General features: G+C 48.6%; 9 protein-coding genes and 4 long non-coding RNA genes across 30 annotated transcripts in view; 6 read left to right on the top strand and 7 right to left on the bottom strand.

Annotated features, from left to right (window-relative positions):
- EIF2AK4 (eukaryotic translation initiation factor 2 alpha kinase 4) overlaps positions 1-775 on the top strand; it is a 109,550-nt gene extending 108,775 nt beyond the window's left edge. For all 6 annotated transcript variants that reach the window (XR_014312988.1, XM_082735534.1, XM_082735536.1 and 3 more), the window contains 2 exons: positions 1-7; positions 540-775. The exon at positions 1-7 is cut by the window's left edge and continues 112 nt beyond it. Coding sequence is in view for 5 of the 6 variants with exons in the window: in XM_082735534.1 (XP_082591660.1) it covers positions 1-7; positions 540-597 (65 nt within the window). In the remaining variant the exon portion in view is untranslated. The remainder of the gene's footprint in view (positions 8-539) is intronic.
- Positions 776-9,185: 8,410 nt separating this feature from the next.
- Positions 9,186-12,421, bottom strand: SRP14 (signal recognition particle 14). The gene is made up of 5 exons (XM_082735604.1): positions 12,291-12,421; positions 12,081-12,153; positions 11,450-11,562; positions 10,017-10,049; positions 9,186-9,577 (listed from the first exon to the last, which is right to left on the bottom strand). The coding sequence occupies exons 1-5, from the start codon at positions 12,312-12,314 to the stop codon at positions 9,488-9,490; spliced, it is 333 nt and encodes a 110-aa protein (XP_082591730.1). The 5' UTR covers positions 12,315-12,421; the 3' UTR covers positions 9,186-9,487.
- Positions 12,422-12,493: 72 nt separating this feature from the next.
- LOC309867164 lies at positions 12,494-38,220 on the top strand. Its single transcript, XR_014313010.1, has 2 exons — positions 12,494-12,768; positions 37,985-38,220. It is a non-coding gene; the product is annotated as an uncharacterized lncRNA (long non-coding RNA).
- Positions 38,221-54,527: 16,307 nt separating this feature from the next.
- Positions 54,528-75,657, bottom strand: BMF (Bcl2 modifying factor). The gene is given in 7 exon segments (XM_082736415.1): positions 54,528-58,580; positions 70,893-71,053; positions 72,490-72,786; positions 74,991-75,071; positions 75,074-75,118; positions 75,505-75,560; positions 75,562-75,657. Coding segments are annotated over 7 exon segments (807 nt in total). The 5' UTR covers positions 75,627-75,657; the 3' UTR covers positions 54,528-58,478.
- Positions 75,658-86,007: 10,350 nt separating this feature from the next.
- Positions 86,008-89,513, bottom strand: LOC309867153. 2 transcript variants are annotated; one of them, XR_014312996.1, is made up of 3 exons: positions 89,441-89,513; positions 86,947-87,032; positions 86,008-86,211 (listed from the first exon to the last, which is right to left on the bottom strand). It is a non-coding gene; the product is annotated as an uncharacterized lncRNA (long non-coding RNA). The 2 variants fall into 2 exon arrangements; XR_014312997.1 differs by lacking the exon at positions 89,441-89,513 and having other exon boundaries at positions 86,947-87,059.
- An 11,866-nt stretch (positions 89,514-101,379) lies between these two features.
- On the bottom strand, positions 101,380-108,152 carry LOC309867161. The gene is made up of 3 exons (XR_014313007.1): positions 107,988-108,152; positions 103,166-103,329; positions 101,380-102,278 (listed from the first exon to the last, which is right to left on the bottom strand). It is a non-coding gene; the product is annotated as an uncharacterized lncRNA (long non-coding RNA).
- On the top strand, positions 108,135-155,313 carry BUB1B (BUB1 mitotic checkpoint serine/threonine kinase B). The gene is made up of 23 exons (XM_082735560.1): positions 108,135-108,412; positions 111,762-111,908; positions 114,895-114,954; positions 116,175-116,319; positions 121,240-121,436; positions 127,227-127,396; positions 128,455-128,669; positions 128,832-128,923; positions 135,398-135,627; positions 137,662-137,774; positions 138,469-138,584; positions 139,536-139,582; positions 141,558-141,618; positions 141,734-141,839; positions 143,329-143,603; positions 145,018-145,151; positions 145,467-145,607; positions 146,090-146,190; positions 148,278-148,427; positions 150,574-150,716; positions 152,077-152,248; positions 153,040-153,146; positions 154,731-155,313. Exons 1-23 carry the CDS (start codon positions 108,378-108,380, stop codon positions 154,960-154,962), a joined length of 3,189 nt encoding a protein of 1,062 aa, XP_082591686.1. The 5' UTR covers positions 108,135-108,377; the 3' UTR covers positions 154,963-155,313.
- Positions 155,314-181,045: 25,732 nt separating this feature from the next.
- PAK6 (p21 (RAC1) activated kinase 6) lies at positions 181,046-205,208 on the top strand. The gene is made up of 10 exons (XM_082736414.1): positions 181,046-181,170; positions 181,731-181,848; positions 192,764-192,972; positions 193,894-194,553; positions 200,151-200,663; positions 200,776-200,909; positions 201,261-201,387; positions 201,513-201,638; positions 202,081-202,215; positions 203,600-205,208. The coding sequence occupies exons 3-10, from the start codon at positions 192,769-192,771 to the stop codon at positions 203,765-203,767; spliced, it is 2,067 nt and encodes a 688-aa protein (XP_082592540.1). The 5' UTR covers positions 181,046-181,170; positions 181,731-181,848; positions 192,764-192,768; the 3' UTR covers positions 203,768-205,208.
- A 952-nt stretch (positions 205,209-206,160) lies between these two features.
- Positions 206,161-211,141, bottom strand: ANKRD63 (ankyrin repeat domain 63). Its single transcript, XM_082734235.1, has one exon. The coding sequence runs from the start codon at positions 210,655-210,657 to the stop codon at positions 209,509-209,511; it is 1,149 nt and encodes a 382-aa protein (XP_082590361.1). The 5' UTR covers positions 210,658-211,141; the 3' UTR covers positions 206,161-209,508.
- Positions 211,142-215,723: 4,582 nt separating this feature from the next.
- PLCB2 (phospholipase C beta 2) lies at positions 215,724-235,726 on the bottom strand. Of its 11 annotated transcripts, none has more exons than XR_014313206.1 (32): positions 235,289-235,726; positions 231,555-231,632; positions 230,922-230,990; positions 230,133-230,273; positions 229,897-229,976; positions 229,744-229,797; positions 229,558-229,633; positions 227,034-227,134; positions 226,708-226,874; positions 226,459-226,605; positions 226,144-226,301; positions 225,764-225,846; positions 225,404-225,488; positions 224,663-224,825; positions 224,430-224,539; positions 224,212-224,308; positions 223,074-223,158; positions 222,810-222,934; positions 222,116-222,270; positions 221,429-221,593; positions 220,728-220,827; positions 220,113-220,217; positions 219,879-219,973; positions 219,680-219,755; positions 219,397-219,441; positions 219,058-219,280; positions 218,783-218,957; positions 218,593-218,669; positions 218,404-218,499; positions 217,881-217,978; positions 217,111-217,197; positions 215,724-216,766 (listed from the first exon to the last, which is right to left on the bottom strand). XR_014313206.1 is itself a non-coding variant. In XM_082736410.1 (32 exons), exons 1-32 carry the CDS (start codon positions 235,370-235,372, stop codon positions 216,563-216,565), a joined length of 3,564 nt encoding a protein of 1,187 aa, XP_082592536.1. In that variant the 5' UTR covers positions 235,373-235,726; the 3' UTR covers positions 215,724-216,562. The 11 variants fall into 11 exon arrangements, 4 of the variants coding, with proteins under 4 accessions (XP_082592536.1, XP_082592537.1, XP_082592538.1 ...); XR_014313207.1 differs by having other exon boundaries at positions 217,881-217,938; positions 218,836-218,957; XR_014313208.1 differs by having other exon boundaries at positions 217,881-217,938; positions 218,783-218,938; positions 219,205-219,280.
- Positions 235,727-248,407: 12,681 nt separating this feature from the next.
- INAFM2 (InaF motif containing 2) lies at positions 248,408-251,636 on the top strand. The gene has a single exon (XM_082736435.1). The coding sequence runs from the start codon at positions 249,005-249,007 to the stop codon at positions 249,461-249,463; it is 459 nt and encodes a 152-aa protein (XP_082592561.1). The 5' UTR covers positions 248,408-249,004; the 3' UTR covers positions 249,464-251,636.
- A 5,129-nt stretch (positions 251,637-256,765) lies between these two features.
- Positions 256,766-266,045, bottom strand: CCDC9B (coiled-coil domain containing 9B). Of its 2 annotated transcripts, XM_082736433.1 has the most exons (11): positions 265,900-266,045; positions 264,904-265,017; positions 264,512-264,619; positions 263,723-263,875; positions 263,494-263,619; positions 262,667-262,866; positions 262,314-262,372; positions 261,654-261,707; positions 261,456-261,555; positions 260,833-260,875; positions 256,766-260,749 (listed from the first exon to the last, which is right to left on the bottom strand). In XM_082736433.1, the coding sequence occupies exons 1-11, from the start codon at positions 265,909-265,911 to the stop codon at positions 260,213-260,215; spliced, it is 1,506 nt and encodes a 501-aa protein (XP_082592559.1). In that variant the 5' UTR covers positions 265,912-266,045; the 3' UTR covers positions 256,766-260,212. The 2 variants fall into 2 exon arrangements, with proteins under 2 accessions (XP_082592559.1, XP_082592560.1); XM_082736434.1 differs by lacking the exon at positions 265,900-266,045 and having other exon boundaries at positions 264,512-264,677; positions 264,904-264,992.
- A 3,662-nt stretch (positions 266,046-269,707) lies between these two features.
- LOC309867518 lies at positions 269,708-281,000 on the top strand. The gene is made up of 4 exons (XR_014313219.1): positions 269,708-269,817; positions 274,868-275,294; positions 277,805-277,856; positions 280,669-281,000. It is a non-coding gene; the product is annotated as an uncharacterized lncRNA (long non-coding RNA).
- The last annotated feature ends 924 nt before the right edge of the window (positions 281,001-281,924 follow it).

Below are 281,924 nucleotides of genomic sequence, written 5' to 3'. Positions count from 1 at the left end.
AAAAAAAGTAAGTTATTGCTAAGGTATTACAGGTGTCAGTATGGGTTAAAACTCAAGGGATTTAAAGTGACACATTTTATTGTCTTGTTGAGGGTTGATGGCTGATAAACCATTGTTAGAACTGCACCTGATAATCAGTAAATCTTGTTCAGGACTGCAATCACAGTCACAATTTGTCAATAACAAAACACAGTACTGCCAGGAGTAGCTGTCCCAATTACAATTTTCATCACCCAGGCAACTTCTCGCAGTGTCTACATTAAAGGGAACTGCTGTGACTGCTTTGCTGTAGGTCCTCACGTGGGAATGCCAGTCATTCATGTTACCATCTGCTTAAAAGGCAACAAGAAAACCTGTGAAGTGTTTTATGTAGGGCCTTACATACAGACCCATGCCACTCAAAGCTTCTGTAACATATCATTTTTTTAATCACTAGCCTTCCATCTTTTTTTTAAACAAAACTTACAGTTAAGTGTTCTAAAAAAATTTTAAGTTTGTTCTTCATCCATTATATTGATCCTACCTTTTCTCTTTTGCAGGGTATCTGTATTATTCCTGTATAGCTACAGAGACGACTACTACCGAATCTTATTTTAATCCTAAAGAATGGTCATTATCTTGTTCTAAGATAGGAGCTTATCCTATGAAATGTTGTACATTCATTGTAATTTTAACTTTACATTGTAAGAAGCTGCCCTACAAAGTTGAGCTTTGTAAGTTTTTCATATGTAATATATAAATTTATCTTTTTTAATATAATAAATGCTTTCATATACCTGCTGCTTTTGAGTTGCAAATCTGTTAACACTGAAGGCTTTGTGGCACTAGAACACAAAATAGCCCTGTTTTTTCCCCTTAATTCTAATGACTAAGGAAGTGCCCAAGCCACCCCCAATAAATCAACCCCAAAGGTCCAAATCAAGACACACAGTAATTAAAGCAGCAAAAAGTAGTAGTGAAGAGAATTTTAAAGTAGCAAGAAAAAACAGTTACTACAGGGAAACCCTGTAAGGCTATCAGCTAATTTCTCAGCAGAAACTTTCAGCAGGAAGGAGTGCCATGATAAATTCAAACTGCTGAAAGAAAAAAGCCTGCAGCCAAAAATACTCTATCCAGCAAACCTAACACTCAGAAGAGAAGGATAGAGAGTTTCTCAAATAAAAGTTAAAGAAACACATGACCACTAAATCAGCCCTATAAGAAGTGTTAAAGATCTTTGACTCAGTGGACAGAAAAAAATCATAATCACAAGAAAAGTACAAAGCACCAAAGCAATAAAATTAAGTATATCTGTAAAAATTAGTCAAGGAAGAACAAACAACAAAAAAGGATGTAAACTATGACACCATACACTTAGAAATGCAGTCGGGAGAGAAGTAAAGAACAGGTCAATCTTAAGTGAACATCAACTTTTAGACTGCTATATAGTTATGAAGTTAGATACTAACCTAATGGCTACCACAAATTAAAAATCAGTAATGGATATCCAAAAAATAGAGAAAAGAATACCACTAAGGAAAGCCTGCAAACCATGAGAGCAGAGAGCAAGAGAGGAAAGAAACCAAGAACTACAAAAACAACCATAAAATAAGTAACAAAACCATACACAAAAATAAATTCAAAATGGTTGAAAAGACCTAAATGTAAGACAGGAAACCATCAAAATACTAAAGGAGAAAACAGGCAGCATTTCTGACCTCAGCCATAGCAAATTCTTCCTAGACACATCTCCAGAGGCAAGGGAAACAAGCAAAAGTGAACTATTGGGACATCATCAGAATAAAAAGCTGTATAGTGAAGGAAACAAACTAAAAGGCAACCAACAGATTGGGAGCATAAGACATACTGGATAAAGGGCTAATATCCAGAAATATAAAGAATTTAACAAAACACCCCAAAAGTAATCCAGTAAAAAAAGGTGCAGAAGACATAAACAGACGTTTCTTCAAAGACCTACAAATGGCTAACAGATGCATGAAAAAATGTTCAACATCGCTCATCATCAGGGAAATAAAACCACGAGATACTATCTCACACCAGTCAAATGGCTAAAATTAACAACTTAGGAAACAACAGATGTTGGCAAGGATGCAGAAAAAGGAGAACCCTTTTGCACCGTTGGTGGGAATGCAAACTTGTGCAGCCACTCTGGAAAACAGTATGGAGGTTCCTCAAAAAAGTTACAAACAGAACTATACTATGAACCAGCAATTGCACTACTAGGTATTTATCCAAAGGATACAAAAATGCTGATTTGAAGGGGCACATGCTGCCCAATGTTTAAAATAGCTTTATCAAAAACAGCCAAATTATGGAAAGAGCCCAAATTTCCATCGACTGATGAATGGATAAAGAAGATGTGATATATATACACAATAGAGTATTATTCAGTCATCAAAAAATGAAATCTTGCCATTTGCAACACTGTGGATGGAACTAGAGTGTATGATGCAAAGCAAAGTCAAAGACATATATCATGATCTTACTCATACATGGGATTTAAGAAACCAAACAAATGAACATAGGAGAAGGAAAGGAGAAATAAAAACAAGAGAGGCAGGGAAACCCTAAGTGACATTTTAAAAAAAGATTTGAGAGTGAGAGAGCATGGACACAAGTTGGGGGAAGGGCAGAAGAGGAAGCAGACTCCCTGGTCAACCGGGAGCCTGACGTGGGGCTGAATCCCTGGACTCCAGGATCATGACCTGAGCCAAAGGCAGATGCTTAATGGACTGAGCCACCTAAGTGCCCCAAACCATAAGTAACTCTCAACTATAAAGAACAAACTGAGGGTTGTGGGTGGGGAGGGGAGTTGGGGGGTGGACTAAATGGGTGGTGGGCATTAAGGAGGGCACTTATGATGAGCACTGGGTATTACATGTGAGTAATGAATCACTAAATTCTCCTGAAACCAATACTACACTATATGTTATCTAACAAATTTAAATAAAAGTAAGTCACAAAATGACACTAAGTACAAAACTATCAAAAATTACTTTGCAAATGGACTAAATGCTCCAATCAAAAGACAAAAGGTGATGGATAAAAAAGTAAGACCCATCTACATGTTGACTATAAGACACTCATTTCAGTCCCAAAGACACCTGCAAACTGAAAGTGAAAGGATGAGAAAGCATTTATGCAAATGGAAGTGAAAAGAAAGGAGGGGCGGGGTGTTGCAATCCTTATATGGGACAAAATAGACTTTAAAATAGAGTATTATGGTACCTGGGTTACACCTGTGTTATTGTCTGACTAGGTCTCGGCTCAGTTCATGATCTCAGGGTCATTAGATGAAGCCCCACACTGAGCACTGCATTAGATGGACTAAATGCATCTGGGGTCTGTGCTTAGCACATAGTCTTCTTGGTATTCTTGCTCTCTCTCTCTCTCTGCCTCTGTCCCTCCCCACAATCCCACAGTCTCTCTCTCTCAAATAAATCCTGGGGTGCCTGGGTGGCTCAGTTGGTTAAGTGTATGCTTTTGCCTCAGGTCATGATCCCAGGATTCTGGGATCAAGCCCTGCATCAGGCTCCCCACACCTGCTTCTCTCTCTCCCTCTGCTGCTCCCCTGCTTGTGCTCCCTCTGTCAAATAAATAAATAAAATCGTAAAAAAAAAAAGTCTTTAAAAAAATAAAAATAAATGAAAGACTTTAACAAGAGATGAAGAAGGGCACTACATAATAATAAAGGGACAATCCAACAAGAGAACATAACAATTAAAACTCTTTATGCACCCAACATGGAAGCACCCAAATACTTAAAGCAGGCAGTAAATAAAGGAAGTAATCAAGAATAAATAATACAGTAACAGTCGGGGACTTTAACACCCCACTTATATCAAAAGATATATCATCTTAGGAGAAAATCAAGGAAACTGGTTTTCAATGATACACTGGACAAGATGGATCTAACAGATATATTCTGAACATTCCATTATAAAACAGCAAAATACACATTCCATTCAAGTGCACATGGAACACTCTCCAGAACAGATCACAAATCAGTCCACTAAGCAAGCCTCAACAAGTAAGTTATACCATGCATCTTTTTCAGTCACAATGCTATGGTACTAGAACTCAACCACAAGGAAAAAATCTTCCTGGAAAGAGGGACACCTGGGTGGCTCAGTAGGTTAAACATCTGCCTTTGGCTTAGGTCATGATCCCAGGGTGCTGGGATTAATACCCACATCGGAATTCTTGCTCCGTGGGGAGCCTGCTTCTCCCTCTGCCTGCTGCTGCCTGCTTGTGCTTGCTCTGTGGCAAATAAATAAATAAAATCTTAAAAAAAAAAAAAAAAAAGTCTGGAAAGAGCACAAATACACAGAGGTTAAATAAGATGTTACTCAACAGTGACTGGGTCAACCACAAAAATCAAAAAGGAAATAAATACATGGAAACAAATGAAAGTGAAAATACAATGGTTCAAAATCTTCAGGATGTGGCAAAAGCAGTTCTAAGAGGGAAGTTTATAGCAAGAGGTCTACATCGAGAAGCAAGAAAAATCTCAAATATAAGCTTATACCTAAAGGAGCTAGAGAGAATCAACAAAACCCCAAAGCAGTATTAAAGGGAAATAATAAAGATTAGAGCAGAAATAAACAGAAACAAACAGTAGAAGGAATTAATGAAATCAGGAGCTTATTCTTTGAAAAGATAACAAAATTGATAAACATTTCGCCAGACTCACAAAAGAGACTCCAAAAGCAGAATGAAAGGAGAAATAACAACTGACGCCACAGAAATACAAAGAATTATAAGGCAATACTATGAAAATTAAATGCCAACCAATTAAGACAACCTAGAAGAAATGTATACATTTCTAGAAACATATAACCTCCCAAACTGAATCAGAAAGAAACAGAAAATTCAAACAGGTCAATTACCAACAATGAAATTAAATCAGTAATCAAAAAAACTGAATGTGGGGCACCTTGGTGGCTCAGTTGGTTAAGCATCTGACTCTTGATCTCAGTCAGGTCTTGATCTTGTTTTGAGTTCAAGCCCCCATTGGGCTCCCTGTTAGGCGTGGAGCATACTTAAAATGAAACAAACAGAACACTACAAATAAAGAGAACTACAGGCCAATATCTCTAATGAACACAGATGTTAACATCCTCAACAAAATATTAGCAAACTGAATCCAACAATATATATATTTTTAAATATTTTATTTATTTATTTGTCAGAGAGAGAGAGAGCACGCGAGAGCACATGCACAACAGGCAGAGTGGCAGGCAGAGGCAGAGAGAGAAGCAGGCTCCTTACCGAGCAAGGAGCCCGATGCGGAACTCAATCCCAGGACCCTGGGATCATGACCTGAGCTGAAAGCAGCAGCTTAACCAACTGAGCCACCCAGGCATCCCTAACAACATATTTTAAAAAATCATTCACCACAATTAATGGGATTTATCCCTTGGATGCAAGAGTGGTTCAGTATGCATAAATCAACCAATGTGATACATCACATCAACAAGAGAATGAATAAAAAACGCATGATCATTTCAACAAATGCAGAAAAAGCATTTGACTAAGTACAACATCCATTTATGATAAAAATTCTCAACAGATTCAACAGACTATATTGAGGGAACATACTTCAACATAATGAAGGCCATATATGAAAAACCCACAGCAAACATCATGCTCAATTGTTGAAAACATGAGAGATTTCCTCTAAGGCCAGGAAAAAGACAAGGATGTCTGCTCTCACCACTTTTATTTAACTTAGTACTAGAAGTCCCAGTTACAGCAATGAGACAGAAAAAGAAATAAAAGGCATCCAAATTTGTAAGAAAGTAAAACTTTTTTAAGAAGCTATTTTATTTATTTAGAGAAAAGCATACAAGCAGGGGATGGGTTTAAGGGGAGAGGGAGAAGCTGACTGCTAAGGAGGGAACCCGATGTGGGGCTCAATTCCAGAACCCCAGAATCATGACCTGAGCTAAAGGTAGACATTAATGAACTGAGCCACCCAGGAACTCCAAGAAAATAAAACCTTATTCACTACTTGCAGATGTCATGATACTACTATATAAAGAAAATGATAAAGACTCCACAAAAAAAAGCTATTAAAACTGATTAATGAATTCAGTAGGTAGCAGGATACAAAAGCAACATACAGAAATCCATTGCATTTCTATTACCTATATACTAACAATGAAGTAGCAGAAAGAGAAACTTAAAAAAAAAAATCCCATTTACAATTGCACCAAAAATTACAAAATACCTAGAAATAAACTTAACCAAGGAGATCAAAGACCTATACTCTGAAAACTATAGAACACTAATGAAAACTGAAGATGACACGCAAAAAAATTTAAAGATATTCTGTTTATGGATTGGAAGAACAAATATTAAGATGTCCACACTACCCAAAGCAATTAATGCCATCTCTATCAGAATACCAACAACATTCTTCCCAGAACTAGAACAAATAATCCTAAAATTTGAATGGAATCATAAAAGAAACCAATATAGCCAAAGCAATATGGAAAAGAACAAAAACAAATGGGACATACCACAATCTCAGATTTCAAGATACACTTACAGAGCTGTAGTAATCAAAACAGTATAGTACAGACACTACAGACATACAGATCAATGGAACAGAAGAGAGAGCCCATTAATAAACCCATGACTATATAGTCAATTAATCTTTGACAAAGGAGGCAAGAATATACAATGGGGAAGTCTCTTCAGCAAATGGGATTAAGAAAAATGGCCACTTTCTTACACCTTCCAAAAATAAACTCAAAATGGATTAAGAACCCTAACTATAAGACGTGAAACCACAGAAGTCCTAGATGAGAGCACAGCTAGTAATTTCTCTGACATCTGCCATAGCAACTTTTTTTAGATGTCTCCTGAGGCAAAGGAAACAAAAGCAAAAAGAAACTATTGAGACTACATCAAAATATAAAGCTTCTGCACAGCAAAGGTAACAATTAACACTACTAACAAGAGAACCTATGGAATGGAAGAAGGTATTTGTAAATGACATTATCAGATAAAGGATTAGTATCCAAAATATATAAAGAGCTTACATAACACCAAAAACCCAAATAATCCAATTAAAAATGGACATAAAACAGGAACAGACATTTCTCCAAAGAACAGATGGCCAACAGACATATTAAAAATGCTCAACATCAGTGGCACCTGGGTGGCTCAGTTGGTTAAGTGTCTGCCTTTGGTTCAGGTCATGATGTCGGGGTCCTGGGATTGAGCCCCACATCGGGCTCCCTGCTCTGCCGGGAGTGTGGTTTTTCCCTCTCACTCCCTCTCTGTGCTGTTTCTCTCAAATAAAATCTTAAAAAACAAAACAAAACAAAACAAAACCTCAACATCACTCATTATCAGGGAAATGCACATTAAAACCACAATGAGATATGTTATCACCTCCAACCTGTCAGAATGGTTAAAATCAAAACCACATTGTGCTGGGCAATGATGTGGAGAAAAAAAACCCTCATGCACTGTTGGTGGGAATGTAAAGTTTTCTACACTGTAGAAAACAGTATGAAGTTTCCTCAAAAAATTAAAAAGAACTGCCATATGATCCAGTAATTCACTACTGGGAATTTACCCAGAGAATACAAAAACACTAATTTGAAAAGATAGAAAAGATAGATGAACCCCTAGGTTTATTGCAGCATTATTTACAATAGGCAATTATGGAAGCAGCCCAAGTGTCCATTGGTAGATGAATGGATAAAGTGGTATAAATATACACCATGGAATATTACTCAGCCATAAAAAAGAATGAAAACCTATCATTTGCAACATGGTTGGAGCTAGAGAGTATAATGCTAAGTGAAATAAGTCAAAGAAAGATATATACCATATTCTTTTTTTTTTTTTTTAAGATTTTATTTATTTTTATGGCAGACAGAGATCACAAGCACGCAGAGAGGCAGGCAGAGAGAGAGGAGGAAGCAAGCTCCCCGCTGAGCAGAGAGCCCAATGCAGGGCCGATCCCAGGACGCTGGGATCGTGACCTGGGCTAAAGGCAGAGGCTTTAACCTACTGAGCCACCCAGGTGCCCCAGCCATATTTTTATACTCACATGCAGAATTTAAGAAACAAAACAGACCAAAAAGAAAAAGAAAAGAAAAACCAAAGAGACTTAACTATATGAACAAACTGATGGTTACCAGAGGAGAGGTTGGTGGGGAGATGGGTGAAATAGTTGAAGGGGATTAAAAATTCACTTATCCTGATGAGCACTGATAGAATTGCTGAATCACTATGTTGTACACCTAAAATTACTGTAACACTGTATGTTAACTATACTGGCATTTAAAAAAATATATCATTTGGAAGCAGGATACTGGCACTTTAAAAAAATTTCAATAACCCATTTTGCAAACCTGCTCTCTTGAAAAAAGTAAAATATTCTTTTTCCCCCTCCCACAAAAAAAAAAATACCCAAATCAAAGGGCTTATCAGCACCACAATCTAACCAATTGAGCTGGGGGGGGGCTTTTAATCAAAGGGCTTAAAGAAATGCAGTATTATATTTAACTTGGAATCATTATTTCTGCTGATTCTGTAATGGGCTTATCCTTAAGGTGATTAAGCAAAGTCTCACTTGGCTACGTGACTCATTCAAATCTGCAAAAGAAACGATGTTAAATTACACAGCTAGTTGGGAAGAATACAACTTTTTATAAAAGTGTGGGATGTTTTTTTTTAAAGATTTTATTTGAGGGGCACCTGAGTGGTTCAGTCGGCTAAGCATCTGCCTTTGGCTCAGGTCATGATCCTGGGGTCCTGGGATCGAGCCCCATATCAGGATCCCTCTCCTCCCTGCTTGTGCTCTCTCAAATAAAGAAAATCTTAAAAAAAAATTTTTTTTTTTTTATTTGAGAGACAGAGTGCATGAGTTGGGGAGAGGGCTACGGGGAGAGGGAGAGGCACAGAATATCAAGCAGACTCTGCACTAAGTGCAGAGCCCACCATGGGGCTCAATCTCACAAGCCTGAGATCACAACCTGAGCTGAAACCAAGAGTCTGACACTTAACTAACTAAGCCACCCATGCACCCTAAACTGTCAGGTTTTAATACCAATAACCTAGAACATAGGGTAAAGGCTATTCATAATCCTAACACTCCAGAATTAGTAATTATTACCAGAAACTATTCACAGAGGGTAGGGAAAGTAATAAATAACAAATGGTCAGTGCAGATAAATACAGGTTTAATGATCCATTGTTCTTCACACAGATGGCTACAGAGACTTTATAATCCCAGGATACACAACCATACAACAAAGACCAATCAGCCAATTCTCAAATAAACTCGGCTTCTTACAACTATCCTATAAACACTGCAGCCTTTCTTCCATCCAAAATGACACTCATCTCACATGAAAAGTTATTATGGAGGAACCAGAAACCTAGATTTGTGGCCAAAAGTAAAAACCAAAGAAAAAATAGTGATTCGGTGGTTAGTTGGTGAAAGATGGATATCTGGTGCCCTTCACTGTGCTGCTTTGCTCTTCTTACTCTTGCTCTTTTTGTCCCTCTTCTTCAGCCCATCCATGTTAGCTCTCAATAGATTTGAGTAAGCCTAAAAGACACACAGCACGAACTTAGTGGGAAGAATTGTAAATTGTGGAGCGGCTGCCCCATTTCCATAATAAGTTTAGAGTAGTCAATATCACAAAGCCTACCAACCTGATAAAGCATATAATACGATGGAACGATTGTATCCTATGCATAATGGTGTAAAAGGAAAACAAACTCACATTACAGCGGCTTCTGACAATCTTCAACCAAAAAGGGAAAACTATAGGCAACTTCTTGTTTAACTATACTGTAGGAAGAATGTACCTGAAGCCGAATGCAAAATCTACCTTAAAATACCAGTGTTGAAAGTAAAACTCGGACCCTGGCAGCTTTTACTCAATGTATCAGCAAAACATAAGAAATACCATTCTTAACCCAGTGTTCAATTTTGTGCTCACTCTTACTTGAGAAAGGGCATATAAGGAACACCAGAAACTCACCATCTGAAACTTGTTCACTTCTTTGGAGCTCACCTGGAAAAGGGAAAGAAAAGAAAGGTGCACCCCTATTACGCATATAGGAATCCTCTGTCTCACCCCAGGAATAACTCAAAAGCCTCATTAAACATCATAATCTTTAAAATATATCTTTCCAACTTTAGGGATCATAATACACTAACAGCTATTCTTCTACTCCACTTTACTTGGAGGAAGAAGCAAAGCAACTCAGCACTTTTTTCCACATGAGAATTGTACCAAGAAGGGAAAGAGGCAGAAAGGGGATCCTAAAGCTAAGTTTCTCACCTCTGCAGTTTTTTGACACACATGGCACTGACTTTCTCCCTGGATTCCAGAGATTTCAGAAAACTTCATTTTAATCTTTTGTGCAAGATATATTTAAACTACTCCCACCCCATTTTATTTTAAACCCACCTTCTATTAATTCAAGCCTATTTAAGCAAAATGCAAGCCACCACAAGAGAAATTCTATCTACTTCTGAAGATTCCTAAGGTTTCCACATTTCATGATACCCAAGTTCGTTTTTTAAAAACCACATAAATTTGGGGTGCCTGGGTGGCTCAGTCAGTTAAGTACCTGCCTTTGGCTCAGGTCATGATCCCTGGGTCCTGGGATTGGCCCTGCGTCGGGCTCCCTGCTCAGTGGGTACCCTCGTTCCCCTGCTACTCTGCCTACTTGTATTCTCTATCTCTCTGCCCAAAAAAAAAAAAAAAAAAAAATCTTAAAAAAAATAAATAAATAAAACCACCTAAGTTTGCTTTATTTTAAAAGTCCTCTCAAGATAACTGGCAAAGGGAGACTTATCAACTAATTATGGTCTACATTCTCATGAATGTCCTGTCCTGATGTGATTGAAGAGCAGTCTGGTTCTGCCCCAGAAAAGTAAAGAAGTATTCACTCAGAATCCAGAAAGTCTATTGCCACATTCAACCTCCACCTTGAAAGAGACCACTAGGGCCATTGACTAAATCCATATGCTCTCTGTTAGTAGCAAGCCTAACATACAGCTACATGTTTGCTGTTGTCAACCACAAATTCAAGCCAACTATCAGCTTACAAGTAAAATCATCTGGTACCAAGAAACTGTTCATTGAAGGCCCAATACAGTTAAGAGAATTAGGAATCAACTATTTATGCCAAATGCTCCTCACAATACCACTGTGTATAAGGATCAATATGTTCATTTTATTTCCACAAAAACTTCAGTAGAACCAAGGAGTATTTGACTTCAATTTAATTTTGCTTTAATTTCCTACTACTGGGGTCATAAAAGGTGGCCCTGATCCTGAAACATGTGGGGAGCTACACTAGCCTTTATTCAAAGCAAAAGCAAAAACCTGGTTCAGATATGCCTATCCGAAATTAAGTTCAAGTCTTCTAACTTCAAAATTGTACTGTCAGGACTCCAACTCACCACAGTGCTGATCTTCTTTTTCCCATCAGTAGCTCTTAACAGACACTTGTTGTCTGAGGGCTCAAAGCCCTCTACAGAACCCTTCCTTGGAATGGGTTTAGTTCGACCATCATCTGCATGAAAAACACATCCTGATGAACACAGCCACTAAACGCTAACAGGTAGACAGGATGTTAATAAGTAGTAGATAAAACCTAAAATTCATCTCCACTGCTCTAGATCTGTTAACTACATCACACTTGGCCAAACCTTGGGAAACTACTTGTTATTTCAATGACGGGAACATCGTAACTGCAAGGCAGATGATAGCTCATTAATGGCGTGGGTTTGGGACCCTTGACATCCCCCCCCTCAAAAAGTCCCCTCTGACTGGAGCACACTGTAACCAGAATCAGCCTGGGTGGTTACATGCTGGGGGTCGACAAGCACCACAATCCCTAATGCTCCCGTTACCCAGCCCTGAATGCGCCCAGTACAGGAGGAGGAAGGTTGGGGAAGGCGGGGAAGCGCCTCAGACAGACTCCACCCTCGGCTCCCGACACTGGGCACCCTGGGACACCGGGCACCCCGGCCGAGGCCTTGCTCGGCCTCCCAAATTCCTTCTGGCCTTCCCGCGTCGACAGCTGCTTACACTTCTTCAGGGTGATGAACACGCTGCCCGACAACCGGCACTTCTGAAACAGTCTGGTCAGCTCCGTCAGGAACTGGAACACAAGCCGGGACCCGTTAGGCAGTCCCAAATCCTCGCCCCGTCAAGTCCCAGTCCCTCCCACAGCAAGCGGCAGAGGTCCCCAGCTAAGCCCCAAACATCCGTCCCTCAGCCGGCCCGCTCCGGCTCTACCTGCTCGCTCTCCAGGAGCACCATCCCGGCGTCGCTAGCTCCCCGGCGTCAGCATAAGGCCCAAGCAATTGGAGCCGGAAGCTCCGCCCAAAGTGGGCGGGACTTCCGGTATTAGATTGACACTCTCTTCCACCAGTCCCTACCTCCACCCTCTCCTCTCCCTCCTCCAACGCCTGCGCTCTGGGACGCCCCCGCCTCCCACACAGACTACCCAGCTGTAGGGCCCTCGAGCCGCCAGATATTTCAACAACTTAGAAGTTGTTTCACGCGGGTCAGTGTCAGGGAGCGAGAGAGCGCGAAAGAGGGCTTTGATGGAGACCTGTGGTATACCGATAGTATATTCCGCTGCATGTTGGGCAAATTACCTAACAGCGCAGTGCTCCCATTTCCTCAGCCTGTGATAACGGTATCCGATGCAGAGTATGGTTGTAAAGAGAAAATGAATTTAACACCTGGAATAGTGCCTGGCACACAGAAGGTACTCCATAAGCATCAACTGTCTTTGTTATTGTTGTTTCCATTTTCATGTCATCATTATACAAAGTTCCCATGGCGGTTCTTTGAACTATCTCCTCTGACCAGGCCAGGTCTCCTAAATAAAGGGTGACCCCCAGCTCTAGCAATAGGAACTGGAGCCCGGTCGTTTCACCTCTGCATTCAGGCAGGAGACCTGCATTCCAGGCCCTGCTCTGCCAGTAGCCATCGTGAACCGCTAACCGTAAACCCTAGGACCCCTGGAAAGTCCAGCATTAAGCGTGCAAGGGGTTTTTACTGAGGGTCTCTTGGCCTAAGCCAGACACTGTTGTAGAGACCGGATACAGCAGGCTAAGCGAAGTTCCTGGTTTCCTGGAACTTGGTTTAGAGAAATGGGCAGGAAATAATGATAGCTTCAGATAATGATGAACGCTGTGAAGACAACTGGGTGATACAAATGAGAGAGAGAGGTTGCAGTCTGGGAAGGTCTCTTAGAGGAGAACTTGGAGCCAAAAGCTAAAGGGACCAGCCATTCAAAGATTTGGGGATGGAGTTTCGGACACAGGAAATGCCTAGAACAAAGGCCCCAAAGGGGAAACAAGTTGCTCTGGGTCCACAAGGAGGAGTGAAGGACTGTGGAGAGAGGTTGGAGAGTTAGCGGATATCCAGCTCATCTGAAGGGCACGTGGGTAGGGTAAGTTTGGATTTTGTTCCAAACACAAAGAGAAGCTTCTTGTTAAAGAGGACAGTGACAATCTAATTTACATTTTAAAAGTGCCCCTCCCCCCCAATCTGTGGTGTGGAGAATGCACTGTAGAATGACAAAGCAGGAAATGGGGAAGCCAATTAGAGGGTTGTATACCTATTGCTAATCACCACAAACTTAATGGCTTAAAACAGCATGAATTTGTTCTTTTGTATGTCTGGAAGTCAGAAATCTAAAATCAATGTGTCTGCAGGTTTTCACTGTGTCTGAAAGCTTCCGAGTAAAAATCTGTTTCATTGTCCTAGAAGAAGCCACTTTCATTCATTTGTTTGTGGCCCCTTCTTTCCATCATTACAACCTCTTCTAGTGCATCTCCTACTACTGTGATTCTACTGCCTCCCTCTTATAGGGACCTTGTGATTACACTGGGGCTAGATGATTTCCCCATCTCGAGATCCTTAATTTTATCATAACTGCAAATTCCTCTCTCTTTTTTTTTTAAAGATTTTATTTATTTCTTTGACAGGGCAAGAGAGCACAAGCAGGGGGGGTGGAAGAGGGGGGAGGGAGGGGGAGAAGCAGGGAGCCAGCCCTAGGGATGATCCTCGGATCTGCTCAGATCATGTGCAGAGCCAAAGGCAGATGCTTTACTGACTGAGCTACCCAGGCGCCCCTGCAAATTCCTTTAAACATGTAAGGCAGCATATTCATAGATTCCCTGTATTGATACATAGACACCTTGGCTGGGTGGGAGGGGCTACCACAGAGGTTACTGCAGAAGTCCAGGTGCTAGCACCTTTGCAATCAGAATAGGGTGTACTTTGATGTAGCATCAAGAGGACTCATGCAAAATTGGATGTGAACATTAAAAGGAAAAAAAAAATCGGGAATGACTCAAAGGTTTTTGATTTGAACCACTGGGTGGATGGTCGTGCCATCTAAGATAGGAAAGACCTGGGAAGTAAAAAGCTTTGGAAGAAGACTAAAAGTTTTGTTTTCGTCATGTAATATCTGAAATGCATGTTACATATTCTTTTAGGATTCCCAGACCCAATTCCAGTGTCAATAGGGCAATGGGAGGTTGCCACATACACAACACCAAGAAATTCTGACACTACCCAAAGATAGTATCAGAATCCACAGGTTACGGCTTTAGTCATGTAAGACTGCCCCCTGACCTCCCACTTCCAGTGCTAATCACTACCCCAAAGGTTCCAACGATCTCCATCTTAGATTGGATTAATTTGCTATAGCAGGTCACAGAACTCGGGTAAACACATTTATCAGTTTATTAAAAGATATGATAAATGTTAATAACAAGATATCCTGTTTACCTTTATGGCTCTGAGGTATTTTCAGTAACTGTGGATGAAGAGCAAATCTGTCTGAGAAATATATTTTGGTCATCTGAATGACCAAATATATATTTCTTTTAAATCATTACATTGTACATGTCCAAATGGGATTATCAAATGAGTGGCTGAATATACAAGTTTGTAATTCAGCAAAGAGGTCAAAGTTATACATAAAAACTGGGGAGTATGGGGTGCCTGGGTGGCTCAGTCATTAAGTGTCTGCCTTCTGCTCTGGTCATGATCCCAGGGTCCTGGGATCAAGCCCCACACCAGGCTCCCTGCTTGACAGGAAGCCTGCTTCTCCTTCTCCCACTCCCTCTGCTTGTGTTTCCTTTCTTGCTGTGTCAAATAATAAATAAAATCTTTAAAAAAAAATAGAAATTAAAAAAAACAAACAAACTGGGGAGTTATCTTCATTTGTCATGAGACTAGAACAGATGGGAAGAGTCTGGTGAATTCCCCCCACCCCCCGCCATAGGCCTGCCAGCACAAAACCACTCTATGATGACAACCACTATGAACAGCCTCAAGAAAGCCCTGGTTTCTGGTATCCCTGGCTCAGAAATCAGTGTCCTAGCTGGAATCTCCAATTTGGCCAACCCTAGGTCTATGCTTGAGCCCAGGTCCTGGGGGCAGATGAGAGAATGACTCTCTGATGCTTTTATTTTACTTGCTTTTCACCAAGACCTATGCAATGGGGGCATAACAAAAAGGTTCAGATACCACAGAACCAAAAGCCGCACAAAATCAACGACCTAGAGCAAGAAGTGGGCAAAGGGTGCACTGGACATTTGAAAAAAAGTGTGAAATCATCAGAGTGAATATATTTGAGATGTGTTGTCAGATTACCAGGAAATATGAGGGCCCCCTTGATCATTTGTGTCATGAATTTAGGTAGAACTAGTTACAGTGTTGTATTGGCCTAAATGATGACCACTGTACTCTGAACTTCTATCATTCATAGAACATTGAGCAATGTTCTGTAGAGCCATGAGGTTGGTGCTGGGGGCACCAGGGTAAAGGAAATGGTCCTGCCCTTAAGGAACACTGGAGACCGCTATTCATCTGGGGCCTTATCAGGATTAGCCTTCAATGTGGACATATCTCACTGCTTCCCGTGGGCTCAGTCACACCTCAGTTCCACTTGAGAGTCAGTAGTCCTGCCAGCCAACCCGCATGACATCTCAAGCCTATCCCATGACAGAACAAACCACTCCAGTAATAGAAATATCCAAGTCTGCCAGTTTTAGTATCACACTTGGCCCAGTACAATTCAACAACCAACAGAGTGTTCTTTGGGCTCTATTTTTCAGTGGGAAGTGATGAAGAGCACCTCTTCTGAAGTCCAGTGGGTCTGGGTTCAGATCCTGCCTCTGCTACCTATTGTGTGACTTCAGGTAACCTCTCAAGGTTCCAAATCTCTTCATCAGCAAAAGGACAATAATAATACTTACTCACAGATGCTGAAAAGATTTTATAAAATACTAAATTTAAGACCCTTAGGCTTCTTTTGTTTCATATGGTAAATATGGATGAAAAAATGCAATTCTTTAGTTTCTCTAGCCACATTTTAAGGATTTGATAGCCACATGTGGCTTGGATAGTGAAGATACAGAACATTTCTATTATCATAGATTCTATTGGAGAGCACTACAGAATATGTCAATAGCACTGATGCTGGCATCAGTGAATGCGTGAATGCTCAAGGGGTGCTTGGGAGGCTCAGTTGGTTAGGCATCTGCCTTCTGCTCAGGTCATGGTCCCAGGGTCCTGGGATCCATCCCCACATCTGGCTCCCTGCTCAGTGGGGAGTTTGCTTATCCCTCTCCCTCTGTGCAGTTCCCCTGCTTGTGCACTCCCCCTAATTATAAATAAATAAATAAATAAATGAATAAATAAATATTTTTAAAAGAATGAATGCTTAATAACAGTAATAAACAACAGTGTTATTATATAGACCAGCCACCTTCTGTCATTTGGACACCACCTTGATTTCTGCCATTATCCTAATATCACTTGTATTATTAGCTGAATTTTTTCTTTAAATTGACTCATTTTATACTTAAACAGATTTATATAATATCATCTTCATAAGTGGAAAACCAATATCATTAAATAATAAAAAGAATCACAATATAAGTACTATAAAAACAGTAAATTAAAAATTTTTAGATTAAAACATTTAAAACAATGAATGAAAGCAATAATTGCTTTTATACTGCAATAAAAGTGAATTGCTTTATAAAAATATTTATCTGAAAAGAAATTCCTCGATGAGAAAAAAAATGGAAATGTTTATGGTCAATCAGAAATGAAGTTAACCCAGTGAACAATAAAATTAAGAGACTATGTCAATAAGACATGGTTAAATTTCAGTGTTTTCAAACACCCAAAATCCTACCTTGCTGTTAAGTTATTGGCTTTTGGCCCTCGAAACAGAGGAATATGTGAGGCAGGGAGCTGTGTCACTGTCTCCGTGTCATGTGGCCAGACGCCTTCCTACTCCTTCTCCCTTAACCCCAGGAGAACTGGGAATTAAATATGGCTCCTGAATCCTGTCCCACATCCTGGGGCCTTCAGCAAAGGCCCAAGCAGCACCGAGAGCAACATGGAGCCTCTTAGCATAGAACATCCGCATCTACACGACCAGCCTTAGCTGCTATGGAAACCTGGGGGAGAAAAATCCCGAGTTCCTTGGCAGCATCAGGGGCCCAAGGGCCTGAAGGAATATCTGTTCTGCTTGTGCCACCAGAGATCTTCTCTCCCACATGCTCTGGTCACACGTGTCCTTTCCTCAGACAGACTATAACTTTATTTATTGGGTTTTATTTAGGGCTAGGGTTTGAAGTAGGTAGGGCCAAGGGTCTTATTTAGGTTAAGGTTGATTAATTTACAGCTGCAGCTACTTAATGCAATTAAGCTTTGTGGCACCTGGAGTATAGATTGAGGGTGATAAACACAGATGCCGTGTTCTGGCTGCCTGGGTTTGAATCCCAGCTCTATCTCTTTTGTCTAAGTGACTAGAGGCAAATTACATGGCCCCTGTTAAAAGGTGATTTAAAAAAAAAGAAGTGGAGTCATGACTCTCATACACATATTCAAGATCGCTTTACCTTATTATTATTTTTATTTAAAAATTTGAGAGAAAGAGAGAGAAAGCAGGAGTTGGAGGAAGGGCAGAGAAAAGGAGAAGCAGAGTCCCTGCAGAACTGGGAACCCGATGTGAAGCTTTATCCCGGGATCCTAGGATCCTGATCCAACCTGAAGGCAGATGCTTAACCAATTGAGCCACGCAGGCGCCCCTACTTTATTATTATTTTTAGAGAGAGAGAGCTTGTGTGTATAAGCAGCCAGGGATTGGGGGTGTGCGGAAAGGGAGAGAATCTCAAGCAGACTCCCTGCTGAGTGCAGAAACTGGCTCAGGGCTCCATCTCACAACCTGGAGATCAGGACCTGAGTGGAAATCAAGAATTGGATGGGGGCACCTGGGTGGCTCAGCTGGTTCGGCATCTGCCTTCGGCTTGGGTTGTGATTTCGGGGTCCTGGGATGGAGTCCCACATTGGGCTCCCTTGCTCAGCAGGGAGCTGGCTTCTCCATCTCCCTCTGCCCCTCCCCCTTCCTGTGCTTGCGCGCTCTCTCTCTCTCTCTCTCTCTCTCTCTCTCGTCAAATAAATAAATAGATAAAATCTTAAAAAAAAAATAGAGTTGGATGTCCAATTGACTGAGCTATCCAGGCACCCTTATTTACCCTATTTTTAATGAGGGAACTGGGTAGATATTACAAGGCATTCAAAGGAGAATCCGAAAAGTAGGAATACTTATAGAACAGAAATACTGAAATAAATTTGTAATGGAAAAAAATTGAATTTTCCACAAAAGAGGACAGTTGAGCAGAATTAATTTGCATATCTATAGGCAAGAATTTATATTTCTATTTATTTATTTATTTATTTTGCTTATTCCACATTTACTTAAATTCTTCTGTGCCTCAATTTCCTCTCCAGTAAATAGGGATGTAATTCAAGTGCCCACCTCATTGGGCCACGAGGAGGAGTAAATGAGCTAAGGCATGCATTATTATACCCCAGTCACTTAGATGGGAACTGACTCTTCCTCCTTTCTATTTGTCAAGGTGGATTCATTCCACCAACGCAGATCATAACACAGCACTTGTGGGTCAGTGCTCACCTTGCCAGATGTTGTGTTAATTTGCCTGTTTCCTGTTACACTCTGAGGAAGCCCCCATGTTCTGCACTGCCTCACTGTAAACCCACTGCGCTTGCCTGAAGGTCAGCCCAGGTTAAGGGAAGGAGAGAGGGAGTCACAACAATGCGGCAGGGAATGGTGTTGGGCGGGTTTGAGTTCGGGGTGACAGGAATGGGGTCCTAAGGCCTAGAGACCCCCTGAATCTGTTGGACATATTTAGCTCTGGAAGAAACTCCCTAGAGATGGCCATAGGGGTAGCTGGGGGGAGATGAGGGTGTATCCTGAGAGTCTGTGTGCCCAGTGTCAGCAAATATCCTCCCAGTAGCCTTGGCAATCATATTCCCTAGACTGAATCCAACCAGACACCTGGAGCTACCATTTCTTTATTCCTTCTACCAGTCAGCCAATCACTAGGTACCTTCTTGAGAGACTGGGTTCCAGGGACTTCTGCCTCTGCCTGTGCCACTCCAGTGCCACACCAGTGAAAGCATGAGAGCACTGGACTGGAAGCCAGGACATCTGGGTCGGCCGCTGGCCCCTTACCTTGTGTGGGACCTTGAGCAAGTTACTCATCTTCAGTTTCCTCTGCATAGTACCTACCCCAAAGTGTTGTTTCTGGTTTCAGTGGGATAATCCATATAAAGGACTGACTCAGGAAGCACCCAAAATATGCATTTAAAAATTTTTTTTACCATTAGTTAAGGACTTAGACTAGATTGTGATGGTCACTTCCACTTCCAAAATTGTGAGAGCTACTGCTTCTCACCTGAGGGCCCGAGGGAAGTTTCCAGAGCTCATGACTGTCAGCTGTTAGCGCAGGACTTCCTCTTACTCCCCATGAGATAGGAGAAGTAAGCAATGCCACCATGCCCTCCTCTCTCCAGGCGGGCATCTCAGGGGCTCGAGAGCCCCACTGGGCCCTGCATGCAGCGGCAATCTGGGGCCAGCAGGGGACGCCCTGACCTTGTCAGACAAGCGCAGCCACGGCCATCCTGGCTTTCCCAGTCCTTGTCCCATCACCTCAGACCATAAGAACACCCAAGACTGTCATTATTTTTCAAAATCACTTCTGCTGAGGCTAGAAGTTTCTGTGTAATGGATAGAAACTTCCATTAACCATTGAGCAAGGACTAAATCAGCACCCATTCATGCCAGGTGCTATTCTAGGTACTGGGGTCACTGGAAGCAGACTGAGTTCTGTATTAGGGGAGGGATTATTTTTCTCAGATAATAGCTCACTTCTATTTATTGAGAATTTATTAAGTGCCAGGTTCATTTCCAGCTGCTTTAAATATATTCTCTCTTGAGCCCTGATAATAATCCTGTGACGTGAGTGTTGTTTTATGCTCATTTTTCTGTCTGAGGTGAAATGACATGCCTTGGTCACACACTAGTAAGGGGTGGAATGGAGATTTGAACCTGGGCCAGCTGCCTTCAGAGAAGGCAGGAGAAGAGTAGGCAAATGAGCGCAGCCTGAAGGCAGCTGAGTGCAGATAAGGTTTTTCAGATATCCAAAGAGGTGCTAGAAGAGTACAGGAGACGGTGAGAGGGAAGGAAGTTGGGAAAGGAGCCAATCCTGGCAGAATTTAAAAAAAAGAAAGAAAGAAAGAAAGAAAAAGAAACACAAACCTGAGTCTTCACGCTCTGTCTCACCATCTCCTCCTTTCTTGCTGGAGAAAGGTAACGTAGGAGAAACCCTGTCCCAACCTCACCCCACCCCACCACCATATGCTTTGGCAAAATCCTACCATCTGGTCCTCCATCCTTAGATTCTAGGCCCAACACAACATTTTCTAGGTCCAACACAACATTTCCTTTCTGAAGGAAAGCCCCATCTTTGAACCTTATGGGCCTCCATTTCCTCAACTGTAAAATGGGAATACTGTCCTCACACTGCTATGGAGGGGTTAAAAGTGATAATGTATTTAAAAGCACTTATGTATATTAAAGTGAGAAAGCATGGTAGGAAGGCTGGGTTTCGTCATTATCTCCCCCCTCCTACTCAAGCAGCGTCCTAAGTACAAATAGTCCTCTAAAACACCCTTTGCTCTACCCCCACCAAACCCCTAGTCTCTCACTGACCTCAGCTAGCCAAGCAGAGGCAACCCATCTGGAGGCTTAATCATGCTAACAGGTTCATGACAAACGGTCACATACATCACACTCCATTTTTTTAAGAAACTTAGGCAACAGTAAACAAAGAAAAGACTCTAATGGTAGGATTTCAGGTGCTGGGATTTTGGAGACATACAAAGGAACTCCCAATACCCCCACAGACTACATCCCTGGTCCGTGTGCCTGGAAGGTCTGCTGTGTACAGAAACAAGTGGTGGGACTCATGAAACAGTGACCTTTAACAGGTTCTCCCCTTCTCTTTGATAATTTCCTTCCTTGCTAAAACTCAGGAAGGAGAGGGCCAACACATCCCATACTACACAAGGGGAAACCAATACCAAGAAAAGCAGGCATGGTTATTGCTCAGTCAATCCCAGCCGGGCTCCCTCCTCCCACTACCTTCGTGGGTTTAGTGTGTGGGAGGAGGAGCCCTTGTATTCACAATGATTAGGGGTCCCAACATTTTTAATTTCCTGCCTTGGAAGTCAAGGACAGATAATTACATAGCAAGAGTTTCTGCACAAATTACCCAGGTGTCCTAACTCCCCAAAGTAACAGATGCTGTTCATCTCTTGGCCTCTGCCATCATTCATCCTTGATTGTCCAGGGAAGCCCCCTCCACTGCTCTGAGAGACCACCAGATGCAGATTTATATAAGGAAACCTAGACATACACAATGAACAGACTCCCTGTCCGATCCGAGCCAAGTCCTGCTAATAACATCAATGAATCACTGACTTTAGTGAGTCACAGTATCAAACTGCAAGAGGTTCCAAGACATTTCTAGTCCAACCCACTGCTGTCCATTTATTCACAAGTAAGAAAACTGACTGAGGCCCAGAGAAGGAAAGTGGCTTGCCCATGATCACAAAGCTTGGTAATGGCAGAGTAGAGCCCCAGTAGAGCCCACTGTGCACTGCCCTTTATACCCCTCTGATACCCCCGGGGCTGGAACAGAGGGCAGAAGGGAAAGCATGGGTCCCTCTGATCAGCCAAGGGCAGCTCAGGTGGTCTCCTGGAAGGTGGGCTCAGTGTTAGCCTAGGCCCTCCCTTGGGAAGGGAAGAGTCTGGGGCCCATCCTCACACCCCCGGCGCCAGGCCTCGGATTAGAGGCCATAGTAGGCGGCTTCCTGTTTGGCCCTCATCCAAGGCCATTTCACAATGGGGGGAAGAGCGCTGAGCTGAGAGTCCCGGGTGACTGCTCACTCCACCCCTACCTCAGCCCCTCTTAGACCCCCTGGGGAGAATAATCCAGGCCCTTGTGAGATTTGGGGTGAAGGAAGACCAAGGCTGGAGAGCCCCCATTGATAGTGTTCTGGGAGTGGGGTCCTGGGGTTGGACAATGGGGGCCACCTGGCAGGTGCCCACCCCTTTTTCTTCTTCCACACACCCACAAGCAGTCACAGTGGGGAAATTCTTCATAGGGCAGGAGGTGCTCTGTTTAGGCCAGCCCTATAACACATTCCTTATTAGTTACAGGGGAACCTGGAAGCAAGCTGGGAGAGGGAAAAGGCCTTGGTCAGCTTCCTGTAATGAAGGGTCATGACTAACAGGCAGAAAATTCTGGGGAGGGGAGCCCAAGCCATCCTTCTTCTCCCAACATACCCTAGTCTGGGGTGACTGTGATTCAGGTGGGAATCAAGTCAGAGACATTGAGACCTTCAGTGGGGATTTATTGTGCCCTGAGGGTAGGGTTGGTTGGCTCTGAGCTCAGCTCTCTAAGGGATCCTGTTTAAAGAACGAGGCAGCGGTTAGGGACCCAAATTCTGTCTTTAAGTCTTAAAGAAGAGACAGAACAAACCCAGGTAAAATGTCAAACCACAGAACAAGGTAGTGTGAGGTTGGGGCCCACATTCTCATGCTGGACGGTCCAATGTGGCTGTTGGGAAGGCAGGGACAGTCACCATGGACAAGGCAGAGGGGGCCCAAGGATGGGGAGGATGGTTCTGCAGAGAAGGCAGGAAAGGTCTCTGCGACAGGAAGAGGACGTGAGGCAGGAATGCACGTGTACGTTCGTTCAAGAGACAGGACCCTGTCGACACAGGAATGGGACTGGAGATGTCTGGCCACGAGCTTCTTCCTTCCTCTGTGTTCTCACTTCTTGAACTCGGTCTTTCTCTGTGTCCGTGGGATGCAGCTGGCCCACCGAGGCAGGTGACCACGTGGAGCGCTAGGCCAGGGTGTGGGGGTGCCCAGGAGCTCAGCCCCTGAGTCAGGGAGCCCTCTGACAACAGGAAGCAGCTGCAGCAGGCCCCAGGGCTGTGCTAGTGTCTGTCACTCTCCTTCCACCCCGGCTGCAGAACAAACTGTTCTTTGAGAAGCTCTGGGGACAGAGGGCCCACACCTGCTCCCCAGGTCGGTTTGGACAAACCCCCATCAGCTCAGGCTGGGCGCCCAGCAGAGCCATGACACGGCTCAGCAGCCCCCCTCCACCCTCACCCCTGCCTCCTCCTCTTTCTCTGGAGCCCCGCTGCAGTTCACTGAGGCAACAAAACCCAAAACAAGGGTTCTGGGGGGGAAACGGGACTGATTCTTAATAAGAACCTCATCCTGGGCTTGCGAGGGACATCTCTAAAATTAGGACCTAAGAAACCTCAACACCATTAGGTCCCCAACTCTGAATGGAATGTCTGCAGAAAGAACACCGGCTAAATAAAAGTTCTAATCTTAATCCTGCCGCTTTATGGCTCTGTGACCATGGACACGTCGCTGCCCCTGGCTGGACTTCAGTTTCCTCCCTGTAACATGGGGCGTTGCCATTGGTGAGCTCTGGGGTCCATCCAGGTTTAGAGAGTGAGAATCGAGGCTCTGAGGCAGCTGTGTGCTTGCTGTAGTGACTGTGTGGGGCTTGTGGGGGGTCGGGGGGACGCCAGGATGTGAGGCTGATTGAGGCCTACCGAAAATGGAATGGGATTCAATTTAGGACTTGAGATGGGATGCTTTTGGGTTCCCCAGATCCCCATGATAAAGAGACATGGGTCACTGGACTAAGAATACCTCAAGAAGAACTCATTTTATAGAGGATTCCCCCCTGCTTGGTGAAGGGCTCGGCTCTTTCGGGGATAATCTGAGTTCATTCCTCAGTGACAGCTCCTCACCCTGAAGTCGGAGTGAGCTGGGAGAAGAGGCACACTTGAAAATAGACGGTGGGATGTGGGGATATCAGGAAGGAAAGATCCCAGACTTCCCAGTGCTCTTCCCCACATAAGCTACTCCTTAAAATTCATTCAACTGGGGATCAATCCTTTCAGGACACAGTGATAGCTAAATCTTGCCACAAACATTTAAATCCTTATGATGGTATAACAGGTAAAAGCCTCCCTTTCTCGGAACCTGGGTAGGCTGGGAGAGGCTTTACAAGGCTGTGGGGACTGGAAGAGGGAGAGAAAGTGGAGATCCAAATATCACTGAAGTCACGCTTTTTCTGAAGCCTCTAGGCCTGCTGGCTCAGACCAGTTCTGTGTGGCGGCCGTGTGGCAAGAGGCCTTGGACTTCTTAAATGCATCTGGCTTACTTTCTGACCTTCCACACTGACCTCCCAGGCCCCAGCAGCCCCTGAGGGAGCCCAGTTTAGCTCTCACAGACCTGCTACCTGTTCCTCTTCCAGGGGTGGTGGGGAAAGGCAGGTAACACTGCTCTCTGGCCTCCCACCAGATTACCTGTGTGGCTTAGGTGACAGAGACTGTGTCTGAGGCTGTTGAAAAGGAACCACAAGCTCTTGGAGGCAGCTTCAGCCCAGGGTGGAGTGTGTAGAGTAGAAGGGAGGGGGCAAGGGTGTGTGAGAGGGGAACACGCCAGGCTCTATTGGCCTTAATCTACAAGGCCTCATGCTGCCAAGACCAATGCTGGCAACAAGCAAAGGGAGAGAGGAGGAAAGCCAAACCCAGATGATGTGTGTGTGGTGCTTCTCAGCCGCAGCCCGGAGCAATGTAGACACGAGCTTGGCATGCTCCCACCTGTGTGTGTGTGTGCGCATGTACGTGTGTGCACATACGTGTGTGCATCCATATACATGCACATAGGCACATACACACACACCCCAAGAGGGGGTGTGTTTGTTGACCTGGGTGTGCACTGGCAATCACAAAAGACAAGATGCCAAAACTCTATATTTACCATCAAGGCCAACGATGCTGAGAGCGCCAGAGCCAGAACCTTCTACCGCCTAGCCCTGGCCCATCCCGAGACACTGCTGCTCACAGAAACAGAGGAAGGAGAGAGGTGGAGAAGCCTGCAGTAGAGACCTTCATCTTCCAGGACTGCTTGGCCAGGCTAGCCGCCATCCTCACTCCAGGCCAGCCCACTCCCATCTGGCCAAGGAGCATTTACTGGGCCACTCCTTGACCTGAGGCACTCATCAAGCCCCACAGCAAAATATTGGCTGTCTAAGGGGAAGGGAAGACCTCTGCCTGCAAGGGTGGACTTCAGGGCAAGCACCGCTGGTACCACGTTGTGAAGGAACTGGGCTCTGAAGGAAAGAAAGGGTTTGGAAAAACAAAGGCTCCCTGAGTAGCCCATGAGGGAAGTGAGAGCAACATGTCAGGCCGGAGGAGGGGTTAGGAGTGCATGTGATTTAGGGGAAGGTTATAAGGAGGCCCCTTTGGTTGTACTGACACAACTCTGACACCAACTGAGTGTCCCGCAATTCCATTCAGGGTTCATTGTGACACTTAGGGGGGTTGGTGTCAGATCCCATAAATTAAAGAGCAGAGTCCCCAAGACTGATTTTACCTCAGATGCCAGACACAAATGGGTCTTCAGGCTCCCCACCTTTTTTTAAGACTTGGCTACAAATTCAGGATTCCCACTACCCCACTTCATGTTTGGTAATTTGCTAGAATGACTCACAGAACTCACTAGAAGTGCTATACTTATAATTAGAGCTTTATTACAAAATACAGTTTGGGAACAGCCAAAGGAAAGAGACCTTTAGGGAAAGGGTGGGAGTGGGGAGGGCAGGGCGCCCTGTCCTCTCCCTGTATAATCAGGTATGGGCCCCTCCCAGCACCTCAATGTGCTCACCAACCAGGAAGCTCTCTGGGTTTCAGCGTCCAGAGTTTTTGGATGGGGTTTCGTTTCATAGACACACTTAATTAAATCATTGACCACAGGAGGGAACTCCAAGTCCAGTCCCATCCTCTCCCCTGAGGGAGGTCGGGGAGTGGGGTAGGCGTGAAATCTCCCGCCCTCCAATCACACCCTCCTCCTTGTCCTTCCCGCTATGTTCCGGCAGGGCCAGCCCCTCCCTTCAAACTATCTGAGAGCCCATCATGAATCATCTTATTAGCACAAACAGGTAAGGTGAAAAAGGCTCATTATGAATAACAAAAGACATTCCTATTACTCAGAATATAACAAGGGTTTTTGAAGCTCTGTGCCAGGAAAGGGGGAAAAGACCACTTTTTTTTTTTACTTATACCACAGTTATAAAGGACTGTTCCTATAGGGCAAATAAATTGGAGCTGAGGATGGGAAGGTAGGAAGGGGCAAATTTATGTCAGAAAATGATGGGTAAGAGAATTAGGAATCGCCTCCTCCCTCCTAAGGAAGTGGAGGCAGAAGAAAAGCAGGAGAGACAACTCCCTGATTTTAGTATCTTGATAGAATCTTTCATCTTGTTTAATTAATATGGTTAACTTAACCTGAGGTGTTTCATGAAGAAGGAAGAGGCATCCCCTAGCCTCTGAATCTGCACTAACACTTCTATGCCTGAGGTCTGCCTTCCCTCAATTTAGCCTATTGTCGTTCTACCCAGCTCAAATGCCACCTCCTTCTAGAAGTCTTCCCTGATTACCCCAATAGGAAGTTAGCCTGCTTTGAATTCCAAACTCCCTTTGGCTCAGTCAGTCCCCTATTGCCCTGTATTGTGACTCAATTCTTATCTCCCCAGTTTGATCCCAAGCCCTTTGTGCTTACTTTACCTCTTTCTGCTTCAACCCACCCTGTGAGTTCTGTATAACATTTATGAGCTGTCTACAGACTTTCGTCACTGACCCCTCTTTTGTCCCTGAAGACTTGGTGCCTTCCCTTGAGAGTCTCTCTGAATAGAGTGTGAGTGTCTATCTCTCTGAATAGAGTATGACCATTGATCTCTCCGAATACAGTGAGGGGAGTGAGGGGAGAAGGAAGAAGCACCAGAACCACGGCCACAATAAGGGGGAAAGGAGTGTGGTGTGAATCTAAAAACAACTGATTAGTCATGGTAATAAATTTGATATGGTTTAGGAAAATAAGGTCTTTTCCTCCAAGTTTAAAAGCTAGCAGCACTAAGCCAGAATGGAAGAGAGAGACACGCTAATTGATAGTGTTGAAGTGCCACAGCTGTAGAACAAGAATTATTTCTCTCACATATTTACTGAAAATGTGTCAGTAAGACACATTCCACCTGAATGTCCACCAGACCGTAAGCTCCTCCAGGGCAAGGACAGGCCTACATTCCAAGTCTCAGCACAACCTTCATTCCAAGCCTTGACACAATCTTCAAGTAGTGGGTGCTCAGACTTGTGTGCCGAACTAATTCACTTCCTCCTGGAAAAGGTCACCTTTCTCACATTTAGGGAAGATTACGAGAGTAGTTGGATGAGTTATACCAGGAAGAAAGAGGGGGGCTTCCAAAATAGGTAAGGCTGGCCTTTTGCACAGGATCCTACACCCCCTGGGCCTCTTGCCAGAAGACAGCTCTTGCTGGGCACCAGCAAGATGAGAAGTCAGACTAACCTGGGCAAGCAGGCAGACAGATGGACAGCATTAAGCCCCACACGAACCTCTGGGGACAGGCAGAGCTGTAAGGAGCCATTCTGGGAACCATGTGAAAGCTTTCCCCTTGAATGGCTTCCAGCCCCTGCAACAACCCCAGAGCAGTGTCCAAACCATGGTTTACTCTACTCTAATGGTTACCACTGGGAGCCCTGGGCTGTGCAGTAGTAGCCCCACTCAGCCACCAGCCCCTCCTATGAGGCCAGGCCTGAAGTTCCCTGAGGCAGCCCTAGGAGGCATCCTCAGTGGGCAGACCAAGGGACCGGGAACAGCAACAGCGGGGTGTGGTGTGTTCTGCGCTCTGAGGATGAGGCTCCCCTTCACCTCTCCCCAGGCAAGGGAGTCCCACAACAGTAACGAAAGGGACATGGTACCCAAGGTTTCTTGGTGGCCTCCGAAGCTGGGCCGGAATCAGTGATGTGGCCTTGGCCTCCGTCTGCCAGCTTCAGGAACTCTCAGGCAGGGGCTTTTCCTCTCACATCTCTGGATCACAAGTTCTTTGACTTTTGTGTGGTTGTGTACCCAGCCCATGCTCCAGAGCATGGTAGCCAGCGTCTTCAGGAAGCCGCAGTTAGGGAATGGAAGGAATGGAGAAGGCCTGCTCCCAAGAAATAGTTAATCCTCTCCCCTTCCCCCAGGCCCCTTGCACCTGCAGGCTGCGGTGTGTGGTTTCCCACAGCTGCAGCTGGCTCTGCAGCAGCCCCCTCCCTTGCAGGGAACCTGAGAGGCCCCTGGCCTGAGGCGCCTGGGAGGGGCTCCTCACCCTGGGTCAGGCTTCTGGGCTGGCGTGGGAGGGTCTTGCAGCCCTCTGACCTGGACAGGCCACAGGGAGTGCTCCGGTTGAGTGACCAAAGCCTGGAGGGGTCTGCTGGGCTTTCTGCTAAAGCCGAAAGCAGGGACTCGGTTTGGGAGGTGGCCAAGACCCTCTCCACGGGGCCTTTCAGCCTCTCCCTTGCTCCAGTTCCACTGACTTCTGGAAGAAGCTGATGGCCTCTTGAGTGTGGGCCAGACATTCTCCCTGGGGGAGGGGAGGAGCCGAGCTCTTGAAGGAGAGGGTGAGTGGAGTATGAGAGGTGAGAGGGAAGGAAGAGGAGGAAGTGAGATTTGGCAGAGCCAGGCCTCTGCTGGTCAAGACAGCCTTGAACCCACCGCTCAAGGACCCTGGCTGTCTCTGTTCTCTGTCTAACCTAGGAAAGGGCAGGCTGCCACGGAGCCCAGGCTGATACCTGGTTGGCCTCTGGGCCGGCAGATGTGCTCAAGGGATACCTCTGAACACTACTCAAGAGACAAGAAAGCCAAAAGCATAGGATCTTTCATGCTAGGACATTTCCCCAGGACTGGTAAGGAGGATCCTGAGACTCAGCCCATAGCTAATAGCCTCCTCAACTGTCAGTGCCCCACCCACAGCCTCTGGGCATGCGTCCAAACCCCAGGGGGACATCTGGCTGATGCCATATGGAGCACTCCACCCCAGGTAACAGCTGAGAGTTGTTCACTTGGATCCAGAGCCAAGGCTTAGGAGCTGGAAGAATGGGAAGGTAGGAATCTGATAGGCCCCAGCGGTGACAGGGCCCAGGGTTCTGGCTTATCTCACATCCAGCTTCGGGCAAATTGCTTCAAGTCAACACTTTCCCTGTGACACCCTGTGGCCTCTGGTTCAGGCCTTCAGTGGCCTCCAGTCTGCAGAAAAAGCCCAGCTCCCCCTCAGAGACAACTCCCCCACCCAGGATGGAAAGAGGGAGGGCGATTTGGCAAAGGAAGCTTGAAAGGAAACAGAGCTACCCATCTGCAGAAACCCCTGAGTCAGATGTGGGGAGGAGGGGGAGAGAGGGCTCAACAGAAGCCCGGATCTGGTCCTCAGTCCCCTGCCTCAGGAAGATACCTGCTGCAAGGTGGCAGCCGGGCACGGAGGAGGGGAGGGTGTGTGCTGGGCAGATACCAGGCAAGCTTTGCTCTTGGCTCCCTCATAACCTGACACTCCTGAGGGGGTATAACTGGTGCCAACCACCTATGCCAGTGCCAGGAGGCCTCTGTGTGTTCCAGACTTGTGCTTGGCCGATTCGCTACCCCGCCACGTGGGAGTTCTGGCTGAGAGTCAGATGCCCACTATGGTTTGCCCTCAGGCATATGGAGGCAAAGCCCTGTGAGACAACTCTGAGCTGAAAAGAGGGAGCTAGAATGAGAAGGCCCAGGATGAGGTGATCCTGACTATACAGGTCATTTTAATTAATTAATTAACTAATTAATTAATTAATTAATGTTTTCAGGGCTGTTATTACATGATATTGGGCATTTATTCATTATAGTTGTCCAGAGCACAGGTGTCAAGAACATTCCAGAAAATCTTAGGGTGGGAGAGCTATGGCACACATCTGGAGTGCTACCTTCTGGCTTCCAATTTAAATAGCATGGCTTTGAGGGCACTTGGGTAACTCAGTCGGTTGAGCAGCTGCCTTCCCCCCAGGTCATGGTCCCAGGGTCCTGGGATTGAGCCCCGCATCAGGATCCCTGCTCAGCGGGGAGTTTGCTTCTCCTTCTGCCCTTTCCCACCCCACCACTTATGCTCTCTCTCTCTCAAATAAAGAAATAAAACCTAAAAATAAATGTATAAACAGCATGGTTTTTCACCTTGTTCAGATTCATTCATTTGCCAAGAACAAAATGCTCCACTATTGATTGACTTAGGGATCTTTCTATTCACCCCTTTACTTTTCATTTCCTTCAACAAGTATTTAGTGAGTACCTACTGTGTGCCAACTGGTGGGCGGCTGCTGGGAACGCATTGATGAATCCACAAGGCTGGTTCCTGGTGAGCTTGTCTCACACCCAGCATCCTAGGAGGCTACTATTGGTACCAAAACATGACTACTAAACACTTCCAATTTCTTTTTTCTTTTCCTTCCTTTCTTTCTTTTTCTTTTTAAGATTTTACTTATTTGTCAGAGAGAGAGAGCAAGAGAGAGCACAAGCAGGGAAAGTGGCAGGCAGAGGAAGAAGCAGACTCTCCACTGAGCAAGTAGCAATGCGGGACTCGATCCCAGGACCCTGAGATCATGACCTGAGCTGAAGGCAGATGCTTAACCTACTGAGCCACCCAGGATCCCAAGCACTTGTAGTTTCTTGAAAAAAGATCTTAAAGTCCTTAGAAAATGAGAACTTTATAGTCCCCTTGAATAGGACTGTGATTCTTTTGATATATTCTTATATATTTACTTTGTTTTAAAATATGTAATACAGTCACATGGTTCCAATATGATATAAAACTCTCAGTCATTTGAGCATCAATCTCTTGATCTTAGCTCAGGTCTTGAACTCAGGGTCATGAGTGCAAGCCCGGCACTGGGTTCCATGCTTGGTGTGGAGTCTACTTAAAAACAAACAGAAGCAGGTGCGCCTGGGTGGCTCAGTGGGTTAAAGCCTTGCCTTCAACTCAGGTCATGATCCCAGGGTCCTGGGATTGAGCCCCGCATCGGGCTCTCTGCTCAGCGGGGAACCTGCTTCCTCCTCTCTCTCTCTCTGCCTGCCTCTGCCTATTTGCGATCTCTGTCAAATAAATAAATAAATAAATCTTAAAAAAAAAAAAAAGTGTGTGCCCATCAGGAGCACATTTGTTAAAAACAAACAGAAGCAAAAAATAATAGTAATTATAAAAATGATAATGAAAAGCTAGTGGAGGGCTGCTTTAATCAGGAGAGTAACACTATCAGTCAGTCTCCTGTGGGAGAATAAACTGTAAGGGAGCAAGGCAGAGATGGGAGAGAGCTGGGAGGCCACTGCAGTGGGCCAGACAGAGGGCGTGACTTGGCCTGGGCTGGTTGCTTTGTGACAGAAGTTAATGAGCCATTCAGACTGGGATATATTTTGGTGCTATGATTTGTGATAAATTGGATGTGCGAGGTCAGGGAGAGAATCCAGGCCATTGATCTACAGTGGAGGAGACTGGAAGAAAAGGTGGGTTGGGGGACAGACCGGGAATCAGAGCTCTCTTTTGGACAAGCTAGGCCTCTGAGACGTCTACTAGGCAGGGGCAATGTCAGGGTCAGAGTCACCAGTATGGAGATCACCAGATCTCCAGCAGCCCTGTGAAGAGGGTTCCATCATTATTCCTGTCTGTACCGGGCACGTCCCAGGTACAACTTCAGATGCCCCCCTTCTCACTTCTGGTTCCAGCCACTGCTGTGGTTACCAGTTTTGTGTAGGCCTTGACCAGTGTCGTGCAAATGCAGCCTTACCCATGTCCCTCTATGCCTCTTACCTCCTGAAACCATGGCATGAGGGACGTCCATGAAACACACTTGGCATTGACACATGAACCACCAAGAAGTATAGGGTAGTTTGCGTCCACGGGGTAACTTGGCAGGAGCCAATGGATAAGTGCCCCTCCTTCTTCCCATAGGATCTGAACCATTTCATAAAGCTTCTCGGAGGTCCTGTAGGATTGAGCAACAGTCACCTATAGACGGCTAACTTGTTCCAACACCTTTGATCAGCAGCCGTCCATTGCTATTTCACTCCTCCTCCCTGGGTCAGTTCCCCCCAGAAAACTACTCACACTTAAGCCTTTGTCTCAGACTCTGCTCTGGGGACAGCCTATGTGAGGTACCATCTTACCGAGGCACAGGGGATTACTTACCGACTACGTCACATGGCAAATTGGGGCAGCACAGGGATTCACACCCAGGCAGCAGCTCCAGACCTAGAGCTGCTGTTCCGTTCGCTACTCTGCTCCCCATTGCCTCTGAAAGATTCCAACATCTCGATGGCATTTAAAAACACAGACCTAGATGGCATCTAACGAGGGAGAGACTGTAAATAGGAAAGAAGTCCCCGTTCCATGCTAACAGAGATATCAAGGAGAGGAGGAACCCGTGAAGGAGCCCGAGAAAGAGGGGCCATCAAGGCAGGAGGAAGGCAGACCCATGTGGCATGTTGGACGCCAGGGTTTCAAGGAGGAGCCATTTCTCTGTGGTTCCAATGGGGGTGACCAGCTGAATAAGACAACAGGACACTGACCTTTGGATGTGCTGACCAGGAGGCCACTGAGGACTTGGACAAGTGCAGTTTCAATGGCATGGCAGAGACAGAAGTTTAGCTGGGGTGGGCTAAGCGGGAATGGGGGTAAGGACATTGGGAGGAAGGAAACGGGGCAGGAGCTAAAGCAAGTCAAAAGAGAGTTTCCTAAAGTGTGAGAGATGACAGCATGTGTCTATGCTGATGAGAAAGATCTGATAGAGAGGAGCAGCCCTGTAGCAGAGGTGGGAGAAGGATGATTTGGGGGCGAAGTCATTGACTAATGAAGGCATCGGAATCTAGTGCATGAGTGGAGTGGCTGGCCCAGACTCAGAGGGGAGGCCATCCATGGTAAGAAAGGAAGGCAGGGACGAGGGTTCAGAAACAGTGACGGTGAGAAGACAGGCACTTTTCCTAAGGTTGAATCTATTTCCTCAGCAAAATAAAAAGCGAGGTGGTGGGTGCCTGGGTGGCTCAGTGGGTTAAAGCCTCTGCCTTTGGGTCAGGACATGATCCCAGGGTCCAGGGTCCTCAGCAGGGAGCCTGCTACCTCCAGATCTCTGCCTGCCTCTCTGTCTACTTGTGATCTCTGCCTGTCAAATAAATAAATAAATAAATAATCTTTAAAAAAAAAAAAAAGTGAGGTGGTTAGCCAACAGTGGGGAACAGGGAGGAGGTATTGAGGGTTGGCGAAGAGAGAAGAAGATGTGAAACACTCATCTGGAAAGTGGGGCAGTGAATTTAGTAGAGAAACACAATAGGATCTCTGGGCAAGCTGAGTGCCCACTTGAGGTTTGTGGTCAGAAATGTAAAGTGTGGCTAGTCAGTACGGCTGAGAAGTTTCCCTGGCGATATTCGGGTACTTGGTGCAGGTGCAGTGTAGGTAGGGCTTTGGGGTTAAGCAAGGTGGAGGTGTGTCAGGAGAGTCCAATGGAAGGGAAGGAGAGGGGAGGGCTGGTGCAAAGGGTCGGTACTGTCACAGGCCATAGAATCCAAGCTGGAGAGGAAGGTTCATGAGGAGGTGAAGGAGGTAAAGGACAGACTGTGAAAGAAGGTGAGTTCAATGGAATGGAGGTCCCAAAGGGGGCCAAGAATAGAGTAAATGAACTAAAACCCAAGAGGTGGTAGTCAGAGAGTGGGAATTCAGCAGTGCCCAGTTCTAGGCTATAGCCACAGGACTGGGTGGCAGAAGAGGGAAAGAGTCTGACGGGGAGAGGTGGTCAAAGACCATGCACAGGTGTGCCTGGGTGGCTCAGTGGGTTAAGCCTTTGCCTTTGGCTAGGTCATGATGTCAGTGTCCTGGGATTGAGTCCCGCATTGGGCTCTCTGCTCAGTGGGAAGCTTGCTTCCCTTTCTCTCTTTCTCTGCTTGCCTACTTGTGATCTGTCTGTCAAATAAATAAAATCTTAAAAAAAAAAAAAAAAAAGACCATGCACAGGAGGTATAGGTGTTTGGGTGGGTCATCCATGTCAATGACCTCCTTTTCCACCATCTCTAAGAAAGCTCCTTCATCCCCTGCCACTGTGCCTTTATCTGCTTCTTTCCCTTTTGTAGCTTCTCTGCCTCTCATGTATTAAGCACTGCTTATTTATTTGTGAATTGTCCTTGCTCCTGTGGGAATGTAGGGACCTCGAGGGCTGGGACATTGTCGCTCTGGTTTACTCCTATGCCCTCAACTCTAAGAACTGTATCTGCTGCAATGAACAGGTACTCAACAACATTTTTTGAATGAAAAAATAAAGTTTAACATCTTGAAGGGAAGGAAGGAGCAGAAGTGGAGAGGAAGATCATGAACCTGGCACTAGAATATTCTGTGAATGAGTGGGAATGGTCTAGATTATGGTAAATGTCTATAACTAGAAGGGATGGTGGCTGGTTTGGTCTAACAGTATGGCCTTCAAAGGGGTTGGAATTTTTAAAGTAGGAGGAAGAAGGAGAAAAATCTTAGAAATTTCCATCAGGAACAACTCTCCACCTCTGGGCACACTGGTGTGAGGAAGGTAGGGGAAGACGTAGACACCACAGGGGAGTGGCTGCAAGGAAATTGTCTTTTGGGGACCAGGGAGGTTTCTGTTAGAGCAAGAAGGTGTAAGAATTTTCAGAGCAAAGGTGAATATAGGGGGAGATTTTGCTGATAATCAACTATGAGTTCCAGGAAGCAAAGTGAAAGGATTTGGGGCATGGAGTCAGCTTAGGGAATTAACGAGTCATACGGGCATGAGAGTCTGGAGGATGAGAATCTCCAAGATTTTCAAGCTTCTGGTGGTGATGGGGGTCATAAGAAGTGCAAGTGATGATGTGATGATCCCGATGATCCTTCAAGGGAAGGTGGGTAAACAGGTCTCATCTTAGCCTCCTCCTCTAGGCCAGGCCCTGCAGTGGCAATAAAGCAGCCATGTTGGGAAGGGGGGAAGGCTTGCCAGACACCATCTATTCTGAATGGGTGGTGAGTGGGCACTGAGTACTGCAAGGAAAGCTAAGTGGGCACTCGACAGACAGTAATTGTCCCAACCTTTCTTCCAAGCAGTTATATAACATGGGCAAAATGGATGTCATTTTCCTTATCTACGAAATGGAAAGGAGAGGGGGTCCCTACTACCTGTGAAAAATCTTGGTCTTTTCTTCTCTTCCTGACGTCCAGTCTCAGCCTCCCCACCACTCAGTCAAGGCTTAATTCTTCTCAGGCCCTCACTTTATATTCATCACACTCCTGCTGTCAGGGTAGCTGGGACCCAGAGTCAAGGTCTACCACCACACCCCCACCTCAACCCCGACCCCAAGTGCTCCTTTGCACTGTCCTATGCTGCTCTAATCCCAAGCAACCAAGGGGGTTAGGCATGCCCTCCCTTGGGCATTGAAGTGAGCCTCAAGCATGAGTAAGGAGAGGAAACTCCCCACAGGCAGTGAGGAAGACTCTAGCAGGGACAAAGCCACAGACTGACATGGAGAGCCTCCTCAGGACCTCTAAGAGGGAACAAAACCAGCAACCATGGCTCAGGAATGAGCAGTTCACAATCTAGCAGGTCTAAGAGCCTGGGGCGGGGCCCAGGGAACCAGCCAGCACAAGGTCTTGACCAGGGGCTTGATTTGAAGCCAGACTAGAATGTGGGGGAGCTGGATTCTCATTCAGGTCTCCCAACAGCCAGTAGGTGATCCTACCTGATCCACTGGGCAGGGATAGTAATAACAACCTTGCTTACCTCACCTGTTGGAAATAAGAGATCATAAATGCCAACACTCACTGGACTCTCAGCACATGTCAGACACTAAGTAATCCTTGCAACAACCCTCTAAATTCAGCTCTCCTATGGTGCCCCTACTACAGAGGTGCAGAACATCTAGGTAACTTGCCTAAAGTCCCATGTCCAATAAATGACAGAGCCAGAATCTCAACTTCTAAACCACACCTTAGAGACTTCTTGTCATTTAGGTCCCTCAACAACATGTGAAGTAGGTACTAGTGTCCATTTTACAAATAAAGAAAAAAGGGCTCGTATAGGGTTGAGTTATTTGCCCATGGATCACTGGGCTGACTGGTGGCAGAATCAGAATCTGAACCCAGGCCCAACTCCAAAACTGATTCTCTTCTCACTGGGCCATCGCATCTCCAACGCCCACGCCAGGACAAGTCTTCGGGCTGCCCCGCATGAGGCCCCTGCTGTGAAAACAGGAGAAGAAATGACCGTCTAACTCTGGGCAGGTTCTGCAGGTTGGTGGGAGGGCGGGGTGCTGCTGGCCAGAGGTTTGCAGGAAGTATTTTGCTGAGATACATCTCTATGACTCCAGAACTCTGACGGCAGGTTTCTACCCCTCCTGGCACTCACCCAGAAGAGGGGATTTTCTGATGCGTGGAAGAGTGAGACCAGCCCATGTCTCTGTCTTCTGGAAGAGCTAGGCTGGGTGGGAGGCTGTTTATGTTCCAGCTTCTTTAGAGACTCCCTAGAGACTTCACGGGAGGCTTAGCCTCACCCTTTCTCAAGTTGGATAATTGAGGCACGGAAAGATAGATTCCTTTAATAAGTCTTTTTCTTGGTGTCTTTGATGTGTGACACAAGGTGGGAAAGTGGGTCAAGGCAGGTCAGGCACAGGTAGGAGAAGTCACAGATTAGGGGAGGAGTATGTGCTCAATAAATGTTAATTAGGCCCCACAAAGGGCTCAAGGAAGACTTTGGGGAGCATGGAGGTGGTGTTCTACCCAGGCCATGAAGGGTATTTAGTTGGTGCGGAGATGGGAGAGAGACTGAGAAAACAGCATGAGAAGCTGCCTGATACATTGGCAGGTGAGGAGATTAGACCATAACTTGGAGTTCCCAAGTCTTTTACCTCTGGGGACCTGGTAACACGCGGTAATCTGCACTTCCTTCTAGAGAAACTAGACTTCTCTTAGGCCCAGGACTGCACTCTGCACCACAAGTCTTATCCCTGGCATGGGCTGCACCAGCCCAGAGGGAACACCTTTCACAAATCGCTACCAAGGCACCAAAGAGGCTGACAAGGTCCTGACCTGCTAAGCTGACTCATCCTAGCCATGGCAGTGACCACACTCAGGGTTTTAGGGCTGTCTGCAATTCTGGAACATTCTCTAGCTACACTGGCCAGCAGAGTAGCACTAGCTGGCTGTGGCTATCAAGAACTTGACATTCAACTAGTGAGACTGGTGTTTGAATGTGACATTTTATTTGATTTCAATTCATTTTAACAGCCACATGTGGTGAGTAGTTACTGTTTGTGGCAGTGTGGGTGCCCATTCCTGCTGGGTCATGGATGGTCGGCTCCCTAAGAGACTGACAGTGCCTGGGTTTTGCTTATAGGCTTCTCCCCAGCACCTGCACAGGGCCTCGGACATGACTGGCACTCTATTAATTAAAAGTTGCCAGATAAACCAGTGAGTGAATTCCATTCCCCTCACTATGCCATAATCTCTTTAAGAGCAGAGACTCTTTTCTGTGTGTGGGAAAAACGACATAACATAAAATTTTCCATCTTTACCATTTTTAACTGTATAGTTCAGTTGCATTAACTATATTCGAACTATTGTGTAACAAGAGATTGTATCATTTTGTATTCTCAGAACCTGCACAGTGCCTGGCACAGAATCTTCATAAATATGGGCTGGAGGATGATGGAATGTCATGCTTTGGAGAGGGCCAGAAGGAAGGTTCCAGTACCACCTCCTGCCCTTCCCCCACACGTTTCCTGGGGTTTTGAGAGGAACCCTGAGCCAAAGCTCTTAGGGCATCCAGTTCCAAAGAAGTTTCAGGAGGCAATCCATGGGGCTAGGGAATAAAATAAACTGTATTTTATTTTATTGATATATTTTTGTTTGCAAAATCTCAACGTTCAAACCACACAATAAATGGGTTGACAGCGGTACATGTACATGATTTATAATTATACAAATATATGGGAGGGATACCTCTTTTTTTTTTTTAAGATTTTATTTATTTATTTGACAGAGAGAGACACAGCAAGAGAGGGAACACAAGCAGAGGGAGAGGGAGAAGCAGGCTTCCCACCAATCAGGGAGCCTGATGTGGAGCTCAATCCCAAGACCCTGGGATCATGACCTGAGCTGAAGGCAGATATTTAACGACTAAGCCACCCAGGCACCCCGTGAGGGACACCTCTTAAAATTTTGCCAGTTTGGGGGCGTCTGGGTGGCTCAGTGGGTTAAGCCTCTGCCTTCGGCTTGGGTCATGATCTCAGGGTCCTGGGATCGAGCCCCACATCGGGCTCTCTGCTTGGAGGGGAGCCTGCTTCCCCCTCTCTCTGCCTGTCTCTCTGCAGGGAAGGGAAGTTAGCTCTGCTAAGGGCAGTCTGAGGGCAGGAAGAACTGGAGTAGTGACCACAGGCACCTGCGTATTTAAATCATTTTGGTTTTTGAGCTCACTCCTAGCAGAGAAATCAAAATATAAGTTCTGGTCCTAAAGTAAACTTTCAGTCTTATTCATAAAATTGGGGTATCATACCCCAGGAGTTGTGACTCGAGATAGTTGGAAGAGACCATTTTCTGATTCTCCATTTCCTATGCTTTTTCCTAAAAGTGCACCTTTCTGCAAAGGCACCTAAGAGAAGGCATGCCCCCCAACTTCCATGCGAGTGGGGGGAACAGGGCTTTCCGAGAGAGCTGCATCTCTCACTCATTGTAACCCCATTGGGAGCACTGCATTGTGGAGCAGGTATGAGACCTTGAGGGACTCTAAGGATGGGGTAACAAGTCTTTTTACAAGTCAGGTGGTTTCTAGTTATTTGCTTCCAACAAAATGAAAGGAGATGCTAATCGCATTGTCAGCAGATCATTAAAAAAGATGTGATAATAATATGAAGTAAATAATTTGGAAGTTCAGAGAATCGAATGGCATTCTATAACAAAGCTCACTGGTTTCCATCTATTATGTATTTGTTTGTTTGCTTGTGTGAACAAGGTTTCTCAGTGTTTAAATCTCAGTGTTTTAATCCTGGGGATGAAATAGACATTGAACCTTCAGTCTAGCAATAAGAAGTTGTCATCCACATATATGCACACTAATGTGGATGATGAGAACCTTCCCTTCCCATCTCATTAAGAGTTGCACTTCTGATAAAAGTTTACTTTTTATGTTTAATAGGTGTCAAATTTGACAATTATTTACATTGTTCTTATCGATAGACTATTAGTCCTTGTAACAACTAAAATCAAAACAAAAATTCTTTTATTTTTAAAGATTTTATTTATTTATTTGTCATAGAGAGAGAAGCGAGAGCGAGCATAGGCAGACAGAGTGGCAGGCAGAGGCAGAGGGAGAAGCAGGCTCCCTGTCAAGCAAGGAGCCCGATGTGGGACTCGATCCCAGGACGCTGGGATCATGACCTGAGCCGAAGGCAGCCGCTTAACCAACAGAGCCACCCAGGCGTCCCAAAACAAAAATTCTTAATACAGCTTTTCGAACAAAGGAAGTTTTAACTTAAACATTTTCATTGCTGTATTACTCAGTAAAAGATTGTCAATCATAAAAAATATATTACCTGTGGAGAAAATCCTCGTAACAGAGTGGAATGGAAATACAAGCTCATGGAAGGAAGGGAACAATGTAAATTTCCAGCTGTTAAAGAATTAGAACGTTTCTCCATTTCTTTAAATGGATATGGAGGCTATCAAATGGCCATGAGATTTAGATTCCACTGGACATTTCAAAGAGATTAAGAATTTTTATTCTATAATATCAATATTGATTTTTCTTTGAATTTCCCTAATGGCTGTCATATAGATTACATAGGCAAACAGAAGGATGTGGAAGGTGAAAAAAAAACCAGTGTTTATAAAATGCTAGAAAGCATATCCTTTAGAACTATTTAAACTTGGGATGAAAAGTTTAAATGCCAACTTAGAAAAGTGGAAGAGCGTATGTAATGTTAAAAATTCTTGTAGAGGATTCGAAAGCCACTGTTGGGGAGTTACGGATCCCGTGTCTACTGCATGTGTCCCGCTCTGCCTTTACTGGGAATCTTTGATGTGGCTTTAAAAAAAAAAACAACAAAAAAAAACCACCCTCCCATCGTGCCCTGCCCTGGGGCTCTGGATGCCGCCGCCGCCGTCCTGTCCACCGGGACCACAGGGCTCCCTGGCTGGCCCCTCCCCACAAGCAGCCTGGAGCCCCACTCCCCCTGCTTGCCGCCACCTCCTCCCAGCCCGGCCGGCTGTCCAGCCAGCCCGGAGTAAATAAACCACGTAAATAAACCACCGGGCAGGGACCCAGACAATGGGCCTTAGCGAGGAGTTAATGGGCTGGGCCTCTCGCGCTAGCCGAGTGTGACCGGAGCTGGCAGGGGGCCTGGCCTGGCGCCAGCATCCATTACGACTAGACGGAGCCAGGGCAGACTTGGCACGGGTGGGCCCCACAGCTGGCAGATTCAGTCACCCTGGCCATGAGGGCATGAGGCCTGCCCCTGGGGCCCGCTGCCACCCTCTGGCCTCACTCCCACCGCTGGCTGCCGTCACTGCCAGTGGAGAAGAGCCTCCCGTTGGGTCCCCAGACCCCTGGCCCTGACCTTTGGTCCTCCCTGGGGGACTGTCCCTGATAGGGCCTCTTCCTGTTCCAGGCTGTTACGTGGCCCCACAGGCTAGGGGTAGAGAGTAGGGGTGGGGCAGTGGCAAGGAATGAGGGAGGCTGCTAAGCTTGGCTGGTGTCTGTCAGCAGGAAGAGCAGGTGAGGCAGGCCTCATTTCTGGCCTTCAGATTGAGGACCCAGTGGGCCTTTCTCTTCTTATCCCTCCAAAACTCTTCAGGGCCATTGGGTCTAGACCACCTCAGCAATGCCACCCTGAAGAGAGAGTGGAAAGGATTGTCAGGGGAGCCAACCTGAGGGCTTTCCTAAGTCTCTTTGCTAGGAAGCTGTTCCTGTTGGTGATAGAAACAGGGCTTGGCTGGGTAGAAAGGAAATTCTTGGCTTTTTTTAAGTTTACTTCTAGCTCCCAGACTCTCCTCAGACACTCTCCCCCAGGCAATGAAGTAGAGTAGCAGTGTAGGTGTCTCCTCAAGTTGACCCCTCATCCTATTCTGAGAAGGTCCACGGTCTCACAGTGTTGCTGAGCCAAGGTTTCGCTGGTTTGGCCTGACATTAGGGGAGACAGATCCCTCCACTGGACAGAGTCTCCAAATCTTAGGGGATGGTCAGTGCAAAAACATGTGTTTTTCTAGAACTAGATTTTTCACTTTTCCATCACTCTGTTCTCAGAAGGAGTTTGCTATACGGAATAACTGCCCATCTGAGGGTGGGGAGACTATGGGGTCCACCAAGTGACACCAGCTCTAACCACACTGGAGAGTCAGGGTCTCCAAATCACGAGAGAAGACACAGTGACAAGTCACAAACAAAACTGGTCTGGACCAGGGATGAGAAATGTCCTGACATTTTGGACAAAAGGAGGAATGGGAGGAAGGAGAAGGATGAACTTTTTCTATATAAGAAATATGGTCATTTGATGGAGAAATAAAAATACGCACGATTCTCTTTTTCCTCCACTGTGCTTACTTTTTAAGTGTCCTTTAAGGACCTACAAAAATCACTTAGGTCGTTTAGGAACATAAAATGTGCTATGCATAACTTGGCTCATAAAATTGTCACCTTTGTTATATGGACTTAGAGATGTGAAGGCCTGTTAAAAAGTTAAAAACGTGTTGTTAATGGAGAGTCTTTATTTTTCCCCATATTTTTTAAAACCGAAAGACTCCTGAGGGAGTGTGACTTTCCCCTCACTCCTGGCCTTCACTTCTACAGCCTGGACTCATCTTTTTGGTGCTCGTTTACACAGGAGCTTGCAGGATTTCCACTCTGGACACCTCACACTTGGGGCTGGCTTCATGGGGACCCCACTGGAACCAGGTGCATAGGGACCTGAACTCACAAGGACCCTGCCCTTGGTTTCATATCTGCTGTTGCCATCTTTAAATTCTTCGTAATTTGGGGGCACCTGGGTGGCTCAGTTGGTTGGATGTCTGCCTTCAGCTCATATCATGGTCCTGGGGTCAAGAGATTGAGCCCCGCATCTGGCTCCCTGCTCAGAGGGGACCCTACTTCTCCCTCTCCCACTCCCCCTGCTTGTTCTGTCAAATAAATAAATGAAATCTTTTTTTTTTAATGTATTTATTTGACAGAGATCACAAGCAGGCAGTCAGAGAGAGAGAGAGGAGGAAGCAGGCTCCCCGCTGAGGGGGGAGCCCGATGCGGGACTCGATCCCAGGACCCCGAGATCATGACCTGAGCCGAAGGCAGAGGCTTTAACCCACTGAGCCACCCAGGCACCCCTGAAATCTTTTTTAAAAAAAGTCTTCATCATTGAAGAATTGGTGCTGCATTTGCATTTTGCGCTGTGTCCCACAAATGACTTAGAGCATTCGGCTCACACCCCCCACCCCTCCAATCCCCCTTGCCTAGGCCAATGATGACCTTCCCAGTCCTAGTCCCTCTGGGCCATTACTGGGACTCACTGGCACAGTCTCTACAGGACCCAGGATGGCCCTTGTCCTTGCTTAACTCCCCTTTCTCTCTGCAGATGCCTGTGTTCCTCACCTGGTCCTTGCCTGATCTTCCCTGGTTCCCTGGGAGCAGGGGTGGAGGGTTAACTCATCAGCCTCTACTTTGCTTTGCATGCATCTTTGCTCTGGCTCTGGCTCTGGGGACTGTGGGGGAGTCTCCAAAAACACCACTGAGCCTGTTTCCAGTGTGGGGTCAGTAGGAGCAGCCAGGTTTGTGCCTCACTGCAGCTGGTGTTCCCTTCCAGAAGCTGTACCTCATGCAGAGCGGGAAACCTTCAAAGGAGCCATGGCTTCCTGGTTGCTCCCTTGCATCCTGATCCAGTCTGATGGTGTTTTTGCAATTTTCCCGTCAGCTCAGTGGGAGAAGTTCAAAGAGACTCAGTCTTCCTTTCTGGCTTCCTTTCCAGACAGAGCAGCTTTCTCTCGGCTGCTACCCTACCCCAGCTCTCTCGAAGAAATTGGTGTCTTTCCTTTTCCCTCCCCCACCCCCAGCCAAAAAAAGTTCCTGAGGGTTGTCCTGAAAGCAGGTGGGGGAGTATCTGAAGTATGAAGCAGGTCAGAAATCAGCCAAGCCCTAGCTGTGGCATCTCTTTGCCAATGCCGTGTGTGAAGTTAGACTCTCAGAGGCTTTTCCAAGGGAGAAGCTCAGAAAGGGAGGGACTGGAAGAATGTTAGCATCTCTCCTTAGAGCAACTGCAAGTGGCCAATTCTGAGAGAAAGTGACAGATTTTTCACAACTTGCTCCCGGGTACACTTCCTGGCGGCCAGTGACCAAATGGAACTTGCTCACCTGCGGCCTTCCTGTGGGTGAAGCTTAGTAGCTGAGGCTCTTCCCTGGGAAGAGCTCTGATCCCAGGGGTCTTGGAAGAGGTCTTCAAGCTGAGAATGTGGGGCAATCCCTTGTGGCCCAAATCAGGAGTTTTCCAGTTCTCCCAAGGCATTTGCGCTGCTCCGCACTGTTCTCCGTCAATTCTAACTACCCCAAAAAACCTAGTGCAGGGCCCAGGACAGTGCACAGACACAGGTAACATGACCCCTCTGTCCCTGCTCTCCCTCTTTCCTCTCTACTAAAATGAGTCAACAAGACCTGGGGTTGGGGCTGCGTGGCTAGAAGTACCAGGTCAGACACAACCACTTACTTTAGCAGCACCTGGCAGGCCCAAGGTTGAGCTCTGAGCTCCAAGTCTTCCTTTTAAGATCAGCACTGAAGCAGCCAAAGACAGAATGTGCACCATCCCTGGATCTGGGGATAGGACTAAATAAGTGAAACCATACAGGAGACAAGGTGAACTGTAGGCCCAGAGCCAGCAGGAACACGCTCTGAAAATTGAAATCCCAAAGGATTGCGAAGGGGATGGTTTCCAGGGAGGTCCCAAAGCATAATCCCTGTAGAGAAGGCTCAAATGGCAGAGGGTTATCTGCTCAGCTTCTGAAGAAAGGGGGAAGGTACCCTGGAGCAGGAGAAGGACAGAACTGCAAATGAGAGCAGTCAGCAAAAATTACTTCTTGTCCCGCAAAAGGGAAGAGGAGTCAGGATGGAAATTTCCACTAAGCAAGACTGTCAAGACACTGGGTAAAAGTGGAAGGGGAAAGATGTTCACAGGGCAGGAATTCACACCATCGGAATCAAAGTGATTCACTTTGAGCCTAGTGATGGGAGAAGGAAGGGAATCAAGTAAGTGGTGAAACTGTGACCACATTAGTCAATCGCGTGACCTAAAAGTGTGTGGGACTTTCCTTGCAGAATTAATACACAAGGACTTGGAAGGCCTTTTGTGGCCAGAGATGGTTAGCTGAGCAACAATTCTGTGCCCTTCCATAGGGTGTGGATGATGCTGGGGAGTGTCCACTCAGCCAGGGACTCTATTCCCCAGGTCCCCTAACAGTAAGCACAGTCCCGTGTGACAAGGACTCACTCATGGGAAATGAATGGGGGTGGTGTGTATCATTTCCAAGCAGACGTGCTTTCTCCACCCTCTTTTCCCCCCATTTGTAATGACTTTGAAGGTACATGCTAAAGTTGGCCAAGTGACAAATAAGAAGGAATCTGGGTTTCTGAATCACCATGTTGAAGGCCACTCCACCAAACATTCACATTAGACAGATGTGTGAGTGAGAAAACTTTTTTGTGTTAAACCTTTGAGATTTGGATGGGGTGGGCAGCTTCTAATGTACTAGTTATCATTCCTTCCATCTCCAACCCAGAAATTGAACTTCTAGGAAGGTTTCCTTAAAAAAAAAAAAAAAAATCAGAGATGCAAAGATTTATCGAACCTAAGAACAAGGAGCAAAACCTTAAATGGCTACGATCACTGTGAATGTTGCACAGGCCTCAGAAGTATGGGGATGGGCAGTGGCCCAGGCAGAGGGAGACTAGATTGGGCAATTGCACAGTAGTGCAAATATTCATTGTTGTGGTGGGAAGAAGGAAGAATAGCAGTTGAGAAGAAAAGCAAAAAATGTATCAATAAGTCCTGTGTTTAAAAAGTGTATAAACCAAACCATCTGAACCAACATTCTGGCAAAGTTTGGTGAATAGATCCTGGCATGGAAATACTTTGTTAATTGTGATTGAGGATAATCGGCACTTTTCCCTAAGAAATCCTTCAACATAAGATTAAATTGCCATGGTCTCTTTTACCTTTTCTATCTAGATTTCTCCAGCCCTAGTACCCTAGTACCCTAACATGAGCGTTAGGGTACTGGGGCTATCATCTGAAGCCTTTTTTCCTTCTTTCTGCAATTGATCCTTCTAGCCATCCCATCTGGCCCCAGGTGGTCATACTGGTGTAGTAAGTACCAGTACTGGAAGTTATGTTTAAAATATACTATATTTGGGGATGCCTGGGTGGCTCCGTGGGTTAAAGCCTCGGCCTTTGGCTCAGGTCATGATGCCAGGATCCTGGGATCGAGCCCCACATCAGGCTCTCTACTCAGCAGGGAGCCTGCTACCTCCTCTCTCTCCCTTCCTGCCTCTCTGCCTACTTGTGATCTCTGTCTGTCAAATAAATAAATAAAACAAACAAAAATAAATAAAATATACTATATTTATATTTTGTTTATGTGTTCAAATTACTTTCACTATTTTGCAGAATTTGAATCCCTATTTCACAACTGGTGTCTTTTGGACTGGCGACTCTCACATATGCCAGAGTTGATTTTCAAGGTGTTTTTGCTTTTGTTTTGTTTTTTAAGATTTTTTTTTTATTTATTCATTTGACACAGAGAGATCACAAGTAAGCAGAGAGGCAGGCAGAGAGGGAGGAAGGGAAGCAGGCTCCCTGCTGAGCAGAGAGCCCGACACGGGACTCGATCCCAGGACCCTGAGATCATGACCTGAGCCGAAGGCAGCGGCTTAACCCACTGAGCCACCCAGGCGCCCCTGTTTTGTTTTGTTTTAAATAGTGATCTCCAGTATGGGGAGGGAAAAAAAGAGAGAGAGAAAGAAGGGCACCTGGGTGGCTCAGTGTGTTAAAGCCTCTGCCTTTGACTCAGGTAGTGATCCTAGGGTCCTGGGATTGCACTCTGCATCAGGCTCTTTGCTCAGCAGGGAGTCTGCTTCCTCCTCTCTCTGCCGGCCTCTCTGCCTACTTGTGATTTCCGTCCGTCAAATAAATAAATAAAATCTTAAAAGAAAAAGAGAGAAAGAAAAGAAAAAACTGTCCTCTCTGGTAGGTATGTTAGCGGGGATAGGGCAGTGTATCCTGAAGCAATACAGTAACTCTAAAATTCCAGTGGACACAAAAAAGGTTTATTTCTCTCTTAGGTGGGGTGTTCATTTCAGGTTGGCCAAGGGCTCTACTCCACATAGTCCTCAGAGACCCGAGGTGACAGTTGACACCATGCTGTAGCTGTCCTTTCTGGAGCAAGGTGCCTCCCCAATCACAGAACACGGAAAGAGAGAGTAAAGAATGGCACAAGGGCATTTTCTGCCCCTGCCTGGAGGTGACACACATCATTTCTGCTTTTATTTCATTGCTCTTTCGTATTTTATTGTCACATGGCCCACCTACTATGCAGGACCACATATAATGTTTCACAAGCATCACTGTTTCTGCCATAGCTATGTCTTCTCTCATCTTACCATCTCCTCCTGCGCGGTTTGCTACTTATCTTTATGTATATACCATAATCTAACTTTCCAAGAGGGCACTAGGAAGGACAGAGGTAGCAGATGTGTACTATTAGTTCCTCTTCCCATGCCCAGCAGACATTGTTCATTAGTCATGGTGCTCTTTTTTGCTAAGCCTAGATAGAGCATCAGAATCCTTCTTTTTTTTTTTTTTTTTAAAGATTTTATTTATTTATTTGACAGACAGAGATCACAAGTAGGCGGAGAGAGAGAGAGAGAGAGAGAGAGGGAAGCAGGCTCCCTGCTGAGCAGAGAGCCCGATGCGGGGCTCGATCCCAGGACCCTGAGATCATGACCTGAGCTGAAGGCAGCGGTTTAACCCACTGAGCCACCCAGGCGCCCCCAGAATCCTTCTTAACACTGCTGGCTGCCGGTTTCTCACTCCAGATGATACTCATTTGCCATTCCCTGCCTAGTGAATTTCATTGACCCCAAGGATGAGGACGAGTTGGTGAAACTGGCTTGCTCGGCCCCACCCCTGCTCCCTAATCTGGAGTCTCCAATGTTACCAGCATTTTTGGGCTCTGGTGTTTTCCCTTCAACTTCTACCACTTTGATTGGGGATAAGAACAATCAAAGGAAACTTGACTTCCTTCACAACTCACATGGGCTACCACATAGACTGAAAGAAAAGGAATCTTCAGGGGAAAACAGAAAAGCAAGTTCTTCTGACCCAAAACTTTGAAGTGGATCAGTCCAGACCTCCTCTCCAGAGCCTCCAGAGCTTCACAGGTTACTCCTCAAAATCAAGGAAGGAAATTTTTCTTTCATATCTCCAGTGACATGGAACAAAGAGAAAAAAGCCTTTTTTCATAAAAATATCCTCCTTAAGGGTTAAACAAAGTAGGATCTCAATGAGAAAATCTGGACGGTTTTCCCCCTCAGCCGTGAAAACCCTGCTCACCATTTTGTGTTTATTTCGAGCTTTATCCTGCACCCGCTTCTCCCTCCCCCTCTCACCCAGGTCTCTGGTAAGAGACACTCTAGAAAACAGAGAGGTTGGGGCGGGCTGCTGGCTTTCTCTCTCTCTCTCTCTCTCCCTTTTTTTTTCCCTTCTAAGTCATTTCCCAAAACTTCTTAAAGACCTCACATTATACAAAGTGAAGATTTGCTTTCTCACACCAAGAGCCGAGAAGTTTCTCCTGACAGAAGTTTTCCCTACTGTTGCTGTTTGCCATTGGCTCAGCAGACGTAAACAGGGTCATCTGGGGCCAAAGAGGGTGGGTGTTTAGTTTTAAAGCTCTGGGGTTAAGAGTGAAAGCATGTGACTCCAGCCTGGCCCGAAACAGAGAAGCTTTTGTGCGCAGGGAGCCAGCGACTGGCAGTCCTGAGGCGACACGCAGGGGGAGCAGGAAGGAGCGCTGACACAGGTTTCAAGGGTCTGAGAGGAGACCACTGGAGAGAGGCTACCTCTTTGTGTCAGGCTCCCAGGAGGCTCCCAATGAGGGGAGCTTCTGGCTGGGGCTCATGGTGGAGCAGAGAACTTCAAAATAAATAAATAAATAAATAAATACAAATTTTTTAAAAACAGAGCTGCCGTGGTTTGCAAAGGGACACATGTGCTCCTGGGCCAGTGCTGGGAAGAGGCAGACGGAAGACACTGGAAGCAAGAGCAGTGTCCAAGGGGGAGTTTATTGGACAGAACTTCCTTGGACTCCCAACATCGAAACACTGCAGGCTGTTTCTGTGTCAGTGCTCTCTGAAGCCCCTCCCCTTCTCATCCCAGATTGTGGAGGTGGGCAGTAAGCAGGAGAAAAGACCAGAGCAGCCTAGACCACATCTCCCCCTCATGGCCCCTGTTCAGGAAAGGGAGGGTTGTGGCTGGCAGAGCAGTGCCAGAGGGAAGCTGGCAGGCTGCTGACTCAGCCCACCCTGGTTGCACCCTCAGGCACCCACAGCCGTTGGCAGCACCTTCACCACGGTGCTGGGGACCCACAGATGTTTGGGGAGCTTGAGCTCCCCTCAAGGCCAACACTCAGTAAGGCAGGTGGCCCTCAGCCCGGTCCACTGTGCTAAACTGCTCCCCACCCACCTGTTATAATGCGGGCATGGGGTGGGGGTCGGGGTGTTGTCTTTTCCTCAATCCCGCCCCCAAACTGCTGCTTTGAATCTCACTGAAGTGAGCAAATTTCTCGAAAGTATGCAGAATCTGACTTCCAGACTTTGGCTGGGGGAGAAAAAGGAAACAAGGTTGATTTTACCATTCAAAGCCTGGGTCCACTGGGACTCCTCAGGGGGAGTTCAGAGATGAATATGGTGGCAGAGAGCCTATCTGGCTGAACATCCCATCGATACTCACCTCATTCCTCTGCTATTCTCCACTCCTTCCTTCTACAAAGCTTTCTGGGCATCTTGCAAATGTCAGGTTATTTGCTGGATAGTGAGGATCTTGTGGGGAATGGGACAGATCAGTTCCTACCACCGGGAGGAAGCATGTGGTCTATCTAGACGTGCACAGAGACATTCACGTACCATTGCCCATTGGTGGTCAGGGCAATGAGTATGTGGTGATTGCCAGTGATGAGAGGTGGTCCTGAGGGTGTGAGATCCAATCTTCCAGGTGGATTTCAGTTTCTCTAGTCAATGAAATGTCACTGGCTCTTCTCTGCATTTCAAGGAGGGATCTGAAGTTATGTATCTGGATTGGCAATAAACAACAACACATTGAGGTGGTACCAAGCCCTACGGCTCAGGAAAGGGGACCCTGGACCCCTTGATCTATCAGACTTGGGGGCTCACGGGTTTTTCTGTGGTCACTGTTTAAAGCAGTGCCCAGGCCACCTGAGCCTGTGTGTGTGTGTGTGTGTGTGTGTGTGTGTGTACATTGTCTATGAAGTTTGCACCCTGTGCTCAAGGGCACTTGGCAAATGTAATGATGTGTTAGAAATGAGGTTGCCACCAGCCACTGAACCCTCTCCACTTCAAAGATAGAATCACTGAGCAGAACCCTGGGCTCACTCAGGTGAAAAACAAGAACCTTTTATCTGGGGTGCACAGAGCTCTCAGGCCTTTGCCCTTGACAGCTTCTGGGTCTCCCACAGCCACAGGCTATGTTCTCCTTCACCTTCAACGTCTGATTGCTTCCTACCAGCTCATTCAACATGGACATCTGAGCCAGAAGCCCCTTTCCTCCCTGAGTTTATAGAAAGGCACCAGGCTCATCACCCCCACTTCAAGGTAGATAAGCTAGACAGTGTGCAAAGACAGCTGTGGCCACAGATACCCTGTCTGGGCTGGGCTGGGGTGGTGGTCTCCCAAAGGCCAGACCGTGGTCACAGCTTTAGTCTCTGGGTGTGTTGACAATGGAGAAGGGTGCATCTCTGGAATCAAGCATGTGGCACAAGGAACACAAGTGCCTCCAGGAACTGTGTCACCCTCCTTCATGGTATAGGCGAGGATGAGCTGTGCAGGAGGGAGACGTACCCTTGGGTATTACCCAAGAAATACCACTTCCTGTGGTAGGAGCAAAGTCAGGGACAGAATGAGGAAAGGGCTGGCTTTGGTTTCTAAGTTTCTGCCGTACTCATTCTTTTGTTTTTCCTTTACGACGAAATTAAGAGTTCCTAAACCTGGGGACCAAGTGACAGATAAAGAGACTCAGTAAATTTCCTGGAATCCCAGATTCTTAGAAATTCTATATTCTGTGTCATCTCCCAAGGAGAAGATTCCTAGATGGTTTCCAGCAGAATCTCAAGAGTTCAAGACCCAACACAGAAACTGCTGAATAAAAATGCTGGGTGGGTCATAGATATGCAGTCTGGTTCCACCCCAATTTATAGATGAGGAAGGACACCAAGGACCAAGTGAAGTCAGGTCCCTGCCCAAAGTCATTGAGGCAGTTAGGGACAAAGTCAGCTTAAAAACCTAGTCTCCTTAATCCTAGTCAAGTAGGGTTTCCACTGCTTCATAGCAACTGGATTTCTTTTGAGACCTAATTTTGAGGGCAGGGATCACGTGGCCTGTTTCTTTTAAAGCTGTGCATGGGCTTGAAGTGGGTTGTCACTCATGGTGAGGGCCTCAGGCAGTACCATGGACTTGCTCAGCTGATCTCGTCTTCTCCAGTGAGCAGGGCTTGACCTGAGTTCAAATGCTAGTGACAGACCCACCTGCAGAGGAGAATGGAAGCCGAGGACTTTGAATGGCAGGAAAAGCAGCAGCTGGACAGGACACCACTTCCATCACTCTCCTCTCGCTCTTCAGGGCAATCGCAATTCCAGCTCCAAGTTGAGTCTGCCCATTCTAGAGGGCAAAAACTTCTCCTGGGAAGCAGGGGATGAAGGGCAGGGTAGCTGGGTTGAGTGGTCAGATTGAGTCTCATTTTCTATTTTTAAGATTTTTATTTACTATTTATTTATTTATTTGGGAGAGAGAGAGAAAGCAAGAGACAGAACACGAGCAGAGGGAGAGGGAGAAGCAGACCCCCTGCTGAGCAGGGCGCACGATCCCAGCCCCCAGGATCATGACCCAAGCCAAAGGCAGATGCTTAACCAACTGAGCCACCCAGGTCCCGCTCTTTTTTTTTTTTTTTTTTAAATTTCTATAGTCTCATTTTCCACAGGAACCGGCCGTAAGACCTCCCGTAAGGCAAAAAACACATGAAGCAGAAAGTGCCCTTGGAAATCCATTCTGACACCTGTGAAGGGCCACAAGCAGACACATCACTTCTCAGGAAATTCCAGCCAGCCAGCCTCTCCTTCAGGTTGGAAGACAGTTCTGTTGCTTCCGTGGAGCAGTGGAGGAAACCACTGACATTTAGGGCTATCCTGAACCAGGAAAACGTATCTCTGGGTATGATAAGATGCTGGTGTGATATGAGGCCAGGAAAGGGCTGCCATGCATTTTCCTGTGTCACACTCAGTCCAGGCACATGCTCGCTGATTGGAGGGTAGGAGACCCACCTGCTGCACTGTATCCTTACTACATTTCCCTTTGCCTCCCCATGCCCCGCCGCTGGGCTTGTACAGTTGACTTCATGGAAATTAAAGGGGTGCTCTGGAATCCGGGAATCCCCACCTTAATATTAGCCTCTCAACACAAAGCTGTCACTTTGAGTGTTGAAGCCCTGACCCGCAGAAGCTGTGAAATAATAAATGTTAGTGGTTAAGCTGCTGACTGTTGGGATAATTTGTTGTGCAGAATGCAAATACAAGAAGACAAATACAGAATATTAATACAAGGGAGTAGCTGGAGAGGCAGTCTAAGGAATGTGGACTTGATCCCTTACGGCAGCTTTTCCAGTGGGGAGCGGTAGGAGTGGGTCTGTCTTGTAGAAAGTTCTCCTGGTAGCCGAGGACATGCTGTGGGAGGGACGGGGCTGGCAAAGAGACCCGTTAGGGGACTCTGAAGTTGTCCAGGTGAAGAGGTATGTGAAGATGATGTGGAGAGATGGTAAGAGGATTGGTGCAAAAGACCATTCTGAGGGGCATTTGGTGGCTCAGTCCATTGAGCTTCTTCTGCCTTTGCCTCAGGTCATGATCTTGGGGGCCTGGGATCGAGCCCCACATTGGGCTCCCTGCACAGTGGGGAGTCTGTTTCTCCCTCTCCACCAGTTGTGCTCACACACACACACACACACACACACACACTCTTTCTCTCAAACAAACAAATAAATAAAAATTTTTTAAAAATAGAGTGACCCTTCTAAGTAGAATGCTCGAAGCTTATGGATCAACTGCCTACAGATAAGAATAATAAAAGCAATAATATTATTAGTAATATTCACAGTGAACATTTATGGAAAACTCAATATGTACCAAGCACGACTGCAAGCCCCCTATATGTAGTCACACGTTTAATGCTCACAGCAACCTGATGAGGTAGGTACTAATCTCCTTTTACAGATGAGGAAACTGAGGCACAGGGAGACTATGACCTGCCCAGTGCCACTTAGCCGGTAAGCTGCGGAGTTTAGCCGGTAAGCTGCGGAGTTCAGCCGGTAAGCTGGGTTCAGACTTAGGCAGTTGTGCCTTTACCATCTCAAGGGACTTCCTCTGGAGGGATCAGAGAGGGACAGAGGGAGGGAGAGGTGGGACAAGGGTGAGCTCTGAGGTTTCTAACCTGGGCAACTGAGTGCAGCCTTGCCCTAAGTAGCGGCGGATGACTTGAAAGACATTCCTCTCACCAATTACCTACTAATTCCCCACGTACCTCAGAGGAGCTGCTTAATGGGCTCGACTACAACCCAGCACGTGCAATGTACAATAACACCCGGATGTGGCACCAGGCCCCGCTTCTACCGCACTCCAGTAAAAATAAATCTCTCTGTCCAAATATAGAGTGGTCAGAAGTGCCATGTTTTACAGGACAAGAGGCAGTTATTTGGCATTAAAAATAGACAAGTTTTGGCTTCCCTGCAGATCTGGGCAAGAGCACTGCTATTTCCAGATGGAAACCTGGGCGGATGGAGTTAGCCCCCCTCTGACTGACTCAGCTATTTAAAAATCCTGAAGAGAAAATTACATCCCCTCTCTGGGCCTCAGTTTACTCATGCATAAAATGAAGTGGTAAGGGGCACCTGGGTGGCTCAGTCGGTTAAGCATCTGCCCTCTGCTCAGGTCATGATCCTGGGGTCCTGGATTGTTCCCTACTCAGGGGGGAGCCTGCTTCTCCCTCTCCCTCTGCCACCCCGCAACTCACACACACACACACTCTCTCTCTCTCTCTCTCAAATCAATAAAATCAATAAACTATTTTAAAAAATGAAGAGGCCAGGCACGGCAATTGACATGAAAGCTCCCACTATCTGTGAGGGTAGGAACTGGAGTCCAAAGCTGGCCCTTGGAGAGCAGGCCTCCTAAATCACAGGGAACCCACACGGATAAGGTGACCTGGCCCTTCAGCTCGCAGTTCACTGCTCATAGGACCAGAAGTGGGGCTTTTTCCAAGGATTTTCAGAATTCTGTCAAGGGATTTTAATGACCCTTTTGAGTCAGACACCTTGTTAATCCACAAAGAAATTCAAGTCCCCCTCCAACCAGCATACCTCCTGAGATGCTGCCTTGATAAAAGAAGTCAAAGACCAGCTAGACACAGGACAGGAGAGGGGTAGAGGGCGGTAGAGGGGCTCCTAGGCATTTTGGGGGTCACCAAGCCTGCTCCCACTGAAGGCCTCTGCCCTTCCCCTCTGTTCTGCAGACCAGCGTTGCTTACACATCCTCATGGAAAAGGAGTAGGCTCAGAGAGGGGACATCATTTGCCCAAGATCGTTCAGCTGGTGAACACTGAAACCGGATCCAAATCCAAGTCTGGATTCAAAGCCCCAGTCTTTCCACCTCATGGAGCCTCTCCGGTGCTGCTAACTGTGAGGTCAGCACAGCTCCTCTCCACTCCCAGAGGGGACAGGAAGTCCCGACAAAAGCAGGGAGCCTGGGGCTAACTCAGAACAGCAGCCAGAAACAAGGGAGGAGTCTCTAATTCCCTAAGGGATCCCCTTGGAGTTTTATCACACCTTGAAAAAGAAAGACCAGCTTTGCTTAAAAAGTTTTATTAAAAATTGTACCAATCGATGGGGTAGAGTATACACACACATACATGCATGTGAAGAACAGAAAGCCAAATATTCTATACAGGTTAATGGATCCCCACTCCCCTCCCTCTCTTTCCCTGTCTCTCTCCAGAGGCAGTGCCTAGAACCCAGGACAGCTAATCTGGGCTGAACAAAATGCTACATTCTCACTGGGTCTCCCCCTGACAGTCCCTGTGGACCCAGGGAGGGGGTGGCCCGCTGGGCAATGCTCACAGAGCAGGGAGAGGCACTGGCTACTTGTGCAGAGACGGGGTGGGGAAGACCCGGCTGCTGGCTCCCAGTTCCCATGGCCTGGGAGGCTTATCTGTGGAAGAGCTTGGCTTTCTGTGTTATTCCTGTGAAGCTCCAAGTCCCCACAGGCTGAGGTGCCCCCTGCCCACAGTGTGCCCAGGAGGCTTCGAAGGGCTGACAAGTTAACCCCTTCCTGGACCAAGTCCAGCCAAGGTCCAGCATCCCACCAAGGACCTGCCTGTACCCAGAGGGCATTGCAGCTTCTTGCAGCCTGGGCTGAATGCTGATTCCCAAAAGCCCCGCAGAGTAGTGGAGGCAGAAGTCTTTTTGTTTTTGCTGCTCTCCACTCTCCATAGCCCCTCTTCATCAAGTCCACCAAATGACACAAGCTTGCCAGCTCTCAGTGTGCTTGCTCCTTGCTGACCGGGGCAGGCGCAGTGGCTCCCCAGCCCCCACTGGAGACCGTGGCTGGACCATCCCAAATAATACTGCCCCCCCCCCCCCACTGCTTTCTATGCCCAGGCTGGAACCACCCTTGGATGAGCCTGGGCCACTGGGGACAGTGAGACAAGTCAGTTGAGCCCCTCTGAGCGTTTGGAGAACCCCTGACACGTAAGCTCTGGAAAAGGACTCACACCCCTCAGGGCTTGGGGAGGTCACTGGGAGGTGATCTTTCTCTCTCTTGCACTAAGCAAGGCCACAGGGACAGCTCTCCAGCAGCCCAACATCTGAAGCAGGCAAAGGCAAAGGCCACCCCAGGTCCTCCAACTCACTAAGGGAGTCAGATGTCTGGGCTGGGGGTGGGGGTTCTCTCCCCAGTTCTGTCTACCAGCTTCCAGAAACTCTAGGGTTCTGAGTTAGAAGGGCTGAATATCAGGCTTCCTCCCTCCAGGGCTTTTCTATAATGAGAGGGAGGTTTCCAGCCCCTCACCCACCCCTCACCCTCAGCAAACCACAAAAACTCCACAAGTCTTCAGCTGGTTACAGGTCAGGAGCTGGGTCAGAGTCTCCCTCCCTCCAAATCTGATTCTCCACCCCCTAACTAGAGACGGCCAAGCTCTGGGGGATGGGGGAATGGAGGGTGGGGGCTGGAGATGAGGGAAGGGGGCCCAGAGGGAGGGATGTGTCTCCTGAGGCTGGACTTGAGGAATGTTCAGACCAAGTCACCAGGCAGAGGGGGAAGGGGGCAGTCTAGATCACTAGGCCAATTAAAACCAGCCAGCCAGGAGGAACCTCTCTCCTTTCAGGGGCTGTTTACCTCCTGTGTGTTTTGGGGGCAAGAGAGAAGGAGGGGGGTTTTAAATTGTGCCCCAGCTTGCTTAGGACAGTGAGTTAGTTCCTGGCTTCCCATAAGATGGAGACAGTGCAGTCAGATCACCGTCCACCTGGCCCCAGGCTCAGTGTTCAGGTGGGCTTGTCAAACTCTGGGCTCAGTTTCTTAGGGCAGGCCACAGGACATCTTACCTGGGCCTGCCAAGATCTCTGAAGCTGATGGCTTTGGCTTTGCCTCTGCCCTGAGGCCCCAGACCATATATTTGTTCTCTCACTCAGCTCCAGTGGGAAGTTTGCTAAGTGGGGTTCAAAGTGGCTAGCAGAAATCATCCTGGTTTTCTTGTGTGCCATTTGGAATACACCAGCAGCCTGCCTGTCACTGCCTTGGTCCAGGAGAGGGGAAAAATGGCACATGTCCAATGCACATCCAAAAACAGAGCGGAGACACGCAAAGAAGGCTGGATTTCACAACAGTCAGCGTGTCCCGGAGCTGGTCTTCACCTGTTCCCTGGGCTCCTCCTTGTAAGCAGGAACCCTTCTTCTTAGCAGACAAACCATGGTATACACCCTGAGAATAGAATTCTAGCCAAGAAGAGGTAATACCTCCAGAACATCCAAGCAAAAGAAAACAAAGGCTAATATACAGTCTGAGGTCCTGCACCTCAGGGCCACTGGGAGCCCATATGGCACCTTTGTGCAAATTAGGAAAGGCACCCCTTCTTCTGAGCAGACATAGCTCCAAACTAGGGCATATAGCCTGGAGGGTAGAGCATGAGCTGAATTTTAGCTTCCATTACCTTCTTCTGCAGGTGCCCTTATGCAGTGAACAACCTGCCCAACTGTACATCCAGTAGATGAATGCTTCCTGAAGACCTCCTCTCTGTAGAACTGGAGAAGCTTGGGCTTGTTTAGATTTGAGAGTCTACTTGGACTCCTCTGATTTCCTTGGGTAGCCCTGAGGTCTTCTCTGCCCACGGAAACCACCTTTTCTTTGGGCCTTGCTTCATGTTAGCACCAATGTTACCTTTTTTTACATAGGCAAAAATTATAATTTAATTTCTACGTGTCTGGTTAACAGATTCCCTGTGTCTTTTCAGATTCCCCGCATCTGCTATCAGAGCTGCTGGCCTGGCTGCTTTCAATTCTCTCCATTAGTGCCACAGCAGGTTGAGAAGGGAAGTTCAGAGGCAGTTATGAGCCCACTGAGCTCCAGAGCACGCCCTTCTGGCCTCCAGGGAAGCTGAAGGAAGCCAGGAAATGTGTACCCAGCTTTGATGGTTCCACACTCTAACCATTGTCTGTTGCTCTAAAAGACACATTTCAGCTGACAAAGCCATGGAGCTGGCTTCTTCCTGTATCCCACTAGGTGTGGAAAAGGAATGGGGAGAAGCGGGAGGAGGTATGTTGTTTCCAAGGAAACCAAGGGCTCTGGGTTCCTCTCGGGCTGGTTTTCACAGGTGGGATGGCCCCCACGTTCCCCAGCTCTGCTGTAATCCTGCCCTTCGTGCTCCCAGAGTGCGCAGATAGAGGGGAGAAAACCAGTTTGTTGGCTGGGTCTTTTGAAAGAAGAGCTGACGAAGGCACAAGCTGCTAGTTATGGCACGTTCCTTGGCTATTTGGCTCATCCGTGGTGGACACCCAACCATCCTCAGGCAGCCAGAGGTAGCAGGGGTCCAGCACCTTGGGCCCAACGCTGGGCCTCTGAGGGGGAGCAAGTAAGACTCGAGGCCTACCCAGAAGTGTGGTTCATTTTGCGGCACGTTTGAGGGGTCCTTGGAGAAACCCAACCCTCCCTGAGGTCTGCTGGAGATGACAGGGGCTGGGCCAGAATCCCTGAGCCCTTGGGGCTGGCACTGGCTGGGCCAAAGGAGAACCCAGATATGGAGCTGGCTGACTGGCCTCGTGGAAGTTGCCATGCTCAGCTGGAAAGCCCCTGGCCGAGGCCCTGGGGAATGAAAGCAGTATGACTGGCAGATCTCGGGCCTGTCCACGGTGGAAGGCTGATAGCATTGGCGGGACCAGGAGTCTAATCCAGTCTCCTATTTCTTAACCAAGCCCCTGTAGGAAAAGTACATCCACTGGCTGGAGAACATCACTACCTGGTTATCTTTAACAACCACTCACTGAAGACGCGACTTGTCAGAGCCCTTGGGAGGTCCCACACTACAGACCCATCAGCCTCCGCTTCAACAGTGTTTGACAAAGGCCCTCATTCCTGGTCGAGGTCCTGAACGGGGAAAGAAGTCCCGTGTAGGGTATGTCTTATGTACACGGAAGAGAAACTTGGCAAATGCAAATGCAAAACAGCAACAATCAACTTCACATGACACAGTGTCAGTCCTTGCTGAAGTCCTTCCTGTGGTGCCCCGGACAAAGAGGGCGGCCCAGCCTCACCTGGGACCCGCCCCATTCCTGTTCTCGTCCGCGTTCAAAGCAAGGTTGTGTAGGAAGAGAAGGATCTGCCACCACACCCGATTTTGGTTTTGCTGGTGCTGAAAAGGCAAAAAAAAAAAAAAAAAAAGTTAATTCCTAAAAGTAGCCTGTAGCCTCCACAACTCCCAAGTCCTTATCATTCCCAGTAAAAGTTTAGATCGAGGTTGTCTGGGGGCAGCACTTTAATCCTATCAGGACAGCAACCTGGGGAGAGGAGGGGGGAATTGGAGTAGGAGGGTGATGAGAAGAGTGGCGATGAGGGAGAGATAGTTGAGTTCTCCAAAAACAATGGCAGTTTTAACATTAAAAAGAAAAGACCAGGCTCTTTATGCACTGTGCACAAGAGGATTAAACTTTTTCCCCTGCTTGCTGGATTTTCCAGAGTTTAGCCAAGTGCTGCTTTTAATCAGATTGGCTCCTGAGCCCCTCAAACCTCAGCTGCATGAACAACAAACTTTCTTCAGAAAGAAAGAGAAGAGGTGCCCCCCTCGCTCCCCCAACTCCAAAGTAACACAGAGAACAAGGGGGAAAGGGGGGGAGCCTCCATCTGCAAGTGATTTGACACTGTGAAGGTCAAAGGGTTAATCTTCAATTTAAACCACACTGCTGAGGCAGCAAAAATCTGATTTCATCCAGTGCAAACACGCGCATACACAGAGACACACACACACACACACACTTGTGCGCCCGCCCTCTCTCCCTTCCCAGCATCTCCAGCTTGCTGCTGCCCTTTTTATAGCTGCTCTTGACAGTAAGCCATAAATAATCCCTCTTGGAGCACTTTCCTACTGACTGGAGCCAATTAAACGTTAAGCAAGAACATACTTGAAAACAAAACAAAAACAAAGAATGCACACTACTCTCTGGAGGTTATCCCAGGTCCTACTGTCAGGCAGGGAAGCTGAGGGCAAAGGTCAGGGGTCAGGGGCTCACAGGATTGGGGCTGGGGCCCCGCCCACACAGGTACCCTTTCCCAGGGGCCAGTGGAGCCCCTCCCCCCTCCACCAGAGAGGACTGGGGTGCTGGAAGAGGCGGTCTTTGTTCTCTCTTTGTCTGCCAGGGCAGGAGGACTGGATTGGGGCCCTCTCCACGGGGTCCTCAGTGGATAGGGGAATAAAAAGCCAGCATGCCAGAAGAAGCCAGCACAGGCTGGACCGGGCTCATTGCAGCTTCCCGGTGAACTGACAGCAGAGCCGGGCCCTCCTTGTGCTCTCTTTAACCACTGCCCCAGCTCTTGCCTCTCCGATGAAGAGGACAGGCTAAGTCAGGGGCAGAATGAAAGTGAGCTCAGGTCACCTGCACCCTTGGAGCTTTGTGGGGGCAGCTGGCCTTGGCCTCCTGGACTTTGCCCCAGGCAACCGTGCAGGTTCTGTGTTCCTGCCACCCCCACCCCAATCCCCAGCTGGACTTGGGCCACTAAGTGGGGAGAGGTGACCTGCAGACTGAGGCTGACGTCAGGGCCATGCTGAGGCAGGTGAACAGAATGCCCTTCTCTGTCTGGGGCAACATCGAGCCCCTGGCCCCTGAGGAAGGGAGGCTGGAAAACCACCCAGAAAGCTGGATCCCAGGCCACTGCCAGGAGGGGAAATCGGGGTGTGCCACAGAGGAGTCCTGGCAGACTGCAGCAGGAGACTGATGGCTTCCTTGTGTTTTGTAAACAAAGATGAGTAAAAAGAGGAAACACAGCCGGCTTAACAAAATCTGGTTAGAGTAAAGCAGCGTGAAAAAGGACTCAGCTGCAAAACCTGAAGGCTCTCAGGCCTGCCTGCAGCAGCTGAGCAGGGCACCCCTCCTCCTGCTTCCCACCCCCAGCTGCTGCCCAGGACAGGTGGAAAGGTCATGTGGCGGAAAATCCAGGAAAAGACTGGTCCCCGGAGAGGCCTGTCTGCTGGAATTCCAAGTCTTCTCAGGTGCCTGTTTGAAAAGACCAAGCAACAATAACAACCACAATCATACAAGAATAGTAACACTGAGTTACTATTCTGCCAGGCTCTGTTCTGTTCTACATCCTTGCTTCTCAAAGTGGGGTCCGTGGACCAGCAGCCTCGCCATCCCCAGGGAACTTACTAGAAATGAGGATCTACTGAATTGGAATGTGCATTTTTAACAAGATCCCAAAATGACTTGGAGACATATTAAACTCGTTTGGCCATTCTCAACAGCCCTATGAGATTGTTCTATACCATCATCCCCATTTTACAATGAGAACATTGAAAGAGTTCAATAACTCAGCTACAAGGCTACCAAGTGGCCGGGACTGGAAGAATTCCAACCTGGCCCTAGAGCAATGGCTTTACCCATTATCATTATTCTCTGAATGCCACCATACACCTTTCTTTATGCCAAAGCAGACCCTCTCCCCTCCCCTTCTCTAAATTGCATCAAAATAGCCCAATAGCCAAGGAAGGGAGATCATAATTCTATGATTTGTGGCCTGGGCCAATCCCACTTCTGGTCTTGTTGGGAGACAAAGGCAGGCCACATAGGCCCACCGTTGGGAAGGAACCAAGCCCATGCATCTGTCTGTGACAGGCCTTCGGGTACATGGATCAGCAAGGAAGGCTCCCTGTGCCAGGAATCAGAGTACCTGGCTGTAGGCAGGGGCTTCCCACCAGCCTGTTAGTGAGTCCTCACTTCCCTTATAGGAGAAATGCAGGCACGGTATGAGATCAGTTGTTCCCAAACCTGACCGCGTCACAGAATCTGCGGACATGCTATTATAAATATGGAGTCCCAGGGTTCCACCCAGACCAACTGGGTCAGAATCTCCGGGGAAGCAGCCCAGGAATTTGTACGTTGAACAAGTGCTCTGGGTGACATTTAAAAATTTTATCTGTTTATTTATTTTTAAGGTTTTCTTTTTTTTAAGTAATTTCTACACCTACAATGGGGCTCGAACTCACAATCCAGAGATCAAGAGTCACACGCTCCACTGACTGAGACAGCCAGGCGCCCCACGGTGCCATTTTAAAAATCAGAAGTAACATTTATGGTATATTTTAGTCATCAAAGTAATACATGTTAACAGTAGAAAAAACTGAAAAACACAAGAAATGAGAGAGAAGAAAATAAAATCACTTGTGAGCCTAGAGGAAAATATTTTGTGACTGGGTCTTTTTTTTTTTTCCTCAGTCTCTTTCGATCTCTTCCCAACAGAATGATGACTTGGCCAAGCCCGAGGTAAACCCTGCCCAGGTGGTTCTGAGGCAGCCAGGCCACAGACAGGTATTTGGAAACCACTGAGGTGCTTCCCAACCTTATGGTTTGTGATGTGAAGTCTGTCATCCACAATTACCCTCAGGATTACAACTCCGAGCTCCAATGGCTGAATCCAGCCAGCCTACTGGAGGGTCTGGCTGGGCTGGGAGACCAGGCTGTCCCATCAGGAGTCAAGCTGGCTGTGCGGCAGCCACGAGACCAGCAAGCACACAGCCTGGTAACCGGTCCTCAGCCTTAGGAGCCCCTGCTCTGGGCACAAGCAGATGCCACACAAATTCCACTCAGCCTTCTCTTGCCACAGGACAGCCCCCAAAAGGCCCTCTTTCTCAACCGAGGTGCCTCATACCAAAACTATCAACAAATGCCCTGATTACGAGAAACAACAATAAATACAATACTGAAAAAAAAAAATTAAACAAAAGGGCCTGACCAGAAAGGAAAGAAAAAGGACATGAAGGGAGGCCTATGAGAGAAACAGTAAGGAGGAAGGAAATCAACATTCAGTGAACAGGATGAGGTACACAAAGACACCCAATCGCCATGGAACATGGATGCTTCTAGCAGAAGGTGCAGAGGAACAGGGGAGGAGAAGGGAAGCGGGAAAGAGTAGGCTTGGCCTCGATGCTTAGGTGCTTGGCAAAGCACAGGGCACAGAACCTGAACTCAGGGAGTGCAAACCCCCAGAGCAGTGCCCAGCTCTCCTAGACTCAGCTTGAGTAGACTTCTAAGTCTGGGAACCTGCAAAAAGTGGGGGTTCTAGGAATGCAGAGTCAGGGTGCCCTTCGGGATCAGGAGGTTGAGGTACAGGGGATGGGAAATTGCTGGGAATTGAAGGTTACACCAGAAGGCCTCCAACTGAGAGTTGAGAGGGTAGGACCAAGGCATGGGGGAAAAATAGAGGTGAATGCCCCAAGAGAATGGGATCCAACATGGTGGATAAGAATATCCTCTTCATGGGCACCTGGGTGCCTCAGCCATTAAGCGTCTGCCTTCAGCTCAGGTCATGACCTTGGGATGTTGGGATCAAGCCCCGAGGAGGACTCCCTGCTCAGCAGGAGACCTGCTTCTCCCTCTCCCACTTCCCCTGCTTGTGTTCCCTCTCTCGCTGATTCTGTCAAACAAAAAAATAAAATCTTCAAAAAAAAAAAAAAAAGTATCCTCTTCAGTTAAGAGAGCACAGACAGGCATTGGAGACCTCAGGCTCTTCTTTCTCCATCCCACTTTCTTGCTATGGTCAGGGCACAAAGGTGATCCAGCTAACAAGGGCTCGAGTCACCCCCACTGTGTACAAGGCATGGCAACTGAATAGACAGCCACACGTCCTGTGTAACAGGGAGCATGCAGGGGCACACAGTAGGTACTCATCAAGTGTACACTGGGCCAACTACAGAAAACTCAGCCCTGCAAGATAACCCACTTGTCTGAGGCCAGCAACGACTGATGTCTGGCCAGGTCTGAAGATGTACTTGATGTGATAGGATCAGCCTCTTGCCTAGGGAGAGGCCCAACTAGTAAAAGGCTTTTTTTCTTCTTCTTTTTCTTTTCTTTTCTTTTTTTTTTTTTTTTTTTTTGTTTTTTTTTTGTTTTAAAGAGCTGGCTGTGGTGTCTGACAAGGTTGGATTACACAAATCAAACTCTGTTTCATCCCACGTGGCCTCTACCCTCAGCACAAAGACTGTTCCCTCCCTTCACTGGATAAGAATCTCCCTCTGCCTCTCTCCCCTTGGATCCAATTCACACCTTCTGGGGGCTTTTGTGTGTCACCCGTGTTCCAGATGCTCCAGCGAAAGCTAATTCACCCCCAAAGAACTAGAGCAAAGAGCAAGCCTACACTGTGGCCAGGCTTAAAAAGAACCCTGCCAGTTTACCAAAAACAGACAGCAATTTACAATATTTCATACCTTCCTATCTTCCTATTTCCCTTCACAAAGATCTGGAACCCAGGAAGTACACGTTCTGTCGATCCCATTGTACAGATGGGGAGGTAAAGGCTCAGAAACATTCCCCCAAGCATGTTAGATGGGAGGGAGGTTATTCTGACTTCTGACTCCAGAGTTAGGTTTTTCCAGTAAAGTGTTACAGTGTGTTCATTCACATCAAGGCAAGTAGCTCTAACTCTTCAAAGAGAATAGTCACTGAGCCACTCCCCCAATATGTTTAAAGACATTGTTTCCAGATCATTAACTATTTAGTAAGGATGCTGTGGACCAGAAAAAAATAAACCTTCCAGAGGCAGAGCTAACTGAAAATCAAACAGAAATAAAGCAGAAACTGCTCTGAAATTATAACTTCAGATCATGTTCTGAAACTACACTTGGTTTCTTTCAAATGAAGAATTTCCTATCCCCTGTTTTGCACGGGAGTTGTTTTCCCGCCCCTTTCCCTTAGCCATCATAGTCCAAACCCACCCTGGCCGAGGCTGAGGGAGAAAGTCTCACCACCGAGAACAGGAACACAGAGATAAGAGAGACGTCAGGAAAATTCCACTTGAAAGAAGTTGAGAAGATGTTTTTGTTCAATTCAGCAAGCTCTTATCAAGCACCCAAATAAGCACTTTTATCAAGGAACCAAGCTAAGACTCGAATACAAAGAGGAGCAAGATGTCAACTGTCCTCAATTATCGTACAGTCTGAACTGAAGGCAACAAGAGCATAGAAGTAAGTTTTATGGGAGACAGAGGCAGGTCAGGGCACTGAGTGGGTGCTCCCTCATGCTCCTATCTTCCAGGGGGTGCCTGGAAGCAGAGACAGGTTGTGGGAAGACCAAAGTCTGAGGATCAGTCAGATCCGCATGGCTCTTAGCATAGCCACTTAGAGCATAACTTGGGCATGGTGTCTCCTCTGTGTGCCTCAGTGTCCTACAAAATGGGGATAACAGGATCCAGAGGCATGAGATTACTGTGGTGATCTAATGAGAGACATCCACGTAAAGCAATGTGCCTGGTTACTGCTAGGAGCAGATCACTTTCCATGGGGAGGACAAGGAAACCTGTGCTCCACTTAACCTCGCTGAGAGATTCCCTCAACATCTTCTCCCTCAGAGCGCCTGCCCCAGGAGTGCTAACTTCTAAACAGACTTATGAAGTCCTAGGGAAATCCCTGACTTTTCACTCTGAGATGGGCCAAGACAGCTAGAGGTTGCTGGGCTTAGAATTCCAGGCTGCCAAGCAGAGCAAGGGATTCTGAAACTCACAGGGCAGCCTCTTGATTTCAGTGGCCCACTGAAAGGCTTCTGACCCAGATGCTAGAGGAACAAGTGATATGGCAAAATGGAAAAGAAAAAAAATATCCCTGGCCAAGAGCTTCCTCAGGGCAGCCAGCAGTGCTAACAGAATCTGGAGGCCACTGGCTGCCATGATGGTAACACCCATCTCTTTCTCACGGAAGAAAGGGTAGCTCAGGGCCGGCTGGGTGTCAGTGGAAGACAGGACGGTTTCCTCTAATGCAACTGCAGGCCACTGGCTCCAGCCACGGGGGGCTGGGAGACAGGGCTGTGTGCACCAACCATATCTTCAGAGCCTCTGGAGGCTAGAACTCCTGGGGCCCTTCCCCAACCTTCCACAGGGATGGCTCTGGCTCCATCAGCCTGACAATTGCTCCACCGAGCTACTAGACAACTTCTTCAGAACTCAGGAAGGAATCCTGGTGTGTGTGCTCTGGTGGAAGGTAAAGGAGACCGGAGATTGAGGAGCGGCAGATCTGCCATGGGGCTCCAAGACTGTGGAAAAGGAGCCCCCAAAGCTCTGACTCCCAAATCGGGGCCTTGGCAGCTGATTGTTCTTGTCCTGCCCAGGGCCAGGACAAGGTAAGCTAAGCATGGACGAAGGCTGGACCCTCCTTCCTACCACATATACTGACTGCTCTCATTCTGGTCATGGAACATGCCCTCTCAGTTACCAGAGACGATCAAAAGACAAACAAGAAGGCTTTCTTCATCCTTCTTTTCTAGTGCCTCTCTCAACTCCTCCTCCCATCACCCCCCTTCTCCCCTAAGGAGAAAAAAACAAAACAAAACAAAACCCACTCCCATCCCCAAGGCCTAGCTTGGTGAGGAGGGAATGAACTATCCGGAACTACAAGGCCCTTCTCCTGGAAGAGAGAGTAGTCAGGTGCAAAGTTGTGTGGGGAACTCGGCCTCCAGTCAGCCACGCTGATGACTCAGAAGCTAAATATAGTGAGCGATATAAACAGAGCCAGCCACAGAGCAAACACAGGGCCCCCAAGCCCAGGCCTGGCTCTCACGCACAGCGGCCCTCCACAACCCCTCCCCCAGCCTCACTCTTCCCCAAGCACCCTCCTAGGTAGATCTCCCACTGCTGGAACAGAGGCTGGCCCTACAGGGACCTTCTCACTCTGAGGTGAATCTCTGGGGCTCCTGCCCAGGGCTGCCACTTCTAGGGCCTCAACAACCTCATTAGCCACAGTCTGAGCCCCCAAAACCACTCAGCAACAAGGAAGGGAGCCCAAAGGGTCAGGAAGCAGTCAAGGGCCCCCTAAACAAAGGATCCAGGCTGTTGGCAGATGTAAACACCACTCTGGGTACAACTTCCAAGCAAGCTCCCTAAGAACTATAAAGGCAGGTCCAAGCAAAATCCTAAAATCATCTTTTGGCACATTTCTCCAAGTGTTAAGCTGCCCACACCTTAATAGTTATATATGTTATAATCTCTACTGGGCTTTTATATCTGCTCTGCTAGGTAACTATTAGAAATTGAGGCTCAGAGAAGTTAAATGATTTGCCTGTAGACAGAGAACTCGTAAGTGACAAAGGTGGAAATTTGAACCCAGATCTGCCTTTAAGTCTAGGATCCTTTCTGTGATATTGCCACAAAAAATAGTTTTTAGTGAGTGGCTAACGTTTTCCTCAGATTTCATTTTCCAGAAAGTCTAATTACTACTCAGGGAATTTCCAAATCTGACTATTCAGAATGAAGCCACTCCTGGTCCAAGTGAAAAAGTCATTTCCAACTCAAAGAATTCCAATGTTCTTGTAGCTTTGCTCACTCAATGGTCTACAGTGGCATTTTTTTTTTTTTTTTTTGACGATTCTTGGCTTCTTAACATTGCCCCATCAATTTCAAGATGGTGCCATTGGGATAGGAGACATTTCTAAGAGAAGGGGATAGCAGCTACTGTCCATTCTTAGGCCCATGTTGGAGGAGACCCTGGCAAGGTGAATGGAGTTTCTCGAACCCACACCTTCTGACCCGAGCAACCCGGAAACACAGTGAGAAAGCAAACTTGCACCTGCTCTTCACTCTAGAAGCTGGACAGACACAGAAATACCAGGGTGCCTTCACAGAGCCTGAGTGAAGGTAGGCTGTGATCAGCAGATCACCACAGATCACCCGCTGCAGAGGAACAAAGAGGAGAACATTCCAGGGGCATCTGGGTGGCTCAGTCAGTTGAGTGTCCGACTCTTGATTTCGGCTCAGGTCATGATCTCGGGTCATGAGAGATCTGAGAGAGACTGAGCCCTACATTGGGCTTGGTGCCCAGAGCAGAGTCTGCTTGTCCCTCTCCCTCCACCACTGCCCCTCCACTCTTTCTCTCTCTAAAATAAACAAATAAAATGTATATATTAAAAAAAAGAGGGGAACATTCCATTCCCAACCCCATCAAGGGAAGATGGGTTGGGAAGGGCTTTCATCTCAAAGCGCTCAGCCTCTGACTCTCTTGCTGCTTTGGAGACCCACAGAACCAATAAAAAGCACCTCACGGACATTGATCTTCTGCCTTCAAATTCTTGCCTTTCCACCCAGAGGAGCCAGCCTGAACTGATCACTAAGTATGTGGTTGGCAAAAAATTGAGGTCCAACATCCAGTGGTATCTGCAACATTTTGAATTAAGGGTCATGCTGGTGTACTGGGTTTGCTCTAATGCCATCCTACAATGCACTACCCCATCACAGTACCCCACACCCACTTGGCTCCTCATCTCCTAGGAAGAAGTTTTCCCCTGACACAGAAAAAGGGTAACTGAGGTCTGTAACTAGGGACCAAAAGCAGACACTCACAATCCCTACAGGACTCAGGGACCAATGGCCATTGTCTGGCCCTGGGACACCATCCCAGGTCTGAGGAGAAAGGAAATAGCCAAGCCCTCTCAACACCTTACTAGCTCTTGGGTTGTTTTTCCTGGCTCCCTAAACTCAGCCTCTAACGATAGGGGATGACCGTCCTTCTTTTTTTTTTTTTTTTAAAGATTTTATTTATTTATTTGACAGAGAGAAATCACAAGTAGGCAGAGAGGCAGGCAGAGAGAGAGAGAGGAGGAAGCAGGCTCCCTGCTGAGCAGAGAGCCCGATGCGGGACTCGATCCCAGGACCCTGAGATCATGACCCGAGCCGAAGGCAGCGGCTTAACCACTGAGCCACCCAGGCGCCCCGACCGTCCTTCTTTAAGGAGAAATATACAAGGCCAAGGCCCACAAGTGAACAGCTTGGACACTGATTTCTCTGTGCAGGGCAGGTGGAGGGGAGCTCAGGCAAGGCAGTGCTGCTAAGGAGCAGCCTGACGGGAAGCGTGGGAAATGCACAGTGAACCGGTAAGAACAAATATGAGGGATGTCAGGCTTCCAAACAGACAACAGGAGACCCACATTAAAGAATACCTACTGTGTTACACCTGGAGCTTTCAGTGGTATTTTCTCACTTAATCTTCACGATAATGTTCTGGGGTGTTAGCTCTAATTTACAGAGAAGGAGCTAGATAGAGTTCACAAGGTCAAGGGCCTTCCTGATGGCTAGTGGGTGGTAGAGCTGGTGTTTAAAACTGGGCTTTGGGATTTTGGACTCAAAGCCTAGAGACTTAATCCTAAACCACTTTCTTCCTAGCACCTTGGTGTCCCTGCCTGCAGAGGAAGGGACTAGGAAAAGAAAAGAAAAGGATATAGGAGCCACAACAATACTTTCTAGATATGAAATATTAGACTGTGGTTTATGTCATAATCAGGGTCAGAAAATGACTTAAAGCTAGCTGCTGAAAGTTCCTCTGCGTGCCAGTAACCTGTGGCCATTATCCTAGCCCTTCCTGCAGGATGAGCTCCTGGAGAAGGTCTGTGAGCAGGGTTAGTGGGGAGGATAGGGTTAAAAGCAAGAGGATTCCACAGACAAAAAGCCTGGTTCTCTGTAATGGAAAATTTGGTAAAACTGGCTCTGGGCTAGAAAGGCTTAGCCAACAGGCCTCCTGAGACTGTGAGACAGGAGTAGACAGCAGGCAGGAGGGTAAGGGACACAGGGACACAGGGAACTCAGGAGCCAGCAGGGGTGAGGTGTAGACCACCACAGGGGAGATTCTCTGTGCTTCTCCTTTGGTTGCTGTTCTGCCCCTCCTCCCAGGCTGGGATAGCTCTAGCTGATAGCTTGAAAGATACCCTCAAAAAGGGAGCCTGGGACTGGGGGAAATGGTGCCAAGCAGCAAAGAGCAGGTCAGCTCTTCAAATGAGGGCTGCCTCCTCCCATTCAGGACTGAGTCATCAAGAAAGGGCGCTGGGCTATGTTCTAGTCCTGTCTTCCCAGCCTGCTCCCAAGCCTATGGAGGGCTCACCAATGGATGTACAAATATTCTGAGAAACAACTGTTGAGAGAGATCAGGTCTACTGGGAATGACAGCCTCTAGATGGATCTGGGAGAACCACAGCCGCTGTGCCCTCCAGCAGCTCCAGCATGGGGACTGGAAGCTTTGAGCTGGTCTCAACCATAGGCCTGTACAACCAGGCTAGAGTGAAAGGGGGAGGGAGGAGGCCAAGAGACGGAAATCCAGAATCAGTGAGCCCACACATGGAATGCAGAGGAGATCTGAAGCCATGTTTCCAGAAAACAATCAAAGGAGGGACTAGGGACTGGAGAGAGGGGCGAACAGAGGAAGCCAGGCTGCCTTATCACCTAAGCATAGGGCCCCCCTCTCTTCCAGATCACTAAGGGACTGGGAGTGCTAGCCAGGACCAGGTCTAGCCCCAGATTTCCCTCAGAACTCCTTGGCAGAAGGCGTTAATCATATGTAACCCCCAATGGTCTGTTCTCAGGTGGTCAAAAGATAACTCTCCCTTGGCGTTGGCAATAGTTTGGCCTTTTAGTCAAACCCACTCTGATCGCCTGAAGTTACCCATCTAAACTCAGGGTCTGCCCAATCGTGATGAGTTATTCATTCTCTTGACTCCAGACACATACACACAAACACACAACCCGCTAGCCAGGACGGCTGCCGAGGCAGGGATTGTGTTCCTCTCCAGGTGGCGTGCCTTTGCTTCTGTGGTGGTTGTCCAAGCACGGATTCAGCCTTGGGCCCCCTCCCTGCCTTGGCAGCCATCCAGAAAGCCAGCCCAGAGAGGAAGGGTTAAGTGCCCAGAGGCTGGCCCAGACAGCGGCTGGCTGCAGAGTAGGGCAGCCTCCAGCCGTGGCACGGAGGGCTCCCCCAGCACGAGCCTGCCAGCCGCCGCCTTTGTTGATGGACTGCCACATGCTCTGCAGACACGCGATGCTCCACCCCGGCGGGGCCAGTGCCAGGCTGCCGGCCAAGTGCCCCGGCCGCCAATCTGGAGAGACTCTCCGAGGTACTGCTCTCCAGAGTCCCAGGTCCCCGTTCCCAGACAGAGACAATGAGGAGCAGCCTCCCCAGCTGGAAAGTGTCAGGTTACAACCGGTTCCACCACTTTCCCCCTTTCAAGCCCATCCCTCAGCCTTAGTTGGCCTTGGTTACCCGGTTCCCACCGCACCTCAAGTCAGGCACCACCCCCCACCAACTGTCCGACTGTCTGTCTGCACTGCAGCAGCCTGAAAATCTTCCCCTTGGGTCTGGGAGGGACAGTCTCCCAACCTGGCCTCCAGCAGACACACTGCGTCACACAAGGCTGGCTGTAGCAAACCACCCCATTTCCCCAGGAGAGATGGTAGCGCTTCCTGACAAACCGCTGGACAAACCGCTCTTAGGAAGCCTGAGCTCAGAGAGGACAGAGAACCAACCTGGAGCTCAGAGATGGCAAGAGTGCTCAGCCCATTGGGCCCAGCTGGTTCATGGGACTCACAGTGGCCAAGGCCAAAACTCTGACACCATCTCCATGGGGCCTGGCAGAGACTGAGTTGCTGAGGCAGGTCCTAGCCCCCAGCCCCAGCAGACTCTCCCCCCAACCCCGCCCCAAGGCCCCATGCCTACTTGCTGCATGTGAAGTCGATGGAACTGGTCTGCAATGCACTGAAGCTTTCGGGCAATCTGTACCTCTGCTCGATGCTGCCACTGCCCTTCAGGGGGCTGGTCCCCGAGAGGCAAGCCTGCAGGGAAGCTGGCAGGGAGAGGGAGCCGGTAGCCAGCGTTGCCTGCAAAGACAGAGGGCCCACATCTCAGCATTCTCCACAACTGCACCATCCACCCCCTGCCTACCACTCCTGACTGAGGCTTGGGGCGGAGGGCCTGAGGCCTTGATCAGACACACTTCCAGACGTGGACAGCCCAACCTGCCTGCCGCCCAAGCATCTAAAAGCCGATGCTCAGAGGGAGGGAAAGGTCCTAGCTTTCTCCACTCCCAGGAAGTGCCAGGGCAAAAGGACTATGTGTGTGGGAGCCCGCCAGCCTTCTGTCTTTATTTACCAAACTATGCTGGACCACAATTTATTTTTCATGCAGTAGCAGGTTGAAGCTCTTCTCTGGAAAAGCTCCGGAGGCAGCTCTCCAGAGTTCCTGAGTTGAGCAAAGCAAGGCAGGAGAAAGAGAAAACCAAAATGTGCCTTCACTTTTTCCTCCTGGCTGGTCCCAGGTCCTGAAGCTCTGGGCAGTGGTGCTAAAACTACGGAGAGAAAACTCCTCGGACCCACTGGATAGCCAAGTTCCTCTCTGGAGGAGCCCCAGGCCAGACCGCAAGACCTCGAGACCAGTGCTGCGCCCTACCCAAATGCTGGCAAGCGAGCTGCCACTAGGGGTGCTCGCCCGCCTCCTCCCTCTGTTCCCTCTTCCCTGCAGCACGCTGTATCCATCTTCCCCGCCTCCCCAAAGTACTACTGGGCAGCTCCCTTGGGAATAACTGCAGCGTCTTCTTGATAGGCTCCCTCAGACCTAGCAAGGCAGCCTCCGAACCTTTCCCCTCCCTCCGTAAGCTATTGTGCTAAAAGAAGAAAGCGGACTGAGTGTCTGACCCTATTCCTTCACCAGAGGAGGGCACGTTACTCATAAAACAAACCACTTAAGCCCACAAATGAAGGGGTCTTGTCTGATTGAGCCTTGCAAACTGTTCTTGTGCTGGCACTGAGCCCCAGCAAGCCCAACCTCTTTCTCTAGTTCCCCTTCCAAGCACAGAAAGTCCCAAGTGACACCTTCTGCCTTCAGGAACCTTCCCTTCCAGAAAGGGCTGGGTTTTTCCCTTCAGTGTCATCAGCGAGTCACAGATCCCCTAACCTTCTCTGGGGTCACATTGGCCAATGTATGGAAGACATATCACTCCCAGGAACACAAAAGGATGTCAAGCCCAAGGCCTAGGTACCCTCTCTCCAACCCCAAAAGACACCATGGCCCCAAAGATCCCTGCAGAAAAGGACATAAAGGCAGAAATGATGGCATTGCCACTTGCCTTTCTTGGTGCCCGAGGAGCACAAGTGAAAAGCAATACCAAGCAGAGAAGCAGAGTGACAAGAGTCGAGGAATCCATAGCCCCTGTTGTTCAATTTGGGGAAGGAAACAACAAAGTGCAGGTCTGAGGAGGGGAAGTCCCCTCTTTTCCCCCAATCTCTATGGGAGGAGTCTTGAGGCTAAGAGCACTCACCATAAAAGAGTCGCTGGGGTTCTTCGGTCACCCCACAAGGCAGCATGACACCCTGACTCGGGGAGGCTGGACTGAGGGTCTGGGTGGCCTTGTCCTCCTGGCTGGTGGGTCGAAGCCCAGGGCCACAGCAGTGGGTGAGAGGGAAGAGATGCAGACGGCTAAGAGGGCAGTCCAGCTGGCTCTGGGCAAACAGGTCAGCAGAGAGCAAGCTCCCAGGCTGGGTCCCCGGCTCCCCATCCTCTGGCTGGAACACGTCATCCTCCAGCTCCTCCACACACTGAGGCGGCTCCATCTCCCCTGTTAGGGTGCAAGGCAGGCCTCTGGGATGCTGCTCCTCCCTGGGCCAAGCCTGAAGGATTCTCCTCCCTTTTCTTCTTTCCTGCTTCCCCTTCTTATCTGGGGAAGTGGGGCCAGGTACTGAGGACAGACAACCGGTGATAAAGTACTACCATGGTCTCATGTCCAAGGGTGTGGCCTCATGTCCAAGGGTGCGCCATACCTTAGCCCTGGGCCCTCCCAGAGCCACCTCCCCCCCTCCCCCCCCCCCCCCCCCCCGCCCCGGGCCTTTTCTTCTGACCCAGGCTAGTTCGGGTCACGAAGTCTAACTGCTGTTGACTCTGAGCAATAGCAGGGGTATGATCAACTGCTCCAAGCATGCAGGACACCTGGGGAAATGTCAACAAGACTAGACCCTGTGAGTGGCTGTGGGAGGGCAGAGGGTGCTGCGACCGGGCAGTACACACCACGCTCACAACACACACACACACACACTCTCTCTCTCTCACTCACTCACTTCCCTGAAGAGTAACCACCCAAGCACTCATCTCAGTCTGAGCTGAGCTCTGGCTGGGCAGCAAAAAAACAAAAGCCAGCAATCCTAGGGCTGTCCCGGGTTCCCTCCAAACCCACTAAGCCCCGCCCACCTGCCCATCTACTCTGGTCTCCACCCCCTGCTTACTCAACACAACAAACAGGCTCCACGGTGTGGTAAGCATGTGTCCTGGGAGAGAGGGCAGGAAGACCCAAGTTAGTCACTGCCCTCCCAGCACAGCAGCAGCTTGGCCTAGAGGGGAGGTCCAACACCCGGCAGTGAGGCCAGCCTCCCCAGCTCAGCCTACTCACTAGGACCCATGACTTCAATCTTCTTTCCCTACAGCCTACCATTCCTGTCAGCGCTGAACCTGAGACTGGTATAACCTTCCTCACAGAAGGAAGTGAAATTCACCCCTCTTTCTGTGACCTCACTCACTGCCTCTATACTACTCAGGTTGTTGAGAGGGGGTTCTTGGTGATAAAGAAGTTCCTCTTGCTCCACCTGACGGCTTTTGGAAATATGAGCTGGGAGCCACCCAGCATCTTGAGCTCCCAACACAGCTATACACACACACACACACACACACACACACACACACACACACACACTCTGTTATGGTCCCTGGGGCAACAGAAGCAGCAGCTACCTGAATGGTTAAGGATATAGAGATACTGTTTGTCGCTGCCAGATTCAATTAGAGAGCCCATGGGAATTCTGTCTCCCAGTCCCTTGCCTTTGAAGAACAAGCCAAATGGTCTGTGGGTTGGTAAAGTACTTAAAGGAATCTCACTTAAATTCAGAATCTTGGCTTCCCTAAATTCGAGCGGTCTCTGAGGTGCTTGCTTCAACCCTCTCTCCATCCCAACAAGCCCGTGAGCTATCTCTGATCCCATCTCTCCCCTCTTCCCTGGTGAGTGAGGAGACGCTGGCTGGGATGGCAAAACAGGCACATGGTGTTCTTTGGAAAGTGTTTCCCAAAAGAGGGGAGGAGATCTTCAGCTCATCAGCACCAGGAAACGAAGTTTCTGGTTAAAAGGACCAAGAGCTGTCTTGCCAGTTACCTGGCAGGGGCTCCCCTCCTGCCCTTCAGCCTTTTCTCTGCAAGCTGGCAATCCCAGCCTAAAAAGGGGCCCACCAAAGCAAATCACAAGCAGCAGTCATTGTCTTGGTTTTTCCTTTGAAGCCTGTCACCTCCCCCTCCCCCTCCCAGCAAAGCCCCAAAGTTCAGCCCTTGCCTGGACTGGACTGGACTGGACTGTGGGGGACATGTAGCCATAGGGTGTGTCTCTGTAAGCCCTGGGACCCTACCCATTCTCCACAGGAACTGCAGGTGGCTCTTCTGTAGGTGGGAGCCTCCCAAAGGGTCCTGGGCAAAGTCAAAGGTAAACTGGGGTAAGGCAAGGAGACCCACTTCTCCCCTTTGCCTGAGCTGAGGCGGTCATGTCCAAGCTGGTAGGAGGAGCACACTTCTTGAGAGCACAGCCTGGGAAGGCTTTATTCCTAGCAAGGGGAACCAAAGCCCGCTGGAGCCATTCCAGCCCCCAACGGCTGTAACAAGGATGCTGAACTTAAGACTCCTCCTTCCAGGAGAAGACAGGAGCCAGGCACTCTGAACCTCTATAGGAGTTAAAATCTGGGAACGCACACATACATGCATACACACGCACCCACACGACACACAGCAGACCTGGGTGACTCCAGGAGAGAGTCTCAGCCTCCGAATCGTGATGCCAGGGCTCCGCGCCAGGGTCCAGCGTGACGAGCACTCAGGGGCTTGGCGCCCAGACGCAATTGGGAAGGAGGGAAAGAGCCCAGCTGTTAAGGAGAAGAGCCTTCAGACTCCGCACAGAGGCTGGCCGCCCCACAACTCCCTATCCTACCCCAAAGTCAGATCCAGAGGCCCGGCCGTTCTCCGGAGCCCAGGTCTGCTCAGCAGTGAACCGCAGGTTCCCCTGCCCACCTGGACCCAACTCCTTGCTGTCTGAAATGCTGCTACCCCCTAGTTCCCTCGTGGAGCACTGCACCTAGATGAGGGTACTGCACCCCGTTCCCGCACCCCAGCGCTCCAGTCCTTCATGTTCACCCCAGACGCCTGCAGCCCAACCCTTCCCGGGCCCCCATGCGCAGCACGACTCCTCTCCCCACTTCCCCGAGGAGGTGCTATCCAACTCCGCCCGGTCCCCGGCCTCCCGCGCGCTCACCGGGCTGAGGCGGGTGGCGGGAGGCGCGGGCAGGGGCGGCGGCGGCAGCTGGCTGGCTGGCGCGGGAGGAGGCCACTGTGCACCGCGCGGTATTGTTTCCAAAATACGCCCGCTCGGGGCATCCCGCAAACAGCTGATGAGGCCCCGCCTCCTGCGCGTCACGCCCACGGCTGGCCAATGGCGAGTGGAGCCCCAAGTCCCGGGCTGGGCGGCTGCCAGGGACTGTCACGAATGTACGAACCTTCCCTTGGAAACGTTGCAAGGGGCCGAGCGAAATTCCGGCTTCCGTCAGAAACGCAATTGGAGCGCCGTAGTCCGCGCAGATTCTGTTCCAATTGCAAGCTCGGGAAGCGGCCGAGAGTCCCTGAGTCCTAATAGAAGGTAGAGAGGGGGCGCCAAAGTGACTTTTGTCTACTCTTTCTCCGGAATGGACCGAATAATTACGGAGCGTCCAGAAAGGGAGGGGGAGGAGGAGCCCGGAAGCATTAGACGCGGCTGGCGGCGTCCAACGAGTGCAAGGTGCGGGCCCTTGGGGGATCCTGGCCTGGTGGCAAAGCACCCTCCCGCCTGCTTAGCGCGTCAGAAATAAACTCCAGGCGCAAATCTGTAGGAAGAGTGAGAACACGTGCGTCTGGCGCCGTTACTGAGTGACATTCAGATCAAACACATCCGAAGGGAATCTCATGTCCTCTTCTTGAGTGGGCGTGGACACTTAAAGATTAAGTATCTGGCTGAGGAGAGGAAAGATAAAAAATACAGGGGCTGCTTGAGCAGCTGACACCCATCCTGTTTATGGCAGCATCCAGAGATGTGTCCCGGAGATCGCGTACTATCAGTAAAGGAGTCTCCAGGCCATTTCACAAACATTTACTGAATACCTACATTGTGCCAGATAACTGGGTTAGAAGCCCAAAACCCGGTGCCTGTCCTCAGAAAGCTTACAGTTTCCTCCCGGAGGAAGACTTGAGAATAACCGAATGCATGCCGAATGCCGCATGAAATGTGTTAATTCTTAGGAACAATGACCACTGGAAGGTGGAGAAAAATTGAGAAAGCATTCCATTGGGGAAAGCTTCAGGGAGATAGCTTTTGAGTTGGGCCTTGAAGGATGGGGGAATTTTTCAATAAGGAAGACCAGATAAAGCAGCCCAGGCCAGGGACAGCAGAATAAAGAGCTGAACTGGACAATCTGTCTTGGGAGCAGGGCAGGCTGGAGGAGGGGTGTTTGGGTGCACCCCAGGATTCAGGTGGATTCAGGTCTGAATACATAGGTGTCCCTGCAATGCCAGGCTGGAGAATCCGTACTGGAGGCAAAAGGGAGCCAGCAAAGATTTTTATAGAGGATGAGCGACTTGACCAAGTCTGCATTTTAGGAAAGATAAAAGAAGCCAGAAATCAATGAGAGCAAGCCAGTCCCTGTAACAGACTAGGTGGTCAATGATGGGCCTGACCCCAGGGATTGTAGAGACAGACATTCCTCTGACCACCAAACTGCTCTCTCTGGTTGTAAACTCAGACAGATTTAAGTTAAGTGGACCTGGGACTCTTACCCCAGAGGAGCCTGAAATCTCCTTGCACATTTCCCCTACCCATTCTTTCCTTAGCTCCCTCAAAGTGCACCTGAAAGAGAGCCAACCAGGCATATAGAGGGTTGGGGTTAGTAGGCAGGAAAACACTATCTCCGAAGTCCAGAGAAGAGGGAAAAGGGAAAGAGGGGAGAGTCAAGGTTGGCCAGCAGCCCAGTTCCCCAGGAGTTGACGGATGTCCAGAAAGGAGGTATATTATTTTACCAGGAGACTTGGCCAAGAGGGAGTGTCACCAGGTCAGGGTGACCTCACATTCATGCCACATGTGGGGAAATGAGGAAACCAAGCCCAGCCTCCCTACAGGGCACTGGGGAGCCCTCACCACATTCACCATGCACAGACCTCTTTCCCCACCTTCCTACCATCCTTCTCTTCCTAATGGCTTTCCTCCTTGGCCAATATCTCAAGCTAGCCGGTGATGACTATGGGTATTACCTAGGCTCAAGAATGGAACTGAAGGACAGAGTAGCTCTGAACCTCTCTTCTCAGGCAGCACAGGCCCTAGAGGACAGTTGTCATACTCATTTTCTTTACCCACCCCAATCCCCACCTCTCCATCCCCATGTCTCCACCCCCGAGTCCCCACCCCCACTCCAAGCTGCTATTGCTCTGTCTGCTTCATCACAGCAGAATTAGGTCCACAAGGCAAGGATGATGGTAGAGCAGAATTTTTACCTGGGATCCATGTACTTGCCAGACTCACCAGAGTCTCTTCAGTTTTAGGGGCTATGAACCCCTGAAACTGGCTGAACTGTGTACATGGGCTCACACAAACATTTTGAGGGGTGACTCCATAGCTTACTTACAAGTTTCCCAAAGGGGCCCGTGACCCTATAAAGGGTTAAAAATCACCAGTGTAGGGGAATGGGGCATCTTGGTGGGTCTGAATAGCTGGGAGGAAGGTCACACCCTCTAGTGACATTTCTTCTAAGACCTCTCTCCCAGGCCTTCCCAGCCTCTCTCTCAGGCTGGTTCTGAAGGACACCCAGTGGCCTGGCCTCCTGCGCTATTGGCCTCTAAGGTCAAGCAGCAGGGGCCCAGCCTCCTGAGCTGCAGGGACCAGAAAAGACTGTCTGGGATAAAGGGGTCAGGGAGGTCAGGAACCTCACTCCCCACCTCTCATCACTGTCAAAGCAGACCCTTCCCTCTGTACTGTTCCTCCCCTTCTAGTACAGGCTATCAGGACCTGCTTGGCTGGAGATCTGGGCTCTGAACCCGGTGACCAACTGACTAACAGCGGCACTCTAGTCGAGGCAGCAGAAATCTATTTTGGAGAATTTTCTCTCTCTCTCTCTTCTCACCCCTTTCGGCCATTTGTTTTCTCCTCTGCTGACTGATTCTGGCTGTAGGAGGAGGGTCCCTGGAGAAAGGCAAAGTTGCTCGGAAAGGGGCCAGCCAACAATCTGGGAGGGATGCAAAGAGTTAAGGGGAGGCTGCTTTCAACAGAAGAGAAAACCCAGCTCCCTATAGAAAGCAGGCAGCGGCCCTCTCCATTGTTTTACCTGGCTATAGGATTTCTTTCTAAGACAAGGAATGGGCTCTAAAACTCTGGTAACTGGATCACTGGGAAGGGAGGTTTTTAAAAAACCAGCTGACAGCTGAATAATAGGAATTACCAGGCAGACTGCCCTGGGGTTGCTGAGGTTTGTAACTCAACCCCCAAGGAGGGGTTCGATTGGAAACTGATTTATGGGTATGGTGGGGGTCTTGGTGGGGGTAGTGCTTGACCCCCCCCTTGCCTCTTAACTCCCTCCAGGAGGGATCGTACCCATAAGAAAGACCAGGGACCCAGAAGATTTGAGTGTCCTTCTCTTGCTGGAATTGCTCTAACAGAATGAATTTATCTCTCAGAGCATCATTCCATCTGTCTGCAAAGGAACAGTTGCTCTCTTCTGAGTTGCAATGTGTGTGTGTGTGTGTGTGTAAGAGAGAAAGACAGAGAGAGAGAGAGAGAGGAGAATATACTTGAATAGACAGACTGGTTTCTGCTAATTGGGTAAGCAAGTGGAGAGACTTGATTTCCCAGTCAATGAGCTCACTTCTTGCACATCTCTGGTTCAGTGGGATGCAAAGAGAAAAAGCAGGTGCTAAAGAGAAAACATTTAGAGCTCCAGACGTGGGTGGAAAGGAAGAGGCAGAGCGAGGCTGCTATGCGAAAGCTCAGTGGAACCTAAAAGACAAGGTGAAGTCCAGGATCCCATGATTTATGACATTTAGCACACATTCAGTTTCAGTTTGCAGTGAATGAATAAATATACACTTCCAGATTTTAAAAATATGAATAGTGTCATGTTGGGGAGTGGGGAAAAAAAAAAACCCTGCAGTGGAGAATTTCCATAAATGTCCTCTCTCCATTGTGTTTGTCACTAGGGATGGCTGACCTTCCCTGAGTCTCACCTCACCAGCTGAGCCTCCTCCTAGAAGACAAAGGTGATGCTGCCAGGTCTTTGGTACCCTCAGACCACCCTCCTCCTGGCTGAACCTGACAGAACATCTGTGGAGACACATTTATAGGAAAGCTACAAGCATGGCCCTCAGGGCAGTGTCCTCAGCTCCCCTCCCCACCCCCAAACTGCTCCCCAGCCCACCGATAAGATGTAGGCTTTATCTTGCCAAGGAATGAAGAAGTCCAATCAAAATACTCTCCTTTTACTCTACTTCACCCAGGACACCCCCATTTTCCTGGGCAAAGGTACACCAGGACATTAGTACATTCTACTCCTTGGGCTTGTCAGGGAAACCTCAGAAATGTTCGGCTGAGGCTAGAATGTTCTGCTGATTGCTATCAAGGAAACCTGCCACCTGGAAGAGCTGGGAAGCAGTCTTCTCTGGGTCTAGAGCCTCCTGGGTTTTGAATCTGGTGCTCAAAAGGATCAGGACCAAGAAGATGAGTTGGATCATCTCTTTCCCAGCCAAGCCCTTAGTCCTACTATCCTGGAGTGGGAGAAAAGTCACTATCAGACAATGACAGAGGGGTTCCATCTCCCAGGTGTGAGTTCATCACACATCTACTGAGCATACACCATGTTCTAGGCTCCACATCAGAGGCTGGAAATACAGATATCCCTGGGGGAATCCTTGAGCCTATCTGTACCCTCCCTCCCAAACACAAACCCTCATATACACATCTCAAAGGGAAACTGGGGACAGGAGGAAGGTCTTTCAGGGAGTGCTGCAACTGAAAAAGCTAAAGGTAGACAGATTTCCCAGAGAGCCTCAGCCTCCCCTGAAGCAGTCCTGCCTTCTTTCACACAGAGTTATCCTGGAAATGTCCGAGGCCCCACTTCTTCCCTGTTTCCAAGGCTCACCTGTCCTCAGGTGGAGTAGAAAGATGCAAGGAGATTTGAGCTCTGTTCCCAGCTCTACCATCAACAGGTGCCCTCCACCACTCTTGTGTCCTCATTCAGAGGGACATGCCTTCCGTAAACAGGCTGGCTGGTGGGGCTTAGGACTTTGGGGTCAACATGAGCCTCTTATCCTAATTCTGCCAGAGGTCCCTGAGTTATAACCCAAACAAGTCCCACTGGGTAAGCACCTTTGGAATGCTAGAGACTAGACAAAAGGCAGCTCATTTAATCCTGAACGAACCCAAGAGGGAGCTGTTGCCATCCGTGCCATTTTACACTCAAGGAAACTAAGGTCCCTTCTCCACAAAGACAGGCAGGAAACAGCACAATGATCCAAGGCCAACCTGTGATACCTTGAAAGCCAGGGCTCCAGTCCCCTATATCTATTGCCTTAAAGGCACATCCAGTCCTTCCCCCAAAGATGGAATTCACTCCCCTTCCCCATCAATAGCACCCTGGCCCCTGTGCCCCCAGAACAGGAAGGCCAAGCCTGAGGCAGTCTAGCAAGGTAAATTCCAGCCTCTCTCAGTTGCTACCACTCCCACCACCACCTGCGGCAGAAGCGATTGCATCACCCTGCAGGAAGTGGTCCAGTAGCCCGCATGGGCCCTGGGGCACATTTTCAGTTCCTACTTCTATCCTTGCCTACACTCAGCAAAGGGCCTTATCTTTTGCCCCTACACCGGCCCTGTGGGTTAAGGCTAAGGTGCGTGCCTGGATGGGGAACTATGGTCTGTTGCTTGGATAGGATTTGTACCGGACCAACAGGAGCCCCTTGTCTCATTTCCAAATGCTGCCCGATGGGGGAGGGGAGCCTTGCCAGCCAAAGCGATCAACCAGAGATCCCAGGGCTCAGACAAAAAGTCCTCTTGGATGTAGGAGACAAGTCCCCCCGCAGCCACCATTACCCTGCACCTGCCTTTCAAAGACAAGTACCTGTGTGTCTGGGCCAAGGTGCCAAAGAGCCTGCCAGCACAGCCAGGATGTCTGTTGTGGTGTCTCGAGCCTATTAGATTGGCAGACACATTGCACTTGGCTTGGTTTCCCTTCCTACATTCACCATGAGATCTTCTGGAACGGGGGATAGATCCTCAGCCCTGAACTTCTGCTCCCGCTCGTCCTGGACTTCCTGTCCCTCTCTGCCAACTTCCTTCTCTCTCTCTCTCCCCCTTGCAGCACTATTCCTTTATTTCCTTAATCTCTCTTCCTACCCTGGTTTCCTCCTGCACTGGGCACTTCTGTCTGGCCTCTCTCTTCTGAAGCAGCCACCGTCAGCTCAGAAAAGGGACACATAAAACATTCAACGTTTTAGCAGAATTCAATCTGTGTAGAGAAGCTGCTTCCTTTAATGTTATCATCCCCATTTGAAAATGGTTTGAGTCTGAGTGACGTTTGAAAAGGCTCTATGAGTGGGGTTATCACTGTCTCTTCATCCAGAAAGCGCGCGCGCGCGCGCGCGAGAGAGAGAGAGAGAGAGAGAGAGAGAGAACGTGAGCTGACTGTGCCAAATGGATCTCTCCAGCTCTCAGATGCTCTTTGCACCACCAACCTGACTTACTCCTTGGCAGGGGTTAGGGCACCTGAAACAATGCTTTAGATAAATGCCAAGCTGTTTTGGGACCAGCTTGGCCTGAAATGACCAATACTGGTTTACTTTGTTTAAAAAAAAAAAAGGTCAAACTGCAACGTGGAAGGGCGTAATGATAGGGCCAGTCAGGCTCTCTCTCCCAAGGCTTGGTGTGTGCATGTGTGTGTGTGTGGGGGGGTAGTTCACTAAACCTGTTCTAGATGTAATTCACCTCTAAGAAATGAAGGAGGACCTCTACTCTGAGCTCTCCCCGCAGATCAGACCTGGTTATGGAGACTATTCCAGGTTTCATAGACTCCTAAGCATTATCTAGGGCTATGTAAACACTTCATGGAGAAATTAAATGTCACGATCAATCCTGGACTTCACAGCTTGAGAAAAATATCAAAAATTCCCAGATGCTTCAGAGTAGAATCAGTTTTCAATTCTAACCCCTCTTACGAAACTGACCTCTGTATAAGCCCCTGGCATAAATTCTTATTAACTTCAGGGAGAAACTATTTCCCCAGCTTATATCCACTCTGAGACAGGGTCATAGACTACGAACTTCCACTGCCCCTTGGACTAAGTAAACTCTCAGAAGGGAGGAAAAAAAAAAGAATCTCAATGTGGCTTTGGGTTTAGAATGTAGTTCCCTGAAAAGCAGTCTACCACTTTCCTTGTCTGCAGGAAGGAAGTTTTTGCTTAAATGTTTATTGCTCAAATATTCCTTGAAGGCAGAGACCTTCTGTATTCCATTTCTTTGGTACTGAAACAAAAGAGTGTGTGTCATTATCTTTGAAATGTGATTTCTTTTTTTTTTTTTAAGATTTTATTTATTTGACAGACAGAGATCACAAGTAGGTAGAGAGGCAGGCAGAGAGAGAGAGAGGGAAAGCAGGCTCCCTGCTGAGCAGAAAGCCCGATGTGGGACTCGATCCCAGCATCCTGAGATCATGACCTGAGCCTAAGGCAGTGGTTTAACTCACTGAGCCACCCAGGTGCCCCAAAATGTGATTTCTAAGAAATAATTTAGTCTTATATTTGGGGCACATCATTTTATTTGATCTCTTTTGGTTCCTTGGCAATGGGGATCTCTTGCTATTTCTACATGTCTCCAATAAGTTTAACCAAAATCATGATTACTTCTTCTCTGAAAAGAAACTATTTACTTTACACTATTAATTGAGCACATACTATGTGCCCCAAGCTATAATAGGAGTATTAAGAAGCCAAGAGGTATAATCTCCTGTCTACCTTTCCCACTGCCTGCCATGTAATTTGCTTACTATAAAATGCGCCTATTTAAAGTATGCAAACTTGGGATGCCTGGGTGGCTCAGTGGGTTAAAGCCTCTGCCTTTGGGTTAAGCATCTGCCTTCTGCTCAGATCATGATTCCAGGGTTCTGGGATTAAGCCCCACATTGGGCTCCCTGCTCAGCAGAGAGTCTGCTTCTCTCTCTGCCTACCTCTCTAGTTAGTTATGCTCTCTCTCTATCTCTCTGTCAAATAAATAAATAAAATCTTAAAAAAAAAAAAAAGCATGGGGGGGCGCCTGGATGGCTCAGTGGGTTAAGCTGCTGCCTTCGGCTCAGGTCATGATCTCAGGGTCCTGGGATCGAGTCCCGCATTGGGCTCTCTGCTTAGCACGGGGCCTGCTTCCCTTCCTCTCTCTCTGCCTGCCTCTCTGCCTACTTGTGATCTCTCTCTGTCAAATAAATAAATAAAATCTTTAAAAAAAAAAAAAAAAGCATGGGAAACATGTTTAAACAAAAACTTAAACACAAATGTTCGGGGGCTCGATCCCAGGACCCTGGGACCATGACCTGAGTTGAAGGCAGAGGCTTTAACCCACTGAGCCACCCAGGTGCCCCAAAATAAGTCATTTTTAAATAATAAATTAAATTAAATAAATATTTATTGTGCATCAACTATGTGCCAAGTATTTTGGTTTGGGGAAATAAAAACTGCAGAGGTCAAGGGGTCTTGTTTAGCGCCCTCCCCCTCCATTCTAGCCAGCATCATCAAGTCATCAAGACACCTCCCTCCACCCCTGCAAACACCTCTCCATTCGCACCCAGGGGCCATTGAAAAAGGAGCCAGGATTCCTTGGGGATTTAATTAGATGGCCAGACATAATGCTGTGAATCAGTTAAGAAGCCAGAATAACAGGATCAGAACAGGGCTTCGGAGACAGACAAATGGGGATTCAAATCCCAGCATTGACACCTACCAGTAATTTGGGAATAATAAATTAATTTCTTTGAACTTAGTTACAGTAACTGTCAGGTGGAAATAATTATAGTACCCTCTTCACATGGTTGCTGGGGAGTAGAAATTGCAAAACACTATACAAGTCACCCTAGTAGAGTGCTTTGGAACATAACAGATGCTCAATAAGCTATAGCTATTACTATGTGTTCAGCACTGTGTGGCAGCCACGGGATAAGGAAAGAAAGTCCAAAAAAAGAATGAAAAAACAGGGGCACCGAGTGGCTCAGTCGGTTGAGCATCAGCCTTTGACTCAGGTCATACATGATCCCAGGGTCCTGGGATGGAGCCCCTAGCAAGGCTCCCTGCTTCTCCCTCTGCCCTCCCCCCAACTCTCTTTCTCTGTCTCTCTCTCAAATAAATAAATAAAATCTTACAAAATATATTTAAAAAAAAAGAATGACTCCTGCTCAGCGGAAAGCCTGCTTCCCCCCTACTTGCCGCTGCTCCCCCTGCTCATGCTCTCTCTCTCTCTCAGACAAATAAATAAATAAAAACTTTAAAACCAATAAAAAAAAAAAGAATGGAAAAAAAAAAAGTTGGCCAAATTTTCAGAATGTTCATGTTCTAGTTGGTGAATCAAACCTAACACATATAAAATATCTGTAGCATTATAAAAAGTAGCATGTAATTTGTCTAAAAATCATATACAGAATATGATTACTATAGGAATAAATAAAACTATAACATATAAATGTTTGACACCAAAGTGCCTGACATATAGTGAGCACTTGATAAATGCTAGTAGTTATTATTAACGGTTGCTTTTGCCTCAGGAGTCTTTCTAAACAGTGGTTTTCAAAGTGTGGTTCCTGATCCAACAGTTTAGCAAAGTATGAAGTCAAATGGAAGCCACGGTGACCTAGTGCCTATATGCCACCCTGTATAAGTGGTTGTACAAAATGAGACCTTTGGAAGAAGTAGATTTTCACCCCTAACCCTGCCTGCAATTGGGGAAAAGAGCCAGCAGGCTCCTCAGTTGGGCTTGCTGGTAAAGCAGGAGCTTCCTCTGCTATAGGCTGTTTCAAGGAAGTAGTTAGTAGTGAAAGAAGGGTGAGGTTTAGAATCCTTCCGCACAGAAATCCTGCTGTGCCCCCTTGTCAATTACTTAACTTGTTAGAGTCCCAGTTTCTTCATCTGTTTATAAAAAACAGGGATTAAACAAGAGGACAAACATGCAAGTCCTTAGCATGTTGCCAACCACATAGATGCTCAGGAAATGTTTGTTTCCCTTCCCTTTCCCAGAAAAGGGAAGGAATGGCAGGGGTATGATCGGTCAGCTGTCCGAGTCTCCTCTGTAACCCCCCAGAACCAGTGTCTCTCTGACTCAGTGTCTGTATCTTTCAGAGCTTTTACTAATTAAGAACAGAGTAAGATTTACATGTTAAGTAAATCTTCTCTGATAATTCCCCAGTGGGGGGCTGCAGCAAACTGGTGGTTTAACTCACTTTCAATTACAATCTACAGTCCCAGTCCATAACTTAGAATTTTAAGTAACAGAACATAAGTTTTGTCGTTATTGTTTTTTTTTTTTTTTTTTGAGATTTTATTTATTTATTTGACAGACACAGTGAGAGAGGGAACACAAGGCGGGGCCGGGGGGCGGGCAGGGAGTGGGAGAGGGAAAGGCAGGCTCCCTGCTGAGCAGGGAGCCTAACGCAGGGCTCCATCCCAGGACCCTGGGATCATGACCTGAGCTGAAGGCAGAAACTTAATGACTGAGCCACCCAGGTGCCCCCGAACATAAAATTTTAATTCTAGAATTATTAATGTAAAAAATAATATGACAGTCTTGTGATACTGTTGCTTCACAGGGGAGACAGTGCCTCCCAGGCTGGACCCATTCCCATGTGAGGTTGGGGCTTTCTTCTGTGCTTTCATTTTTGGGTTTGGGTTCACATTTCTCCATTCTCTCACAGAGTCTAGAGCTGAATTTCTAAAACAAAGAAGAAAAGGAAGTAGAAGGAAAATGAGCTGTTTTCTTTAAAAAAAGGAAACAGTCCCATCTTTTAAATCCCCCTAGCCCACACAGATGCCCACATGAACCCCACATTCCCAGCCTGGGAATCTGAACAAAAATAACAGCAGGACTCTTGGGATCGCTACATATGTTGCACTTATTTGCATACACTTAGATGCAAACATACACAACGAATTAACTGGGGTGCCCAGTGGTGATTGCAATCAACCCCAATATTAAAAACTGGCCTGTGGGAAACAGGTGACATGACCACAGGCAGACCATGCTGCTGGCTGTGCTCCAGGGAGGACCAGAATCCTAGTGCAAGAGAGACCTAGTGTCCTCCCTTGATCTCTCTGCTCTCCCAACTTTCTCCCCTTTTCTCCCCTTCCAGATCCAGATCCAACTGCCCTTCCTTCTCCCTTAAGATCCAGGGGAAACCATGGCTCAATGATTCCCTCTTAAGAGCATGGAGTTAAGGTGGGCCTGAGCCCCACAGGATTCCCAGGCTGCAGAGAGCACACTAGTGTGGGAAGAGGGGGCACCCCATAGACAGTGCCCACCCCCCAAGAGAATCTGCATGACAGTTACACTGGTGGCATGCAAGAGCATGTCAACAGCATGGGACCTTGCAAGGAAATCTCCACGGAGGTGGGCAGAGGCCCAGATTTGGGAATGTGGGGGAATCTGGCCCTGATCTAGAACACCAACCTTTACAGCACACTGTTGAAGTTTCACACTGTCTCCCAGAGCCGCAGAGCCCTTTCTTCTCTGGCCATTGCTGACCAGTGTGACTCCTGGAAAGAGCCAAACAGATAGTTCTAAAGTCTAGATTTCTACTGGCTCCCTGCATCCAATAGGCTGTCACTCAGAACCCTGCCCCACAAGCCTGGAGGAAGTGGGAGGGGACAGCATGTAAGGCAGGATCCACAGCTGGGCCTGTGCTTCCCCTGGGTTAGGGGGAAATCTTGACTTCCCTGAACTATGGCCCCAAATTTCACTTTCAAGGAACTCAGTGCCTTTAAACTTTGAGTTACTTGGTCTTCCCAGGGCAGAGCCCTGGGGGCAAGGTCTCCAGATCCTGTGTGATCCTCAGGCCAGCATCACCCACATGGCGTTGCTACAGGTGCCTTCTCTCCTCACAGGATTGCCCACACTGGGCCCAAGATAGCAGCTGCCAATCTGGAATGCTATGGAAAGGTCCTTTTTCCGCTGGGTTCCTACAGCTTGCCCTGAGGCCTGCAGGTCCACACCTGGAAACCTTTTGGCGTAACCAGAAGGCCCTGTTAGGATCAGCTGTTGATTCGAGAAAGGAGCTGTGGCCTTCCCTACAGGAGGAGCTCCAGCTTCTCTGGGGTAACATTCAACCACAACCTCTTCCCAAGGACCAAGGGGCTTTTCCTCCTATAACCGAAGCCATGGGCCCAAAGCTCTCTCTTTACTGCCCTTCATCCCCTCTCCTGCAAGGGGCTTCACACAGCACATGTTTGGTTGGCCATCGTGGGAAATGCTGCGTCAGTGGAGTGCAGCTCCTAAGTGATTAAGTACAATTGGCAAATAGAGCATAAAACCGAAGGACAGTTACAGCCACAGGGAAGAGAACTCTAGGAGCATGTCCATAATCCCTTATCTGAAATCCAAAGGCCAAAATCTAAGCAATAAAAACAAAAACAAAACCCAAGAACAAAAAAACCAAAACAAAACCAAAAATTGCCACATGTGTAACGTATTTAGCATCAAAGCCTATGAAAATGATGTGACGCTATCTGTGATTTCTATCTCATTGGGGTGACTATTACTACGTTTTCCTGCCAGATCAGTACTTGCTTATGGAGTGCTGGCCCAGATCCTGCTGAAGGCGGTAGCAAAATAACATGGAATGTGACCCATAGTATATGCCTCTGACGGTTCAGATAAGGGATTGGGAACACACAGAGTAGGCTATTACGGGCGAAGAATAAATTATACCAAGGTATGAACAGCATTGCTCAGGAGACTATTTAGACTGTGTGGAGTAAGTTGGCTACAAGTCAGACCTGCTGAATTCAGATCCTAGTTCCAACATTGACCAGCTGACCTTGTAAACATTGCCCAATCTCTCTATACCTCCTATTATGAACTGAATTGTTTCCACCCTCAAATTCCTACATCAATGCCCTAACTCCCAGCACCCCAGAATATGACTGTAAGTGGAAAGAGGTAATTAAATTCAAGCGAGGTCATTCGGGTGACCCTCTAATCCCATCTGACCCGTGTCCCTGTATAAAGAGGGGATTAAGACATACGGAAGACACTGGGAATGCACGTGTATGAAGAAAAAGCCATCTGCATCCAAGTGGAGAGGCCTCAGAGGAACCAAAGTGACAGCCAGCGAATTGTTTGACTGACACCTGAGTCTTGGACTTCCAACCTCTAAAAGCGTGAGAAAAGAGTTTCTGTTGTCTAAGGCACTCGGTCTGTGGCATTTTGTAAGACAGCCCTAGCGGACTGACTAATACACCTCCTTTTTGTGGATGATAGTAATAAAACCCAACTGTAAGGGTTGTTATGAGGATTGAATGAGTAAGAATGTAAGAATTATGTCCAATGCCTGGCAAAGTAAGTACTCAGTAGATATCATCTATTATTACGTTGAAACAAAGACGTGTCACATTTACTCATTCACTTATACCAAAAAAAAAAAAAAAAAATGTATAAGCCCAGCCCATTTCTTGTCCCTGAACTGTAGACCAAAGGCCTACTCAGCATCTCTGTTTAGATGATGAAAGGGTACTTCCCACAGACCAGCCCCTCCTCAATCTTCCCCATTGCAACCGGCCACTCCATCCTTCTGGTCTCTCAGGCCAAAACTTTGATGTCATCCTCACCTCCTCTTTTTCTCATATTTCACATCCAATCTGTCAGTAAACCCCATTGGCCGTGCCTTCAAAATGTATCCAGATTTTGGAACTTCTCACTATATCACTGCTACCCCCCAAACCACCATTATCCCTTGCCTGGGTTGTTGCAACAACCGGCCTCCCAATTCCCTCTCTTGCCCCTTTTGGTCTATTCTCGTCCCAGCAGCCAGAGCAATCCTGTGAACACCCACACCAGATGGTGTCATTGCCCTGCTCAAAACCATGCAACTGTTTCCCATCTCACTCAAATTAAAAGCCAAGCCTGCAGTGGCCTACAACAGTGAGTGTAAGTGACTCCTGATTACCTCGAGAATCCATCTCCTCCTTCTCTCCTCATTCCCTTTGCTTCAGCCCAGTCAGCCTCCTTGCTGTTCTTCTAAACTGTATTTCAAGAAATACTAAAGGAAGTTCTTCGGGCTGAAGAGAAGTGATATCAGTTGGAAACTTAGATCTACCAGAAGGAATGAAGAGCACTAGAAATGGTAAATACCATGGGTAAATAGAAAAGATCATTTTCTTAATTTATTTAAGAAGAAAATAATAACCATGTATTATGGGACTTTTTTTTCAAATGCACAGAAGTAAAGTAGATGAGAGGAATAGCCAAAAGATGGGAAAGGGTGAATGGAAGGTATAGTAAGTTTCTCACATTATTTGTGAAGTGATATAATGTAGACCCAAAGTAGCCTGTACGAAGTTAAAGATGCACATCGTAATCCATAGAGAAATCATTAAAGATAAAACAGATATCCAGCTACAAAGTAAAAAAAGCAACAAAATGAGATAGTACCAAGTAATCAGTCCAGAAGCAAGCATAAAAGGAGGAACAAAGAAACAATGAACATATGGGACGAGTAAAAATTAATAGCAAAATGGGAGACATGAAACTAACCATATGAATAACTGCATTAAATAAAGATGGACTAAGCATGCCACAGAAAAGGCAGAACTTGTCTAACTAGTCTAAAATGTAAGATGTAACCAAGTTTGTTTACAAGAGATGTACTTTAAACAGTGGACAAAGTAAAGGCCATGACAGTAAAAGGATGGAAAAAAAGATGCTACACAAACACTAATCATGAATAACCTGATTGTATTAATATCAAATAAAGTAAACTTTAGGACAAGGAGTATTGCCAAAGGTAAATAGGAATATTTCATAAAGATGAAAGGATCGGGCCACTTGGGGACTCAGTGCAGAGTCTGCTTAAACTCTGTCCGCTTCTCCCCACACTTTTGTGCACTGGCTTTCTCTCTTCCTCTCAAATTAAAAAATCTTAAAAAAAGGATGAAAGTATCAGTTCATCAAAAGAAATAACTATCAAAAATGTGTATGCACCTAAATAACAGGGATTCAAAATACACAAAGCAAAAGTTGACAGAACTAAAGGGAAAAATAAACAAATCCGTAATTATAGTAGGAGATTTTAACACCCGGTAGAACCAACAGACAAAACTCAGTAAGGATGTAGAATATTTGAACAATAGTATCAGCCAACCTAATCTTTCTGACATTTATTGATCACTATATAGAAAATATATTCTTTTCAAGTATACATGGAATACACATCAAGATAATCTATATGCTGGACCTCTAATATCTAGACATGCTCAGGACCTTTGTACTTGCTATTTCCTAGCACTGGAATAATTTTCCTTTCAGCTATCTACATGGCTTATTTCCTCACAACCTTTATGTCTTTACTCAAATGTTACTTTCTTAGGGGATCTTACTTTATTTTCTACCTTCTCTCCAGAGCAACTCCTATTTTCCTTTATTGTGGCCTCAATGCCATTGTCCATCCTTGCATGCCAGATCTGGGATGTGCTTACTCTTCCCTGGCTTGAGCCTGAGGCCCAAGACCTCTGGAAGGCCTTTGCCCAAACAGTGCATCTTGTCGAGAGCAGTAACAAAACCAAGTGCTAGTTGGTGCCTTATCATGGTCCTTTCTATTTACTAAAAAGCCACAACTAGTATGGAATGTGTAATTAAGGGTTCAGGTGTCACCAAGAACTTGACCATGTAGCCAGCAGAGCTGGTGAGTAAAAGAGGAGAAGATGGATGATGGACAGAGACTAGGAAGGAGAGGAGTAGGAGCTACCATCTCTATAAATTATTATCAAAGATTCTTCCTGAACTGAGCTCCCCTGCTTCTGGGGACTGTTGGTTCTCCGTGTCACCTGTATCTCTCTCCTCCTCTGCTGGTCACCTACTAGAGGCAGAAGACAAGGTCACTGGAGCCAAACAGGTTCCCGAGGCCACATACCAGCCCCTGTCCTCCCTGGGTAATGGCCACTGAATATGAGCTGAGAGAAATGTGTGGAATCCACAGAGTCCCCACCCTGAAGACTTTATGGTAAAACAGTAAAACTGGCCCACAGTAAAACAGTATGGGGGGCAGTAAAACAGGCCCACAAAATATGTCATTTCAAAAGTTCATTGCTTCTAGCCACTATAGCTGTACATGCCCACTTCTTGGCTCAAGCCAACAGTTAAAGAGTACTGGGCTGGGTGTCTAGGATGGTGCTGCTCGAACCTTACGGAGTCTCCTGGACTTCTTATTACAGTGCAAACCACACTCTGATTAGCAAAGCTGCAGAGGATTCAAAGATGAAGACGTCAAGGCTCCTGCCCTCGCTTTACTTAAAATCCAGACAACACAGCATGGTTGGGGGGTGGGGGGCAGAAGTGCCATGATAGAAGCATAGCAGAGAGGACAGCAGAGCGATGATTTCATGGGTTTCCACCAAAAAGTGCAAGGTTAGGGTAGATAGCAAATCTCAAGCTACTAGACAGATTGAACGTCTAAGAGCTTTTGGCAAGAGAGAGCTGGGGGTACACAAAAACTTGGAATAGTATGACTGAAACCAACTTCTGTATGACCAGGGCGAATACACTGATGGGCTCCTCACTTCTGTCCACTCTGATGGAAATTGCTGGAGGAGAAGAGACCACCATTGTGACGTGGCCAGTGTGAATGTCTTCCCATAGGTAAAGAAGGCTCAGGATTAGCTGTGGGGAGCTTCTAGGAAATGAGCCAGAAGTACATCAGAAGGGAGACGCAAGCAGAGAGGACAGGCAGGGAGAGTATAGCCCATTGTGGGCTGGTCCTGAATTCTTGTCATTTCTAAACATGGAGCCCCGCCTGCTTCTTTCAGATTGGCCTTGCTTGGAGGGGTGCGAATTTGGGTAAAGCCTGAAGTTTAATACCCACAGTGGCCACATAGGGCTAAGCCTGCCTCAGACTCTTCATTCAGGCTTACCTAGGCAAGGCAGGAACCTTCACAGAATCGTGGGATTTTAGAGCTGGAAGTTCTTCTTCCCTCAGGCCCAACGCCTTCCCTTTAACACCAAACTCACAAGCAGACCAGGTTCTTTTTAGAATAGCCCATGGTTCTACCTTTTCCCTGGAGGTGAGATTCTTACCCCCCACCCCACCCCCATCAGGATAGCCCCACAGTTCCCATAGAATCCTCCCTGGGCCCCTCAGCAAAGCATGAGGAATGCAGAGAAATGGGGCTTGTCCTCTGCCTGGGGTGGAGGGTCAGGAGGGAGGAAGGCCAGTTTGTCAGCTTTGGAGCCATCATCAGGGACCAGCTGGCAAGACTGCATGCTTGCTGATTCAGCCCCAAGAGGCAGAACAAGCAGGAGGACCCACCACTTGGCTGCTGAGGACACTGGCTGTTGACACAGCAGTCTGGAGGGCCAGTGGGAGGAGGTTTCCAACTGGTACTATGCTCAAAGTTAGAAAGGCTTTTGTGCAGATTTGACTAAGACAGTCCCAGCACATAATATATGCCTGCCATGCAAGCAAAATTTTTAAAATTACCCCCTTTCACTACCCATCACTACTACTCTTTTAGATACCAATTTCTTTTTTTTTTTTAATTTTTTATTTTTTATAAACATATATTTTTATCCCCAGGGGTACAGGTCTGTGAATCACCAGGTTTACACACTTCACAGCACTCACCAAAGCACATACCCTCCCCAATGTCCATAATCCCACCCCCTTCTCCCAAACCCCCTCCCCCCAGCAACCCTCAGTTTGTTTTGTGAGATTAAGAGTCACTTATGGTTTGTCTCCCTCCCAATCCCATCTTGTTTCATTTATTCTTCTCCTACCCACTTAAGCCTCCATGTTGCATCACCACTTCCTCATATCAGGGAGATCATATGATAGTTGTCTTTCTCTGCTTGACTTATTTCGCTAAGCATGATACGCTCTAGTTCCATCCATGTTGTCGCAAATGGCAAGATTTCATTTCTTTTGATGGCTGCATAGTATTCCATTGTGTATATATACCACATCTTCTTGATCCATTCATCTGTTGATGGACATCTAGGTTCTTTCCATAGTTTGGCTATTGTGGACATTGCTGCTATAAACATTCGGGTGCATGTGCCCCTTTGGATCACTACATTTGTATCTTTAGGGTAAATACCCAATAGTGCAATTGCTGGGTCATAGGGCAGTTCTATTTTCAACATTCTGAGGAACCTCCATGCTGTTTTCCAGAGTGGCTGCACCAGCTTGCATTCCCACCAACAGTGTAGGAGGGTTCCCCTTTCTCCACATCCTCGCCAGCATCTGTCATTTCCTGACTTGTTGATTTTAGCCATTCTGACTGGTGTGAGGTGATATCTCATTGTGGTTTTGATTTGTATTTCCCTGATGCCGAGTGATATGGAGCACTTTTTCATGTGTCTGTTGGCCATCTGGATGTCTTCTTTGCAGAAATGTCTGTTCATGTCCTCTGCCCATTTCTTGGTTGGATTATTTGTTCTTTGGGTGTTGAGTTTGCTAAGTTCTTTATAGATTCTGGACACTAGTCCTTTATCTGATATGTCGTTTGCAAATATCTTCTCCCATTCTGTCAGTTGTCTTTTGATTTTGTTAACTGTTTCTTTTGCTGTGCAAAAGCTTTTGATCTTGATGAAATCCCAATAGTTCATTTTTTCCCTTGCTTCCCTTGCCTTTTGCGTTGTTCCTAGGAAGATGTTGCTGCAGCAGAGGTCAATAGATACCAATTTCTGTGGTTACCTGGTATATATAGTTCCTAGTCTGACAGCAAAGGCTGAAGGGTGGGGTTCCTGAGCCCCTGCCCTGGCCCTATGGGGCCTTCCTTCTCTGCCCCTGCTCCCCGCTGATTGATCTGGACACACCTCTAGTACCCAGCACAGGAAAGAGTAGGGGTCTGGGCTCTGGACTCTGTGGGGAACCTGGGAGGCTAAGCCTGGCCTCTAGATACCTCCAGAAGGGTAGCGAGAGGGCCAGGAAGCCCTCTGGGGCTGATCCAAGTTAAAAGACAATGCCAAGCCCCAGCCAGGCCTGTCCTAAAGCAGACTTGAAGCTGCTTGCTGGGTAAGAGCCGGCCTTGGGACAGGGCACACACTTCTTAAATAGTTGCCGTGTAGTATTGAACTTTCCCCTCTTAGGTGGGCCAGGGAGACAGCAGGGACTGTAGAGTGGAGAATCCAGGAAGCAGGACATACGCCAAGGCAAGGTAACTCATTAATAATCATTAAAACTACAACGACACTGTTCATCAACTACTAATATCATCGCGGGCTGTCTCCTTACACGTGGGGACTGGCTCCAGCACAATCCAGCTACAGTCCTCTGAGGATGTTACATTCCAAGGAATGACATGCCAGACTTGCCTTCCCCTGGGATCCAAAGGACCCCCAAAAAAGGTCCAAAGACCTTTGCCTTTGAAGGAGCCCTCCTTCCATGGCGGCTAATGGGGACCCTGATTCAACTCTCTCCTCCCTTCCTCTATTATCACATGCTATTCCCCACGGTAGAATGCAAACTCCATGCAAGACCCAAGAGTTCCTGGAGCCTAGGTGTCCAGAGGGTTCCTGGGCCAAGGGGCGGGACCTCTCTAGAGCCGGGGCGGTGGAGCCCGAGTGAGGATTAGCTAAGGGGTTGAAGCCTGGAGCTGGTGCCTCCACTCCACTGAAGGGCCCTTCATCTAGTTCCTGGCAAATGATTAACAGAAAGGCCCAGCAGCCAAGCACCCTAGGCCTGTGCTCCTGAGAACTTTATGGAGTGGAGCCACCATGCCAAACCCCCAGGCCGACCCTTTAGAGAACAATAGCCTCCATCTTGTTCAAGCCATGCTTATTTTGAATATCTGTCACCCACAACCAAACCCAATCTCCACCGGTAGAAGTATGTGAATACTTCTTGTTGCCGCTCCACTTACTTCCAAAAGTAATTTGAGACAACTTACGGTCAATGACAAATAAATGATGGAAGCATGCAGGCAAGGATAAAGAAATCAGAGGCATATCATAAAAACGGGGTAACAGTTTTCCAGAAAATATGCACTGAAGGAAATTATTATACCTGCATACATTATTTTGCATCTAACTTCTGCACTGCGAGTCAAATAAGGACCACCTGCTGACTTAATGTACCTCTCATCATCAGTGTGGGTGGTTGGGAGAAGAAGGGTCCACCAGGGTTGCCACTGGTAGATTACAAAGCAAACTCGTTGTTTCCAACAGCATTATCCCACAAGGACCAAGTAAATCACAAACCTGCCTTGGAGGGGCAGCAGGCTGGCTCAGTTGTTAGAGTATGCAACTCCCGATTTCTGGGTTGTGAGTTTGAGCCCCGTGCTGGGAGTAGAGATCACCTAAAAATAAAATCAGGGGGCATCTGGGGGGCCCAGTCGCTTAAGCGTCTGACTTTTGCTTTCAGTTCAGGTCGTGATCGCAGGGTCGTGGGATTGAGCCACAGAGGGCTCTGCGCTCAGTAGGGAGTCTGCTTGTCTCTCTCCTTCTCCCTCTGCCCCTCCCCCTGCTCACACACACTCTCTTTCTCAGATAAATAAATAAATCTTTCAAACATAAAAGAAAACGGAAAAACTGGTAAAAACCCCCAAACAAACCTGCATGGGATTACATGCCCTATATGGCCCACTTATCCCATCTTCTCTCTCTACTGTTTTCCCAGCAGTGTCCTAGAGGGACTGTATCCTACAGTGCTCTTGAACTCTGCCTGCCAGTGGGTTTGGCTATTGGGAGGCCCTAGTTAGGGGGCCATGATGTGAGAAGAGAGAGATGCTAGAGTATTTATTCTTCAATACCATCATGGAGGTCAGTGGCTACATCCCTTTATCTTCAGCCCCATTTCCTGTCAGGCTCTCTCATTGCTGTAATTCTCGATGGGCTCCAGGAACAAATCCAATCCCCATCCCATCAGAAGCAGGGATAACAGCTTTCCCACGATTGCTGGTCCTTGAGTACTTCACCATCCTATATCGGTCCCTTTTAATCCTGTCCCTGCCATCATAAATTATCCCTCCATTAAGTCTCATTTACGGTCACTGGTTTCCTGCTAGGAACCCAACTGATTAACAGATGATATCTCTGTTAGGAAAGAACTTTGCTTCAAGTAACAGAAAGCCTGACAAACAGTGGCTTAAACAAGACAGGGATTTTTGTTTGTTTGTTTGTTTGTTTCACATAATGAGAATTCTGGGGGTAGCAGTTCCAGGTTGGTGAGGTCATTTTTCCCCCTTTTTAAATGAAACCATCATTTTCCTTTATTTAACCTCTCCCAAGCAAAAATAAAACAAAACTGTGTGTTCTTTACATTTTTCTTAAGTCAAATCAAGCTTCTAACAGGGAGAAGAGTCAATGTACAAAGTATTCAGTGAAAATTATATGAAGCCACTCTAAAAATATCATTAGTGTGAATCCATTTGGAGTCACGTTCTTAAGAACAAATAGCTGGTGAAACTCAAAGATCAGCTCTTCAGTCACCTTCAGCTTCCTCACAACCATAGTAAGATTAGAATTTTGGGGAGCTGGTTGATGATCATAAGATGTGATAATATGGTGGATTTTTGGAATGGTATAGCCACCAGCTTCCCCATGATGGCTGCTTTTCCTTGGAACTGTTTTCCCTCCCAGGAAAAAACTGTGTATGATGCTGTCATACAGCCAGGCTCTTCCTGCATTTCTGTTCTGCTTTCCCTTAGCATATTAACTCTTATCTTTCTGTTTTCACTTCATGGTCACAGGAGGCTGCCCAGATCCAGACATCACATCTATCTCTAACTTAGGAAGCAAGGCAAAAGGCCTAGGCCAACTGTGTCTCTCTCACCTCCATCTTCTCTAGACTTCTGTTTGGGTCACGACCAGATCAAATGGCCACTCTCAGATGCAAGGGAAGCTGTCATGACTGGGCTGAGAAAAGTGTGAGGCACTACTTGGGGCAGGGCACATAGCCATCGCAGGAAATCATCTTGTTAGCAAAGGAAAGCAGGAGTCATTAGCATTTGGTAAGCCATGAGTCCTGATGGCTGCAGTGAAGTTAATTCGGCCTGAAATTCCCCAGCCCAAGATGACTGGTAACAGGTAACTGAGACAAGCTGGCCCACAGTAGTTTCTGCAATTAAATGTGAGGATATGGATGGAAGACAGTTAAAAACCCAGGGTCCCTAAGATGGCCTGGGGCCCTGTTTCCCCCTTCAGTGAGAGTCATGGGGAAAAGCCCTAGATACAGTCAGAAAACTGCTCTGGAAATTTGGAAATTTCTCGATGGCCGTCTCAAAGCTTCCCCCCGCCTCCGTGTGGCCAAGCTGCACTTAGTACTTCTGTGGACCCACTCAGTCCCACTGTGGGTACTGCCGTTTTCTTTCCCTCCCAGCTGTCTTCACCCACTTGGTGGGGGATGACTGCGGACAAGAATCTCATCTTATTTGTGACCCCACTGCCCAGTTAGTGCCTGGCTTATAATAGCAAACACTCAATAAAGGTTTATTGGCTGAGTCACTATGTGAAGGACTAAAATAGAGATGAAGGGCTGGAGTAGTGTTCTCAGTCTTCCCCCAGTCTCCCTCCCAGGACGCTGTGTGACCCTGGGCAAAGAACTTCTCTGAACCTTGGTTCCTGGTCTGTCACCTGAGGAGCTGCCCTGGAAGATCTCCAAGATGTCTTCTCATTCTGACATTCAGTGATTCATTTTTTTAAATGATTTTATTTATTAATTTGACAGAGAGAGACACAGCAAGAGAGGGAACACAAGCAAAAGGAGTGGGAGAGGGAGAAGCAGGCTTTCTGCAGAGCAGAGAGCCGGATGTGGGTCTCATTCCCAGGACTCTGGGATCATGACCTGAGCCGAAGGCAGACGCCTAACAACTGAGCCACCCAGGTGCCCCAGCATTCGGTGATTCTTAACTCCCACCACAGACGAAGGAACACCTCTGGACTTATTTCTTTGGACTGAGACATTAGCTATCTAGATCTCTCCCGTCAAAGTGCACAGACAGCAGATGGGGAAGTTACCATAATAAAAAACCCACTGGCATTACTGAGGAAAGTTCTCTGATGTTTACAATTAGCTGCTCTCTGAGAGAAGTTTCTGGGGAGGGGGCACACAGGACAGGTAGGAAAGAAAGTCTGAAACAGAGTCTGGGTACTTTGGGACTGCTTGAGATTCTACGAGAAATAGAGAGGGGGCGAGGAGTCTGGATAACTGGGAGAGAGGGGACATAGAGACAGTGAGGAATTATGGGGACACAGAAAGCCACCAGAGAATATATCAGTTGCCCTTGGGGGTCTAGCAGAATAACTGAGCAAGAGAAGCCAGACTGTGGATTGCAGAGAGAAAGAGGGGCAGGGATGGGGCCAACACCCTGACTAGTGGCCTGATGGGAGGTGGCTCTGCACAGCAGCTTGTCAGGATGCTACCTGGAGCCATTGGCCTTCTGCTGTGACACCCAAGGGGATGGTCCTCAGGGTCCCTGCACGACTGAAGCTGAACAGAAGAGAAAAGGGCCTATCCTCTCCATGCTTTCCAAATCCCCCCTCCACTAGACCTGTGCAGAGAGTCAGACCCGAGGCAAGTGGCATTCTTCCCAAGATGCCTACTTTTGTCTTTTTGCATAATCTGTCATGTTCTCTCCCCCTCACAGATATTTTTGCCCTGAGTATAATGGCATTACTTTATTATTAGTCACCCTTCCTAAGTGATCCATTTTTTTTTTTTAACCCCAGGTACATTGGATTAATCACAATCCTGGGTCTATAGCCCTCTCTCCTCTTTGATCCAGGCAGGGCCCACCTTTGTGGCTATTTGTGTTTAGTTAATTATTTATTTCAAAACAATATAAGTAACGCCCATGAACACCCAGGGCTAAGAAATGAAATACAGACAGACCCATATTCACCTATGAGTTCTTCCTATGTCCTATCCCTCACCTGCCACCCCACTACCTGCCCTTGATTTTCTAAAATTTGATCTCCAAGTCTTCTAAAGTATCACGACAACGACCAGAGTGGGTTCTCCGGGAGCACGCCCAGCCAGTCCTTCTGATGCATTCATGCTCACAGAGGCCTGAGTCTCAGGCAATGACATGTGTTTATGGCACTGTGGCCGGGGCCACCCACTTGCAGTGAAGTCATGTAACACACACATATATTTCACATTGTTTTAAAATTTTGTCTAAGCCAGGATTTCCCAACTTTGGCACTACTGACACTTTGGGCTGGATCCTTCTTTGTTGTGAGGGGCTGTCCTGTCTGTTGTAGGATATTTAGTGGTGTACCTCTACCTACCAGATGCCGGGAGCTGCCCTATCCCTGCCCCCTAACCCCCCATTGTGACAGTCAAAAATGTCTCCTGGGGGAGGAGACAAAAACCACTCCTGCTTGAAAGCCACCAGTCTGAGCAAATATTTGGCAATACTCAGTTGAACAAATTCTGCAGCTCAAATGCCCTAAGACAACACCCATGCCCATTTGTGCTGTGCGCCTGGCTGCGCGGTGTGGTCCTGAAGCCAGCAACCCGCACACCTGGAAGCCCGTTAGAAATGCTGAATCTCGGGCGCCTGGGTGGCTCAGTGGGTTAAGCCACTGCCTTCGGCTCTGGTCATGATCTCAGGGTCCTGGGATCGAGTCCTGCATCGGGCTCTCTGCTCAGCAGGGAGTCTGCTTCCTCTTCTCTCTCTCTCTGCCTGCTTGTGATCTCTCTCTGTCAAATAAATGAATAAAATCTTTTAAAAAATGCTGAATCTCAGGCCCCACCCTGGTCCTGCTGAATTGGGATCTGCATTTCAACAAGATCCCCAGACCATTCCTGAAATTTGAGAAACTCTGACACAGAGATGACACAAATTCTGCTTCTCTGAAGAAAGTCACCCAGATGCAGTGTCTCTCAGTGGGGAGTTTTGGGTCGGGACAATCCTATTGTTGTGTGGGGTTGTCCTTCGCTTTGCAGGACATCCCTGCCCCATCCCTGTCCACAGCACTCCCCAGAGTGCTCCCCAGACAATCAGCAATACGCTCATCTTCCAGACACCTTCTGGGGAGCAGGAGAGTGTTTTCTTACAATGAGAGCACTTTGACAGTGGCGCTGCCTCAGTCTGCAGACATCCAGGAGGCAAGGAGAGAGGCAAAAGTGAAAACAGCTCCAGGGCCTTTCTGTCACATCTTCAAGGTGGGAGGGCTATGGTGCCAAGGGCTGAGCACTGGCCCCCTGGGGCCAAGAGGAAAGCGTCAGAGCTGGGCACAGGGAGGGGAGCAGGGAAGCCAGAGCTTTGACCCGCAGCCCAACCAGTTAGACCAGCCAGGGCAGTTCCCCCTGGTCCTGGCAGCCTTGATAGATAGCCTCATCAGGATAAAGCAAATGAGTGAAAATAGCTTGGCATCTGAGAGGTGTGTCTGAGGTACTGAAGGGAATGCATCCAGGTGGGATGAGGGAGGTACCCATTCTGAACCCAGCCCCCTTCTCACCTGGGACAATCTTCAGGATTTCCCCCAGCCCAGAAGATAGCTAACTCCATGCACGTCTGGGAAACTTGAGACCCCAGTGGGGAGAGACCTAGCTTCCAGGCTGCAGCTAGACACTGCCCTACACTGGGAGCAGAAGGAGCTGGGCTTGCCCTCCAACCTTCCTGTTGGCCAGGCACTTGAATCAGGGGCTCCCCGGCCAGATCCCCCCCATCCCTCCCCCAAACTTCTACCATTATGACTCTCTGCAGCCCCACAGACCCCAAGAATACTTACTCTCTTGCCCACCTGCATTAGAAGTGCTGTTCCTTCTGGCTAGAAAGCCCTTCCTTACCTTCCAGTAACTCCCAGTCATTTTCCAAGACCTCTCTTGGAAGCACTTTCTGACGAGGTCATGAGTTGGCTGTTCTCTTTTCCACATTTCAGTCAGTCAGTCAGTCAGTCAGCTAACCGGTGTTTGTTGAGCACCTGCCTTGGGCCAGGTCCTGAGAATTTTTTTTTTTAAGATTTTATTTATTTATTTGACAGAGAGAGAGACACAGCAAAAGAGAGAACACAAGCAGGGGTAGAGGGAGAGGGAGAAGCAGGCTCCCCACTGAGTGGAGAGCCCAGTGTGGGACTCCATCCCAACATCCTGGGATCAGACGCTTAATGGACAATAATGCCCCAAGTACTGAGAATCTGATGAGGAGCAAGAACTGCCACATCTCGCCTTGTGGCTCTTACACATTCCTGGGAGGAACTCAGTGGAGTGGTGGGAGGCAGAGAAGGCAGATGTGATCTCTTTGTTTGCAGCTGAGGAGGAAACTGCAGCCTGTAGACTGGAGGGATAAACCTCTCTCAGACCTGTGTGATCGGTCTGCCCCATGACAGCCCCGTAGCTAATGCCGTGCACTGTCCGTCCCCTGCAAACACCTCCTCCCCACCTCCACCCCTGCCACCCCTCAAATGCCACAGCTGGTGAAAGAGACCACCCATAGCACATCTCCCTGTCTCCATCCTGAGGATGCCCATCACCTTCCCTAATTCCTCCCAAGGGGCCTGGATGGAGACTCAGAAACAGGATCAGGTTGATCCACATCTGTCTTTTGGCTTTTAGAGGAAGATGTTTTTCTAAATTGGCTGTTTCTGGACTCTCTTCTCCCTGCTTCAGTTTGGAAGCCTGTGTTGTAAGAAAGGCCCTGAAACTTCCTAGAGGCAATGTGTCCTGAAGTCCTCTGTGAAGAAGGGAAGCTTGTGTGGTTTTGTCCTGGCCCAAGAGATTGGGCTTCGCATCACGGGCAAGTTCAAGTCCAGCAGTGAGTCTCGGATTCGGAAATGGGAAGAATTCTTCCAATGTTGCTCGAGAAGGGTCCCAAATTCATATCTCCTGCTGGCTCTCAGGTTCAGAACTGTTTTAAGAAAGGAAAAATGTTGGCCAATTCTAGGGAGGACCCACACCTTCAGACAAGGTCAACAACAACAACAAAAAGCTGGAAGGGAGGAGGGTAGAGTTGGGAACAGAGGCCTCGCTTAGCTCTTCTCTGAATCATCCCACTTCTGGCCACAGTCAGCTTCTCACGGTGCGATCCAAACAGCTCCATGTTGGCTCCCACATCTAGCCAAACTAAGTTGTTTCCCAACATCCCATCCTCTCCCAGCCGGAGCCTGTGGGCCCCTGACCTCTGGCCTTTCCTTGGAAGAGCCTTGCAGAGCCCAGGAATGCCTCCCATGGCTGGGCCCCTCAGAATGTCAGAAGGGAACTTTCTACAGTCTGCCCTAGGACCCAGGAGGCAAATCTGGGAGAGGGAGCAAGGAAGCCTGACTGGCAGAGAACCAATGAGAGCATGAACATACCCACCCGCAGCCATGCCGTCCCCCTGTCAGCTTTCCCACATTGCTTGACCCAGCCAAGAACCATCCCAAATATCATTCTCCTATCATGGGATCACCTCCTCCTCGCATAAGGACAAAGAGGCCTCACCGCTGTGGGGCCGCATGAACACAAGTGATGGAGATTCTACCCGCTCCTCCATCAAAACCTCTAGGCCCAGGGCCACAGCCAGCAGACACTGTGCTTTCTGTGAACTTAGAAAAAGGAGGCTTCTCTGAGTAGAAGGACTTTAGAAGGATCTCCCCTGAGTGATCCAAGCAGGAAAAAGTGTCCCATCTGTGCCTCTGGACTGGCTCTCTTGGGCATAGCATAATTTGTTCAACTATATATGTGGCCCTGGTTCAGCACCCCCTTCCAAAGCCTCCCCTAGGTGGTCTGGGAATCTTCCAGAGCGCTTGTACTCACCAATGAGTCTTACCCACAGTTACCCCCCAGCCTCCACCACGCTCTTCCTTTCCTGCTTCAGTTCCCTGATTGATGGCTCTACCTCTGAGGCCACTGGAGGATATTTCCCCTCTGCTGGAGCCTGCTGGGAGGGTGCTGATGTCCAGGCAGAGTAGCCCCAAGGCCTTCCTAGAGCACAAAACTCTGGTCAGGATAATGGCCGGGCAAAACAGCCCAAATGTGTTCTTAATAGCTACAGTTTATTTAGCTCTGTGTCTACCCAGTTTCTCAATAGCACTGCCATATGATTACTTCTGTTATCAGCTTGTGGTCCATTCTGAACTTTTGTTTTTGTTGTTGTTTCTTCGTTTTTTTTTTTGTTTTTGTTTTTGTTTTTTTTTTTCTGCCTGATGCGTTGAAGTTGATAACTGGTATTGTTTTATTCAGCATGTATTTTTTTGCATATATCAGCATGGAAATTCGGGGTCAGGAAATTTCTAATGGTTTGAGAAGACCTATGAAAAGTAAGGTAGTTCTGCAGAAGAGCAGAAACATCATTCAGAAAAGAATTTCCATGGAATTGAAGAGAGAGAAGTCCTGCTCCTTAGAGCTTTCCCTAATACCCTGTCAGCAACAGCTACTGTGAGATACAACTGGGTAGCAGCCAGTAGTCTCCAGCCCTGGGCTAATGCATCTTTTCACCCTTCACCTCCCTTCCTCCTGCAAACACAAGATGGTTTGGATTAATATGCTCCCTTCTCATTGGTCCTTCTACCTCAAGACACCTCATCACTGGTAAAGACAAGATGCAGCTGCTGCCCTGATTGGCTGATCTGTTGCTGGGGTAAAGGCCAGCAGGGTGATTCTGCTTTCCCAGATGTGGTCTCCTTCAGGCCCTGAAGATACACACCCCCATTCAGTCTCTCTTGACCTTCCTCCTACCCCCAGATAGTCCCTCCTTCCTCTTGTGGTTGCACAGTAAACAATCACGCCATCCAAGGGTTCCCTGGGGAGATCCAGAGGTTTTCGTCTTTGCAGTGGTTAGTGTGCGAAAGTAGGATTTCATATAATCCATGAAGGCAAAATTGGGGGAAATCAGCCTTTGATAATCAAGAACACATACACTTCCACAATACCAAATAAGAGGTCATAGATTTTCTGACAACTAAATACCTCTGACAGCCACTAATGCAGATTAAGTAGGGCTTTTGCACGTAAAGTAAATGTGTAAAAACACAGGGCTTCCTAGTCCCCAACTGCTACCAGTAGCCACTGTGCCTGAAATTCCACCACTAAGACTTATTCTTTTATAAATTTTCTTCTCCTGGGGCCAACTGTTAAAATACAAAGAGCCCAAAGTCTTTTCTGAAAGATGTGTGAAAAGCATGAACTCAAGTGAGTTCAAAGACACCAATATGTTTTAGGACCCCCTGTGATAGGCAGAATTGGGGCCCCTAAAGATGTCCATATCCTAATCCATGGAATCGGTGGCAAAAGGGACATGGCAGATGTGATTAACATTCAGGACTTTGGGATAGAAAGGTTAGACTGGATTATCTGGATGGGTCCAAAATAATTACATGAACCCTTAAAGGCAGAAAGATTTTCCTGACGGTGGTCAGAGAAAGAGACATGGTAATATAGAAGCCAAATCAGACTGATGCTTTGTTGCTAGCTTTGAAGATGTAGGAAGGGGGCCACCAGTAAAGGAATACTTGTGAATGCTTCTAAAAATAGGAAAAAAAGGAAACAAATTCTCCCAAAGGGCTTCCAGAAACACAGTCCTACCAACACCTTGTTTAACCCAGTGAGGCTTGAGGCAGACTTCTGACCTGCCAAACTGTAAGATGATAAATTTGTGTTGTTTTAAGCTACTAAGTTTATGGTATTTTGCAGCAATAGGAAATGAAAATAACCCTTCCTTAGAGATTCAAAATACACGTTGGCATATTAAAGAGACGAGGGAGACTTTCAGTAAAGATACCAGTTTAAGTTGGCATTTCAGAAACTTATTTGAAAACCTGGGGAGATCCAGAGGTTTTCATCTTTGCAGTGGTTAGTGTGCGAAAGTAGGATTTCATATAAATCCTGGGATGCCTGGGTGGCTCAGTCAGTTAAGCATCTGCCTTCAGCTCAGGTCATGGTCCCTTGGTCCTGGGATGGAGTCCCATATCGGGCTCCTTGCTCCTCAGGGAACCTGCTTCTCCCTCTGCCTGCTGCTCCCCATGCTTATGCTCTCCCTCTCTTTCTCTCTGTGACAAAGAAATAAATAAAATATTTAAAAAAATAATAAAAGGAAACCACACCTTTAGTCCCCTGTAACATCTACTAAGCATCTTAGAACATGATATGGAAAATACTGCTGTAAAGTATTAACTGTTACTAACATCTTAGTGTGACTTAGTTCCTGTTTTCAGTGTGATAGCTAGGTGAGAGAGAACAGGACACAGGACAGGCAAGTTTTAGCAAGCCGACACGGAGCCCTAAAGGGGTGAACTCTGGTACAGGAAGTCAGGGGAGAGAGTGGGGAATAGAAAGGAAGTGGACACAGACTAGAGAGAAACTTCAGCTATGACAAGCCTGTGTTGACATGCTCAATAGTTTGTGCCAAATCTTCCCTACCTTTCAGGTTGACCATCTTCGCTACAAAATCTGCCCTGACCTCCTCCTCTCCCCCAGGCCTGGGCTGGAAGGTCCTTCATGAGCCTCCATGGCCCCCTGTGTTTGTTCAGCTCTGGCCGTGGCAGCCATATAGTGAAATTGCCTGTTAATTTGTCTGTCTCTCCCACTAGCCTGAAGTTGCTGGAAGACAAAGGCTGTGTCTGGTTCACTGTTCACATCTTCTGTGTCCCACTCATGCTCGGCACATGGAAGTACTCAGGCTGAGCCTCTGTCCTCCCCTTTTTGAACCAGAACTGTATATGAGATTATTCCTTTCTTTATGACCAGTGAGTGCTGTTGAGACCTGTATCACCACTCAGCCACAGTCCAGCCCAACAAGAACTAACCTTCCCAGTAAGACCACAGAGCACCTTCTGTCATACCTTTTTTTAAAAAAAAAAAACCTGTCTCCCTTCTCTGGTGAAACAAACAGAGTTTAGTCTGAAAGTGTTCCACGTTGGACCACAGTTTGTGGAGCTTCTGTAGAGGCTATAAGGAAGGCAGGTCAAAAGAGCACATGCTACATCTTCCAAGATGGTTTATAGGAAGCAAACGGAATTAAGGGTTGTATGTGTTGAACAGGACACTCCGGGGAAAGGAAACAAGGGCTAGGTCAGTACTGGTGTGAGGTGAGAGATAAAGCAAGCCAGAGAGAGAATCCTCTACACCACCTCTCCCACAATCCCGGAAGTCTTCTTGGACGTGAAACACTTAGAAGTAAAGAGAAACCAAAATTTCCTGTGGGGAACCACCCCTTCCCCTCTCCCCCCACCAAGAAGAAACACATGATTTGGGCCTGGATGGTTAGAGCCCTGAATCTGCTAGTTCCAGAAGGGGGCGGGTTGGAGGGATAGAGGGAAGTAGGCAGAGGAGAGTGACTTCTGAGTCTGAACTTGAACCTGGAAGGACAAAGTCCTGCAGCTGTCACTCAGTGGAGAATGACAATAAACTACCATAAAGAAGAGCAGAGGTGAGAAACAGAAAGGGTCCCAGTTCTGGTGCCACCACATGAGTCCTGGGTTAAGTGTCATCTGAAGTCTTTTATATATGAGTCAATAAACTCCACCCCCCTTTTAGATTTCATTTATTTGAGAGAGAGAGAAAGAGAGAGCGCGAGCACACAAGCAGGGGGAATGGCAGTTAGAAGGAGAGGCATAGGAAGAACTGGCTCCCCACAGATATGGAGCCTGATGAGGGACTCCGTCCCAGGATCCCAGGGATCATGACCTGAGCCAAAAGCAGATGCTTAACCAACTGAGCCACCCAGGTGCCCCTAAGTCAGTTTTAGTTGGATTCCCATTCCATTGCAATCAAGAGTCCTGATGATGTAGAAGAAAGAAGAGCTTACATAGTATGAGAAAATAGTGGAAGGGCACTCAGGTGGCTCAGTCGGTAAAGCCCGCAACTCGGGGTTTTACGTTTGAGCCCCATGTTGGGTGTAGAGATTACTTAAAAATAAAATCTTTTTTAAAAATGGTGAAGAAACCTGAAAACCAAGAGGCAAGGGGTAGTGAACACCTACTTCCAGCTCTCCTCTCTGGGAACTGCCACCTCTCCCCACCCCCAAGTTCACAGGAGGAGGGCTCCCTTGTGACTGGGTTTTGTTCAAAAGACCCTGCTCCCCCGGCTTCAACTGAGCCCACCATATTTTCTTTCTCAGGAAACTGGAGCTGGGACTTAAGAGTGCAGTGGCAATGGAGGCTGGTATCCCGAAGATGAAAAGACGCCAGGCATAGCTGGGACGCGAGGCATAGCTGTATTTTCTGCCTGTGGACTGTGCAGTAGAGAGAAAGGCAATACATCACATTACAGATGAGAAATTTGAAAAGTCAGAAAGACTATATAGCTTTGCCTAAGGTTGCACACTTCGTACGTTTTTCACAGAACTAGAGTCTAGCTTTTCTGATTCAAAAGTTAGGCAGGGGGGCGCCTGAGTGGCTCAGTGGGTTAAAGCCTCTGCCTTCAGCTCAGGTCATGATCCCAGGGTCATGGGATCTAGCCCCGCATCGCGCTCTCTGCTCAGCGGGGAGCCTGCTTCCTCCTCTCTCTCTGCCTGGCTCCCTGTCTACTTGTGATCTCTGAGTGTCAAATAAATAAATAAAATCTTAAAAAAAAAAAAAAAAAAGTTAGGCAGGAAACAGCGGGATCGGGGCGCCCCAAGAACTCTAGACCTGTGAGCAACTTGCCTTGCTTTACAGCACTTCCCGAGAATTTACACCGCCTCAACCTCAGCGGTCCGAGCAGCCACGAACTCCCCGAAACTCCAACTCCCATTATGCATCGCGACTGCACGGACTAAACCCGGGATAAACTACAAGCCCCAGAATTCTTTGGGAGAGAGCTACGCTAGAACGAAGGGGCGGAGGCGCGTATTCACGTCGGCCGCGCGGGACCGTTAAATTTGAAACTTGGGGGGTTTGAGGTGGCTGGTTTGCCAAGGACTCGGGTGCAAACTTTTGTCCCTCTGGTCGCTTTGTTACTTCTAAGGACAGGTTGCGGAAGGAATTCCAGGCGGTCTGCGGCCCTGAAGAAAGGCCTGCGGCAGGAAGAGGGCTTGAACCGGGAATGCAGGATGGCGGCGACGAAGAAGGAAGGGGGTGCTCTGAGGTGGGTACCGGAGAAAGGCTGCCGGGAACTGTGCCTGCGAGACCCGAGGATGTAGCCGGTGACAGTCTCTGCTCAGTGCAGTCCAGAGGAACACGGTCGGGAGAAGAGTGGGCCTGGCTGGAGCCTCCTTCCTGCTGGAGTCAGGGGCGCAAGTGTTGGAGGTGAAGACAGGGTTAGTTAGCATCGACCTCACTGGGGTGAGGGCACGGGAGAACGCAGCTGCATCAAAGCAAAGGAGGCTGTGCGATCCCAATGTACAAAGAACTGGGAATTTGTAGTGTGGTCTATGTATCTCCGCTCAGCCATTTTCTAGCTCTTTGATCTTGGACTCTCTCGTCTTAGGATGGAAAATGCTGGTGGGTGGGGGACGGCCCTAACTGTGTGATGGGCATTAAGGAGAGCACTTGAGGTAGTGAGCACTGGGTGTTATATGCAACGGATGAATCACTGAATTCTACCTCTGAAAGTAGTAATACTGTGTATGTTAATTGAATCTAGATAAAAAAGGATAGCCGAGATATAATAAATTGCTACTTAAATATTAAAATCATACTGTAATCTTATAAATAAAATCACACTGTTATCTTTTTAAAAAATATGGAAAATGCTGATGAATTCAAAGTATGTGTAAGGTAACTGCCTCCAAATAAGTGCCAAATGGTAGGTGTTTCCATGTCAATGGCATAATTAAAAATATAAAAAGCCCTTCTCTGCATGCTTGCTGCTTTTCTATATATATATATATATATATATATATATATATATATATATAATCAGTTCTTTTAGGTTGGAAATCTGTATGCATTTTTTAAAAAGATTTTATTTATTTATTTGAGAGACAGTGAGATAGAGCATGAGAAGGGGGAGGGGCAGAGGGACAAACAGACTCCTCGCTGAGTGGGGCACCCTAGGTGGGGCTCCACCCCAGCACCCTGAGATCATGACCTGAGCCAAGTCAGATGCTTAAACTACGAGCTACTCAGGTGCCCTAAGGTATGCATTTTCATTATGGGGTACACCATACTTAGATAAATGCGATATGGAGAACTCTTTAGCTTATGCAACAAATATTTATTGATTACCTACTAAGTGCTAAATATGGCAAATAAAAGACACAAAAATCCCTACCCTTGTGAAATTTAAGTTCTGGGGTGGGGTGAGGGTGAGTGCAGCAGACAAGAAACAAGATCAATAAACTTAAGTTAAATGGTCAGTACGAAAAGAACTAAAACAGTGGGGATTAGGGGCATTGATGCAATTTTAGATATTTTTGAACAGGGGGCCTCACTGAGAAGGTGTCTTTTGGGTCAAGACTTGAAGGAAACTGCTCTGAGTTGGATTCCGTGCTCACCATGGAGTCTGCTTCTCCCTCTCCCTCTGCTGATTCCCCTGCTTCTCTCTCTCTCTCAAATAAATAAAATCTTAAAAAAAAAGACTTGAAGGAAACTCAAGAGTCAGTCAAGCACATATCTGGGGGAAGTACAGAGATTTGAAGGGTGAGGGTTGGGGGAGGGAGCTGCATCTGGCAAGTAGTTGGAGTCAAGTGAACCAGAAGAGCAAAAGGAAATGAAGGATGAGGTAGAGGTGAGGATGCAAAGATTGTAAGGACTTGGCTTTTACTCTGGTTCAAAAGTCAGTGGAAGGTTTTGAGCAGAGGAAAGACAGGATCTGATATTAGTTTCAATAGGATCACTAGCTGCAGTGTTGAAAAGACTAAGGCAGAAGAGGATGAAAGCAGTTATGAGGTTACTGAAATAATCCAGGCAAGAGAAGATGGTAGCTTGAGCCAGACTAGAAACAATGGAGATGATAGAAGGTTGATTTCTGAATCTGTTTTGAAGGTAGAGCCAACAGAATTTGCCAGGTAACTGGAGGTGGGGGATAAGGAAAGGGGTGTCAAGGTTGGCACTGAAGATTTTTGGCTTGAGCAACTGGAAAAATGAAATTGCCATTTATTTGAGATGGAGGAACACTGGGAGGAGCAGGTCTGGAAGGAGACCAGACAAGCAAGGAGGGAGGGGAGCAGTCCCAGCTCAGTTTGGGACATTAGGTGAGGTAGTTTAATTGCTATTTCAAGATTAAGAAAAGAGGGGCGCCTGGGTGGCTCAGTGGGTTAAGCCACTGCCTTCGGCTCAGGTCATGATCTCAGGGTCCTGGGATCGAGTCCCGCATCAGGCTCTCTGCTCCACAGGGAGCCTGCTTCCTCCTCTCTCTCTCTGCCTGCCTCTCTGCCTACTTGTAATCTCTCTCTGTCAAATAAAAAAATAAAATCTTTAAAAAAAAAAAAAAAGATTAAGAAAAGAAATTCAGATGAACTCAGCAGACATTTATTCAGTGCTTCCTGGAGACAGAGTCTATAATATTAGACCATGAGGTTGTAAAAATAAATGACATGGCCCTTACATTTATAAGATTCACACATATAGTTAAAAAGATGTGAGTAGTTACAGCCTAAATTATTAATCACTTATAGTTAACCTTCTTGAGAGTTTTCAGCTCTCATCTAAACTAAGGTCACATGTAACTTTCACTTTATTTCAAAGATTAGTGCCTATCTGTTTCTCTGTTTTAAACCCAGAGATGGTGTCTCTCATAGTTACAGAGCTCTGAAGTTCAGAGCACATACCCCATAAGGTATGGGGTGCCTCCAAAAAACTTGTGGGAATTTCCCCATCCACAGGCTGGGGGCAGTTGTAACCAATAAATCGTATTTTTGTCTGCTTGTGCTCTGGGCTACCTGTATATACATATAAACTTCAGTTTTAAGTCATCAGTTGAAGCATGGCGTGTTGGTCTGACAAACTGCTAATTTTTTTTTTTTAAGATTTTATTTATTTATTTATTTGAGCCTAAGAGAGAGAGAAAACACACACAAGCAAAGGGAGGAGCAGAGGGAGAGGGTTAAGCAGACTCCATACTGAGCACAGAGCCCAACGTGGGGCTCAGTCCCACAACTCTGAGCTGAAATCAAGAGTCAAATGCTTAACCAACTCAGCCACCCAAGTGCCCCTGTTTGCTAATTTTAAACTAAATGAGATGATGCATTTAGTGCTTTTTATCTACTTTGCCAAATTTATAATTTTTCTCCTTCTTTTCTTCCTTAAATTTTATTCTTATAACTGTCTTCAGTACCCTAGTTACATTCTCTCTTCTGTTAGGCAATACTACAGCCATAAACTTGGAAACCAGGTTACAGAAAGGCCCAGACACTTAGGAGTATAAGAACACTACTAATGTGCCAGCCCACCATATTCAGCCCAAAGATCATGAATAATCACTTATTTGAAAACATTTATAATAATCTGTATATACATATAAGTATGAAACTTACTTTCATTCCTCTTCACAGTGAAGCCATGTCCTTGGAAGGAGATGAGTGGGAACTGAGTAAAGAAAATGTCCAACCGTTACGGCAAGGGCGGATCATGTCCACACTTCAGGGAGCATTGGCACAGCAAGAATCTGCCTCTAACACTACTCTTCAGCAACAGAAACGGTGTGTAGAATGGTGGGGGGGTGAACCTGTCATCATTCATCTCCAACTTTAGTTGGTAATGAAGATGTGGATCCATGCCTACTGGCATTAAGAAGTACTTTTCAAAATTTGATAGTGTGAGAATCTGTTCCCCACCTGCTTTTTCATCACACAACAGCTACTTAAAGATCTGCTCAAGTATGATTAAGAACAAGAGCTATAGGATTTCATTTAATTATGGAGCAGTCAAACTCTTGTATCAATAGAAATAGATCTTATACAGAACAGTGAGAAACAAGGGAAAGTAAGTATCATATTAAACAATATTTATCAAAAGTGTTATATCATGCTGGATCCCTAAATAGAATTAACTCTTGAATAGTAATCAGTTAAAAGAAATTGCTTCCTTGGATTCTGAGTACTGAGAGAGTAAAATCTTCTTTTTTTTTTTTTTTTTTAAGATTTTATTTATTTAGGCAGAGAGGCCAGCAGAGAGGGGGAAGCAGGCTCCTTGCTGAGCAGAGAACCCAATGTGGGGCTCAATCCCAGGACCCTGGGATCATGACCTGAGCTAAAGGCAGAGGCTTTAACCTACTGAGCCACCCAGGTGCCCCTGAAATCTTCTATCTTGTGTATGCATTCAATTTTTAACTTTCCAGGAAAGCATTTTTGAGAGTACGCCAAAAAGAAATAGTGATCTCTAAAGAAAATATAAACCTGAGAGAAATTAACCCACTGAGCCACCCAGGCGCCCCAAGGACTGCTGATTTTTTTTTTTTAAGATTTTATTTATTTATTTGATAAGAGATCACAAGTAGGCAGAGAGGCAGGCAGAGAGAGAGGAGGAAGCAGGCCCCCTGCTGAGTAGAGAGCCTGATGAGGGGCTTGATCCCAGGGTCCTGGGATCATGACCTGAGCCCAAGGCAGAGGCTTTAACCCACTGAGCCACCCAGCGCCCCGGACTGCTGATTTTTATCAGTAGTGTCTTAGATTTTAGTTTTCCACCATTTCTGCAGGTAATGGCCTCATTATCTCATACCTAAATCACCATATTAACTTCATAATGGTGTTTCCTTTTCTAATTTCTTTTATTCTTAAAATGTTACTTAATTGATCTTTTAAATCTTTACTTAACATATTCAAGATACTCTCCAATTAAAGAACCAGTAGTGGCTTGAGCAGATGGAATCCAAAGTCTTTTAGTTTAGTTATATTTCTTTTAAGTAATCTCTGTGCCCAGTGTGGAGCTTGAACTCATAACCCTGAAATAAAGAGATGCATGCTCCACAGACTAAGCCAGCCAGGCACTCCAAGTCTTTAAATTTACATTTAAAACAAGCCCTTCTTCTCCAGTAGACATTCTAACGTAGTGTTAGACTACTACTGACCTCCTGACAATATGTCAGAAGGAAGATCTTTTGCTCCTAGACCATGGTTGTGTGTTTGTATCTATATCATGGTAAGCTTAATCCCTTACTATGCCTATCTTCATTTATTCCTGATACAGTTAGTGTCAGGAGCTAGTGTTAGTAACTCTCCCACTTTTACAACTTTATTCAACATTGATTTCTTGGAAATCTTGAAACCCCCCCCCTTTTTATTTTCCCCAAATTTTATGGTTCCTTCAGAATCCCACCTTCTGAAGCTGCTTCTGTGATACCTCCTTTTGACTTATCAAAACCTTTATGATCCATTCTTGGCAACTGTGATATACTATCCTGCTTTGTATTGTTAGTTAATTTTCCCTTTGTATACTTTGTCTTTCTTATTATAGATGCCTTTGCATCAGTAATTATTGTATAGTTCTTTGTATCAGATATAACCTTTTATATGGTTTTTATAAATTTTTTATTTTAATTTTACTTTATTAATTTCTATTAATGTAAATTGTTTATTACCTAGTACTTCCTATCATTTATGGAGTACTTATTATGTCTAAACACTTTATAGTAAGAGTAATCAACCTAAATAATTAGATAGGTACTACAGTAGTCCTGCCTGATCTGTGGTTTCACTTTCCTCAATTTCATTTACCTGCTGTCACCTGTGGTCCAGGAGCAGATGATAGTCCTTATGACATTTTGTCAGGACGTCAGTAGTAGTCTAACTCTGTGCTAGAATGTCTACATCATTCACCTCACTTCATCTCATCATGTAGGCAATTTATCATCTCACATCATCACAAGAAAAAGATGAAAGATGAGTAGAGTACAATAAGATAGTTAGAGAGAGAGACCACATTCACATAACTCTTACTATAGTATATTGTTACAGTTTTTCTATTTTATTGTTGTAAATTCCTTACCATGCCTAATATATAAATTAAAGTTTATCATAGGTATGTATGTACAGGAATAAAACATAGTATATATAGGTTTAAGAAGTATCCTCAAATTCAGGCATCCATTGGGGATCTTGGAAATTATCTTCCTGCAGATAAAGGGGGGACTTCTTTATTTTTATTCCCAATTTACAGATAAGGAGACTGAAAACAGAATTTGAACTGGTTGTCTAATGTCACTGTGCTATTGATTAGTAGAACTGCTAATTTGAACCTAGGGAGTTTTTTTCCAGAGTTCTAAACTGCTGTGTAATTCTGTTTTTCTGTATGTTGTTTTGGAATTTATCTAATTTCCCCATGTTTTGTCCTTTCTGTTATATTATCAGGCAGAATCTTGATTATTTCTATTTTTCTTCCTGTTTAACAAACCCTCAAGCTCCAGTGAAGTTATTTGGATTGATGCTAAAAAATGAATAAAATTAAATGAATAATGAATGAATATGAATAAAATTCATATTAATAAAATTGAATAAATAAAAATAAATGAAATGAATAATAAATGAAATAAATAATAAATAATAATATAATAAATATAATAATAATAATAAATGAAGTGAATAAATGAAAAATGAATAAAATTAAAAAATGAATAAAATGGAAGTGATGCTTGTTTATTTGGCTATTTATTTATTTTGCTAATGCTAACATTTTCTGTTTAAATTTCAGGGCATTTGAATCTGAAATTCGGTTTTACACTGGAAATGACCCTCTGGATGTTTGGGATAGGTGCGTCTTTTATTTCACAAGGGCACTAGAAACTTTTTTTTTTTTTCTCATAAAATCAGTTTATTTACAGTTTGCCACCTTACTCTAAAAGGATATGATAAAAGACACAGATGAACATCCAGATGGATGAGATGCATAGGGCAAGGATTGTGGAGCTTCTGTCAGTCTCTTTGAGGGCCGTTCTCCCAGCACCTCCACCCACGTGCTCCAGCCACCTGGTGGAGGCTCTCCAGGCCTTGTACTTCTGGAGTCTTAGGGAGGTTTCATCGAATTGGCATGACAATCATTAACTCCATTTCTCCCCTCTCCCCTCTTGGGAGAGTGGGCTTAGGGCTGACTTCCAAGCTTCTAATCACGACCAGCTCCCATCCAAGAGTCACCACATTAGAACAAGAGACCTTGCTCTCATCCAGGAAGTAAGGGCACTAGAAACTTAACAGATGAGTCCTTAGGGCCATGCCTCTCAAATTAGGGTGTACGGAGCAGTGTGTCAGAATACAAAGTGGTATCTCCCTCTCTCTCTTTTTTTTTTTTTTTTAAGTATTTATTTATTTATTTGACAGACAGAGATCACAGGCAGAGAGGCAGGCAGAGAGAAGGAGAAGCAGTCTCCCTGCTGAGCAGGGAGCCCAATGCAGGACTCAATCCCAGGACCCCAGAATAATGACCTGAGCTGAAGGCAGATGCCTAACCATCTGAGGCACCCAGGTGCCTGCCCCAAAGTGATATCTTTGAGAGAGACAGTGTTTCTTCCTGAGGTGTTCGTAACTGAAGAAATTTCAAATTTGTGGCATGCAGCTGAGAGCTACACCCTTTTATCCCCATACCCATTATTTCCCAGAGGCACATGTTAGCAAAATTTAAGGAATATAGGCTTAGGACATGTCATTGAGGGCCTCTAAATAAACATACTTTCAAATTAGATATTTTTGCTTAAGAAAGTCAAGAATGGGTCTTGGTGCAAGAATAAAAGTACACATTAAACTTTAAAATTCTTTTTGAGCGCCTGGGTTGCCCAAAAAGTGGCTCAATTGGTTGGGTGTCTGTCTTCAGCTCAGGTCGTGATCCCGGAGTCACAGGATTGAGTCCCATGGCTAGCTCCCCGCCCAGTAGGAAGTCTGCTTCTCCCTCTCCCCCTGCTCTTTTTCTTGCTCACTCTCTCAAATAAAGTCTTTAAAAATCAATCAATAAATAAAACTTTTCTTTTCTTTTCCATTCAGGTATATTAATTGGACAGAGCAGAACTATCCTCAGGGGGGGAAAGAGAGTAATATGTCAACATTATTAGAAAGAGCTGTTGAAGCACTACAAGGAGAAAAACGATATTATAACGATCCACGATTTCTTAGTCTTTGGCTCAAATTGGTAAGTCTTTCTCAAGTCTGTTTGAGTTTAAAGTATTACGCCAGGTGATTTTCTCTAGAGCTTTCTGGTACATACCAAAAAAAGAAAGGCAAAACCTGAGCTATTTAGTAGGTACTAAACTAAACAATTAATACATACTCAATATTTGTCAAATTGGCTCTATTTAAAGATGGATTTTAATGGAAGTTGGGTTTTTTTTGGCCCCTTTAAAAGTGATCATAAGGCCTGTATACCTCCTCATGGGAGTGGATTATTTATTTCAAATATAACTGGGCCATGCAACTGTACTGGGAGAGGATCTGTAGGAGCCAACACATGGCAGTAGTATGATTGTTAGTGAAAAAGTTTTCCAGGTGATTCTGGTATCCCTTTGTCCCCTTTCTGAGAATCAATACCATGAAAAGATAGTGTTTTTTATGTAGTATACTGCTACATCCAAAAATATCTGCCTGTCCACTTTATATTATCTCATTTGACATGTAGTTCTTTTATTTCTAGAACACTCTTTAGGCTTTTTTTTTTTTTTTATGAAAATATCTTCAAATAAGATAATGACCAGAATTTCTTAGGTATTAATTTCATTGCCTTTATCCTAAAAGAGATAAGAAAAAGTAAGTGATTTAAAAAAAAGAGAGAGAAAAGAAAGATAAAGTAAGTGATAAATATTTAGAATAGAATGTTAGATAATAGATAATTAGATAATGGATAACTGGATACTTATAAAAATAAATTATTTTTATTAAAAAACCAATAAAAATAGATAATTTTATATTTTTAAATTATTCTGAATAATAGAATATTTACAATAGCCATTGTAATATAAAATATTGACATTTGAAATTGATAAAATTTTTGGCTAAAATATATCTCTTGAGACCTTATCTTAAACTTCAAATATCATTAATAAAGGGAATTAGGTGAGTCCTGAAGGCATAAGCTATCTTGGTTTCCATAGGACATTTGACATATCTTGGCATCATTATTGACAATTTGGAAAAATTATCTTTGGAGCATTAGTGGTAAGAGTTTATGTCAAAGGATGGTACCCAAGGAATGCTAAACAGATTTGTTAGCATGGAGACTATGGTCCCTGGTAGCTTACAAATAGATTTTTTTTTCTTCATTCCATCCTATATAATATTCTTATCCTAAATAATGTTCTTATATGTGATTTACCTAACGTTTGGACTAGATAAATCTCTAAAGTAATTCTTTATCTCAGGATTAGATGATAATATTTAGTTGGAACTACTGAAAGTAACAATTAATTGGAATAATTTTGCTGTTCACAAAAGCTGACCTGGTGCTGGTATTGAAGAATAGTGATATTATTATAACATAAAAAGCATAGTCTAGACCAAAACTACTGGAAGAATGGTCTGCAGACTGTTCAACATATGTAAAAGTTCAGAGCAAGCATTTTGAAGTTTTGTTAAGTTTTGTTAACAAATTTGACTTTCCCGCAACATCCAAACACATCATCGTATTTCTAGTAATTTGTTTTTATTATATTTTTTTAAAAATACCAATCAACAATAGGAAAAAAAAAATACCAGTCAACAGGGTGCCTGGGTGGCTCGGTGGGTTAAGCCTCTGCCTTCAGCTCAGGTCATGATCTAAGGGTCCTGGGATTGAGCCCCACATTGGGCTCTTTGCTCAGTGGGGAGCCTGCTCTGCCTGCCTCTCTACCTACTTGTGATCTCTGTCTGTCAAATAAATAATTAAAATCTTTAAAAAACAAAACCAAAAAACAGTCAACAATGGAATGGAAACTTGAAACTCTCACACACCAAAACTAGCTTCTTTCCCATAGACAGTCTGAGAAGCACTGTTCTAGACAACTCTCAGAGTCAAATGATCAGCCCTAGAATGATCAGCAATAATCTGAACTTTGTAGATGGTTAACAGGATGCATGATGAACTATTTTGCTGGTTTTTTTTTTCTTTATGTAATGGTCAAGAAGAGTAACAGTTGGCTTCCTCACACTACTTTCTTTGCTTTGCAGAAAAATTTCTCTAAGAATTATTTTTGTAAGGGGTAACTACAATCTAGCTAAGGAAAAAATTGTTCTTAGGCAGTATCCAGGATTTCTAGTTAAAAGTGTAAAATTGGGGCGCCTGGGTGGCTCAGTGGGTTAAGCCGCTGCCTTCGGCTCAGGTCATGATCTCAGGGTCCTGGGATCGAGTCCCGCATCGGGCTCTCTGCTCAGCAGGGAGCCTGCTTCCTTCTCTCTCTCTCTCTGCCTGCCTCTCAGTGTACTTGTGATTTCTCTCTGTCAAATAAACAAATAAAATCTTAAAAAAAAAAAAAAATTAAAAAAAAAAAGTGTAAAATTGTTGGGCGCCTGGGTGGCTCAGTGGGTTAAGCCGCTGCCTTCGGCTCAGGTCATGATCTCAGGGTCCTGGGATCGAGTCCCACATCGGGCTCTCTGCTCAGCAGGGAGCCTGCTTCCTCCTCTCTCTCTGCCTATGTGTGATCTCTCTCTGTCAAATGAATAAATAAAATCTTTAAAAAAAAAAAAGTGTAAAATTGTTTTAGTTGGCTTGTTAGGGATTACCAGAAAGATTTGTTTAACTCTTGGATATATTAATCTAACCATGTGGTCCTTTTATTTATGTTATTTCTTAAGTAATCTCACTCAGCACTCTAGAATAACCTGATCTTTTTTGGCTTTTTCAGGTTGAACCAGAGCTATTTAGAAAGCCATTAACAAGTGCAGTCAATGTTAACCTTTATTTATATAGTAATAGATGTCGAGGACTATATCTGATACTGATAACATGTTCAGAATTAGAACTTGAATTGCTATCACAAAGGGGAAAACATCACTCATTTGGATAAGCAGAAAACTCCATTTATTGTATTACTATACAATTAAATTATAAAATACTATTTGTTTTTGTTAAAGATAGAAATGGAGCATTTCATTTATTCAGTTTTCTACCAGACCCTATCTAGAGATTGGGATATAGTGGATAGTAATATTTTGTGCCTTTGTGGAGCTTACTTTATTGGGAAAGACAGATGTTAAGCATTTAATTGTCACAAAAGAGAAAGCAGGAAAGTATTGAGTTGTGTAGGAGAGAATACATACAAGGAGGACTTAACCTAGGCTAGACAATCAGGAACAGATATAGAGGAGAGAAAATGTATCAAGTAAATAAATAGGAGAAAATGTTAGTCTCCTTTGTGGTATAAGAACTCCTAATTAGAACACTGAAATGCCATTTTTGTATGAAATTAAAATTGGGTATTTTCTATGAAATTAGTATTTGGGAATAACTACTAGCATTTTAAATTTGTACAACACTCTTAGAAAGCAAGTTGTTGCTTTTTAGAGTGATTTAGGGTGATTCAGTCCATTAGGCGTCTGCCTTAGGCTCAGGTCTTGATCCCTCGGTCCTGCGATTGAGCCCTGCATCAGGCTCCCTGCTTCTCCCTCTGCCCCCTGCTGCTCCTCCTGCTCATGCTCTCTCTCTCTTTCTCTCTCTTTCTCTGTCAAATAAATATATAAATAAAAATCTTCTAATAAAAGGGCAATTTGTTACTGTTTAACATAATTCTATTTCTAGGACTTTATTTAAGGGAGTAATATGAAACATGAAAGGTTGTGTGCATGAAGATATTTGTTATAGAAATTATTGTAATGGGGCAAAGTAGAAGCTGTCTATCCAAAAAATAGGGAGTAGCTAAATGATGGAAGATTTCTGGGTGGAATATTTTTTACTTATCTAAAAATAATAACGAATAACCAGCAACATGGAAAAATGAATGATGGACAATTAAGTGGAATAAAAGCAAATTTTCTTGTGATTAAAACTTTATAAAATGATAAAAACCCCTTTATCTGTGTAAAATGATATATGTTCTTTTTTTTCCTTAAGGAAAAAATATATGTTGCACTGTTAATGATGTGGGATTTTTTTTTTTTAAAGATTTTATTTATTTATTTGACAGAGAGAAAGATCAAGGTAGGCAGAGAGGCAGGCGGGGGGGGTGGGGTAGCAGGCTCCCTGCTGAGCAGAGAACCTGGTGCGGGGCTTGATCCCAGAACCCTGAGATCATGACCTGAGCCAAAGGCAGAGGCCCAACCCATTGGGCCACCCAGGTGCCCCTGATGTGGGATTTTTATTGAGCCATTCCCCTACCTTCTTACTACTAGAATTATCTACATTATATCTGGTCTTATAAGACCCTCCTAAAATACAAATACAGATTTGACCATGTCATTCCCTTGCTTACAGCTCTCCCACCCAACACACATACATTTACTATCAGGTAGATTTAAAATTAATTATCTTAACATTTAAGACCTGTTAAACCCTTTTTTCCAAGCTCCTGTCTTGTCTGCATCCCTATAAACTTTAAGTCTCTGTCTTTGCTTAAACCATTTTCTCTGTCTAGAATGTCCTTCCTTTCCCATTCTCTACCGGATATCCGGATATGTCTATTCCTCCTTCAACGCCACACTCAAATGTCATACTTTCTTGAGATCTTTCCTTCTCATCCCTTTTCCTTTTTTTTTTTTTTTAAGATTTTATTTATTTGACAGAGAGAGAGAGAGATCACAAGTAGGCAGAGAGGCAGGCAGAGAGAGAGGGGAAGAAGCAGGCTCCCTGCGGAGCAAAGAACCTGATGCAGGGCTTGATCCCAGGATCCCGGGATCATGACCTGAGCCGAAGGCAGAGGCTTTAACCCACAGAGCCACCCAGGCGCCCCTCTCATCCCTTATCTTACAAATTAATTTCTTTTGCTTACTTTTTAAGTCTTCCCAGTAAAGTCCTTATAACATTGTATTATAACAGATACATATTTTTTCAATGCAGAAACTACATAAAACTCCAGTGATTTTTCTGGCCCATAAAAGACAGTAAGTGAATAGAAATTGGTTAACTGTTAATGCTTTTAATTTGTTACAGGGACATTTATGCAATGAGCCTTTGGATATGTACAGTTATTTACACAGCCAAGGGATTGGTGTTTCACTTGCTCAGTTCTATATCTCATGGGCTGAAGAATATGAAGCTAGAGAAAACTTTAAGAAGGCAGATAAGATATTTCAGGAAGGAATTCAACAGAAGGCGGAACCACTGGAACGACTACAGTCACAGCACCGGTAAACTTCTCTAGAGCTTATCTTCACTCTTTAAAACTAATAGATATAAATCATTGGTTTTGCATCTGAATAAAATGTTCTCCATGGATTGGCAAGTTTCCTTAGTTTTATTTTTAATTTTTTTAAATTAAATTTTTAAAATTAAATTTTTTAAAAGACCAATTTATATTTAACATATAGTAAAATCTACTCTTTGTTGTACAATTCTGTAAGTTTTCGCAAATGAATGGAGACCTGTAACCATTACCATGATCAAGTTCCGTCACTCCATAGAATTTCCTTATGCTCTCTGCCTTTGTAGTTTAACACATACTCTCATTACCAAACCTTGGCAACCATTGATCCTATTCTCCAGCTCTATAGTTTTGCCTTTTCCATAATATCACATAAATAGCATCATTCACTGTAGCTTTTTGAATCTGACTGCTTTCATTTTAGCATAATGCATTTTGGTTGTTAAATTGATTCTGCTTTAAAGATAGATATTCTGAATTCAAGTCTTTGTCAGGTATGTGACTTGTAAATCTTCTCCCAGTTTCCCTATGGTCTATTTGTTCTATTAATAGTGTGATTATAGAACAAAATGTTTTAATTTCGCAGAAGTCTAACTTACTTACTTTTGCATGGATCATGAGAACTCTGTGTAGTGGAAGGTTGCCAAAAGTTTCTCCTATGTTTTTATCTTGAAATTTCAAGAAAAAAAATTTGAGTATAGTTTATACACAACATTGCATTAGTTTCAGGTGTATAGTATAAGGATTGGCTAAGTTGATAAATTAAGCTGTGCTCATCACAAGTGTAGCGCCCATCTGTCACCATACAAAACCCTTACAGTATCAATGACTTTCTTATGCTATTATTCTTATTCTTTTATTCCCGTGACTTATTAATTCCATAACTGGAAGCCTGTGTCTTCTCTTTTTCACTCATTTGTCCAGCCCACCCACCCCTGTCCTCTCTGGCAATCAACAGTTTGTTCTCTGTATTTATAGGTCTTATTCTGCTTTTTGTTTGTTTAAGTCTGACTTATTTCACTTAGCATAATAGGCTCTAGGTACACCCATGTTGTCACCAGTGGCACCAATTCATGCTTTTTTTATAGCTGCATAATATTCCATCGTACACGTGTGTGTGTGTGTGTGTGTGTGTGTGTGTGTGTGAGAGAGAGAGAGAGAGAGAGAGAGAGAGACATACACACATAAGCACACAATATCTTCCTTATCTATTGAGAGGCACTTAGGTTGCTTCTATATCTTAGCTGTTGTAAATAATGCTGCAGTAAGCATAGGTGTTAGGTGTGCATATATCTTTTTGAATTAGTGTTTTTGGGTTTTTTTGGGTAGATACCAGATAGTGGAATTATTGGATTATATGGTATTTCTATGTTTCTATGTTTAATTAAAAAAAAAAAAGATTTATTTATTTACTTTAGAGAGTATGGGTAGGGGCAGAGGGAGAGAATCTTTAAGCAGACTCCCCACCGAGTCCGATATGGGGCTCAGTCCCGTGATCCATGAGGTCACAATATGAGTTAAAACCAAGAGCTGGATGCACAAACAACTGATCCACCCAGGCGCCCCAGTCTTCAAGTCTTTGTTGTTTTACTTTTATATTTAGATCTCTGATCCACTTTGAGTTAATTTTTGTAGAAAGTATTGATCAAAGTTTTGTTTTTGTTTTTGCATACAAAATTCCATTTGTTCTTGTACCACTTGTTGAAAAGATTTTCTTCATTGAACTGACTTTGCACCTTTGTCGAAAATCATACTCGACATTAAAAAAAGTATTTGTGTAGGTTTATTTCTGTTATTATCTGTATATCTGTTAATTAGTGTATATACCACAGTATCTAGATTACTGTAGCTTTATAGTGAGTCTAGAAATCAGGTAAATAGGAGACCTCTAACTTTGTTCTTCTTTTTAGGTCTTCTAGTTCCTTGGACTTTCTGTAAAAGTTTTAGAATTAGCTTCTGGGATTTTGATTAGTATTGTGCATAAACTTGGTATATTTCTCCATTTATTTAGATCTTTGATTTCTTTGAGTATGCTTTTATAGTATTTGTCTTTTGAGGAATTGACTCATTTCATCTATGAGTTTAGGAGCATAGAGTTGTTTATAGTGTTTATTTTCCTTTTAATGTCTGTATGTTATATAGGTATCTCTCCCCTTTCATTCCTGATATTCATAATTTGTGTTTTCTCTTTTTTCCCTCAGTCTAGCTAAAAGTTTATTGATTTTATTCATCTTTTTTTTTTAAGACTTTATTTATTTATTTGATAAAGACACTGAGATCATGACCTGAGCCGAAGGCAGAGGCTTAACCCACTGAGCCACCCAGGCGCCCTATACTCCACAAATTTTGATATAATACTGTATTTTTCATTTTCATTCAGCACAAAATATTTTAATTTCACATATGTTGTTTTTTTGACTCAGGTTATTTAGAAGTGTATTAATTTAATGGGAAATGTTTGGAGATTTTTCAGATGTCTCTCTGTTACTGATTCCTAGTTTAATTCCATTAAGGTCAGGGAACATTTGTATGGTTTCATTTGTTTTTAAGTTTTGTTTTATGGCCCAGAATATGTTCTGTTGTCAGTGAATATTCTGTGGACACTTGAAAAATATGTGTTTTCTGCTGTTCAGGGGTAGAATGTTTTAAATGTTATGTAGGTCAAGTTGATGGATAGTCTGTTCTGGTCTTCTGTTTCTTTGCTGATTTTCTGTCTACTTGTTCTATCAGTTACTGAGAGGAGAATTTTGAAGTCCTTTTTATTATGAATTTGTCTATTTTTTTTCTCTTAAGTCCTATTTTGTTTTGCTTTACATATTTTGAAATTCTGAAGCATGCACATTTATAATTGATCCCTCTTTCATTATACAATGTCTATCTTTATCCCTCGTCATACACGTTCTGAAGTCTCCTTGGTCTGATACAGAGGAAGGGAAGCAGGCTCCCTGCTGAGCAGAGAGCCTGATTCGGGGCTTGATCCCAGGAATGACCTGAGCCAAAAGCAGAGGCTTAACCCACTGAGCCACCCTGGTGCCCCCTTAGTTTTTTTTCATCTGAGAATGTCTTCATTTCATCCTCATTCCTAAAGGATATTTTTGCTGGATGTAGAATTCTGGGTCCACAGTTCTTTTGTTGTTGTTGTTGTGTTTTATATTAAATTTTATTTATTTGGGAGAGAGAGAGCACAAGTGGTGGGGAGGGGCAGAGGGAGAGGGAGAAGCAGATTCCCCAATGAGCAGAGAGCCTGACACAAGGCTCCATCCCAGGAGCCTGTGATCATGATCTGAGCTGAAGCCAGCTGCTTAACCGTCGGAGCCATCCAGGTGCCCCTCAACAGTTCTTTTCTTTCAGTACTTTAAAGATGTTGTACTGTTTTCTGGACTCTGTGATTTCTGATGAGAATGGTTCCTTCTCTATATGTAATATGTTGATTTTCTCTGGGTGCATTTAGGATTTTTTTTTTAAGATTTTATTTATTTGACAGAGAGAGAGTGCATAAGCAGGGTGGAGGGGTAAAGGGAAAAGCAGACTCCCCGCTGAGCAGAGTGCCCTCCATGGGACTGGATCCCAGAACCCTGGAATCATGACCTGAGATGAAGCAGACATTTAACCGACTGAGCCACCCAGGCACCTCTAAGATTTTTTTCTTTAACATTATTATTCAGAAGTTTGATTATGATGTGTCTCTGTGTGATTACCTTTGCATTGAATCCATTTGGGGTTTACTGAGCTTTTTGAATTTGTAAATGTGTGCCTTTCCCAAAATTTGAGAAGTTTTCAGCCATTATTTATTTCTGCACTTATATGTCTTTTTCTGAGACTTCAGTTACACATGTTAGACTTTTTGATATTATTCCATAGGTCCTTGAAGCTCTTTTTTATTGTTTTGTTTTTGTTTTTATTTTTTTAATTTACTTTTTTTAAAAAAGATTTTTATTTATTTATTTGTCAGAGCACAACCAGGGCGAGCAGCAGGCAGAAGCAGAGGGAGAAGCAATCTCCCTGCTGAGCAAGGAGCCCAAAACGGGCTCGATCCTAAGACCCTGGGATCATGACCTGAGCTGAAGGCAGATGCTTAACCAACTGAGCCACCCAGGCACCGCCCTTGCTTTTTTTTTTTTTTTTTACTTTTTTAACCTTTCTTTTTTCTGTTCTTCAGAGTGACTAATTTTTGTTGATTTGTCCTGAGGTTTATTTACTCCTTCCTTAGCCATCTCCATTCTGATCCAGTAATTTTTTATTTCAGATTATGTGTCTTTCGGTCTAAATTTTCTATTTGATTCTTTTTTATAGTTTTTGTGTCTCTGCTGAGAACTTCTGTCTCTCTATTCATTTCAGATATTTTTACCTTTATCTCCTGTAGTTATAATAGCTGCTTTTAAATTTCTGTCTGGAAATTCCCAATACCTAGCTCATCTTGATTTTGATATGTGTTGATAGCCTTTTTCTTTGAGAATTGATCACATTTTCCTGGCTCTTTTTCTGTCAAGTCGTTTTAGATTATATCCTGGACATTTATCCCGTTACTATGTTATTAGACTGAGTCCTGTTGGTTAATATTCTCTGGGGAATCTGATATTTTTGTCTTAGCAGGCAACCAACCTTCAGATATCATAAGTTCTTTTTCATGTGGGTGGTGGTTCCATTGGCAGTTCAATTTTCAAGACCTTTGGGTCTATCCCATGTGTAGGCTGCTCAGTGGTTAGTCTAGGACTTGGCCAATGGTTTATATCATAGTTCAGTTCTCAAAGCCTTTTCTGTGCTGCTTTGGGCCTGCCTTCTGTATGCATAGCTCAGGAGTGAGTCCAAGGCTTGTGCCCGTTCATGTAGAGAGTTAGGAGATACCCTGCTTCAGCTCATCCTCTCCAGTATCTTTTCCACATTGGTTGGCCCTCAGAGTCCCCTTTTCCCAGTACTCTGGCCAGAAAGATGAGGTTTTAGCTTCCCACACCATTGTTGCAACAATTTAAAACCACAATAGAAAAGAGAAGAAGAAAAAAAAAACAGGAAACAACCCTGTGTGGGTTGTTTCTTCAAGTTTGACTCCTCTCTACAGTCTACTTGCTTTTGTTTACTTTTCAGAGGCCTCAGTTGCTTTTTTTGTATTTTGTTTAGAATTTTTAATTTTACCCAGTAAGAGAGAGGCGATCACAGGCTTACTTCTTCTTGGCCAGCATTTGCAGTTTATTCTGCTTTTTTACCCTTTTGATAATATGTAAAATTTCAGCAGCAGCACAAAATTTAATCTTCAAACTTCTGCGAGCTTTGCTAAATTAAATGACATGTGGAATACAACTTCATTTCAGATGGGTTGGGAAAAAATGATATGGGGGTGAGCAATGTGCCTAAAGAGAACAAGAGATATAGGTGGTGATAGAATAGATGTGGCAAGACATTAACAGTTGCTGAATCTAGGTGAAGAGTATATGGATGCTCATTTACTCTTCCAACTTATTTTGTAAGTTTAAAAAGTTGGTGGGAACTCTGACCTTAATACATTCTTTAACCTTAGTCACCCCAATCTGATCCTGAGATCAGCCTAATGGTGCTCTTCAGAGTATGCCAATTGGTTGAGCCTTGGACATTAAAGGGGAATTAAATCATCCTATTCCAAACTTTCTCTGAATTCAAGGTAGCTTTGTTTATTCCTGAGAGAATAAACACTTTCTTTGGGCTATTTGTCTATATTTCTTCTCCCTTGTTTTAATAAATCAGAAATTTTTATTCCAATGAGTAGTCTTCATCTCCTCCAAAAGTTAATTATCCATTCTCTTAGACAATTCCAAGCTCGAGTGTCTCGGCAAACTGTGTTGGCCCTTGAGAAAGAAGAGGAGGAGGAGGTTTTTGGATCTTCTGTACCACAACGAAGCACACTGGCAGAACTAAAGAGCAAAGGGAAAAGGACAGCAAGAGCTCCAATCAGCCGTGTAGGAGGTGCTCTTAAGGGTAAGTTTGTTAAGTGTTATTATGGGAAACTCTTAGTCGCGGGCGGTAGGCAAATTATGTAAAGAGATAATGTATAAATATATATGTGGACACTGTCCTAGTTTTCTGAATACTAGGTAGCAAAAAGAAGGAAGTCTTCAGAGAGCTGAGATTACAGTATGCAGTAAAAGCAAAACATGTCAGCAATTTTGTGTCTTAATTAAGAAAAACCTAATATATAGGGAGCATCGAGAGTTTCTGAGTTTGAGTTGTTCGGCTAATTTATCTTCTTTAGATTCAGCACATTTCAGCTGATATCCATTGAGAGAAAATTTTAAGTTGACAAATGAAGATTTAGGTTAGGGCAGTCTCTGAGAAAACTAGACAACGTTAGAATGATGATTGAAGGAAGATGTAGAATTTTTTTTTCCCGAAGATTTTATTTATTTATTTGTCATAGAGAGATAGAGAGAGTAAGCACAAGCAGGGGGAGTGGTAGGCAGAGGGAAAAGCAGGCTCTCTGCTGAGCAAGGAGACCAATGTGGGGCTCTACCCTAGGACCTTGGGATCATGAACTGAGCTGAATGCAGACATTTAACCATCTGAGCCACCTAGGCGTCCCTCTTTTTTTTTTTTTTTTTAACATATCTATAAATAAAAGACTGTAGGTGAGGGAAAGGAGGGGGAGAGTATAACAAACAGAATAGATTAAAAAGTTAGTAATTTGATTCATGTAAGGTTTTAAAAAAATTATTGTTTTAAAAAATCTCTTTGGGCGCCTGGGTGGCTCAGTGGGTTGAACCTCTGCCTTCAGCTCAGGTCATGATCTCAGGTTCCTAGGGTAGAGCCCCTCTGCTCAGCAGGGAGCCTGCTTCTCCCCACTCCCTCTCTGCCTGCCTCTCTGCGTACTTGTGATCTCTATCTGTCAAATAAATAAATAAAATCTTAAAAAAAGAAAAACTTTGTTTCTATGGTAGTAGGGGTAATCTCCTTGGCTTTAGGAAGAATTAGGTATACCTTACTAGCACCGCAGTTGATAATTAAAGATTTTACATGAAGTTTTAATATTTTTCTCCTAGCTCCAAACCAGAACAGAGGACTCCAAAATCCAGTTCCTCAACAGAGGCAAAGTAATTCCAGAATTACTATTTTTGATGAAAATGCTGATGAGGCTTCTAGAACAGAGTTGTCTAAGCCAACAGTTCAGCCATGGATAGCACCCCCTGTGTCCAGGGCCAAAGAAAATGAGCTGCAGCCCGGCCCTTGGAACACAGGCAGACCTTTGGAATACAGGGTAAGGACTATTATAGCCAGTGTACTTGCTAACATAACAAAGACTTCAGATTTAGTGTAGAGGAGTATTTTTAGTGTCTCTTTTAATTCTTCCTGAATGATTAGGCATGGTCTGCATATACTTTGTCAGAATGGTAATTATCATTTTCTTCTTCATCGCCAGCCTCGTGGTGGTACAGCTTCTGTGATCACTGTACCCCCTCTGCTTCCCAGTTTTACTCCATATGTTGAAGAAACTGCACAACAGCCAGTTATGTGAGTTTGATTTCCTGATGTTTTGAGGGGGTAATTATTAAGAGTGAGCAGGGGCCCCTTTATTCTGGTTCCCAAAGGCATTTCCTTCTTTACAGTGATGAAAGTAACAAAGAGAGAGTGTGTGTGTGTGTTTTAATGTCTTTATTCTTTAGAGTATATTAGGACTAAAAGACCGTTTGGTAAATTCTTTTTAAGAAATAAACTTTATAGGTTAAATTTAGATTGCTATAGTCAAAGATAATCCCTTTGATTTAAGTGAGATGTTCTATTTTTGTTTTGACAGTAATTAGAGATTATGATAGTTTTTCCTCTTACCCTGCTCTTTCCTTCTGAATATCTTTTTCTTTTTCTTCCTAACCCTTAGTATTTCTGTTATAGGAAAAAGAATGATAGGTGATACTTAAATCATTAGGCAGTGTGAGATCTAGTCTAATACACACTGCAGAGCTTATAATACTAGGTTCAGATTCTGTGTCCCAGTTCTCAGTGCAAGAGTTTTCTCTTAACTTATCTGTAACCCATCATCCCTACATGCTAGGTACGGTAGGAAGGCAAAAATAGATAAGATTCATAACAAAAATTTCTGCCTAATAAGTGCTCAACACAGGGGAGGATATTATTAGGAAATTTCTATGAGGGGCACCTGGGCGGTGCAGTCAATTAGGTGTTTGGCTCAGGTTATGATCTCAGGGTCATGGGATCATCTGAGTACAGAGTCTGCTTGAGACTCTCCCACTGTGCTCACTCGCTCTCTCAAGCAGATGAATAAATCTTTTAAAAAAAGAACAAAAGAAAAAAAATCCCATGAGCCTTTAAAAAAGATTACCTGAAGAAATTGCTAGCACACATTTGTGGATATTTAATTTTTCTAATGTTTCAGATCACCTGTAAGTACAATTATGGCAAAATAAATATAGTATAGAAAATGTTGAACTTTATTTTTATTTGAACTCTTCTTCATGGCTGTCTTATTTGACCTATCTGCAACACTTTTCTTTAGTTTGTGTTTTCTTAATGATGTGTTCCAGGGTCTCTTCATAGATTAAAATAATCAGCGAAAATCTTTAATAGGAGTTGCAAATATTTCCCCCTAATTTGTTGCTGCTTTCGATCTTGTTAAGCAATAACCATTGCCAATATATTTCTAATTCCTATATAGATTTAACAGTCTTCTTTATGGTGTCTGTGTCTCCATCATTCTTTGCTGGGATTACTACAACCTACCTAATCTTTCTACTTCTACTGTGACTCATCCCATTCATTCTTTATGCTGTCACAGGTCTGCATTGCAAATCTGATTGATTCATTTTCCTGATCAGAATCCTCGCTAGGTCCCCATAACCTTTGTGATGAAACCAGAACTCCTTAAGATTAATTATGAGACTGTTCTTGATGTGGCCTCTGCTAACATCTCCAGTTTCCTCCCCAACATATAGTCAAACCAGATTGTTTGCAAGTCCCTGAACTTGTCTAGAGCAGCTACCATTTGGACGTTTGGGTTGTTTTTAACTTTTTGGCTAATTATAAATAATGCTTCTGTGAACATTTGTGTATATGGGTTTTTTTGTGGACATATGTTTTTATATTCTATGAGTATATACCTCGAAAGGGAATTGCAGAGTCATATAGTAACTCCATATTTAACATTTTCAGGAACTCTCCAATTGTTTTCCAAAGAGGAAAACAATTTGTTTCCAAATTGCCATAATGAATAAGGGCTCCAGTTTCCCCACATCCTCACCAACACTTGCTATTTTTGTTTTTTGTTTTTGTTATTGCCATCCTAGTGGGTGTGAAGTGGTATCTCATTGTGGTTTTGCTTTTTTCTAATGATTAATGATGTTGAACATCTTTTCATGGGCTTATTGGCCATTTGTATTTCTTTGAAGAAATGCCTTTTCAAATCCTTTGCCTATTTTTCAATTGGATTATTTGTCTTTTTATTTATTTTTTATTTTTATTTAATTTAATTTTATTTGTTTTAAAGATTTTATTTATTTATTTGGCAGACAGAGATCACAAATAGACAGAGAGGCAGGCAGAGAGAGAGCCGGGGAATCAGGCTCTCTGCTGAGCAGAGAGCCCGATGCAGGGCTCGATCCTAGGACCCTGGGATCATGACTTAAGCCGAAGGCAGAGGCTTTAACCCACTGAGCCACCCAGGAGCCCCTCTTTTTATTTTTTTAATAGATTTTATTTATTTATTTGAGAGAGAGCACGAGTGTGAGTGGGGGGTGGGGCAGAGGGAGAGTGAGAAAATCCCAAGCGGACTCCCCACTGATGTCTTAGCCTAAGGCAGGGCTTGATCCCATGACCCTGAGATCACACCCTGAGCTGAAATCAAGAGTTTGTCACCCAACCCACTGAGCCGCCCAGGTGCCCCTGTCTTTATTTTTGAGTTGTAAGGATTTATATATTCTGAGTACAAGTCTTATCAGATATATCATTTACAAATATTGTTTCCCATTCTATCAGGTGTCTTTTCACTTTCTTTGTTTTTCTTTTCAGTTTCTTGGTGTTACCTTTTGAAGCCCAAAAGGTTTAAAAATTTTGATGAAGGGGCGCCTGGGTGTCTCAGTCATTAAGTGTCTGCCTTCGGCTCGGGTCATAATCCCAGGGTCCTGGGATCGAGCCCCACCTTGGGCTCCCTGCTCAGCAGGAAGCCTGCTTCCCCGTCCCCCACTCCCCTTGCTTGTGTTCCCTCTCTCGCTCTGTAACTCTCAAATAAATAAATAAAATCTTTTTTTTTTTTTAAAGGTTTATTTATTCATTTGACAGACAGAGATCACAAGTAGGCAGAGAGGCAGGCAGAGAGAGAGAGGAGGAAGCAGGCTCCCTGCCGAGCAGAGAGCCCGATGCGGGGCTCGATCCCAGGATCCTGGGACCATGACCCGAGCTGAAGGGAGAGGCTTTAACCCACTGAGCCACCCAGGCGCCCCAAATAAATAAAATCTTTAAAAAAAATTATTTTTGATGAAGTGCAATTTATTCTTTTCTTTTTTTTTTCTTGTATTTTTGGTGTTGCCTAGCTCAAGATCATGAAGATTTACTCCTGTGTTTTCTTCTGAAAGTTCTATAGTTCTAGCTCTTACATTTAGGTCTGTAATCCATTCTTAGCTAATGTTTGTGTCTGATATAAGGAAGGAGTCCTACTTCATTCTTCTGCATGTGGATATACAGTTGTTGTTTGAAAAAACTTCTTTCCTCATTAGATGGTCTTGGTACTCTTCTTTTCATTTCTTTTTTTTTTTCCAGAGAGGGGTTCAGGAGGGACAGAGGTAGAGAGAGAGAATCTCAAACAGGCTCCATACCCAGCACAGAGCCTGATGGAGAGCTCAATCTGACAACCCAGCATGACCCAAACTGAAGTCAAGAGTCAGATGCTTAACTCTCTGAGACACCCAGATGCTTAACTGTCACAAATGGTCTTCGTACTCCTGTTGAAAATCAACTGACCATAATATATTCTTGAGACTTTTCTATCGCATTGATCTACTTGTGTATCCTTATGCCATATCCTTGATTAATGTAGATTTGTTGTAACTTTTGAAATCTAGAAATTTGAGTCTCCCAACTCTCCCAACCTAGTTCTTCCATTTAGACTGTTTTGACCATTCTGGCCCTTTGCAATTCCATCTGAATTTTAGGATCATTTTGGTAATTTGTGCAAAGTAACCAGCTGGGATTATGTTACAGATTGTGCTCTAAATTTGGTGTTCAATTTAATGAATATTGCCATCTTAATAATACTAAATCTTTTGATACATGGACATGGAGTATCTTTAATTTATATCTTCTTTAATTTCTTCCAACAGTTTATCATAGTTTTTAGAATATAAGTTGTGCACTTTTTTTAAAAAACAAGTAGATGTTGTTTTTTTGAGTTATTTTAAGTTTATAGAAAAAGTGTACAGAAAGTACAGAGTGTTCCCATATACTTCCTCCTCCCCCACCCTTTACACAGTTCTCCCTATTAACATCTTGCCACCAGTGGTTCTTTTGTTGTAATTGATGCACCAGTACTGATACATTATTAACCAATGTTCATAGTTTACATTCGGGTTCATTCCAATGTGTTTTACAGTTCTATGGGTTTTTCAGGTGTCCATCATTACTTTGTCACATAAATAGTTTCAGTGCCTTAAAACTTAATTCCACCTGTTCATTATTCTTTCCTCAAGTCCTTGGCAACCACTGATCCTTTTATGTCTTTTTATTTCTACATTTTCCAGAAGTTCTAGAGTTGGAAATAAACAGTGTGTAAGCTTTTCAGACTGGCTTTTCTCAGTAATATGCACTTAAGCTTTTTTCATATCTTTTTTGTGGCTTAATAGCTCATTTATTTTTAGACTGAATGATATTCCATTGTGTGGATGATCATCCATTTATAGGAGGACATCTTAATTGCTTCCAATTTTGGCAATTATGAACAAAGTTGCTCTAAACCCTTGTGTGCAGGGTTTTATGTGGACATAAGTTTTCAACTCATATAGCTGGATTATATCAGAAGATTCAGTTTTGTGAGAAAGTGCCAAACTCTCTTCCAAAGTGGCTATACCATTTTTCATTCATTCATACCTCCACATCCTTGTCAACACTTGGTGTTGTCAATATTTTAGATCTTAAAGATGTATGGTGGTATCTCATTATTTTAATTTGTAATTTCTTGATAACATGTGATATTAAATATCTTTTATATGCTCATTTGCCTTCTGTATATCTTCTTTGGTGTTTGTCTATTCACACTTTTAAAAATTTATTCTGAAGTACTTCACTCTTTTTGGTGCTGCTGCCAATAGAAATGTTTTCTCAATTTCTTTTCCATTCATTACAAGTATATAAAGCACAATTGCTTTTCATATATTGGTTTTATATACTTCTTTTTTGGTGAACTCATTATTTGCCCATTAAATTTTTATAGATTCTTAGGATTTTCTGTATATAAGATCATGTCATCTACAAGTAGAGATCATTTTACTTCTTTTCCCACCTGGATGTTGTGTTTCTTTTTTTAGTTATGCTTTATTTCTTTTTTTTTCCTGATTGCCCTGGCTAGAAATTCAAGTACAGTTTTGAGTAGAAGTGGCAAGGGTGGCACAGTGGGTTAAAGCCTCTGCCTTCGGCTTGGGTCATGATCCCAGGAGTCCTGAGATGGAGCCTCAGTCCCACATCGGGCTCCCCTCAGCAGGGAGCCCGCTTCCTTCTCTCTCTCTCTGCCTGCCTCTCTGCCTTCTTGTGATCCTGTCTGTCAAATAAATAAAATCTTTAAAAAAAAAATGGACATTCTTATCTTGTTCCTGATCTTAGAAGAGAAGCATTCAGTCTTTCATCATTAAATATGATGTTTGTGTGTGTTTTTTGTAGATGTCCTTTATTAGGTTGAACAAGTTGAGGAAGGCTTTTAGGTATGTAGATGTTTGGTCCCTACCATTAAAAGTTCTGATTTAGTAGATCTGGGTAGGGACCAGATGTCTGGGCTTTTTGTTTGTTTGTTTGTGTAGATTGTATTTGTTATTTAGAGGGAGTGTTAGCAGAGGAAGAGGGAGAGAGAGAGAATCTGAAGCCAACTCTGCACTGAGTGTGGAGCCCGATGTGGAGCTCCGTTTCAGGACCTGAGATCATGACATGAGCTGAAATCAAGAGTCAGATGCTTAACTGACTTAACCAGGAGACCTGGGACCAGATATCTTTAGCTGTGAAAAGGCACATAAGAAAATAAAAGGTAGGGGCGCCTGGGTGGCTCAGTGGGTTAAGCCGCTGCCTTCAGCTCAGGTCATGATCCCAGGGTCCTGGGATCGAGCCCCGCATCGGGCTCTCTGCTCAGCTGGGAGCCTGCTTCCTTCTCTCTCTCTCTGCCTGCCTCTCTGCCTGCTTGTGATTTCTCTCTGTCAAATAAATAAATAAAATCTTTTAAAAAAAATAAAAAAGAAAAAAAGAAAAGAAAAGGTATATAAGTAATTTTGTCCATTGCCAGGATTGAGAATATCTGCCCTATTTTGCTTGAAGTATTTTATGCTTATTCTTTTCAAACCTGTGTTATCACTTTCATTCTTCCCCTTCAGCTGAGAACCTTGAACTTCACATTCCTGAATGTTGTATTCCTAACTCTAATTATTTTTGGCAATAAACAGTAGCAAATGGGCTATATTGAGTAGGTTAATTTTTTTTCATACACTGGGTTTGATTAAGATATGATATTCAGATCTGTTTTACCTATAAGGAATATAAGCTATTTGATGACCCTAACTTATGGCTAATTTCATTCCTCATCATAACAGAGTAATACTCAGAACATAATTGTTGATAATTCACATAAATTATTTTTTAGCCTCTTTTCTCCATCTTTTTTTTTTTATTTTTTGAAATCAATTATACATAGTCTTACTACTGACATTGTCCCTGTGTTCTTTCAAAACATGTAAGAAATAACTCATTTGACCTGTATAGTGAATAATAATTATTTTGCTTCTTTAGGACACCATGTAAAATTGAACCTAGTATAAACCATATTCTAAGCACAAGAAAGCCTGGAAAGGAAGAAGGAGATCCCCTGCAAAGAGTCCAAAGCCATCAGCAAGAGTCTCAGGAGAAGAAGGAGAAGATGATGTATTGTAAGGAGAAGATTTATGCAGGGGTGGGGGAGTTCTCCTTTGAAGAGATCCGGGCTGAAGTTTTCCGGAAGAAATTAAAAGAGCAAAGGGAAGGTATGTGTATTTTTCTAGTTCACAGCAAAATTTCTTAGGAATTGTAATCTTTGTCCCTGCCCATTATTTTCGCAAGCATTCCCTCTAGTCCAGTGAAGCAGCTCTGATCATGGTCACCAGAAACCTCCTTTTTGCCAAATCCAGTGGCCATATTTCAGTCATGATCTTTTTTCCATCTTGGCTTCACTTGACACAGTTGAGGAGATACTTGTTTATGAAATGCTTCTGTTGGCTTTTCCTTTTTGTGCATTCCCTCTCAGTTTCCTTCACTGCTATTCTTATCAAAGACATCTTCCTAAAACCCAGAACAGAGTCTTGGAATATTCCAATTATCTTTTCTTTCAACAACTATCACTAGATAATAGATTAAATACTGTTTACAAGATGGGGATTCTTGAATTTATATCTCTATCCCTGACATTTCACCTGAACTCTAAACTTCCATTTAGTTACCTGTATCTATTGGCTATTCCAACAGATGTTTCTAAAAATTGTTTTTTAATTTTTTTATGTTGTTAATCACCATACAGTACATCATTTGTTTTTGATACAGTGTTTCATGACTCATTGTTTGCATATAACACCAGTGCTCCATGCAATCCGTGCCCTCCTTAATACCCATTACCAGGCTAACCCATTCCCCTCACCCTCCAATAGACATTTTTAAACTCAACGTAGCCAGAATAGAATTATTGATTTCTGCCAAAAACTACACCCCAACACATGCACATACCACAGGCTTCCCCATTTCAGTAAAAGGGAACAATATGCACCCAGTTGATTCAAACCAAAAAAAGCCAGAATTCATCTCTGATCCCTCTTTCTGTACCATTCCCCCATATCTAATGAATAAGCCTATCAACCACACCACCAAAAAAATTCCCAAATCTTTCATTTATACTGTCCTCATTATTAATCCAAACCTCCATCATTTTTTAAAATATTTTATTTATTTATTTGATAGAGATTACAAGTAGTCAGAGAGGCAGGCAGAGAGAGACAGAGAGAGAGAGAGAGAGGAGGAAGCAGGATCACCGCCGAGCAGAGAGCCCAATGCAGGGCTTGATCCCAGGACCCTGAGATCATGACCTGAGCCGAAGGCAGAGGCTTTAACCCACTGAGCTGGCCAGGCACTCCCTAAACCGCCATCTTTTAGTTAGACTATTGCAGCTAGACTTTCTGTCTTTAGTCTGGCCTTACTGTAGTCCATTTTGCTCATAGAAGATGATTTTTATAAAAAGTCCAGGTCCTGTCATTACTTAAAATTCTTCAATGTTTTCTCATTGTCTTACCATGCAGTACAAACTCTACCCACACATGGTATTAGCCACATAATATTATATATTTTATATATTTATATATATATATATATATATATCACATAATATATAGCCACATAAAATGGCTCCTGCCTACCTCTCCAACCTCATCTTTTACTTTTCTCTTCTTACTTTGCTACAGTCATACTGGCTTTCTCTGGAACTCACTTTTGAACATAGTGATCTTGTTCGTGCATTTGGGCCTTTGTGCCAGGTTTGGCCTAGAATCTTTCCCCAGATCTTTATATGACTGGCTCCTTGTCATTCAGGTTACAACTTTATGAATGTCGTTCTCTTAAAATGATCTTCCCGACTTACCCATCTTAAGTAGCTCCTGACCTCCATTCTCCTACTCAGTCACACATTCTTTTATCACCTATTTTATTTTTAACACTGATTTCCTTATTAATTTGTGTGTCTGCATGTCTCCCCTAAACTAAATATTAGTGTCACATGGCCAAGGACTTTGTGTTATGTACCAGTGACAAGTAAATGCTCTGAATTGTGCTTGGTACATCATAGATATTCTGGTTCTTACTGATTAAATAAATGAAAGAATAGAGACCTAGACCTCAAGTAGAGGACTTTGGTCCATTTATATTAATCTCAATCTGTAATATTAGCATGCATGTTGAGGCCATGAGCTCCAAAGACATTTTTTGACAGAATAAATTGCTATGAGGACTAATGCATCAGCCAACCTTACTGTTTCTAGCTGAGCTACTGACCAGTGCTGAGAAGAGAGCAGAAATGCAGAAACAGATTGAAGAGATGGAGAAGAAGCTAAAAGAAATTCAAACTTCTCAGCAAGAAAGAACGGGTGATCAGGTCATTTCTCTCTCTCTTTCTCATTTTTTTTTTTTTTTTAAAGATTTATTTGTGTATTTTAGAGAGAAAACATGCAAGCAGAGAGAGGGACAGAGGGTGAGAGAAAGGGAAGGCAGATTTCTCACTTAGCGCCGAGCCCCGTGCAGGGCTCTATCTCACACCCTGAGTTCATGACCTGAGGTGAAATCAAGAGTCACATGCTTAACTGTGCCACCCATATGTCCCCATTTCTCTTTTTTTTAATATAGAAAACTATGCTTATTGAAACAAATTTAAACAATATCAAAGCATAGAAGATAAAAATCCTTCTAACCCCCATTCAGAGTTTCTGGTAGTTTCATAGCTATTAGTAGCAACAAAGTCCAGCAGGAAAGTAATTTAACAGGTGACCTCAAATGGAACTTGAGCCACTAAAAGCAATGCAATTTATTGACTTCTTTTTATTCTAGTCATGTTACATGTCACCCAAAGAAATTTGGTATATGCTTGGCACTGCTCAGTTGAGTACAACAGAAACAGCTTATACTAGGAACGTAAATTATTAGATAGAACTTTTATAGCAGAGATATTTTATATGGTTAGTGGTTATCTACGCAAAGAGTATGGTAAACCTAATTCTGGAACTAAAGCTTGAAAATAGGTAGGATTTTTTAGATAGAGGGACACATTCATTTTGTTTATTTAATGCAAATAGCATGAAGAGAAGATGCCTACAAAGGAGACAGCTGAACTGCAAATTGCTTCAGGGTCTCAGGAAGTACCAGGAATGGCTCTATCCAGTTCTGTTTGTCCAATAAACTCTTGTGCCAGGTAAGACCACATTTGGTGAAAGGGATGATGCTTATAGGAGGGCACTTAGAACCAACCTTTTACTCTAATGACTTGGTCTTTTATAATATCAAGACATAATATCTGCAGATCTCTGTCACAGCATAAGTTCTAGTAATGATGAGGGAAGACAGAGTACTGACTTTTTTTTTTTTTTTTTTTGGTTAAAAAAAAATACATGTTTGGGGTGCCTGGGTGGCTCAGTGGGTTAAAGCCTCTGCTTTCAGCTCAGGTCATAATCCCAGGGTGCTGGGATCGAGCCCCGCATTGGGCTTTCTGCTCAGTGGGGAGCCTGCTTCCCCCTCTCTCTCTGTCTGCCTCTCTGCCTATTTGTGACGCGGGGCTCAATCCCAGGACCCCGAGATCACAACCTGAGCCAAAAGCGAGGCCCAACTCACTGAGCCACCCAGGCGCCCCTCAAATACAATTTTTAAATTAAAAACACATTCTTTAAAGTGGGCTCCGTGGATCCCAGCATGTGGCTTGACTTGAACTCATGACTCTGAGATTAAGATCATCGCTGAGATTAAGAGTTGGACACTTAACTGACTGAGCCACCCAGGCACCTCTCAAATATAATTTAAAACCACCCATTTTTACCACCAAGAGATTATTGCTATTAACATAAGTATATTCCTATGTGTTCTGTTTTTTGTTTTATTTGATAAAAATGAGAGCTTACCATTTTGTTATCTGCTTATATTGTTAATGTTACAACATCTATTATCAAATATACTTCTATAAAGGATTTTAATGACCGAAGGAAGGTTTTATCTTCTTAAAGAATTTAGATTGACAGTATTAGAATTTTTTTTTTTTTTATCTTAGAGAGAAGAAGATTGTATTTAATAAAAAAGCCTCTTGGACTTATAAGAATTAAGTAATTCTTTTTGTGGGTACTTAGGACATGTCTTAAAACAAGTTTCTTTACAGAGAGACTTCACCTGAAGAAAACATTTGGCAAGAACCTCATTCTAAAAGTGAGTTGCATTTGACAATGTCATGAAAAACTTACCAATAACAAACACATTATGTAATATGTGGTAAATATTTTTCTTAATTATGGTAAAGGGAATTGTAAGAAGGCAGAGGGGAACTAAGGTAGTATCATATCTTTGAGTTATGGAATTCAGTTATAAGCATGTAATTTGAGATAGGGAAGACATTTAAGAGTATTTTTGTTTTTATAAGATTCCATGGTGCTTTGAAATGTTTAGTTTAAATGTAAATTTAAATTTATATTAACTACTGAATATCATCTTCCACCTTAGCAGTGTACACTCAGCTAAACCTATCAGTAGTATTTAGCAGCCAAGAAAGTGTTTTTTCAGAAGAAAGAAAAAGAAATATCTAAAACTGAAGCAATTTAGGGGTACCTGGGTGGACAAGCGCCTAAGTGTTGCCTTTGGCTCAGGTTATGATCCCAGGCTTCTGGGATCAAAGACTGCATCGGGCTCCCTGCTCATTGGGGATCCTCCTTTTCCCTCTGCCTCTCCTCCTGCTTGTGCCCTCTCTCTCTCTCATATAAATAAATAAAAATTATTTTTTAAAAAATTATATTCAAATTTATTATCTTTTTTAAAAGATTTTATTTATTTATTTGACAGAGAGAGAAAAAGAGTGAGGAAGCACAAGCAGGGAGAGTGGCAGGCAGAGGGAGAGGGAGAAGCTGACTCTGCATGGAGCAGGGCGCCTGATGCAGGACTCAGTCCCAGGAATCTAAGATCATGAACTGAGCTAAAGGCAGACACTTAGCCGACTGAACCACCCAGGCACCCCAAATTTATTCTCTTTTCATTTGAAAAATACATTAAACGTGGTAAAACATAACTATCTACCTGTTAGTAGTTTAAAAAATATATAGGATATGATTAAAACCCCAACTCTAACCACCAATTTATAGGAAATACAAAGCCTGGAGGAACATGTTAAGCAACACAGGAAGATGTAATTGGCAAAAAAAATCCAGGCTTATTGGGCAAACAACCCAGTTTCTTCAACAGAAAATTACTAAAACAACAACAAACCCTAAAGAATCAAAGTGATTTAGGAGACGTTTCAACCAGTCACAATATATGAATCTGCTTTCTCAATTCAGACTTTCTAAATAATTTTGGTAAAAAGCGAATCTTCTGATTGGATATATGATACTCAGAAATTACTAATCTTATAGGTATGATTATGTTTTGAGATTATGCTTTTTTGAACAAGCCTCTCTTTTAGAAATACATACTGAAATATTAACAAATGATATGATGTCTTAGATTTGCTTTAAAATAATTCAGAATTGAGTTGGGTTTGGAAAGTAGTAGCAGTGGTGGGGAATAAAGATGAGACACAGTCATTCATGTTTAGGTAACTGTTATTAAATGATCTCTACTTTTATATGTTTTAAATTACTCATTTCATTCATTTATTTATTTATTTTAAAGATTTTCTTTATTTATTTGACAGACAGAGATCACAGGTAGGCAGAGAGGCAGGCAGAGAGAGAGAAGGGGAAGCAGACTCACCTCTGAGCAGGGAGCCCGACTCAGGGCTGTCCTGATCTCAGGACTCTGGGACCATGACCCGAGCCGAAGGCAGAGGCCTTAACCCACTGAGCCACCCAGATGCTCCTGATATTATTCACTTTTTTTTTTCTTTTTTTTTTTATTTACTTGACAGACAGAGATCACGAGTAGGCAGAGAGGCTGGCAGAGAGAGAGGAGGAAGTAGGCTCCCTGTGGAGCAGAGAGCCCGATGCGGGGCTGGATCCTAGGACCCTGGGATCATGACCCGAGCCAAAGGCAGAGGCTTTAACCCACCGAGCCACCCAGGTGCCCCCAAAATTATTCATTTTAAAGAACAGATTACCTTTCTGCTTCCAAATAGCGCAAAATATTAATTGACCTAGATGTCTTGAAGAATAGGCATTTACTCTTAAGAGCATAAATCTGTTCTCTTTTTCTATAGGTCCCAGTTTACCTTTCTCCATTTTTGATGAGTTTCTTCTTTCAGAAAAAGAAAACACCAGGTTTGAAGTTTTTTGTTTTGTTTTGATACTTTAAAGTCTTTTATTATTATAAATAAGGATGCATTAAGGGCTACTGTTATCTATATGAACAGAAAAATAAATTTTTTTTTTGCAGTCATCCTGCAGCTCCCCCACGGATATTAGCCCAACGAAGACCCCTTGCAGTTCTCAAAACTTCAGAAAGCATCAACTCAAATGAGGATGTGTCTCCAGATATTTGTGTAAGGAACAGTATTCCTAAGTTAATATAAGCAGACTTGCGAATTGTTTCATGTAGTTCTTACAAATTTAGGGTTAAAATTAAAATAATAGGCTTCAAATTTAAGCACATGAAAAGATGCTTAACGTCTTTAGTCATTAGAGAATGTAGACCAAAACCATAGTGAGATAGTACTTCACATGTACTGTGATGACTATAATCAAAGACAGAAAATAACAAGTGTTGGTGAGGATGTGGAGAAATTAGAACCCTCATACAGTACTGGTAGGATTATAAAATGATGCAGCCACTTTGGAAAACAGGTTGGTAGTTCCTCAAAATGTTAAACATAGAGTTACCATATGTATGACCTAGCAGTTCTCTCCTAGGTATATTTCCAAGACAATAAAAACATGTTTACATTTTTAAAAATTGTACGTGAATGTTCATAGCAAGATTATTTATAATAGCCAAAAGATACTAGCATTTATCCTATAATTTCACTTGTTATAAACCCCCTTATTTATTTATATTAATACTATTACTGTTTTTTAAGAGGATCCACACCCAGCATGGACCTTGAACTCACGAGCCCAAGACATAGAGTCACCTGCTCTAACAACTGAGCCAGCCAGATAGCCCTGAAACCCTTTCTTAAGTATATGTGTGTAACCTACCAGGTGTTAAAACAACTGTTCCCTCTGGGGAATAGTAGTTGAAGTGGAGATGAGGGTCAAGTGCAAGAGGGAGACTTTTTCACTATATATCCTTCTCAACTAGTTGACTTTTTAAACCATATACATATATTACTTTGAAAGACAAAAGAAGGCACTTGAGTGGTTCATTTGGTTGTGTCTGACTCTTGGTTTCAACTGAGGCCATGATCTCAAGGTCCTGGAATTGAGCCCTGGGTCAGGTGCCGTGTTCAGCTAGCACTTTGCTTGAGATTCTCTCTCTCCCTTTGCCCCTCCCCTCTGCTTGCACATGTACTCTCCCTTAAATAAGTAAATCAATCTTTGAAAGACAAAGGAATATTTTTTAAAATTTTCCATTTTTTAATACTTTATACTCCATCTTTTCTACAATGACTGTGAATTATCTTTAAGAAATAAAATAAAAATTCAACATTTGGCATAGAAGAAGACTTAAAAGCTAGGAGGATAGCAGATTATTAGAACATTTTCTAGGTCAAAGCCAGAAGAAAAATAGAATTACTCCTCTAGTTCTTAGGTGAAATTGGTTGGGAAAAAAATTATCCAGTATTTTTCCTTTGTATGGCGATTCCTCACAGTATACTTTTTGATAATACTTAGTTTGCTATTTTCATGATATAAAACTTTTTCCCTCAAACGTTATGATGTGCTTTTTAAAATTATCTTTTCTAGAAATTCTTATACTCTACTTCCATACCTTACATCAAAAATCTAATGTTTGTCTCTCTGAATAAAAAAGGTAGGTCCTCTAGATGCTCACTGAAATATTTCAGCTAAACTTCACGAATCTTTTTTCAGGATGAATTTACAGGACTTGAACCCTTGAGTGAGGATGCTATTATCACAGGTTTCAGGAATGTAACTCTATGTCCTAATCCAGAAGATACCTGTGACTTCGCCAGAGCAGCACGTTTTGTATCCACTCCTTTTCATGAGATAGTGTCCTTGAAGGATCTCCCTTCTGATCCCGAGAGACTGCTGCAGGAGGAGGATCTAGATGTGAAGATCTCTGAGGACCAGCAGACTGCTTGCGGCACCATCTACAATCCAACTCTCAGCACCAAGAAGCTCAGGTAATTGATTGTAGGTTGCACAAGCCAGACTGTCTGAGTGATCTCGTATTCTGTGTGTGCTTATCAGTTGGAGCAATCATTTATCAAGTTCTCACTACCCGCCAGGTTCCATGCTAAGTGCTTTACATGACAGTGGGACTCCCCCTGACAAAGTGGTAGTGGTATTTGGTAATTGATTTGAGTATGAGGGTTAGAAGAAGTCAATTTTGATGGTTATGAGATTGAGAGCCCCAGGAGGATTCTGGTGTCTTTGAGGAAACTTGGTAAACTCTGCCATGGGGAGATAGGAGGCATTTTGTTTTTCCTTTAATATTGTTTTAAATAATGGTAGAATAGCTTGATACTAATTTCAGATAGGCTAGAAGTGTACTTTTTTTTTCTTTTTAGATTTTATTTATTTGAGAGAGAGAGAAAGAGAGAGATCATGATGTGGGGTTGGGGCAGAGGGAAAAGTAGACTCCCCGCTGAGCATGGAGCCCTATGTGGGACTCGATCTAGTGATCCTGGAATCATGACCTGAGCTAAAGGAAGGTGCGTCACCGACTGAGCCACCTGAGGCACTCAGAGTATACTTTTTGAAAGTATCTTTTAGGGGCGCCTGGGTGGCTCAGTTGGTTAAGTAGCCGACTCTTGATTTTGGCTCAGGTTATGATCTCAGGATCATGAGATCAAGCCCTGGATCGGGCTCTGTGTTTAGCATGGAGTCCGCCTGAGATTCTGCCTCTCCCTCTGTCTCTCCCTCGCTCTCTCTCTCTCTAAAATAAATAAATATAAATAAATAAATAAATAAATAAATAAATAAATAAAATCTTTTTTCAAAAAGGAGAATCTTTTAATGGGGAGGTGGAAATGAATAAATGGTATGAAGAAATGGTGTAGAGAGCCACAGACAAAACCTTTTGATGTATTTGTATTTAAAAGTTGGCTAAGTTAACCAAATAAATGTTGGTTTTAGGAATATTCTTTAAAATGCCAATTTGTGCTTTTAAAACTGCATTTTAAAAATTTTTGTCCAATAAACTTTATCACATTTTTGTTAGCATGTTTTCATCTTGAGTGATTCAGGTTTCCCTTTTTCTTTCTTGATCTTTTCTTATTAAAGAATAAACTGTCTAGAGAAAGGATAAACAAGAAAAAAGTACCTCAATCAGTGTTTCTCAGTAGTATAGAATAGATTTAGATTAGGCATTTGCTATTGATTAGGTAAATAAAGCATAAATTTAGGAAATCTAATGCTCAGCATTGACTGCCAACCAGAATAGATAAAGTCACCTAAATTCTGATTATAAATCTATATCTGTTTCAGGAAAATAATGGACTTTGAAAATTAGACTAATGAATATTAAATAAAATAACACAGATAAAGTGATATCTATTATCCCTATGAGAACTGACTCATTTGTGCTTCTTTCAGCCCAATTATCGAAGACAGCCGTGAAGCCACACACTCCTCTGGGTTCTCTGGATCTTCTGCCTCAATTACAAGTTCCTCCTCCATCAAATGTCTTCAGATTTCTGAGAAACTGGAGCTTACTAATGAGACTGCAGGTAGCTTCATACCACTTGTAAGCAAACCTCCATACCCGTGTTTACTGAACACTTACTTATCTCAGCAAACTGAACTATGTGGTTTTTTTTTTTTTCTGTAGAAAAAAAGTTCCTATAAATTGTACAGTTTCTGGAATGAATCAGTATTAATTGAACACCATAAAAATCTGAGGTAGATGAATTTTGTTAGGTTAGCCATGTTGATTGTACAATCTGGTGTTTTTTCCTCTCCTCTGTTTATAACACCCATTTTAGGTTTGGGGGGTGATGGGGTTTTTGGTTTGTTTGTTTGTTTTCAACTTTTTTTTCCCCCAGACAACCCTACTCAGTCACCCTGGTGTCCCCAGTATCGCAAACAACTACTGAAATCTGTAATGGAGCTGAGGGCCTCTGCAGAGTTTTTTATAGAAGATAGACCAATGCCTAAGTTGGAAATAGAAAAGGAAATTGAACTGGGTAAGTATCATTGAACACATGGGGTTTTTTTGTATGACACTGTAGAAGTAAGTTATTATTTGTACTTGAGCCTGTTGCTTGAGCATAGCAAATATTTTTAGAATCTAAGAACAACATTATAGGGGTACCTGGCTGGCTTATTCAGTAGAACATGCAACTGTTGATCCAGATCATAAGCTGGAGCCCCACACTGGGTTTAGAGTTTACTTAATTAAAACAAGAAAACTCATGTATTAAAAGGAAAAAAAAGAACAAAAAGAAACAACATTATAGAGGTTGACACACTGATAAGTTCATGTTCTAGTAACAGTATGGATTCTGTCTTCCCCTCTTTCAACTTTTAACAATGATTTTGAAAAGTATTCTAACTAGCTGTTAACTGACAAATATAAAGTACCTTTAGCCCTTAAACCAGGAAGTAAAAGCTAAGGGGCTGTACATATTCACAGTGATCTTTAAATGGAATCAAACCTTCTCAACAGGTAATGAGGATTATTGCATTAAACAAGAATACCTAATATGTGATGACTACAAATTATTCTGGGTGACACCAAGAAACTCTGCAGAGTTAACCATAATAAAGGTAGGACTGATTCTTTGTCATTTCAGTTACCTTGTAAAAAATAATGTGGGTTGAAGCAGTAACTTTGGCCCTGTGCCACGTGGTACCATCAACTCTTCCTTGAATAAGCTTCCTGATAGAAAAGTTGCTGAGAAATAAAAAAAAAATCACTCAGCATTGTGTGCCAGAATCAGATGTCAAAAATGAGAGGCAATTGTGTATATCTCTTAGAAGTCCAAACATACTAAATATTCTACCAATTCTATCTTTTTGAGGAAATACCCTGAAATTTTCTGGCCCGCTCCAATCCGGAAAAATTACATCCTGGGCTTCTTTCTCTCTCTCTCTCTCTCTCTCTCTCTCACACACACACACACACACACACACACACACACACAAACACAAACTCAGAGTACTACCTTGACATTTCCATTCTCCATTTTCCTAGGGAGTCGCATTACGTCTTTCTTATATTGGATGCCCAGTAGTATTGGCTCCCATTTTTATTTCTTTCTTGATTTAAGCCTTCACATTTTAGTAGTCTCCCGAGAAAGGATGCATGGGTATAAATTTTTTTGAAATGTTTCATGTCAGAAAATTTTTTATTCCACACTTTTACTGGATTGGTAGTTTGAATATTAGAATTCTAGGTTCAAAACTTTTTTCCTTAGAATTTTGACGATAGCTTTATTATCTTTGGGCTTGCGGCTTGGTTTTTAAAGTCTTTTGCCATTTTTTGTGTGAGACTATTTTTCCCTCTCCCTGAATCTTTGTAGGATCCTCTGTTTGTCCCTAGTATTCTGAAATTCCACAAATACATCTTTTGGTAAAAATCTATTATTGCCCATCTGCTAGACACTGAATGGCCATTTCAATGTGGAAACTCCTTCAGTTTTGAGAAATTTTCTTCAAAGAATAAATTATTTCTTCTTTTCAGTCTTCTCTGTTCTCTACTTAGGATATAGGGTCTCTTAGAGATCCTTTAAAAATCTTACTTTTTTTCTCCTTTTCTCTGTCTTTTTGCTTTACGTTCTGAAATGTTTTGTCAACTTTATATTCAGACTTGTTATTGGGTTTTTCATTTCTTTTGTCATGTATTTGATTTGCCAGAGCTCTTTCTTATTCTCAAAATTTTCTTCTTTATAACATTCCACTCTTCATTTCAAAGGTGGAATATTCTTTCTCTGAGTGTATTTGCGAGGGTTTAAATTTTTTTTCTCCTTGCATCATCTGTTTCCTTTTGTCTGTTTTGAACTCTGTCTTTCATATTAGAGGTTTTCTTCAAGACTTTGACTCTATTCATATTTAAGTATGAGACTCTAAAAGCTAACTGAAAACTCTATGTATGGGCCTTAACAGCTTTGGGGCCTCACAGTAAGAAGATCTTGCTTGGCCATTCAATAAAATTCCTCAATTCTTGACACCTTTTCTTTTGAGCTGATCAGATTCTTCACAGAAAACTTCTAATATCCTTCCTGGAGCACATAATCCTGGCTGCTAGCTTCTTAAAAGCTAAGTGGGAAAATTAGTCTGGAGAGTGGAGGGGCAGACAGGTTCATCTTAACATTTGAGGTATAAACTTCCCCCACCCCTATCTCCCTTAAACAGTCCCTGGCAACCTCTAGCCCAGAGCCCTTCTGCTTTATACTTTCTAGGGGTAAACTTTTGGTCTTCTAGAATGGAGGAGAGGCAGTTGTTAGGCTGGGCTATAGGAGCAGCAGAGGAGTTTGGGGTTTAACTTCCTCATTAATAGAATTCAACCACTCCTCTGTTTGTTCCTTCTCTACCTTATTTCTCTAAGTAATTGGTGTGATCAGTTTTATACCATGGGGAGATGGTCCTGTGGCATAAATTCAGTTGTGCTCAGCTTTCTCTACTGCTAGAATCAGCTTTCCTTGGGTCTGCTAAGTGCATTGTTACCTCTTACTATACTCTTTCCAGCTTTCAGAATTTGTTGCTGCTGTGTTTTTTACTATTGATTTATGACTTTTAAAACATTCCTTTACTACTATTTCTGTTGGGGTATCATAAAGGCTGGAGGGAATGTTTTGAATCTGCCAACCATAATCAGAGATTCTAATAGCTCTTATTTTTAAAATTTCTTGCAGATATCATCTCAACCTGTCCCATGGGACTTTTATATCAACCTCAAGTTAAAGGAACGTTTAAATGAGGAGTATGATCATCTGTGCAGCTGTTACCAGTACCAAGATGGTTGTATTGTTTGGCACCAATATATAAACTGCTACACCCTTCAGGTTTGAATAATATAAAAGCATTATCATTTAAAGCCCTTAAATAGAGAGATTTGTGCTCCATTTAGCAAAAGAATTTAGTGCAAAATTCCTGTTAATCTTCTAGAAATAGACCAATTAAATTATAAACTTGAAGCATTGATCATTTTCCTTTCCCAAGTTGTTTTGACCAAAAACTTCTTTGGTACATTTTTTCTTAACTTTTTATTATGTCAGTTTTCTTCTTTTTTCTTAACATTTGTTTATTTACATAATCACTACACCCAAGAAAGATGGGGCTCGAACTCATGACCCCAAGACCAAGAATCCACACTCTACTGACTGTGCCAGCCAGGCCACCCCTATTATGTCAATTTTCAAACAGACAAAAATAGACAGAATTGGACAGTGACCCAGTAATCTAACTATGATCGTCATCAGCTCATGGCCACTCTTAAGTTAAATTCCTGGTGTGATAATTTCAATATTTTTTCCATGTCTGGTTTTGATATTTCTCTGTCTTTTCAGATTGTGTTTTTGGCCTTTTAGTTTATCATATAAATTTTCTCTTTTCTTTTTTAAAGATTTATTTAATTGAGAAAGAGTGCATGTGCTTGTGTGAGGGGGAGGAGGGGCCGAGGGAGAAAATCTCTAGCAGACATCCTGAGGAGTGCAGACCCCTGTGTGGAGCTCCATCTCACTCACCCATGACCTGAGCCAAAACCAAGAGTCAGCACTTAACTGACTGAGCCATCCAGGCATCCCTAATTTTTCTTGACAGACAGGCATAATATACTGGGTAAAAGGACCTGCTATAAATTGGCCATTAATAATGTGGTGATAAGGTATGAAGGGAAAGAAAGCATTGTATAGTTCTGTGTGTACTTTTATAGTGAGCCTATGCCTCTGGACTGTGTTCCTCCCAAGAATTTCTCCTCCCTTAGGTGAGACATGATGGCTAGAGCAGGCTGGTGTTGGGTTATTTCCCTTCCCCAGGTCAAGTAGGCTCAGATAATACTCTAGCAGGTTAGGTCTGGTTAACTGATGACAGTTTTTAAGAACAGTGCCTGTAGCCTATTTCAAAATGGTTCCTCTTCCCCTCCACCTCTGGAAGCACATGGAGAATTTTTCTCCAACACTTATTGTGAGAACCTGATCTAGCTCCTAGACATAAAACTCACAGAAGTGTGAGGAACCCCCTTTACCACTGCTGCCACCATGCTTATAGATCCTAGAAGAGTTGATTTTTCAGTCTGTGGCAGAGTGACACAGAGTGGCAACTTCCAAACTCTTTACATAAGGAATGGTCTATTTTTGCTACTCTTGGTCTATCTATGCTATCCCCCAGTAGATTATTTTTAGAACCCAAACACAATATATCATTTTATTCTTTGGAGTGTTTTTTTTTTTTTTTTTTAAGGTTTTATTTATTTATTTATTTGAGAGAGAGTATGTGCAAGCCAAGGAAGGGGAGGAGCAGAGAGGGAAGGAGAGGGACAGCATGTGCTGAGGGCAGAGTCCAACTCAGGGCTTAATCCCAGGACCCTGAGATCATGACCTGAGCCAAAACCAAGAGTTGGTCGCTCAACTGACTGAACTACCCAGGTGCCCTTGGAATGTTATTTTGATGGTAATATGAATTTTTTAAAATGGTTAGAATGAGGGTATTTTGAAATTACCATTTATAAAGCACCTATTGTGAGCCTGGCTAATCCTTGATGGTCTTCATCTATTATTTTTTTTTTTTAAGATTTTATTTATTTATTTGACAGAGATCACAAGTAGGCAGAGAAGCAGGCACAGAAAGGGGAGGAAGCAGGCTCCCTACAGAGCAGAGAGCCCAATGTGGGGCTTGATCCCAGAATTCTGGGATCATGACCTGAGCCGAAGGCAGATGCTTTAACCCACTGAGCCACCCAGGTGCCCCCTCTTCATCTATTATTTCATTAAGTCCTTATAGTATGGGATATATATATATATATACACTATTTATACTCTATACTATATAGGAGAGCAGTGTTGTTAGAACTGAGACAAAGACCCAACCTATGAAAGCCAGATTCTAGTAGAGAACAACAAGGAGTACAAAGCAGCAACTGATAAGGTATTGAGGGTAAGTACAGTCACCCCAACTTAAGAAATACTGAATTTTCTGTCCTTTGGTTTCTAGGATCTTCTTCAACACAGTGAACTTATTACCCATGAAATAATAGTGTTAGTTATTTATAACCTTTTGACAATAGTGGAGAAATTACACAGAGCAGAAATAGTCCATGGTGACTTGAATCCAAAGAGTCTGATTCTTCGAAACAGGTTGGTCCTTTTCATTCTCTTAAAATTCTGTCAACTTTCTCTTAAAATATGGATAGTTTCCATTTCCTTTTGCCTCTTGACAAATGCTGTATTGAGGAACACAGTATGTTAAAGTATTTGCTATCTAAAAGTAAATAATCAAGGGGAATGGTTTGAAAGAGTTCAAAGAAAATACATTGAGGAAATACATTAATTCAGAAAAAAAATTAACCACTCTGAGTATTGTGATGATTCCTTACAAGAAGAGATATAAAATATGATTCCTTGGAGGAATGTGACTTAGATTGGGTAGTCTTTCTCTGCATGCGGCCAGTATGGATTGAGTGAAGGTGCTAGCAAAACCAAGGCACTTCTTGGTTTCAATACCAAAATTTAAGTCAGGCCAAACTGAGGTCATTGCTAAGAGCAGTGGCTAAACCAGAGTGCAAATGCAAACTCTGCCAAGGAAAGGGGCTTAGAGTTCCAGTTAAACCCAGTTAAGCCATCAAATTTAAGGGTATCATTCTGTGCTGTGGAGGTATGTGATGGGATTAGTCAAAGCCTACACTTAAAAATATAACATCTCTCACTGATACTCATCAGGGATTTGAGGGAACTGAGGAAAGCAGAGACAAAAGGAACACAAAAATAATTCATTTTTTTCTCTCACACAAATAGTGTATGTCTCCTTGGAGAGTAGCTTTATTGCATGGAATAGATAAACCCAAGGAAAATATAATTAATAGTGAATTCGTGTTATTAGGTTTTCTTTTATCTGTTTTGGGGGTTAGGAAATAATGGTTGGAATTACAGGTAAGAGTTAGAGAATATGGTGTTAAATAAAAACAGGATAGTTTACAGTAGAGGAGGCATCTTACACAAAAACAGCCTTTTGTTGTTTCAGTTAAACTCTGAGAAGGAGGACTCTGAATGACCCTTGGAAAGCCTAATCTATAGTAGTGAACAAGAAAGGCTATGACATCTATTGAAGCTTCTAATTCTTCCATAGTTCTCAACAGTGTGTAAATCATTGCTATTGTACCTATTAATGTGTCTAGTATAAGATACTTCCAGTACTTGTTTTATATAATAACTATAATATGATAAATGTTCTGTGGTGCCTATACATTATGGTTTAGATATCCTTGTATCACTAGACTAACCTCAACATTCCCCGCTTAGCTGGACACTGCCACTGCCCTTACAGGTGCATTTCCATAGCTAACCACAGGAGGGCGCTGTTGGCATAGCTAAGACACACCTGCAATACCTTTTCCCCCCCCTTTTTTTTCCTCTTTTTTTTTTTTTTTTTTAAAGAGCAGCTCTGCAGCTTCTTTCATGGCCTGTTTTTATTATCTCTTTCTCTTAAATCTGGGCTTAGAATCCACGATCCCTATGATTATAATAAGAACAATCAAGCTTTGAAGATAGTGGACTTCTCCTACAGTGTCGACCTTAGGGCACATCCTGATGTTTTTATCCTCAGCGGCTTTCGGACTGTACAGATCCTGGAAGGACAAAAGATCCTGGCTAACTGTTCTTCTCCCTACCAGGTAAGTGTAAAACAAGCCTGAGCAACTATGGGGAGGGTTTCTTAATCTCTTTCTTCCATGGATAAACCATGAAAGATAGTATTTACTGATATTGTCTCCCCTGGAATAGATGACCTAGTTTTCAGATATCACCAAGTCAAGCAAAATGTACCATTTTTGTGTTACAACACTGAAGACTATACACATACACGTGCAGACACATGACTAACTCAGTAACCTAAGTAACAGGGCCATTTCTATCACTCATCTGTGTGATCTTCTGTAAGTAATTTTCTATAATCTTTGTAAAATAAGGCTAAACAATCTGTGTGTATCAGAATTGTTGTGAGGGTTAAATGAAACAATGTACATAAAAAGATTACAAGTGTTAAGTGCTTTATGTGATAGTGTTCTATACAAAGTCCCTTCTGACTCATCTCTGGATATTTGGCATTTGCTGATTGAAAATGTAGCATGAACTTAAATCAGTCACGTGGATCACATTTAGATCACAGCTAGAGTCCATGCACATTCAGTAGGTCTACAAATTTGAATTTGACAGTCTGTATAGTTTTGTTCTTCAGGATAATTTTTCCCATCTTTTGTTCTTAAGGGTAATTCCCAGAGTTAGCTTTATAGATCACTTCTTTGGGGAGCTTCTCTCTTCACCGTAGGAGTAGGGAACAGTCTACTAAAATGTATGTCATAAAATAAACTTCAACACTACAATAACTTTCTGCTTTCTACATAAAGAAATTGCCATGATATTAGCAGAGAAATATTTTAGCTGATGGTGCTTTTTGTGATTTCAGGTAGATCTATTTGGTATAGCAGATTTAGCACATTTACTATTGTTCAAGGAACACCTACAGGTCTTCTGGGATGGGTCCCTCTGGAAACTTAGCCAAAATATATCTGAGTAAGTACTGGTGATTTTAGGGTCTTTGCCTATCCAGATAATTTTTTTTTTTTAAGATTTTATTTTTATTTTATTTGACAGAGAGAGAGAGATCACAACTAGGCAGAGAGGCAGGCAGAGACAGAGGGGGAAGCAGGCTCCCTGCTGAGCAGAGAGCCGGATGCGGGGCTCGATCCCAGGACACTGAGATCATGACCTGAGCCGAAGGCAGCGCCCCCAGATAATTTTCTTTTACTCTTGGGTGCCCTCTGCTCCGGCGGCCTTAGTTTTCTTAGTCCGAATGCCATGATTCCATTAATTTCGAACAGTTTTTGTTAGTGTGTCAGTGGAGCATCTAGTGCAGAAGCAGAACAAAGGAATTGCTAATTAAAAATAAGAATCATACTATTCAGACTTTAGGACATCTTTCTGGACCTAGATATATCATATAGACTGTAACTATGGTATGGAAGCCTCTCATTCTAGAAGTGTTAATAGAAACATTTCATAAGAATAATTTTATAATCAATTGATGTTAGTCTAATAGCACTTTAAATAGCTATTGTTATCAAAGTTAATAAGCATCTCTTGAAGAGAATTAAATTTCTCAATTATATACTAATTTTAGGCTATTATTTATTTAATGAGTGGGTAGAATCAAAGCAGAGAACTGAATTCTCCTTGGAGAAGTAAATGCTCCCTTAATAAGAACTGCTTGGTCTCAGAACCTTAGTATTCCCTCTAGCCAACTCATAAAACTTATTAAATATCCCATGGTCCACTTTAGCTTATCATAGCTAATAACTTCACAGAATAAGCTTACCATATACCAATTAATTGGTATAGTCTTTGGCTTAAAAAAAAAAATAAAAAACCACTATTGAGAATTTAACACCCCTTCTCCATTCCCCCTACTCCCAACAAGTGAATTGTATTTTTTCTTTATTTAATTCAGAATTTGGCCAGTCTCAAATGTCTCTGAAATATACTTTTTAAATGGGCTTTAAATATAATGTAAGACTTGTAGGATAAATTCAGGTATCTTCACTTGGCTGTGGTCCTCCGTGGGTGTAACACAAACAAATAGGTAGGGACAGCTGGGGTTTCCTAACAACTCTGCCTTGTCTGATAATACAAGCTTCTTTGGTTAAAAGAAAACAAGGAAGTTAAACATCGTAGACATAAGCAGTAGTTAATTTAGTCAAGCTTAGGGTTCTCGGAGGATTGTGAAGATAATAAAACTCTGGGCAGGGGAGAAGGAGAACTGCAGCCTGTTTAACGACCTAGACTTTAGGAAAGTTAGAGGAGAGGAGCAAAATTCATTTTTCTTTTTTGTAGAGCAGTGCTACATCTTAGCACACAGAGGAAATGTGTAGATACCCAACAGAGACTTATGGGAAGACTCTCCTCTCTTTTTTATTATCGTATTATGGCTCTCCTCTCTTTTATATAGTTCTACCTTGGGCTTTGAAAGGATTACTTGAGTTCTAACCCTAGACTTCTAGCCATTACCTTAAATCAGTCAGTGCATAATGTAGCACTGATTTAAATACAGAATTCTTTTATATGCCTAATCTTGATGGAAATGGTTTTATGTATTTTTAGGCTAAAAGGTGGTGACTTGTGGAATAAATTCTTTGTACGGATTCTGAATGCCGGTGATGAGTCCACAGTGTCTGTTCTGAGGGAACTTGGAGCAGCAATGAGTGGGGTGTTTGATACCACATTCCAAAATCACCTGAACAAAGCTTTGTGGAAGGTAGGGAAGTTAATCAGTCCCGGGGCTTTGCTCTTTCAGCAGGATAGGCAATCAAATCTCTCACAGATTCCTGCCTAAAACCAATGATTGTATTGTGGAACACTGGACCTGTGTATGCTATAATTTAATTTAGGACATGTTTAGATACACTACCAATGCATTGCTACTTTTTAATAGAGCTATATTTCTAGTAACTGGCATTTTTAACATAGCACTATATCTGTTCTTGACTTTGTCTAACAAAGAACTGTTTTATTCTTAATGGACTCCATTTGAATGGGTGCCTTGTTGTCATTTAACACATTTGTCTCTACTTTTCCCTGTACATTTTTCTTTTGTAATTTGTGACATATACCCTTATGATCACTCTGTATTTTTTTTTTGATCACTCTGTATTTTTAAGTAATAAAATAGTATTTGTTGAATTAATGCTTCTAACATCTCATCTACTTTTTGCCAACTAAGGTAATAAATGGCTTGATTTCACAGACAAGAGCTGTTTTACCATGGGAATTTATATATCCTAGACTTGGAACTGCCATGATAGAATCATAACAAGACAGAATAGCCAGCCATTCCTTTGGGTGTTCCTGACCTTCCACTAATGGTCTAAATTTAAAAGTATATAAAATGATTTAATATAAGGCCAAATTTTCTTAAATTTCAAGTGGCAAAATTGTTCTATTTCTATTTTTATGTTTTCATTTTTTTTATCCACCAAACCCTTTGGACTATTTATATAATCTCGTGGTGTTGCAGCTTCTGGGTCTCTTGATTAGGACTGTGGCTCTAAGAAAGGAAGAGAAAAGGTTTTGAACAGGGTTTTGAACCTTTCAGAAATAGAACAGTCACCATTCTACTACCTGCAGAATAACTTGGTGGGGCAAGTGTTCGTAAAGGAATGGAAGGAACTTTTGATTGGGAGATTTGAAGAGTTAGAGGCCAGGATAAAAAGATAACTTGGAAGCATGTAATAATCTGGGAAAGACTAGATCTAGAAGAAGTATCAGACCCCTCAAACAGAAGCATAAATTATACCTGGCTTTGGACATAGGGAGGAAAACTGAAAGAAAGGGCAATGAAAATGATCAATTCCATATCCAAATATCAAAATTCTCATCTCTGCCTCCCTCCATTGCTGGTGCCTGATATATATATATTTTTTTTCCTTTACTCTAGTTGTCACTGTTAGTGCTCTAAGATTGCTGGAAAGCAGAAAATTCTAAGTATATCTCAACTAAAAATATTTAAGCACATATAGTTGATGCACTGAAATATAACTTGAATCTGAAAAATAATCAACTTAGAAAATTTTGCTCTTAGCCAAAATACAACTTTTCAAACATTTTCATGTTTGCTTCTCATACAACTGATGATGTAAAATTATAAATCTGTATCTTTGATGTAATTGAGCACTTCTTTCCCCTATGCTCTCCTCATTTCTTTTTCTTTTTTCTTTTTTTTTTTAAGATTTTATTTATTTGGGTACCTGGGTGGCTCAGTGGGTTAAGCCTCTGCCTTCAGCTCAGGTCATGGTCTCAGGGTCCGGGGATCGAGCCCTGCATTGGGCTCTCTGCTCAGCAGGAAGCCTGTCTCCCCACCCCCACCCCGCCCCGCCTGCCTCTGCCTACTTGTGATCTCTCTCTCTCTCTCTCTTTGTTGAATAAATAAAATAAAGAATCTTTAAAAAAAATTTTTTTTTAATTTATTTATTTGTCAGAGAGAGAGAGTACAAGCAGGCGGAGTGGCAGGCAGGTACAGAGAAAGAATCAAGGATCCCCATGTAAGACTTGATCCCAGGTTAAGCCAGCGGCTTAACCCACTGAGCCACCCAGGCATCCCATGCTCTTCTCATTTCTTAATCCACCATTTTGACACATAAAATCCTTAATCTGAGGATGGACAGTAAATTTAGATTCTTTCTTAACATCGGCTTAGCTACTAATTAGTGACTTCTTCAAGAACTTGGCAGCAAGATGGAAAACCCAAAGCTTTGTCTCTGAAAGTCAACTCTGAGGAGAGGGAAGAGAATCTGGGCAAGTTCCTTTATCAGAGAACTTGCCAATGTTTTGCCACCTCTCCCTCCATTCCCCATCCCCTCCAACCCTGACCGTTCTTTGTAGTGGAAGAAAACAGTAAGGACCTGTGATGCCTAAGTTTTCTCTTTGCCTGGGCATAAAACCACAAAGTGTTTCCATTTCCCTTGTATTTTATGCTTGTTTGTCTTGGAAGAAGGAAGCTTTTGGCAGAAGCTTCAAATGGTTCTTATTTCTTGTCTCACTAAGGCAGAAGTAGCATAACAATGGACCTGGCAGGCGAAACAGCTGAAAAGACAGGATTTTTACTTTTCTTTGAAAAGAGACCATGGAATGCGTAGAGCCTCACCATTCACAAAGTCCGCATCCACTAATTTTTACTGCTGTTAGAGCCCTCATCTTCCTGTGCTGCTTGAATAAGAAACTTTCCACCCAACTCAGAGTGCTTTAACTGATGCCAAAGCTGAATCTGGAAATAAAAAGGGTTTTCTATAGCATAGGACTTTAGACTGTTAGTTGAGCTATTATCTCAAGGTAGATAAGAAAGCCTTCCAGACAGCGCAGGGCTCTCTGGAAAGACCCTTGATGGGTTTAAGCTAAAGTCTTTAAGCAAAGACACCAAAGAAAGGCTTCTTTTCTGTTGCATTGGAAAATGGGAATTCTTCCAACTGCACCCTCTCTTCCTAACATGCCAAAATTTGCTGCTAGTCTCTAAAATTAAGACTTCCCTAGTGAGAAAGATGTATTTTAAAAACTTTTTTTAATATAGAAACTTCGACCTTAACGAGGTCCTTGGTTCCACCAAAGACAGAAGAAGCTATGAATACTTAACAGGACAAATGTTTCATTTTCAAATCCGTGTGTGAGAAGATGGGGCATTCAATAACTGGTGCGGAAACAGTGGGTTAGAGTTTGAACTCTGTCGCCAGTGCAACCACTGGTTCATACCTTTGTGCAGATTACCAAAAGGCCTCTTCCTCTAGTGGATTCTGTACCTCCTGGTGCACGGTAGCCTTGCTGGATTTCAGCCCCCACACAGCCTGTCAGCCTGCTGCCCTTGTTTGTACAGCCGTATGCAATGGGCTTGCCTATTTCACTGCCTGTCTGCAAAACCATCTCAGATAGATCTAAAGTGTTAATGTAAGAAAATGAAAAGGTAAAATATTAGGGGCACGTGGCTGCCTCAGTTGGTTAAGACCCCGACTCTTGGTTTTGGCTCAGGTTGTGATCTCAGGGTCCTAAGATCAAGCCCCGCATTGGGCTACACGCGTGCGCACACACACGCTCAGTGCAGAGTCTGCTTGAGAGTCTCTCCCTCTCCCTGTGCCCCGCCTGTTCGTGCTCTATCTCTAAAATAAGTAAATAAATCTTTAAAAAAATATATATATATATATATATAAATGTATATATATAAAATACTAGATGACTTTGTGACCTTTTGTCGCTGTGATGTAAAACCAAGATATAGGCAAGAAGATTGCTGTTTACTACTATAGTAGATAAAAGCCAAAATCGAATATAGCTACCTATCTCCCATCCAAAGAAAAACATAAACTGAAAATAACTTGCAACATATATTTGCATCATCTTTCACTTGCATTATCTCAAGTTCTCATAACTGATCTATATGCTTCCCTACCCATCTCCAGTCATAACAGAAACTTATCACAGCCTGTGAGACCCTAGCAGTCTGTCCCACTACCCCCTAACCTCTTCCTTGACTCTCCTTTTCCTCCTCATGCCTCTTGAACCTGTTCACCTCCTTGCTCCTCCCTAAACATGTCAACTATTTTCTCTCTTTACGGCCTTTTTGCCTGCCATTTCTTCTGCCTGTATCTTCACGTGGATTACTCCCTTCAGGTATCCTCTCAAATCTCCACCTTAACAGAGGTCTTCCTTGGCCATTCTGTTTAAGTAGCATCCCCCCTCCCCCCACACATACTGCTGCTTTCTGTCCCTCTTTATCTGCTTTGTTTTTTACAAAGCACCTATCACAACCTCATGTGTGTGTAACTTTCTTTTTTGTTTCTGCAGCCCACTACTAAAATTTAACTTCCTTAAGGGTGGGGATTTACTTTGTTTCCTGTTTTAAGCCCAGCATCTGAATGAATAAAATATGACAAAGCACTATCTAACCCTAAAGTACAAAGAACTCTTTAAAATTTTTTGAAAACCAATAGAAATAGACAAAGGACATGAACAATCCATTAAAAACATTTTAATGGCCCCAACTTACCTGAGCTGTTCACCCTTCATTCCTAATTAAATCGAATGCAAAATAAACCTTAAATTTTTATCATTCACATAGGCTATAGTTGAAAATTGTGATTGTGATGGTGAAAGGAAGCAGGTGCTCGTATATTATTTGAATTATTAGCTGGAGTGCAAACTTTACCTTATCAGAAGGTGATTTGGCAATATTTATTAAATAAATATTCCCTCTGGCTGAGAAATTTTTTTAAAAACATATCTTTTTTTTTTTTTTTTTTTAGATTTTATTTATTTATTTGACAGAGAGAGATTACAAGTAGAGAGGCAGGCAGAGAGAGAGAGAGAGAGAGAGAGGGAAGCAGGCTCCCCGCTGAGCAGAGAGCCGAATTTGGGACTTGATCCCAGGACCCTGAAATCATGACCTGAGCCGAAGGCAGCGGCTTAACCCACTGAGCCACCCAGGCGCCCTTAAAAACATATCTTAAAGAAACGTTGCCACACTCCCAAGAAAAGCGCCATTTGTATTATTGTCTTCCTGCTTCCAAGGCTCATTAGTCAAAAGGGATGATCAGTATGACAGACCCCAGGAAAACAGGAATTCTGGACTGTGCAGAGGTGACATGGGACCATTTTTGTAAACTGCAGGGGTGCTGAAAGTCTTCCCATTTGGTCCGAGTGCATAGAGACATTCATTAGGCTTGGAGAGAGAAACTCCATTTTCAGCTTCGGCTAAAGACAAAAGAGAAGCTGAAGAGGAAATGTGATTACCTTTGGGGAGAGCCATTGGAGTGGGGAGAGAAAAGAATGAAGGCTTTTACTTTTCATTTTGTGCATTTCTGGACTTCTTGAATTTTCTGACCATGTCCATGGATTACTGCTTTTTCTTTTTCTTCTTAATCTATGGTCTTAGAAATGATGGGCCATGGTTTTGTGATCTTTTCTTTATATTAAAAAAATAAAAAGCCTAACAACTGTTAGTTTTGTTTTAGTTTTTGTTTTAATAGGGAATTTGGGAAGCTTTATCATTCAAATATCAAAGCAAGATTAATTTGGAATTAAAATGAGACTGAGGGGTGCCTGGGTGGCTCAGTCAGTTAAGCGGTCAAGCGTCTGCCTTCAGCTCAGGTTATGATCTCCAGGTTCTGGGACTGGCCTGCATCGGGCTCCCTGCTCAGCAGGGAGTCTGCTTCTATCTACCCCCTGTCTTTGCTCTCTCTCTCTCTCTCTCACTGGAATAAATAAAATCTTTTTTAAAAATGAGAGTGAAAATATTTTAAATCATTGAAGAGAATATATCTAACTTCTATTTTTAATATGCTAAAAACTCATATATATTCAAATCTTTTGTAATTTTTCTATTTGAGATATGCTTTCTAAAATTACCATCTTCCTTATATTTTAATTTCCTATGTCTGTGAACAAAGGATTAAATTACATAAAACTTTTTTCTTTCTTTTTGGTAAAGATTTTTATTTATTTGAGAGAGAGAGAGAACAAGTAGGAAGAAGGGGCAGAGAAAGAAGGAGAAAAGCAGACTCCCTGCTGAGCAGGGAACTCTATGAGGAGATGCAGGGCTCGATCCTGGGACCTGGAGATCATGACCTGAGCCCAAGGCAGATGTTTAATCAACTGAGCCACTCGGATGCCCCAAAACTTGACTTTTTTCAAAACAAAAATGCATTCTTTGGTTTTCATATAAAAACTTGAGTTTCTACAAACTGACATTGATTAAGAAAGGAACAAATAGACTATGATGAACTTAGGCTAAACTTCTATAAACTTAGACCTTTTTTCTAACAAAGCATGCCATTTCCAGTAACCTTGCTCCACAGAGGCCCCGGTGGCAGATTTTCGGCTGCTGAGCAGTATTGTCCCATAAGTTCAGATTGGTGTCTCCATGGGAAAGGAGTGGTTGCCCGAACTGCTAGTTTTCAAACGCCTTGTGAACAAAGGACTCTGCATCTATTAATTTTATATATTCCCAGAAACTAGCACATAGTTGTCAAAAAGAAGTCGTGAATTAAAATGTTGGAAAAGAGCTGCTCTGAGTTCAAAAACTAGTTGAACTGGAGCCTTGACGAGGGGAGTAAATCTATCCTAGGATCTAGATGTGCACTGAATCGTAATCTCACTTTTCTTGTGTGTCTCTTTATGTTTCTGTAATCTTCTGTTGGAACTGATTGCTGACCTCACATTGTGATACATTTCATTGTCCTGTTCACTCCTATCAAAATTAAATGTTATTTCCCCAGGTATATTTACTCCATTGGAATGTGTACTTTATTTCCCACATGTATTTAATCCAGCCTCACATTCATTTGAAAGTTATGCGAATCGGCCTATGCTGCGATTTCAATCTTATTGGCCTGGTCATGTGATGTATTTTTAGTTAACTGCAATTAGCAAAGTGAGAATGGCATAAAAACAAATGCCCACTAAAATCTCTGAACAAAATGATGAATATATACATTTGTTTGCTTTTTGCATTTTTTCAGACAAGATTGAAAAATCTGGTAATGTTAGAATCAGGTGATAAAAACATTGAAAAGGTGACACGTGAAGCTTCAGTGAGATTGGCTCATTCAAGGAAATAAGATCGCTAAGGATGAGTGCGTGTGTGGTACAGTGAGTCAAGGAGTCCCAGCAAATCAAGGGGTTAGGCAGGCAGAAATAGGACCTAGGCAGAGTAGATGAAAGTTAAGTAGTGTTGCTGGAAGACACCTTCCACCTCAACTGGACTCCTCATTGAGCAGATCTCCAGTGGTTGAGGGTCCATGATATATGCCATTAGGGGGCGCCCCATAGCTCCTACCTGTACCATTTCCCTGCTGCCGTGTAGTCCCGTGTACTTACCCTATCTTTCTCACTCAGATGACCTCTTTGGGGCAAGATCTGTGGGGTTTTTCCTACATTAGTTATAACTTGCATGGAGTGCTCATATTATAGGGAGTCAACTGCACAGGCCTAGAGCTTTCTAGAATGTCCTCAGTATTGAGGTGGCTCCCTGCCTATGGTGTCAAATCAAATACTAGCATGGTGGTTAGAAATGCCTCCAGAGCCAGAATACCCGGACTTAAGTCCTGGCTGTGTGGCATTGAGCAAATTACTTACCCTTTCTGAGCTAGTGTCCTCTATGAAATGAGGATAGCATGAGTGCCAGCCTTATAGAATATTGTGAATTAAAGTTCTTAGTATGGATAACATGTACATATCTGTATTGATGTAGTTCTAATGTTGCTTGAACAGTCTAAAGTTCTCTGGAATCCTCTCAAGTACATTGGGATCCCAGCTAGTTGATCCCTACCTTTACTGTCTTTTGAGTTAATTTATAGTATAGCATATAGCCAGTCTGATATGATAAAGAAGCATGGTGTACTGTATTCTAAAGATAAGGGAAAGGAGTTGTTTCTGTTGGAAGTGACCTTCAGGAAACCAAATCTTTGTCCTTAAGACAGTCTCAAGATCACCAAGCTATCAGGAAGGTCCCCAGTCTTCAGTCCACAAGAGCATTTTCAGTCTGCAGGCTCTCCTCTGCCTTATAGCTCTCTGCAGCTTCTGTGCCATGTTCATAGCACAGGAATCCTTAGAAGACTGCCTCCGGTCAGTTTGTTCTGACACATCAAGCAGGGTCTTGCTGCCCTCGGTGGTGGCCAGCAGATTGCAGATTTCCTTCCCTCTAGCCATTGACAGATACAGCTTCCCCCACACCAAGGAAAAGATTGGCTTAGGGAGCAGGGCCTACTTACCCCACTTAAGGCCAAGACATTTAGTCTCTTTCTATACTCTTCCTGCTGGAGCTTGGGCTTTTGGAACGATTTCTATTTCACGCTCTGCTATCTCCCTCTCTCGAGCCAATGAGTAAAAGATGACCACTTGCTTAGTAGGAAAAAGAAAAAGGGGAACAGAGGGAACCCTATAAATTCAATTCAAAAACTAGAAAACTTGGGCTCAAACCCTAGGTCTGCTCCTTACCAGCTACTTGAGCTGGGCAGGTCAGTATTCCATCTAGAAACGAGTATCAATGGCTCCTACCCCAAAGGGCCATTGTGAGAATTGAAAATAAGATGTGGTTGCTCAGTATGAAAGTTCCTTGGCTCATGGCAAGCAGCAGATTCCTCTGTCTCCCCAGCAGCCCCCAGAGCTGGGTGCACAGGAGGTGGCTGGAGGTGGCGTCATCCACTGTGGACTCTAAGCCAAGATGGAGAACGCTGACATTGTGATTGACTCAGGCCTCCAGCTACAACCTGTTGACACCTGTTATATCCTTTGCTGAAATGTGTTCACTTACCCCTCTAGGGCAGCAGATAATCTCTCGGAATGTGTCAAAGAAGATGAGCCAAGAAATATTTATTAAACTCTATTGGAGTTCCATATTAATGACAGGCACCACGAAGGGCAGAAAGAAATATAAGAATGCTAACTCTCTTCAGGGAGTTTATGATTTAAAGAAACAGGATATTATAGGTTAAAACCAATAGATGTAGTGAGAAGAAAGTAGGACCTGCCAAGGTAAGCAACCAAAAGCCAAAGGAGCCGAACTGAAGTGTTTTAAGACACTCAGGAAGTGAGGGCCAGATGAGGTTGGGGTGCCACGGCACGGCAGGGACTGGAGCTCATTGGTATTAGGTAGTTTTCAACTACAAAACTCAGGAAAATAATCCAAAATTTCATAAGGGTAAGAATATCTGTTCCCTCCCATAACAAGCCCAGAGCTCAGCAGATGTGGAGGGCCCGTTTCCATTCCATCATCTTCAGCATCTTCAGGCTGGTCACCTTATGGAACCCAGCTGGCACCCCAGTTCCCAGATCCACCACTTGGAGCAGCACAAGAAAACATTGCCCAGAAACCCTCCCAGCAACCTTCCCCTCTTGTTACCCACATGGGGATCCCTGGGGCCTAACTAATCCCTGGCAAAAGGAAGGGAATTAAGAAGGTTGGTTCAAACTAGCCAAGATTCACTCATGGGGCTGGGGCTGGGAAGGGGCCCTTCCCCGAGCACACAGGTATGAAAGTGCAAGTCCAAATAAATTGAGAATCTTCCAGCAAGTAAGAAGGGAGATGGATTCCAAGAGGCAACCAACTGTGTCTGCCATGTGAGTGGTGTTGGGAAGAAAAGAAGGAAGCATTTGGTAACAAATAGCATCCTGGACTCTGAAGCAGACAGTTCAGTGCCCTGCCCTGTCACTTAGTGACCTGTGCAAGTAAGTTAAATGCAGGAGGCCTCAGTTTTCTCATCTCTGGAATGGAATAATAGTTCCTACCTAGATTGTAAACTTGATGAGGACAGCAACTTATCTTGTTCACCAAGCTATGCTCAGCACCTAGCACCTTTGCCCCTAGCAGCTACTCAGTAGATACTTACTGAATAGATTGATAAATTAGATTGTTGTGAGAATTAATTGAGTTATTATATGCAAGGGTTTAGCCCAGTGCATAGCCTATACATTGTGCCCAAGAAAATTAGATTTTAGCCACATGATAGAGACCGTGGGAACCCTCCCCTTTACGTGTCCTTTTGCTGTTTTTGTCCCACATGGGCTGCCACATTGATTACAAAGGCCTTGCTCGTGCAGAAGCTGAGATGTGTCATGAAAGCTCTGCTCCTGGTGGACTGGGGCTGGGACAGGGAAGGCACGTCACACCCTCAGTTGGAAAGAGGATAACACTTGTGAGTTCAATACTTGGGACTCTAGTTTGTAGCTCTGACCGGTTTCTGAGCCGGCCTTCACATTGTTGTTAACTCCTCAGGGAGGATCCCCTGAAACCACCACCACCACCACAGGGACCAGCTCAACTCACTTCTAAGGCCAGAATGGGAGGGTGCCTGTTTCACTCTGACAGAAAGCTTCCTACCCCAACCCACTCCCATCTTAAGTGAGGTTTCAGCCAGTCTGACAGAAGGAGCCATGCTCCCAGGAAAGGCTCAGCCTGTTTCTCTTGGGGGATCTCCTGCAGGGCAACAGCAGAGTCCCCAAGCAGGGTTATTCCTAATCCTTTTAAGATTCTGATCTGTCCTCCTCTCCCTCATGTCCCCTATAGCATCGTGATAGAGCATAATGGCAAGAAGGGAAGACCATACAAAATGGCGCCCACCTTCTGCCCTCTCAGCTATCTGCTGCCACTGGCCTCTCCTCTGGGTCTCTTTCCCCACTGGCCATGCCCCATCATCCTCTCTTCTTCCCAAACACCCTACCTGCCATGTAGAAAGCCATCTGGAAAAATCTCTTGAAGGTGGGCCTCTGCCTCTGGTCTGGTTCTCCTGGAGGCCTGAGGCTTAGGGGCCCCTCTAAGGTGAGGCTGGCCTGGAGTATAGGACGCACAGGCCTCCAGTGGCAACACATGGTCATTAATCCAAGCCCTTCCTTTCCCGGTAGGGGATGAATTTGTCCCTCCCTTCCTGGCCCTGCAGTAGAGCTGTTGACAAGTGTAGGCAGGTGGAGACAGGCCCACACAGCCATTAGGAAGGTCTTCGGAAAGTTTCCTATACACACTCAGCACAAGGGAAAGCCTGGAGAAGAACTTAAAAGTCTAGAATTCGTCCGGAGAGAGGAATTTTTACCACAGACTGGGACCCTCAATGTTGTTTCTGGAACCTTTTATCCTTTGGGAAAACCTGGGAAGCATTTGTTTATGAATATTTTCGGACTTCCCTGCTGCACGGCCTTTCTGAGCACATCTTCAGTGATTTCTTTAGACCGTGCAGCGGGACACTCCTGATGTAAGCAATCCTTCCAGCTGAACCTGACTTGACCCCAAATGAGGCACATTACCTTTGGGGCTGTTATCTCCATTTTCAAGAACAAAAGAATCAAGTGACAAACTTCTGTTAAATTGTAAGACCACTGTCTTGGCAGATTCTCAAGGCTGCCACTCCCAGGGAGCCAAGACTCAAAGGCAGAAAGGTCCCCCAGTGACAGCACACGCTGCTTCTGACTGAATTACAGAGACATCACACACTCAGGGCTGCAGCCAGAGTGGGTCTGTGTGGGCAGCCAAGGGAACAATCCAGGCCTGTGAGGAGGGAAAGCTGAGTTCCAGTCATGACTCTGCCTCTCATTTCCTCTGTGGCTTTGCTGAGTCACTTAATCTCTCAGAGCTGCAGTTTTCACACTTGTAGAGGGGGGAGGGGGTTGAAGGGGGGAGGAGGTTAGAGATTCTAGAATCCCTTTCAGTTTCATGATTCACCGTATTCTAAGTAAGGCTGGCCAGAGCACAGAACCTCTTCAGATGTTCATTCATTCCACCACATTTCCAGGAGCGTTTACTATGTGCCAAGCCCCATGCTGGCTTTCCTGCCCTGGGGAGCTCAGAGCCTGCTGGAACTAGCAGAGATGTGACTCGGCTGGGATAAAGGAGGGCACAGGGCATAGCCACTGGCCCAGGAACTTCTGGGCATCTGCCCACCCGTCCCTACAATGGGCGGTCAAGCTTGGCAGGGGGTCTCCCAATGGCTGGCAGGTCCCCCTGCCCCTTGCACCACCTGTGAAAGAAATGGATCTCAGTGGGCAGGTATTCTTACCCAATCAGGAAGTCACACCACAGGATGGAGCAGAGGAGGTCTCTGCGTACGGGGGCCATCCGTTTCCAGAAGCTCAGGAAGACAAGAAGAATAAAAGAATCAGCAATTAGCAATCATCAGGCTCAGGAACTGAAAATAAATAGGAAAAAAAAAAATAACAAAGAGGTGCCTGGGTGGCTCAGTCCGTTAAGTTGCTGCCTTCACCTCAGGCATGATCATGATCTCAGGGTCCCAGGATCAAGCCCTGCATCAGGTTCCCTGCTCAGCGGAGAATCTGCCTCTCCTCCCTCTGCCGTTCCCTCTGCTCTTGGGCACGATCGTGTATACTCTCTCTCTCTCTCAAATAAATAAATACCATCTTTAAAAAAAAATAGCAAAGATGCTGTTTGGAGCATCAGCTGGTTTTTGGCCCCCGGCACCCATTCCCCTTTCCTTCAATAACAGCACCCTAGTTTTCTTCCCCACCTCATGGGTGAGAACAAGAGCACTGTGCCCAAGGGGACCCCCCACACATACACGTGACCTGAGCCTGCCAGCCACTCCCCTTGCTCTTGGAGTAGATGCTGGGGTACCCTCGGTGATACACGTGGTAGGGCACCAGCTGCGACCAATCCTGATGCCAGGAGCGCTGGCTTCTGCCCTGGCCTTGATTCTCCAGGCTTCTCATCAGGACTAGGACTCGATTACCTGACAGTCACCAAAACTCTCCTTTCCTTCTTGGGATGGAGCTGGAGTGGGTTCCGTGGCTGGGAGTTGGGGGACCTGACTTAACGAAATTTTTGTGCTTAATGCCATGAGGTCCAGTATTGTGCAGTTCAGTCGAAGTGTCTGTGTGTGCAGCTTGTGACCTTAGCTCATGAGGCGATGGGGTGGGGGCTGGGAGGTCATGGTTTTAGAAGGTGAACCCGCCACCCTTTGGTGGGTGGCTAAGGACGAGTGACAAACACAGTCATGGAAGTAGAGACAAAGATTAATGTTTATTGAGCTTTCAGGATGAGCAGTCCCTATGCCAGGAGCTTTGTTCATTTAATTCCCACAGCCCTAGGAGGGAGGTGAAAGCATCCCCATTTTGTGGATGAGGAAATTGAGTCCAGCTGGTTAAATCACAGGCCAAAGGTCACTCAGCTGATGACCAACAGCTGGGATTTGAACTCAGGATTGTGGAAACTCAGAATCTGGTACCAGATACCAGATATTTAACCAGATACCACATTGCTTCACTCTGGGAGATTTATGAAAGTGTTCTCAAAAATAACGTGAGCAACCTAGTGCCACCTTGGATGTAAGGGCCTAGGGCTGGGAAGGATGGGCAAGGAGAACAGCAGTCTCCACCAGCTGTCAGCCACAGCGGGCCCTGGCAGCTGGGCCCCTGGCTCATTAGGGCTGGGGTCTGCAGTGGGGGAGCCAGACACGAGTTTTGGGAGAGCCTGCCCAGGTTGACAGTCAACACCACGGACAAGATGGTGTTTCAGCAAGTGTGGTGAGAAAGGAGCAGGGGGCCAAAACCGGGGGACTGGGGGGCCTCCCCGTTGGACACTGGGAGGAGAAAAGGAGCTAGGGAAGGATACAGCAAGGCTCAGAAACCAGGAGTGCGTTTTGGAAGGCCAGGTTCCCCCTGGTGTATTCAGGGGAGCTGGCCTGCAGGCACTCAGAGGGGCTCAAGCTGCCGACCCGCACATTCCCCTGGCTCCAAACAATCCGGCTGAGTGGCTGGCTTCTGGCCCCTGCCCACCCAGGAAGCTGGCGTTGCTGCCCAGCACCCACCGTGTGCTGTCCTCCCGGTGCCCTTCATGCCGACACCAGCTGAGACCCTGAAAGGGGCATTCAGCCCAGCTGTGGCCGGGGCCAGCCAGTTCTGTGGTGTGGGGGAGAGCGTGGGGGTTGCAGAGGGGTAGAGGGGTGTCTGGCTTCTTCAGGCTGGGGGAGGCTTCCACTGAGCCTGGCAGGCAGCCCTTCCTTTCCCTCCCCCTCAGTAAAGGAAGGCAGGGAAAAACGTGTTTTTATAAATAGCTCCAGCCCCAGCTGATTTGTAAATTCAGTGGGTTTTTTGTGTCAATGACATCACCCTCCTCCCCATAGCAACCCCCGACGATATCAAAATTGCCAAGCAACGTTGGAGCAGCTCGGCGCCCCAAACGAGCAGGTCGTTGCCTGAGGATTTAATGGAGAAATCCCAAAGTGAGCCTGGGTGCGTGGGGGAGGAGGGGCACGCTGCGGCTGGAAAGGAGGCCGGAGCTCGCTCCCGCTCCCAGTACAGCCTGCCAGGCAGCCCCGGGCCAGCTGGCTCTCTCGGGCCAAGGCCACACTCCCTTTGACAGCCCTGCTGTCGACAGCAGCTGGGGGAGGGCACCGGCCTTGATGTGCCAGGAGCTGGGAGCAGCCATCCAGGTGACTAAGCCGGCCCACCGGCACTGAGTCACCTGCTGGCCTGGGATTTCTTCCTTCCCTTTTGCGTCTGATTGTTCTGGGAGCTGAAAACTCGGAGCTGCACCTGGGTCCCGCCCCTTCTAGTTCTCCTCTCTCTCCTTGGGGCTCGGAGGAAGATGGGACCTATCAGCAATCCGCTGCCACCCTGTAAGGATATGGAAGATGCAGTGGGGGGCCGAGGTTCCGGGAGAGAGATGCCAGCCGGTCAAGTGCAATAGCAGATATGGTGATTGGGCTGCCGTGTCCTCTGGAGGTGTCAGGAGAGAAGGGGAGACTGGTCTGTGCTAACTGGAGTCCTCCCGGGCTGGCTTTGAACTCACCTCCCACAGGACACCGCTGTACACGAGTGGCTTGTAGGGTCAGAGTGGCATTTGAAGAGCAAGGCTGGATTGGCTAGGCTGGCCTGGGCAGGTAGGTGGCTCTGTGCTGGGTGTGGCCCCATGTGTGTGTGGGAGTGTGCATGCCCCCCCAGACCCTCAGCTGAGGACAGAGGGCTGGGGATGGCGTGGGAGGGGGGGGGGGCTTGGCAGCACTTTGTCCTAACTGATGCTGGGCCCACCCAGGCCCTGATGTGGGTGCTGTGGAAAAGGACGACGAGGCACCCAGCCTAAACGGGATGAAGCTCCAGCTCAGACAGGCCCAGTCCCTCTCTGAGCCCCCAAGACAGAGACCCGGGAGGATTTCCAAGTAGGGAATGGTCCAGAGGGGCAGCCCAAGGATGGAAGCCAACCTGCCAGAGGGCCAGACTGAGCCTTGGCCACCCCCTCTTCTGACAGCCTCCACCCAAGGAATTCCGTCATTCGCCCGTGTAGTGCCAGCCAGCACCTAAGTGTGTCCTCTGGCCAGCCCACAGGGACACATTCCCTGCACAGGGGCAGGCCGGGACATGGCTTCCCCGCACTCAGGACCCGGCTGGGGACACCGCTTGGCCCCTGGAGCCCCCCAGTCCCCACAGAGCATGCTCCAGTGTGTCAGGCAGAGGGGCGTGGGCCACCTCCCGCCGCATCCCCCCACCCCCAAGGCCGCCCCCGTGGAGCTGGCAGCCTCACGGGCACACCGGTGAGTAAGCCATCAGGGGGAGGAAGGCTGTGTGCCCGCAGAGGCAGGACGACACCAACCAGGAGCCTTCAGGAGAAGCGGCTCAGCGAGCAAAGCACCGAGGTTTCCTTCTTTTCCTTTTTCTCCTCTCCTGCCTGAAGGGAGTGCCTCTTCCTGGGCTAGAGACAAGCACCAGCCCGCAGTGAGGAGCTTGAGGCCCAGCAGCCCCCCAGCAGTGGCCACGGTAAGGTTCCTGCGGCCGCGGTGTGTTCGGGCTCCACAGGCAGGGCTGGGGGGACCCAAGTGTCCGGGCTGCTCAGTGCCCGGGACAGGGCCAGAGGTTGCGGGTTTCTAGGACAAGGAGCCCCCACACCCCACCCAACCTGCTGCCGCCTTTCCTGGTTCATTTGGAAACAGCCCCTTTTAAGCTGGCGTCTGGCTTCCCGGGTGGAGGAAGAAAGGCTTGTTTCTGCTATTCCTGCCTTTACCTCCCCCTCCTGCCCTGCAGAGCTGGTATGGGGCCCCCCGGGATGCCCCTCAGGGAGGCCCTTCTCACCCCACCACCTCTGGGATACTCCGCTCAACTAGTCATCCCACAAATATTTATGGAGCTTTGCTGGGACCCAGCTCCCAGTCACGCCCTGATGCAGAGTTTGACCTGGCAGAGGTTCCAACTCTGAAACTTGGCATCAGGTCAGGTTCAAGGGGGGCTGCCTGGCTGAGCACCAGCCCTTCTCACAGGCCTCAGGCTCCCCAGCTCGGCTGCAGGGTTAATGACCTGGTTGGCTCCACGGGGTCAAACCCACTGAATTTGGGGCTTAAAGTACTGGGGCCTCACCGAAAAGCCAGACAAATCCAGGGTACACAGTTTGTTCTTTCCCTGGTGTCCCACAGCAAGGTTGGAGGGTCCTGCTTGAGGGTCTTTCCCTAAGCTGGTTCTGGTGGGAACAGGGCTCCAGGATGGACTCAGCTCCACAGAAGCTCATCGAGTTAGGAATAAGGCCTTCGGGCCAAGCAAGGGGTCTCCTCTGCAGCTTAGGAGTGGCAAACCTGGGAACCCTACGGACAGGCGTGCCTAGCCCAGAGGGTTTTGGCACCAGGAGCAAGCTCTGGAAACACCCAACTGGGGTGAAGCGCTTTGCATTGCACACCCGAGAATGGGCACAAGGTGGGAGTGTGGGGACTGCACAGACCTTCTAGTCCCCCAAAGACAGACTGATTGCCTCTGAGCTGAGCTCTCTGGGATGTACCAGGCACAGGGAAGGTGCAGACAGGCCTGAGGGCTCTAGACACAGCAAAGCCCACTCAGCACAATTCCCAAGGATGACCAGGAATGCCCTCGGTCCTGGAGGAGCACATGGGACTGTGGTCCAGATAGAATCCTAAGTGTCTCCCGTGCAATTGATCCCTACACCTGGCTGCAGTATGAGGAAAATGACCCAGCTGTGGGGGTATTTGCCTTCTTGCAAAAGGTGATGCCAAGCCTTGGGCACATATGCAGAGCTGAGCAGCCGCTGGTCACCAGCTAGGGGCAGAGTGGCAGAGACTACGGAGGGCAGACACAGAGCAGACCAGCTGCCTGGGCGAGGAGAAAGCAGAAGATAGAGGCCAGGGCACAGGGGACAGGAGGGGCAGGAGGGACAGGAGGAGAAAAGGTTGCCTGGGTTTTTAAGAGGGCTCAGGGAGGGTTCTGGATGGCTGGCTTTCTTACACCTGCCCACCTCTGTGGGAGGCAGCCTGGGCAGGAAAGAGGTAGAGACACTGAGAGACTGTGCCTCTTACCCAAACAGTCCCCCAGATGCTGCTTCTGGATTTTTTTTTTTTTTGAGATTTTATTTATTTGAGAGAGAGTGGGAGAGAGAGAGCACGAGGAGGGGGAAGGACAGAGGGAGAGGGAGACCCAGAAGCAGACTCCCACTGAGCAGGAGGCAGACACGATTAACGGAAGGCAGACGGTTAACCAACTGAGCCACCCAGGCGCCCCCAGAGATGCTTCTAACACACAGCGTCCTGGGTGCACTGTCCGGTGGCCTGAGCAGGGCCCTTCCCATAGGAGACCCTCCACACCGCCAGAGGGAAGGCCCAGGATTCAGGACTGCCTTAGGCAGTAGGAAGGTTGCTGGCAAACCTTATAAACAGGCATAGCCTACAGGTTAGAATGGAGCATGGAAGGAGGAGCTGCTTTGGAGGCAGAAAGAACTCCACTTCCTGAAGCCAAGTTGGCCCTGTTGCCCCGGGAGAGCACACTGACTGGAAGCAGCTGTCCCCTTCTGAGCTCTGCTTGAGGGCCCCCTCAGGGCTAAGGTGAGACAGCAGGAGATGTGAGATAAAGGGGAACTCGACTAGTCTGTTCTTGGCAAGACGTAGGGTCAAGGCAGCACGTGGAGATGGCAGTTGGCACCTGGTCCTGGCTCCCTGGCTTGCAGGGAGGGAATAGGGCTTGCCTGACTCCTAAGTACAACGCCCAGGTGGTGGGGACAGGCGGTGGGGGAAAGTGCTGATACATGAAGGACCCAGCCCTTCCCCTGGGGAGCTAACAGCTCTTAACAGAGGAGTGGAAAGGGAAGCTGAACCTGGAGCCGAGCCCACCAGAAACCAGCTGAGCTACCAAGCGTTGATCAGCCAGCCACGGGGTGGTGGCGTTCTTCCTCCCACCCTGAGCCCCAGACTCCTGGCTGAAGCTGTCCTCCGTGACCCATCCAGTCTAGCGAATTCATAAATTTAGACCACCACTGGGAGATGGCTCTTAACACAGAACTTAAAAAAGATGGACAAAAACAGATTCGTTGGGAATGCAAGGCAAAGAAAGAAGTGGTGTGAACAGCAGTGGGCAGAGGATGCGGGCTCAGGGAGACAGGCAAATGCAAGAAGAGGGAGAAGGCGGGGAAGCCACGCAGCACCGGCTCCAGCTTTTCCTGGAGAGCAGATCGCCTGCCGCTGAGTTTCTCTAAGGAATGACTTGAGTCTGTTCAGAGTTGCCTTCTCTGGCGGGGGTCTAGTTTCAGGTCTTAAGGACTTAGAACAGGTCAGAGACAAGGAAGGAATCAAGAGGCTGGAATTTTATCACAGGGTGGCCCTGATTCATTGAGGAACTATATACTCATGAGCCCCACCTAAAGCACAAACCTGGAGGGGCTGCATGCGGGGGGCCAGACCGAAGACCACAGGGGGCTTCTCAATCACTCCGGCAGGTGACTTTGAGATGCCCAGGAACCATAAGGTTCAGACTCAAGAGACTTTATGCTTTTTTTTGCCAAAGTTATCTGTTCTTTGGATTTGGAAAAAGGAATCCCAGATTCTCTTCACCTGAAAGAACAAGAACAAAGTACGAACCAGAACATGACATACTTTTGTATGCAGGGGGAGCAATTAGCATGCAAAAAATGGGTTCTGGTTCCCCTGTAACTGCATGGGGCCACATCAGCCCCAGCAAAGGGATACCCATGCTGGCCGGCATTTTCTATAAAACCTCATTGTAACACATCAGCCAGTGCAGAGAACCAGGTCTTCATAGAAGGGAGACAATGACATTTTTTGCACACCTGTGGGTTGTTTGTTTGTTTGTTTAAGATTTTATTTATTTGAAAGAGAGAGAGCTCGCAGAGGGAGAGTGAGAGGGTGAGCAGACTCCCCACTGTGAGAGGGAGAAGCAGACTCCCCGCTGAGCGGGTAGCCCGATGCGGGACTCGATCCCAGGACCCTGGGATCATGACTTGAGTGAAAGGCAGGCACTTAACCAACTGAGCCACCCAGGCGTCCCCACCTGTGGGTTTTCTGTGGCAACCTTCCCTCCTTGAAGTGCTGCCTCAGTCAGCAAATGCTGGCGTCTTTCTGCTTGGCTCTGATTTGCCCAAGTCTCAGAGCACTCCAGCCCCCGGGGGCTGCTGGCTGAGCAGGTGGAGGCAGATCTGGGTTCTCGCTCACAGTCAGGCTGATTAGGACGTGGAGAGAGGGACCTCCAGGTGCTCAGGGAAGCAGGTCCGGAAACCTCAGGTCAGCTAGTGAGTTGTTCTGGTCTTCCATCCCAGCACCCAGGACCAGTCCAGCCTGCTCCACCCCTCGCCCCCGGGGGGCAAATAGCAACCACCCAGTCACCTTTACTCAAGGTAAGTTAAGTTGCTGCCTGCTGCCTGCTGGCCTGCCCCCCTCCTGATGGCTGTAGGAGCAGCTGCAGTGTTAAAACTGGGAGGACTGGTTCTCTGCTTCAGCTTCCTGGCCTGGAGCCTCCAGCCTCCATTTTCTTTCTTTTACCTTCAAATGAGGAATTGCACAGGAAGGCACAGAGGGGAGTGGGAGCAGGGGACCATTTATTCCATGGCCTCACGGGCAGCCAGAGCCCAGTCTGGGGTCAGGGAGGTGGGTGCAAAGGAGGAAAGGACTGCCCTGGAAAGTAGCTCACTGCCTTGGAGGGTCATAGCACCTTCAAGCCAAAAGGATTCCCTAAGCATGTTTAATCAAGCCCCTTAATTTTATAAAGGGAAGCAGAGGCCCAGAGAAGGAAATTGGGTCCAGAGATCACACAGCTAGCTGGAGGCAGAGCCTTGGTTTCAGGTCTTGGGGGTCCCCACCTCCCAGTCCTATACCCCCTTACTACCCAGGCTGCCTTTCTTTCAGCAGCGGCATGCAAGGTGCCCCCCAAAGCAGGGGCAGGAAAAAAGCTGCAGTGTAACCTGATGGCTTGAGGAGACAGCGCGGCCCAATACACTAAGAGGCCAGACAGGTCCTGATGCTTGTCTGTGCCTCCTGCCCCAATAAGGGCCCAGCCCTGCCACACCTGCCCCCTGCCGCCCTCCCCCTGGCACCTTGTTAGCCTGCAGCCCCAGCTCAGCCCCAGTTCATTCCTCAATGGCCCCCAAGGAGAGGCTTTGTCCCACCCCAACCCACCCCAGCCCCCTTCCCAGATTCTCTCTGATAAACGGACCCAGCTCATTCGTAAATGGATTGATTTATGTTCTCCTTGTCCCACAAAGCATTTTACCTTTTAGCCGTAAGGCTGGCGGTGTCTTAAGCCAAAGAAGAAAGCAATGATGAAGGTATCTAGGAATGAAAGAGATTCTGGGGCAGAATTCAGATGGGGCCCACAGGAGACCCTTTATTTCCAGTGGTCTTTTCACCAGTATATACTGTGACCCCAGGCAGGAAATTAAATGTCCAACGGCCATCACCAGAGGTTAAATCCCAGAAGCAGGAGGCCTGTCATCTGTCATCGGTCACCCTGTCACCAAGCCCAAGCTGGACTAGAAAACTTTTATTTTCTGTTATGGTGGGTCTTGCTGGAAGACAGTATGTCTGGGATCCAGATCCATGGGGTCCCATACCCTGGGGAGGGATGAAGCCAGGCCCAGAGGCAAGAAGGCAAGGCCAGGAGTTAGCCTGCATGCAGAGCTCCCGTGGAGGAGAGGAGAGTCAGACAGGAGGAGCTGGCCTCACACAGTTCCTCATCCTGATGAAGGCCATCATCCCAGCCACTAGTGAGGACGGCAGTGCACACCAGGACCCCTCTCATGTCCATGTTCATATCAAGTTCCCTTAGGCACCATCCCTGGGGTAGTCAAAGCATGAGCCAGAGAATAAGGCAGGAAAGCCCCCACAAAGGGATGGCAGTAGCTTCCTGGGCCCTCCAGGCCCCTCTAAACATGAGCCCACCCATGAGTTAGACAGGTCATGCCTTCTAACACTGACCCAGGGCTGATGCAGAAGGCAGAATTCTGGGAGCACTACAGCCCAGAATGTGTGAACTTGGCACATCCAGAGCTAAGGTGTTGACCCCCAGAGGGTTGCAGATGGGGCTTAGGCAACCAATAGCACGTGTTCTCAGATTCTTCCCTTCCCTGGGTCTCTGGCCTTACCCTCACTTGGTCAGACACAGCCTTCTGCTCTCCCCCAACTCACCTGTCCTCAGGCCCTGGGGCCCAGGGCCTGGGTGCCAGACATGGGCCTGACCCAACCTTAGACCAGGGACAACTGCGAAAGGCTCAGAAGAGAGAGGGAAGGACAATGAAGGGTTTCCATCCAAGCAGCTTCCAGCTGTTAGTTCTGCCAGCAAAGATGCCAGCCAGAGAGTGAAACTACCGGCAACAGACATCTGGATGGAGCTTTGGAGCCCATTAAGAGCAAGGGCACAAAGCAATCACAGTGAGAAGATATTAAATGAATTCATCATGTTTCTAAAACGAGTGCCCTTGGCAGGTCCCCGTCCCGGGTAGCCCCTACCCCCTGAAGCTGGGAAGGGTGTGTCACAGCCGCTGGCTCTGTCCCTGCTTCAGCCCTGTGAGGTGGGTGGACAGTGGCCCCCATATTTGAGAGCTCATCCACATCCCTGGGCTGCTTAGGGCTATCAGGCCAGCTCAGCCCCCAGGGGCAGTTTGCATCTGGGGAGGACAGGCCTCTGTGGTCCCAGGGGCACAGGAAATCTAGTACAGATGCGGAACTTGAGGAAAAGGCAGATGAGATGCCTGGAGGCTTCTGGGTATGGCTCACCTCCGCTGAGGTTCAGCACGGCATAAGGACACATCTGTCCAGCCGCTGGGCAGGTGAGTCCCAGAAGCTTTTCCCAAACACCTAACTGGGTCCAGGTGGGGCTGCCACCCGGGGCTAGTGTTCTCTCTCTGGGATCTGTGGTGGATAGACCATGAGTTGACATAGCTGTGAGTTTCCCCTGGAAGAACCCAGGGCTTCTACCCCTGAAGCCCCCACACTGGGCTCTTACTGCTTCCCTGTAGCAGCTGTGTGTGCACACAGCCTAGGGGAGGGGAGTTTCTGCCTGGGTCGCTTTAGCAGCTGTGAGGGCTGGAGGTCAAGAATATCTCATCCTGTCTGGGAGTGCAGGTCCTCGGGACTCTGGTACCCCAAGGCTCTAGCCTCGCCATTCTATCTCCTTCCCAAGAGAGAAGGACACCATCTCCCCTGTTATGCACATCAAGAAACTGAGACTGAGATATGCTGGAAGCCTAGAGAGGCACAGGGCTCCAATCCTGCAATATCCCTGGGTCTCTTCAGCCACACTGCCCACCTCTCTCCCCAAGGGCTTGGCAGTGTTGGCTCCCTCCATTCATACTCCCAGACCCTCAGAGGTCTGCACCTGCCTCTCGGCCCCATCAGCAGAAACAGACAGGCGATCCCATCAGGTGAGAGGCACTGGCCCAGGCTGCCCCACGAGCAGGAAGGGACAGGTATCAGGCACCCCGGAGGAGAGGGAGAGGAAGGGGTCTTTTCCCAAGTGTGCCTCTCTCTTGGGGCTGAGGGCTACAGGCTGAGTGAGTGGCTACCCCTCCTGGGACCCAGACTCCAGGAGCTCCTCCAGCCGGGTAGCAAGTGGGTGCACCAGTGCCCACTGGCCTAGCGGTGTGCATGCGGGCCTGAGAGCGCCCAGCCTGGTCTAGGTCTGTGAAGGCCAGATGGCTTGCTGCAGGGACTTCGTGACTGGCAAAATCTTGTGCCTGGCTCCTAGCAGGGAGCTCAGGGACAGGGTGGAAGAAACGGAGGCCTCCCTGCCCCACATACCCACTTGTCATGCAGGGGCCCTCATGCCCTTGTCAGAAATGGGGGAGCAATATTCCCCAGAAACAGTCTATGTCACGTGACCCACCCTTCCTGGGTGGTGGTCAGAGTTGACACAAGGAGGCCAACGTTCTCCCCCACTCTTGCCAACTGTTTCCTGACCTGACCCCACATGGTCAAGTCATATCCGACAGTCCTTGGAACCAGGGACCTCTGAAGAGCCCGGATCAGAGCACAAGCTGAGGGCAGATACAGCGGGGCTGAAATTCTGGCTTCACCTTTCAGTGACTACAAGGCCTTGAACTACTTCCTTACCCACTCAGAGCCTGTTTCCTCACCTGCAAAGTGAGAATATAATAGTATAGGGTTTCTGTGCCAGGGCTGTTGTGAAGACTTGAGGGAGACATGAGTAAATACTCACTGGCAGGCATTACTAGTTCGGTTACTAGAGGAGGGCAGAGTCACCCGGAGTTAGGAGCCCTGGAAAGAGTAAATGAGCCTGTCAGCAGTTCTTGATCCCCAAGGAAGAGTCTCAAGGCATGGAGCAGAAAGGTACAGGGAAAGGATAATGTGTTTTTGTTTCTAAACCACAGCAGATGTGTATCTTTCCTCTTTGGCCCTAATCTGGGCTCTCAGCCCTGGCTGGAGGTGCTCGGATGTTCCAACAGGTCCCAACAGCCAAAGGCTGAGAGAGAGCTAGCTGGGCGTACCGTACCCGCCCTGTTCCTCTGCCTTCTCAGACGGTACTGCTGGCCAGTGCCCCAGAGCTGGAGAGGCTCCAGCGGCGTCCCCCACGGCGAAATGTCAGTTGTCAGGGTTCCTGCACAGAGCTCCTGTCCCCTCTGCAGAATGGCAGTGCATGGACAAGTAGGAGGCCTCTTCAAATAAGGCTGTACCTGGTCCCTGTCCTCATGCTCAGCACTGCCACCTGGGAACAGGGCCAGAGGGAGGCATAGGGCTGCTGGAGGAGACGCTGTCCCCCAGACTGTTCCTGCCACTGCCTGGGCAAGGCTGAGTTGGTGCGTAGGTCAGAAGAGGATGGGGTGCAGGGGGTGGGGGAGGGAATTCACATGCCACACTTAATCACTGAGAACCCAATCTTCACATGCCAGTTGTCCCATTTTGCACAAGGTCATCCAACACAGGGCAGCAGACCCACCTGTAGATGGAATTAGACACGCAGAGACTTGGGGTTGGGATTAGCCCAAGAGGTCCCCTAGTCTTGCCTAGTATCCAGTATGAAAACCTTTTCTCTAGCGTATCTGACTGATAGTTATCTGGGTTCTTGAACACCTCCAGTGATAGGGGATTCATTACCTCCCAGGCCAGTTGTATTTGAGAATCTCTGCCTCTCTTGAGGCCCCAAACCTACCTCTGCTCCCAAAGGACCCCACGGTTTCCTAGAGTCACTCCTACAGGGTGAGGATGAGACTTGTCTAGTAGTCTTTCTGGGACACCCAAGCCTAGATTCAAATCAAATTAAATACCAGTTCAATTCTGATAATATTCTAATGATCAGACACACTTTTTCGTAGTTCAACAGGTCAAGAGTACTGCTTGGAGAGCCGGTGTTGGTATATAAGTTGTTTGTATTTTTTTAAGTTATTTGTATTAAAAGAAAATAATTCATGTGTGCATTTGTGAGTCAGTAAAAAATAATTTAGGGTGTTCAATCTAGGCTCAACAACGTCATGCTGTTTTGTTCCCGGTTCATCTAAAATCCTCAGCAACCAGTTTCCCAAGCCCTCGCACCCAGCACAACCTGCTCCTGGTAGCCAGCACTGAGCCAGCGTTCCTACACCGCTAGGTACCTGCTCTGTGGGGAAAGTCACCCTTGTACCTGCTGCCCCCTCCCCACATGGTCCCCTGAGCCTAGGGTCAGCAGGCAGCTTCCTGAGGGGCCACAGGAGGTCAGGGTTTGGCTCACAGGATCAGGTCCTGTCAGAGGAAAGTGAAGGAATCCTCTTGGGAAAGATGTAAATAGGAGAAAACTGTCTCAGGGTCAGGTCCAGACAGACCAAGACGTCAGGTTTAAGGAGGCAGAGGGCAAGGAAAGGAGCAGAGACTAAATGTAAGTATGAGTGTCTGGAGGCAGGCAGGGGACCTGCGCTGAGCTGCCCAGCTTCCACACCACTAACCTAGGGCTCACCAGGGACAGCATCTCCACCACCATACTTTCCCCGGGGTGGGGGGCTGTGGTATAGCCACACAGGGTACAGGAGTTCTGGGCTGGCGACTTCCCCCTAGCCTTCTTAGCTGGGTTTGGCAGGAGCCTAGAGCAGATCATTCATAAGCAATAGTGCCCATATGCAAATGCTTTATCTAGAAATTGCATTGATCTAAAGAATCAGTGAATAAAGACAAGACTTGGCAATGGTGAACTCAATAATGAAAGTTTGAGGCCACCAACAAGGGCGAAAATCTCAGCACTGTCCTCAGTCCCCACTGTGACATTGGTAGTCAACCAGCCACTGCCTGGGGGCAGCCACTCAAGGGCTAGATATACTGGAATTTCCATGCCAGAATCCCCTCAGTACCAAGTGGGATACAGCCCTCCCCGGGGGTCCAAGTCTAGGACAGCAAGGGTCTGCTCACTTGTTTAGGAAAAGGACAGACAGGTGGCCCTTCCTGTCCCCCACAGCATCTTTACCCTCTAATTCAAAAGAAGCAGGGTAAAATGCAGCCAGGAGTGACCCACTGAATGACCTTCCTGCTCCCAGGTCAGGTCATTCCAGGGGACAAACAGGGGATGCCAGCTCTGTCACCAGGCCCATTCCCCGAGACTGCAGGGCACGCGGAGGCTTTCTTTTTTCCAGAGGTCCCCTTGGTGGGGAGGTGGAAGGGTGGAAATTCTGGGGCAGAGGATAGCAGATCATAGCCAGGTTGACAAGGCAATCCCAACCTCTGTAAATCCTGGCTTTCCTGCCCGTACATGGGAACTCCTCAAAACTGTCTCAGGGTCAGGTCCAGACAGACCAAGACGTCAGGTTTAAGGCCTCGGGCTGAGACTCCCCAACGTATGTAGGTGGGTGCCCTCGCCCTGCTGCACCTCTGGAATCCAGGAGGAGTCTGGCTGCGGCCTCCAGATGTGCATCTGCAATGCAAATGAATGGGTTAATTACAGCGGGAGGAGCTCAGCAGATAATCCAGGTCAGGCCCCTGCGCGGCCATTCAAGGGCCATGGGGCCACCAGCAGGTCGCAGCGGGCCCGACCCGGATCAGGGTCCCATGGCAAAGGGCCGGTCAGAACTGGAGCCGAGGGATTAGAGGAAAAGGGTCGAGCAAGAGGTTGGGGGTGGGGAGCGCCCCTCCGGCGAGGAGGCTCCTGGCCGCGGCTCCTGCACCCCTCGGCGACTTTTCCCGGGCTTTGTGTGCGCCCTGTCCTACCTGAGGCCACACCCTGAAATCAAACTCGTGGCCAGGTGAAGCCGGCGCTGCACAAACAAGTCAGCACGGCCTCTCTCCGCCGTTGCCGGCGCCGAGGTCCCTCCCGCGGAGGGCGGGCCCGGCTCCCGCCGCCTCCCCGAGCTCTCCAGGGACTTCCCGCTGGGCAGGTGGGTGCTCCCGCCACCCCGGGAGACCGACGACCCCCTCTCCCCGGGCGGGGCCCGGGACGCGGCGACAGCTCTCCCGCCCGCGCGGGCCCCTTTCCCTGGGTTTTCATTCCCCAAAGTTCAGGGCTGGCCGGCGTCCGGTGCACCCAGGAGCGGCCGTGGGGAGGGCGCGGGGCGGAGGGGCCCTGAGCGCGGGGACCGGGACCGACCTCCGCGTGTGCGCGGGCGCTTCCGGCCCGGCTGCCGGGACTGCCGGGGCGCGGGGCTGGGGGATTCGCTTCCCAGAGGGCGCCCCACTGGAGCCTGCGAGGTGGGGTTGGTGGCCGCGCTAAGTCCGAGCGCGGTGAAGACAGGGGCCCCAAAGCCCTGCTGCGCCCACGGCCCCTCCTCCCCGAGCGCGGCGCGGGGAGCCCGCCACCTCCCCTCGTACCTGAGATGGTGGCTCTGTCGGGAGGCAGGCCTGGGGCGGTTTCGAATGCTCTGGATTCCGGCCAGTCGCAAAATCCAGGGAGACACCTACTACATTTGTCACAATGCGTTTCTCATCTGTTTCCACCCAGGCCTCGGAGGACTGGCCAGGGAAGGTCCTCAGTCTTCCCTCTCCTTGGTGCCTGAGAGCTCTGCCAACGAAAGGGTGAGGAGTCGGGAGGAAAAGGAGGCGAGGAAGGCGGCCAGGAGGTGAGTGAGGAGGCTTCAGCCCTGGTAAGGTGTCTGGGAGCCTTCTCAGACCTCCTTGAGGAACAAGGCTGGATGGGGCAGTGGGCAGGCAGGTGGCCCTCCTGGGATGTTCTTGGTAGCCTAAGGCAGGGGCAGTGGTCCCTTCCAGGTGCCGTTTCTCCATCCTTAGTGGATGGGCATTATAACTTCCACCAGCCCAGCCCACAGCAGATGCCCTGCCTGCCCCTGACCCAGCCTCTGCTGGCCTCAGGTGTGATGCCTGTCTGGGGCGAGACGGTGTCACCAAGCCTGATGCCCTGAATTCTTGCTTGGGAAAGATGCTCCCAAACAGGAAGGGTCTGTGCAGAGCCTGCCAGGGGGCAGCCCCAGGCAGAGGTGCTGCTCTGCACATCCTGCCTCCTAGCTCATTCCCCACATCTCCAACCTGCTAAAATGGATCTAGCTTTTCCCACACCTGCAGATGATGAGCAGCTGACCCCCATCTGGGATATAGATGCTGCTAGGAACACCAAGGGCTAAGACCTGAAGAGCTCTCGGGGTGTGGGCTGTGTTTTCTGTGTCATGTCCTTTTCTGGTGTGTTTTAGGCTCCCCTGGTCTCTTTTTCTAGGCAGGGGAAAAGAGGGGGATCAAGCCTATGTCTGTGCTCGGCTCTTTTGGAACGGTTGCAGCATATACCATAATACATAGGACAGTAGCTGAGAACACATCTGGAATTGGAAAGAGCTGGGTTCAAATTCTGACTTTGCCTTCTATTCCTCAAGCAAGTTGTTTTACATCTATTCAAACTTGAATGTCCTCACCTATAAAACATGGAAATCAAGCCTGCCTCAGAGGATAGTTGTGATATGTCCCAGTGATTAAATAATAAATGTTGGGCAGCCCTGGCTGTGAGCCCCCTCTCCAGCCTCTAATATTATTTAGGAAAGGTTGAACTACCCAAGCCCTGAATTCTGGAGAATTCTGAGAATGGTCTGGCTCTGTGGCGGGAGACTCTGGGGTGTAAGAGCAAAGCCATGGGAATAAAGTCAAGTAAGGGGGTCCGTGGAGGGCAGGTAGTGAGGCGGCCTGGAGAAGGGGCCATTTCTGGAAGAGGATCCAGCTGTGGAGGCTGAGACAGCACGTGTCACCTGTACTCACATGTCCGTGGGAGACCCGGACACATGTGTACATGTCACCTGTGCTCACACGTCCGTGGGAGGCCCAGACACACCATTGCCACAGGGCTGCCTTGGGCATAGGGAGCCTCTGGCTTGAGGCTTCTAGTCCTAGCCCTGCCCTCAGCAGCTGTGTGACCTGGGGAAGGTTGTTTGACTTCTCTGGGTACCAAACATATGAGAGAAGCTTAGATACACTGGGTTTGAATACAAGCTCCACGCTTACCATTTCAGACAGCCTTTCTCTCCGAGCCTTGGTTTCTTCACCTGTAAAGCAGAGCTCATAATATCGAGCTTGTAGGGTTATGGCCCTTAAATGCACTCTAAGAAGCCCTTAGTGCAGCATCTGACATATGCCACACACTTTACACCCGTATGTGCGTGTATATTCCCTTTCTGGTCTCCTCTGTCCTCTCCCCAGCCACCTGTCATCTTTACGATGCTCCCAGTAAAGCAGGTTTGACCCGTCTCACAATAGTGTGAGCAGAAAGAGGGGAACAAAATGGAGATATCGAAAATACGAGCTGTGAAATGTAATCTTTTAGTGTGGTTAGGGGCCCTAAGCCTATGACTGAGGACTCGAGGGGCTCTTTCTGGCCAGGCTCTAAGGACTCTGTGATGAGGACTCTGGCCTCTGCATGTGGAGGCTGCTAAAAATTGGGGAAAGGGAAGAGGTGCTTGGCCTACAACCCTCCTGGGAAGGCCATTCTTTACTTTTGCCATGGAGATAGTACTGTGCAGGGAGGGAGAGCCCACTGCTGTGGGTTCTAAGTGCAGTGAACAGGGGTCAGAGGGGCTGCTCTGGCTCGGGCCACTGCTGGACCACAGCACAGCACTGGTAGGCTGGAGTGGGCCTGAGGCAGGCCTGAGTCAATATTGACCTTCCTGGCTGGCCAGCCTGGCTCTTTGGCCTCTCATTCAGCTGGAGTGTTGACACAAGAGATTGAATGAGCTTTATTATCATATTCTTTTCAACAACAGCCCCATTATCTCTCCCCTGGGGATTTGCTGAGACCTGTAGTGTGGGAATGGTGACAAAGGCAGGGAACTGAGGCATTTTGGCTTATGAGCATAATGTCCTGTGCCCTGCACACTCAGCTTTTCTCTGGGCCTGTCCAGGGTGACAAAGAAACCTCAAGGTCTTGCTGAGCATCCTGGGGACCCCGTATACTTCAGCACAGAGGCCCTGTGCAGATCTTATGAGGCCCGCAAGCCATCGCAGTGAGAGGCACAGCCTGGGTCTAGGACCCAGCCACCCTGCAGGTGACCATTGAGCAGAAAAGCACATGAAATTCTCTTCAGGTCCTGTCCCCTGGTGAGACTTCGGTGGCCAGGAAAGGAGTCTCCTGACTCATGTCATGTGAAGAGGGGTAGACCTGGCAGGCTCAGATCCCCGCTAGAGGCTGAGGGAGGACAGAGATCAGCTCCATATAAAGGATGAACAGCAAGAGGACAGAGGGACAGAGGTCAGGGGCCTTCGGGGAGCATGGGGGAGCTCCCCATCACTGAACACATTCTAGCAGGCCACAGGCACGTCCCTGACAGGAATGCCACTGAGTGACTGAAAGTTGACCAGGGACAGAGGAGAGGCTAGACCCCATGAGCAAGTCCCCAAGCACGTGCACTCTTCTGGCAGGTGGTGGGGTCTAGCATCGTCTATTTGGAAAAGCAAGCCAAACTGCATGAGCCCCAGGACTTTGTTGTATCCACCACATTCCCTAGGACCCGGAGCAGAGTTGATATACAATAAATGAATTTATTGAATTAATAAATGAATAGCATACTTTTACATTTAAACAAACTCCAGAAAGTAACATTTGAGAAAAATATTCCCGGCCAATAAGAACACCTCAGTGAAAGGCTGGTATTCTCGGCCAGGGTCCAGTGAGGCCCATCATTCTTCACAGAAGTGGATGTGGGATGACAGTTCCCACATGGGTCACAAAGAGGTCGGGCAACCCAGCCACAAATCACTGAGAAGAAGGGCCCAGCTCTGGAGGTGACATGGTCCTTTTTAGGCCATTCTGTGCCTGGATGGTGGCAGTAGTGGAGGTACCTTTCTAAGTGCTCTAGAACTTGGGCTTGGGGTAGGGGTGGTGCCTGCCTGGGTGGCTCGGTCAGTTAGGTGTCTGACTACTGTTCTCAGCTCAGGTCTTGATCTCAGGGTTGTAAGTTTAAGCCCCGCATCAGGCTCCATGCTGGGCATAGAGCCTACTTTTAGAAAAAAGGAAGGAGGGAGGGAGGGAGGAAGGATGGATGGATGGATGGGTGGATGGAAGGGAGGGAAGCAGGGGGCTGGCCTCTATCTCAGCATCTTGCTTCTAGAATAGTGACTTCCCAAAGCATCATGAATGGGTCTGAGAATGAGACAGGGGCTGGTGATGGCGGGTGGCAGCTGCCTGCAGCAGCATTCACATCAGTCAGACAGACACAGGTCTTCCTCTTCTTTGCTGCTTTACTTGGGCAATGCCTTGATCTCTGTGAACATGGGTTTCCTTGTCTGTGTAATGGGCACAATAACAGCCCTGCCTTATAGGCTGGTGGGGAGCAGAGCCTGTTTGTGATATGATCAGCCCAGAGCCTGGTACTTACACCAAGCACTTCCTGAGTGATGACTGACTGATTGGGTATTTACTACAAATATCTCAAATTGCCCCTTGAGCAAGAACAGATACTGTTTCTCTCCTCATTTACCTGGAGAAGCTGGCAGAGGGGAATGGTCCATTACCTGGCCACCACTGGAAATGCTACAGCCTAGAAAGGAAAAGAGTAAGCCGAGGTTACAAGCAGGAACTCAGGAGCCCCACACTCTGGGGCCACCCCAAGCCAGCATTCAGTAGTGACAAGCAGCCACCAAGCCTCCTTCCGAGGCAGCCCATGTGTCCTTCCACTCTGGCTTCATAGCACTTGGAATGGAGCCCGTGATGCCTCCTTCCCAGTCACCCAGTATGGAGGGGATCCCACCGACCTCATTCCTCAGAATTTACCAAGATCTCAGGACTGACACAACCAACTAAATCCTGCCCCCCCCCCGCCACCCCCAGATTAACTGCAAACTCCTCTAGACTCACATTCTGGAAGCCACTCCCCAGCCTGCAGCCCCTTCTTGTGGATCCCTTCAGTGGGCTACAAGTCTTCCTTTAAAAGGGATTTGATATGGGGCAATAGCCAAACCCCACTCCAAGCTGGGCGTGGAAGGTAAGGTAGGTGACTCAGTGGGCCACCAGCACTGCTGGGGAAACAGCTTGATGGCTTTGGCATGCCAGGCCTGGGCAAGTGGCTGTCTCCTCCCCAAGAGGAGCAGTTTGAGAGGGTGACCCACCCACAGTAAGCTCTTTTGCTTATTCCCGATGTGGTCTCTAGACCAGCCTCACCACAGCACCCAGACCTCTTGGAGTCATGGAACAGTGGCATCAACCACAAAGCCCTGCCCCCCCACTCCTTGAGCCAAGCCTGCAGGTTGCCTGGCGTTCAGCTGAGGACCGCCCCCCCCATCCCTAGGGGCCATGGATCCGTGCTGGAGAGAATATACCCCTCCTGCTTCTGCAGCTTTTCTGATATATGCAAGGCCCTCATGTCACAGCCATCCACGTGAGCTCTCTGGAACATTCTACCCACCCCTTGCAGGGTAAAACCAAAACCTGATGCCAAACAAAGTAAGGGTCAGCCGACAAGTCAGGACAGCCCCAATCTCCTCTGGCCTCTGACTCACAGAGAAGCCCAGGGAAAAGGCCTAGCAATCTTGATTGAAGGAGCTGGCCCTGCTGCCCTCCCCCTTCTCTATGATTCTGTGCAGGCAGCTCGGCCCCACGGATGCTCATGGAGACCCCCAGGAAAGAGAGGAACAACAGCCCAACTCCCTCAGAAAGAGCATGGTGGACAGAGCAGGGGCTTTGGAACCAAATATAGGTTCAGACCCCCAACTCAGTCCTTTCCAGACTCTGTCCCTTTGGGCAAGTTATTTAGGCTCTCTGAGCCTCATCTAGAATCGTGGGTAATAATAGGAATTCCTACCCTCCAGGGTTGGCAGGAAAATGAAATGAATTGATCCTTGGAAAGAGCCGAGCACATTTCCTCTGCGGCTCCTGCTTCTCTGACATGACAGCCGTGCCCCTCAGGGACGCCCGGCTTGTGGCTTTCTGAACTCTCTCCCCAGTTCCACCCTCGGGAGCTGGGTGTGGCAGGATTTCCTCCAGAAAGTGTCTGCCAGGAACTGCCAGGCTCCCCATCTGCCAGTCTCTGGCTGGAGGAAGCAGCCTCAGTAGGAACTGTGCCTGGGGAGATTCCTTCCCAAACTGGTCTGGGCAGGGCTCCTCCCCCTCCCGGTGCTGGGCATCCCCACTCTGGTCCAGTTTGGGGCCAGCTGGAAGTTCAAAGCATTCCCCAATCACAAGGATGGATCCCAGCTTGGGCACCTCTCTCCCCTTTGTTGGGATGAGGAATCTGGCAGGAGGGTCTGGGGCAGCAGAGGGCACCCTGAGCCTGAGCTGGTGCCTTGTTTCTGGCCGTTTCTACTGCGGAGTGTCTGCGGAGTGTTGGAGTGTCAGGTCCAGGTGATTTCTATCAGGTTAGGCAGAAGAAAAGGCAGGGCTGGCTCTCAGCGGGATCATCTTCCTTCCTCCCTCCCTCCTCCTCCCCCCTCAGGGTGTCTTCTTTGAGGAAAGCTTGTCTACTAGGTGAATTGAATGTGCATGCAAGGAGGTGGAGATACTGGGACTGCAACTTGAACGGCTGGCGCGGGCTGGTTTAGTACTATGGCCCCATGGCGGAAGCAGCAACCACCTTCCCTCGGCCCCTGGGCTCTCAGCCTTGGGTCAGTAGGTGGGAAACTGGGCTGGAAAATGGAGCCCTAGAAACAGAACACCCATGCCTCTGTCTTGGGGGGTGGGGGGTGATATGCTCCAAGTACTCAGGGCCTGTTTTATGGTGAGATGTAGGATGTCTGCGTCTCAGGGGTTTCACACTCAATGACTTGGCAGCGTTGGACCCCTGAGTGGGTGAGTGTGTCTCCTAGAAACCCAGACCTCATGATCACTCTTTATTCTAAAATGTTGTTTTCTTTAGAAAGAAATTCTAGAGGGGCGCCCGGGTATCTCAGTCAAGGTTAAGCGTCCAATTCTTTCAGCTCAGGTCATGATCTCAGGGTCCTGAGATGGAGCCCCATATTGGGCTCAGCGCTTAGCAAAGAGTCTGCTTGTCCCTTTCCCTCTGCTCCTCTCCCACCTTTTGCCCCCGAAACAAATAAATAAAATCTGGAAGGAAGGGAGGGAGGGAAGAAGGGAGGAAGGAAGAACGGAAGGTAGAAAGATCCTAGGAAGAGTCCCCTCCTCCTAACATTTGCCATCAAGAATTTTATTTTGGGCAAAGAAAACCTTGGCAGTTTAATTTATCCCTGGGACCCGTGGGTGTGGAGGTTTTGGCCCCAGCATGTGAGGGGTTACAGGATGGCCCACCAAACTTAGGCCCTCACATAGTCATCCACACTGGACCTGGGGCAGGCGATGGCCAGACTGGGTTTCCTCCTCTCCCATCCCCCCATCACTGCCTCCAGCTTATTATTTTACCGTTCACATTTAGATCTGATTAATTTGGGGGTATGACATGAATTCATTTTTCAGGATTCTTTTTTTTTTTTTCCCATATGGATATCTAATTGTTTCAGCTACATTTTTTGAAAAGATCATCTATTCCCTACCATATTGCAGTGTCACCTTTGTCATAAATCAAGTGACCTTTTATGGCTGGATCTATTTCTAGATTCTCTCTTCTTACCATTGGGCGATTTGTCAGTCTTTGTGCCAGTTCCACACTATATCAATTATTGTACTGTTACCATAAATCTGGATATTTAGTAGTGTAATCCTTCAACCTTGTTCTTCAAGACGGTGTCTACTATTTCTGATTCTTTATGTTTCTCTGTACATTTTGGAGCAGAGTCAGCTTGTTAATTTCTTTTTTTTTAGAGTTTTTTTTTTAAGATTTTCTTTATTTGAGAGAGAGCAAGGGAGCAAGAGAAAAAACACAAGCAGGGAGAAAGGCAGAGGGAGAGAGAGAAGCAGGCTCCCCACAAAGCAGGCAGCTCAATGTGGGGCTCGGTCCCAGAACCCCGGGATCATGACCTGAGCCAAAGGCAGATGCTTAGCCGACTGAGCCACCCAGGCTCCCCGTTTGTCAATTTCTACCAAAAGAACTATGCTGGGATTTTGATTGAGATTGAAACAAATCTGTAGGTTAATTTGGAAATAATTGATATCTTTATATCATTGAGTCTTCCAATCTATGAATGTTCTTTAATTTCTTTAATAATGTTTTCTGCTTCTCAATGTAGGGAACTGGTACATCTTTGACTAGGTTTATTCCTAGGATTTGACTTTTTTTTTTTAATTTTATTTATTTATTTGACAGAGAGAGATTACAAGTAGGCAGAGAGGCAGGCAGAGAGAGAGAGGAGGAAGCAGACTCCCTGCTGAGCAGAGAGCCCGATGCGGGACTCGATCCCAGGACCCTGAGATCATGACCTGAGCCGAAGGCAGCGGCTTAACCCACTGAGCCACCCAGGCGCCCTAGGATTTGACATTTTTAATGTAAAATGGGAAATGGTGTCTGAGGGGTTGTCTCCCTAGTAACACTTTTGACAGCAAATGAGAAGGGTTTTTTCTCTCTTGCGGCCATTTCTTCGACTTTCAGACACCAACTGGCTATTCAACAATTCCGTTCAATTCTGGCAGTACTTGGAGTAAGCACAGACCCCAAGGTCTCAGTCTCACAAGCCGCCCTCCGCCTCAGATATCAGTTGTAAGTCTCAGGACTCCCGTACTTCTGACCAGCTGGGTACAAGTTGAGGGTTCCCATGAGCCCCTTCTCAGGTTCTATAATTTGCTAGAATGGCTCACGGAACTCACTCATCATAAAAGATACAAGCCAAGCACAACCCAATAGGAGAGATGCATATGGGAAGGGATGGGGTAGGAGGCACAGATCTGCTTTCACACCCTGCCCAGCTGCCTCACCCTCCCACCGCCTTGATGTGTGCACCAACCCAGAAGCTCCCAGAATCCTGCCATTGAGGGGTTATTCTAGGGAGGCCTCGTTACAGAGGCACAATTGATTAAATCATTGGCCATTGACAATTAACCCAATCATCAGCCCCACTCCTTCCCCAGAGGTGGGACAGGGCCAAAAGTTGGAACATTCTTTCCATCTGGGATTGCAAGGATGTTAGGAGTTGTATGCCAGGAACAGGAAACTGAGACTAAGAATCTATTCCCCATTGTACCACAGAATCTTTAAAAAATATATATGTATATATATTTTTTCTATTTGTTTGCTGTTGGTATGAAGAAATAAAAACGGATTTTTTTCTTTATATTGACCTTGATTCAGGGACCATCTAAATTCACTTATCTAATTCCAGCAGTTTGTATGTAGATCTTTTTCAATTTTCTGGGTACACAATCGTGTTGTCCCAGGTAGTATTAGCCTCACCACATTCTAGATGTGTCTTAGCAGCCTCTCTTGAGGTGGGGATTTCTGTTAGCAAAGTAACTGGCCCTGATTTCTGGCTCTATTGTCCCCTCCTCCAAAACCTGAGCTCAGGTCATTGTTTCCAGCAGCTCCCCACCCTCACTACCACAACCTTGGGTCCTATGACTCTGCAGTGTCCTACTGCCTCTGGGAAAAACTTGTTCTCAGGAGGGGGATCCCAGAGCCATTTACCATTTGCTAATGCTACTATCTCCATGCATTCCTGCAGAAAAAGCTGGGCACTCAGGTGGGGCTGGGAGAGTTGGGAAGAAGGATGTTTGGGGCTAAAAGTATTAGCCCACTCTTCTTTAGCTTGAGGGTATGTCCCCACACCTGCAAAAGAGTTTGAGTTCACAGAGAGGCGCAGGGGGATGGGGAGGCGGCAGTGAAGCCATCAGTGAAGCTAATTTAGGGCAGAGGGTCTATCTGTGAGGCCATCAGCACAGGACTGCAGAATGAGGACTCTGGGAGCCAAAGGCTGAGAGGTAGGAGGCCAAACCACAAAGCGTCTACACAATGGAGAGGCAGTGAGGCTCCCGGGTCCCCCAAATGAGGCATGGTCCTTTGACCAGCGAATCTGCAAGGAAAGGCATTGGGCATCTGTTCCCGTCCAGTAACTGCAGGGCCCTGAGGTGCACAGAGAGGCAACAAAAAGAGAATCAGCCCCCATTCACTGGGGGTCTGCCCACTGAAACCTCCTGAAGCCTTGTGAGGCAGCCTTTACTAACCCCGTTTTATAAGTGAAGAGCCCTGAGGCACAAATCGTTTAAGGAGCTTGCTCAGAGCCTCCCCAAATTAGTGGAAGACTCCCCTCAATCGCCTGCAGCTCAGCAGGTGTATTTCATTCCTAAGGGCTCCCTCCGTGGGGCTCCTGCACACGTGGGTTTGCCTACAGGGAGCATTTGGTAGTTGGCCCAGTGTCAAGGCCACCAAGGCGGCTGACACTCCAAGACACAGGATGTGGATTCACATTGACTCACAGGTGCTGAATTCCTCATGGCAAAGCTATGGGACAGATGAATGAGGCAATCATGCAATTCAAGAAACAAACGTGTCTGCATCTTAAAACCTAGAAGTGACCTTTCCAAGGGACAGTAGAGCCCACTGAGTGTATTTTCCACGATAAGGAAAAAAAATTAAAAACAAAAACCCCATTGAGCTGCTTTGAGCTCCTTCGAAGACAGAAGCATTCAAGTGAGTCTTCCATCCACATGTGGTCTTGGCCCGGGACTCCTGGAAGGTAAGCCGGAGTCCTCACTTCACGCTGGGTTTGTGGTCTCCCCGTCTCACATCTGCATGCCCACGTCCCTGTCGACATTGCTCAGAGAGCCTTAGGCAAAGTCCAGATCAGCAAGGGACAGAGGTTTGGCTGCAAGTGATATTTTGCCCGGAGTTCTGAGACTCCAGGGAAAAGGGCCCAAAGTGGAGAGGCGCTTTCTTCCCTGGGGAGACTTACGCCTTGACAGCTGTCCTCAAACACACCAGATGTGCCCTTGACTCAGGACCTTGCTGGAATTAGGGCCAAGCACTTGGTGACCAAGGGGGCCCTTTTGGGGGCTCCTGGTTCTATGATACGTGGCCCCAGACTGGATAACATGTTGGCTTTTTATGAATGTTGTTTATCACATAAATAGGTTTTCTGTCATTGGACCATCACAGGACTAATCTGAGTTAAACAACAACAAAAAAACCCCTGTAACATGCTGTTGGATTCAGTCTATTCATTTTGTTTCGGACCTTCACTTTTGTTCATACGTGGGATTGGTTCAAATTCTCTTTTTCTTGCCCTATTCTTACCTGGTTTAAGAGTCAAAGTCGTACTTGCTTCATAAAAGGAATTTGCCTGCTTGCTTCCCTCTTTCCCCTTTTTAAATTATTCGACAGTGGAATGATATTTGTAATGGGCTTTGGAGCTTATAAAAACACACCCCCAGAGTCTGCCTGCTCGGCAGGAGACTTGGCACAGACAAGAAGACAGACACCTCTTTTCCTTGTTTATAGTCTGTGTTGGCTTATTTCTGGCACTTTTGTTGTTTCTGGGACTGCTTCGCTGGGAGCTAGCCATATCCGTGAAGCAGTAGGGACGTGAGGTGAGGGGAAGCCCTGGGCTGGCGGGAGGGAGCCCTGAGTGGGGTGGGGGTAGGGGGACCCCAGCACCCACTGCAGCCACCTATGCTTCCCAGGGCCAGGCAGCCATGAAGCCCCTCTAGAGCTCAGCCCGATCCTCCCCATGCAGGCACCATGTTCCGAAAGAAAAAGAAGAAACGCCCTGAGATCTCAGCCCCACAGAACTTCCAGCACCGCGTCCACACCTCCTTCGACCCCAAAGAAGGCAAGTTTGTGGGCCTCCCGCCACAATGGCAGAACATCCTGGACACCCTGCGACGGCCCAAGCCTGTGGTGGACCCTTCTCGCATTACGCGGGTGCAGCTCCAGCCCATGAAGGTAAGGTGGGCAGGGGCGGGAGGTCGGGGCTGCTGAGGTCAGCCTTTTCCACTCCGCAGAAGCCCATGCCTGGCCAGACCACAGAGGCCCTGGAGGGACCACCTCATCACCAGCTATCGATCAATGGGCTGTTCTCATATCCCCAGCCCCCCATGAGCTTCACCTGGGGCGAGGACTCCATTTCCAGGGATCAGGAGCCTGGGGTGCCCCTCTCTGTAGGCTGAGAGTGTTGCCAGATTTAGCAAATCAAATTGCAGGATGCCCAGCAAAATTTGAATTTCAGGTAACACCACATAATCTTTTAGCATTAAGTGTGTCCTGTGCAATATTTGGACCTGCAGCTGGGGCTGGGACTCCCAGACCAGGGGGATTTTGGTGTGTGGGTCAAGAAGGGCAAGAGGAGTTGGAGTCAGGGGCCTGTTAGTGTACGTGGAGGAGAGCCCTGCCCTGGTTGCTGCCTCCTCTGGGAGCTCCGTATATCTCCCATAAAGCCGCAGATAGAGCTAGAGAATGACAGCAGGCCCCCCGAGGCGAGAGGGACTCCCTCACCCCACCCCCTCGGCTCCCCAAGCTCAGCTGCCCACACTCCATTTCAGGGGTTTACCCCCTGTCTGTGCTGTTGGACTGCGAGCCCCATGACAATAGGCTTTCTCCTTGGCTCTCTGACTCCCTCCCCGCCCCCCCACCCCACCGCCCCACAAGGGTCTGTCCCCTCTCCTGCCCCACCCCTCGCCCCGCCACCCCCGCAAGGGTCTGACCTGCCATGGTCCTGAGGAGTAGCTGAAAAGTTATGGACCAGATGGATGACACAGGAAGGGAGGTCCTTAGGGGTCCTTCCCCAAGAAGCTCCCCCACCCCACCCCATGGAGGCTTCCTACCATGAACAGGCCGCTGGCTCATGCTCTTCTCTCTCCCCCACAGACTGTGGTGCGGGGCAGCTCGGTGCCCACGGACGGCTACATCTCAGGGCTGCTCAACGACATCCAGAAGCTGTCGGTCATCAGCTCCAACACCCTGCGTGGCCGCAGCCCCACCAGCCGGCGGCGGGCACAGTCCCTGGGGCTGCTGGGGGACGAGCACTGGGCCATGGACCCAGACATGTACCTGCAGAGCCCCCAGTCTGAGCGCACTGACCCCCATGGCCTCTACCTCAGCTGCAACGGGGACACACCAGCAGGCCGCAGGCCGATGCCGTGGCCAGAGCCACAGAGCCCGAGGGTCCTCCCCAATGGGCTGGCCACAAAGGCCCAGTCGTTAGGCCCTGCAGAGTTCCAGGGTGCCACGCAGCGCTGTCTGCAGCTGGGGGCCTGCCTACAGAGCTCGCCACCTGGCACTTCGCCCCCCGCAGCCACCAGCAGGCGCAGGACCAAGGCTGCCAGGCATGGTTCCGAGGAGGCCCGGCCACAGTCCTGCCTGGTGGGCTCGGCCACAGGCAGGCCAGGCGGGGAGGGCAGCCCCAGCCCCAAGACCCAGGAGAGCAGCCTGAAGCGCAGGCTGTTCAGAAGCATGTTCCTGTCTACTCCTGCCACGGCCATGGCCACTGCAAGCAGCAGCAAGCCGGGCCCTCCCTCCCAGAACAAGGTATGTGGGGGTGGGGCAGCCCTCAGCAGGGCCCGGGAGCCCGGCCTTCCCCATTTACAGGGTCAGGCTAGGGAGAGCGAAAGAGAACAGAATGATCAAGAGCCTCAGCTGAGGAGTCTATCCTGAACCAGCTGAGAGTTCTGGTCTTCCAAACGCTTAGCCCTGGTGAGTCCAAGTGAGGTTGCAGGCCCGCTCACTTTCTGGGGGGCCTCCGAGGGACTTTCATTCCTGCCCCCTACTGTGTGTCTGGGTGGATCACAGTGGGAGGCAATCACCTTTGATGATAAGCCCAAACACCCCCAGCCAGGCCGTGGCAGAGACGGGTGCTCCAACACTGGTTGGGGGCAGAGTCTCGGCCTCCCTCTCCTCAGAGCTTCTTTCTGTCTCCACCCCTCGCTTGCCCCAGTGCCCTCCTGAGGGCGACCAGAGGTTCCCTGAACTGCTTCTCCCTCAGGAGTCACAGATGTTCATGTGACCCCCTTCTCTGGTGAGGAGGATTCTTCCCTTCCTCCCCTGCCCCTACCTTTTTTTTTTTTTTTTTTTTTTTTAAGATTTACTTATTTATTTATTTGAGAGAGATAGTACAAGTGTAGGGAGGGGTGGAGGGAGAGAGAAATTTGAGCAGACTCCTTGCCAAGCTCAGAGCCTGATGTGGGGCTCAGTCCTACAACGCTGAGATGATGACCTGAATGGAAAACCCAGAAGCCGACGCTTAACCGGCTGAGCCACCCAGGCGTCCCCCTCCGCTCTTCTGGAGAGGTTGTTTCATTTACTGTTTCTGTAGTGATTTGTTCTGGGGTTTGTGTGCTCTGTGAAAAGCTGGGGGGCTGAGTTTGCCTAGGCCCGGGAGCAGCAGGAAAGCCAACTTTTGGCACGTGCCACAGCCTGGAATGCACAGATTTTTCTTGTGAAATAGGAAACAGTGAAGGGACATTTCTTGGCGGGCAGAGGAGACTGCACTTGTTTCTTCCACGCCCTGTGATGTCCTGTCTGTGGTGACAGCACCATCCTTTCCCATTTGGCCGATGAGAAGGTGGGCTCAGAGAGGGTTGGGGAAGTCACAGGGGTGGAGAGAGAGTCAGGGAAGGCAGCAGTGAGAGGGCCCTCCGGGCTCTTGCTCCCCAAGGCTTTCTGATCATGGCATCTGCACCTCCTTCACGAGGGGCAGGCAGAAATGACCTTATGCTGCAGCACGAGGTTGGGAAGTCAGACCGAAGAAACAACGGGTGACAGTGACACGAGTGACAGAGCTCCTGTCCCCCGAGGGCTTTCAGAACAAGCCTGGCACCTCCCCAGCGGTGGTGATATCTGAGTGTGCTCCAGCCAGGACTTGGGTGGAGAGTTTGGGGAGTGGCCTGGACCCTCAACCTTTCTAAGTCACTGCCAGCCCAAGGCACCCAGGGAAGGTTCTGGGCTTTGTGCCATCACTGGGATGAAGGACGCAGGCTGGGCTCCCCTGTGGAGTGGGGACTGGAGGGCCGAACAAGTACCCAGGAGGTGAGAACTGGAACTTGATTATTCGCTGGCCTCTTGGGAATCCTGTGGTGGGGTTTTGGGGATTTGGAAAAAGGGGGTGTCAACACTGGGCTGGGCGTGACCTGCATGTTTCTGAGCTCCTGCCAGTACCCCACAGCAGGGAACAGGCTGTCCAGCCAGCCACAGTAGGCCTGTTCATCCTGCATTTTACCAAGGATCTACCGTAGGCCACTGCAGCAGGGTGTGCAGTGGAAACGGGATCGTCGCCTAGGTCTTGGAGACACCACCATTCCCAACCCAGGGCAATGGTTTCCTTCCCGGCACCTGGGGCATATATTTCTAGAGAAATACTTTCAAGTCAGGCCTCTAAAAGCCAGGAGAGAGACTTCCTCTCCACTGATCTGGGCCAGCGCTTCTCACCCCCTGCCCCAGTGACATTTGGGTCAAGTAATCTTTTGTCCTAGGGGCTGTCCTGTGCATTGTGGGATATGTAATAGCATCTCTGGCTTCTACCCACTAGTCGCAGATAGCACTTCCCAGCTGGGACAGCCGGAAATGCCCCCCAGACATTGCCAGATGTCCCTTGGTAGGGAATAAAATCAGCCCCAGTTGAGAACCACTGCGTCCAGCTTCCTACCCTACCCCCACAGCCCCAGGAGCCACCAAACCAAACCAGCAGCCAGCCTTCTGCACCTCCGTACACCCCAGGGCTTGCTTCAGGACCCTCAGCACCTGGTTGGACACTGGTGCCCTGGAGGTCAAGCCACCAATTGCCACCTCGGGCCAGGAGAGGCTACAGAAGGGTGTGTGGTTTTAGGGCTTTTGTACCAGGAAGCGTGGCCACAGTTACTCACTTTGACTAAAAACAAAAGACCTCGAGGCATGACTGGGGCAGGGAGGCCAAAGCATTAAGACAGGAACTGGGGAGATTTAGAAGTGGTTCCTCTTAGGCAAAAAGGCTAAGTCAAAAGACCCCAACAAAATCAGCACATCTTGGTTAAACACCTGCTGTGTACCCTGTACTCTGTTATATGTCAAGGACATCCATTAGGACCACAGCTGAGAGATGAAGGGTCAGGCTAACCAGGACCGAAGTCAACCTTGCTCTTACCATTTAGTGCCTCTGGGCAAGTTACTTAACTTCTCTGAGCCCATTTCCTTATCGACAGATACAGGTAATAATAGCACCCTTGCAAAGATAAAACAACCAGAGGTTATGAGAATTAAATGAGATAATGCATTTAAGGGCCTTGTCGAAGGGGGACACCCTCAATAAATGGCTTTATTATTTTTAAAATATTAAAGACATGGCCTTTGCCTCCAAGGCACTTAGATTATAGCCCCCCAAGCCCAAGGCTGGAGAGCCTGGCCCTGTTGCCATGGTCTAGGCAGGAAAGATGGCGTCATTGTAACCACATGCACGCCCCTTCTGGTGGCTTCCCACCCAAGAAGATGTCTCAGTCACAAAACGAACTCCAGAGCTGGTAACAGCTAACTCCATCTTTTGTCCCCCTTTCCCTTTCTTGGTATGGCTTAAGAGGTTTCCTCTGGACTTTTCTTGTGGTGACATTAAGTCAAAGCTCCCTTCTTGTAGAGGGTAACAAAGGGATGCTCGGGTCCAGAGCTTGGGGAAGTGAAGACCAGACTACCCCGCATCCCATGTCCCAGGCCACATTGGGGATGGGCCCTCGGCTGGATCCCTGCTCTTTGCCGCTTCCAGCCAGCCAGTCACCCCTGCTGCACCCTTGGCCTCTGAGTTCAGCAGGCGCCTGCAACAGTGTCTCCATAGGGGCCTTGACAGCGGAGGGGGAGCAAATCCCCTCCTTGGCCCATCTCAGGGCCTGTCTTCACCTCCCCCACCCCGCCGCCCAAGCCAGCTCAACCAGAGAACAGAGCTGGCCTGTGTAGGGGGCCAAGAGGCCAGCAGGTGAAGGGAATTATTTTAGAGCCTGCCTTTGACATCCAGGTAGAGACAGATCAAGGGTGATGAAAGCAACCTCAAGAGAAGCTCTAGATGCTTCTGGGCTCCCACATTCTATCCAATCCGAACCAGATGGTCAGAGAGCATGTTTTCTGTGAGCCGCACCTTGCAGGCCAGCAGGCAACCTTTTTACTGGGCCTTGGGGGCTGCCTCGGTGACTGTGTGACCAAGTGAGCTGTGTAGGGTGCTGTCCTGTGAAACCTCTGCTCCCAGGACATGGCCTCCCAGCCTCAGACGTGAACATGCTCCCCGCACCCCCAGTCCCAGCCCTCCCACAGCCTCCATGAGGCCGAGGAATCACAGAGCCCATTTGTCCAAAGCTGCTCCTGTGGTAGTCCACAGTCCTCTGGCATCAGAGCCCAGGGGCCTCGTTAAAATGCAGAGTCACTGCTCTAAGGACTTACTGGAGCAGGATTCTGCATTCTCTCCAGCTCCCCAGATCACCGTGCCCTGACAGACAAGGTGGGCTCATAGAAGGTGAGTTGCCTGAGAGTCACAGCTGGTCAGAGCAGGAGCTGTACTTGAGTCTAGGTCATGACCCCAAGTCCAGAGGTCCTACTGCTCCACTACACAGAGTGGGGAAACGTGGGTGAGGGTCAGGTGCTGGCAAAGACATGGGAGGGTCTCTTTACCCCCCAGAGGTGCTCACCGGGCAGGATGGAGTTGTGCAGCAGTGCTGGGAGGCTCTCCTGGCTCCTTGGCTGTGAAGGCTGAGCCCGCGCCAGGCATAGCCTGCCAGAGGCTGGTGCACATTTTGGAGTGTGCAGGTGGGGCGGGGGTGGCAGACTGCCACAGCTCGGCTCGCTGCTGGCAAGGGCACTTGTGTACATGCTCCCTTCTAGGCAAGATCAGGCACTGGGTAAGGGGGGGCACCCTGAAGCCTGGGGAGAAGGTCAGAAGATGTTGACAGGGCTCTACTGAGCCTGGTGGGTTCCAAGGCCCAGACTTGGGGTCCCTCGGCCCAAGCTAAGCACTTAGGGAGATTTCTTGGAGGTTGTTGCAGTTCTGGGGATCTGGACCAGAACCCAGTGGGCAACTGGACAACTGCCATATGATGGGTTCTGAGATGTTCTGGAAAGTTCGCTGCAGCCCCTCAAGTGTCCCTTGTTATGTTACTTAGGGCCCCTTCTAAAATCATATAATCCCTGGGAAGGATCACGTTGCACCTCGCCAGCTCCTTAGAGAGAACCCAAGGAGGGAATGCTTTCCTGCCAGGCTGGCTGGAGGGCTTGGGCCCTGAAAGACAGGAGCCTCAGAGGCTTCAGGGCTGGGCCTTGGGCTCACTGAGGCCCAGTCTGCCACTCGTTCCCTCCCTCCCTGCCAGAGGCCATAAGGATTGGGGTGGGCGTGCCCCCTTCCCTTCCTTGGGGGCGGGGCAGTCATCAGCCAGGAGTCATGTTTGGGACAGAGGCTGCTCTGGGGGCTCTAGGAAATCTCCCTTCCCCTGGCCTCCTAATTCCAGATCTCTCTGGCACCAGTTCCCAACCCCGGGAGACATACCTATGAACCCCCCAGAGGGTAACACAGCTCTGTGGTCCTCTGTTGGGGACATACTCTCAGGACAGACACGCAGGCTCCTGCTGTCAGCCACGAGTGGGGCTAGCAGACCCCTTGCTGTGGCTTCCCTGCCCTGGGCTGGGGAGCAGTCCCAGCTGCAGTGCTGCCCACCGACCCCCCCACCACCACCCCACCACTGTCCAGGGCCTCTTCCGCCCACATGGGCCCTTGGGTGGAAGCGCCCCAGGAATGCAGAATGCTTCTGACCCAGATTCCCCACACAGCCCAGCAGTACAGAGCATGGAAGACGGCCTCTTGGTGGCCTCCCTGGGGTCTGGCTGTCAATTACCCAGGAAGAAATACCCAGCAGAGGACACCCCAGAGACTCTGCTTTCTTCGGCTTCCCAGGAGAGGCAGAGCTGATATAAAGAGCCGCTCACCTGGGAATGCTGGGGGCTGAGCTCCTGAGCATGAACTTCGGCTTCGGCTCCCTTTGAAAATCCTTGCCCATGGCACCTCCCTTATTTGGTCCAATGCCCTGCCAGACACGCCCCTGTCCAGAGGTCACCCCCTGCTTCTGGGAAGGTCACTCCAAATGCTCCCACAGCCAAACCCTTCTCTGTTCCTCTTTCCTTCCCTGCAGCCTAACTCCTCCTTCCGACCACCACCACCACCACTGCAGAAAGACCCCCCACCGAGCCTGGTGGCCAAGGCCCAGTCCTTGCCCTCGGACCCACCCATGGGGACCTTCAGCCCTCTGACCACCTCGGACACCAGCAGCCCCCAGAAGTCCCTCCGCACAGCCCCCACGGCCGCCGGCCCCACCCCAGGCCGGTCTTCCCCCGCGGGCTCCCCACGCACCAGGCAAGCCCAGATCAGCACCAGCAACCTGTACCTGCCCCAGGACCCTGCAGCAGCCAAGGGCGCCCTGGCTGGTGAGGACACAGGTGTTGTGACACACGAGCAGTTCAAGGCTGCGCTCAGGATGGTGGTGGACCAGGGTGACCCCCGGATGCTGCTGGACAGCTACGTGAAGATCGGCGAGGGCTCCACGGGCATTGTCTGCCTGGCCCGGGAGAAGCACTCGGGCCGCCAGGTGGCTGTCAAGATGATGGACCTCAGGAAGCAGCAGCGCAGGGAGCTGCTCTTTAATGAGGTGGGAGGAGATGGCGGGACAGGGTCCGGCGCTGAGGATGACTGTCCGGGAGCGGGGCCATGGGCACCGGGCCCAGCACTCAAGCACCCTCCCTCCCCATTCTGCTCCCCAGGTGGTGATCATGCGAGACTACCAGCACCTCAACGTGGTGGAGATGTACAAGAGCTACCTGGTGGGTGAGGAGCTGTGGGTGCTTATGGAGTTCCTGCAGGGCGGGGCCCTCACGGACATCGTCTCCCAAGTCAGGTGAGCAGCTGGGGCAGGGGCTGGGCTCTGAGCACTGGCTGCTCCCATCATTGTCCCAGCAGGGGAATTGAGCAGCCTCAGGCCAGGAAAATTCAGGGTGCCTGTCACATCACCGTGAGCACCCCCCTGTCCGTTCGGGTTTACAGACCCAGGAGGGTTCAGGGGAGTGGGGTGTGGGTCTCCAGCCTTGGTCCAGGCCCATTTCCACCAAGGCTCTGGCCTGACTGGACCCCCGCGTGTATTGCCCGGGAGCTATGGGGCCTGGGCCCAGGGGCACCCGATCTGCCCAGCCCTGCAGTTCTGTTAAAGCTCATGTCTTCTTCTGTCTGTGGCCTGGCCTTCCCTGTCCAGGCTGAACGAGGAGCAGATCGCCACTGTGTGTGAGGCCGTGCTGCAGGCTCTGGCTTACCTGCATGCCCAGGGTGTGATCCACCGGGACATCAAAAGTGACTCCATCCTTCTGACCCTTGATGGCAGGGTAGGGCCCTCCCCAACCTGGCGTGCCCGTGCCCCGCCCCCTGTGTCTGAGCTTGGAGCTTACTCAGCTCCTGCTCCTAGTTCACCACTCCCTGTCCTCCGCGACCTGCCCCATCTCAAATACAGGTGAAACTCTCGGACTTCGGCTTCTGTGCTCAGATCAGCAAAGATGTGCCGAAGAGGAAGTCCCTGGTAGGAACCCCCTACTGGATGGCTCCTGAGGTGATCTCCAGGTCTCTGTATGCGACTGAGGTAAGCAGTCCCTCCATGCCCCCATCCTCCCAGAAGTTCCAGTTGGGAACAAACAGCTCCTGTGGCCCCTGCAGAGACATCCCTCCCCCAAATAGCCCTGGTTTTCGGATTCCCACTTAGTCCATACCCTACCCCACTTCCCAATGCCCCCTACCAGCTCATGAATGGGTCTGCCCTCACTTGTGACTTTGCTGCCACAAACTGTTCCCTCCTGCAGCTCATGGGCGAGGTGGGTATGACCAGGCTTCCTCGTGTCTGATGGCCAGTCTCCAAGAATGGCTGACAGCTCTGTCCCTCCAGTCAGTGGGCACTCATGCAGGAAGTAACTGGTCACAGGGCAGGTGGCCAGGAAGGAGGCCAGCTGCTCCCGTCCCTGTGCAACACACTGCTACCCAGGGGCCCTACTCTGGCCAGCACCATCCGGGACATTCTCTTCCTACAGGTAGACATCTGGTCCCTGGGCATCATGGTGATTGAAATGGTGGACGGCGAGCCACCGTACTTCAGTGACTCCCCAGTGCAGGCCATGAAGAGGCTCCGGGACAGCCCCCCACCCAGGCTGAAAAACTCTCACAAGGTCAGTCAGTGCTCATAATGGACCCTGCTGACCCCATTCTTCTTGAGGCTGAGGGGACCAGAGCCTGGGTTCCTAGGCCCACCTTCTCCCTTCCATGGAAGCCAGAGGCTCCCAGAAAAGGCTCTGCCTTCTCCACAAAAAACCTGTGGCAAACTCCTGTGGCCCCTCGAACAAGTTTCCACCTGCAGGCAATTGACAGGAGCCTGAGAGAAGGGAAAGCAAGGCTGCCAGGAATCCCTGATATCCTGGGGAGGAATTCTAGAGAAGCTAACTGAGCAGGAGCCCCTCCACTGCCTCTGTCAGGGGAGCCATCCCATGGCACAGTATTCCTAGTCTCGTTCAGCAGATCAGTTTGTCCTCCACCAGTGCACATCCTGGCCACATCTGAGCCACAGGTTTTCCCTTAAAACCAGTGAACATGTGAGTGCACATGCATTTAACCTTTTCTGCCAAATCCACCCAAACCCCACAGGCCTTACCTGCGGACACCCCTTGCTGGTGGCCAGGTCAGCACAGGGCAGCAAAATGGCACTGCCATCTGGTGGCCAGAGTGAGAAATGTCGCAGAGGGTTGAAATCCAGTCCCTAAATGATAAAATACTCCTGTGGCCCCTGCACAGCTAGATGGGAGGACAGTCAGGAAACACCTTCCCAGACCACTGGTCCTTGGAGCCTGCACTGCCAGCCCCAGGACCAACACATACAGGAGATTTCCAGTTGGCTAATTGCCCAGAGGACGTAGCCTTGGGCAACAGCCCAAGACTTAGCCTCATCCCGAGGTACTGGCTCAAAATGAACCAAGATAAGCCCTTGACTTAGACTCCAAGGCTTAGAGCATTAAAGAAATCTTCCTTGTCAGGTCTCACTTTGCTCTTTTCTATTTTTCAAGACACTTCACCCCTAGCCTCTTTTTTGATCTTCACTAAAGACAGGGCAAGCACATTTTATCATTAGCCCATTGGACAGATAAGAGAACTGACGTCTAGAGAAAATTACAACCTGTCAAAGATCAGGGATAGACCCAGGACTGGCTCACTAATACCAATGCCATGCCCCTTCCACAAAGCCACAGAGCCTGAAGGTTGAGAGCCTCCAGCAGCAGGGTGGGGAATGGGCTGTGTATTTGCAGCCAGGCTCCCCAGGAGCAGGGCATTTTCCTTCCTCTGCTCAGCAGCACCCCCTAGAGGTGAACTAGCCATTTTTCTGGACTGAGGCCAAGTTTCTTTACCTAATTGATGATCTGAAAACTGCTGAGCTTGGGAGCGGCCAGGAAGTAAGAAACAAGAGAATTTAAGACCTTCCAGTGATGGTGGGGATGGGCAGATGAGTCACCCCAAAGTGACTGCATATGGCAGCTTGCTCTCAGTGCTGCCCTCTCTCCACAGGTCTCCCCAGTGCTTCGAGACTTCCTGGAACGGATGCTGGTGCGAGACCCCCAGGAGAGAGCCACGGCTCAGGAGCTCCTGGACCACCCTTTCCTGCTGCAGACGGGGCTGCCTGAGTGCCTGGTCCCCCTGATCCAGCTCTACCGCAAGCAGACCTCCACCTGCTGAGCCCACCTGCAGAGTGCACCTGCCACCAATACCCCCAGGCAGGGGACACTGGGCTGTCAGCCCACCAGCAGGGCCCGCCTGCCTCATTCTCTCAGTATTCTCTCCAAAGATTGAATGTGAAACCCCACCCACACCCTCCTGCCCTTCCGCCCACTGGGCCAGGCCGGACCTGCCCCTCGGTCTCTCTCTCTCCCAAGAGAGTCCCCAGTTGCCTTTGGGATGACGGAGACCCCTTCTACAGGATGACCCTTTGTCATTTGCACAGGGATATTTCTAAGAAACTTGGAGACCAGCACTCCTGGCCACTATGGCCAACCCAGCCGAAAAGGCTGCTGCAGTTTTTTAAAGATAGATGTACACAAGCATCCCAGGCTACCCAAGGGGGCAGACTGCTGGTCTTCCCCAGGATAGCTGCTGTTCTCCGCTCCAACTCTAAACCCTGGGGTCTCGAGAGGGCCACGGGGAAGGTTTCTACTGCCTGAAGCTGTCTTCCTCCCTCGTGTCTGACTTCCTGAAGGTACAGTCCAACCTGCACCTGCTTCCCAACTCACCTGCACTGACATCCACTCTCCCTGCACAGCCTGCCCCAAAGTGTGACCAGCCTGCTCACAGGCCAGGGAAGGAGGTGGAGCGTTGCTTTGGGTAAAAGAGAAAGAATGGAGTTGGTGGTAAACGTGGTCTCACGTTACAGTGTGGAGAGAACATCACGTGCACGTGTGTGTGTGTGTGTGTGTGTGTGTGTGTGTGTGTGTAAGTGACAGATGGTCACTCTGACAGCTTGGCTCCCTTCAGGTCACCCACAGCCAGCTTCTGTAAAGTTTTCCCAATCTTTCTGCCACTAAGTTCTACTCCAAAGGGACCTGCTTTCCTGGCCTGGCTTCCCACCTCCCAAGTCCTTTGCTTCTACCTGACCAGCAGACAGGTCTGCATTGAGTCTAATACATCCTAGGGGCTTGGCAAATTTCCAAGTTTCTCCTCTACGCCGGAGTCTAAGAGCCAAGACAGGAATGGTGAGGGAACACACTGTGTTTCGGCTATGAGCTTCCTCTCAATAACCAGGTCATCAAGGACCTGTTCTTTTTCAAAATCTTGGTCTGGGGGGAGGTGAACCACCTCCTGGGGCCCCATCCTGTCAAGAAAATGGGTACCCCCTTTGTGCAAACCATTTGCCCTTGCTCCTTCCCTCCTCCCCCTTCCCTCCCCACCTTCAGGGATATTGTGAGTCAGGGAATCCAGGGAAGGACTTCAGGTGTCAGGACCCTATCTAGATAATATTTTTAGATTCCTCTGCTCCCCAATGGCCTGCTTTGGGGCCGGAAAAAAAAAATTGCAAGGACTTTTTTAAAGGTCAGAGTTTTAAAAAACAAAAGCATCTTCCCTAGAAACTTTTGTGAATTGTTTGCACTTGTGCCTGTTTTAAATTAAACTGAGTGTTCAAAAACGTCTGGGCTGTTGTCTCTGAGAATGGAGCCAGGCTGTCTTCAAGCTGGACACTTGCAGTGGGGGTCTGGTTGCCCCCTTCCCCACCATGTAACCTCCCCAGCAGCCACTCCAAGTCCACAGAAAACCCAACTTCCTGGTGGCCTGTGGGCCCGTGAAGGCAGATAAGGAGGGAAACAGGAAGTGAAAGGCCCTCGGGGCTGAAAGAGCTGAGAAAGAGACAGAGCTCTCCTTCCAAGGGACCAGAACCCCGCCAGGAAGACCCAGGGCCATGGGCTGTGCTTGCTGGTACCAGAGGGGCTCCGGTTATAGCCACCAGGGCTATAACCACTTTCTGCCTCAGTGCCTCCCTTCTCCCTTTCGCTTCTCACTCTAAGGCAAGTCAGAGGCTGCTCTCCCCAGGCTTTCCTTAGGAAGTGGCCTGGAGCTGCTTCCAGAGAGAAAGCAGTCTGTTTCAGTTCTCAGAACTGAGGGGTTATCAAAGAGCAGTTTGGTGGCTGAAAATCAAGAGACCTTGGTACTAGTCCTGCAGGTAGGGGAGGTGGCTGGAATTCTCTTTCAACTTCTAGCTCTGACTCTGGTTCCAGCACTGCCTTCCTGAGAGTTCATCCTGCGTCCCCCAGCCCCCTCCACTCCGCTCCCCCCACCCCAGCCCGGGGTTCAGGGAAACCTCTCAGGCAGCATCCAGGAGTCATGCCAACCTTTTCCTGCTCTCCGCAGCAGTCCCACCCAGACAGCTGCCCTGGTCGGAGGGTCCTAGCCCACCAACTCAGTCCTGCCTCCAGGATGCAGCCGCAGTGCCTAGCGGGACAGGCAGGGATGGAGGCTGATGGAAGATGGAAGCTTGCCAGGAAGCAAGCACACCCTTCTGCCACCCCAAAGGGAGCGCCCAATCAGGAGCCGTTGGCAAGGCAAAGAGAGGCCAGTTCTTGCAACTGAATAATACTGGATTTATTAACTATTCTTCTGAGTTCTAATAGTCCTTCCACCACAGTGTCATTCCAAAAGCGTATGTGTACGTCACTTAGCCTCCCACACAGACTAGTTCTGAGCTTGATGTTAGGGTACCGAGATCCAGTGGCCTGGGCAATTCTGCACAATGATGAAAGCAACAAGAGTTGGGAAAAGAAAACGGTTTAGAAAAGTCTCTTCTAAAGTGGAGTGAGCTCGAGAGGACCCCAGCCCAGCGTCAAAGCTCTGGGGCTGACAATGAGTAGGAAGAGCAGGAGAGCAAAATGCAGGGATACAGGGAACTTATGCACAGAGCTGGGCCCAGTAAGAATCTGCAAGAACAGCAAGTCAGTCAAACACAATTCAGTGCAGACAGGAAAGATCTGCTGTGGTTTTTTTTTTAAGAACATTGCTTTCAACCACCAAGCCCTTGGCAATTCGGTGGAGATGAGCCCTCATGGTTGTTTATTCAATAAGGAAGGAGGGCCCCAGGGTGACAATGAACCAGAAAGTCACAGGTCAGCAACATTTGAAAGAAGACAGCACCTCCTACCTAATGTTCAACCAAGACCTTATTATGTTCTGAAGAAGCCAAATACTTGTATCCTTACACCATTAAAAAAAACTCCATGAAGGTGGCACCTGGGTGGCTCAGTGGGTTAAAGCCTCTGCCTTGGGCTTGGGTCATGGTCCCAGAGTCCCGGGGTGGAACCCCACATTGGGCTGTCTGCTCAGCGGGGAGCCTGCTTTCCCATCTCTCTGTCTCTGCCTGCCTCTCTGCCTACTTGTGGTCTCTGTCTGTCAAATAGATAAATAAAATCTTAAAAAAAAAAAAAAACCTGCGTGAAAATTAAACACAGACAGGGAATAAGTGAGCAAGCCAGGATCAGGAAACAAACAAACAACAACAACAAAAAAAAACTGAGTTTGTACTTGGGATGTCCAATTATCCCCCATCCCACCCCAGATCCTCTCCTTTTGGCTTTTCAAGTGCATCTGTATTGTTCCACCGCCCAGACAGTGGTACTGAGGAGAGGCAGGTGTATGGGAAGAAACGAGTAGGGGGAGGGCAAAACACCCCAAAATGAAAGCAAATCTCATCAGAAGAAAACAGTGCAGGTCCCAAGCTTCAGAAATTATAAACAAGGGGTTGGAGACTCCTATTGTTCAGAACAGAGCAGAAGCTCTCTGAACTTGGGAGCCTTAACTTGGAAGATCTTGGGGTCCTTAGTGAAGACAGGTCTGGGCTCCTGCTATTCCAAATCCGAGTTTTTGTGTTTACTGTCCCTCACTTCACTGCTGGAAAATGACTTCAAGTATCCGGATTTAACATACTGCTAGAGGAAGAGGGTTCCATGGGTCAGTGCACACAGAGGGAGAAGTACATTGCGATGATCCCTAGTAAAACCAGAAGTCCAAACTGCTAGCCCGGGCGCCGCGAGGAAAGCTCAGCGCTGCCACGAGGGGGCACCAGAGATCACGTCCAGCGCAGGGCGCGGGGAGAGGGCGCGGCCTTGCAGACCTTAGGGAAGTGGAAAGATTTGGGAGGAGTCTGACACCTACACCAGGCCCGCTCACCTCCGGGACCAGTATCTCAGCACAGATCACTCTCGCTCTGGGCAGTTTCCTTAGAGTTCACGTGAGAAACCTTCCGTTCTGCAAAGGCGTATAGATCGACGTCTTGAAAGGACCCCACTTCAGACGGGTGAGGCGCTGCACGTTCAACCTTCAGGGTTCACAAAGAGAGCCCCCAAGCGCCAACGATCCTGCGGGCTGGACGCACAGATACCTGTGCTAGCGCTTTCGCAAGATCTTGGGGCACGCGTTCTCCAGATCGGCTAAAACTCTCCCCACCCCCGCCAGCCTCTCAGGCCTGCACAAAGGGGAAGGCAGGGAGGGAGGGGAAGAGGAAGGAACCTGCCGGGAAAGGGCATTTAACCACCTCTCCACGGTTGCCTCTGACTCACTAATCTGCCCAGTAATGAAGCTGGGCCGGGCCAGCGTCCCACGCGCCTCCTCGGCAGAGGCAGGGGTCCTTGGTCTCGACCTCCAGCATCCATCATCCGCCCTGCCCTCCATTAACGGCCCAGCGAGAAGCAGGAGCCCTTTAACAGCCCCCTTCCAGCTCTCTCAGGAGTTTGATGTAATTTAAACCCGGACCTGCGGCTCGTGTGGGCTTCCCGACTCCCGCGCGCCGCCGTTTAACGTGGCAAATACTTCAGTCAATTATCCCCCTCGCAGAGCTTCTATTTAAAGAGATATTGTCAGGTTCTTAAGCCTCGGATCAGACCCGCTGCTTTCGGCTTCATATACAAAGACTCAAAACACGAGTTCTTTGAGGATTGGAAGAAATACAATTAAACCAAGCCTTCCCAACCATTCCACCCTAGGGGGGAACCCACGTGCACTGCCAGGGGAGCTGGGAAGTGGTGGGAGCAGGGAAGGGCCAAGTCCTTTCCATTTCAGGCTCTAAGAGTGAGAGGAAATAAGGCTGGACCCTGAGGGGTGAGACCTCAAAGGTAAAACTCAAATGCCGCCCAGCTGAAGCTGGGCTCAGGTGCTGGGAGCTGGGCTCCATAGGCGTTGCTGTAGTCCAATGACCCCACATCATGAAGCTGAAAACTGGGTCTGCCGGTGGGAGCTGAAATTACCCAGAAGCTATTTCAGGGGACAATTAGCCTTCAATACCAGGGCCTCTCCCACCCCTAAATATGATCTCATCTTCTGGAGGCAGGAGCTTTTCCCCCAGAAAACCTTAACCTCCAGATTCCTTCATAATCAGCCCTCCTGTCCAGAAGGGCTCAAAGACTGGTCTCCTTGCTTTCTGTCTCCAACACCTAGGAAGGGAGACTTCAGTAGCCTGGGGCATTACGGGGCACATCACTAGGCAAAGGGGGGGAACTAGGTCTTTGTTCTACAAGTCAAGCTCTTCTGCTGCCTGGCTGCCAATCTATGAAAGGGGTAAGGAGGAGGTGACCCAGCAGGAGTCAGCAAGGCTCAGAACCCAGCCTTAGGGCTCAGGGTAGGGGGTCCATCTTCCTGGCTGAAAGGCTGTCTAGTCTCCAGAATCCATCTTCTATTCCTCCCCTCTAGGACAGGAAAGGTACGCTGTAGGGAAGATGAGAGACCTAGGCAGGGAATACCAACAAGCATAAATAAATAAATAAATAAATAAATAAAATAGGGCTTCTTTTCAGAGAGAAGATTAGGGGTCTTGTCTGGGCAGTGGGGACAGATTATGGGATCACAGGCCAGGGAAACTGCTAGGAAAATGAGGGACTTGGAAAAAAGAAATCCCAGCAGAGGAGAGACATAAGAGGAGGAGGAGCAGGGCTCAACCTCGACGCTGTTTACCGCTGAGCGTGCAGCACCACGGCCTCCGTGTCCCCCTGCCAAGGCTGAGGCCCAGGCACCGAGTGGGGCAGAGCGTTGGCCTCTAACTCCGCGCTGCTCTCGGGCCCTGAGGCCTCCCCGACCAGGCTGGGGATGTCTGGAGCTGTGGAACGTCGGCGCAAACCCAAACGGCCGGAGCCGGGGCCGCCCTCCGGGTGGGGGCTCAGGCCAATGGGGGCTTGCACTAAGGTCGGAGGCGCTCCCTCCAGCACCTCCTGCGAACGCCACCGCCCGGACCCTGAAGACTGGGGCGAGTGTTGTCGGGCCATCAGTGCTCCCGCCCGCAGCCGAGCCGCTTCCTCCTCGGTTACAGCACCCAGTGCCAGGCTCATGCTCCGGCCCAGCTCGGGCCTCTCGCTGCCCTGTGCGCGGTGCCGGCCGGAGCCCTTGCCCCCTGACCCAGCCTCGCCGCCATGACCGTGGCCGCCGGCAGCTCGCGCAAAGCGCGCCAGGAGAGGCCGAGGTAAACGGCGGGGGCTGGGTCGTCGGCGCTCCGGGCTGGGCGCGGGAGCCGGACGGCCGGGGGGGCTGTCGGAGTTGGAGCCCCGGGCCGCGGCGGCGGCAGCTGCGCGGCCCCAGGGCCCGGTGAGGGCTTGCACGCAGGTCCCGTGGCCGCGAGCGGCTGCCAGCTGCAGCGCCGTGAGACCCGCTCGGTTGGTGCGGTCGAGGCGCAGGCCTAGGCGGCGGAAAGAGCGCACCAGGAACTCGAGCACCGCCCCGTGGCCGCACGCCGCCGCCCACATCACTGGGCTATTGCCCGCCGAGTCGGCCGCTTCGGGGTCGCCGCTGAACTGCACCAACAGCTGCACCGCGTCCAGGTGGCCGCGCTCGCACGCCAGGCTGAGCGCTGTGCGGCCGCGCTCGTCCCGCAGGTTCACGGCCGCACCCTGCTCCAGCAGTAGCCTCACGAAGCGCGAACGCAGCGCGGGGTCCGGCAGCCCCACCGCCACCATGAGCGGCGTGCGGCCCTGCTCCGCGCGGCAGTCGATGATGCTGCGGTCCAGCGCATCCAGTACAAAGCGGGCCAGGTGCACTTTGCCCGCTTGCATGGCCTCCAGGAAGGTGCGCGTACCCGCTCGGGGGCACAGGTCCTTGGGCTTGAGCATGGCCCCGGCCGCCGCTCCTAGGCGGCCGGCAGCTCCGCACGGGGGCGCCCCTGTTCCCGCGCCCCGCTGGGCTCTGGGCCCCACTGGTGCTCTGGTGTGGCTCCCTCAGCGCGTGGGTGGCTGCAGCCGAGGGTCCCGACGTTTCCACTCTTGTGCCCCAGCGGATCCCTTTCCCCCGCCGCTCCTGGGCCGCACGCCTGGCGTCTCGCAGCTCCTTCCCTGGGCTTCCCGCCTGGAGGTGTAGGTTGCTTGCTACTCTGGGCTCCGCGCCTGGCCCGCCACGAGACTACGGGAGCCAAAGCTCGGCCCCCTTCTGTCTGTCCCGCTGTTTTCCGCTTGCCCGGTGCCCCTCCGCCCCTTGTGGCTTGGAGCCGCGCCACTCACCCTCACCCGGGACAGCCCCCGCTCCCCCGATGAGACGGTGGCGCCCGCCGTGCGCGCTTGCATCCAGCCCTGGCGGGGCGCGCCGCTCCTCAAGCTGCTGGCGCCGCTCCTCCGCCTCCTCCCCGCTCGCGGGGGCCGGGCCACACCGGGGCGCTTGCTCCTTACTTGGGGGGCTCAGCGGCGCGGAAGTCGCCGCCTGCCTGCTTATCCGGCTTTATAGCCTCGGGGGTCTCCATGGCAATGGCTGCCCGGGAAGCGGGCTGAGCCGTCAGGGCAGGAGCGCACCTGGCGGGAGAGACCGCCCCTGACCCCCACCCTTTCGTGGGCCAAGAAGTCGGGGAGCGGCTCCTCCTCCGCGCTCCCCTGGGGCTGCCGCGGCGGTTGCGGGGCGCGGGCGGTGGCTGCTAGCTGGGGGGCCACATGCACCAGGCCAGGCCAATCCCAAAGTCACAGTCGTCTCGTCTCGTCTCCCCGCTCTCCGCCCCTACCGGAGTCGGTGCCCTCGGAGCCTTACAAACTTAGGACCTCGCGCCCGTCGAGGAAGGCGGAGGACTGCCTCCCAGCGATCCAAGAGGAAGGAAATGGGACCCCATTAGGGCAGAACTGACCATAATGGAGCTGGGTGGCGGCGGCAAAAGGCGAACCGCGAGTAATTGGCGGGGGTGTGGGGGTACCTGCTGCGCGCGGGGTGAGGGGCGCTTATTCTGGCTGAGAACTGCCACTCGAAGTGTAGCGAATCACGCACTCGCATACAATTGTTCCTCCCGCACACGCTCGCTCGGAGCGGGGGTGGCGGGGAGACTGCGCCCTCCAATCTCCGACGTCTCCAACACCAACCACGCGCCCGAGCGCCGGTTCCCGGCGGCTGACAGGCGGGCGGAGCCGAGACGCGGCGGCCAGAGCGGGCGCCTGGGGATTCGAGAGTGCTGCTGCCGCGTTCACGACTCCCCCGCGCCGCCTCCCCACCGCTTCGGGGCCCGGCCGCCACCCCGGAAAAATGTGAGAGACCTACGCAAGGCTCCCCTACGGTCTTCGTCTCCCTCCCAAGCACAAAATCACCCCCAGCCCACCGGGCTCTGATTTTGACTACTAGCTGACCCCTTTGGAAGGGAAGGAGAGAGCCAGCGTCACTAGGGGGTGGAAAAACCGCATCCCCTCTCCCTCCTGAGGTGGGGGGCAGTGGTGCTCAGGCCTGTGTTGAGGGGAGTCAGGGCTCCTCAGAGGGGGCTGCCGGGGTGGGGGGTGGAGGTGTATAGGGGTAGAATGAATTATTTGTGAAGTCTAAAGAAGTGAATCAGTTATCAACTCATAACAGAATTTACTGAGACTTTTCCCGAACTGGGCATTGTGTTCCCCAGCTGTAGGAAATACAGAAGCAGAAGCTCAGTTCTGGAGAGAAGAGACCATCCCTCTCAAAGCAGGAAGACAAGATCAGCATAAAAGTGTAGAGGCTATCAGCAGAGGGCTGGCTACACCTGTTATATCCAAACAAAACCAAGCCACTGCCTAGAGGAAAAGGTAGAGCGGGGTGTGAGGTGCTCCCGGGGAATCTGGAGGTGGTCTTCAAGGATGGGGGGCGGGGGAGAATCTGGCTTCCAGGAAATAAGGAAGACATTCCAGACAGGGTTCCTGAAGCAAAGACATGGAAGCAGGAAAAACACCTCTAGGGGACAGTACTGAGAGCTGCTTTACCAAGTACCTTCCTATGGAAGATAGGCAATGAGGGGAATGATACAGCTGTTGTGAGGCTGGGCGGAGCCATGATAAGATGCTGTCTGGGAAAAGGTTCTGGGCAAGGAGAGGATTCGCCTTTGGGAAGGAGACAGTGGGCCCAGATAGGTGAGTGGTGAAGAGCACACAGGACCCTGCGCTGCAGGCTTCTTGCCTTTCTCTAGCTCCTAGGCTTCAGGGATGCCCACCTAGCATCCTGGGCACAGCCATGGAGCAGGGTCTCCCACTTCCCTCTATTCTGGGGGGGGGGGGCAGTGCATGTGATGTATGCCTGTATATACTGTCAAGCCCCTACCCCCTTTATCATTTTTGCGTTCTCTAATCCCCCCTGCTCTGCCGATTTTCTCTCATGGTGCCACGGAAAGGGCACGGCATTTGACCTCAGAATTAAGTCCCAGCTTGAAGGCCTTCCTTCTCAGCAAAACAAAGCCCACAGTACTATCTCTGCCTGTTTTAGGCAAGATCAAGCTAGGGAGTGTCAGGGAAAGAGCTGTAAGGTTAGGTTATTCAGAGTGTAGAAAGCCACGTCTCACCCCCAGACGTGGGGGCCTCACCTGGAGTGTCACCCTGGGGGGGGACACAGACTATCCAACCCCAGGAGGGTTGCAGGAAAGCTCTCCTTCTACTCAGATAGCAGAAGAAAGACTTTCTTCCCTTCATGAATCGATTGCCCTTTTCTGCAGCATGAGGGAAATTGCTTTCTTCCTTTCCTTCTGTTTCCAGAGTCGGAGAAGGAGGTAACCCTGGAATCTGTGTGTGGCAGGCCAGCCTGACAAGCTGGAGGTCACCCGGTGCAGGGAGAGGAGAAAAGCAGTGGGAAGATGGCATGGGTGCCTGCTTGGTCCTAAAGAACCAGGGCCCCTCCTCTGTGAGCTTCTCTGAGACAACTCTGCCTCATTTGTGTCCCTCCTGCTGGGGTGGAGACAGTTGCAGGGAAGCTGAGGAGCGGAAGCAGGGCCCTGTTAGGGCCTCGCCCTAGACTGGCCCAGAGTGCCCTGCTGGCCACTGTCCGGAAGGAGCAGCCAGTGCATTTGCTCCAACTGGTACCCCCAGCCCGGCCAGGCCTGTGTTGGGATGGGATGGTGGCAGGTCTCAGGCCCCAGAGCCTTTGCTCTGACTTTTCCGTAGGCTCAGTATGTTCTGAACAGAAAAGAAATAGCAAAACTGAAAAAAAAAAAAAAAAAAAACCCGCTGCGCGTGTGCTGCAGAGCACTGAGGCCCCGACAGCCGGAATTAGAAGCTGTCGCTTAGGGAGCCGAAGGCTGACAGGAGAAGGAGCTGCGGCAGGGAGCAGGCAGGCGCACAATCGGCACTCCCCACTCACTTCCCCTCCACCTGCCGAGCCTCACCCTTTGCAGGCCCCAGGCTGGCAAAAGGGCGTCTTCCCAGAGGCGTGCTACGCTAGGCTCCTAGGCTCCTGTCTGCAGTCTGTCACTCTGTCTGCCGCTGGCCACCCCCTCCCAGACCCCCTTCTTTCCTCCTCAAGTATCACCAGCCCCCTCAGCCTGTCACGTTGCACCAGCTCAGCAGGGTTGGGCCTGGTGGCACATGGCTGGGAGATCCAGAGAGCTGGGGAGGAGTGGGGGGTGCAGGGGATGGGGTGAGTCAGCAGGGGACTCTGGTATCTGAGTCAGCAATGGGACTGAGAAGGGGGTAGGAACCCTTCCCTTAACGTAAAAAGTGAAACTGAGGCACAATGAGTGGACAGGGAACCTTGCCCCTGGCCCACGGGTACACAACAGGGATTCACCTACCCTGGGCCCTGAGGGAGGGCCTTAACTCCTCCCCAGCACTTCCCCTGCAGCCAGAGATGAAGTCATCTCCAGGGCCCAAAGACTCCAGCATTTTCCCACCCTTTTTCCAGAGTACAGGAAGCAGAGAGGTGGGTATCTGGGCCTCCTGGGAAGCTCCCAGCCTCTTGTGCTCTCCTAGTCCATTCCTGGGCTTCCCAGCTCCACCCTGGGGGCCCAAGGACTCTGCCTGGTCTGGTCTCCTTGCCCTCAGCAGTCATTGGCAGAAGCTAGGGACTCTCCAGTGGGCTCTTTTTGGTGTTGGCTCTGGCTTATGCCCACGTGCTTGGGTCAGTGAATTCCTCTAGCTTGGATCATCATTCCTGTAAGGCTATACCCCTGGGCTGGCAGAGAGATGGGGCAATTGAGTGCCCAGCAGGAGAGCTAAAGACAGGGCACTGCTCTGGGGTACAGGTATCCCACTCTTGACTATAGCCAGTGCGTGTGAAAACCAGATGTGTCAATGACAGGCCTTACTCCTGTGATTGGGCAGGGCCCCTAGTCCCAATCTGTAACCAGGGAACACTAGGATCCCAGAGGTCAGGGCCCCAGAGGGATGGAGGGTAGTGGTGGTGGTTCCGTTTATTTTCCGAAGGCACGGGGCTCATAGCTAATGGCATTTGTAATAACTCTCTGATGAGAAAACAACCTCTTCCCAGAATCAATCCCCACCTGCCTTCCCCCAAGCCAGTGCCTGTTCCCATTTGGGAGCTGGGATCACGCCACAGGTGCAGTGAACAGCTGCCTACAAACCCGTTTCGAGCAAGTGTTGGATTCAACCATAACCACCTGGTGTAGAATCTGACCATTGTTACGCCTGCCTAAAGGGGTCCAGGTGGCCTGGAAGTTCACAACTCCCCAAGAGGAAGGGGGCACAATTGCCTAGGCTCTTCTGCTACAGCCCTGAGGGTAGAGACAAGGAAGGGCCACGTCTAGGTGGGGGGTGGAGAAGAGGGGAGACCTCATTTTCCAGTGGTTGTGGCATCAGAGCTGACAGAAAGGGAAGTGAATCCCCTTCAGGCCCAGAAGCAAGGCGATTTCACTGGGCTCTGGAAGGGACCTCACCCTGGGATTCTCCCAGGCCATTTCATTTCAGGAGCATACTCCCATCCAACCCCCCATTTCTCAGCTGTAGAACAAAGACCAGGCTTAGGCAGGAAATATTGGGAGGAGGATTCTCTTTAGTAGGAGTGAGGAGGAGAAAAATAAATAATTCTCAAAGGTGAGAAAAATGATGCTAACCTTATTAGGCAGCCTGAGCAGGGGGGTACATACTGAGGATGTACCCACCCCCCACCAGGCCTAGGAGAGTCCCCCAAAGGCCTTCTTTAGCTCTCCCTACTAGCCAGAGGCCCAGTCATCTCAGCAGACAGCTGAGGCAGCTTTTCCATGTCAGCTTCCCATCCCCCACAGGCAGAAGGCCAGGGAAAGGACCTCAGCCCAGGATCCTGGAAGCAGCTGTCCCCAGGGAGCTCAGACAGGCTCTGTATCAGGGAACTGACAAGGTGGCCGACTCAAGACAGGTCTGAGAAGGGGCTTACAGCAGAAGGGTTTGGAGTTTGGTCCTGCTTGACCTAGAGGGGCTAGAGTGGAGGCTCCAGACAGCTAGGCCTAACCCTCCAGGAAAGGACACAGAGTCCAGAGTGGGGCATCACTGGTGACACACTAAGGAAAGGAGAGTGGTGCCAGGACCCCATTTTCTGCCTCTCAGTCCGTATCCTTTTGCCCTCAACAAATGTGAGACACTCAGAGGCAGAGAAGAAGGATGAGGAGTAGGAAGTCAGATTGGAAAGGACCTTGAAACCTCAGATGGGCCCCTGCCCTGATGGTACCTGTTTCCTGCCTCCTCCTCTAGCCTGGTTGTTGAGGAAGGGACTCCAGAGTCCAAAAGAGTCCCAGCTTCCCACAGCCTTAGAATGGGCCTTTCCTCCTGGGGGAATGGAACCCCATCCGAGAGAAGAGTGAATATCCTTACAGAATGTCCCAGTGGGGTGAGGGCATCAGAGGCGGCTCTCCTCGGCGCCTGCCTTTGCTGTGAGTGGGTCCTGGTCACACAGCTCCCTGAAGGCCTCATAGGGCCTCTCAGGCTTGTCCTTGGCCTCAGAGGGTAAGCAGTTCCTGAGGCAGGCCTTCACTGACTCCTTCACCTCAGCCTCCAGGCCCTTCATCCGGACTTCGTACTCTGCTAGCACCTCCTGCTGGAACTGTAGGGACAAGACCACCACCTGGCTCAGGAGGGGCCCACCTGCTCACTCTCCCTCCCCTGGATAGTCAAACATGGAGATGCCCAGTCTGTTCAGATCTTCCAGGAGATGGGTGGTGAGGGGTAGTGGAGACCATCAGGGAGCCTGCCAGAGAAGGGGATCCCAACCAAGTAAAGAGCTGTAGAGCTGCCTCATCTTAAAGGGCCCCAGGATCCCGCAGGAATGAGGACCTGCAGCCACCAGCAAGGGGTGAATCCCCTTCCTGCCCCCACCCATCTCCTGACTGGCAGCTCCCCAGTGCAGGACAACTCTCCTGGCGGGCAGGGCGGTAGACCCTGTCACACCTGCTTTTCCATCTCCCGGATCTGTTCCAGGCAGGCTGCCTGCTTCTCCTCCAGCTTCTCCTGATGCTTCTCCAGGTTCTCTGTCATCTGGGTGGGAGTGAGAGGCAGGGAATCAGGACAGCCCAGACAGGCAACCTGACTTGGAATCTAGCTAGTCCCTTATCCAGCAATAGGACTTGGGACGAATTTGTTAACCTTTGAACAGTTCTTTTTAAATGTATAAAATGAAGATAATAGTCTGTCTTGCTGGGTTGTGCAGGACTGTATGAGACAGTTCCTGGCTTAAAGCATACCACACAAGATCTGGATTCAGTAAACAGACCCCATAGAATCCCCCTCCCAAGCAACCCAGCTCAGCCAGCTCTGTTACTGTTGTTAATAGACCCAGGAGAGCTTCAAGTCCATTCTCAGCAGGGCTTTACTTCCTCTTCTGACTCTTTGGAGCCTCAGGAAGTCCCCCTCACTCCCTCATACCCACCCATCCCAATGCCATCCTCCCCTGGCCAGCTAGCCCTTGTCATTTTCATCGAGGGCAGCTGGCCAGAGACAGATCTCTTTAGGCTGGTACCCTAACCTCCACATAAAGGCCAGAACCCTGGAGTGGTCCAGGAGCTCCATCTTCCCTTCACTGCCTCCTCCCATCCCCAGCTGCACGGGCCACTCAGGACTGTGTGCTTCCTGAAGACAACTTAAAAGCCTGGGACCACCCCATCCCTTCTATGTAGAGCATGAGTGTATGTGTGTGTGTGAAAGACACAGCTCTTACACACCTGCTTAATGACTTGCACCACCTCCTGGATGTGAGAGTTGTTAATCTCTCTCTTCAGTCTGTTGGGGTGATCAGAGTTTCAGAGAGGGCAAGAGGCCCCTAGGAAGAGTTGGGTATGACCAAGTCTTTTCAGGGTGTAGACCAAATGAGAACTCTACCATAGGAGCAGATACCGCCTGAGGGTGGGTGGGAGGGGGGGCAGGACGGTGGTGGTAATCATAGGAAGCCAAGGAGGAGGTTAAGGGGCCTTTGGGAGCTCCAGGGGCTGTCTGAGGAGAGGGCTTGGTTTCACCACCCTGTTCCTATGATTAGTTTTCCCTGAAATTCTCTTTGCTCAGGGTGATGGCTTCTGTGGCCCATGGAGAACGCTCTGATCAGAGGCGACAGAAATGGGGTGACCTTCCAGAGCCAGGGGACAGGCACATCTCTGGGAAGCGAGTCAGGATCCACTTACAGGGAGGTCCCCTTCCCACCTAGTGTGGTCTCTGCTCAGACTGGCCCTGGAGTTTGAGTCAAGGGCGCACCTTTCCTGAGCCATCTTGTCAGGGGTGACTTTGACCATGGCCTGAATCCGCTCCAGCCTCTTGGCCTCCAGCTTTTTCTTCATCTCTTTGGTGTCACTACAGAGAGACAAACATCAGGGAGATGTTCTGTGGGACCTGAGCTCTCCCGGTGGGAGGTGAGGGTCAGGCATGGGTGGGAGGCAATCATACATCTCCAGGGTCTCCTTGAGGGTCTTCAGCTCTGCCGCCTGCTTCTCTCTGGCCAGCTCCATCATCTTGGCGATTTGCTGCGGGGCAGTGCAGGGACCAGCTTAGTTAGAGAAGCCCTTTGCTGTGCGGAGGCTGGGGCAGGGGCAGGTTGGTTGGGTTGTGGCTCCCGCCCCTCCCCCCGCGCAGGCACCTCAGCCACGTGCTGCTCTTTGCGCTTCAGGATGCACTCGTACTGCTCCTCACCCTGCTGCAGCAGCTCCAGCTCTAGCCGGTCCTGCAGCTCGCGCGCACGCGCGTCCGCGCCCTCGGAGCCCTCGCGGCCCTCGCCCGGCGCGGGCCCGGCGGCCTCCTCGCACTGCAGGGTCCTGCGGACGCCACGTGGGGACCGGCCTTGAGCCCTCGGCCGCCCCCAGCCCGCCGGCGCCGGAGGGCTGAGCCCGCCACTGCCGCCGCAGCTGCCCTTACCTCTTCTTTCGAGAGCCCTTGCCGGGGCCGAGCCGGCGGCCCCCGCAGCCCCCCGCGCTGGGCTGCCCCAGCCCGGCCAGCTCCGCCGCGCCCCTCTGCAGCAGCTCCTCCCAGCGCCGCGCGCCGCGCCGCTCCAGGTCCCGCAGCTCCTTCTCGTGCCGCCGCTGCAGCTTCAGGACGCCCTTCAGCTCCCGCAGCTCCTCCGGGCTGGCGGTCTGGGGCTCTGCGGGGGCCGGGGTGAGGTGCGCGCCGCCCGGGAGCCCCCCATTCCCACCCCACGGGGTCCTGGACCATCCCCCGGGCTCGTTCTCAAGATCACTCGGACTCAGCAGGCCTTACCCGTTGCTTCTTTCATAGCCTCCTCCTTGGCCCTGGCCCCAGCTGCTGCAAGAGCCACAGGGTGGGCTGACAGGGGTCCCGGGGTAGGGGTGGGGGGTTGGTTCTGGCCGGCTCCTCCCCGACCCCTGGTGTGGGGGGTGTGGCAGGATGGACCCCCTGCAGCGCACTTTCCCAGCAGTCTTTGGCATCCCAAGTGAAAATGTGTTTTGGGGGGATATTCCTGTGGGTACCGCTGGAGAGGTCAAGGCCCTTCCATTCTGCGGGAGGATACTACGGTGCATACCTGCAGACCCATTGCTCGTTGGGGCCAAGGCCCCGTTGACCGGGCGGACAATTGGACTCCCAAGTGGGAAGGGTTTCTGTGTAGGGAGAATAGATTAAGAACAAGGCTCCAACAGCTCTCTCTGCCTCTCAGCCTAGGACCCTGGCCTCTCCCTCATCCTCCCTCCGAGGGCAAAGCTTCTGGACCAGGCAGCACAGACCTCAGGCAGACCTTCCATGGCTTCCTTGAGCTTCACAGACTTCTTGTCATGGGCACTGAAGAACTTGATGGGATTGGCCAGAGCCACGGTGAGATCTGCGTGCATAGGGGCATCCTGGGACTGGTGTGGAGTTGTCCCTGGAAGGCACCCCCATCCCACCTACCCCCAGACTATCCTGTCATACCCAACTCTGGAGGTTGGCTTGAGGAGGAGGAGGTGGAGTGGACCACCTACCTGCCCAGGTGTCAGGTACATAGTCCTTCAACTCCAGGAAGACAAAAAGGGCGGGCATGGTAAGGGGCAAGTTGCTCTCGCTATGCAGGCACAGATGGTGGTAGCCTGTTGGGCAGGACGGGTTGGGCGGTAAGCCATGCCCAAGGCCACCCAGCACTGTAGGAGCAGCCCAGTACTCAAGGCCTCTGGTTTAGAGGAAGGGAGACCAGAGTCTGAGTCTGGTTTTGTACCTTCCTCCTTATGTGACGTTGGGCAGTTTCCTTTAAAGCTCTTGAGATTTTCTTTAGCTGTGAAATGGGGTGAATAGGATCTCCCTCATGTGGTTATGGTTAGGATTAAGTGAGAAAGTGTTATAAACCCATAACTCATCTTAGGTTTCCCATAAGTATCAGGTCCTTGGTAAATTGCCCCAGTAGTTCCAGAAAATTATAGGCATTCTGTGGCAGAGGCCCCACTGCTGTCAGTTTCCTCTTCTTGCCCCAGTCCTTCTACGTGAGAGGATTAGGTAAGGTCTCAGGGACACCCCCAGAAGCCGCTGCAGCGCCGGGACAGGCTCCTAATGCTGGCCTTGCTCTCAGACTGACTAGCAACAGCAAAGAAGGACTCCATCCTTACCAGAATTCAGGGCATTAATGGGGATGATGCGGTGTCCAAGAAATTTGTTGCCTTCCTCCAGTACAGCCACCCTGAGGGATGCCAGCTCAGGCATCAAGATCTAGGGAGAGTTTGGGACAGGACAAGCTGGGGAGGGGAGAGGATGGCCATGCTGCCCACGTCCCTGGCTTCAGAAGTCTTAGTGTCAGTGTGAGAACATGGCAGGTGTTACCAGATTTGGCGAGGACAGAGGGCACACTCTTAGGCCACACACATAGGCATCCTCTTAGCTCATGCCATGGCTGGTCCACACAGGGGAGAAGGGTTGGCTAGGCAGCCCAAGGCTTGGGGGTCCTGGTGCAGACAGTCCTGAACAGCCTTACCAATGAGTATCAAATCAGGACAAAAGACCCCTGCTGGACTGGGACTCTGTACCCCGGACTAGGAGTTCACATTTCTGCCTCTCATCCTAACATGAACACACATGTGCGTGAACACACGTGCACCTGCGCGTGCACATACACACACAGATTCACACATAAAATTGTTCAGTAAGTAAATTTCAGTAAATGTGAATTTTGGACTCTTAAAAATCAGGAGGGCACAGGGCGAGGGGTAGGGAGAGCTGAACAATCAAGGACTGTTATTTAGTTCTCTTTTCTATGAGTAGAGGCCAAGAAGTGGGGACAGATCCCAGCCCTTGCCACGCCCTAGCTGCCCACCTTCTCAAAGACAAAAGGCTCCTCCTTCCAGACAGGATTGATGGAGTTGGCGGTGGGTGACAGCTTCGTGCGATAGCGCCTCTTGGGGTCCCCGGGAAGGCCAAAGAGTTCCACTTCCACATATGTGCGCACACTGCGATCTGACAGGAACTGTCCAGAGATGACCTGGGGACCCACAGGAGGCCAGCCTCAGCTCTCTACCACCCCCCCACCCAGAGCTCTTGCCTCTAACCTAGAGCCTCTAGCTCCTGGAGCTGAAGCACCTGTTCTTGGCTACTGTGAAGAACCCCATCCAGCTGGGGCCATGTGGCTCAAGGACTTAGGCTAAGCTCTGGGCCACTAGGTGCTTCCAGCATTCAGGGAAGAGTCATGGGCCTTCCCACCTTCCTCCCCAGGCAAAGAAGGAAAACAGCACCCTCCCTCCCCGAGGTCCTGGGGCTCCTGCAGCCCCACTCTGCCCACTCTTCTCCCCTCCCCCACCCCAGCCTCAGCCCTTCCCCTTGGTTTCCATGGGGACCAAGAGGCAGCCTCCAGTGCTGAGGAGGAGGCAGTTTCCAAGGCAACTCTCTACTGCAAGAACTGGCTTGGGCTGAAGTTTTCAGGATATCAGGGGAGGGGGTTGGGAGTGGAGGAGTAGAGCTCCTGTGTCCCAGCCCTCCCAGCCACATGTCTGCCTCAGGGGCTTGCCGTGATGGAAAGGGTGGTAGCCACCACCACGTCGATGCGGTCCACTGAGAAGGGGTTGAACTGCTTGTCCGGCCGCCGCATGAACTCATGCTTGAGGAGGTAGCCACTCTGCCCGTTGAACTCAAACAATGCCATGTTCTGCTGCATGGGCAGGTCTGGGGAGGGGGTTGTGAGACAAGGGCACTCTGTGAGCAAGGCCCTGCCCCACATCTGCACCTAGTCTCGATCTCCTACATCCCTCAGCCTCTCCCGTCTTGTGGAACGGGAAGCTTGGGTGGACTAGAATGATGAGGGATTCTCATGACCCAGCCTGTTTCTCTAGGGTGTCTCATCACTCAGGAAGGCTCGACAGGTGGAAGTTAGCGGAAGCAAGGCCACGGTCGGGCCGTTACTCACAGTGGAGGCTGAGACCAGTGAAGCCAGGGTTTCTGTGGTCTCATTCAGGCACAGCAGCCAGAACTTGGGCCAGCACTCTGGCCTCATCACATGTGTACTCACTCATACACGTGCCATCATATAGGCGCGAGCCAAGGCATTTATATTCCTAACCGCTGACATGCCCACATGTGCTACCACAGCCTCAGCCAACCTCAGGACTCCAGGTCTGTTCTAAAGACAACCCCCCAGGAATGGGGTGAAAGTAAGAGAGGCAGAGAGCGGGTGCAGGTTCTTAGGGGCCTTGGAGTACCCTCACCCATTGTCTGGAAGTTGAGGGCCACCATCTGGCAACCGGCGTTCCAGAACATCTGGGGCATGTAGTTGGAGGAGTCCATGCGTGTGCCCTTCGGGTAAATGCGACTCATCTGGCGCTTGTTGTAGCTACCTGGGAGTTGAGGAGCTAGCCCGAGGCTGTCCACACCCGGAGGACCCAGCAGCTCCCTCTGTGCACCCTGTCCCCAGGCCTTCCCCACCCCACCGCCCCACCTGGGGACCCTAGCTAGGGAGGCCTCAAGGATACTCCACGAACTGCACTGAGGCCTTGGAGAGCAGGTCATAGGCCTTAAGCTCTGTGAAGGACGAGATGACGTAACTTCTGTTTTTCTCTGTGTGGGAGAGAAAGGTGGGGGGGCTGTCAGGTGGGTTCCCCCGACCCCGGCCCTCCCTTCTGGGGTAGCTCCCTCCAGCACAGACATCCCTTCAACCTAGCAATCCCCCCAGGCTCAAGTGTTGAAGAGGCCAAACTGCTATGCAGTCTGGGTGGGTAACGGCGGGCTGGGGGTGAAGGATATGGGCGGGAGATATGCACGCGGAGGGGGTGTGGGCCACAGTTCTGGAGGGTGAGGGGCGCAAGCCTGGGATGGCACAGAGAAGGGGAGCCCAGGGGGTCAGGAACATGGGAGGATGTGCAGAGGGTGAGCACTCAAGCTTTGGCTAAAACGTGAGGGCTGGGGCCATGGGTGGGAGGTGTACACTGGAGGTCGGGCGGGGGGAGCAGGCATGCCCGGGGTGGGCCTAGGTGGGGGCTACAGACTGCGGGTTCCAGGCCCTAGCAGTCAGTGTGGTAGAGGCCTACACTGCACAAGTGTGTGTAGAAAAAGGTGTCCACCTCAGGGGCACGCCCCGCTGAGAAGAGCAGTGAAGCTAAGTAGTGTGTGTGCACACAGAGAGGGAGGGGTGCGAGGGAGGGGCAGATGTACCCTGGCCGGTTTCTCTGCCTATGGCTCTTCTCTGGAGCTCTGACACCCTGCGGGGTCAGTGCTCCTGGGCGTGGGCCAGCCCCAGGCACCATTTGGCCCCCCAGGAGCCACAGAGCCTGCAGGAGGCTGCAGGAGCCCCAGGCCAGTAGGGTTCAGATGGCCTGTCCTAAGTGGCCTGCCTGTCACCGACACACTCCAGAGCATTCTGGTTGGTGCCAAGTTCCTTAGTACAGCACAGGGAAGCTAGGAGCCACTGCCACTTAAAAAAGCCCTTTGCCTGCCTCCTCTGCTGGCTCTTTCTATAAATAGAGCCCCCACGTCCAAGAAAGGGGGGATCCCTTTTCCCCTTCCTCCCACCCATCCAGCTGCTCTACTGTCAGGACATACTTCTCAAGGGCCTTCTCCTGAGTCCAGCCTAGCTTCCCGCTAGCATTTTCCTCCCACCACGTGCTCACTTACGGGCAGAGAACTCAAAGGAGATGAACTTGGTGGGCTGGATGTAATTCACTAGGCTGGACATCTCCTCGTAAGCTGTCACCTCTAGGCCTGCTGTGCCCTAGGGAGGAGAGGGGAGGATGGAGAAGGGGAGGGCAACCCAGGGAGGTGGCCCCATGCCAGCTCCTGGAGGGCTCCGCCCTGGGGACAGCAGGAGGGGTTCGGGGCTGCCCCCTACACACCTCATCCGACTGCATCTTCTTGAGCTCCTCCTCATCCAAGTTTCCCGACTCCTCCTCCTCCTCTTCCACCTCTTCCTCCTCCGGCTCTGCCCCGTCCTCACCAGCCCACACTGCCACAAGCACATCTTTCAGCACTGGGACCACGGTCCCTACACGTGGCCTCCAGGCCCAGCCCCTCTCTCCCCCTCTAGGCGCTTCCACACCCCGACCCCTCGCCACCCGGGCTGACTCACCTGGGTCCTCTCCCACCCAGGCTCTGGGTGGGCAATTGTTCTCAGCACCCCCACCCGGCTCCTTGCTGGGGGTTGCTGGGACAGAAAACTGGTTCTTTTTGTTCTTGATGAGGATCTTGCCTCGGAGATCCTCAGGGCTGGGCAGGGGGATGCCTGGTTTCAACTGTGGGAGAGAGATGGTCAGCACCATCTCCATGCCTTCAGGGTGCAGCCTAAGCTCCTTCTTCCCAAGCTGTGTTCCATCTGCCCTGCCTGCTCTCCTGCCCTGCTTCGCCTCCCACAATTTCCCCCATCTTGAGCGGTGCTTCTGCCATCCCAACTTACCCAGTTTCCTCAGACAACACTCTTCTCCCTCACTTGCCTAGAATGCCATTTCCTTACTCTTATCAAGATAAATCCAGTTACCCCTTGGATTCCAGCTTGCCATCCTTTCCTCCAGGAAGCCTTCCCTGATGCCCAGGTACTCCCAGAGCAGCCACTGGTTGTGCTGGCTTGGTTACTTGTTTATGGCCCCACTAAAGGTGAGTGACCTGAGAGCTAGGACTGTGTCTTTGTCACTAACAGGCCCCTTAAAGCCCAGCACAGTGCCTGACACATGGTAAGTGATAGGATCCTGGCCCCACAATCCTCCCAGATAAATCCCAGCATCCTCTGGGGACATCTGCCTCCTTAACCTGGCCACCACGCTTCCCCAGGCCCCCTGCCCCCAGGCCCAGATGTCCCATAGTGAAGTCCACTCACTGGGAACTTTTCCAAGGGCTCTGTGAGCAGCATCTCCCCAAACGTCATCCGGCAGTATTCAGCCATCTTGGCCTGTTGGCGGGGTCTGCAGGGAGCAGAACTGACGTAGGGTTCAGCAGCTCCACCCCCTCTTGTCCATCCTTCTGGACCCCTGACCCAGGTCATCTCATTGGGGATGCAGGGAGGTAGGGACATAGGCAGCAGAGCCTGAGGTCCTGAGGAGCTTGTATGAACACCCTGGGCGGTGGGAGAGCTGCAGGGCATGACTAGAGGTGGGGGAGGGCTGCGGGAAAGCAGATGCGGGCAGGAGATGGGGACAGGGGAGAGAAGGAGGCCAAACAGGTCTGGTCTGATACGCACGAGTCCACATGGTTTTCAAATGACAGAATGACAGGATAGGGGGAGGTCTTAAAGGCACTTTCTGCAATGGCTTCAATTGCTTCCTGGAGGAGAAGAGGGCCGGGTGGGGAGGTGGTCAGTGGCCCAGGTCCCTCCTCACCCACCCCACCCCACCCCACCCCTGCCCCCAGCGGCACCCTTCTCCACTCTCCAGTTTCAATATGCAGAGAACTGGAGGGCCCCCGTTGGTCCTGTCTCCTCGGGTCCCCTCTAGTCCCCTCACTGATCTGAGGCCTCCCAGCCATCCTTCTTTTCTATTTTCACCCGCTCCCCTAATCCCTACACTGGGGCCCTTCCCTAGTGCCACTGCCACCAGCTTCCATGCCGGCCCCGAGTCTGACCTTGAAGTAGATGTCTGTGGTCATGGTGAAGCCATGGGTGATAATGGGCTCCTCGTCAGGGGGCTTGCCCTTCCAGCAGTCCAGCTCCACGCAGCGGCAGCCGGCCAGCAGCACCTGGCGGTACATCTCGGCCGACGACAGGCCAGAGAACTGGCCGGCTGAGCCAGAGCAGAGGGGAGAGGCCGGTCCAGCTCGCCCCCGCCCACTCCCACCCCGTCTGTCCTTTTGCAGCCCGCTGGCTCGCCCCGCAGAGGGATGGATTCAGGGGAACAGGAGCTGCACCCGCACCCCAAGAGGAGAGAGCACCCTGGTCACCTGTCAGGTAAGTGTTGTGTGAGGAGTTGATGAAGTAATGGTTGAGGGGCTGCGTCATGTCCTGGTGGAGAAGCAGCTTGTCCTGGGCCAGCACGCTGTTCTCAGGCCCGCAGAGAAACCACACCATGCCCTCGGGGGAGAGCTGGCCTGGGGGTGCGGGGCAGAGGCCGGAGGGGAGAGCTGTCAGGGTTGCAGCCCCTGAGCAGGGCGGGTCAGGCCACAGAGGGGAGGGGCTCCCTGAGTCCTCACCCCTCTGCACGTTGATGCCACTGGGCTCATACTTGTCGATGAGGCCCCGCACCTGGTCAGGCCGTGCCAGTGGAAACAGCAGAGAGTTGAGACGGGGGTCCCTCTGTTTCTGGTTGATGAACTTGGTCAGGTGTTCTTTGGTCATGTAGGGTTTGGCCTTGGCGTGGCTGCAAGCCAGAGAGGGCACAGGTCTGTGGCCCCCCCACCCCGGGGCTAGAGAGCACGGACTACCGCCTTCTCCAGAAAAGCCACCTAATTCCCAGCAAGGCAAGGGGATTTTAGCCACCAGCCCCTTCCCCAGGCCCAGCCCAAACACGGAAGCTCACTAGGAAGTGAAGATCTCGTCTATTTCTGGCCGAGGACAGAGGCTCATGAGGAAACTCTTGTAGACGGATTCTGGGAAGTCCTCAGGATTGATGGCATCGTTCTGGGGGAAGAGTGACCTGATCATTGCTGCACCCACCTTTTCCATGCTAAAAACCACAAATGAAGCCTGTACAAGGGAGCCTGTCAGAGGGAGGGCTCAGGGCAGGCAGAGCAGCACGGAGCAGGCTCCTGAGCACCCACTTTTCAAGGGGCTGGTTGCTGAGCAGAGAGCATGCTGAGCTGGTCTGTCTTGACCCTGAACTTGGACACTGGCTAGTCCCTTGGCTGGGGCAGGATCAGAACTAGGAACAACCACAGAAGGAAGAAGAAAGGGTTAGAAGTAAGCAGGTCTGCCAGAGCTGTGGGTGGTCTTCTTCCTTCCTTTCTTTCTTTCTTTCTTTCTTTCTTTCTTTCTTTCTTTCTTTCTTTCTTTCTTTCTTTCTTTCTTTTTTAAGTAGAGGGCAGATGTTCCAAAAGAGGCATCTTGAATAGAAACAATGCACCTAACAGCAGAGCCCCCCAGTGCATGAGCAAAGCCTGACAGCAATGAAAGGCAAATAGACAATTCAACAGTAGTGGCTGGAGGCGCCAGGAAGCACGAGGAGCGGCCACAGAAAAGACAAACTGGACTTCATCCAAATTAAAAAGTTTTGTGTTGTTTTTTTTTTTTCCAAATTAAAAACTTCTGTGCTTCGAAGGATAGCGAAAAGACAGTCTACAGAAGAGGGGGAAATATTTGCAAATCAAATATTCAGGAAGGGACAACTCGACAGTAAAGGGACCAAAAAACCCCAGTGGAAAGACAGGCAGAAGATTTGAACAGACATTTCTTCAAAGAAGATATGCAAATGACCAGTGAACACATGAAAAGATCCTCCATCTCGTTAGTCACTTGGGAACGGCAAACCAAAAACACAAGGAGATACCACTTCACTCCCACAGGACAAGTCCAATTCTAAAAAGACAATAACAAGTGTCGTTGAGGAGATGGGAACCTTCGGACATTGTCGGTATGATGGTACAGTGGTCAGTCACTTTGGAAAATGGTTTGGCAGTTCCTCACAATGTTAAATACAGAGTCTCCATGTGACCCAGCTATTCTACCTCTAGGTATACAGAGTGAAAACACACTTCCCGACAAAGTCATGCACTCGAAGGTTCATAGCAGCCTTATTCGAAATGATTAAGATGTGGCCACAATCCAAAGGTCATCAGCTGATGAACACAGAAGCAAAAGGTGATAACTCCAAATCCCGCAATATCACTCAGCGGTGAAAAGGCACAACATGCCGATCTGGACTACAGTGTGGAAGAACCCGGAAACCCTTATGCTAAAGGATTGAAGCCTGATGTCAAAGGTCACATAGTCTGTAATGTCCAGCTTAGGCAACTTTATAGAAAGAAACTGCAAGGAGATTAGTGGTCTGTGGGGCATCTGTGCCTTTGCATTCCAACCCAGAAAAGCCCCTTAAACATAGTCCAGGATCTGGAAGGGTAATATCAGGCTTAATTTGGAGCTAGAGCAGAGGGTCTGAACAAGAGAGCCAGACCGTATCTCCCTAAGACTGGATCTTGGACCCATTGGCTCCAAGCGAAGAGGGGTCAGTGACTTCTACTGGGACACAGGAGAGCTGACACGTAAGGAGGATGGCCAAGGCGGGAGCTCAGGAGGCAGGAGAGAAGGAGGGTGAAAGTGTAGTAGAGGTCCTGGCAGCAGGGCCATCCGCAGGAGCCCGTTCCCACCCTCTCTCCACCCTCTCTCCACCCTCATGCTTGCGTTCCTGTGACCTTCAACATCAAGGGGGCACCAGAATGCTTGAGCTGTGACTTGAGAGGGAGGAGTCTTCCTGGGCCCCTTGTGGACAGGTGACGGATGAGGTCTTAGTTTTATTTATAAATTACAAATTCTTATCATGAGGCAAAACCCCATGGGGTGCAGGTGGTACCCCATACAAAGGCTCTGGCCAAGGGGGCCCTGGGGTCTTGAGATCCACTTCCCTAGCCAGGCGCAAACCCTGGGCTCAGGCTGTATCTGCCCAGAGGGCTCCTTTTTGTAATCCACAGAAGGTCCCTCGTGGGGTGACCCAGCCTACATCTTGTAATTAAAAATCATTTAATCAGAAGGGAAAAAAAAATAATGTTTTTCTGGGTTGAGCTAAAGGCTAGATCTTGGCAGCTTCAAGACTTGGTCTGTTCCCCTCCCCCCACAGTCTGCAGAACTAACCCCTTCCCCACCCTGGGTGCTTGCCCTAAACGTAGTCCACCAACCACTGCCCTCTGTAGCCACCCAGGTGTAGGCAGAGAGACCCAGCTGCTCTGGACCCAGGCACCCCATCCCCACTCCCTGGGATCTCTGTGCCTTGTAACAGAAACCAGTGCTCTGGGGTTAACTGGCTTTTCAGGCTATTGGCTGGGCCCTGCCACCCCCAACCGGGCCTGGCCAGCTCAGGGGAGGGCCTGGGCTGGGCCAGGAAAACCACTCACCTTGCCTTTTGGGAGGTGGCAAGCGCTGAGGGCAGCTTCCACCCGCTTGCGGTCAGCAGGAAACATCTGGAAAAAACTAAAGGAGCAGAGAAAGGCAGGAGCCAAAGAGCCGGATCAGACCTGGAGAAGGAAGGCTTCGCGGAGCTGGGCGGAAGTGTGGGGAGAGGGAGAGCAGGGGAGACTCACTTTTTCACAGGAATCTTCCCTTCGGGGTTGAGCTGCATCTTGAGCTTCACCAGGCTAGTGGGGCAGAAAGTGGCTTATCAAGGCCCTGGGGCTGGCACATGGAGCCCACACGCAGATGTCAGGCACACAGAGGCCGGGCACACAGTCACTTACATTTTGTCCAAGAAGGTGCTACGGGAGGCATTGGCCGTCAGTGGGTGCTTGACGAGGGCCAGCACATCTTCGGCCCAGCTCTGCAGGACCCCAGAGCACAGCAGTGAGAACCCCTAGCCACACATGGATGCCCCCACCCCCTGCAGCCCAGGCCTGTCCTGCAGGAACCCCGAGCTACCCCAGGTACCCAGCCCCAGGCCTGCGCCGCACACCTCCCCACACACCCTTCGGCGCACCTTGCCCACATTCTCCTTATAGGAGACGAAGTTGTGGAAGGTGAGGTCTACCATGTCAGGGCCAGACACCACAGTGAGTGTCTTGAGGAGGAAGTTGTTGTCGGGGAAGTCCATGTTGAAGACGTCCCGGAGCTTCTGGCTCTGCAGGAAGCAGAGTCACAGTGAGGATCAGAAGCGTGCCCCTGTCCCCTCTCCACTGCAGTCCTCCCATTCCCTCCCCACCGCACTAGAACCACTAGAACGGTGGCCATCTAGGGTGGAATCCCATCCCCCCATGGGTGGGCCTCAGCATCTTGGCCTCCCTGACTCCAGGTGCTGGAGTGTGGGCGAAGAGCCCACAGGAAGAGATGAAGCCGGCAGCCCAGCCTGGGTGTGCTGAGTATCGTGTTTGCCATTTTCCATTTGGAGATGGATTCTTAGCTCCCAGTCTCATAGAAGCCTGCTTTCCGCCAGCCCCTTCCTCCAATTTTCCCGCCGGCTTTAGACAAATACAGGCAAGGGAGACGGGGAGTGTGGTGGGCATAAGCCACACTCCCAGGTAGTCTGAGCTGCTCTGGGGGCAGGACCTGGCCACCTGACATCTCTTCATAATTCCCTGGTACCAAAGCTCTGGCAAGCTCAGGGGCAGCCACACCCCTTCCTCAACTCAGGGAGGAGGCCCTGCTGCCCAACCTGGGAAATCTTCCTTTTGCTGTAGAGATCAGGCTTGCTACCTCCACAGGGATTCCTGCTCTCCCCACACAGAGCTTGTGGCCATGCTGAGCCTGGGCTGCCACTGGGCCCGCCTACCTTGGGTATCTTGGCAAACTTCCCAAAGCGGGTATCCCTGATGTTGGTGATATCCAGAAACTCCATCTCCTGGAGCGTGCCCCAGCAGGAGCAAAGAAGGGATGTAGACAAAAAGATCAGTGAAGAATGAAGAACAGAGGGGAGGGAACTTCCAACGCCCCTTCACATCTTGGCCGACTGCCTTCTATAGAAACCAAGACTTTCCAGGGTGGCCCCTGGAAGGTTGGTGGACCCCAACCTTCCCTTCCCACCAGTCAAGTTCTCCCCGTTATGATGAGCCTCTTCCCTTCTTCTGTCCTTTCCTTCCCTGGCCACTCAAGTGACTCCGGAGCTGTGGCCTGCAATTTTGCCCACACTCTCCTGGACTCACCCCAAGCTCCCCCTCCCTCCCCTACATCCCTACAACCCTTCTGGATCTGTCTGAGCCCTCATGTTTCCCAGAACCACAGGTAGTGAAACGGGCTTTTTCCTTTCCCTCTCCCAGCGCAAATAGCCCCGGCCCATAGGCTGCCCCAGAGCCACCCTCCCAGGTCACCGTGTACTCCCTGGGCATTTACACCTCCACCCCTGCACTAACAAAAGGCCGCTTGGACTGAGTGCATCAGCAGGAGCTCAGGGAGTGGGCTGCCTCACCTTACTCTGATATGTCCAATATAAGTAGTAACCCTTGGGATCCACACGGAGGATAACTGGGGAGGCTATTGTGGTTTCCTATAGAAAGAAGTGGTCAAAAGGAAAAGAAATGAAAAAAAAAAGAAAAAAAGAAAGGGTCAGCTCTCAGCTCTGAGACCTCAGGCCAAGCTTCCCTGGCCTGGACCAGGGTTTCAGAGCTCACCATCTCCCTGGGAGGTGGCTGACCAGGGACTCTGCAGGCATATTCTTTGCTTTCCAGAGCTCTGGGCTAGGCACAAGCCCTAAAACCTCTGAATCAGGGGTGGGGAGGGGGAGAGAATTAGAGATAGCATTTCTGAAAGAGAAGTTTCCCCTCTAAACGCCAAATAGAGGTTCTCCCTCTAGACCCCAAACATGTCTCGGCCCCCACCTCCCCCTGTTTTCAAAGGCCACAGCTCAGCCAAAGGGGTAGAATGTCTCTGCAAGACTCAGTGCTGCCCCTCAGGAGAACTCAACACAGTGAGAGCTAAGAGCCCAGCTCCTGCACTTGCACTCGAGGCCCTACACCTGCTACCTGGCTTCCCACAGGCCCCATCCCTGCGTCCACTAACCACTCCTCAAAGAACCCATCCCCAGCCAATCCAGCCAGTCCATGTCTATGGTCTCCCACAGACTCCAAGCGCATTCCCACCTCCAAGCCTAAGAACCCAGCCCTCCCCTGCATGAAATACCTTCAGAGAGTCCCCCAAGTCTCCCCTCTTCTGAAAAGCCTTCCATGAAACACACTAGAATGGTGTGTATGAGGTTTGCACAGCTAGAAGCCTATCCATAAAAATCCCCGAGGGCTTGTGGACTCCAGGGAAACCAGTCTGTGCAGTAGCTAAGCTAAACTATAAGTCTGTGTGCTAGACCCATGAGCTCAGGGATCCCTGTTTGCTGAAGAAGCCCAGGAATGATCACCGCACTAGCTTCTAAACTCCCATTGCACTCACAGAGTGCACAGGCTCGCCTTCATTTTGATGGTCTTTGTATGCATACAAAACAAGATAATGAATTTGAAGTTTCCAACAAGGCATGGTCGTTGCTGCCCACCGAACAAGACTACGTGCAGAATTTACAAAGGAAATGGTGAAAAAAAAAACAGTTCTCAGGTCAAGGATGGTTAGAGTCTGGGGTAAAAAAACACTTTGTGAGGAGGCTAATTTTGGAGAGAACTATGTTGTGAGCTCTACTCTCTGCCCTCCCCACAGGAGGGTTGGCAGTGCCTGACCCCTCACTTTATTTATTTATTTATTTATTTTTTAAGATTTATGTATTTATTCGAGAGAGAGACAGAGAGAACATGAGTGTGTGGGCATGTGCACAAGCAGGGGGAGGGACAGTCGGAGAGAGCAAGAAGCAGACTCCCCACTGAGCACAGAGCACAGCGCAGGGCTTGATCTCACGACCCTGAGATCATGACCTGAGCCTAAATCAAGGGTCAGAGGCTTAACCGACTGAGCCATCCAAGTGCCCCCTGACCCCTCACTTGAAGTGTAGTGAGGGGTTTCGACTCTACTTAAAAAGCTTTGGTCCCCCCTGCAGCTGTGAGGCAAAGTAGACTGAGATCTGACTCCTGCCCAGGAAACCGAGTGTCAGAGGCACTGAGACCTTGGTTGTCCTCGATGAGCCCAAACCCCAGGGTGTGTTGGTGCAGTGAACCGAGTGTATGTGCTGGGGTTCAGAGTGGTCCTGTGGGAAAGAGGGGCAGAGTCCAAAGCTACAGGAAACTGAAGGTCGTAACTGGATTCCAAGTACCTGAAGAAGTAATTTTGAGTGACCTCCCGAAACAGGGATGGCAGAAGGATCCTTATGTAGGGGACCACCAGCTCGGTGGGCAAGGGTCTCCTCACTTTGAGGAGAAGCCTCAAAAAGTGTCCATCAGAGAAGGACTAAGCCCAACATGTGCGAGGCTCAGAAAGCAGGAACCCGTTGATGATAGCGCCTGTTCAGTTAAGAACTTTGCGACCCCCTCCACCTCCCTGCCTGCACCCCATGGTGAGGAGGGCTTGGAGGAAGATCAGAGACCCCTGCCACCAATCTTGGAACACCTACAGCCCACATAAACCACTCCTAGAAGGAGGAGGGCAGAGCACATCATCCAAGACTTGAGTTCAGAATTATAACTCATTTCTGAAATAAGACTGCATTTTGTGAGGAAAAGTGATCCTAGGATTGTCTATTACCCAGAAGCAAATGGAATGTCTTGTGACTGAGTGTCAAGACTGAATGTCTTGTGGCTGAGTGTCCTTCCACGAGCAGGAAAAGAGCTTCTCCCACCAGATATACTGTGAAGGGACCATGGGAGGCAAAACTGAGCTGGGAGTTGGTTACATCTTTTGCCTCAGGCTTATTCAACGTGGCAGGACGTACTCAAGTCATTGGCCAACTGGGCTAAAGGCATTTTGAGCAGAGCCCTGTCTCACAGGCACACATGCCCTGTGACTAGGCTTAGGAGATTCCTGCTCCTGGAGTCAGGATTCTTGGGCCATGCCATGCTCTGTGTCAGGGAGGGGAGTGGGGCACCCAGCTACACAGGTACTGGCCTGCAGAGAAGGCCATAGAGCGTGTCCCCACCCCTAATGACCCTCTGCCCAGTCAGGTTACACACACTTCCCAGAGGAACTGAGAGAGGCCACTTCATTTTTCATTCTGAGCCACTTCCCTCATTCCAGAGTCTCCTGGGACCTGTCACCACCATGCCACGTCGCCCACACCACTCGTAGGGAAGCAGAAAGCGTCTCACCAGGGGCCTCCTACCCATAGTCATGGCAACCAGATTACTCAGCCTAGTGCAGCCCGAATGGCCAAGAGCCCCAGGCTGCCTTAACTCACAGACTCAGAATCCCCTCATCACACCTGTGAGGAGAATGAGCCAGTCCTAAGGGCCTCCTCTCTCTTCCCCCCCCCCCAAGAGCCTTCCAGCTTCCTTCCCAGGACCAGCCCACTGTGATTAGTTCATGGGTCTGCCCAGCAGCCTCATGAAGGACCCCACGATGTTCTCTTCGCCTGCCCAAGGGAATCCCTGGCCTGTCCCAACATTTTCAGAAGCCAGGAGGCCCAGAGTCTGGGAAGCAGGCCCCAGTCTGAGAAAGAAAAGACAGCAGAGACAGAGGGACAGGGCCAAGCAGCGGCTTCCCCCTTTCCTTGCCAACAGGCGGGTGGCGGGTGGTGGGAGCTCAGCTGAATGCAGCCTGCAGAAGCAGAAGTCGATCAGTTCCTTCCTAGGCCCCTGGGAGCAGAAGCCTCTGGTTCTCCCTTAGGGTGCCCCTCAGGCTTTATGGCTGCCCCGCAGCAGCTCTGGGGAGAATGGGGCCTCCCTGGGCCAGGGCAAGGCCAGATGGAGAAGAGCAAGAGCAGGGCATCTGTGCTAGGAGTAGGGGCCTGGCCCTGCCACAGCTTTGGGGTCTTTGCTCCCACTCGTGCTGAGATCAGGATGCCCCCTGCTTGTCTTGGGCGTTTGGGGGACGACAGACCCCAATGCAAAGAGAGTCCCTCCCGTGAGAGCACCCCAGTGGGCACATCCTCCCATCCCATCCCGACACAGAGCCCCAGCCCCCGCTGTCCCGGGGTGAGTGTTCAGGGGCACGTACCCTTGCCAGGCTGTCCTGTCTGCTGCCTGGCCAAGCCACACTGGCGCCACACGGGGCAGACATAAACCAGCCCCCCCCCAAGCCCCTAACAGCAGGGCGTCACCACCCCAGTGCCCCACTCACATCGTCCCATTTGATGAAGCGCTCCCCTTGGCTCAGATAAGCCTTCACCTTGGGGGGCAGCAGGACTGGGTTGAGGAGAGACATGGTGCTAAGGGTCCCTTTCTGGAGAGGCTGGACAGGCACACACGGGCAGGAGGAGGGAAGGAAGGAAGGCCGGCTGGAGGTGCGCCAAGCTGGGCTCACATGGCATCCGTCCTGAGAGGGTCCGGAAGTCTGGGTACTCTTAGAGCCCCCGGGGTTGCAGCGGCTGGTGGCTGGTGGCAGAGCTGAATGCTTTGGCCAGAGACCCGTCCGCCTTTTAAATTGGCCTCCTCCCACCTGCCTTCAGTAGGGGCGTTGGGGGGAGCTGTGGTCACTGCTCCTGCCCAGGGAGGTTAGGCTCCCCTCCCCAAAGCCCCCGCCCTCTGCGCTCCGCCTGTGTCTCAGCACTTCCTGCTCAGGGCTTCCTTCTCTGCGCTCTTCAGGACTGAGGGGCGGGTTCCTGAGGCCTGGTCTCCTAGGAGCCCAGGCTGGTGGGGTGTTGGTGGTGGGCGGGGGTTCTCAGTCCCAGGAGTAGTCTCTGGTCGGATGAAGCTGAGGGGCTGGAGAAGGAACAATACGGGGACCACGTGGGGTACTGGTGCCCAGGCTGAGCCTGAGGGGAGGGTGTCAGGAGCTCCCAGGGGAAGGGACCTTTACAGAGGTGGCCCCTAAAGCACAGGAGTCTCTTCCAGGGGCTGAGGAGGATGGGACGCCCCTGGAAGTGGGAGCTGAAGGTGGGGCAGGGCCCAGCTGGGATTGGATGTTTTGAATAAGCAAACTTTGCTGAACACCCAGCTCCTCTTTCTCAATGCTTCCTCCCATGAAAATGAGGTACGAGTGAGGCAATCACACCTCTCAGCCGCCGCCACGCGTAACTAAGTCCTCTTGGCCCCCGGGCCTGGCAGGGCCTGGACCCTCCATAGACCAGACGTGACCTGACACACAGCAACACCCGGCCACCAGCCTCCACAGTGCTCTCTTGCCAGGCTCTCTTCTCTGTTCTGTGCCTACGGCCTGGGGTGAGAACGCTGGGACCAGGAGGCTGCTTAGGAGGCTGCTTAGAGAGACCTCGGCTCTGGGTTCCTTGTCAGGGTACATGAACCTCACACTGACCTGGCCCAGGGAGCTCAGTCCCAGCCTTGCTCAGCCAGCTCACTTCCTCTTGCCTAACTTGCTCCTCTTTATCACCCTTTTTAACTCAGCTGGGGTAGCAGGGAGCTCTGCCTGGGACTTCCTTCCCCTCTCAGGGCCTGCCTTTCTGCCCTAGGGGCCACCGTGGGCCTTTGTGCCACCCCTGAACAACTGTGGGACCCTCACCCAGGAAAGGGATTCCAAGATTCTGAGACCAGTGGGGTGGATCTGGTAATAAGACCTCACAGGCTATGGCAGAAGCTCTGGAGCTGCTCTCTGCTCTCCTGCCCTCTGCCCTCAGAACTCATCCTCTCTCCCCTCCCTCCAAGCCTGCAGGTTCTCATCTCTCCTCCCTGCCTCCCTCCAGCTTTGTGCCCCTCTGGAGGCCCCTCTGGTGCCCCAGCAGTTTCCTCTGTTCCCTCCCAGGGATCAGGTTCCCTCTTGGTCTGTTTGAATGGATTTTGCAAGGGAAATCCTGGCCCTTTCCCAAAGACCCTACACCTGTCACCTGCAGCCATCCCTGCTCCTGCACCCAAGTCCTTCACCCTCTTGTCTGCCTTGAAAGATAATCCCTTTCCTCTCCGTCAGCCTGGGGAAAGACAAGAGACAGGCTCCTCTCCTGTCATAGGATTGGGGATGCCCCAAGGAAAGCAGAGATTTCAGTACTCCTTACTCTGATTCTGTCGATCTTGGGCTCTGAAGGCTGAGGCTCTAATCCACAGAATAGAGCCTCACCCATCTTTGGCCAGTGATGGCCATGCCTGGACCCCATTCTTGAGACAACCCCCCCATTGTAGCTTCAGTAGGGCCTGTATTCTCCTGCCCACATCCTACCTAGCAGCACTGAGAATGCAAGAAATCCACGCAGCAAGGGGAGCTAGGAAAACCTTCATCAAAGAGAACTTTGTTTTTTCTTTTAAAAATACACTTCGGTTTCTTAAAATGTGAAATGACAAAAACGTTGCATAAATTATGTTGGAGTGGCTATGGAGAAAAATCAGGGAGGTCACACGAATAGCCACTTTGGGAAATGGGGCTCCTGGGCTGAGCTGAGTAGCAGGCACCCCACAGTGCCCATCTCACACGCCCCCCCACCACCACCAGTAGGGCAGAAGGTAGAAGGACGAGGGTGCCCCCTGGTGGGCACACTGGAAAGCACGTACCTCCAGGCAAGGAGGACTCTCAGGGAGATAGGTCACTGGTGGGTCCATATCCTGTGTGATCCACAGAGACAAGTTTGCTGGAGAGTTTGGCACGTGTGAGCTTTGGCGGCCAAGAAATTGTATTCAGTATAATGCCTCCCAAGGAGATCCTGGGGACTAGAACCCAAGAAGCAGGTCTGGAATTCTCAGGCTTACTTGGTGGTTTTGTGTGGGGACCCCATGCTGTGGTTTCCCAACCTGTTCATCAGAGATCAGTAGTGGAAACTGAACTCTGATCTTCGCCTGATAGCCAAGCAGGAGAGTCAGATTGGCCTGATATGGCCTGATACCATAACTTACCTGATAAAAGCACTGGGCTTTGGGAGCCTGGAGGATGAGGTATCTCTCAGGCCCACGGCTAGCTACTTTCAGAATGAAGATGCCTTGGTTGTTGACTCCTCAGGGGTTCGCTTCCCACACTGTCACAGGGAGTCAGGCTCACTGCTTCATGAACCCAGCCACTGACCATCTGTTTTATCTTGTGATACTTAACCTTCCTGTGCTGCCTCTTTCTCACCTATAAAGTGGGGATCATAATACCTCAAATGGCTGTTGTAAGCTTTCAACAATATAATGTATGGAAAGTACTTAACATGGTGCCTGCCCCTGAGCTTAGTAGTATCATTATTGTTATTTATCACCGTTATTTATTAGCAGACACTGGCAAGGGAAATACAGTTCTCTACTTTGTCCTCAGTATATATGCAGTTCTTTCCACAAGTGTCTTCACTGACGTGCATTTTGGAGTGATTTTTTCTTTCTTTTTCTCAGCAGTTTGTGTGGATCGGGGACTGATTGATCTTCCCAGGGCAGGCAGAGTTAGGGGTGCTCCTGGTTGTGGACTTGAAGCAGGCTGTCCCCTGTTGAAGCTGGCAGACTGAACTCATGAAGTCATGAGCATGAGGACTCAAATCACGGACAAGGGCCAACCTCCTGCCACCTTTAACCACCACAATCCCACAGTGGATGAGGCAGGTGGGAGAGTGAGGACCAGGAGCCGTCCACCCATCCAGCTGTTTGTCCAGCAGTGGCTCCAGATCTAGCCACCCTCTGCACTTTGAGGGCTGGGTATGGAGGAGGCAGCTGAGAGGCAGGTGCTGGGATTCTGGTCCCTTGGGGAGGATAAGAAAGACTGTAAAGAGTTTTCTGCAAAAGCCCAGGGGGAAGACATTGCCTGTCCTCCTATGCCAAGCCCTTCTAGAATCATAGAAGGAACCATCTGGGACTTAAATAATTCCCATGTGTGTTTCCCTTTGTTTTGTTTTTGTTTTTTGTTTTTTTGTCGTCTTTTTTGTTTTTTTAGAGAGGGAGAAGGGCAGAAGAAGAGGGAGATCATCTTTTTTTTTCTTATAAATTTATAAGAATTTTATAAATTTTTAAATTTATTTGAGAGAGAGCATATGTGGGGGTGGAGGGAGGGCAAGGTGGGGAGGCAAAGGAAGAGGGGAAGAACCCCAAGCCAACCCTGCTGCGTTGAGCTGGTCACGGGGCTCAGTCCCACCACCCGCGAAATCATGACCTGAGCCAAAATCAAGGGTCCACCGCTTAACTGACTGAGCCACCCAGGTGCCCCACTATGTGTTTCCCTTTTAAGTGCTGTCAAACTGGGGCTCCTGGGTGGCTCAGTGGGTTAAGCCGCTGCCTTCGGCTCAGGTCCTGATCTCAGGGTCCTGGGATCGAGTCCCGCATCGGGCTCTCTGCTCAGCGGGGAGGCTGCTTCCCTCTCTCTCTCTCTCTCTCTGCCTGCCTCTCTGTCTACTTGTGATCTCTGTCTGTCAAGTAAACAAATAAAATCTTAAAAAAAAAAAAATCATTTAAGTGCCTTCAAACTTACCTGAAGGAGTGAGCGCTGGGCCCACCCTCAAAACCCAGAGTTTCATCTCAGCCAGAGCCCTGAGATCTTGGCAAGTTACCTGAGCTCCCTGATCTATTAAGCTTTCAATTTGTTCTCAGATTCCTTCCAACTCTAAAAATCGTTCTCTTTCTAATCAAAGGGCCAACCTCGTCACTCTTTTCCCCTGCCTTTCCTCTGACAGGTGATAAACCTAGAGACGAGAGCTGCAGATGGCAGGAAAGTTTGACTCCTACCCCAGTAGGATGTTCTTGGACGCGGTTTTCATATTCTCTGCCTCTGTTTATCTCTCTGTGAGATGGATCAGTCTTTATGAGCGCAATGGGAGGAAGTTAGATGCTGTCCTTCTCCCGGTGGGCCGGGTGTGTGACGCGAAAGCGATGCTCTCAGAGCCGACCTTGTCGGCTGACTTTGTCCTTCCTCCTGGGCTGGCCCACCTTTTCTATCAGGGCCTGGGTTAAGGCACAGTGAACAAGCCCCTCACCTTTTTGCATAGCAGGAAGCCAGAGAGGATGGGAAATGTGTTGGGAGATATGCTCGGGATCCCAAAACTTCCTAACCCGCTGGATGGAGAGCAGCCTGAACCTCACAAGGTAAAAGGAACAGGGCTCAACGGAGAGATCTGGGCTGGGCTCCAAGGCACCAACTGTACAAGGACAGGGTGGGAAAGTGGCAGCTTAGCAGAGGCATGTGTGAATAAAACTGAGGGTTTTCACCGACAGCCAGCTCCATATGAGTCAAATGAAAAGGCTGCTAGCTAAGCGGACAGCCTCTCGGGCGGCTGAATTAAAGGACTGAGCCCAGTGATTCTCCATCTTGGTATCTAACAGAATGGCCTGAGAAGCTCTGGCAATACTGTGAAACTGGCCGCATCCAGACCCTCTGAACCAGGACCTGGAATGGGTGGCTGGGGAGAGGGAAGCAAGGCGAGGCGTTCGGGTTTCTCAAGTGCTTGATCCTTGGCTCCGGCGAGCCGCTAGGGCTCGAGAACCGAGAAAGACTCAGCCCCTTCTTATTCTTGGCATGCGTGTCAGACCACAACCGAGATACGCGGGGGACCTCGGTTTAGGATGCTTTATCCTGAGGAAACACACAAGCTGGAGAACATTTGGTGAAGGGCAGTGAGGATGTAGGAAGCCCACACATGCTGTGAGGACTTAGAGAAAACCATAGCATGGAAGACAGCGGTGGTCCACGAGACCCACCTTCAGATGCTTAGCCTTGTCCTCTGGGGTCCTAAAAGTTAGAATCTTAGGGGACAGTCTTAGGTCAGGCTTCTCATGAAACATTATGAGACAGAGATTTGCTTGCGGGAAGTTTATTGGGAGGTGTTCTCAGAAGCAACACAACACCCTTGAGGGAGGGAAGGAATCAGGATTGGGGGGGGGGGATAAAAATCAATCAAGGACACAGTCACCACAAAGGACACCTCCACGAGGAGCTTTAGGGTTGAGATGACCATTCAGAGGCAAGTTGAGATGGCCCTAACTGAAGCAAGAGGACTGGTCCTTTGAACCCCTGCACTGGCCAGTTTATCCCTAGGAAGGGCTCCTGAAGTCAGGCAAATCTCCCTTTGGCAGCTTAAGGAATTCCCCAGAGAGAGACTCATCTCTCAGCCTTCAGGCCAGCACTTCTGGCAACATGGGGATAAGCTTCTTTGTCCCAAAGGCGGGATTTGGTTAGTAACCACAGCAATCATGGCAGGACCTACTGTGAGCAATTCAGACCTACTTGCTTCTGTGCTAAGCTCCCTCTACCTGGAATCACTCCTCCGGGATTCTGGTGATTGCTTTCCCTGGGAAACTTACAAGAAGGTGAGTGGAATGAACTATGGCCCCCACTACTGCAGCTTATCTTGGTGACATAACATATTCAGCGCCCCCCCCCACTCCCCAACCATTACCCATTCTAGATTCTCTTTGCTGTCAACTTGTGTCTATGGGTCTAGTTGTCTTACCTGGTAAAATGACTCAGATCCTCATTCAAGAGATATGAGCCTCTAATCACATATCCTCCTCAAACGAGGCTGCTGCATTTCCCTACTACTGTCAAAATTGGGCAAGTGGGTACCAAGAGATATCCTAGCAGATGACCAGGGTGCCGAACCTATTTTTCCTGACCCCATTGTAGCAGCAAATTTATCACTTCCAAAGGATCAGAGTCAAGTACCTCTATGAGAATGTGACTTTTTTTTTTTTTAAACTACTGGTCTTTTGGCACAAGGAGTTTGAAGGACAGAAAGCAGCCACACTAAAAGTTTATGGGATTCTTGTTCTATCCCTTGGTGGAAGTGTTCTACATCTGGGAACCAGATTCTCTAAACCTAGAGAGCCTGGAACTGTAGGAATAGGAACCACAAATTTCCCCAAAAGAGTCACTGGGAGTGATGTTAAGTGGGGTTATTCCTCCTTCCACCCCTGGTTTTGTAGACCTCTCGATCATACTCACTGGCTATATTACAGTTATTGAATAGGGTACACACTTCATCCTGGAAAAGGGTGTCCCATCATCTCTAAAATGGCCCTTCAGCTGCACCTTTGAAAGGCTGTTCTTTTACTCTGCCAGCTCAAGTGGGCGGCAAAGTACATGAGGGTCCCAGAAGATTCCACGATCTTTTGCCCACTCTTGCTCTGTTACTATGTTATGTGAGATTCCATGTCAGTAAATGGAATTCTCTTTAAGCCCTCAGAGAGTGGTACTGATTGAGGTCTTTGGCAAGAAAGAGAAATCCATATCTGGAACATGTGCTGACTCAAGTCAAGATTAATCACCAGCCTTCCAGAGACGAGCAGGTTCAATGTAGTCAACTTGTTACCAAGTAGCTGGTTGACCATCAGTTGCTGGCAGGTTGAACATCTGGCAGCCACAATTGGCAGATCAGCCTTGGTGAGTGGGAGCCCATTCTGTTGGACCCACCCTTACCACCATAGACAGGATGCCTGTGTGTGGCCTCCTCTGTGCCAACATGGCCGCTTTATTCATGTGCCCATTGTGCCAATGTGAATGGTTGATGACAGAGGCTGGCAAACATCTCCTAGCTAAGTCCTTCTATTTACTTGGTTATTTAATGTCTCATCTGGTGGAGGCTCTCAGATAGACATTTATTATTAACATGCAATATATAGATCTTCACGCTTTGTGCTCACTCATACATCCACATGCCTTTCTCTGAGACCTTCGTGTTCCCATTTCCCCAAGATTGCTTTTTCTAAGCCTCTAACCAACATTTGTATAGCTTATGAGCCTATACGTATGTTTACCCAGGGCCACTCTTCCGGGGAGCCCTGATGATGATTCAAATCCCCAGAAATCAATATAATTCAAACACCGCATGACCTTAAAATGTTTGGCTATGGGCGTCTGGGTAGCTCAGTTAGTTAAGCGTCTGCCTCTGGCTCAGGTCATGATCCCGGAGTCCCAGGATGGAGTCCCATACTGAGCTCCCTGCTAGGTGGGGAGTCAGCTTCTCCATCTAACCCTTCCCCTTCTCGTGCGCGCTCTCTCTCGCAAATAAATAAAAATCTTTGATTTAAAAAATGGCATTTCACTTTCCCTAGTGTACAATTACCCAAGTAAATGGCCATGGGACCCTTTGGGGAAGGACTAGTGAAATCATTGCTGTATGGCTATGGTATTAAAAAGCCTTCTTTGGGGTGCCTGGGTGGCTCAGTGAGTTAAAGCCTCTGCCTTCAGCTCAGGTCATGATCCCGGGGTCCTGGGATCAAGCTCAAGCCCCACGTCGGGCTCTCTGCTTAGCAGGGAGCCTGCTTCCCTCTTTAAAAGAAAAAAAAAAAATGGTTCTAGATCTGAAAATCGAATCAGGTCTGGAAACTGGACAAGGTGTTGTGACTTTATGCCGGAACAATGTCCATCAGTCTCCTGGCCTTTCATCCTTGATTTCTTTTCATTGTATAGCTCAGCAATTTTGTGTGTGGTCTGCAGATTCTTGGAGGTCCTGCAGACAACTGGAGGCCATTTCCCAAGGTTAAAATTATACTAGGATGTCATTTGCCTTTTTCACTGCCTAGACATTTGCACTCACAGTGCAAAAGCAATGGTGGATAGATCTTCCGACACCTTAACAAAGCAAGGCTGTGACACCAAGCTGTTTTGGTTGTTCATTGTGAAGACAGACAGAAGAAAGAAGGAAACAAAGAGGGAATGGGGGAGGGGCGTGGAGAAAGGGAAGGAAAAACGAAAGAAGAGTCAGTTTCACTTAAAACTGTCCTTAATGAAGCAATGAAAATTGCTAAAATTTATTAAATCATGACCCTTAAATACATGTCTTTTAAATATTCTCTGGGTGTCCACCAGTCTCCATAGAGTGTACAGCTCTTGATCTCAGGGTTGTGAGTACGAGCCCCGCATTAGATGTAGAGATTACTTAAAAATTAAAAAAAAAAAATCTGTTAGGGGTGCCTGGGTGGCTCAGTCATTTAAGTGTCCAGCTCGTGACCTCAGCTCATTTCTTGATCTCAGGGTTGTGAGTTCAAGCCTCACCTTAGGCTCCACACTGGGCGTGGAACCTACTTACAAACAAAAATATTATTGAAAAAAAAATATTCTCTATAATTAAATGGGAAGTACTGTACTGCATGCACTGCATACTGTACTCTTATGCACCACTGAGTTATGAGCTGTACAATTTTTTTTTTCATGGAAGACCATTTTCACTTGAAATAATAACTTGACAGATAAACTGTGGTTGTTAAGACTTTGTTATTTGGCAGACTTTTTTTCTAATTCAAACCAACTAAGCCTGCTCCTTTGAGGAAAACAATGGAGAGTACTTGTGACTCATTTTAAAATTTGAACTTTTCAGTGAAAATTAGGATTTTAGAAAACTTATATGCACTACCCTGAGTTTGACAGAATCCAATAAGTTTTTCTGACATTAACAAATAAAACTTTTAATATTATATAATGGATTGTATCAATATTTGACAGATCAATATAATCCAATGAGCCAGTGTTTTCCAGATGACCAAAGAAGGAGGTTATAAAACTATGCATGGGTAGAAGAGCCATTCATAGTGCAGGTAGATTAATACACTTTAATGTGATTGAATTCATTGATATAGTTTCATATTCTACATTACAACTACCACTTAAGAAAATACTACTTGTTGAGTTTTGGTGTAGTCTCAAATTATGTGAAAAGGCTATTAAAATGCTGCTATCTTTCACAACCACATATCTGGGTCAGGCCAGATTTTCTTCATATATTTTAACCAAAACAACATATTGCCAATAGAAGCAGATATGAGAATCCAGATGTCTTCTATAAAACCACTTTTAAGAGATTTGCAAAAACATGAAAAAAGCCACTCTTTCACTAACTTTTTTCCTTCCATAAATACAGTAATATGTCTTTCTTTTTTTTTTTTAAGATTTTGTTTATTTATTTGATGGAGACTCAATGAGAAGGGGAACACAAGCAGAGAGAGGGAGAAGGAGAAGCAGGCTTCACACTGAGCAGGAAGCCTAATGTGGGGCTCGATCCTAGAACCCTGGAGTCATGACCTGAGCTGAAGGCAAACGCTTAATGACTGAGCCACCCAGGTGGCCCTGAAGTTACTTTTCATAAAAATATACTATTGATGTTAACATAATGGGCCAATTATTTTTTAATCAATTGGTAAGTATTTTATAAATTTCTCAGTCTTATTTCTAATGAGATAGCATCAATAGACATAATCCATATAAACAAAAGCTCTTTGGAGATGTCAGTTTCAAGAGTGAAATCGATCTTGCGATCAAAAGGTTTGAGAACCATTGGCATGGTTTGAGCAAAACCATTCCTGGCTGCCCATCTAGTTTGCCCTAGGGATGCTCTGTTCTATTCCCTGTCTGCTTAGCTCTTCCGTCAGGACCTTCCACTGCATCCAACTTGCTGCTCATCACTGTAGTGTACCAACCTCTGGCTTCTATTAGTTCATGGTCCTATCACCCCCCATCACTACCAAAGAGCCAGTTCTGTAATGGCCTCTTGCTGCCAGACCTGACTTTCAGAGGACAGCCAAACAGCTTCTCCCAGTGTGTTCCTCTTTGCTTTGATAACCAGAGTATCCTATGGGCCTTCCTGCAGGACTGGCGTGGGTTTCTGGCCTTACACAGAGTACCGACCATAGCAGGCTCACTTCTCTGAGCTTTCCGAAGCCTTCTTCCATCCTCTGCTATGGCAGTTCTGGCATTTCCTTTTCCCTTGGCTGACCATTGCCTTTCTCTGTCTCCCAGGATCCTTGTCAGGGTACAAAATACTATTTCACCTGAGAGTGCTCCCATATCAATAAACTCCCCTTTTTTTTTTTTTTTAAACTTAATATTCCAGTTCAGCTCCCCACGGATCCAGCCTACACACCCTCTCCTGGCTCCTACCACTCCATGTTGGCCACTTTTGTAGCTGCTTTTGTAGCTTGCCCATATCGCCCTCTTCCTTCACTAGCATGCCTCTGAACATCCCTGGCAGAGTAGAGCAGGGGTCAGAACCCCCTAGGGTCAGAAGGATTCACGTTTGAATTCTATCTAGCTATGTGACCTTGAGCAACTTACTTAACTTCTTTGAGGCTGTTTCTTCATCTCAAAAATGGAGATAAAGAGTAACTGCTTTCTAGACTGTTGTGAGACAAATGAGATGAGGAAAGGAAGGGCTAAATCTGGAGCCAGCACATAATAAGGGCAAGGATATTGCAACTGTTACAATGGGTCAGAACTTTCTAAAGCTGAAAAGGCTGCCTTATAGAGTGGACAATAAGGTACACCATCAGGGATACTGTCTTAGCTGCTGCTGGAGAGGGCGCCATAGAGATGTTGTGGAGGAGGTTCTAGGGCCCTTGGGGGTATAACAAAAGATGACCTTTGGGACCCATTCTGTCCCCAAGCTGCCTTGATTTTCTGATTTCTCTGACTGCTTACTCTTGGTTGGGGAGAGGCACTTAGAGAAGCATGTTCACTTTCAGGCCACTAGGGGGCTATTGAGTTGACTGCAACAGGAATACACTAATGGTTTCTTAATGGCTCAGGCACCAGGGAGATCAGGCTCAATTATATCTGAAAGCATTTTGAGTTCCTAGGGTAAAAGACACTCTGTAAATCCAGATAATAAATAGGGCTTATTGATGACAGGTTAAAGAATCTGGCACTGTTTCGTTTGGAGAAAAATAGGGTGAGAAGAATTGAATAAGGGCTTTGAGTATATTTATTCCTTAGCATAGAAAAAAGTGACATGCTGTTTTCCTACCCCACTGGGAACCAAGCAAGAGGAAAGTTTACTTTGCAACAGAAGAAACATGGAGTACACTCAAGAAAGAGAATGGAAGGAGGCTTTGGGCTGGCCTTACCTGGAACCTTCCAAAATAATTCACCTTGGTATAGTTGACCTGATCAGTTCTGCCAGGAAGACCAGAAAGCAGGCAAGAGAAGAGAGGACAACATGGAGAGACAATTCAGAGATTTTAACTTCACAGGCCTCTCTGCTGGGTGAGTTGGGAACAACCTAGGAGCAGGACAGAGAAGGAGTGGTGGTCTTTTCCCCCAAAAGCCCACAAAAAGAAATTAACACTCCAAATTTCCGATGGCCTTAAAATTTCTCAGAGAGTACAAAGGCAAGCTAGGCTATTCCTGGAAATAGCATGCGATTGACCACTGCTAGTGGCAGACTCACACCTGCGTCTCAGGAATGAGAGAGAGGGGGGCTGAGTTACAGGCCCATGGTTTAAGCAGCTGATCAAGAACCTCAGCTCTGGTAGCCCTTGGCCTCTGTTTGGCTGAGGTCGTGGGCAGGAATGCTGGGGAGGAGCTTCCTTATAAAGGCACAGGTGTCTGGAAGGCAAAGATTCTTGTGGAGGAGGAAGGAAAATGGGAAGGGCAGAGAGGGTCCTGTCCCACAGAGTCAGGAGCCAGGAGTCAGTCTCACACATGAAGGGGGCCTGTGTCACACACAGGATCCCATCACCACTACAGCCCTCTCCCCGACACACCATCCACAGGCACAGTCTCACATACCCACTAAGACACCCAGGCAGCCTGCACACCCAGCTCCAGGAACACAGGAAGTAGAATTCAGGGAGGAGGGAACCATGAATTCTGGAAAGCCTTCTACAGAGGGAGTGGGGAGAACAGAAGGCTGGAGAGAGGAGGGCAGAAGGACCAGGGAGGCACAGGGGAAAGCGGCTACTGAGACTCCGAGCTAAGTGAGGGGATGTCATCACCTTGGTGAGGGGATGTCAACAACAGCCCAGACCCCCAGGCCCAGAGGGAATCAGAGAGCAGAAATTTTCTGAGAGCCACCGTTTCAGTGCACCTCCTTGAGTCCAAAGCTGGGAGTCGGAAGTCCCCCAAAAGCGGGATCTGGGACCTGTTGCGAACTTCCGGACTAAGATGGGAGGCGAGTCTGGAGAGCCCACCTTAGCACGGGGTTCTGTCCCAGAAACTTTAAAAAGGTCTGCGCACCGTGACCCGGGCTCTAAGAGAACGAGGGAGGAAATCGGGAAGGTTTCACAAAAGCCCCAAACCCCAGCCTCGGCCGAAGACGGTGGGGGAGGAGAGGAGAGGGCGCGATCAGTTGATCAGTTGTGACCACAGTGAGTATTCCAGGCTCCTTAGCTGCCTGGGTGGGATGTGGGCCAGGCCCACTAGGAGTGAAGGGGTCCAGGAGACCCGCTCCTAAGGTACATGGAGCGGGGCATGAGCCAAGAGCATAAGCGTGTTATCGCCCCCACTTTGTGGGGCGAAGGCTTGAGGAACGCAGCCCTTGCTGCCGTTCCATCTGTCACTTCGGACAGTCTGGAGCGGAGGGTAGAGGCGCCAGAGTTGACAGCTCCTTGCTCAGACCGCCCCCCCCCCCTCCCTTTCCAGTTCCGCACTCCGCCCCAAACTGCGCCGTTCCCCTTTTAAAGAAGCGCCCCGGGCTCTCATCCTCGTCGCGCCAGCCCGCGCTGGGCTGCGGCGCCGTTGCCCTTTTAAGAACCAGCCTCCTTTAACTCTCTCCTAACGGGGCGTCCCGGCGGGGCTCGCGGCGCCCGACAGAAGCCCGCCTCCCGCGCGGCACTTCCGGACCCCGGTGTCGCCCTTTTAAGAGGCAGCCCCCAGCAGCGTTCCCCCCGCCCCCTGGTGCCGGCGCGCGAGGTGGGGGAGCCGTGCTGGAGCGGAGCGCGCCGTCCGCGCGGCCACTGGAGACCGGGCGGCCGGCGGCCGGGCAGGCGGCGGCAGCAGCAGCGGATGGGGACGCGGAGCCGGGCGGCTGTGGCGGCTGTGGCTGTGGCGGCGGCGGGGAAGCAGCTGACGGGCCGGCGGCGGCGGCGGCGCTGGCGGCAGTGACTGGTCCAGGCCCCGGCGGCGGCTGCAGCGACGCGGTGGAGGGCTGCGGGCGGGCAGCGTGAGGAGCGGCGGCGGAGCGCGGAGCTGCCGGGAGCGGAGGGCGCCGGGCCGCCCCTTGTCCAGTCCTCGCAGGCCGCCAGGCCCCCTCCAGCCGGGGCCGTGGAGCACCGGGGCAAAGGCCGGGGGCCCCCCATGAAGGAGCGCGACGCGGCCCCGGCCGAGCGGGGCAAGCCGGCCACCTACACCGGGGACAAGAAGGCGAAGATGGCGGCCAAGACCAACAAGAAGTGGGTCCGGCTCGCCACCGTGTTCGCCTACGTGCTCTCCGTGTCGCTGGCCGCCATCGTGCTCGCCGTCTACTACAGCCTCATCTGGCAGCCGGTGGGCGCCGGGACCTCGGGGGGAGCCGCCGGCCCGCCCCCCGGCGGCTCCAACGCCACCGGCCCGTCCGGGACTTCGGGGGCGGCGGCGGGGCCCAATGCCACGGGGTCGTCCCGCCGCGAGGCACCGCGCGACGCGCCCCCGCTGCAGGCGGCGCGGCCCATGCCTCCGGAGCCCTCTGCCGACAGTCCCCTGGCCGGGCCGCTGGAGCGGCCTCGGGGGCTGGAAGAGGACGAGGAGGAAGCGGCGGCGGCGCCGGGGAGTCGTTGAACCCCTGTGCGCCAGGGGCGGCCGGGAACAAGTCTCCCCTCCCCAAGCCCGGAGGCAGGACTTTGCAGCAGGACGGGGCGGGGAGCCCGCGGGAGTGACCCCCACGGGAGTGAACGCCCTCCCTTCCCCGCAACGATCGCCAGCTCGCCCCGGGAGCGGGTGGCCTACAGCCCGATCTTCAGCCAAGGGACCACGATTCGCCGGGGGCTCGGGGTTTGGTCTTCCCAGGACCGTGCTGCGCCAGGGCCCTGAGCCATAAAGGGAATGGGGGAGGGGTGGGGAGATCCCTGCTCCGAACCCTTTTTCGCCGCTAGCTCTTGTGTATCCTATGTGCACGAGTGACTCGGGCTTTCCCCCAAGACTCAGGGGAAGGAGGGAGCTATAGGGGCTCTTTAATAAGCTGAAGCTCTCGCAAGGAGGGCACCAAAAGTAGTGGAGCTCAGGTACGTCAACCTAGTTGCAGTGGCCACAGATGCATTTAATTTATCGATCCCTGTATATAGTTGTTGACATATGCACTAGAAGCTATAATTACACAGAACTGTATGTATCCTCCCACAACCCTGGGTAGCTACCCACTGATGGGGTCATGCAAGGGCTATTTGCTGGCCCCCAAAGTGCAGCTAGCCAGAAGGGCACAAACACTGTTGGTTTTTTTTTCATCACCCATTCTATTCCCCTTACTTCAGAAAGATAGGTTTATGACCCAAAAGAGTATAATCATCCTTAGACTTGAAAGGACAGTGGAAAACCTTAGAAGTAGAAGCCGTTTCGGGAGGGTGGAGAACGAACTAATCCCCTCCTCTTCCCACCCTAGTGCCCCCACGGAAGAGGCTTCCTGTTGTGGCCCTGACTATCTGGATTTGGGCCAGGGAAGAAGGAAGGGGTAAGAGCAATGCCTCTGTGCTTCAGTCCTTGGCCTTCTCACAGAGTTCTTTTAGGAAGAGCAAGCTTTTGTAAGTAGAGTGGCTCACAAGTGTTTTTATTTTATTGTCCACTCCTTAAGATCTTGTCATGTTCCAGTAATCACCCTTGCCTGCCTTCTTCCCTGAGCCTGTGACAGTATAGCCCTTCAATTAGGCTGAAATCTGTGTGAAACCAGAGCTCTGAGCACATTTTCTGGTTTTGCGTTGTATTCACAGAACCAGAAAGGCTTAAAGGTGGGCTTCAAGCTCAGGATTGTGCTGTGATAGCCAGTTAATAGACCAGCCATGGGAAATTTACCTTGGTTTGTCTTTACCTCTCCTGATAAACCCTACTTACACACAGCCTATACTTTGACGAGATGAGAAACACCAAGGAAAGTGACATCTGTATAGTTCTGGGATAGCAAGAATTATACATCCTCAATTTGGATTTCATTTCCTTCTGCCACTTGCTTTTAGGCAATGAGTGTGGGTAGTGACAAGATATCAAACCCCTTAGTGTTTCCTTTTTGGGAAATTAGGCACTTTAAAAAAACAAAAAGACAAAAACTTATCCACCTGAGTCCTAAAACAGTTTGTCTCCAGTTTTCTGGCCTACACTCTAGTTAGCTCTGATCCAAGTTTACAGAACCACAAGTCTTGCTTTAAGCCATGTTGCGGGCAAGGTAACAGCAGCTGAGCTGGTATAGCCTAGGAGCAGGCTGGTAGCACCCCCAGGGTGTCTTGGCTGGAGGAGATTTCTGAGCAGCTGATGTGACTTTGGTCATTAGGAAGCCTTTGAGGCCTTTTTAAATTTTTGGTGGGTGTCTGGGGGTGGGGAAGAAACATAAAATGCCACTTTATAACTCCAATAATAGCCTGTAATTTATATTTATTGTGTGAATTTTTAGTCTTCTATTTTAATAATTTGTAAATTGATCTCTTATTCTAAGAATCCTTTGAACTTGCAGGAGGACATCTGGGAATCTAGTCCCCTGTCCCCATCCCTGCATTCTGGACTGTTGAATCCACTTTGAGATGGATCAAAGAGTCTAGAGAGACCACTCGTAGGTCCAGCTGCTGGCCTCCTGACTCTAAAGCCTTCACTGGAATTGGGACATTAGCTCCAGCTCTAGCTGTGAACATGACCAGAGACATTATTTATAATTCAGCCATTTAAGATATACCTGTCCTCAAAAAGTCCTGTATATTTTTTAAAAGTTTTATTTTTCAGGTGAACAAAAATACATTCTAAGAACTCTACATAAGCCTGTGTAAGTTGACCATTTCTTTTTCGTAGTCCTTGGGGAAGGAGTAGAGGTTGGAAGAAGAGATGGTCTGCGAGGTGGTGGATGGATGTTGATGAATAGGTATAGGAGGAAAAAGTAATTACTCTGATGTTCTCTGTGCCTGATGGCCTGACGGAATTGATTAGTGAAGGGTAACAGGAATGCATCTTAGTCGGGAAGCAATCATAGGGTCAGATGAACCATGATAGCTAGCTCAGCCACCTTTTACGAGCCTTCAAAAACCTTGAAAAGGTTCTGCTTTTTTTAGGATTTAAAATTTTTTTTTTTTTTTTTTTTTTTTTTTTTTTTTTTAAATTTGAGAGAGAGAGATAGAGCACAAGCAGGGAGAGGGAGAAGCAGACTCCCTGATGAGCAGGGAGCCTGATCCCAGGATCCTGGGATCATGACCCTAGCTGAAGGCAGATGCTTTACTGACTCAGCCACCCAGGAGCCCCTAAAAGGTTCTGCTTTTAAAAGACTCTGAGCAGCAGATGCTTAGCTGGGGAAGCTTAGGGACCAGTGAGTATAGATACTAAGAATTATTACCAGGAGGAAAAAAAAAAAAAAAAAAAGAATTATTACGAACACTGAGCTGGCTGAGAGCTGGGGTGAGGATGAGCCACCTGCTAGCATCACTGTTCTCACCAGTGAACCACCAGCCCGTGAATAGTTGAAGCCGAACACCAGGAGAAACGTGCTGCTGCCCCCCCGCAGTGGTTGGTCAGAGCTTTGACAGGGGAGCAGGTGAGAGAGCCAAATGGCTGAGAGAAGGTGTAGGTTGCTTCAGAGGGGAGGCTTTTTCTCCCCCTAAAGCAAACAATAAAAGACATGTGGGTGAAAAGCAAAATATGAGGGATTAGTTATGCTGCAAAATACAGGGCACACAGTTGAGCTGAGCTCATTATTAGACAATGCTGCCCAGTACAAAGAAGAGTGAGAAGCCAGTGTCGGTGGGGCCCCCTGAGGCCTGCACTTCTCCAAAGCTGTAGGGGGGTAGCTTCTGTGCTTTTTACATCACCTTGTAGTCTGCAGGGGAGCCTGGAAAAAGCCCGCCCTTCTTTTATTTCCCTCTGCAGCCTACACAATGGCTTTCTGTGAGAGGACTTGGTAAGGCAGAGCAGAAGGGAATTGAAAGAGTTTCCAGGGTTCTTCTGGTTCCCCCTGGCCTTTGTGTAGATGGTGACCTGTGGCTTTTGCAGTGGCACACGGCTTCACACACTGGACACATAAGGCAGGCAGTGTGTACAGCAAGAGCCCGCTGACCGCCAAAAAGGGCACCATTGGCCAGAACAGGGTCGGGTTGGTGGGGAGCCATAGTGGGAACAGCTTTATTCTCGCGGGTTAGAAATGAGCTGCAAAATTGTCCATCAGGAAGGAGAGGTCTGTGCAAAGTCAGGGAGGGGGTTACTTTCCTTTACCTGCTTTGTCCCTGGATGACCAGGATCATTTCTAGGTGTTTACTTCCATGAGAAGTTCCTCTGTGCATTTACTCCCTGATGGCCTGCGTTTGAAAGAGGAGATCATCCTCTCTTGGAAGTAAAGTTTTGAAGGGTGAAGGATCAGGAGTTCGGTAAGCTATTTAGACTGAGTTTGTTGGGATCCTTTCTTTCCCCCATGATGCTGAGGTGTAGAGAAGGGTTTCTGTGAAGTTTTAAGCATAAGAAATACTTTTCTTCCTAACAGCTCTGGATTTCTGCACAGTATGAGACCACAGCTTGGGAAGCTTTTCTGTCTACCTTGTTTTTCAGTTTTCACTAGGGAATTCTCAGATACTGTGTTCTTCAGTTGAGTATTTATATCCTGTTTTGAAATGCTGAGTGGAGAGCATCTACTTGTTTCTACATGTTTCTTTTAGGGGAACCGAAAGGTCAGGTCCTGAGCTTTAGGGCTACCGCAGCTATTAAAAGGGGTAATAATTGTCCTCCCCTTCCTGTCTGCAGAGAATGGAGGTATTTCTGGAATTGCAGTGCAATAACAAAAGGGCCACAGCTGTATACTTTTTTTTTTTTTAGTCTCCTTCAGTGGAGGGATAGACCCCAATAGCTTTGCTCATTTCATGGGACCAGCACTGAGCTTGGTGCCTGGCACATAGCCATAGGTGCTCAGAGGTTGTTGGTCATCTGGTTGATTGTTGTGTTAGATAGAAGTAGCCCCAGTATCAGTGTGGTGTTGCTGGGGTAATCCATTTGCGTTCCCACATCCACAGCCCGCAGTCTGGTTCAGGGGAGTTGATGACTGAAGAGAACCCATGTGCTGACCACAGTCCTTCACAAGGTAAAGGACTTGGGGCCCGTCTGCCTGGTCTTTCCAGGCACTGGAAGTCCCCAGATCTATCCCCTGCAGTGCTTAGCAGGGGCAACATAGATTATGTGTCTCATCCATTGTCCCCTCTGCCCTGGCCCCATGGCTCTATACCTGCTTTCTCTACGGTTTTTGTCACACCTGTTTTACTTGCTGACAAAGTTTGTGGGTTTCTGCTGCCACAAAACCTGTGTTAAACTCTTTTTTCCCTCCAGTAGCTAATTAAAAAAACGCAAAAACAATTTTTTCCCCCTTAACCACACACCCAGACTCCATCAGGCTGTCCATCCTCAGTGCAGAAAAAGCCATGGCTCCAAGTCCTGCACTGTGTACATAAGCCACCTGGTCAGGAAGGAGCACCTGGGCCAGACCAATTTCCATGCATTCTATAAACATTTGTTAAGCGGCTATAAGGGACCAGAAAATTCCCACGCTGTTCTCTCCCTCAAGCCATTTCCAGTCATGCCAAAAAGAATCTACCTTTGTTACTGCCCTGTTTTCTTAACTTCCAGAATCTGGTTTTACAGTAGCTTACCAGTTAAACGCAATAGGATTCTAACTTCCCTTAGAATATTTTCCATGAGCCACTACTATTAATCTGAGAACTATTTATTCACTGCCTACAGTGTGTCAGGTGGGCCCCAAAAGCCCCCAAATGGACTTGTCCAGAAAAGCAATTCCATTGATGACCAAGGCACTCCTTTTTTTTTTTTAAGATTTTTTTTATTTGACAGAGAGAGAGGGAAGCAGGATCCCACTGAGCAGAGAGCCCGATGCGGGGTTCCATCCCAGAATCCTGGGATCAGGACCTGAGCTGAAGCCTGAGGCTTTAACCCACTGAGCCACCCAGGCGCCCCGAGGGCACTCCTTTTTAATCCACCTCTCTGCTCCCTCGGTGTTCAGAGTCATGAGCTGAAGTCTCTGCCCTGCTTGTGACCTGGAGGCCATCTCCACTCCCTGTGGGTAGTCTGGGCAGGATTGCATCACATGGCAGTCAGCGTCTGTGTGCATGGCCGGGTCAGGACATCACAAGGACCTGGGGGGTGGTGGGGGGAGGGAGAGGCCATGTGCTCTCAGAAGGGACCCTGAACTGAAAAATAGGAAACTTGCAGACTCAATAATGACACTGGTTAGGCCTTGGCCCCACTTTTCCCTCCTAACCCAATGGGAACTTGTGAGAGCCACTGGGGGGAATCCATGTGAGATGGCCTGGAGATCTGGGGACTAAAATTATGATGTATACATAGGAGGTAACATAGTTTGAAGGGAGTGCCTGTCCCTTTGGGCAAAATGATACCTGGAGAGAAATGTTATACCCTGTGCCCAGACCATCGGCGTTAGCATCACCTGGGAACGTGTTAGAAATGCCATGTCTCGGCCCCCTCCCAGACCAACCGAATGAGAGGTTCAGAAGGGGGGGCCCAACTTTGCCTTTAACTAGCCTTCCAGGTGCTTCTGACACTAAAACCTGAGAACCACCGGCCCAGACTCTCCCTCTGATTGTGGAACTTCGGGTTTAGGTATTTTTGTTTTGACAGATGGCTACAAGGTGACTTTTGACCTTTTTTCTTGGTTGAAGCCAGCTGCCCTGCTGGAGAGAAAGGAAACACTGTATCCCCAGAGTTTGTAAGAAAAAGGGAAAAAGCCTGTGTTACTGGTTATTTTTGAAGGTGCCTGGAGAACTTGTCCTGGAGCTCGTTAAGAAGGATGCCCGCCTGCAAGTATCTGCTCTCCCCTCCCACAAAGGTACTGTTGTGTCTGCCTCACCTCCTGCCCCAGGGCCTGTGCTCCTCGTGTCAGTCCTTAAAAGGAGCAGTGGGTGCCACATTCATTCTTTCTGGTGCCAGGTCTGTGCTGTTTCACTTTGCCGGCGTCAAGTGGTTGCTTAATGAGAGGCTGTGACGCAGGCCGGCACACTTGAGAGAAAGCAGCCTCAGTCTGTGCTTTCTGCAGCTCTGCTCCACTCCCTGCCTTCCCAGTCTCGGGGTCTCCCCTCAGTGAAGTTGTGGTCACCCTGGGGGCAGCCCTCGCTCAGAAGAGCTGCTTGCTGGGGTCTGTGGGTGCTGATAAGTGACTGGAGAGGCAGAGTGAAGTTGTATCTTTAGTTTCTCCTATTCCCTTGACCCCCCCCTTCCCAACCTCGTCCCCAAAATAAGAAGACATAGATAGCCACATGGGGATTATAGCTATTTCCTTTGTGGGTTTTTCTTTCCTTTTTTTTTTTTTTTTTTTTTTAGGGGGTGGCGGTGGCTAGTACCATCTTTTCCTGTTATTCCTGTCCCTGAGGCCAGGATCAGGGCTGGAGTTGACTGATGGTCAAACCCTCCAAACGTGTGCCTTGTGAGATAGCTAGGGATTCCCCAGTTACCTGTCCCTTGACCATAAGAAAATACAGTCATGCTGCTCCTTTGGGGAAAAAACAAACAAACTTTGGGAGGCATAGAGCAAACCCTACAAGGGAGTTTTAATTCTGGGGAAAATAATAAGCAAAGACTGTGGTGGGAGTCCATGAAATTACCACTGACATTAACGGAAGAAAAGAGGAAACTCTTGAGTTATGAAAGTTGGTGCGTGGAGTTAAAGGAAATGCTAAGGGCAAAGAAACCCCAGTAAGAGCAGGGTCCCTGTGTGAGTCTCTTTAAATCCAGTCAACTCCCCCAAGTGACCTTTCTTTAAGAAGGTCACTTCCCTGGAAGGCTGAGTAAACTTTACAGACCATCCCATATTCCCTGAAATGTACTGACCTCAGTGAAGGTGAGGCCAAAAGAGGAGGTAAAGGAGAAAATCGAAAACAAAGTAGACAGAGATCAAACCAAACAGCTACTTCATTTATTCAACACATTTGACTGAGTGCCAGGCTCCTGTTTCTACATTGCCTACTTAGTGAGCTGGGCATGTTTTGCATACTCTTATCTTTAATTTGTTTTTATAACCCTTCAGGGTTGTTACTGGCCCCATTTTGCAGCTAAGAAAACTGAGGCTTGGGGAGGTTAAACTTGATCAAGGTCACCCAGCTAGCCACTGACAGATGTAAGTTAAGATTCAGTCTGTTGGACTCCAAGGCCTATGTTGGTTCCACTCTACCATGCTGCCAGTCCTCCAAAAACATACCTCCCTTGCAATCTGGTCTGTTGCTCCCTTCTGCCCAGGTGCTAGGGGCTCAGGCTCAGGACAGAGCTATCTTCTGCCCTTTCCGCCCTCCTGGTTATACAGCTTTAAGTAAAGCTATCATCTCCCTACTCCTCTTCGGGCAGCTTCCTTCTCTCTTCCTCCAACTCCATGCCTGGGTTCCTGAGAGCTGTGTCTCATGAAGAACTTCCCACCTTTGAGGAGGGGCTTGTCGGTTGGAGAGGAGGTTCTAAGAGGAAATCTCCCAGCGAGGCCTTTCAACAAAGGAGCCAGGAGTTGCTACAGGCAGGCTTCCATGATCCTGAGGTCTGTGGAGAGTGGTCCATGCTTTTCTCCTGCTCCATAGCTGGTTCCATCCAAGGGAAGGAGGGTGGCCACCATAGCTGCTGGTTCTCTTATCCTGAAGAAGTGCTCCCCCTTTTTTGAGAAAAGTTCAGTGATACTTGCCTGGCACTACAGTCTTCCTATAGGGAATATGTCCTGGGCCAGTCTCTGCAGTCTCCAACCCTTAGTGACTCCCAGGACATCCCGCGAGAGAAGCTCTCTTTCTCGACAGCCCTTCATAACCCAGCTTTCTCTCCTGCTTAGGTCCTGTTGTGAGGGTTGAACCAGAGCTCTGCCCCAAATCTATGTCCCCATCCCATAGTCAAACATACATTGGCCTATACTCTTGGTAGCGCTGGGGGGTTGGGGAGCAGAATTCAAACTCTTGATCATGATTATTTTTGGAGATCTCTGAATTCAAGGGTTCTGCCTGAATCTGCTTTTCCCCAGCTCCATCCTTTGGGAGTCATGGGTCAAGTCCAGGGTCATGCTCCAAATATATCTATGGATGACTGGTGGGCAAGAGGCAAACTTGAGCTTGGAGTCATTCACCTTTACCTATTCCTGTCTCACGGGAGTCTCTTTCCCATGTGCATAAGAATATTCCCAAGTCTTTTTAAAATTTCTCCAATCTGGGGCACCTGCGTGACTCAGTGGGTTAAGCCTCTGCCTTTGGCTCAGGTCATGATCTTAGGGTCCTGAGATCCAGCCCCGCCAGGCTCTCTGCTCAACAGGGAGCCTGCTTCCCCCCATCTCTCTGCCTGCCTCCCTGCCTACCTGTGATCTCTCTCTCTGTCAAATAAATAAATAAAATCTTTTAAAAAAAAAATTCCTCCAACCCCATACCAACCTCTTCCACCCCCTTCACCTCATCCCATTCCCAAGCAACTTCCTCACTCCCCACTACAGGAAGTTGGCATCAGCCACTCACTGGCCTCTTAGAGCGTCTTTTTCCCAGGTGCCTCAGCTTCCCACCCAACTCTGAAGCCAGGAAGCCCCCACCTGGCAGGGGCAGCCCTCACCAGGTCCCCGATATAGCCAGCAATAAGTCCTCAGAGTCTAGAGTCTGTCTGCCCCTGGCCCTCCATATATTCTAGCCCAAACCCTTCCTACTCAACCTGTGGTCCAAGAACCAGCAGCATAGGTATCTCCAGGAGCCTATTAGAAGTGCACATTTCTAGGCCCACCACAGACCTTACAGAATTAGAATCTGCATTACTCTGCACCTTAACGCGCAAGGAGCACACTGATCTGCTGAAAAGACACCCCCTACTCATGCTTTCTGAGTAGAAGGGGTGGAGGGCAGAGCAGGAGCCCAATAGGAAGCTGTGACCCCACAGTTCAGCGCTCACTTTGACAGTACAGAACACTTGGGGATGATCTAGACACTCCCTAGAGAAGCCAGAGAGGCTGGGGAGGCCCAGGACCCCCAGCAGGGAGGACAAGCCATGGCAGGGCCAAAAGGGAGGGGAGTAGGGGGGCCACATGGGGAGATCCACGCGTGGTGAGCGGGGAAGGAGCACCTGCCTTTTCGAGCAGAGGTGACATGATTCTCTGGGCTCCTACCACCATCCCCAGCTCCTAGCAGGCTCTTAGAGCCAAGAACGTTGCCTGCTGTGCCGCCTAGATCTGCTGGATGCCTGGGTTTCTCCCTCCCTCTTGCTGGCAGAGTCACTATCGCCCACCGGCTGCACTGCTGCTGGTGGGTGCTCAGGAAATGTTTGTTGAATAGAGAGGAAGCCACAGCTTGTGTGGAGTCTGAATAATTCACCAGCCGTGGGCCTGAGGGGAGGGGCGGGAATGGAGACCAAGTAGGAAAGACAAGTTCCGAAGTTGTACTGAGCTAGATTGAGCCCCTTTCTCTGTCCCTTGTCTGAGTCCTTGCTTTGGTGTGCCGGTAGTGCAGGGGGGTGGCGGGGAAGAGGAAGTAGGAGACGGCAGGAAATGGCCCTGGGCTGCCCTCTGCACCGCCTCAATGCTGTCTTGATGGTACACTTGATGTCTGGCCTGGGTATGGGGGAGGGTATCCCTGATCATGAACCCTCCCATCCTTCTGTGGGGAGAAGGCTGTCCTCTCCCCACCCAACCCCAGGCTGTTTTAGAGACGAGGCCTTCCCAGGGACTCTCTTTGGCAGAGGCTCTGCTCTTCTGTCCCCAGCTCGGTCCCTACCTGCTGTGGCCTCCCTTTCTTCGAGCCTGGGTCTTCTCTTGCAGAAAGGCCAGAGGCTGACAGCTGATGGCTGAGATTCCCCTGGTTTCACCATCCTGGGAGTGTGGGGACTGTGAGTCACCTGGGCACAAGGCAGAGGCAGGGGAAGGAGCCCAGGCCTCCTGGACTGGGCCTGCTGGCTCCTGAGGCTGCCTAAACCCAAGGAGCCAAAGCCATAGGTGGAAAGAGAAGCCAGGCCTTGGGGTGAGAAAGGCCTGGAGTGCCAGGTGCTGAGTGCTTCTGAGCCTCACCTTGCCATGGCAGGGAAGAAGTTTGTGGCCTGGGTGGCAATAGAACCAGGACGGGGCTCACCAGTCTCAGAGACCAGGAGTGGCATAGGACTATACCAAGACCTTTATCTGCAGGTAAAAACACACCTATACACGGGACATGCCCAGTGATGTGCCCATGAGGTGCAAGGAAGGACAGCTCCTTGCCCTCCCAGTGTCCCCACACTGGAGAGTTTGCCCAGCTGTGCAGCCAGACGGCCACAAGCCACCTGCATCCACACACCCATCCCACACCAGACTCCCGCCTGTGTTCTTCCCTCTTCCTCTCCCCAGCCCGGCCCCTGTGCTCCCAGGAGTTTTGCTCAGCATCTTCCTGCAGGGCCAGGCCCTCCTGTCCTGCTTCTCATACCTCTTGTGCCCCTTGCCCTTTGGCCCATTCCTCTGGGCGGCCTGCTTCGTGGTGCCAAGGCCTGCTGGGCCCCAGCCTTGCCAGACCTGTCTTCTCTGGGCTCTAGGGGCCTTGCTTCTCCCTGTGGCTCAGAACTAAGCTGTACTTCTGGCTCAGCCTGAGTGTCATTACACCCCAGGATCTGCTCAGAACCATCTGGTGGTGGCAAGGACACAGGGTTCTCCTGGGCCCCAGGCCTTAGAGTGAGTGCACACGTACTCTCCCCGGACCCAGGGCTACTGGCCCCTCCAAGAGAAAGGTCAAGGGGGACTAAGTCAGTGTTTTGTGGAGAGCTAGGGTTTGGACTGGCAATGGAGGCTCCTGATTCCCTTTTTGGGCCCCCGGGGGCTGGGCTAGTTGCTGGGGCACTTGTGGGCCGGCCCAGCTCCGTTGGGCTCTGCTTCTGTGAAGGTTCCTCCTCGCTCCAGGTCTTTCTGGTACTTTGGCTTCCCTGAAACAAGAGATTGGTCCTGCTGGCTGGCGGATTCAGAGCTCATGCCCCTGGCCCACCCCATCCTACTTCCAAGCACCCACCTCCTGGTTCTGCAGCTCCTCCTTGACTTCCTTTGTTTCCCACCTGTGGAAACACAGCACACGGCAAGCCCTACTCCTCCCCACCTCACCTCACGTCCCTCTGTCGCTCTGTAGTTGCCCATGTTCCCAGGAAGCAGCCAGAGCTAAGGATCTCAGAGGAGCCTCAGAGCCAGAACAAGGCTCCAGGATGCTCCCCTTTCAGCCTGACCTTGTTCCCCATCCAGCCATTTCCTCCAAACGCCACCCACTTGAGCGCCATCCCAGGTCCCCAGCTGCTGTTTATGGCCGAGCCCAAAGCACTTCGAGTTCCGTGGGGGCTCTGGACGTGTCTCTGCCTGCACCGTCTGGGAAAGGCACGCCCGACTTCCCGGGGGAAGGCAACTGCTGTAATTACTGCCAGCCTCCCTGGGCACCAGGCTCTCATGGCTCCTGCCTTTGTGGCTGGCCTCTCCCCGAACCTCATTAACCTGCCTCCAGGCAGCCGTCAGGCAGAAGGCAGCAGCCCCAAGGGCTGGAGCAGCCACCTGGACCCGTGCTGAGCCTGACCTCCCAGGGCCAAGGGAGATCCAGGAAATCAGGGAGCCCAGATGCTTCCCCCAATTCTGCCCCCTGCCATCTGTTACCTGCGGGCCCTGCCGGTCAGCCTCTCTGTCCCCCGGGCTTTGCTTCGTGTGGCCGACACCACTGAGGGTCTGCTGGGTTGCCCACCCCGAGTAGTACCACCTGCAAGAGATGGTCCACAAATCAAGAAGGGAAGAGGGTCATGGCAGCCCAGCTCCATCCCCAGCTCATGCAAACCTGCTTCTTTTCTCTCAACTCACCTTTACCATCAAGGGACAGTGGTGGGGGTTGTGATTTCCGGTGGCTCCTGGGACCTAAGTGAGGCAAAGGAAATGGAGAAAGAGTGGGGTGATAAAGGATCAAAAGCAGTAACAGAAGTCTTCCAGGTCCAGGAAGATGTCTGTCTTTTTCTTGGTCCAGGTGTGGGTTTTCTGACTCCCAAAAAGATCCTGGGTCTGGGGATCAAGAGAGCTGGGTCTCTGTGCCCCCGTTGATGTTCCTGGCTAGGTAACTGGCTGAGTCTCTCCAGCCTCAGCTTCCTCAACATGTAAAATTAGGGAACTAGCAATTCTAAAATCTCTGTTCCTACAACAGGCCAGGGGCAGGGAAACTGGAGCTTTTGCCCATAAGGGACCAATCTTGAAAGGATCCCGGGGCAGATTTCCTTGTGAGTCTCCTCCCCTAGACCTTCTGAGGTCAGAATCCAGGGTTGGAGCTGTGGATTTAGGGGGTGGGAAGGTGCCCTGCTCTGATAATGAGGGAGAGGAAGTAAGATATTCTTCCATGCCTCCTTCCAGCTCCAAAAATAAGTGCTATGCCAAGAGACAGAGAAAGGAGAGGAAGCATGAGGGGACAGGTGGGGGTGCTGTGATGAAAGCCAAGGAGGAGAAGGGGCTGAGGTGGGGTGGGTATTGACTCACCCCTGGTGCCGCCCACCCTGGCCAGGCCCTCTTCCCGAAGCTTGCTGGAGTCCTGTAGCCTGTGGAGCCAAAAAGTCAGGCTTCTATGGGGCGGACACAAGCTATAGGGAGACCCACACAACCCCTGCCTCCCCCAGCTCCAACCCCAGAACCAACGACAAGATAATGGTGAGCCCCTAAAAATGGGGACCTGGCGCCCACCCTCTCAGCCCAAGGTCCCACCAGAGAGCCCAGACAGACCTTAACCACCCTGGAGAGGGTCCCACCAGCCCTCCAAGAAGCACCCACAGTTAGTCCTACCCCAAGTCCCATAAGAATGTCAATACAACGAGCTCCCTAGCCCTGCCACCCACGTGGGCTTGGTCTTGTCCAGGTCCCATGGCCGACGCCAGTCACCCTGTGCATCTCTATGCCTGGCCACACGAGCCAAGTCGATCTGCTCCCGCTCCTGCTTCCACTGGGCATAGTCCCAGCCCACCTCCAAGGGTCCCCCCATGGGCCGGTGAGGAGCTGAGCCTGGGACCAGTCCTAGACTCTGGGACTCCCGGGTACTCTGAAGAAGAAGACAGAACCATGGGGAAGAAGCAGAAAGCCTTGGACCTGGAGTGGAAATCTGGATATTATCAGCCCCTTCCCCTCAAGGTTTGACGTCCCCATCTAAAAACAAAATCCATTCCGTCTCTGACATGTTCGTTTGCCATAGGCACCGTTTCCAGTCACATGTTAGCTGTGTCTTTTGGGCAAGTTACTTAACCTCTCTGTGTATCATTTCCTTATCTATAGAATGGGACTAATAATAGCACCTATCTGCTGGGTTGTTGCAGATATGTGTGTGTGTGGACAGGCCCGGAGTGGAGAAGCTCCCAGCAGCAGTGAGCAAGAGCCAGGACTAGGGGCTGCTGCCACCTAGAGGTCACACCTGGCACACAGCCCACCCCCAAGGCCCCCACAAGCTTGCATCAGAAATCCAGTTAGGGTAAGGGGCTGACCTCTGACGTACCCTGTCAGGGTAAGGCCCACCCAATGTGGAAACTGGCCAGAGAAAGAAGGAAAGGGTGGGAATTCTTGCTGGGGCTGCCATCATGTCTCCAGAGATAGGGGACACAAGTGACTCAGCTTCTCTGCCTCCCCCAAATGATGACTACCACTTTCATGTCCCCATCCCCTCTTAAAGATATACTTTCTGTGCAGAATCCGAGCTGACGGGCATCTGCATGGAGGGGGTCCGGCCCAAGCCCCTTACACATGACTCTTCTGCGACCTGGTTCCTTGCTCTGCTGGGCTTCTCACTCACGATCCGCTTGGCCTGGGTGGGAAGAGGGGGGAGGCGGGGACAGGCAGCATGGCACAGTCTGGTAAGAAGAGGGTACTGGCCTGATGCCCTGGCTTCCCCTGCCCAACCTGCTCACCTCGGCTTTGTTTTCCATGGTCACAGCCAGCTCCACCCGCTCCCCCAGACAGAAAGTACCAGTGTGGTCATCCCCTCCCTCATCCTCAAGCATTTCGTCGGCTGCTCCAGGTCTGAGGGGTCTTGCCCAGTTCCGGCTGACCACCCGCTTCCCCTGCAGAATGAGATGCCATGCCTTCAGACCACATGGCCAGGGCCGAGCAGGAGCTGGGGACGGAGTCCTTTGGAAGCTTCCCCAGGCTGGGTTCCAGCACTGGCCCTCCCTGGAATGCCCACAGAGGAGCGGACACCCTGGGGCATTCACATGCCGGTGCCATGAGGTTATCCAGGGACCGGGGCCACCCCAGGGCCCAAGATGCCACAACAGCCTGTCATCTCTGAGCTGGGAAATCCAGAGTGCTCAGACAATGGGGCTTTGTCCCTTGCACTCTGTTCCTGGCATTCAGCCCCCCTTCTCTGTCCCTCCAGGGTTGGGGGCTCAGGAGTGGCCTGGGATTTAGAACACAGGCGCAGGGCTGTGGGTGGGGGCCCTCCCTAACTTTCACATTCACCTGGAAAAGGGCTTGAGGAGGACTCGATTTGGTAGCCTTTTAGCTGTGGCCCTTTGGGGTCAGGGGAACCACAATAGGCTAGGCTGCCTCAGTCTGGGAGCTGAAGGGTGAACCCCATAAGTGGAAGCAGAGGAAACAGAGGAGCAAGAGCAGTTTCCTTTTTGGACTTGGACATGGGCTGGGCCTCCACCTCCTTACCACCCCACCCTCTCTTCCTGGGGTGGGGGAGGGGGGCTTACACCAGGAACCTGGCTGATAGTGACAGTGAGGCCATCAGGCTGGAGGAATTCTGCTGTGGTCACGGCCATGCCCCCCTGCTCTGCCTGCCGCCGGTCTTCCTGGATCTCCTGCGGGAGGGCCCTGGGTCAGCACAGGCCACGGCCCCCTAGATGCACACAGAAAGGCCTACACAGAGAGACACCAGTGGGACACCAGGGGGCAGAGGCACCACATCACAGCATCCCTGGGACCCTCACAGAGTTTCTGAGAGGGACCACACCACTGTAACTCCGACCCCAGGCTTAGCACCTGCAGGGAAAGACCACAGTGCAAGGGCACAGGGGAGGTTAGGGGGTCAGACAGGCAGTGCCAACCCAGTCAGTCCTTCCAGCTCCCATCACAGCCCACTCACCTGGTACCTACGTAGTAAGGCCTGGTTCTTCTTTCGAAGGGCAACTATTCTCCGGTCCAGCTCAGCATCCTTCTCTTCCTGCCTGCTCATGGCTGACTCGGTTCTGTGAGGCCCCTGCGTAAAGCAGGGGTGGCAAGCTCCTGACTGTTGTGCCCATCCCTTATCAGGCCCCTAACTTTCACATTTACCTGAGAAGCACTTTCTTACTACAAATGGACCCCCGCTCCAGAGCTAAGCTTCCAGGGGGAGATGGCACATGGAAGGCCCCAAGTCCGTGCTCTGCTAGGCTTGTCTACCTGTCTCTGCCTCCTCAGAGGCTCAGGTCAGGGCCTTACTACCCTCGCCACCACCACCACCACCACCACCACCCCCCCACCCCCCCCACCACCCCCCACCCCCGCACCCACAGCTCCCAGCAGTGGGCCGCCCCTCCCCCGGGCTCTCCAGGGAGCTCCACCGCTGAGCAGAGCCTGGAATGAGAGTTATAAATGGCTCTGGCAGCGGAACCTGCAGGGACTGGGAAGTTGCCAGGGGATCCAGGAGGTCGGTGGGGGGCGGGGGGCGCTGTTTGGCTCCCAGGCCCAGAACCACAGTAAAAAGAGAGGCCCCGGCTCTCTGCTGGGCTCCCAGGCCCTGGGCTCCACTCCCTAGGCTTGTGCCCTGCCTGTGGGAAAGAGCCGCTCTCATGGGCCCAATCTCTCCCGGCCTGGAACTGCTGGTAGTCAGGACAGAAGAGAACCAGTTCCGTGGGCAGGCCCGGCCAGGGAGCCACCCAAGCAAGCCAGGCCTCTGCCCCTAGATCCCAGGTCTCTCCCTGTCTAGTCGCAGGGTCTCCATTGCAGCCAAAGGCCCCTGCCCAGAGCCCCACCGGCCTAGGCACAACCCTCTTCCTCCCAGGCCCAGCCGTCCCCAGCTGTCCCCAGAGTGTGACTGCCTGGTGTCCCAGCCTCCTCCCGGCCCCAAGAAGCCCCCCGCCGAAGGTGAGGTGCCACTCACAGCTGAGTGCATGGTAACAGTGGGCACCGAGAGAATTCCAGAACAGCCCCAGGGGAGCCAGAGCAGGCGGGAAGCCGGAGCTGCAGAGCCACGGGAGCCGGAGCCGGGGCCTTTGCCGGCCTCTCCCTGCCGGCTTCACTGCTCAGCACACGAGATCATGTTATGATTACAAAAGACTCCTCTGGGCTCCCAGCCAGGAATGCGCGCCGCCACCCCCACCCATCCACTCTCAGAGGGCAAGGACCAGGGCGCCGGCCCTGCCCAGCTCCTCTCCCAGCCCTGGCCCAGCGTCCCCAGAGACACAGGCAGGAACCTCTCTCTGTCGGGTTGACCCCACACAGGGGGCCTGGCTGCCCCAGGCCCTGCCTTCTCTGAGGCAGTTCCCCCAGCAGAGGCCCAGCCTGGACCTACCTGCCAATGCACAGGCAGCCAACATAAGCCTCCATCTCTCCCAACAGTAAAGAAAGGCCTGGGGTATGCAGCTGAGCCCACCAGCTGTCCTAGTCTGAGGGCCCACACCTCAAATGAGCCCCCCTTTACTGTCCTCATCAGCTCTGGCTTAACTCCCCTAGGCCACCAAATACAACTACATACCTGAAATGACACCATAAGTCATTCCTTGACGTAGACACTGGCTTCCCTGTGTTTTAAATCACAGCCACTTCTGAGAGGCTCAACTGTTCAAGTCTCCCCTCGGTGTGTGGGGAACTGGCCCTTCCTGCAGGGCCCATACCACTGCAGCTTGTGGTCTGCCTACAGCCTTCCCCACCCAGGTTCCTCACGCCGGGCCCTTCCTGGCCTTGGTCCCCACGGCTGACTTTTAAGCCTCTCCCACCCCGAGAAAAGAAGCAGCCTTTCTCAAGAAAATCTCTCCCCAAATCTTCCCAGTACAGCTATGGCTGGTCCCAGTGCCCAGGGGAGCAGCTGGCCTGGCAGTCCCACGTGTGGAGCCTCCAGGAGCTGGGGCTTGGGGTAATGGGAGGGGTGTCTCTGGATCAGGGGTACCTGTGGTCTCCTTCAATAGCTACAGGGCCCCAACCTCTAAGCCCTAAAGGGAGGGTCAGAGATTCTGTGCATCCCCCACATCCCACCTGACCAAGCCTCAGTTTCCCTAATTCCAGCCCCACTGCCCTCTCTCCTCCCCAGACCAGCTCAGTCAGCCAGCATTTCAATCTCTATTCCCCTTGAACCCTGTCTTCCTGCCCTCCTCCCATTCCCACCATGGTTAGCCTCTTTCCTGGCCAGGCCTTCACGTAGTACCCCTGACCCCACAGCCAGTCTCCACAGCCCCAGAGTTCCTATCCTGTTTGGAAATGCCACCACACTCTCTCTTCCTTTCCTGCCGGATGTTCTCACTGAGTCAAACTCCCAGCAATGGTGACACACCCAGGCTCCTCTCCCCAAACCTCTCTCTCTCTCACTCTCTCTCTCTCTCTCTCTCTCTCTCTCTCGTGCGCGCGCGCGCTGTCTCTCTCTGCCTTTCTGTCCTTCTCCCACCCTCTCTGGGCATTGCCTCAAACAGGCTGCTGAGTTCCAGCCTAGCCCCAGAAGGCCAGAGGCAGGGCCCTCCTGGGCCTCACAGTCGCTGGCCCCACCCTTCCCAAGTGTCGCTGGTGGCAGCCCAGCTTCCTACCACCTCCCCCGCACTGTGGTATTGGAACTGGGAGGCCTGCCCAGCATCAGCCTGGGATGGGGAGATCCACCTGCTGAGACCTAATGTTCTCCATCATCTCTGGAACCCAGGCTTCCAAACCAGGTCTGGGGCAGTGGGGTGTAGCTAGAAGAGGCTACGAGGGGCAGGTGGGTGGGGAGGCCAGGTCAACTGCGCCTCTCACTCCTGTTCCCAGCCAGAGTTGGGGTGGGACAGCCGCAGGGGAACAGGAGGCCTGGGTAGCAATCCAGCCGTCCCATAGGGAGGGCGATCCAGCTCTTCTGGGAGGGCCTGAAGGGAGAGACTCTCCCAACCTAGTGACGAAGGCCTCTGGGCCCCTCAGGCTGCAGGCCCATGTGCCTAGGACAAACCATTGACCAGATAGGAGCCCGCAGTCACTGGCCCCACCCTTCCCAAGTGTCACACAGTATGTCAGACCTCAGAGCAACCCTGACATTGTCCTGTATTCTCCAGAGTCCGGGGTGTGTTTATCTGATCCCCCACTGGACAGAAGCTCTCTGAGGGCAAAAATGGTGTACCAAGTGGCACAGTGCCCTTCTAAACCCCAGAGTCTAGTGTGCCTGGGTGGCTCAGTTGGTTAGCCGTCTGCCTTCTGCTCAGATCATGATCCCAGGGTTCTGAGAAAGAGTACCACATGGGCTCTTCGCTCAGTGGAGAGTCTGCTTCTCCTCCTCTCTACCCCCACCCCTGCTTGGGTGCTCTCTCTACCTCAAATAAATAAATACGATCCTTAAAAAAAAAATAGGGGTGCCTGGGTGGCTCAGTGGTTAAGTGTCTGCCTTTGGCTAAAGTCATAATCCCAGGGTCCAGGGTTCGAGCTCTGCATTGGGCTCCTTGCTCAGCGGAAAGCCTGCTTCTCCCTCTCCCACTCCCCCTGATTGTGTTCCCTCTTTCACCATCTCTCTCTGTGTCAAATAAATAAACTATTTAAAAATAATAAAATAATAAATAAATCAATAAAAATAAAATAAACCACATACCCTCCCTCAGCTCTTGTAGAGCAAATATATGCGTGAATAAACCATTCTGTCCTGTACAGACCCGTGGGTATCCTATGGGTATGTCTTTCTCTAACCAGAACGCACGCAGCCCTGAGAGAGGCCATAGGCTGTAAAGGGCCTATGTAGTGTAGAGGACCCTTGTCTGGGGGAGGTAGGGAGAGACCATGTGTCTCTTACTCCCTGCCACCACTAGAGGACAGCAGAGTCACAAAGCCTGGGGCCGTGGGGCGCTCCTCCCCTTCCCTCCTGCTCCCCGGCACCTCTCTGAGTCTCTACAATCCACAGAGAGAACTCCCAGCTCTGCCACACTAGAGAAGCCTCATTATTGATGAGGAGGCCCAGAGAGGCAGCACCACCTGCCCAGGGCACACAGGCCTTTTGGGTCACACATGAGACTAGAATCCAAGGCTCCTGCCGTCCTGCCAAGCACTCTCCTCCCCTTCCCCACCCCCAAGCTTCCCCCCAAATTGTTGTTTCCACTGCAACATCTCTCTGCGCCCTCACCCTCATCCTCTCTGCCCTGAGGCGAGGCATGGTCCTAGCACCTCAGCCATGGGTCTGGGTCCCATCTTTTCCCTGACTGGTCTCCCACCCTCTCAGGTGGCCTGCCAGCTGCACCCACAGCCCCGACACTTGGAGTGGACCATATCAGGGTGCCATTTGCGGTCTGTGGTATACAGACCCGAAGCTCATCCTGAGGGCAAGATGGCAGCAAGTCCGGGAATCTTCACTGAGGAGGAAAGGGGAGAGAGGTCTGCAGGGGAGGAAGGGACTGTCGGGACCACACACAGAGACTGGGAGCACACACCTGACAGAGGCCCCACTCATGGGCCTTGTTCACGGCTTCCAGAATGGCTGCTCCTGCCCGTGCCTGAGTAATAACATTTAAGCACTCTGGCCCTTGCCCTCCCTCAAGCTCGTCATAAGATGAGGCAGAGGGGGCTAGGGGAGTTCAGATTAACTTCACCCTCACTGGCTGTGTAGGTCCCTTATCTCTCTGGTCCTCATCCGGAAAATGAGGTGTACCTACTCCTCCAAGTCATTGGCAGATGAAATGAAATAACAGTAATATCCATCTCCAGAACAACATGCAACCCAGAGTGGAGTTCAACCTAGTTTTCTTCTTGCCTCAGGTAACCATGAGAGCTACCTTCTGGATGCTACCACTGCAAGCATCCTTCGAGGGGCCCCAAAGACTGCCTCCTGCAAGCCTGCTGGGATCTGCACACATCTAAGCCCTCTGAGGTATGAGGCCCTCTTATGACCTGGTGGGGAGATCCTGAAGCACCCTGTCAGCCTCTCTGAGCCTCCCTTCATGCTGACCCCTGGCCGCAAAGCCTGCACAGCCAGGTTCCTGCCCCACCCTGACTGCCCTCCTCCTCCGTGACTTTTCCCTCTGAAGTCCCAGGCTCCGGCGGCCATCTCTGGCCAGCTAATGCTGGTGCTTCTGGAGCACCTCCTGTGCTTCACCTGCCTCTGTTCCAGCAGGAGAACAGGAGGGCCCAGTTCCGGGTTCGCCTCCCAGCACCCAGGAACGATTCCTGGCTGGGCCGAGCACTTAGAGGTCACCGGTATCACCTTCAGCTCTGGGTGTGTGGATGAGTGTTGAGGAGGAGGACGGGCCAGGCTGGATCACGTGAGCACCCAGAAAATAGGCAGGCAACCTGCCAAATGGAAAAGGTCCAGAGGGTGGCTTAAAGGTTTCCTTTCCTGCAAACCCAGTCCCCCTCAGGGTCATTTCTGGGCTCAAGAAATTGCTGTCCTGACTCCTCCTGACCTGAAGTTTGTGCAAGCCTCTCAGGGCAGGCTAGGCCTACGCCTGGGTGGGGAGGACTCAAAAGTACATGAGGTATGGCTGGAGGGATAAGGGCTGGCCAGGCTCCAGTCACCAGGAACAGACTGGGCCTCGCCTCTCCACACATGCCAGAACAGGGCGGGACTGAAGCCTTTTGAGGCATCAGGAAGGTGGAAGGAAGGCAGCTGTGGGGACCCACTCCTCTGGTCTGCTTTCCAGGGCACACCCAAGGCTGGGACATCACGAGCTTTGGAGCTCCTGCCTGTCAGTTAGAGATGAACTCTAGTATGGAAATGATGAACCCCTGGGGTCTCCCTTGTTTGGGGCCCTCTTCTCCATGGGGAGTGTAAAGGTGACTCCCAGTGTTTTCCCAGGACCCACTCCTGCTGCCCCCCACCCCCGGCCTGGAGTTGCCTGCAACCAGAAGCTGAGGGCTGCCTTGTCAAGCGCTTGCCTGCAACATTAATGCGGCACCTACTGTGTGCTTTCCCTGGCGGAGATGAGGGAACCAAGAGGCAGGGACCCAGACTCCACCTTCGAGGCACTTGCCAACGCCAGTCTGCATTAGCCTGAGGCCAGGGCCCCATAGGGCTCAAACCAACCCAACCAAGGAATTTCCCAGCTGAGCTTCAAGGGGTTGAGCAGGACTCAGCAAGGAGATGGTCGGGAGAGGTCGTTCCATAAAGCCTCGTGGGAAGTGGCAATAGCACACACTGAAGGGTGTGTTCAGATCCTGGAGGGAGGGTTCTGGGTCAGGCAGAGCAGTGGGGATCCAGGGAAGAGTGAGCAGGGGGCCCTCACGAGGCCTCATGGGGGTGGGCAAGGTGGAGAGGGGAAGAACCAAGGCATCAAGGACTCAGGCCTAGGGGTCCTCATGGATGTGGGGAGTAGCCCCGGTTTGCCCGCATGCAGCAAGAGGGCTCTTTCCTTGGAGCAGACTGAGAGGCTGGAAGGCTGGCATGGAACAGGCATGCTCTATACCCCATGAGCTGCTCACCACAGGGAGGTGAGAGGTGGGTGGAGTCATACCCTCCAGGCATAGGGGAAAAGCCTGGCAGGGTTTTGAGTGGTAGAAAGAAGGACAGAAGCCCAACAGAAGGCAGAGGGATTGTAGAGAGCTGTCCTGTCCCACTGAGAAGATGGAGGGGCCTTTGGAATGGCTGAGGGGGGCCCCACTCCCGAGAGGGGAGCATACCCTCTCTGCAGGTGGCATCACCGAGCCTGGCGGCTTCAAGACAGGAAAGAACAACCCATGTGAAAAGAGAGAATGTGCCTGGGACACCGTGGTCACCACAGGGAAGAGGAAGCAGCCTCAGGGCGGGGAGAGAAGTAGGGTGACCAATTGTCCTGGCTTGCCTGGAACTGATCCCATCGGAGCACTGAAATTCCTACGTCCAGAACACCCTCAGCCCTAGGCAAACCCGGATGTTTGGTCACCTTAGGGGGAAAGAGGGTATAACAAGAGGCTGGGCCAGAGAAGGAATGTCTCCAGAGCCTCTTTGTAAAATATTCAGTGACGCCAAGAAACCAAAAATGGTGACATATCTGGCAGGAAGATCCCAGTGTGAGACAGGGCAGGAATGATGAGGCCAGGAAGTCAGTAGGTTGTCGGTGCTAATACTGACAATAATAACACCGTGCCGGTGCACCTGGGTGGCTCAGTCGGTTAAGCATCCAACTCTTGATTTCAGCTCAGGTCACGATCTCAGGGTCATGAGAATGAGCCCCGTGTTGGGCTCTGAGCTGGGCGTGGAGCCTGCTTAAGATTCTCTCTCCCCCCTCCTTCTGCCTCTCCCCAGCCATGATGCACGTATGTTGGGGGTGGGGGATGGGGGAGAACGTGCTTTCTCTCTCTCTAAAAAAAAAAAAGGAACACCATTCACTTACATACAACCCTGCCAATGGCCTTATACCTGGGATCTCATTTGGTCTCATCCATCTTTGAAATGTGTATATTAACTAGGGCAGGAGTTGTTAGCTTCTTTTTGGAGGTCAGTGTGAGTGTCTCGCCTAGTAGGCTCTGTGGTGAGGTGGGGGGTCCCCATAGCACCTATGCTGCCTCACGGGGGCTGATGTTCAGCCCTGCCCACTCTCTCCAGCCCACGCCCAGGACCAGCCACCTTTGCCCTGTTGCCATGAGAAACCCATCCACCCAGTACTGTGTAAAGATGCCTGGCTCTCCGGCCTCCCTCCCTGACTCACAGTGCAGCCCAGGAGCAGGGCGGCGCCTTGCTAGCAGGCTCTGCTGACAGGGGTTGGGGGTCACAGAGACTGACCCCTGATCTTCTCCACTCATGACTTTCTGGCAGGGAAGACCACCTCTCTCAGCCAGACAGTAAGTCCAAGCACGAGGTGAGCTTTCACCATCTCTAAGGCATTGTCCCCAGGGAAAGAGGGGACACACCCATGGTTGAGGCTCTGCTCACCCACATCTTAAGTTTGGGCAGGGGAGAATCCACACACATCATACTCTCTAGTAAATTCGCCCTGCAGTGTGCACCACTGCTATGGGCATCATCACCTGCTGCAGGAACTGCCCCCATCCCGCCCCTCCCCGGCCACAGCCACCACATCTGTCCTAGCTTCTCTGTCCACCCCATCAACACAGGTCCACCTGCTCTGCCCAAAGCCTCCTTGTCTCCCACAACCTGCCTGTAGGACTCAGAACCAAGTTCAGACCCTGACTCCGGAGATGGTGAGACAGGAACCTGGAGCCCAGGGCATTGGGACCCCATGGCACTCCTCAGTCCTACAGCCCCACTGCCCCCTTTGGGGGTCCCTGAGGATGCAGACCTTCTCCCTTTAGCCTCCTTCCAAAGGCTGGGGGTGGGGGTGGGGAATCTTGCCACCAGGGCCCCGAGGGGGGAAAGGAGGTTTCCCAGAAGAGGGGGGCTTACAGGGCTCAGGGCTGCAGAGGCCAGGGACATGGGTGGATGCCGGTGGTGCCATTCCCGTGGTGTGGGCTGGAGGGTGGGAAGCTGCAGGTACCACACCTCTGTCAGCTTCCTGGGACTTGGGCTGCCTCTGTGTCCTGATGCCCTGATGCCCTCATGACCCAAAGCCCTTTGCCCACCAAGTTACCAGAGCAGGCTGGAATTTTCCTAAAGAGCATTCCTGAAAGGAAAGGCAAGGTTAAGGAAAAGAGGCTGAGGCTCCAGGTCCGGGGTTCCTGACTGGGACTAAATACACATTGGCTGGGTGACCTCAGGCAAGTTTCTTAACTTCTCTGAGTCCTGGCTTCTTTTATCTATAAAGAAGGGAGAAATAATAACACCTTTCTCCGAGAACCTGTATAGTTTTTTGATAGTGCAAAAGCACATGATACAGGAATAATTTCCTGTCCACCATGGAAATAAAGGAGAATCACTTTTTTCCTTCTCTCTATTTTTCAAACCATTTTTTTTTTTAATTTTTTAAGATTTACGTATTGATGAGAAAGAGTGCGCATGCGTGGTGGGGGGGGGCAGCGGGAGAGCTACTCAGACTCCTCGTTGAGGGCAGAGCCTGCCCTGGGGCTTGTTCTCAAGACTGTGAGATCATGACTTGAGCCGAGATCAAGAGTTAACCAACTGAGCCACCCGGGTGCCCCACGAATCATTTTCTGATGTGGCTATGTTACTTCTGTTTTTACAGCTCTTAACAGAGACCAAATTGACATACCATAAACTGCACAAATTATGCAGTTTGTTACGTGCCATGTGTATACTCCGTGAAACCATCACCACAATCAAGATAATGAACATATCCATCAAACCCCAGAGTGTCCTCATGTCCCTTCTAATGGCTTCTTTTTTTTTTTTTTTTTAAGATTTATTTATTTGAGAGAGCGCGCATGCGCAAGCGCTTGCTCAGGGGGGAGGTTCAGAGGGAAAGTCTCACCCAAGACTCTGTGCTACCGGCAGGCCCCCATGGAGGGCTCCATCTTATGATCTTGAGATCTCACCAAGTCGCTTAACTGAGTGAGCCACCCAGGCCCCTCTAAGGGCTTCTTCTACCTCCTCCCAATTCCTACCCCCACTGTCCCTAGGCAACCACTGATCTGCTGGCGTTAGTTCACATTATAGAATTTTATAAAATTTTAGACTTTTCTAGACATAACCATACATTTCTTGCTTCCTTCACTCTGCACAGTGATTTTGAGATGCAGGCATGTTTTGGCGCACGTTCGCAGCTCATTCCTTCTTATTGTCGAGTGTTGGTCCATTCCATAAACATGCTCCACAAGTTTATCCACTTGGCCTATTGATAGACATCTGAGAAATTTTCAGTTTCCAATTTCAGCTATACATTCAAGTAAAATCCTTCCTGAGGACCGGTTTTCATTTCTCTCCAGTACGTTACTTTTTTTTTTTTTTTTTTTAATCGGGTATGTTACTTTTTAAAAAACTAATTAAATGCAGCTCAGGTGCAGCCAGTCCATCCAGGCTCTTTACCAGGAAGCCTGGCAACAGTGGCCGTTTTAACTTCTCTGCTTTATCTTGCATGCTTCTGATTTTTCAGGGTTCTTGATCTCCTGGATTGAAAGGGGCCAACTGAGCCCTTTTGTCTAACTGAAGATTCAGAGGGTTAGCGGGCTTCAGTTTCACCCAGCACTGGAAGCCCAAGAGTTGCTGAGGTTTGAGACCCTGATTGGTTCTATGGCTTCTATGGTGCCTCCTTACCAGACTGATGGGGTAAAGGGTTGTTCCCCAACCCCTTCACCTGCTCCCCCTCCCCAACTGCTCCCCACCCACATCCTCAACTATCAAGCTTCTGGCTGCTCTTTGCCCTGAGAAAAATTAGCCCATCCTCCCTCATTCCTCCACACCCTCTGCCCATGACTCTCCTGGTGTACCTGATTCATCAAGCCCCTCCCCACCCTATACAAATACACCTGAGGACAGACAGAGCCTCAGACTTCCTGCAGCTCCTGGCTCTGTACTCTCAGGTAAGGCTCTGCTGACTGTGGACGGTGGACAGGAGGGGCTCTCTTTGCAAGTGTGTTGTGGGTCTGTCTGGTCGTGCTTTCTCTGAGTACGTGCGCATGTGTATCGAATTGGTATCCGTGCCTCTGTTTCTGCTTGTGTGGGCCTTGTACATCTGTGAGTGACGGTCTGTGTCGCTCAGGAGCACAGTGTGGGTCTGTGGGCCATGTGTCTGTGTATCTGCATAGGCGCCCACCCTAGGACTAGCCCGGGTACCTCTGCTGCGGTGCCAGGCAGAATGGTCTCTCTGAGGGGGCTGCAGGGAAGTCAAGTGTGCGGGGATCCTTTTCAGAGGAACCTGCCTGCCAACTCCTCTCCTTCAAGCTCCTTGGCCTGAACTGGGGAGAGAAAAGTCCAAGTCTCATCTTGTTTTTTCTAATTGAGGTTTAATTGACAAAAATATTTGTTTCAGGTGCACAGCAGTTTATACTTTTTAAAAAAAAAGATTGTATTTATCTGACGGAGAGCACAATGGGGGAGGGGGGAGAGAGAAGTAGGTTCCCCGCTGAGCAGGGAGCCTGATGTAGGTTGATTAGGTCAGTCACGTGACCTTGAGATCATGACCTGAGACAAAGACAGACCCTTAACCAACTGAACCACCCAGGCATCCCAGTTTTTACCTTTTGACACCCATTTTGCACCTCCACCCACTGACCACCAAACACCAGTCAGTTTTCTGTGTCTATTAGCTAGGGTGCTTTTGAGGAGATTTGGGTTTTTTTTTTTAGATTCCACATATAAGTGAGAGCATATGGTATTTGTCTCTGACTTATTTCACTTAGCATAATGCTCTCAAGGTCCACCCAAGTTGTTGCAAGTGGCAAAATTTCCTTCTTTTTCATGGCTGAGTAATAGAACACTGTATACATGTACCATGTTTTCTCTGTTCATCCACTGAAGGACACTTAGTTGCCTCCATGTCTGGCTACTCTAAGTAATGCTGCAATGAACCTCGGGGTGCACACATCTTTTCCAATCCATATCATCAGTTTCTTTGAATAAATACCCAGAACTGGAATGTCTAGATCCCATGGTAGTTCTGTTTTTAATTTTTAGAGGAACCTCCATGCTGTTTTCCATAGTGGCTGCACCAGGTCACATTTGTACCAAAAGCACATGACAGTTTCCTTCTCTCCACATCCTCACCAACACTTGTTATTTCTTATCTTTTTGATACTAGCCATTCTGACAGGTGTGAGGTGATAGCTCATTGTAGTTTTGATTTGCATTTGATTTGATATTGAGCATCTTTTCATGTACCCGTTGGCCATCTGCACATCTTCTTTGGGAAAATGTCTATTCAGATCTGCCTCCCATTTTTTACAGGCTTGGATTTTTTCTCCTTCCAACCTAATTTAGTCCTAAGCTTCTCTTGATCACCCCCTTACCTCACCCCAGCCTCACGGATCTCTTCCAGTCTCATTACTCACTAGGGGAAGGTTCAAGGGTCAGGAAGGACCATGGACATAGCTCAGAGGCTAAACGCAACTGAACATTTGTGGTACAAGTAGAAGGCAACAAAAACGGGTGACTCGAGAGATGCAAAGGGTTGGGGCTCTTAGGGATGTGCGTGCGTGAGGATGTGCGTGTGTGTGTGTGTGTCTGTGTGTGTGTGTCTGTGTGTGTGCTTGCATGTTTAGCAACCATATGGGTACCAGAGTGCCCTGATGTCAGGTGTTTGGTCCTTTCATCATATACTAGAGTCTGACTTGGGGTCAGAAAAAAATGAATGTATTGTGTGTGCATAGGGTCCATTCTGGGGTTGTGCATTGTGACCGATGTTCCAGCTCCAAGCGAGACAAAGCCAGCCTTGGTACCAGAGCATATCAATAGTTCCCTCCAATGAGAGTATACTCATTGGAGAACGACAAACTGGCTCAGACCCCAAGCCTCCCACCAGCGTTCAACGTCCTGGTGGGAGGAGGTAGGAACAAGCAGCTAGGGTGCTGGAAGGCTTTCCATTCCTTTGTGCTGAGTCCTGCAGAGGCCCTGACAACCCCAGCCTGCTCTTCCGTGCTCTGTCTTCAAGCCTCCCTCTCCCACCTTTATGCCAGTTGTCTACATGGGGGCAAGAATCTATAGGGACTGGGTACCATGTCCCAGCCCATGGTAGGCACACGTGAATGATGAACATGACTGACATTGACCAAGTGGAATTGAGTTAATACATGACTGGGAGTCTGGGGGTGGTTCTGGGGTCAAGTGTGAGGGTGTGCTGTTCAGGGGACAGTATATGATACTTTTATGTCTCTGTCTACCCTCCATGTGGGTGAACCCACTGTGTGCATTCACCACCCATGCCTGGCACCTACTCTGTGCCCAGCTCCATACTGGGTACCAAGCTAAGCCAGAGGGAGCATTTTTCTCCCTTGAAGGAGCTGTGTGTATACATCCCCGTGGGGGTGGGGTGAGAGAAGAAGGAGAGAGTGAGATTTAGATTACAGCCAACTAAACTTGACCTGTTGAACCACAGGTGTTCCTTTTGTCACTCCCTGTACTTGGCGGATAAAGATGGATCCAGGTAAGTGCTGTGGCTGGGAGGCTGTGGGGTGAAGAAGGAAGGAGACAGGTAAGAGCACAGGCCATCAGTCAGCCATATCTATGCATGCCGAGAACGTATGTGTGTGTGAAGGTGGTGGAGGGTTCTAAGAGGAAAACAATCTCTTACATCTTGTAGAACCCTTCAGAGTTTAGGAGACATGCTCATACAGCCTTCATCTCACTAGCCTTCAGGAGTAAAGCAGACAGGTGCTTCTCCCACCGTACACATGGGAAACTAGGGGCCATGCTCAGGATGAGATTGTGGGGATACAAGGTCTGGAGCCCAGAACTCAGCTCTTGGCAGCTGTGCCCTTGGCTCCCCTCAAAAGGAACAAAGGACTATCCTGGTCCTCAAGAAATTCCAGTCTCCCCAAGCAGATGATTCCCACCAATGGAGCACTTCAGAAGGCTCAGGACCACCCAGATTGGTTGTTGCAGATTGAGCCCCCCCACACCCACTGTGGGCAAGCAGAGCGGCAGGATGGCCCAGTAGAAGCATACTTTCTGCAGGAAGGCACACAGAACAGAGCGAAAAAGCTATCCAAGGGGCAGGAGCCACAAGCAAAGGCTAAGAGCTGGGGCCAGAAGATCAGAAGCAGGAACACATGAACACCTGAGGTTCTAAGCAGAGACTGGGTCAGAAAAAGTCAGATTTGTGGGAGGAGGTGGACTGGGGAGGCAGAGTGGGGACCGTCTGGAGGTGGAAGCAGAAGAGTCAGGATTTGCCACTGTGGAGTACCTCCCTTTGTGTCACAGAATTTGGCCAAGGTTGAGAGGGCAGACAGCCGGCAGGCTGGGGATGAGAACCCATGTCCCCTGACTTCACCCCACCCTGGAGGACTCTGTCAGCTCTCCAGCAAACAGGGATACACAACAGAGCTTCGTACTGACTTCCAATTATCTGTATTTGTTGTTGAGAGAAGGAATGATGGTTAGGCAAGTGACCAGTTCTGAGGAGCTTTTGCGGGGCTTGGCAATGAGGGTGGGGCAGTTTGGTGGCCACAAAACCAAATGACCAAAGCTACTTCTTTTTCTCCTTTCCTCTCCCACAGATCCAAAGGTAAGAAAGCTCTCCAGCCATCTCCCTTGCTCCTCCCCACTGCCATGTCCTCCAGACCTCCAGCCCCCTCCCTTGACCTTCAGGGAGTAGCCATGACCTTCCTGAAATGAAGAGTGCAGAGCAGGCTTGGCCATCAGCCCCATGGGCGGGCAGGCAGGGGCACCACAGTGCTCCTCCACCCCCAGCCCGCTGCAGCCTTCTCCTCAGCGCCTCTCCTGTTTTCCCATCTGTCTCTCCCGCTTCCTCACATCCCCTCCCTGTCTCAGCTTCTCTCCTGCTGCTTCCCCGCCTGTTTCATGCTTCTCTGCTTTCCTGGCTACCCCCACAGCCTCCCTGGATGGCTGGCTTGCTCCCAAACCCCAACCACACTGCAGGGCTCCAGTGACCTGCCTCTGCTGGAGAAAGGAGGCTGCCTATCCACCTCCCCCCATGGGTTCCCACCAGCAGATGGGGCTCCTAGGCCTGGAACTGGCCCCACCCCAAGGAGATTCATAGAAGGAAAGGCAGGCGGGGTGGGAAGTGGTTGTTTGCAGGCATCACTGAGGCTAGATGAGGAAGGGGCTGCTCTGACATGGTCAAGGGAAGCACCCCCCCACCCCCCCAGCCCTGGAGCCTACCTCTACTTTTCCCATGCCAAGCCCTCACTGGGGCTTAGGGGGCAGAAGCCAACAGGGCTAGGGCCATAGCCCCACCCCTGCTCCCTCAGGGCTCCAGGTCCCCAGTGCCCCAGCACCGGGAACAAGGTACCTGGTGTCTCCGTTCTCTTCCCTGGGCCTGTGGCAAGAGGCAAAGAAACTCCTCTGGCATTGGGGCCTCAGGAATTGTTCCAGCAAAGATAGAAGGTTAAGCCACACTCTTTCCGGCCTCTGCTGGCTGAGGCAATACAGCCTTGATTTTACTATTTTTATTCTTCCTGGTTTCTTGAGTCTAGCACCTGCTCAGGGACAGGCAGGGGCTCACGCACGCTCCCACTGTCACATATACACATGCACACACATGCGCCTACATGCGTGTATCTGGGGGCACAGCAGGTATGTGTGCCTCAATCTGTGTACCTGTGCATGGGGTGGGGCCCACCTGTGCACAGGCACACAGACATAACTCTTTGCATGTAAATAGAGCACATCCCCTTGCACCTACACACACACACAGAGACACATAAAAACACTGTATAGAGAACGTACATATCCTCACCTGCCACCTCCTGCTTTTGTTCTCCTCCCACCCTCCAGCTACCCTCCCTCTCACCACCCCCCAGGGCTCCTGCATCACTGTTAACCCTGCCTCTTGTCTCCTCCTTGCTCCTGGCCCTCAGGGAGCTCCCTTAGAGCCACCCCCAGCACACCCTCACTTGTGAGTAGTCAGCCTGCAGTTTCCAGTTGGGCAAAATCTCCAATGACTCTGTAAGGGTTCCTGGGTGAGAAAAGGGAGATGAGATCATTCTGCTCCTTAGCTATAGAAATAAACCGAGGTCCAGGGAGTAGGAGTCATTTCTTGGCTCAAGGAATGGAAACCAATGAATCTAGGTTCTTCCCCTTTTGTCTGCTTAGTGCTCTGGCTTCATCACTTGCTGACCCTGTCTCCCAGCCCTCCACCACCATCCCCTGCTAGTGTCCAGGAATCCAGAATCCTCTATGACAGAAGGTGGAGGGGAGGGGGGAAGAAGAGGGAAGTTGATCTCAGGCAAGACTGCCGCTGACCCCTGACTCTAACATTGTTCATTTGGTTTTCCACAGGGGCACTGCCATGGTGGTGGTAATGGCCCAGGGCACTGTCCTGGGGGAAACCACCCCCAAGAGCCCTGTGGGCACCCCCCTGGCCATGGCCCAGGACATGGTCCTGGGGGGAACCACCCCCCAGGGCCCTGTGGGCACCCTCCTGGCCATGGCCCAGGACATGGTCCTGGGGGGAACCACCCCCCACCTGGTCCACCTCACTAAGGAAGCAGAAGAAAGAGGACACAATGGGGAGCCCGAGTTGCGTTGCCCTGCTGACCTGGCATGGAGTCTGAAGCAGAATCTTCTCTTCCTAATAAACAGCCTCCCAGAGGCCATATTTTATTCTTAAAGAGCCTATCTTCCTTCTTATCCAACTGCGCACCCAGGGGCCCTGGCGGTCTCCAGGTTCCCTAATTATAAAAATGAGTACCCAGCTAGGCATTCTCAGAAGCTTGACTCAGTGGTGCCCATTGCACATGGTTGTGTATGGTCACCGCTCCTTTCCTTTTCACTTCTGCCCTCTCCCATCAAACAGCCTCAACTGTGTCCTCACCAATTTAACCCTATCATATACAGCCAGACTTGATGGGCCTCCTGAGGTTCCATCTAGATGCCTCGTACTACAGATCAAAAGACTTCAGTGAATCCCGACTGTCCAGCTGTATTTCTCACCATTCCCTAAAAAGACACTGACCTTTCCAGCCTCCTTAGCTTTGCCTATTTCGCCCCCACCCCCGCCCCTTCCCCACCTCCAGGTCAAGAATACCTTCCCTCCCAGCCAGCTTCCTTCCCATATTGAGACTCCACCACCAATATGAAGCCTTCCCTAAAGCCCATGAGGAAGACAGAGGTCCTATTTATACGCTGCACCCTTCTCTGTAGTTTTTATCAACCATCACAGGGGACTGACCACACCCTACCCAGTCGGCACTAGTTTATGGGCTGGCCTTTTATATCTCCAGCCAAACTGTAAGCTATTCAGGACAGGCCCACCACTCCTACACCTGCCTCTAGATTCTCCCACCTAGTGACCTATGCCTTGCATAGAGTGACACATACGCACAGTTTAGGGATACCTATATTCTAAATGCTCATAGGTTCTGACAACCTCCCAAGCTCCACTCCTCAACCATGGCACCTCCCTGCACATTCAAATCCCATATCGGGAACCCTCTCCGCCCCCCAACTCCCAGGCTTTTCACATCACCCATATCTATTCTAGAACTCTACCCAGGCCTATCCCAGGCCCTTTACTCCCTCCCCTCCCTCATAGG

The sequence above is a fragment of the Mustela nivalis genome (assembly GCF_964662115.1).
Source record: "Mustela nivalis genome assembly, chromosome: 6".
Lineage (NCBI taxonomy): Eukaryota > Metazoa > Chordata > Mammalia > Carnivora > Mustelidae > Mustela > Mustela nivalis.
Note: the sequence above shows the minus strand (reverse complement) of the source record. Positions and strands in the feature narration are given on the sequence as shown.

Bases quoted from the DNA above. Each gene is read 5' to 3' on its own strand.
- SRP14 (XM_082735604.1), bottom strand. From the start codon at position 12,314: ATGGTGCTCCTGGAGAGCGAGCAG. The intron at 10,050-11,449 runs GTGAGTTGGAGT...TCCCTTTTCCAG, and splicing joins AAAAGAAGATCAGCACTGTG to GTGAGCTCCAAAGAAGTGAA. The intron at 9,578-10,016 runs GTGAGTTTCTGG...TGTGTCTTTTAG, and splicing joins AAGTGAACAAGTTTCAGATG to GCTTACTCAAATCTATTGAG.
- BUB1B (XM_082735560.1), top strand. From the start codon at position 108,378: ATGGCGGCGACGAAGAAGGAAGGGGGTGCTCTGAG. The intron at 143,604-145,017 runs GTAATTGATTGT...TGCTTCTTTCAG, and splicing joins CTCAGCACCAAGAAGCTCAG to CCCAATTATCGAAGACAGCC. The intron at 146,191-148,277 runs GTAGGACTGATT...AATTTCTTGCAG, and splicing joins CAGAGTTAACCATAATAAAG to ATATCATCTCAACCTGTCCC.
- PAK6 (XM_082736414.1), top strand. From the start codon at position 192,769: ATGTTCCGAAAGAAAAAGAAGAAACGCCCTGAGATCTCAGCCCCACAG. The intron at 192,973-193,893 runs GTAAGGTGGGCA...TCTCCCCCACAG, and splicing joins TGCAGCTCCAGCCCATGAAG to ACTGTGGTGCGGGGCAGCTC. The intron at 200,664-200,775 runs GTGGGAGGAGAT...TCTGCTCCCCAG, and splicing joins GGGAGCTGCTCTTTAATGAG to GTGGTGATCATGCGAGACTA.
- ANKRD63 (XM_082734235.1), bottom strand. From the start codon at position 210,657: ATGCTCAAGCCCAAGGACCTGTGCCCCCGAGCGGGTACGCGCACCTTC.
- PLCB2 (XM_082736410.1), bottom strand. From the start codon at position 235,372: ATGTCTCTCCTCAACCCAGTCCTGCTGCCCCCCAAGGTGAAGGCTTAT. The intron at 222,935-223,073 runs GTATCCTTGAGG...ACTCCCAGGTAG, and splicing joins GCCTCAGTGCAGTTCGTGGA to CTACAACAAGCGCCAGATGA. The intron at 216,767-217,110 runs GTGTGACAGGGT...TTGTCCCTACAG, and splicing joins TCCGGGAGATGGAAAAGCAG to TTCCAGCAGGAGGTGCTAGC.
- INAFM2 (XM_082736435.1), top strand. From the start codon at position 249,005: ATGAAGGAGCGCGACGCGGCCCCGGCCGAGCGGGGCAAGCCGGCCACC.
- CCDC9B (XM_082736433.1), bottom strand. The intron at 264,620-264,903 runs GTGAGTGGGCTG...GCCCTCCCGCAG, and splicing joins CCTTACTACGTAGGTACCAG to GAGATCCAGGAAGACCGGCG. The intron at 262,373-262,666 runs GTGGGTGGCAGG...TTGGCTCCACAG, and splicing joins CTGGACAAGACCAAGCCCAC to GCTACAGGACTCCAGCAAGC.